This window comes from Sorex fumeus, unplaced genomic scaffold (genome assembly GCF_029834395.1).
Source record: "Sorex fumeus unplaced genomic scaffold, SorFum_2.1 ptg000128l, whole genome shotgun sequence".
Classification (NCBI taxonomy): Eukaryota; Metazoa; Chordata; class Mammalia; order Eulipotyphla; family Soricidae; genus Sorex; species Sorex fumeus.
In genome coordinates this window covers 56,357,981-56,646,338 of record NW_026606185.1, presented here as the reverse complement: position 1 = coordinate 56,646,338, position 288,358 = coordinate 56,357,981, and the positions used below count along the sequence as shown (strand labels likewise).

Genomic DNA, 288,358 nt, shown 5'->3' with positions numbered 1-288,358 from the left:
ATTTTTGCCTTCAGTTGCATCTCTAGAGCCCTTATATAAAGTTGGGAATGGTGACGTTTTTATCGATTATAAGTTCTTTGCAGACCTGGAAATTTTAGGCAGAGAATATTTATTTATTCAGGTGTTAGCACTGGCAATTCCATGTTCCAAATTCCATATTCCAAATTACATGGCCAGTCGTACGTGAAAGGAAATCCTGGGAGACTTTGTAACTTTGGCAGCTGCATCTCACTTAGGGAAAGTGATGTTTTTAACCCGGTATTTGATATGACGTTTATGGAGGAGGGGGCTTTACCAGGCAGTAAACAGGGTACCTGGGGGGTCACTCCCAGGGAAAGACGGCTAGCAAAACCAGACAGTTCAATGTTAGACTCAGGCAATATGGTGCTACTTGGGTCCCTAAGTACTAAGTACTTAGTACAGTACTAAGTACAGTACTAAGTACACTATTAAGTACAGTACTAAGTACACTATTAAGGCCACAAACGTTACTCTGGCAGTGTTTGGGGGCTGCCGAGGTGACACCCTGCAGTGTAATGGTGATGTGTGTGCCCATAAACATTTTTAAGAGAAGTATACAACACCACTGGTTAATTTCTGTGCTTTATTAATTGACTTGCACAGTGGACAGATGCAATATGAAGATGACCGTTCTGTGTTTGTTTTTTTTTTTAGCTCAAAAAAAAATCCTTATATTTATTTGCTTCTGCTTATTCTTTTTTCTTTAAGGGCATTCTTTTTCTTGACCTGGAATAAGTCAATTGCTCACCCCTTATTCTGTTTATGTACATTTCCTTCTACAGAGGTAAGTACTGTTGTTTTGCCTGTCAATTAGAAAATTAAAATTTCTATACAGTCTTTTCCTCTATAGTTCTCTAGGCATTGCTTTACCATTAGCTCCCAATTATTCTTCCCCAATTTCATGCATTCTTTTTATGTTCTGGGTGAAGATATGGAGAGTAAATAGCTAAGAAATTGCTGGATGTGCAATTTGAAAACAAAAGGAGTTGCAGACAAAATTTAAATGAATGGGTGCTACTATGACTCTGTAACATTTTATTGCACGAAGAGGCAGGAAACTGGATTTAGTCTTTGACCACAATTTTCTGGCCCCTGTTGTGGACCATCATCTGCTGGGTCAGGTTTCCTGTTGCTTTATACAATTTTGAGAGCTCCAAGACTTGATGGAGTTTTATATGCACCTTTATGTTAATTATGAAACATATGAAAAATGAATACATTTCTTGAATGCTTAATACGTACTAGGCACTATGTTAAACACGGTACATGAATTATATCATTTTAATCTGTTTAATGTCCTATGAGATCAATTGGTCTTATTAAAAAAATTTTAAGCACCGTTTGGTTGACAAAGCTGTAAATGATTGGGTTCCTCACATAAAACATTCCAGAACCTTCCACTAGAGCATCTACTTCTCTCCACCCTTGATCCAAGTGTAGCCCTTAACCATCTTCCCAAGGAGGAACCTTCTACTGAAGACCAGTTCTCCATCTCTGTTTTGTGGACCATTAGACATTTATTAGTACCCTACCGTGTTTCTTTATATTCCACATATGAGATAGATGTCCTATGTCTGTCCCTCTCCTTCTGACTAGCTCTACCTACTCAGCTTGGTAATCTCAAGAGCCACCCACAGAGCAGCAAATTGTATGATTTCTTTTCTCAAAGCTTACTAGTATTCATTGTGCATGTATACCATGATTTCTCTGTCCAGTCATCTTTGCTTGGACACAGGTTGTTTCTAGATTTTGGCTATTAATAGTAGCACTGCAATGAACACACAGTGCTTTCTAAATAGAAAGAGTTCTTTGGCCCTTGGGGTAGATGGCAAGAAACAAAATTGCTTCGTCATATGGTGGCTCAATTCTTGGATTTTTGAGAATTTTTCATATTGTTTTCCCCAAAGGCTGGACCAATTGGCATTCCCACCAGCAATGAATAAAGGTCCCTTCTTACCTACATCCACTCTAACACTGTTTGTTTTTGTTCTTCGTGATGTGTGCCAGTCTCACTGGTGTAGATGATATCTCATTGTTGTTTTTATTTGCATTTTCCTAGTGATAAAAAGAAATGAATTATAGTCCTGATAAAAATACCCATGGCATTTTAAAAGACATAGATAAAACACTGCTGAAATTTATATGGAGTACAAGAGCTGTCAGAATAGCCAAAGCAATGCTAAGGAAAATAATAGAGACCTTCACAAAGGGAGGCTTCCCTTTCCCCAATTTCAAATTCTAAAGCTATTGTAATCAAAACAGTGTGACACTGAAGCAAGGACAGACCCTCTAATCAATGGAATAGAATTGAGGATCCAGAGACAGAGCCTCAGGCATATCAACAGTAAATCTTCAAAAAGGAGTAAAGAATATGAAGTGGAGGAAGAAAAGACTCTTCAACAAATGGTATTGGAAAAACTAGTCAGTCACATGCAGAAAATGAACTCCGACCCTGTTCTAACACCATGTACAAAGGTAAAATCAAAACAGAACAGATTAAAGACATCAACAGTTGATTTGAATTCATAAATTATATTAACCACACAAAGGTAAAACTTCATGACATTGAAGCTAGAGGCATATCTTCAAAAATCCAATACCATTAGCCAAGCTAAGGGAAGCAGATTAACAAATAGAACTCTATCAAACTAAGAGACTTCACGATGACTAGAACAAAATGACACTGCACAGACTGGGAAAGAATGTTTACCTACTTATCATCTGAAGGGTTAATATCCAGGATATGAAAAGTATTGATAGACCTTCACAAGAACAAAACAAACGACCCCATCAAAAAATGGGGAAGAAATGAACAAAACTTCCACAAGGAAGACATACAGATGGCCAAAAGGTATATAAAAAAAAATACTCTGCATCACTGATCACTAGGGAAATGCAAATCAGAATAGAGTTTGTTTTAATTGCCTGTTACCAAAGAAACAACAGCACTGCGTGGCTGATCATCCATTTCTCCATCTTATTAAGGATTATGTCTAACTATTCTAGAAAGTGCTTTGAAGCACTTGGCCGAGGTCACTTTCTTTTGTTTTTCATGCTGCCTTGGTTATCTGGAGAACTGAAAATAAGCCACTACTAGAGAACATAGTATTATCTCATGGAACATTGACATAATTGCTTAGTTTTTCATTCATATGATTAATATGCAAAGAATACTGCTCCTAGCTTTGGACAGAAATTTGGAACTAGAGAAAAAAATCCATGAGGTTGTATTCACACTGAGAACTGGAAAGAGCTATCCTTATTCTACTTGATGAAAAGTTTTAATCTGAGAGGTCAAAGGTACAGTTTTGCATTGATGTTAAGTATGTGACTTTTTTATTTTGCTATTCTCCTGTAAAATGAGGCTTAAAAGAAGGAACTGATAGCTCAATAACACAGTATAAAACTCAGAATTTTTGAGGAAATGTTTTTATGCAAAAATGAATAAGTGAATGAGTGTTCCCTGCGCATCTATTACATAAAATATGCATTACTTAATATGTAACAGGTACCATTCAGTGGGAAATAAGTAGGATATCTATTTTACAATTATAAAAATCCAACAACCTTTCAAAACTTGAACCTGATTGTAAAAACTGTTTATGAAAATCCTTATTTGAAAATATAAAAATGAAGAATAAAAGATGAGGTAAATGAGTTAAATCATCTTTAATTATCTATCCCAAATATTACCACTTCTAGGTATTTTATCGTTGCGAAAGTAATTTTTAATGTAAGTAAATTTCAAAAGCAGATTAAAAGATTTACTTTTCTCAATACCTATTTATCCATAGATCTTTGTTAGGATAATACTGAGTATAACTTTACATATTTTATCATTCATTATTACAGAGCAAACATTTTCTGTATTATTAAATGTAATGAAAAGTGGCTTTACTGTGACATATAAATTACACATTCTATTTTAATTCTTTAAACAAATATCCTAATTCTTTCTAATAAGTCTCAGAATTTTTTCACACAATTGGAAGGCTCTCACTCAGAATCCTCACCAGAATGGCGTTCTTAAGAATTGAGGGGAGCCTTGCATACAGAAGGCCTAAGTTTCATCCCTCTCACCACATGCTCCCCCAAGCACCGCCAGAAACAATCCCTGAACACTGAAAACGTGGGAGAAGCCCCTGAACCCCATCCAGGGATACCCAACTGGATTTTGAGAGCTTTTTATTAAAAATCCTTTTAACAATGATAAAAATTTCTAAATCTGGTTTTACTTTTTTTTATACAGAAAATTTACTTACGCAAAACTGGTAATTGTAAATAAATAGTCTATTCATTTATTGTTTTGGAGCCACACCTGGCTGTTGTCAGGACTTACTCCTGGTTCTGCCCTCAGAGATCACTCCTGGTGGGGTTGGGAGACCAAATAGGTACCAAAAGTCAAACCAAAGTTGGCCATATGCAAGGCAAGTCCCTACCCACTGTACTACCTCTGTGGCTTTAAATGAATCTTTTCTGAATGCAGAACAGAACTGGTCCAAAAGAGGTTTATCTACATGGCAGAATAGAATCTCTAGTCCTTTGGTTTATGAAACAGAAGCTGTGGTGTCAATAAAACTGCATATACTCCCAGAGCACAAACATACCAACACACATTAAATACATACGAGCTCACAAACATACCCTGGATTAGTCCATTAGATTTGAAATCGAAATAACTTTGCTATAAAACTATTTTTTTCAACTGAGTTCAAAAAAACACTGTCCTCCCGTTGTTCATCGAATTGCTTGAGCTGGCCCAGTAACGTCTCCATTCTGAGACTTGTTGTTACTGTGTTTGGCATATTGAATACGTCATGGGTAGCTTGCCAGGCTTTGCTGTGCAGGTGAGATACTCTCGGTAGCTTGCCAGGCTCTCCGAGAGGGGCAGAGGAATCGAACCCGGCTCTGCAGACTGGCTGTGCACAAGGCAAACACCCTACCGCTGTGCTATTGCTCCAGCCCTTCAACTGAGGTAACAGTTTAAAATAAGGTATATATTTTAGGAGTAGAGGTTCACAGCTCTTCAAAGGTAAGTCACCACCTCACACCTACCACCAAGATTGCAATAATAACCCTGGCCCTCCCCCCCCCACACACAGTCCATTGCACCCCTCTTCCACTCTTTGATTCCAATCCCTCTACCTCACGGGAAACTTCAGTTCTGTAGTCAGAACCCGAGAGTTATTACTTTGTTTGTTTAACTGTCAATTCTCTTGCTCTGTTTCTTCACGTCCCACATATGAGTGAGATCACCCAGTATTTACCTTTTCCATTCCACTCAGTTCTCTTAACCATCCCTCTAGTTCCATCCCTATTATTTGCAAATGACAAGGCTTCCTCTTGTCTTATAATTTGCTCTAGAGTTTACTCATAATATCTAGAGACATATAGTTTTCATATCTAATCTGTAGAACTAACATACAAAAGGCAAATTTCTGTGCCAAATAAAGACCCATTTTTTTCTAAAAGAAAGATCAAATGTAATCAATAAAATGTTTCAGTGAACCTTTTCTCTTTTTATAAATTTGCATGGTGATTTTCTAGAGGCTGGCTGCTTGAACTGTGAAAAAACCCCTTGAACTTCTCTTTGTCTTTCCATCATTTCTCCTTGAAATTTCTTCAATTTGAAATTCAGCTTGAACTCTGAGTCTAACTCAAATTCAATTTAGTTGTTAATCCCTTAAGGAGGTACAATAGGTACCTCACGTTCTGGCCGACTCAAAAAATCTACAATTTTTTACTTTTAATAATGTTTCCTTGTCTCTAATTTCCTGAGTAAGAAAACATTCTCTTGGACAATTACTTCTGTAATGGCCTTGCCAGAATCAATTTCAACTTTAGCTGTCTCAGAGAGTTCAGTAGCGTCTGAGATTTCTTTTCCTACAGTTTTTGTCTTTCTGCACGAGAAAACGGAATTTCTTTTTCATTGCTGCCTAAAATACTTCTGCATTTTGTAAGTGCACAAAGGGCTTACATGTATTAACATTATGCATCAGTACAATATTCAGATTGCCTTCAATTTGCAAACCAGTTAAGTTCTGAATATGTTAATGATATCCATCTGAAGAATGTTCTGTTTCTTCCTAGAGAATTCTAGTGGCGCATTAAATTATTGATTAAAAACATTACACCATAATGCATCAGTGTAAAGCATTATAAGCAATACTCTTATGGCACCAAGCCACCAGTAATTTTAAGAAATTTATTGTGACCATTCCAATACCGTAAGAAGAATATCTCCTTCATGTTTCTGTGGCTTCTCTGCAGGCAACGTAAGGAACGGCACGTGGGCTTATGGTAGGCTGGGCAACTCAGGCATAAATAAACCCTGTTGCCAATATCTTGCTAATAGTCTACAGCTTCAAAAGCAAACATACTTATCACGTCAATTATAGTACAGAGGATCCAAATAGAAATAAAAGAATATATTTATTTAGAATAAAAGTGAGTTCCAGCCTTTAATATATATTTGGCTTTACGTTTGTGTGTTAGATTCTGTTTCCTTCTCTGAGCAGAGTGGGAAAAAAAAAAACTTGTAAAATATATTGTAAATTTCTAACTGCCCTATCCCAATCTTTCCACTTATGACAAGTTTCCACAGGATAGAGAAGGGACCAGTAAGACAATGATAGTTGGAAATGATCACTCTGGACAAGAATTGAGTGCTAAAAGTGGATAAAGGGATATACACGACAATCTGTCATTACCTATATTGCAAACTATAATGCTCAGAAAGAAAGAGTGTTAGAGAAAGAATAAAACTGCCTGCCATAGAGGCAGGCCAGGGTCAGGGCAGGGGTAGGGGTGTGGACAGGTGGGGAGAGTGGTGGAAGGGAAACTGAGGACATTGGTGATGAGGAAATGTACACAGTGAAGGGATAGGTATTGGAACATTGTATAGCCGAAACCCAATCATGAACAACCTTGTAACTTTGTATCTCACAGTGATTCCATTAAAAGTAAATAAATAAATAAATAAATATCCATAGCACAGCGATAGGGCGTTTGCTTTGCATGCAGCCAACATGGCCGACCCGAGTTCGATTCCTCTGCCCCTCTCGGAGAGCCCGGCAAGCTACCAAGAGTATCTGCCCACATGGCAGAGCCTGGCAAGCTCCCCGTGACGTATTCGATATGCCAGACACAGTAACAACAAAGTCTCCAATGGAGATGTTACTGGGCCCGCTCGAGCAAATCGATGATCAACGGGAGGGCCTTTACTTACTTACTTACTTAAAAGGTTAAAATAAAAAATAAATAAACAAGGCAGAATCTCCAGCCCTCACACCAGGCTGTCTTCACTGGGGCCCCTTGCGGTGGGGATTGAGTCTCTCCCTGGCTCTAATCAGAACCTCAGCAGCTGAAAACCTCCAGAACCCATGTCACGGCCAGCTCAAGGCTGCTCTCCACACGCTCAGATGAGCCTCATGCTTGAAGAAACCGGCAGAGAAACCCAGGTGTGCGTCCGGGACCTGGGGATGAGATCTCCAAGTGTGCTTAGATCAGGACTGGGCCACCTCTACCCAGATGCCCCATTTTCCAGTAGCTTGGCAGCCACACCCACGAACTGCCCAAGGCACCATGTAATCTCATCAAGATCTGGAGACTATAAAACAAAGTCCCCAGAAGAGAGTGACACAGCTTTTCAGCCCCAAAAGAAGAGCCACCTTGAAGAGCCCCTCAAGCTACGGAGGGTATCCCATCCATATTGCAGAGCCTGGAAAGCTACCCGTGGCATATTCAATATGCCAAATACGTAAAAATAACAGACTAGCACGTGACACAGATGAATGGAGACGTTCCTGGCGACTGTTCGAGAAAATCAATGAACAACGGGATGACAAGTGATACAAGTGAATAAACAAAAAAGGTAAAGGTAAAGGCCCTCCCGTTGATCATCGATTTGCTCGAGTGGGCCCAGTAACGTCTCCATTGGAGACTTTGTTGTTACTGTCTCTGGCATATCGAATACGTCACGGGGAGCTTGCCAGGCTCTGCCATGTGGGCGAGATACTCTCGGTAGCTGGTCGGGCTCTCCGAGAGGGGCGGAGGAATCGAACTCGGGTCGGCCATGTTGGCCGCTTGCAAGGCAAACGCCCTGCCCTACCCGCTGTGCTATCGCTCGCTTATCGGCCTTTTGGCTAAGATCACGTGTAGTATCATGTGTAGTGAATAAACAAACTGATATTTAATCGGGAAAAAACAGTACTAAAAGTCATTTGACAAAAAAACAGTAGGGGGTCCAAAGCTGCTGTCAGGTTCCGAATGCTTTTTTGAGAATGTCACAGAGACGTGGTCAATGGCCTGCTGTAGGGAGGCAGCCGCCACTTTCTTAATCAATCCCCACCACTGAGGGCAGAGAGACCAAGTTGAGACAGATGAGCAGAGCGTCCACTTCCCACACTCAGCTCAGGTAGCTCCTGAGCCCAACACCTTTTCCTGCATTGGGTTTCATTCTTCTCATAAAAAATAATGCATCAAAAATCAACCAGGATAGCTAAAACCATGCCGCCAGACCCCAAGCCAAGTTTTTTCATCCGGGGTGCCCTGGAGGGGGGGGGGGTGAGACCCCTTCCCACCCCAAGGGACCCAGCCCCGGCAGTTGAAAACCTCTAGAACTCAACAGCTGCCCTGCTCATGGCCGCTCTCCACACACTCAGACCGAGTCTCACCCATGAGTGAACCTATTCCTGGACCAACATCTCATAACTCACCCCACCCATATTCCAAGAGTAACACACCACATTTGATGGGTAAAGTAAGAGTCAACCAATCTTAGAGGGAAATTTTTTTTACAGATATACATATATATATATGTATATATATATATACACATCTGTGGGCTGAAGTAATAACACAATGGGTAGGGCTTTTGCCTTGCATGTGGCCTACTCGGGTTTGATTTCTCTGTCCCTCTCAGAGAGCTCAGCAAGCTACCAAGAGTATACTGCCCACACGGCAGAGCCTGGCAAGCTACCCATGATGTATTCAATATGCCAAAATCAGTAACAACAAGTCTCACAACGGAGCCATTACTGGTGCCTGATCAAGCAAACTGATGAACAACAGGAGGACAGTGAATATATATATATATATATATATATATATATATATATATGCATGGCAGAACCTGGCAAGCTACCCATGATGTATTTGATATGCCAAAAACAGCAGTCTCATTCCCTCTGACCCTGAAAGAGTCTCCAATACAGCAGTGTTGGGAAAGACAAGTAAGGAGAGGCTGCTAAAATCTCAGGGCTGGAACGATGGAGATGTTACTGGCGCACACTTGAGTAAATCGATGAACAATGGGATGACAGTAATACAGTGATACAGTGACGTATATACATATATATATATACATATATATGTGCACATAAGCACACAAGACTCAACCTTTAACAACATGTTGGTGATCTCTTATAGAAGGGTTTAATGGCTCCTGGATGAAATACAACAATCTTCACACTCTTTGCTCTAAGGAAACATTTTTTGTAGCATTTTCAGTTGTTTTTCATAACAAACAATACAAAATAAATTATTTCGGTTTTGCTTTGTGGCAGGGGTTGGGGTTCAGGATGGAAACATCTGAAATATGGTGGTGGGAAGGTGTAATGGTAGTGGGATTCGTATTCCAATATTAAATGTAATCAAATATTGTGAACTACTTTATCAAATAAAATTTTATAAAGTGGTCTCAGACTACACAGGAAAAAGCATGGCGATCATATCAAGAGATGAAAGCAAATCATGATACAAAATTCACCCCTGAGAAAAACTCAGTAATCTGGAAGAGAAGAGAATATCCTGCCCCTGACAGAGGCTGTTAGTCTTCATCGGCGTTTCAGTTCCCAGAGCACACACCGACCAGGGACAATGCCTGCTTCTGTCAGTCAGATGGAGCAGTTGATCTTCTGAGTCACAGATTTTGTTCAAAATCCAGTCATCTACAGAAGGAAGTTTCCTAGAGCAACATCCCAAGGCAGATGAATTGTACATCCAGAAGAAATGTTAGTGGCAATGTGAATTTTTAGTGATCAGAGACTAGGTGCTTACTCCCTAAGACCCAATGAGACAAGGTTGTCAGCTCACCTGACAAAATCAATTTGTCATTGATTTTGAGATCTAGCCAATACAGTAGAGAAAGCAAAGGAAATGAAAGGCACTCAAGTTTAAATGAAAGAAACAGAATTCTCCCAATTGATAGATTACACTATAATCTATGCAGAGATCCTAAATAAATGTAGACATCTATGTAGAATATATAAAACAAAGAGTCTAGACATTCTAGGGGTAGAATCCATGCCTTGTAGGGCCTGAGTTTCATTCCAAGTGCCCATCTGTTCATATACACTGCTCTGTTCAACCCAGCACAGCGAAAACAAAATAATAGGTAAAAATCTCTAGCAAGCATTTTTTTGTAAGAAGAAAGAATAAAACTTAATAGAGGGCTAATTGTATTTTTGACCTACTAAGGGAAAATGCTCAAAATTAAAATGATAGCATAAAATTGCTAAGAGGCAACCCAAAAGACCAAACCTGAGAGGTATTTTATGTTCATTTTTTGGGAGATTCAATGATATTAAGATGGCAATTCCATATGCAAACAGTAACATCACTTTGCTTCATATATACTTGCTTTATTGATATACAAATAGACTTGCTCTAAATGGATCACTGTCACCTTCACCGTCCTCCCATTGTTCATTGATTTGTTCGAGCGGGCCCAGTAACATTGTGAAACTTGTTACTGTATTTGGCATATCGAATACGCCATTGGGAGCTTGCCAGGCTTTGCTGTGCGGGGGAGATACTCTTGGTAGCTTGCCAGGCTCTCCAAGAGGGGCAGAGGAATCGAACCTGGGTCGGCCATGTTGGCCTCATGCAAGGCAAACGCTCTACCCGCTGTGCTATCGCTCCAGCCCTAAAGGGATCATGTACCAAAATTTAGGAGAAAAACTTTAGGACTTCAGTATAGGAAAATTGTTTTTACATACTAAGACAAAAATCACAATCTATCAAAGACCAAACCGATAAATAGGACTTCATCAAACTTTAATTTATCCTCATAGAAAGAAACTGTTAAGAGAATCAAAATAAACTTAAAAAAAATTTAGCCATAACATATGAACAAAAACTCTTATAAAATAAATATAAGCAGTCCTTAAACAATATGTAATTGTATGAGCTTGGACAAGTCACAGCTTGACGGTCCCTGATTTCTCCAGCTCTGGGGGTGAAAGATGATGCAATACAATCTCCAAGGCCTTATTCATTTTCCTGCAGCCACATATGTTCCCAAGCCTTGGCGGGTTTGCAATCTGGTAGGAGTAGAAGACTAACCATCCTGAAAAAACAGCAAGCATTACCAGAAAAAATACAATTAGTTGTTCAATTGTGTGGTACAGATTCTGAGGACTCTAAGAATTGGGTGCACAGTGATTTCTGAGGTTGGAGAAACAAGTGATGGCGTGGTGGAGAGTTTTTGTAGGGTCTTGGGCATGATTTGTTTGTGTTGTAATTCCAAAATCCGTGGGGGCAGTGGCTAATTTTCAGGGCAAGAACTGTGTCTTCCTAATTGTTGTACTTTCTCTCCCTAGAGTTCTGAGTCTACACTATTGCTTTTGTTCCAAATCCAGTCTATCTTGTTCCGTTTACTGGGGACTCATGCATGCCCAGTCCAAACCCAAGGTAAGTGCTTGGTGAACCAAGCTCTTCATTTCTATGTCCAGATTCATCCGTTGTTTGGTTCAGTGTTGGAGAATATCATACTCCATACAACCCCGCCTTTCCAAATTCTTTTCTTAGCACTGAAATAAATTTAAAGAGTGTCTAAGTACAGACTTAAAGTCCAAAGGAGTTCTTAAAGAGAAATCCTAGGAGAATGAAGAAGATGGTGCTTAGGTGGTATATAAAAATAAATGAATATATATATATATATATTGCACTTACAGCACTATCCTCCCATTGTTCATCAATTTGCTTGAGTAGGCACCAGTAACATCTCTATTGTGAGACTTGTTGTTACTGTTTTTAGCATATCGAATATGCCACGAGGAGCTTGCCAGACTCTGCTGTGTGGATGGGATACTCTCGGTAGTTTGCTGGGCTCTCCAAGAGGGATGGAGGAATCGAACTTGGGTCAGCCACATGTAAGGCAAACACCCTACCCGCCTGTGCTATCACTCCATATATATACATACAGATGTATATATATATGCATGTATATACATATATATATATATAATTTACACCAAGAAAGACAGATACACACCTTCCTATATTTCGCTCTTCTTCCCATGAACACAGTGAAAGAATGTGAGCCTTGGGATAGGAAACTAGCTCCAAAGGGTGAAGCCTAGCATATGCCGGTTCTGATCTGAGTCTGACCTGCTAGTTGGCACTGCATGCACATTCCTGTGTGACTCTGGTGGCCCCCAGCACTTTGGGGCCCTCGAGCTGCCAGAGCAAACACGGTTCAGGCTCACATCACTGGGCTGAGTGGAAATGAGGGTTAAGGAGTGGTTCCCCACCCTCTCACACAAAGAATATGAGTCCAGGATTTTTGTTGACCTTACTTTATCTTGTAGTTTTATTGCTTTTGATCCTTTTGCTGTCTGTAAAAAAAATCTCTACTACTCTCCTTTTTTAATTAAAAATATTTTTATTGAATCATTGCTGAACTCATTAGTGAAATGTAGCCTCATTATAACGCTATGTCTCTCTTTAAACCCCCAGTGTGAAAAGGAAAAAAAATACCTGTTTTTATTTTTCATTTTGCTTTTCCACCCTTTAAAATTGTTTTCATCCTTTTATTGTAATTCGTTTATTTTGCCTTAGGTATCTGAAATGCTATTTGGTTTGATCACACCAAACTAGGATCAAGTTTCAGAGCATAACTGATTCTGATGCAGTTCTTTTTTTTTTTTTTTTTTTTTTTTTGTGAACTGATGCAGTTCTTGTGAGAGATCATCTCAGGTCACTCTCCACCTAGCCCTGCCTGAAAGGTGTAGATAGTTGGGAGTAACTTGAGTTTGACTCTTGTGTATGGTTTCTGGGAAGAGTCATTATATAGTAAGTAGCTCTGTAGCAGTGTAGCACTGTCCTCCCATTGTTCATCTATTTTGCTTGATTGGACACCAGTAATGTCTCCATTGTGACACTTGTTTATATTAATTACTCCAAATAGTTATCTTTTCTGGAATTAATGTCACTTGGTCACCTGGCCCTTCATCTTAAATTTATCAGGTCACATTTAGAGGGTTTACTGATTAGCGTATGAGAGAGAAATCAGCGATTACTACAAGGCTTTGGGTCAAGATTAGTACAGGGCTTTGGATTAAGATTACTACAAGGCTTTGGGTCAAGAACATGGATGAGGCTTAACCTCTAACTCATGTAGGCAAACCTTTCTCACCCCATCTCCAACCTGAGGACCTTGGGGTCTGCCTGCTGGCTTTCTTGGACACCAAGAGCTACTCCATACTTATGCAATTTTTCTCCAAATAATAAAAATAGACTGCCCATTTTTTTATTGATGACCCACATTCTCAATTCTCAGATAAGGAGAACGTGATTTCTCAGGATTTCTGTTACAAATTTAGACAGCGAGGACAGTAAACCTGAGGACATTTTGCCAAATTCAATAAAGAACAAGAAACTACTTCCCAAATGCCACATTTTACAAAATGAGGTGTGCACACCATAAACCGAGGGAAGTTATCTTTGCTTAGATGAAAACCTGAGATCTTCACTCAAAACTCAGCTATAGCTTGAGGCCAAGCTTTGGATGAGTTGCTTAATTGTCCTATGCCTTTGTTTCTTAATTTGTTTTTTAAAAAAAAACACACACACATTTTGGGGGCCGCTGGTTTTACTCTACTGCTTGTGGTTATTGTGAAGATAGTACAAGGAAGTCTTGGTATAATGCAGGCATTCAAAAAACTTTAGACACTTCTGTCCTTTAAATTTGATGCTTGAATTTAAAATTCAAATTTTGATGAGTCTGTGATCTAGGGTAATCATGTGGGGAAAATGGCCGAATAAAGATCTGCCTAAACGCTGTGTTTCACGGTTCTGCACCGGCATGTAGAAGCGCGCCAGGAAACAGGATAACTAGACATTTTATGGAATGTCCACTAGGTGGCGACATGTTGTCATATTTACTGTCCTCAAGGTCGAAATTAGAAAGGAATTCTGAGCAACCTTATTCACACCTGATAAGAATTTTGTTATCGCAGATAAATGATCTTTATTTGGAGAAAATCTGACTTCAAATAGTGGCTTCCTGTTTAAAGAGTAACTTTGAATGCATGTTTGAATGAGTCATCCTTGTATCATCAAAACAAACAATGCTGTTAACACTAGAATTGTCTATTTACAATTCTTTAGGGTTTTAAACGTTTGATTTGTAATTGTTTTTGTTTTAACCAGTTGATGTCCCTCAAGAGATAAAGAATCTGAAAGAGGAAGCCTCAGTTTCTCCCATGCCCACTGTTGCTTTGCAGCTCAGCTTTTTAGCTGATTTAAGCCTACATTTTAGACATTCCTGCAAATTCCAGGGCTCTCTCTGAGCCTGGGTAGTTTACTCTTTTCAAGAGCATAAATTATCCCCCAGGTCTTGGGCTCACAGGAGACCAAGAGATAATGGACAATACCCAGGGTGATGGTCCAATAAATAACCTAAAACACCCTAAATACATATGGGGTGTTAATCTTATCTTAACAACACAGATGGGCCCTAAATTAACCAGACATCTCGTAAAACAAAGGGGATTCCTCTCATACTTTGTGTGATAAGTAACACAAAGACCCAGTCTTCCTATAAAACCTCCATTAGAGAGAGAGAGAGAGAGAGAGAGAGAGAGAGAGAGAGAGAGAGAGAGAGAGCAATGCTTAACTTTGTCCTACACTAAGTTGTACTTTCTGAGTCTGAACATCTTTATCACTCAATATTTATATTCTTGAAAATATTGAAGAACCTATGAACCGTGGACCAACACAGAGACCTGCTGTTCCCTCTCCTGCATCAAATCCATCTTGACGATTTTAAAAAATATTCATGAACAGGGCCTAAGAGATAGTGTGATGGAAGATGGAAAGCATGAAATTTAGAATCAAAACTTCTTCTGCAGACGTGTTTGACTAATCGCTATAGGGCCAAGGGAAAGAACAACTCACCAAGTCACCCTAAACAGCAGATAGCACAGCACTGTAGCACTGTCCTCCCATTGTTCAATGACTTGCTTAAGCGGGCACCAGTAACGGCTCCATTGCGAGACTCCATTGTTACTATTTTTGGCATATTGAATATGCCACAGGGAGCTTGCCAGGCTCTGCTGGGTGGTGGGATACTCTCCGAGAGGGAGGAAGGAACCGAACCCAGGTAGCCCTCGTGCAAGGCAAACGCCCTACTGGCTATGCCATCACTGTGTCCAAACAGCAGATAACTGGGTCTCTATTTGCAGACAGCAGGAGGTCATTGTCAATGTCAGGCTGTCACAAATTGCCATGGTTATGGTTTTACATAAAAAATGCTGTATGAAAATGTTTGTCTGACCTTAAGGGCAATAGTATAGTGGGTAGGGTGTTTGCCTTTCATGCAGTGACACAAATTCAATCCCCAGCATCCCATATGATAGCCACCAGGTGTGCTCAAGCCGCACCAGATGTGCTTCCTGAGCACAGAGTCAGGAGTAATCCCTGAGCACTGCCAGGGGTCCTCTTACCACCACCGACCCCACCCCTACCCCCGACACACAAACTAGAGCTTGTTTGACCTAACTCAGAGCTCAGCCATTTGGGGCTGCAAACTGAACTGATTCTGCACCCGTGGTGCATAAAATTAAAAACTGTCTACGCCTTCCCTGCCGGTGCTATCCAATGAGAAAGCATTTGCCTTGCACGTGTCCTGAGCATCACTAGGACCAATCCCTGGGCACAGTGTGTATGGCCCAAGCTCTCCCCTACAAAACTTTCATGAATTGCCCTCTTATTCTTTTGCCTTGATATTAATATCTTAGGGAGAGAAATAATAATAATACTTTTTTTTAAAATTCTCAACAGAGCGAAAATGCCAATAATTACACATAGGATTTATTGTGTGAGAAAGCATAGATGAGCTCGTTCACAGCCATCTAAGTAATCTGTCAAAAACCACACCATGTGACTTTCTTTCATTTGTAGTGTGTTTATTTGGGGTAGGTAGAGAAAAAGCATAAGGAAAGAAGCTAATGAATTTGAGATAAAGAGCGGTTTGGGGAAGTAGCAATCAATAAGGGAGTAACAAAACCAATAGGAGAGAAAAACACCTCGTGGATAGAGAAAATATTTCTTGTCATACATATTGGCATTAATGATTTTCATCCGGAGGGAAGGTTTTGGTTGATATGTGAGAGAAAACTAAAAAAATTGAATATAAAATAAATAAAATCAAATAAAAAATAAATAGAAAATAAACCCACTTCATAAATATATATATAATCTATATAAGATGTGGTGATATATATGTTCATATATATATAATGAGGTGATATATAATAAAGGTGACTCAGGAATTATTTGTATAATAAAATATCATGTCATATATTTTTAAGTATGTTATTCAGAGTGCCTTGATGGTGTCATAACACATTTGATTGCTCCCTTACATTTGCTGAAAAGTAGAAAATGGAGAAGGAAATAGATGATTTGAATATACAAAATTCCAAAGCAAGTACTATATGTGGTAATTGCTTCTGAAATCTCACTGCCTGTAATAGAATGATAAAACATTCCTGACAAATATGATGCTAAGTCTTCACTTTTTCACTAAAGTGAGCCTTCATGGGCATTCAACTACTGCCGGAAGTAAACTTTTGGCCTATCACAAAACTAGCATTCTGAAATATGTATATTTAAGCAATGGGCTGGAGCGATAGCACAGCGGGTACGCCGACCCGAGTTCGATTCCTCCGCCCCTCTCAGAGAGCCTGGCAAGCTAGCGAGAGTATTCGATATGCCAGACACAGTAACAACAAAGTCTCCAATGGAGACGTTACTGGGCCCGCTCGAGCAAATCGACGATCAATGGGAGGGCCTTTACCTTTACTCTTTTTTTTATTTTTTATTTTTGGCATTTTGAGTCACACCCAGCAATGCTCAGGGGTTACTCCTGGCTCTGCACCGAGGAATTATCCCTGGCAGTGCTCAGGTGACCAGATGGGACAGCGGGAATCAAACCTTGATAGCTGTAGGCAAGACAAACACTCTACCCATTGCAATATTGCTTCGGCCCCTAAGAAATACTTTTAAACTATTTTGGTTTCAATGATAGTGGTAAAGTTCATTGTGGGAAAGGATTTACATGAATTCTAGAATATTTCTGAAGAAGAATCATTAGCCTAAGTCTCTGATTATATTAAAAGTCATACTGTGGTCATAAATACTTAAAACTATTTGAAGGGACTGGAGCAATAGCACAGCGGGTAAAGCGTTTTCCTTGCATACAGCCAACCTGGGTTCGATTCCCAGCATCCAATATGGTTCCCTCTAGCACTGCCAGGAGTAATTTCTGAATGCAGAGCCAGGAGTAACCCCTGAACATCGCCGGATGTGACCCAAAAAGAAAAAAATACTTAAAAATATTTAAAAGTGTGCCATGGGGTATATTGACTTGTGTTGCAAAGAACACACGTTTAGTACATGGCATATTTTAAATGATTTAAAGTTTTAATTGTTAATCTCTGGACTTTCTGTTAGCAAGAATAAAGCTTACAGTTTGACCAGTAATCAAATACTTATTGATGTTGTGATCTAGGCCCGAGTAATAGGTAAGTATTGCATTATAGAGTTTTATCTATGGTTTTCATTTTATTTTTAATTTATTTGGGTTTTTTTGTTTGTTTGTTTGTTTGTTTAGGGGTTATGCTTGGCAGTGCTCAAGACAAACCCTTGGATTCCTGTTAGGAATCATTCCTGGTGGAGCTCAGAGGACCAAATGTGGTGCCAGATACCAAACCAGGGCCAGCTGCATGCAAGGCAAATGACTCAAACTCACTCTCTCCAAATCTATGTGTGGATTTTAAAAAGAATGAACTGCAACTACTAAAATGACTTAGAACTGTTTTAAATGGAATTGTTCAGAGCTGAGAGCAGCCTAAGCAAGGACAAAGTCTCCTGTTCTCCCTTCTGTAATTTATTTATTTATTTATTTATTTTTAATTTATTTATTGGATCACTGTGAGAACAGTTACAAAGCTTTCTGGTTTAAGTCTCAGTCATACAATGGTCAAAAACCCATCCCTTCACCATACTTTTCACCACAAAGAACCCCAATATACCCCCCCTCCCACCCCTCCCCATGCCTGTGAGGCAAATGATTTCCACATAACTCTCTCTCTACTTTGAGTCCATTCATTATTTCCACAAAAGATGCACTATTATTATTTGGAATTTCACCCTAACAATCAGACCTGCTGAAAAGGTATCGTAAAATAATTTGTTTTTTATTGCTGGTTATGAAGACCATATGATTTTGAATTTCTGATATTTTACTAATTAAGTCTGGAGGGATTTCTCCCAAAAGTCTCATAGATCCGAGATTGGTCTGTGAGCCTCTGGGTCCATGGCCGTGCTGGAGAGCTGCTCGTGGGGGGCAGCTCGTCGGGGGCAACTCGTGGTCTTGGGGGGTGAGAAAGACGTGCCGGTTCCCCCCCCGCCCCCACCCCCGCATTCCATGAGGCCCCAGTTGCCCCGTTACAGCCGGTTTATACCTGGCTGTCCAATAAGCTCTGAGGCGGCGACCACTGTCTCCTTCTGTAATTTAAAGTACAGTTCTGTGCAGGGGGCCAAATCTGACTTGCTAGATTTGTGAGCCTGCCAGGGGTAGGTTTGATGAAAAGGGAGAGAAAAGAAAGAAGAGGATGGTAATGGAGATGAATGGAGAGGTTCCAGAACCACAATTAATGGACCATGTAGACCAAATTAGGGGAGTGAGCAGAAATTTTCAAACTGTGGGTGCAGCAGTGGAGAAAATAGTCTAAGTGAGGACTGAAGTGGTGAGTGTGTGTGTGTGTGTGTGTGTGTGTGTGTGTGTGTGTGTGTGTGTGTGAAAGCCATAAAGGGAGACTGGATTGGAGGACAGGAAGATGGGTTGAACCATGCACAGCCTGTGGTCTGGGCAACAAGACAGTCTGAATTAGACACAGCAACTAGAGAGCTGAATAACTGTCTTTGAACCACTATGAAACTGAGCTACTTACTGATGGTGTATGGGTTGGGATTTGGGTTGAATTTAAGAATTATTATACCTTTTTTGGCTTCATATTTATCTTCAAAGATTCCTCTGAAAACTCTCTACTCCCTCTGCAAATATTCTTCTTTTGTTTTTGCTTTTAGAAATTTTCTTTATTTTAATCTAGACAAAAGACACAAGTGTTGATACAATTCTAGGGTTCAAATTGATTAGATAACAAAGCTATAATATTAAATTCAATAAGTATAAAAATCAGTTTTTGTATGTGAAAATTGCTATATCTCATGGGGTTGTTAAATCCTTGTCGGAGAATTTATTAGGGTGTTTGTTGTTATTTGAGCTTTCTGTGTTATTTTGTTGTTGTTGAGTTTAGTTGGCTTCCATGTTACTTTCCCATCTAATTTTGTGTGCTCCTACTGGGTTTTCAGTATTGAAGAATTAGGAGGTGTCCAGACTTCAGGATCTATGGTCTGGACCACTACTGAAACTGAACTTTAGCTCTTAGCATAGCTGCAACAGTGGGCTGTGGATGCAGCTGCTGGGATTTCGGTAGGACACTGCATTCATTCTTGGTGCTGTTGACCAAGATGTTCTTTCCAACACTGGCCAAATGATGAGCCACTGATGAACACAGAAAGATACTATTTTTAGTCTTGGTTATCTAAATCTTGGTTTAGAGGACTTATTCTATCTGCAGTACCCCACCGAAGAGCTCCATTTGGCTCTGCTTCTTAATCCCTGGTTTAGTTGAACCACGTGGATTTCATTATTCCTGAAACCTGTTTGTCCATTCTTCTTTGAAGCTGTAAACTTCATTCTAATTGATGAATCCCATTTTTTCAAGGGTACAGTTTCTCTTGCATACAACCTGAAAACAATGACTAAAGACCTTTGTACTTATTACCATAGCTTTTTGTACAAACATTCAATGGTTCCCTATGAATTAGCCTGTCTGAGGAATCTACTTTCCCCCTATTTCCCACCATTCCTTGACTTACATCCTGATCTTTGATCCATAAAATACATTCGGGTAATTTCTGAAATTAAAGGCTGATCATAAATTTTGATGCTATGTTTGGGTTCTTCCTGAGTGACTCTGGGATTGGTCCCATGGTGGGTTCTAGTCAATGGGACATGAGTAACTGTGATGGTGACATTCAAGTACTAAAGCACTGGGAGTTTCTTCGCTAGAGCATGGCTGTCATCAAGTGAGGAAATCTGGTTGAAGCTTCTATGAAGGTCCTAGAGCTTCCCTCCCATGAGGGAGGTGCCCACCTCCAGTAAGAAACCAGCTGAGTCTCGTGAGTAGAAAGCCCCCCGCAATTCAATCTGGGGAAGTGATTGGTTCTTTTTTGTTCTTTGTGGGGAAAGCTCAAATGGAGTTCAGAAGGCTAGACCCTTGAGGCAATCTATGACAGCTGGGTCAGTGAGAACAGGTACTTCTCAGGTCTAGTGGTACTGAGAATACCCACCCCACCCCTAAAGGTGTGTGGGGACCTCCAGGATTGAATCTGGTGGCTCTTGAGGGACTACGTGATGCTGGGGATCAACACAAGTTTCAACTGCATAAAAGTCTCATGCTTTAAGCCCTTCAACCCTAACTCTTTGGCCCTATAAATGACTAATTTCAAGCCACTAAATGTTCAGGCAGTTTGCTGCATAGCAATGAATAACTGAGCAGAAATTGTTCTTGTATCCTTAATGAGAGTCGTAAGTTCACTAGACACATCTCTAATCTTCTACATTATCATCCAGGCCTGGGTTTGCTGACCTGTGTCACTGTCACGAAACCTATGTCTAGGTCAACATCTTTCCTGCTTCTTAATACCCTCCTCAATACTTCTCTGGATGCTCATACCTCCCACCCTGCCCCCTGCCCCTATTCATCTTTCTTTAGCCCTGCCAACTGTCAGATCAGTTCTGTATGATTTGTGGTGCCAGCACCTCCACAAGGATTTCTGTTCCTGCAAAAATTTAGTCACATTCTAATACAACCTATATCTAAAGGATCTCTCTAACTACTGCCTCATTTTCAAGGTCTTCTCCTACAGGCCAGATGTGTTTGCTCCCTGTTGGAGGCTTCAGGAAATCTCTCAGGCATTTAGAATATGCACCCTATTCCAGAATCCTGGACCCTAATTCTCAGTTACTGACAAATGGAACCAAGATTATATCCAAAAATCCACATTTTAAACAAGTTTTGGGGACACATCTATTAGCCTGGGGACCACATTTGTGAACCATTGGTCTAATGTTCAATTTATCTGAACTGATATGTTGAATGCATGTGAGTTGTGATTAGAAGAGAAGTTGTAAGCAATTTCTAAAATTATCTTTGCAGCAGTTCTGAACATAGATAAACCTTATCATGAAGATGGGGTTTCCTTCTTGGTCACGTGCATGAGTAAGAAAATAAATTCTTCACCTCTGGAGAAGAAGCGAGTGTTGAAAGTAGGTAGAGGAACAAACACGATAACTTTTCAGGACCTGTATTGCGAGTCACAGTGCCCAAAAGGAAAGAGAGAAAGAGAGTGAGAGTGAGAATGTGCATGTGTGTGTGTGTGTGTGTGTGTGTGTGTGTGTGTGAGAGAGAGAGAGAGAGAGAGACAGAGACAGAGACAGAGACAGAGAGACAGAGAGAGACAGAGACAGAGACAGAGAAGAAAAGTGTCTGCTTGAAGTCAGGCTGGAGGTGGTGACAGAGAGGACACTGGGGACATTGGTGGCAGGAAATGTACATTGGTTGATGGATGGTTGTGGGACATTGTATGACTGAACCTCATTCATGAACAATTCTTGATTGAAAAAAAGTAAGTTTTTACATGTCTCCAGAACCCCACTGGGTACTCATCTCTCTACTCAGGGGCAGTTGGAAGCTTAGCTTATCTCTAAGAAATAACTTGAAGCTAGAGCTGTCCCATGCAAACACAAGGTAAGCCACTGATATACTTGATTTGAGTATTTATAGTAAAATCATCAGAGAAACAGAGTTCTATTCCACAAGAATTTTCACCAAAGTCTGTGCCCAAGAAACCCTTCTGAAGTCCTAAATGCTCAAGGAAGTCCATTTTGCTATGACAACTTGAATCCCATAGCTTTTCAGTTTTGAGGAAATTAGCTTGGTTTTAATCACCTGGGTATCACAGAAGAAAAATGACCAAAACAAAATAGGCCCAAAGTCTAAAATCCTTCAAAGTGTTGTGTACAAGTTTCCACAGGTGGGTGGCATATTTACCCGGACATTGGTAACTTTTCTGGTTATTAAGATGTCAGTGAGTTTTATTTTACATTCCAAAACTGGAAAGAAGTGCTCCTACTCTATGAACAGAATATTAACCATGTCTCCTAGTCAGGGGAGGCACAGATCACTTTCACTTCTATGCCACAAAACTGTGTGACCTAGGGTTTGGTAACTGTTTTCAGCGAAGCATAGAAACAAGGGCAGTTCCCAAGCCACCACCACTGTTTTGCTCTGGAATGAAGTTTGAGGTCTTGAGACACGGGTTAAATTTAACTTGGATCATTAACTAGATGAATTTTCGGTTAGGATTTCAGCAGTAAACAATCTGACAGAGTGATTGGCAGCCTCTCATTATAGAGGCATAGTGATTAATTAACACAGAGCTTAATTAATTTTGTAAGGCAAGGAACAGCATTTCTTTGCAATGAAAATCAATATTTGAATACTTAGAGCCCCTTCCCAGAGTTAATTTCACTCTGATATTTAGCTCACTTTAAATTCTTCATTCTTAGTAAATGTTATATGCTTCCAACCATTATGGTAATTGGGAATATTTATCATATCCTATCTTGTTATTTTTGGAAAATTATGAAGGATAAATAATTTTTTATTCTTGTTTTTGTTTCTAAAGCATAGTTCTATAGTTTTAACTATTAGGATGTTGAGCTACATTGTAAAAAAGCAAGGATATATTATAGAAATTGTGGTAAGGTGCCTTCTCTGTCCTTTGCTTTGGTATAAAACATCTCTGCACACTGGATTCAACATACACTTAGCTTATTTTGCCACTTTCATAGGCTGGAGCATCATTTCCTGTAAGACTAGAGTAAGCCTGGGTGATTCTACAGAAAAAGAATTTCCTTGAAATGTGATGTTACAGTAATATCAGTTCTTAAAAAAACAAATCCAACAACAACAACAATAAACAACAAAAAAGAAATCAAGTATTTTCTACCATGGGTGGAAAGACCATTTCTGTGAGAATCCAAAGAGATTAGAGGCTTCTCCCTCTGGCTGGGAATATCGTAAGATGCCTGCCAGGCAGCAAAAAAACAGAGAGAGAGAGAGAGAGAGAGAGAGAGAGAGAGAGAGAGATCCTGTTAGCAAGCAGTTCACAGAGTGCATGGTTAATGATTTTGAGGTGACCTAGGGAAAATAATCCATTCTTAGAAGAAACGCTTATTAGAACATCACTCTTTAACACTTAGGATCAGGAAAGACTTGAAAGCACCTAGCAGTGAGTATCAAAGCTGCAGCAGATGTTTAGACTCGTTTGTGGGAAATGAAGTTCAAAAAGTCCAAATAGCTCGCCAAAGGTCAATCAGCAGGCCTGAGAGTTGCATCCCGCTACACCCTGGCCCCAAATGGTTTAAGGCCAAAAATGGTTTAAGGACACTGTAGAAGGATCCTGTGGGAGAAAGGGGACGTGAGCTGGGGAAAACAGCTAGGTGCCATCGGAGCTCAGTGGAGTTCCACAGAGAAGATGGCTAAAGTCCCAGCAGGACTCATGCACACGCTCCATGGAAGTAGGGGCTCTGCAAGTTTCCAAGGAGCTGACCAGGTCCCCTGCTGCCCTGGACCCTAGAGCTCACAACCATTGTGATTAAGCTGGGACAACTATTTTCTCACCCCAAAATATTAATGTTGGGGTTGGAGCGATAGCACAGCAGGTAGGGTGTTTGCCTTGCACTCAGCTGACCCGCGTTCGATTCCTAGAATCCCATATGGTCCCCTGAGCACCGCCAGGAGTAACGCCTGAGTGCATGAGCCAGGAGTAATCCCTGTGCATCGCTGGGTGTGACCCCAAAAGAAAAAAAAACTCAAAATACTAATGTTATCATTCAGCATCTCACCAACTTTTCAAAACATCAACAAAAAGTAGACTAAGGGATCCAGGTATCAAGTTACAATGATGCTTCAGGGCCTAATTCCCCCTCTAAACACAAAGGAGATCACATTCCCACGTTCCAAAAGAAAATATCAAAAATAAATGCATCGTGTTTATTTCAGGATCAGAAATACAGTGGTGTAAACAGCTCTAGAAAAAGCAGATAGCCCAAGAATGTTCAGTTTGCCATGTAGGACTGTGTGATGCTTTCTCCTTCTTTCAGAAAGGCAAGACAAAATCAAACACAGGGTGACAGAGTCACAGAAGTGAAGGTCAAGCAAGGGCAAAAGGAGAGAGGGTGTCATGTCACAAAGTTATCAAGAACAAGCTATAGCATGGCCTTCTCACACCTTTCTAAGGACTTCATGACTTTCCTCTAAAATTAGAAACACCAGGATTTCTGACTGTCAACTTCTCTCTCCTATCTTCTCTCATTTTGCTCCAAGCTGAATTGGTGGGGTCAGGAGGGCCTGCAATGAAGAGGGTAGAAAAAGGGGTTCCTCCAGCTACTGTTGTGCCCAAGTTTCAGATCCCCAATTTCGGAGAGACCAAGTCCACACACAACAATGCAAAAGCAAAGGAAATTTATTACTATCCAGAGCTAGGGTCCAAGTCTCATCCAATGCAGTGGAGTCTTGACAAAGACCCCGACTTCAAATCACAAGCAGTTTATATAGGGTTCAGAATTAAGAAACAATTTATATACTGGTCTATTTTTAGCATTGGCCCTATTACAATAGTGGTCAGCAATTAGACAATGGTTAGGAACAGTTTCTAAGGAGCGTACAGTGACCTTTCATGACTGGCCAGACCCAACTGCCCAGTTCCTTATCTGGCACAAGACTCAATTGGGAGTTTACCGGAAACTGCAAGTCCTGCTTTGGGGAAACAGAAACTGAGGTCTAGTTGAGACTTCATGTTAGCTGCGGATTGTCATGCATGAGTTTCGCACTCACACTACTGCTAAGGCAGCATGAGCCAAGCTGCTCACAGAAGTGCCACACACCTCGGAGAATACTTGTCCAAGGAATGCAATTCATCCAACTGTGTTCCTTGAAAGAACATTCTTGATAGAAAAAGAAAGGACATAGGCCTATGCTAAGAGAGTCAATACTTTGGAATAATATCCAAGGTCAACCTACAGCTGGTTCACTGCATTCTCCCAGAGGAGGTCACTAGTGCTAGTGTTTATCTCATTGGTCATAGGCATATATTTTGAATATCCAAGGATGCTTGGTTATGTTATTATTTCTATGTCTATTATGAGAAAGGAGTCTGAAAAAAAATCTACTTATTTAGACACACTTGTATATACATGGATATGCTCACATACTGTTCACAAATATTTACTATCTGTTGTATTAAGCAAACTCATGACCACAGAGTTGGTGCCCAACAAAATTCTTCCCTTCCTCTCATCATCACTTATCACTTATCACTTAACTTCCCGCTAGTCGTCGATTTGCTCGAGCAGGTGCCAGTAACGTCTCCATTTGTCCCTGTCGCGTGCTAGTGTAGCCCAATGGCATCTGTTCGCTCCGGGAACAGGAAGAGCCTCAAACCGATCATTCATGATCTTGACGAAAAAGTCTGACCATCTGGTAGGTGGGTGGCCACGCGGTCTTTTGACATCCCGTGGAATCCAGTCGGTAACAGCTCTAGTCCAGAGGTCGTCTTTAAATCTCATTACGTGACCAGCCCATCTGATTTTCGACACCTTGGCAAATGAGACAGCGTCCCTGATTCTTGATCATTGATGGATGTCAGAACTCCGGATTCGTTCTCTCATTTGAGTGAAACGTGATATTCCAAGCATAGCTCTTTCTATTCTTCTTTGGGAGACCTGAATAGCGTTCTCATCTTGTTTGCGTAGGGCCCAGGTCTCTGAGGCATATGTTAATGCAGGAAGAACAGTGGAATCAAAGAGATGTGCCTGGAACCGGAGGTTCTTTGTCCTCTTAGCTATTGCTTCGACGTTTTTGAAGGTGTTCCAAGCCGCTCTCTTCCTCCTGCGCAGCTCGGGTGCCAGGTCATTTGTCATGTTGACCTCTCGACCTAGGTACACATAGCTGTTGCATTCGGAGATGGTTGTTCCATTGAGAGCGAATGGGGCATCAGGAACGAGGCTGTTTCTCATAAACATTGTCTTCGTAAGATTCAGCTGTAGTCCTACCTTTCCACACTCACGGTCAAAGTCGGCCAGCATTTGTGCCACTTGGCTGATGTTTGGTGTTATTAAAACAATGTCATCAGCAAAGCGAGGGGTCAAGAGAAGGGTGCGGCAGGGTGATACCATTTCACCGAAACTCTTCAGTGCCACCCTCGAGAACATCATGCGACAACTGGAATGGGAAGGAATGGGAGTGAAGATAGATGGTCGGCAACTACACCACCTCCTCTCATCATAGAGACAAGAAAAACATATAACCTGAACCTTTTGTCTATTACATTCAATTTGCTTCCATCTTGCTCCTTTATCTCTTGGTCTTCCATGAACCAGCTACTTGTTGCTCCCAACTCTTCCTGAATATTTGTGTTTAAGTGATTTTGCCTTTGTCAGATATCAAAAGGCTCCTAGAAGAATATAGTATCATCTTCAATTCTCCATACTCAGCTTCCATTTGACCTCTTCTGAGGTTTTCTCCAAGATATCAACTAAAGTCAATGCTCTCTGTCTGTTAATATTCATTAGCTTTTCAACTGTTCAGTAATGACTCGGAATTCGGAGTATTTTTATTTATTATATAACTGTATTTACAGGTAATTTCCACATGTATTCGTGTGGCTTACTTATTGAAAGCACAAAAGCACAGACTCATTAAAATTCAAATTTATAAATACTGAGGCCAACTTTTAGTGCAATAGTTTAATGTAGTGTGGAGAGAGGATGTTGTCCTAACTTGGGGGATGACATCTGAACACATTCTATATTCTCTGACTTCAAGTTTAGTCTACAAGTCTCATGGATGCTATAGAGTAGGGCTTTGTTTATTTTTTTTGAGGGGGGGTGCAAAATCTAATGTCTTAATTTCTCTATTCACAGCGATCACGATCACGATCATCCTGTTGTTCGTTCGTCGATTGCCTTGAGCAGGCACTAGTAACGTCTCCTTCTTCCTAGCTCTGAGATTTTAAAAGAGCCATTTCAATGCTCTTTCAGTATTAGGAGAATGAGACCCATCATTGTTACTGGTATTTGGCAAATTGAGTACAACAGGGGAAGTTTGCCAGACTCTGCTGTGCGGGCAGGATACTTTTGGCAGCCTGCCATGTTCTTCAAAGGAAAAATAAGATAATAAGATGTCGCGCAGCCGCGAATGCGGCCCCGCGCTTCCGGGAGCTGGGTTTTATAGTCTCTGCGTCTTGGCCGTTGATGGGACCAACCTGGCGTTGGCTGCAGCTGGTGGGTGTGATGCCTACCTACTGGAAGATGGGGGGTCTGGGTGGAGAAGGCCCAGGCCCAATCTGAGTAGGTTTAGAGACCTCAGCCCCGGGATCCGCATGCCTGGGTTCCTCTGCCAGTTCTTTCATGCATGAGGCCCGTCCGGACGTGTGGAGAGTGGTCCCAGCATGGCGGTGTCTGGCTCTGGAGGTCCTCAGCTGCTGGGGCTCTGCTCAGGGCAGGGGGGGAAGGGGAGAGAAACTCAACCCTCTCCCTTCCAAGGGGCCCCCGTGAAGACAGCCAGGCGCAGGGGCAGGAGACTCTATTCACAGCAAGTTCCAGAAATAGTGTGTATGGAGAGAGGGAAAAGTGCTTGGGAAATTTCCCACCATCACGCACAGCTTTGGTGGTGCTGGTGAGGGGAGGATGTCCAGGGCAGAAAAAAAGAAGAAGAAAAACAGCAAGTGCTTTCTCCAAAATAGAGAGGGGAAAATGACTCCTTTCTAATTTTGTCAAGCCTTCTTAATGTGTGCCTTAAATAATAAATCTAGGGGCTGGAGCGATAATACAGCAGATAGGGCGTTTGCCTTGAATGAAGCCAACCTGTGTTCGATTCCAGGCATCCCATATGGTCCCCTGAGCACCGCCAGGAGTAATTTCTGAGTACAAAACCAGGAGTAACCCCTGTGGATCACCGGGTGTGATCCCCCCAAAAACTGAAAAATAGAACTACTGTTTAATGACAAAATGATTTTGGAGCACAGTAATGGCAGTCCGAATAATGCACAACATACGTGGTTCAGGGGTACAGACGTGGCTAGCTATCATATACGGTGGTGGGAACCTGGAATAATATGATAAACTTGAATGAAAATGTTTTCTAGACACACTTAATATGTGTACTAGTAGCAAATAGCCCCGAACAACAAATAAACAATGGCAGTTTCAAACATGAGCCCCAACTGCCAAGGCAGCTGCTGGCCAGGTGATTATTTGCAATCCATCAGCTCGTTTCTGAACCTAAACCCCAGTGTGGAAGGAGTCCCATGTGGTCAGTGTTTATTTCTGGGGTTTTCCCTGAAATCCTTCTAGAGTTCTGTGATTGTGCTGATGGTTTGTGGATGCTTCCATCCTTCTCAATCGCTCTCACACCCAACTCAAGACCTTCTCCAAAACATTTATTATATTAACCATGTATGAAAAATACGCATACTCTTAGGAAAGTGGGAAGAAAAGCAACTTGAGAAAAATGAACAATTGTTTATAGGTAGTGTCCTGAAAAGAGCAACATCATGTTCCAGCTGCAAGAAAAATCTACCTCTTCGTTCCCAGTCTATAGATATACCACAGGCTGCAAAAGGCAAGGGAGAATTTGTGAACACCCTTAGGCAGCTTCCAGTATCATCATTCCACTTTGTCCTGAACTGAGTGAGTCCCTGTGTCCCTCCATTGCCCCCACCCCGACATACAAATGTTAGTAATTAGTTTTACCTAGCTTGACATTTGCAGAACAATGGAATAGATTTGGTATTTTATACCAAGTAGAGTTGTTACTTTCTGTTTGAAGGACTCCTCTTTCTCCAGAAAAGTTCCCAAACATCTGTCTCACCTTCATCCCCAGTCACTTCCTATCAGGCATCTGGTGGGACCCAGATATGAAGTGCTTTCCTTCAATTGTTTTTGGGGGAACTGTTAAAACGTTTGCAGGGACAGACACAGCTCCATGACGCTTGATGGATCTCTGTGTCACTCAGTCTGGGTGAACCAGACAAAAATCTAAACCAATGGAGGCGCCCTTTTTCTAGAAGGTCGCAGACAGGACTCACCCAACCCCGAAGCTGATTCCCGCTCACCAGGAGGAAACATAGTGTTTACTGAGCAATTTACAAATGCAAACAGAGCAAACCTGAGGAACAGCTCCACAAAGAATCCTCCACAGACAGACTTCTTGGGTGTATAAACTAATGATAAACATCTTGGCTATCTTTGGAACACACAGCGTGGGTAAATATACATGTACCCATTTACCCATTTAGGACTGGTTAACTCAAAATGACCCAAGAATCGTCAACTTTCATTCCTCCCACAAGCATCACTGAAGAGGAAATCAGATAAAAGTACTTAAAAATACACTGAAGGTTTTTATCACCCAGAAAAAGGACAAAGGGCTAGACTTTGTGCACCAAATGCACTAGATACAAACCAAACACACACACACACACACACACACACACACACACACACACACACACACACGCTATACAACATATACATTATGTGGGAAGCTCATACTTTTGCTGTAAAATGTCAACAAAAAATTGTATTTTTTCCCTTAATTTGGCCTGGGGGAAACTTGGTCAAGGGAAAGTTAGGCAAAGTCCCGAGATCTGGGCGGTTTTGCAAGTCTCTTCACTGTCAGAAGAGGAGGGAAAATGAGACAACACCGCCCCCGTTCCCCTTCCCCCCAAAGTTTATGGATTTTCAAGGTACCTAATCAACCTGATAGATTTGGCAGCACATAGGTAATAAAAAATGTGACTTTCAGGGCACATCGCAAAGGTGGTATGGAAAGCCTCTAAACTCTACGAAATCTGATGCCAATCTAAAACTACCCCCAATAAATATTTTATTATAATCGTCCCTTCCACCTCCAAACTGACGAACGCCGCGTGCAAAGAGCAAAGACTCCCTTCCTAGAGCTCCAGGGTTCGGTCCCAGCGTTGGGGTGCAGGAAGGACACCCCGGGGCCGAGACTGCAGCTGGCCGCGCTCGCTTGGGCGCCGCCTGGAGCCGAGTCCCCTCCCTGGAGCCGCCGGGACGCCGGACTCTGCCCCCGGGCGCGCCCTGCGGGGCGGGGCCCCGAGGTGCCCGCGGCGGAGCCTTGGGGCCGGGCGCAGCAGAGCCGGAGGGGAGGAGTAACCCGGGGACCCCCGCGCTGGTCTGCGCGCCCCATAAGGTAGGCGAGCCCCTGCGATCCGGCCGGGCCCGGGTCCTCGGAGTGCCGTCTGGCGGGGTCGCACCCCCAGAGCGGCTTTGAGCCAAGGGCCTGGCCCGGTTGCATGCTCGGTGCTGGACGGAGAGACCGTTTCTCCCTGCGGGCTGCAGCGTGGGGCTCGGCTTTCCGGGTCTGCAAAGTTCCCGCTGTCCTGGGACAGAAAGATCTAGTTTACTTGGTGCTTTCCCTTCCGCGTCGCAGGCCCCTCTCATTGGATACTAAGGTTACTTGCTTGTTTTTTTCCTTCGGAGTCGCAGGCCCCTCTGATTGGTATTTTGGTTTGCTTTTCTTCATCAACTTTATCAAGGAACCTCCCCCCACCCCCACCCCCCCCTCCCCACTCCCCCCGGATTTCTGCCCGCCAATTCCCAGACCCTGCTAATTCCAGGGCCACAGGGAGAACCTGGGGTCAGCTGTGAGCCCCCCACGCCGGCAGCTCCAATGGGGCCCTGAGCCCAGCAGAAAGAGCAGAAAGGAACGAATGAATGAAGGTGGCTGCCAATTCTTGATTTATTCTTGGCGGCTTCTGGAGCTGCAGCTGTGACAAAAGACCTGCTTTTTGGATGGTCGTTTTCTGCTGTTAGGGGATGCGGGTGCTGGACGTTAACAGAACACTAGGTAGGCCTGCAGAAGGGTAAGGTGCTAAGGCACTGTCCATGTGAACCGTGGACAGGGGAGACAGTGACTAAGGGGGGGGGGGGAGGGGGCTGTGAAATGTTAAGTCTTCTTCGACAGCCTCATTGTACAGGGCCTATGAGGCTCAGGAGACGCGATTAGCCCACAACAGGCCACTGGAGCTGGGTGTATCCCTTATCAGCCTGTTGTTTCATTTTAGGAATCAAAACCTTTCGACTTGGTTGGATGGAGACAAGATGAAGCATCAGAACACAAAAGGGAATTATTTGGCTTTTGCAAGAAGGAGAAGATAGTCTCTCCTCTGATTTTTGCCGAATGCTATTTAATATTTAGTTCCGTCCAAGTCTGCTTTTTCAGAAATTTGATCTGAGCAGGAGTATCAGGTGTTTTGGCAGACACAAATGGTGCTTTTGTTTTCTGTTTCTGGGCTTCTCAGCTCAGTTGAGAGTTAAGGAATGGCCTTGACACAGGATTTGTATGGAACGCAAGAAATACTTGAGAATATGCAGACGGAACTGTATCAGGCTACACTTCCTACAATCCAGGCAGATTTCCTAAGAAGAACCCCAATTTTGCGATGCGGCACAAAACTATTGCTGAGAGCATGAAAATATGTTTAGCAGCTAGCCTTCTGTTAAAAGGGATTTTTGATATAGCATTTGGGCTATATTTTTCACATTTATGGTTTCATGGATTAGGGATTGGCATTTAAATCGGTATATTTATGTACAATATGCTGGAGAAGGTGGGCTTGAGCTCTTGTTTCAATTATGGACAAAGCTGAGAAATATAAGTTAGATTTGAATAAAGCTGAAACAAATGAGATGCTAGCTGTTTGGTAGAATGACTAAAAAGGGAAAGAATGGAAGAGTTTGAAGGGAGTTTAGAAATATTTAAGGAAATTATTTTAGGGCCTGAGAGATAGTACAGTGGGTAAGGTCTTGTGAGTGGATGACCCAGCTTCTATTCCCAACAACCCATATGTTCTCCAAGCACCACCAGGAGTGAGCCTCTAGCACAGAAACAGGAGTAAGCCCTGAGCACAGCTGGGTGTGGCTTAAAAAAACAAACAAAAATTAAAAAATGAAGTAGTAAAAAAATCTTGAAAACATACGTGGATAAAAGTTATATGAACACTTATGATTTAGAAAATGATAGTAGGGAAACAGTCTACTGGTGCATTAATACATTTTAGTGAGTTTGCATTTTACTAAGAATGAAAACTATCACCTACATGGGTTTGGAAAACAAATCAAAGCTTGAATGTGTGGAGTTTAGTTTTAGAAAATATTGGGTACAACTGTGGATTTTTGTGGTTTTTTTGCATCTACTAGAGCAGGACTTACTGAGCGTGTCTATCCTGCAAGATCTCTGAGAGGATGCTGTATTTTAAGTGAACACAGGGATGCAGTTCTGTATAAATCAGACAGTTCCTAACCTCACAGAGTGTATGCAGCATTGAATTTCCGCATATTAGGGACCTCACCAACCACCATCCATCAAATTAATAGACTTCATTTAGTTTAACATCGCAAACTTTCTTACACTGTTTAATATAGTCATATCTCATGATTGTAAAGGGGCGTGTAGACCAATGGGATTTTTTTGTTTTGTTTTTTGCTTAGATTCAAGAAATTAAACCTTAAATGGCTCTCAATTTTATGCACTTAATCACTTAAATCACTTAACTTCCCGTTAGCCGTCGATTTGCTCGAGCAGGTGCCAGTAACGTCTCCATTTGTCCCTGTCGCGTGCTAGTGTAGCCCAATGGCATCTGTTCGCTCCGGGAACATGAAGAACCTCAAACCGATCGTTCATGATCTTGACGAAGAAGTCTGACCATCTGGTAGGTGGGCGGCCACGCGGTCTTTTGACATCCCTTGGAATCCAGTCGGTAACAGCTCTAGTCCAGCGGTCGTCTTTAAATCTCATTACATGACCAGCCCATCTGATTTTCGACACCTTGGCAAATGAGACAGCATCTCTGATTCTTGATCGTCGACGGATGTCAGAACTCCGGATTCTTTCTCTCATTTGAGTGAAACGTGATATTCCAAGCATAGCTCTTTCTATTCTTGTTTGGGAGACCTGAATAGCGTTCTCATCTTGTTTGCGTAGGGCCCAGGTCTCTGAGGCATATGTTAATGCAGGAAGAACAGTGGAATCAAAGAGATGTGCCTGGAGCCGGAGGTTCTTCGTCCTCTTAGCTATTTCTTTGACGTTCTTGAAGGTGTTCCAAGCCGCTCTCTTCCTCCTGTGCAGCTCGGGTGCCAGGTCATTTGTCATGTTGACCTCTCGACCTAGGTACACATAGCTGTTGCATTCGGAGATGGTCGTTCCGTTGAGAGAGAATGGGGCGTCAGGAACGAGGCTGTTTCTCATAAACATTGTCTTCGTAAGATTCAGCTGTAGTCCTACCTTTCCACACTCACGGTCAAGGTCGGCCAGCATTTGTGCCGCTTGGCTGATGTTTGGTGTTATTAAAACAATGTCATCAGCAAAGCGGAGGTGGTGTAGTTGCCGACCATCTATCTTCACTCCCATTCCTTCCCATTCCAGTCGTCGCATGATGTTCTCGAGGGTGGCACTGAAGAGTTTCGGTGAAATGGTATCACCCTGCCGCACCCCTCTCTTGACATCAACGATCACTTCTTTGTAGAATGGTGAGATCCTGGTAGTGAATCCACAATGAGTGAATCCTGGTAGTGAATTAGCAGTGAGCCCGAGCTGCGCCGAGCGGTGGAGTCACATCTCAGGCGCGGGAGATCCAGCTGCAACATCTGCACCTGCGGCGGCGGTGGCCGCGGCACCTGCACCAGCTCCCTGGCTCCGTGCTGTGCTCTCCGCCCCTCCGCGCCGGGGGCCGCCGCCCCGCATTCTCTATGGATGTCAAGGTGGCCCCCAATGGGGTGGCCACCATCGAGGACCGGATTCTGCGTATCACCGGCTACTACAGCTATTACCCGGGTTACTCTAGCCAGAAAACCATCGCCACACTCCAGGACGCTTTCCGGACCCGCGCGGCAGCTCCGGCCGAGACCCACGCACAACTGAAGACCCACAGAACAAGATAAGCAGAACTCTCTGAGACCTTGGACTCCAGGCTCAGTGGACCCAGGGACAGAGCTTCTCTGCTTGCTCCCACCAACCACAGGTGACAAAGGGATTCTAATCAGGAGCCCCACCCTACCCTGCCCTGTCTGCTTCCATCAGCCACCCAGGGATCGAATTTCGCACAGGAGACCCACCCTACCCAGATAAATACCCCACTGGCAGACTTCCACTATCCACACTACTTCCACTATCCAATTTTATGCAAATTAATTAAAAGCCAATCTGAAAAAGCCAGTAAATTAGTGGGGAACAGTCAATGAACAAGAAACTTTAAGGAAAGTTCTATTTGTCAAGTTGCTATTTTCCTTAACATTATGAAAAATGAACTGCAATGATATGTTACCTCAGATGGAAAGAGTGATTCTGTTAAAGTTATATTGCTGTTTTATTTCAAAGTGTAGCTTAATTGGAGCTATAGTCACATACCATAAAAATCTATCCAAATGTACAATTTAACCATTTTTTAGAACATTTTCACAATTGTGCAACCATCACCACAATCTAATTTTAGGACATTTCTATTATTCAGAAAGGTATAGCATTGTGTTTGCTCTCCCCATTCTTATCCACAGATCCAGACAACCCTAATTATGCCTCTTCAGATTTGACTTTTTTGGTCACTTCAGTCAAATAGAATGACACAATATTTGGTCTTTAGAATGTAACTCTTTTCACCTAGAACTGGTTTTTCAATGGTAGAAAAACTACCATTGTAGCATACATTGGTAGTTCCTTCCTTCCTTCCTTCCTTCCTTCCTTCCTTCCTTCCTTCCTTCCTTCTCTCCTTCCTTCCTTTCCTTCTTTTCTTTTCTTTTCTTTTCTTTTCTTTTCTTTTCTTTTCTTTTCTTTTCTTTTCTTTCTTTCCAACAAACATCCATTCCATCTTATGACAGTGCCACACACATTTTGTTCATTACTTGGAGGACATTTGATAAGACAGATACTTTGTTCCGCCTTCCATGGTAACATAATCCGAAAATAACTGATAGTAGCCAAATTCCCCTGATGTTTATGAAAAATACATTTCTGGCATGTTTACTGGTATTTCCTCATACACATCTGTGATTAGTCTATGGCACTCTTATGAAATTGTCAACCCCATCCAAGTAGCAGGAAACTCAGTCATTTAGTATTTTGGGTTGGATTCGGAACATCTTTAATTCTTGATAGTAAAGAACATGGCTAAATTTCATTTCACAAACAAGTATTTAGTGCAAGGTGTCTTGGGGGGAGGGGCGCATTTGTTGATTGTCTGAGCTCACAGAGATAAGTTAAATAGTTTTACAAATATATAGCCTACTCAATGACCTGTTTTAGTCAGCACTCATCATAAAGCATGACTCATATAGAGCTTCATGACAAGAAGGGCAGCTTTGAGAAGGGTGTGCCCCTGAGTGTGTGTGCTTTTATCAGTCTTGCCCTGTAGTTCCCATACATGTGCTAAAGAAGGGAATTCATACAACCATTTGCTTTTGTACTCAGCCTGGCACTAGTGTGAGCTCTTAGAGAAATTCCAGAAACAGAGAGCATGCCACTCCTTCCCCCTCCTCCCCCCACTGCTTGGGACTTTGAAGGTGCTAGACCAACATTATAAATGACTGAAGTTGGGCTTCAACTTACCAAATTCTACTCCCATGGAGCAGTACTAGTGCACAGACCTGAGAAGCACAGTCTAAAGTGGCAAAAGCACTGATTTTACTCTTCTTCTTTTTTTTTTTTATGGTACTCACAGTTTTTTTTTATTTATTTATTTATTTATTTATTTTTATTTATTGAATCACTGTGGGAAAAGTTACAAAACTTTCAGGTTTAAGTCTCAGTCATGCAATGATCAAACACATTTCCCTTCACCAGTACTTATTTTTCACCACCAAGAACCCCAGTATAGCCCCCCTCCCGCCCCTCCCAATGCCTGTGAGGCAGATGAATTTTAATTAACACTTTATCTACTTTCACTAGATTCATTGTTTTGACAAAAAGATGCACCATTATTGTTTAGAGTTTACACCCCAAAATCAGACCTGCTGAAAAAGCTTTGTGAAATAATTTGTTTTCTAAAGCTGGTTACAAGAACCAAATGATGTCAAGTGGCCGCTATCGCGGCTGCACGATTTGGAATTTCTGATATTTTACTTATTAAGCCTGGAAGTATTTCTGTCGAGAGCTAGATAATTATGAGATTGGTTTCTGTGGCTCTGGAGCCATGGCCTTGCCGAGAGCTGCTCATGGGGGGAAACCCATGACCTCGGTAAGGCGTGAAGGATGAGCCAGGAATGGCCCCCTACCTATGAGGTATCAGTTGCCCCGTCACCACCAGCTCATACTTTGCTCTCCAAAAAGCTCCAAGGCGGCCGCTGTCTTGCTGTTCCGGGGGGAAACTGATTTTACTCTTCCTCTTAGGAATCAGGAACCTTGAAGCAACCCAGTCACAGATGTGTTCTTTTTAATGAAAGTAACTTCAGCATGTGAACGTTATGCAAATTTGGGTATACATCACTAATGTTCTAGATGTCTATATATGTTACATGAACTTCACTGTGAAAATCCAGTGCTATCCTTTACATGCATTTGACCCTATCATCCAATTCACACCTCTCGTGCCTTCTTTAATAGTAACCACGAACTGGTCTAATAACTAAGAAATACATTTTTGCTTAGAATTATTATTTTTTTAGTATATCCTTATTCTCAATGACCATGCCTTGTGTCAACTATTATAATAAGTGCATTTTTAGGGAACTGTGTTTAACTATGTAGTCAAAATGTCCCCTAAAGAAAGTCTTCAGATTGAGTAGTATTTTCTAAAAACTTTTCTATAAAAGATTGGGAGGTTCTATGAAATGAAAGCTCAAGCAAGGTGTCTTTCTCAATGATTCTAAATTCTGCTCAAACTTAACTAGCTAGTATGGATAAAAAGAGCATTAAAATAATTTGAAACTTACTGTCAACTTAGAATACAAAGAATTTTATTTTTAAGTTGTGGAATATGGAAACAAGGAAATCTAAATCACTAGTCTACTTTTCCAGGGTTAAGGCCACTCCTTTAGAGCTCAGTTTTTCTCTGAGATATAAAAAACCCCCAGGTATGATCACTGTTGTCTAGATAATCTGTGATTCTCTAAGTGCTGTCTTAGTTGGTTAGCTCTATTTTTGAACCTGGTAAGGATTAGAAAAATTAGAATGGATGTATTATTCCAGCCAGTCTTGATGAATGTTTCCATCTTAGTATCTCCGGAGAGGCAGAACCAGGCCTAGAAATCAATCTTTATCCCTTTCACTTTCCTAGGACACTCTCCTGAGCTGTGAAGGGTCACCATAAGGAAGAAAGCTCCTTCAGGATTGAGCTAGAAAAGGCTTTCTTACTTTGATGTCACTTATGCTCTCATCACTCCATGACCTTATCTTGTGTGGGAAGCTGTTTCCTATCTGTTGAAGTTTCTGTGATCACTTAGATTTTGGTTAGATGTGCCGCTCCTTAATCCATCATCTTTAGAGCAGAAGAGCAAGTGATGGTATGTGGATCCTTCCTGCTTCCAGCCCCAGTTGTCTTAAGAGACCCTGTAGTTGCTGACATGAGATTCTCTGTATCAGTGAACAAGTCTGGCAATGAAGACAGGTCAAAGATCCAGAAAAGAAGAAGAAAGAAATTAATAGATAAGGCAGTCTAAATTCAGAGATTTAAATATTTGGTTACAAATATTCTTGTGTGTTTATATCTTTTATTTTACTTTGCCACCATTATAAGGAACAATGATAACTTCCTTAGGCTGTTTAGCTTTACCTGTTTCTGTTGTATTGAAAGCCCAAGTTTCTTTTTGTAGCAGCAACAGAATTCATTACCTTATCTCTCTGTCTATAAACAATTTAGTTATTTTATTCTAACAGTACTGATTCCATTGGTAGTTAATGCTATTTACACTTTTTTTGGGGTTAATAATTTGACGAAAGAAAAATCCAGAGGCTGGAGCAATACTACAGTGGGGAGAAGAGAGCATTTGCCTTGCACAAGGCCAAGCAAGTTTTGATCCTGGGCATATCACATGGTCCCCCAAGCACCACCAGGAGTAATTCCTTTATGCAGAACCAGGAGTAGCCCCTGAGCATTACTGGGTGTGACCCCAAAAGGAAAAAAGTTAAAAAAAATGAAAAATCCAGCTAATGGTGACTTTCAGTTAGTTCTGATAAAATCAGCGAGAACCTTGGGTTTCAAAATCTTAACTGGATACTACTTTGTCTAAGGTATATATGGATTGTTGTTTTTAAAACAAAGCATAAAATAGACATTCACTTTTTTAAAAATGAAGTTCTATAAATTTTGGGCAGTGGTTATGGGCATGGAATCCTAGGCTACGCTTACCCCGGTGTTCATTTTTATGACCATCCTTCTCCCACTTTTAGTCTTGAGTTATCACTGCTTTTTTCCTGTCCTAATTGCTTTCAATTTTCTAGGGTGTCATATAAATGGAATAGTAGAATAGTTTGGTTTTGGGATTTAACTATTTTTGGTATGATGCATTTGGAATTTGGACAGTGTTGTGTCTATCATTCTTTTTTTTTTAAATTGGCGCATAGGATTCATTTGTTGATAAATATTTGATTTCTTTCAGTGTTGGACAATTACAAACATTTAGTTTTTATAGAACAGACATTTTTGTTTCACTTGAATCATTTCATTGACATGCCACAGAATTGACATGCAAACACCCTACCCACTGTACTATCGCTCTAGCTCCCCACTACTAGAATTTTGAAGATGAAATAAAATATATTGGAGCTGCATTATTCCAGAAAAACTTTAGAAAACTGTGGATGTTTTCTAAGTTCCTGAGTTCTTTATTCTTAACATAGTTTATAAAGGCATGAAAGAAATTTTCCAGAAGGGTATCTTACAAATGTTACATATGACTTGGGTACAGGCCACTGATATCCACTTTTTATATTTTCTTCAATGTGAGTCCCAACCAGCTTTGGAGTTTGCTGTTAACATAGAAGTCAAATTGTTTATTCAGGAGAATGACTGACAGACAGGGTGGAGGGGGATAGGAATATAGGAATAGTTAGGAGATGACTTTCCAAGAAGCACTTTTAAATACATTATCCCTCCTCATCCTAAAATATACAAAAACATGTATATTTCCGTATGAAGTTTTCACATAGAAAACTTTTGGGTTTCAAAATCTTAACTGGATACTACTTTGTCTAAGGTATATATGGATTGTTTTTTTTTAAAACAAAGCATAGCATAGACATTCACTTTTTTAAAAATGAAGTTCTATAAATTTTGGGCAGTGGTTATAGGCATGGAATCCTAGGCTACGCTTACCCCGGTGTTCATTTTTATGACCATCCTTCTCCCACTTCTAGTCTTGAGTTACCACTGATTTTTTCCTGTCCTAATTGCTTTCAATTAGGACACATAGAAAGGCTGAAACCAAGAGAGTTTAAATATCCCCAAGACTGCCCAGCTAGTAGGGAATAGAACAGTTATATGGTATGAACTGGCTAAGTTTAAATAGTTTGGGCTCCTAGAAAGTTCTGCAGGAAATGCTCAAGAGTTATCCAGTGACTGGCTTTGGAACCCCCCACCCAGTGAACTATTTAAGGCTCCCCAAATTAAGGTCTAGAGACTTGTTTTGAGTGCAGCAGGAAGAAAAGACATAAATTGGGAAAAATCTGCAGATTCCTGGCCAGCATCCTTGCTGTACTCAAGACAAAAGTTTCATTGAGTCTAATGTCCCCTTCTGTAAAATGGAAATAATAGTTCTGACTGCACAGGTGTGTGAAGATTGTCAAAGGCAGACAAGGTAGAGACTTTATCCAATTCTTCTTCTACTTGAAAAGATTAATCTTATTTTCAAACGTTGCAATTTGGTTGCTGCATCAAACTTGAGTGAAACTTTCACCTATATTACAAAGTTTCAAATAATATGATTGATCTATGAAGGTAATCATAAAAGCATCTGGATTTGGAGTTAGTGTGAGTTCAAGCACTAAGGTCAATTTATGATCCCTCCCAGACTTGCCTCGCTTAATTTTTCATATCTTTCTATTATCTATCAATGTATATAACAGTTTATCATATTGTGTTACAATGATTAATTTTGAGAAATAACATAAAACATTTTTAGTACATGGAACATCATTTTTTGACATTTGTGAATTGTATTGTGTCAGTATTTCAATCCTTCTTCCTCCTAAAATAAATAAGTAGCTTTTATGTCACAATTAAGAGCTCTTAATAACACTGGCTATGATGTAAATATACATGTGTATCCACATGGGTAGCACTGTAACTCACTGTCCTCCCGTTGTCATTGATTTGCTCGAGCAGGCACCAGTAACCTCTCTACTGTGAAGTGTGGGTTAAATTAAGATTACTTCTCTTTAAAAAAAATCTTCAATTGCTGCTCAAGAAATAGTCCGGTTTCAGTGTTAATCTGCATAACTCTGGGTGTGCTGCACATCATTTTCAGGTAAACAACAAAGTCACCTGAGATTAAGCTAGCTGACACTGGATGTCACCGTTGTGCTATGTAATGTAACTGCAGAACAGGTGTGCTATTCAATATTCTAACTCGGTCAGTCTCTGGAGATAATGTTAGCTTTCCCTTCATACAACCGAAGGTCCTCATGGCCTTGCATACCTTTTGTAATTTCTAATATCTAAGCTCTGTGGAACAGTGACCAGGAATGATGAAACAGCATTTAATAATGTTGGCTCAGAGCTGGGAAACCGAAAACTTAGAAACTGTTAAAACCAATCAGAGCTCTTAGCTGCAACCTAGAGAAATTGACTCTGGTCAACTTAAGTTAAAAAAAAGAAATTTACTGGAAAACTATAGAACAATGTCCAGAGTTAGTGGAAAAATTTGATTTGGAAATGGAAGAATCCTCTCTATTCATAACCAAAAAGGATCAACCTACTGTCAACTAGAGTTATGGTCTAGTTATGGTCTTTTGATACCGCTTCTGGTCACTGGTTACCAGCCTGGCATTCCCTGTCTCTGTGCCAGCCTCCTTCCCTTTCCAGAACTACAACAGGATTTTCCCCATCTCCAAGACCAGGAGCCACCCTGCTCCAGGGAGGCCTAATTCTACGCAGTCACATCTGTAAATACCCTATTTTAAATAAAGTCTCACTTGTAGGTATGTGGAAGTAAAACTTCAACCTATGGGTGGGAATGGGGAAGAAAATTCTACTAAATCATGCCTAATTTGTTTCTAAGTCTCAGGGTGAAAGCGTCCAAAGACATAAGACAAGATGTCTTTGGAGTTGTAGATTTGTTTATATTATGCTGGCTGCACATTGTCATGTGACTTATCCCACAAATTATGATTCATAGTACCACGGACAACTTGCTTTGTAAATTGTAAACTATTCGGTAGATGTTAGCATTATCAATTCAGTAGCACTGTAGCACTGTACTCCCATCATTCATCAATTTGCTCGAGCGGGCACCAGTAACATCTCCATTGTGAGATTTGTAGTTACTGTTTTTGGCATATCGAATACGTTACGGGTAGCTTGCCAGGCTTTGCTGTGTGGGTGGGATACTCTCGGTAGCTTGCCAGGCTCTCCGAGAGGGGGGGAGGAACCAAACCCTGGTCAGCTGTGTGCAAAGCAAACGCCCTACCCGCTGTGCTATTGCTCCAGCCCATCAAATCAGTACATTGGCATATTATTGAGAAGTTATCAAGATAGCACCAATACTATGGCTTTGCTCTTGTTAAAATCTCCTGGAGTTCCCCTTTGTAAGGCAGCATGATCTGATGTTTGCACTATTTTCCTGGTCCTCTCAGACTTGCCAGCAGTTGATGTAGTTAGTGGTTGTATATTTTATCCATTCATTCTACGATCACTATCATGATCATCCTGTTGTTCATTGATTGCCTCGAGCAGGCACCAGTAACGTCTCCTTTGCCCTAGTCCTCGATATTTAAAAAGTGCCATGTTCAAGGCTCTTTCAGGGTTAGAAGAATGAGACCCATCACTGTTACTGGTATTTGGCATATTGGGTACACCACGGGGAGTTTGCCAGACTCTGCCATGTGGGCAGGTTACATTCGGGAGCCTGCCAGGTTGTCCAAAATAAGAATAAGATAAGATGTCGCGCAGCCACAAATGCCGCCACGCGCTTCCAGGAGTTGGGTTTTATAGTCTCTGGGTCTTGGCCATTGATGGGATTACATGGCACAGGGAGTCAGTTGGTGGGTGTGACCCCTGCCTACTGGAGGATGGAGGATCTGGGTGGAGGATGCTCAGCCTCGATCCTAACAGGATTGGAGATCTCAGCCCCGAGACCTGCATGCCTTTGTTCCTCTGCCGGTACCTTCATGCTTGTGGAGAGTGGTCTCAGCATGGTTGTGGCTGGTTCTGAAGGTCTTCAGCAGTTGGAGCTCTGCTCGTTCTACAAATAACAAAAAAATAATTATATACCAGGCACTGTTGTATTAAGTGCTTACTACATGTTAACTCACAAACAAACATGTGTTAATGTTTAATGTTGCCATAAATACTAATATTAATACAAGGTGGATTTTGCTGATAAGGAAACTGAGGCCCAGAGCATCAGAACTTGGCCAAGGTCATCTTAACTACTGAGTGGCAGAGTTGGCCTTGGAACATGACAAACTGCCTCTAAAGTTCACAGTTGTAGAAACTGTCGCTTTCTGCAGTAAGTCTCCAGGAAAAAAAATCAGCACTTACTAGAGAACAAAGCAGAGTTATTTTGGTTCATGGGACACCCCCAAAACCTATCTTCTCAGTCCCACCCCTTCATCAGGACCCCCAATTTAGGAATAAATACCTCCTGGCGTGAAGCCACTTGTAAGCTTTCTTCAGTTCACTCTAGCATTAAACAAATAAAATTCTCCTCTCACTTTAATTAACTGATTGTGTTTTCTTTTGAAAATTTTATCTGCCTAATCTACTGCTGGCTGAAATAAAATGCTAAGACGGATTTTCCTCAGGATGGTAATGCCATATGGCAGTTTGGACGTTGCAGCTTTAGTTCCCCATGGGCTTTTCAGACAAATCAAGGATTGTGGGTGCAAAAGTTTTCTGAACAGAAGAAGGAAGAGGAATTTGATTTCATCTGGCTAGAGTTGAATATAAACTCTGAAACCTGGGCAGCTTGTCGCCTAAGGTTATTCATAATATAAAATAATAGAAGCATGAATGTTGACCATTGGTCCTGCTTATTGAGTGTTTTCAACAAATGCATGGATGAGAAAAAAAAGCCCTCATTTTTTACAACTCTATGTGTTATTATCCTTTTATTTTACCTTTTTTTTTTAAAACAAATACAGAAGTCAATGCCAAAAATAATGCATGTAATTTGTTTAAGATAGCCCAACCAGTGAATGAAGCAGAGAGGATGTTTCAAGCAATAAATATCAGTGATTACAAGAATTTCTTGACATTGGGCAGGAAGCACATAAAGGCACATAAAGAGTCGTAGGATGTAAAGTTCGAGGCCCAGAGCAATTTTCAATTTATGAAAAACTTAGAATGTAGTGGAATCCATTCCAAAGTGCAGGTTTTTTTCAGTGATGAAGCACCTCCTTTTATTTGCTTATTTTACATAAATTACGGTCTAGAAAGCTGAAGAAAGTGGGGGTGGGTAGCAGGGGGTTGGTTAACCAATCAGCAAGGGGATTGACTGGAGAACAAAATAGCACTCAGACCCATAGTTTGTTTTGCCACTGCTTCTTCTCCAACCACACCTGCTCCCACTCTCTGCTGTTTCCTGACCTGGGACCAAAAAATTCCCCATGGAGGGTAGTGAATATTTCAATTGCCTCCTACCATCTATTGTCTCTGATATACTTTCAACATGTAAGTGAGCGGTGTTAGTTGTGACAGTAAAATTTCATTCACGGGCACTCAACGTGAACTTTATCTATGTATCACATTGTGATCCTTCTTTTGATTTCTTTTAATGATACAAAACATCAGTAAAAACTTTTGGGGGCTGTTCAAGCCAGCGGGCAGGCAGAGTGGTCTCCCAGGCAGGGGTTTGGTGAGGACAACTCCAGGATGACTTCATTGCTCTAATTATGGACAAGTATTTAGTACCTCTATAGGTGTTCTTTCAGCAGCATCTGAGACCAGGGACTTAACCCTGGATAAACATCAGAGGACCACAGGATGAAAGTCCTTCTACTCTCCTTCTGCAAAAGCAGATTCGCACCGTTGTGGCTGCCAAGTCAACTTCAGCCGAAACCAATAGAAGCCTGAGCGGCTGTCAAAGGGATTTATAATAAAATAGAAAATTCTTGGCATATTCCATCAATTTCATTGAAGATTAAAGGATAAATGCAGGATTTGGGGTGATCCGGAAGCTAGCTAATTTTAAAGGGATGTTTGCAAAGATGAAAATTCTTCTCTGTTTGGACGGTATAGACCACTGTTAAATGTTAACTAGTTTGGAGGGGGGTGTGTGTGCGTGCATGCATATCGTGTGTGTGTGTGTGTGCGCGCGCGCGCACGCGCGCGTGCATGTGTGTGCGTGCATGTGTGTGTGTTTCTCTTAAAATGATGGAAACAGCCTTGAACTTGGTATGGTAAAGACAAAAGGTTTTATATTTCTCAGCTCTATTATTGTATTGTGATCTTGGGCCAGTTAGCATCACTTATGGGTGTCATGATCTTCTTCTCAACAAAATCAAATTAACAGTTTCATCTCTCTGTGATTTCTGTTTCATTTTAAATGCTTTGCTGCAGACATCTCAAGCAGAAACAAAAGTGGAGGAGTGCAAAGAACCTGTTGACCCTTATCCAGCTTCAACAATCCCCCACATTTGGCTAAGTGTTTACACTTACCACAACCCCCTTTTCCCTATAGGAAACTCCAGAGTAAATTTTTGTTTGTTTGTTTGAGCCACACCTGGCAGTAACTCCTGTTTCCGCAGTCCCAGGTCACTTCCAATTTTAGTATATGTGCTGCCAAAGCAAACACTATCCAAGCATATTTAAGTGTGTATTATATTATCTCAAAAGAGATAAGCTCTTTTTAAAGAGTATGATAAATGTGAGATCACACTATCAAAATTATAATGATTATTTGATATATTTATAAAGAATTCAAATTTCCTGGTTTTCTCCAGTGTGTCCTTATGTTGCTGCTTTTCTGAATCAGTCAGGTCATATGCATGGCAAATCTTCTCTTCTTCCATCTTCATTGAATTCTTTGGTAAAATAAACTGTGATAAAAATTTTACACTGTGTGGACTGGGCTGATTATAGTTGTCACTGGATGTTTCCCTTATTCCCACATATTTGCTATTGTTGGATTCAGAGGCCTGATTTGATACAGGTTCACTTTCTCAACAGCATATGTTATAGGTGATGCATTTGACTTCTAGTTGTGCAGCATTTAGAGGACATATTTTCTGTTTCCCTCTAGTTATGCTGAACTTGATGAGCAGGGTAGCTCAGGTTAAGGCATTCTTCATCAGTCTCTCACCTGGCACAGTTATCACTGGCTGATGACAGATGCTCAGACCCATTACTCTAAAAAAGGTTACAAATGTAAATTTTTCAAGTTAACAGTCCATTTGGATTTAATAACAGGAATTCTATAGGAAATTTTCCTTCATCAAGTTTTTGGTTACCATGAGATATATATCATTATGATTAATACAGTATAGGCCAGGCAGATACTACCTGGTTTCCCTCTCATGTCCTTTTTTGACGATCATTTTTAGGAAAATGGTGACATCTCCATTGAGTTAGATAAAGAGAGTTGGTGATGGTGATAATGATCTTCCTTGTGTCAACGTAATTTCAGGAATTTGAACCATTTATATATGTTTCAGTCTTTATCATCATTCTTCTTCAGGTTGACTTCTTGTCAAGTAGTATTAATCACTTTTTTTCACTTCCTAGACACAGTACCTTAGTTTCACCTCAGAAGTTTCTTGTTCCAGACCCAATCTAGCCAAGAAACATTGTTTTTTTTTCTTTTTTATTGCTAATAAACAGCACATAGACATCACATTGCAAGCTACCCATCAAATATTTATTGCTCCTATTTCTAAAAATGTCCATGCATGTAAACCTAGGTAATACATTCTTAAAATCAAATCATTATACTCAGAATTTCAGTTTGTATTGTAAGAGTTTTGCATAACATTTTTTGTTCTGGTTTAGGTGCTTTTTCCCCTTTGCTAATAGTATTTTTCATGACATCAAGACAATAGCTTTTTTTTTTTTTTAAATCACTTTTATTGCTTAAATTTTCTGGCACACTAAGCCTGAAAGGAAAAAAAAAAAAGAAGCTTCCTTTGATGCCTCCATTGAAGACAATAATTTCTTTACTATTTTATGTGATGCACTCATTTGTGTGTGGCATGATAGCTAAACGAATGCAGTATTTTCAAAATAGCAATGCAAAGAACCCCACAAACTGTTTTAAGCTCAAACTATTTTAAGAACCAAATATGTGGTTCTTTTTGTTCTTTTGATAAAGTCCATCTAAAATAATTAGTCACTGATATTTATTTTATAGTACCGAATAATTTATGTGGCTACTCCAGTAATGTGATATACTATAGCACTGTAGCACTGTCCTCCCACTGTTCATCGATTTTCTCGAGCAGGCCCAGTAACGTCTCCATTGTGAGACTTGTTGTTACTGTATTTGGCGTATCGAATACGTCACAGGTAGCTTGCAGGGCTTTGCCGTGAGGGTGAGATACACTTGGTAGCTTGCAGGGCTCTCCAAGAGGGCTGGAGGAATCAAACCTGGGCCAACCTGTTGGCAAGAAAAACACCCTACCCGCTGTGGGTATATATATTGATATAAATTAATATAATCAAAGATATATTAATTTTTATTTCACTACTTTTTATTTTTGGTGATTTTACTTGGATCAATTAACTTTATTTTATGTTAGATCAAATAATTGCATGTCCCGTGTAAACAATTTTAAGTTGGACATTTCTTTTTCTATTTACATTTCTCCCCTTATAATAGAAATCATGATACTGTAGAAGAAAATTTCAGTTCTCCTCCTTACTTCCTTTAATTCTTTTGGATGGCACAAAAAAATAAATTTTCAGATTCACAAGATAAAATTTAATTTTATTAATTTTATGTGCACAGGACTCTCTATATATATGGACTTGGCTAGGGTCAAGTAGTCATTTAATATGGTTTTTAGGAAGGGAAGGCAAAAGACAGGACAAACGTTCTTTTAGGCTTAGATACAATTTAGAAAGAAATTTTTTCAGGTTTTATTTACACATGAAAACAGAACTTGAATGTCATAGGCAGGGATGTGAAGGTTTGTCTCGCACCTCTAGGAAAAATGTAGAAGCAATTTAGTTCATGCTTTTAGGGAGACAAAAATTGGGCAAAGCATCATTCTCCCCTCTCCATTTATTTCACTTGTCTTCAATTCAAAATCATCAGCAAGCCAGGCAGGCAGAGCCTGTCCCTATTTCCAGCTCTATGACAAGTTTCTGTGCTGTGCTCTTTCATTGACTAACACTCCTTAGAGAAATAGTAGATGATTTTATTCAACTCATCTTCATTTTGTGGCTAATTTGAGTTTACTGCTATTTATAGCAGTAAACCCTTTCATGGCCTTGAAGACCATTTTTGAGTTAAATTTATTTTAAAGTTTCTACTCAACGGTGGCCTTAGTTGTGTTGTTTTATATTAAATTATTGTTTCATATTAAATTCATGAAATGAATTTAATGAATGTATACAAATATAGGGCTGGAGCGATAGCACAGCGGTAGGGCGTTTGCCTTGCACACAGCCAACATGGCCAACCCGAGTTCGATTCCTCCGCCCCTCTTGGAGAGCCCGGCAAGCTACTGAGAGTATCTTGCCCGCACGGCAGAGCCTGGCAAGCTCCCCGTGAAGTATTCGATATGCCAAATACAGTAACAATTGTCACAAGGGAGACGTTACTGGGCCTCCTCGAGCAAATCGATGAATAACGGGAGGACTGTGACCGTGATACAAATATAAAAATTCTAATATAATGCTATTACTGACCATTCAGTTTGCAATATTGCTAATGCCGAACATTTAGTTTACAAACCATATAATTCAGGGTGTTCTTCCTAACTGATCTGTGGTTCCTTTATGCTAGAGTTCACAATGACAACAGTGACGGTGACTACAGAGCTTCCCCAGCGTGGTAGGACAGAAGACAGTTCTTCCTTATATGAGTCCACATCAGCTCACATTATTGAAGAAACAGAATATGTAAAAAAGGTATGTGAATGCCAGAAATCCTGTTCACAGAATAGGCTTTTGTACAAGAAAATTGAGTTTGTACAAGAAAGGCTTGTTGGCCTCTGCACTCCTTCCATAGCACGTGTGAGGAAAAATAATACTAGTTTAGCCAAATGAAACCTTGGGAGTGGAGAATCAAACACATGTTTAGTTACTTCTCTTGTGGCTATGGAACTCCGTTCTTTTCCTTGGAGTAGAGTTGAATAATGGTCCAGGAGGGCCCAGAGCACCTATCAGCACTTAATTTGTCTCATGCTATGCCCCACTGAATTTCCCACTGTTTTATTTCATTTCCCAGTTGTTTCATGAGTGTTGATGCTGTGTTTCCTAGAAGATCTTCTGTTTCCTGCTGAGTGCCTCACTCCTTCTCACAGCGCAGGGCACTCCCACAAGTCACACATGTTGGCATGTCACTTCATTAAAAAATGTCAAGTCTAGGGTCAGAAATGTGGCTCAAGTGGTAAAACACATGCCTTGCTTGAGTGAGACGCCGTATTCCGTCTCTGCAATTGCATGCTTAGCCCTGAACACCATGGCATAGCGTTCATAGATCAGGTCAACTCTTGAATGTGGCCTCCACGACAACTGTAAAACAAAATGTGTGATCTGATGAGAATCCACGATGCTAATGGCTGCTGAAAGTTTATATTCTGATAAACTGTTTTCTTAGAATATATGGGAAAATGTGAACACTATAGTTTGCTCAGATCCATTAGTTGATCTTGAGTGTCTTGCAGTTTTATAGACCACCAGGACATGGCTCTTATATTTCATGCATAAATTTGTATTCTGTGTTCTAGTAATTATTCTGAGGTAATGACTAGATAGTAATTATTTTATAGTGATTACTAAATGGTAATTGTTTTCTACTAATTACTGAGTAGTAAATTAGTCCTAAATTACTATATATAGGAAAAATAACTAAATAGTATCAGATACTAATTGCTAAATAGTAATTACCTTGTATTATATTGATTAAGGTTATATGTTAAATTTGACTTAGAGATAAACCCAATGCTTTTTGTCTGAAATCTAAATGATATGAGCCTAAATGCAATTTAGATTGATGATAGCTATTTAAATCTGAGATCAGTATATTACTTTCTAAATAAACCAAGTGCCCTGTAGCTGATATGAAGAAAAAAAGTATCTGACATCGTCTCTGAAGAAAACTTTTTTTTTTTCCTTCTAGATTCGAACTACTCTGGAAAAGATTCGAAATCAAATGTTTAAAGATGAAGTTGGACCTAATAGAACAAATCACAAACTAGATGGAAAGGTAACGAATTTATGAAAATGTTCTAATTTTTATACTTTATAACATATATAAGGCCTCATGGACTTAGATAACTTTTATGGATAATTTTTTAATTATTAACTCAGTTTTTAACAATAGTGTTAACTATTTTGTGTGTGCCTAAAGATGTTATTGGGAATGATCACACTGGACAAGAACTGAGTGTTAAAAGTAGGTAAAGGGATATTCTTGATAACTTTCAGTATAAATATTGCAAACCACAATGCTCAAAAGGGAAAAGAGAGAGAGAGAGAGAGAGAGAGACAGACAGACAGACAGACAGAGACAGAGAGAGAAGGAGAGAAAGAAAAAGAGAGAGACAGAGAGAGAGAGAAGCACCTGACATTGAGGCAGGCAGGGGTGGGGTGATGGGAGGGAACATGGGGACACTAGTACTGGGATATGTACACTGGTGGAGGGATGGCTCTTGGAGTACTGTATGACTGAAATCCCTTTAATTGCTTTTAATTGCCTTCACCCTTCTCATAACCTTGGACCCTGTCAACTGTCAATCAGTTCTCTATTTCTGATTAAGGAGATGAGGAATTCAAGGTGGAGAGGACAAAGAAGGAGGAAGAGAGGGAACTGAAAGAGGAAGAAGAGAAGAAAAACTGCAATAGGCTGAGAAAACCATGGAAAATTAGTGAAGATGAGTTTTAAAAAGAGAAGAGAGATCATTTTATCAAAAAGTGTTTATGAGTCAACTTATTTAATGACTGAACATTGACCATCAAATATAATTGGGGAAGTGTTTGGTGACATTCATAGGAGTATTTTCTTAGGAATGCAGATGAACTGTGTTTCTTGTGTGGTGGTCTCCACCATCTGAAGCACAGAAAGTCATCAATACCCAGTCATTCAACCCTAACAATGCAGCAGTTAACAACAGACGGAATATGTGATGGTGGTCCCAATGGGCTATATTTTATAGCCGTGGTGTATGCTAGACTGTACCATCTAAGTTTCTGAGCTTACATTGTATGGTTTCCACATTGGACACGTGAAACAGCCTGATGATGCATTTACCAGGTTTTCCGATCTTTGAGTAGTGCATCACTGTATTAGCCCCTTCTCCTTGTCTCATGGCATCACCCTTCTATGGACTTACCTGTACTAAGCCCTGAAGCTCTGTTGTTCTCAAAATATCTGCAATCCCCGCAGCAGCATTTATCTGATCTGTATCATCACAGATATACAGATAAGCGGTAACCAGTGCTGCACCCTAGACCTCTGTAAAAAACTATGCATGCAGAAGGTTGTGTGTTCACAGGCTCTCTGGAGGGCTCTATCTCACCACCCGTGTTTGGTGCCCTAGAGCCACTGTGTGTGGCATAAATCGGGACGGCTGTTGGCCAAGGGCAGACGGAGGAAGAGATGAGGGCCAGGCCGGATGATCTTTGTTGCAGTTTATTACAAGGAAGTTTATCCCATAGAAGAAATTTATGTTATGGAGGGCCTAGGTTCTCTCAAGCACAAGTTCTCCTTGCGAGTCTCTCGGAGGTCCATCTTTCAACCCTGCTCTCTCCTCCTCCAGCTCCCTTCACCCAGTGGCTGACACTTCACCCAGTCAGGTAGCCAAATCAACATAAGAAAGCCCTTCCTGACTGCCCAAGGGCAAAATACCTCTTAAGGTGTTTTTCTCTTTTCCTCAGTCCAATAAACTATCAACTATTCCTGAGGTTATGCAGGAAGGACAGAACAGCATTATCCTACAGACCTCCTTAACTTTGAATCTACTTAGAGATATACCACCAAAGTTCTATGCACATTAAAGTTTAAGAACTATGAGCTTCGTGGTTGTATATAACTGTCTTTAGTTTGCCTTTTGTTAGAGTCTTTTGGGCCCAAGATAGATCAGTGGTGAGCACTTGTCTTTCATGCATGAAAGCAATTCTTGAATGTGATCCTGACTGATCCACCCAGAGCCACAACCACGTTTGTACAAGGCCCAGCCTTTGTGAACATCACAGCTCAAGTGTGCAAGCCCTGGCAAATCTTACAGTTAAAGTGTTTAGGATATTCTCTAATTGTGTCCTACCAAGGATATACTCGATAGTTTTGTATGAATTCTGGAAATTATAATAATATTTACACACTGTAAAAGTATGACCTGCCTTGGATATTGGCTACTAATTGTTGGAACAGAGTTAATTAAAACAATATTAACATATTTTCTTGTAAAAAGATGATTTTCCAAAAGTATATTCACTTTATCTCTTTTAGTTTGTAGCTTGCCACGGTTAGATTCTATGAATTTATAAAAGAGAAACACGTTGTTGCATTTCAGTAGTTAAAAATGATTAGGAGGTGGTTTCATAAGAAACATTAAAAAGGCAGTAAGATTTTTTCTTCCTAATCAAATGAGGGGGAAATGTGCCAACAAAGTAAGATTTGGTTATATATGTTGTAACTGCCTGAATCTAATCATTATAACAGCAGAGGGAAGAGAAGGGAAAAATTAATTTTTTTCCACGAGTCTTTCTGTTTAATATTCTTTAGCAAATAAAAAGAGAATGACATCATGTCTGTATATATATAGAGAGAAGAGGAAGATCTAGGATCTAGACTTAAAAAAAAAACATCAGGGCAGGATCTGTTACAATGAAAATATAATCCAGATAAACTATGTTCTTTTGTTTTATTTCTATAAATCACAGTGGGAAAACACAGCTTTTTGTTAAACACACTTGATTTCTAATTTGGGCTCTGGGAGTTATTTTAAGGATAACCTTGAACTTGCTAGTAAACTCTATTCTCTTTCATTTCCTCAGCTCTTTAACAGACATCCTGCTTTCTAGTATTTGAGTATTCAGACAAAGGTGAACATATAAAGCATCCAAAAGATTATAATAGGTGCTTATAATTACACATGATTGTTATCTTTGTGGTTGATGTTAAACAGGGCATTCAGGGAGCCATTAAAAAGAAAAGGTAAAACTTGTTTATTTAGGACCAAATAACTGTAATTTAGGGTATGCTGTTTCAAGTAGAAATCCAAACCTGGAGAAGACAATCAGGAATTCCCCTCCCCCCTCACCCCCCCCCCCCCGCCCCCAACAATCAGGAATTTTTATGGGTAGGAAAGAGAAGGGTGAAGGAAGGGGTTAAAGAAAAAATGGGAAGGTGTAATGGTGGTGGAATTGGTGTTCGAATGTTAAATGTAATCAAATATTGTGAACTACTTTATAAAAATTAAATTAAAGAACCAAAGAACTGGTTAGTCTTTATAAGTTTCAACTCTATTTGTCTATTAATAATTGATTACTGATTCTGTCCTCCAGTAAAAGTTCATAATCACAAGTCCTCATAATCTGAATAATTTCTCCTACTGCTGTTTGGTTAACGTTTTTCTTAAAAAAGAATTGCTGTTTGACCTAGTTCTAAAGTCTTGAGGCTGTTTCTAATGAGTCACTCAGTGCACACAATAACAATCTTTAAGGATGGCCCTGCTCCCTTCTAAAAAATGATTCCTGCAGATGTCAACTTTTCAGAGTGTGTGTAACTCTATAAGAAATCCTCAGCCAGCCTTCACTTGGAATGCCCAGGAGAGACAGACAATAGTCTACTTGTCTCTCTCATCATGAGCTTTCTATTTGTAAAATTGGTGCAACTGAGTTGATGCTTTCAAAATTTCTTTTCTACCTCTGTTTGTTCATGGTTACAGATAAGATTTATTTTAATGTGCAGAGTTTATATCAAGTTATACTGGCTTCAGTTTTAACATCTCTGATTAGGAACTAACTATGGAGCAAATATAAGAAAGTGTCATTTAGCATTGAATAAATATGTACTGTAGTTGTAGTAGGTTTAATGATAGTTATTTGTAATGCAGCTGGGCTGGAGCCATAGCACAGTGGGTAGGGCGTTTGCCTTGCAAGCGGCTAACATGGCCAATCCAAGTTCGATTCCTCCGCCCCTCTTGGAGAGCTCGACAAGCTACTGAGAGTATCTTGCCTGCACAGTAAAGCCTGGCAAGCTACCCGTGATGTATTCGATATGCCAAACACAGTAACAATTGTCACAATAGAGATGTTACTAGGCCCACTCGAGCAAATCGATGAACAACAGGAGGACAGTGACAGTGACAGTAATGCAGCTTGCATCCAAATTCATTTATATGTAAAACTTATATTTGAAAACCATATAGACATTATTTCTCTCTCCCCAAGGTCTTACTGATTCAACTACAGGGAGTAGAAATGGAATAATGGGCATATTCATATCTCTTTAAAGTATGAAAGTCAGTTCATGTTTGAACAGGCAAAGACTAGCTGCTTCAGTTAGAATCCTCATTGATATTTGAGATTCAAAGATTTCTTTTACTTGTCCTGACCTGAACCTTCCTTGATCTGTGTAATACTGAGAAGCAATTATTGTTGTCAGTGTTTGCAGATAGCCAGGCCTGTGGTTTTCATGTGTATTCATTGCAGCAACATCAAAGCCTGGAGAATGGCTCTGACCCGGAAGTGGATCCCGCTTGTTACAGTTTGGATGTACTCATGGAGAAGATGAAAGGAAAAGACCTACAGCTATTAGAAATGAACAAAGAGAATGAAGTACTGAAAATCAAGGTAACACTATTAGGAAAAAAAATGCTAATTTTATATATTGAGCCTTTGAACCAATAAGATATGCTCATTGCTCAGTTAAAGCAGACAGATATCCATAACTCATCTATAGAGTCAGACACATGCACATGTATACATGCAAAGAACAAAATTACCTGTCACAAATTAAATCTCACTATTTTACTTTGGAAAAAGTCTTTAATATATCTCTCAATTTTTAAAGTTCTATGGTATGAAGTTTTACTTATGGCAGATGAATAAATTCAAGAGCTCTGTAGAAAAATGGGCCTCTGGTAATAGATTTGTTAGAAGGCCTGATCTCATGTTTAAAATAAATATTTAAAATATATATATATAGTTAATAAATATATTTATTAGAGATCTAATAGTTATATATATATTTTTCTATTTATTTATTGTTAGATATCTTCTGATTTTCCTTTTGGGATTTGTTTTATACGAAGTACTGAAATGAGTCTGGTAGACAGACATTCTCATTTTCTTAGGTTAAACCCTTGGAAATCTCATGATATATTAGCTTTATTGTCTGTAGTACACCAATCTTATTCCACTTCTATTTCAGGAAAATATCTATTATTACTGCTGTGGAATTATTGATAAAGTGCTTGTAAAGCTAAGGAGACTGCACAGAGCCCAGAAGGGGAGGGTGTAGACAAGCAGGGCACTGCTAGACTGGAACTCGGGTCGGCCTGGCCAGTGCAACTCCCACAAACATCATCCCCTCAAAATGGGAAGGAGGGTTCTCATGTTATATTTCCTCGATGGATCATTGTTCTTTCCCTCTGTCCTTTGCCAGCAAAAATGCAAATTACAGTACTATCAGCTCAGCGTTTTCAGTTGTCCATCATTGCTCTGTCCTTAACAGTTTTCACTGTAAATATCAAAGCACACACAGTGACCTTTTTCCTAGCTGGAAGCCTCCAGAGAAGCAGGTGCAGCAGCTCTGAGAAATGTGGCCCAGAGATTATTTGAAAACTATCAAACTCAATCCGAAGAAGTTCGGAAGAAGCATGAAGACAGTCAGCGGGAGCTCCAGGTATGATGCTCACCGTCAGGTGATTGCTGAGTTAGTCCTCCACCTTTCACGGGCCTCTTTTGGGAGGCATTAGGTGTGAAGCCAGCTGGGGCCACGGGCTCTCTTGTACCCTCAATGCCAGTCACAATGGTGTTGTCAGGTGTCAGTGTTGCTGCTCTGGCCCAGAGCCCTGCAGACACCAGTGGGAGGGGAACTAGGCCACCTGCTCTCTGTGCTGGCCCAGGTGGCACCAGTAGGGATGCCCAGTTCTGCCCCTTGTCAAACCTAAGGATCCAGACTGACCTTGGAGATTTCTTGTCTCTAAAATGAAAGAATTAAGCTAGATAAATCTTTAAATATTTTGATTCTAGACTTTTCTATTCTATTAAACCCGAGTGGGAAACCTTTATTTCTTTCAAGGGCACTTTGAATATTTATAACATCATTTGTGGACAATGCAGGCAGATGACTACGCACAGCCGCTGACACGTGTCTGTGTCTGTCCCAACATGGAACAGGGCCAGATATTCCCCCTCACCCCCCATTTAAACAAAGGAACAAAAATATATGTGTATGTATGTACTTACAATATTTTTTAATTATATGGGCTTTGGGCTGGAGCGATAGCACAGCGGGTAGGGTGTTTGCCTTGCATGTGGCCGACCCAGGTTGGTTTCCTCCGCTCCTCTTGGAGAGCCTGGCAAGCTACTGAGAGCATCCAGTCTGCACTTCAGAGCCTGGAAAGCTCCCTGTGGCGTATTCAATATGCCAAAAACAGTAACAACAAGACTCACAATGGAGGTGTTACTGGTGTCCACTTGAGCCAATTGACGAACAATGGGAGGACAGAGCTACAGTGCTACAGAGCTACATGGGCTTTATTTGTATTTTGATTTTTTTTTTTATCATGCACCATGATTTATAAACTTACCCAGAGTTGAATTTCAGGCATAAAATCTTTGAGCACTAATTCCATTACCAGTGTCAACTTCCCTCCATCACTATCCCCAGTTTCCATCCCACTCCGCAGCTGGCCTCCTCCACAGGTTCTTCTTAAATGGGGTTGTTACAGTTCGGACCTCATGCTTTCAGTTTTGTTGGTTCTGTGGTTCAGCTACCACCTCACCTCTAAACCACCAATGGGTTGGAGGCCTCTGCCTCTCTACCCGTTAGCTCCCATCCACCTCTTCTTTACATCTCCCTCAATTTTTTCCTTCTCTGTTATTCTTATTTCTGTAAGCTAGGAACCAGGATAATTTAGGTGTCTTTCATTAGTACCAGTACCTTGCATACCCTTGTACTGTTGTTCTATATACCACAGATTAGTGGTATTTGTTTTTCTTCTGACTTATTTCACTCAACATTATTTCCTCCAATTGCATCCAAGCTGCAGCAAATTGCATGATTTCATTCTATCTTGCAGCTGAATGGCATTCCATTGTGTCTAGACACCACACTTTCGTTACCCACTCATTTGTTGTTGAACACTAGGTTGATTCCATATCCTAGCTATTGTGCTAAGTGCTGCAATGAATAATGGTGTGCATATGTCCTTTTGAATTAATGTTTTTGTGTCCTGGGGGTAGATACCAGAAGTGTATTTGCTGAGGCATATAGAGGTCTTATTCTTACATTTTCTAGAAATCTCCATACTGTTTTCGGTAGGTGTTGAAACAGATAAAATTTCTACCAGCAGAGAATATGAGTTCCTTTTTTCATCACATCGCTGTCAACATAGATTTTTTCCAAGTTTTTCTGATACGTGCCATTATTACTGGTGTATGATGGTGTCTTCTTGTCATCTTGATTTGGATTTCCCTGAAAAAGTGATGCCGAGAATTTTTTTTTGTGTCTATTAGCCACTCATCTGTTTTTAAAGAAGTGTCTAATCCTTTATTTTCCTCATATATATTGCATAGTAAACATTTATCTTATGTTGGGTGTGAATATTTTTTCCCAAATTAAAAACTCTTTAATTTGACATAGTGAGATATGAATCTAGCTTTATATTTTTTAATGTGGTTATCCTCTAATAACATTTAAGAGGCTCTCTGTACTCCACTTCCCATACCCAGTTCTTTTGCTGAAAATTAGTTGACCATAGGTGTGGGGATTTTTCTTTGAGAACCCTATTATAACCCATTGGTCAGAGAGTCTATCCTTATTCTAGTAGAATGCTGTTTTGATAACTATAGATTTACAGTATGTATTATCTTTCAATATAAAAATAGGAAACCATAAATGTGTATGTTTATGTTGATATAAATGTTATGACACACATATATTTTGCTTCAATATATGGAGTATATTTACTCTAACCAATAAAACTTTATCTGAAGAGTGTTTTGTACAACTTGAAGAAGTTAACCAAATGCCATGTACCTGCATTTGTGGAAATACAAATTAGGGAAGCTCATGCATACTTGGTTGGGTGATTGGATCTCTACTAGCTCAATTTGGGTGATTAGGGGCGTGACTTCACTCCAAACTGGGGTGTGGAAGAACACCCAGGTATGTATATGCAGACCCAGAGTCAGAGGGCAAGAAGCATCTCCTGCAAACAGACCCTCCCTATGTGAGAGGTGTTGGATCTTGGTTCAGGTTGGCCAGTGCAACATACTCTGTGTGTCAATCCCACTGAACAGAGGATTCTCATTTCACATTTCTCAGAAATAGTCTCTCCTGCATGGACTGGAGCATGCTGGAGTGTCCTACATTGGACTTGTTGGCAGAAATTCCCACCTGGTGTTTTCAAGGGAGGACAAATATATTTTTAAGATGTATGTCAGTTAGAAGTCAGCTGACACACTCCCAAATGTGACTAAAAGGCCACAGGGTGAAAACAAGCTCTCTTTCATGGTATCTTCTTTGGTTTGTTTTGAGCCATGGGAGAGGAGCTCAGAGAATGAACAAGGATGTGTTTTAAGAACCAGACAGTTCATAGGAAAAATACATTTTTTTTGTTCTTCTAGATTAGGAACTCTCTCTAATTAACCAAATCAAGTGGTAGGCTTTATGATAATAAATATGAAGTCTAGAAATAATATTTATATGTTGTTCTCCATTGACTTACTGTACTTGAAGGCTATCAATTTTATTTAGAGGAAAACACTGAATTCAAACAAAGAAATTCAAAACAAGTGTGGGATTAATGTTGGGATTACTCAAAGCTTTAAAGGCCAGTAATATATGTATGGGTTAATAACAGCAATAGTCAAATAACTTTTTTTTCTGACCAAAGATTATCAAACTTGAAAAAGAACAGAAATTGGAACAACATGTTGAAAATCTGAATCAAGTTGCTCAAAAGCTTGAAGAAAAACATAATCAAATCACAGAATTGGAGAACCTGGTACAGAGAATGGAAAAGGTAAGCCTCTGAGGAAGTGAACGGATTCCTTTCTGACAGAGTCAGGGTGAAATGTAAAGATTGTAAGCTTAAAATAAATAACATGACTGTAGGCAAGTATATTCTTTGTAACTGCAAACCTTAGGAAAGATTCAGTATTGCTACTTTTACCCTTTATACCTTCATAGTGATATGCACTGTTGTTCCTAATTTTCACCTATAAATACTAATCATTGTATCTAACCATTGTCTGACACTTTATCACCCTAGCCAATGCATGGCTTAGAAAGGAGAGTCTTAGAAATTAAAACAAAGGAAAAATCACAAAGCCAACCTATTATTAGTAATGATATTGAATCCAGGAATTATAGCATTGATATATTCCTACATTTCCATGAAGTATCCATTTATGACCACCCAGGTCAACTTTAGATTTATAAGACCCTACACTTATATTTTAAATTTTAAATTTGGACAGTTTGACATCTAAAAATTTAAAATATAAATTTATAAATTTAAATTTATATGGATGCACTAAAATAGGCATAGTTCCTGTTAGAAGATGTTAAAGCAATGAAAACCATAAAAACAGGGCCAAGAGAGAATAAAAGGCTTAAGGAACTTGCCTTGCACATCCCTTGTCCGGTTTCATCCCGGTTTCAAACATTTGGTTTCTTAGAGGGACCTGCTAGAAGTGATCTGTGAACATAAAGCCAGGAGTAAGTGCTTAGAACTGCCTAATGTGACTCCAACTCCGCCCAAAGGCCCCCAAATTTAGGAGAATAGCAATAAAATTATTTACTTTTATGCCTGTCTCTTTAAATAACAGATCCTCTAAATACATACAAAAGGTTAGTACATAAATAAAATGGTACTTGCTTTGGAATTTAGAATTCAGACAAGCCAACTAATAATAGTGGTTTTAATAGCAAAACAAATGGAAATTGGCAACTCTGAATTGTGTAGATTCTATAGGAATTTATGTCTAGTAAATATTGTCCAAGAAATTTAATAAATAAATATAATACATTTTTTATCATATTATATATTTTCCAGTATTTTCTCCATGTGTTTAACCTTATTTTGTCTTATGAGGATGGCTGGGTTGATGCTCTCTTAGAATGTCACTTCAGCAGTATAGCATTTTAATATTCAGGTGTCTTGTTAATAGAAATTAGATTAATTTAAACATTTTTCCCAAGGATTTAATTTATTACACAGTGAAATTGGATGAATTGCTAATCTTAATAAAAATTCTATTAGCAAACTATGAAAATTAAATAAGCCCAAACATAACTGAATTTAGCAATAATAATAATACATGGCTGTAGCTGTGTTGTGCTGTGGGTCACTGAGTTCTTTTACATCAGTCAGAATCACTGGGGCTCAAAGTCCTGAAGGCTGGGAGTGGTGGTTTATAACAATGATTGTTGTTTTAAAGAAGTCATAGCAGTTTGATGAATAATTTGTAGTATTACAAGATTGATCCTTTTTTGTGGGTGAAGGGAGGGGAATACTCCAAACAGTCCACAGGAGACCCAGGGCCCCTTCCAACAACTCTCAGGGAGCAGCAGTTCAATGCAAGGGCATGAGGATGCTAGGATGCTCAAATACATGGGCCTTTGCTTCCAAGGATTACCTGGGTCACCCCAGTGATGCTTGGGAGCCTCTAGTGGTATCAGAGGGCCTATAGGGATGCACACTAAAGATGTTCGGGGGACCATTTGCAGTGCTGGGGATCAAATTGGAGTCAATTACAAATAACATTAAACAAATGTATTCTTTGCTACTCTGAACTCTTTAGGAAGGACTCGGTGATGTTAGTTTTTCCCTTTACACTATGATAGTGATCTATACTCTGATTCCTAGTTTGTCTCAATAAATACTACAATCTAACCATTGTCCGACACTTTCCCCTGTTAGCCAATGTAAGGCTCAGTAAAAGGAGCTTGCATGAATGAGCCTTAACTTCTGTGCTATCTCTCTGGCCAAAAGATTTTTATCATCCAACGAATAACAAACCAATATAACATGAAGACTGAAATGTATAAAGTATGACAGTTCGGGAAAGTGAATGGCGTTGATTAACCCAACATGATTTCAATTTGGCTTCTGATCACTTCAAATCCAGTTAACACTGGCTAAGACTGAGTCTCTCAGTCTTAGTCCCTGAAAGCTGACAGATGAGCAGTGAATTTGACTGTGATTCCATTTCATTGTCTGTGCAGTCCCCGGTAATATGTGCCAGATGCAAGTTCAGCTCAGAATTCTAGAATAAAGTCATAAGACTATTCAGCAATTCTCTGGCTACCTCTCATGTGTCAGGCAGTTCTAGAAAGTTATTTGTGATCCAACTTCCCCTTTTCTTAGAAATTTCAGTGTGGCATATCTATGTTATGCAGGACTGACTCAAGGAACTTTTCCAATAGTTTTCTGGCCTTTTCTACAGTAGCTTAGGGAGGCAGATCCCCATAGTCATTGTACAGGAATATACTTCTAGAAAGAGATTATAAGTTGGGGTTTCGGATATAGTTGATAAATAGTGGCCATTCATTTGTCATAATCCTGAACCATAACTATGGACTACATAAAGGACCTCTTTGATGGAGTAATTAGACAGGGTGTCCAGAATGCTATGAGTCATGTATTTGCTTTCTAGAATATTCTATCTGGCTCAGTGACTGCCTAGAATGAGCCTTTCAGCAGAGGCAGGTGGGAACAGAATGGAGAGGCAATGCGTAAGTTTGTAGGTATTTTCCACTTATGGAACATAGACATAAACAAATAAAACTACAAAAGGTCAAACTCAGCAGCACCATGGCTTAAGAAGATATCACGAATACAGGATGTGATGAGGGTTATTTTTTGTTTGTCTGTTTTTTAAAATTTCTGGTGGAGACGGGTAGTATGTCGCAGATTGATAGAAAAAGAGTCCAAGATTTTGGTATTCGTTAGAGAAAGACCTGCATTTGAAAAGTAAAAGTAAATGAAAATTAAAAATGAACATCCATAACAAATGTTGATAAATACTGCCCTGGTAGCGGGTGCCCCCTGGAGAAGGATTCATTTTCTACTCACTTGAACAAGCCACTGCTCCAGTAAATAGCCATTAGTGGTATGAGGTCTGGTAATGAACACATTACTTAAAACCTTCACCATCTGGTCCACTTTAATCAGGAATGCAGTGAGAATGAATTCCATAGACAGTGATAAGCCAGCAAAAACCCCCAATAAGAGCACGTTCAGATGGCATATGTTCCTTTTACCAGCACTGCAATTCTGTCTCATCTTATTTGTTTTTGAGTGCCATTGATTTTGCTCAGTTTTAGAGCTCAAAGGTGCCTTGGAGACCACCTAGTTCCTCCTTCTCATTTTATAAATGAGGACAATGTGAACAAGGAACTCTCCCATAGGCCTCTAGTTAGCAGTCCACAAGCCTTTGTATTATGCTCTTATTTCCTCTAATGGCAGATAAAAATGATTTTCTTATTCTTCATCATTTTGATGTTAACATTTGACACTGCCTTGAGCTGGTGTAGGTTCCAACCTCATCAATAGTGTAGGAACACTCTAGCCCCTCAGGGGTAAGTTTGGGAACAGTGACTTGCCCACTGAGTGACTCTATGATATTCTTTCCCTTTCCAGAAAATACTGTCCTATAAAAGGGGTTACTTGGTATAGTGTTGTTTTCTATTGTCAAAGAGTGTTCTCATGCAAAGTTAGTTACCAGACACATAGCCATGGTAGAACTTATTTGTCTGGTCTTCATGGGCCTCTATGTGAAGATTTGCTCATATATTAGGAAGAAAGTTTCATGTGCAGCTCTTTGTTCCTACAGATGTCCTAATATGTCATTAAAAACATACGTTATTATTTTGATTTCCAAGGTTTTATTTTATTTTTATGACGCTGGGACTCAAATCTAGGAATTCGCATATATAAGGCCATTGGACCACATCCCTTGCCTTAGTTTTTTTTTTCCCCCACAGTGATAAGGTGCATTAAAGTTAAAGTTTTGGCAAAAGTTATGCAGCCACCAAGTTTCAAATTAGGATGCTCCATATGCAAAGACATTCTAATGTTTCTGCTGCATACCACTACCATATTTAGTGTATGATATAAATATTGTAGCAGGAATGCTTTTAAACAGCATTTCAAACACATTAACATGTCTTATCGAATATGAAGGGTATGATTTTCTCATTTGATTTTTTTTCTGGGTTTATCTATTTACCCTTTGGATAAAAATAGTTTGGTTTAATAGTAACAATACAAAAGCATTTACTTATCTCTTTTGGGGGGAGTTGGGTCTATTTCCAGCCATGCTTGGGGGGTCACACTCCTGGCTCTGTGCCCAAGGATCCCTCTGGAAGGGCTCCAGGATCATATGGGTGTACTGGAGATTGAACTGTGCTGGCCAATTACAAGGCAAGCTCCCTACCTATCTCTTCAGCTCCTGTTGAACTCTTCTTTTTCTTATGTCCTAATCTGATCCTTCTGTAAATGCATTTACTTTTTTTTTCTATGTGACAGATGCCTTGTAAGTGTCTAGATACCATGATCAGTTTCAATAGTGTTGTTGGATATCAACAGCTCAGTCTCATGAAGGAAAATCAGGTGTACTAGGTGTGGGAGCAGCAAATGCCTAGAAAGAGATGAGCAGGAACTTTGTATTTGGGGAAGGATGAAGAAAGGCTGGAGAATTTTAACTGATAAGATTATGTTTCAGCAGTGGACTGGAGGAGAATAAAGAATTCTCCAAGGAAGGCAAGAGGCCTGACAAGTTGTCTTGACATGTCTTTGAGCTACTTGAAACTGCAGGAGAATGCTTGGGCAGGATTCAACCTGCAGTAGGCCGTAACAGCTCCCTGTAAATTTAGTTCTTTAGCTCAAGGCATACTTTTTATGTTGCAAGATGCATCTTTTATGAACAATTTGCAAGAATGCCTTACACATTTAAGCATGTGGCGTGGGTGGGAAAATGTGAGAAATAAGCAAAATTCATGTCTTCTTTTCTTTTAGGAAAAAAGATCACTGCTCGAAAAAAAACTGTCTTTGGAGAAGCAGTTATTGCAACTCAAACCCAACATCACATATGCTAAAAGGTTTGAAAAATTTCCTCTGAAGCAGAAGCAGTTCCCCACACTTTTTCTGTTAACCTGTTCACTGGCCAGTGAACAGAAACTTTCCACACCCCACATCCCAAAACTGGCCAACTATAAATTCATAGGAAGGAGAGTTTGTAGGATTCATAATCATGGTGTCCCCTTTTACCCTTCCCTCTTTCTTTTGACCCCTCCATCTGCTGCTGGGGCATGGATGGGGAGGCGGAGCTCATTGGGGTACAGGGAAACTGATAGGAGTGTCAAAGTGTAAATCTTTTTAGAGTTAAGGAATGGAATGCGTGAACTTCTCCATCATCTGATATTTAAAAAGATACTGGACTATCTTTATTATCTCAATGCTTTTGTTGTTGTTGTAAAGAGGAAATTTGAACCATCCTAACAGAGTGTTTACATATCAGGTTGTGCTCAAGATCCTTGGAGGGCAAAGAAACAGAGATCTTTCAGAGGATTGAGAAATAGGGTTCCTCAGAAAAATAATCTTTCTAGAGTAGGGAAGGATGAGTTGAGGACATTAGGATTGAATGTAGACATGAATCTAGCCTTCAGCCAGAGTTAAAAATCAAAATTTCTCTACTAAGAAGAGATAAAAGAGAGAAACATAAGGAAGAAAAGATAATCTGATTTGGAAATTTCCTGGAAACAATGAGGAAGAACTTGAAATGTTTTGCAGAGGCAGGCTGGCTGTGACTATTCATGAAATATAAAAATACTTTCAGCCAGTAAAGTAGGGTTAAAAAAATGATCTTGTGTTCAAGGATGACCCAGGAACTCTGGGATCAAAGGGTGACTGTTGTTATTGTTATGAGATTTATACTCATGGAAATTTTCAAGAATACAATACCATTTGAATTATCATCACCGGGCTGGACAATCGGTACCAAAGGACCTTTATTTTCATATTTTCACCATGGGAATAATGCCACAGTAAACATGAGAATAAAACTAACTTTTCATAATCCTGAATTATGAATTTATAATTCATTTTTACCTTGAAGTAGGTTTGATGGATCATATATAAGTTTTTTACTTGGTGGCGGGGGGGTGTTGGCCACACCCAGTGATGCTCTGTGCTTATTCCTGGCTTTGCACTTAGGAATCACTCCTGGTGGGGCTCAGGGAACCAGATAAAGTGGTGGGAACCAAACCTGGGTTGGCATGTGCAAGGCAAGCTCCCTACAGGATTTAAAATCCTCTCCAGCCTGATTTAAAACCAAAAAAAAAAAAGTGAGAGATATTCATAGTTTGCCAAAATGATGATAAAATTTACATTACCACCAATGGACAGGTTCATTTTTTCTTCACACTCTCACTGACTTTAATCTTTTGTCTTTTTTATAGTAACCACTATAACTGGTGTAAGTTAAACCATCTCATTCTGGGCTTGAATTATATTTCTCTTAGTCACTGTCACTGTCCTCCCATGGTTCATCAATTTGCTTGAGCGGGTCCAGTAACGTCTCCATTGGAGACTTTGTTGTTACTGTGTTTGGCATATCGAATACATCACGGGTAGCTTGCCAGGCTCTGCCATGTGGGCGAGATACTCTCGGTAGCTTGCCAGGCTCTCCGAGAGGGGCGGAGGAATCGAACTCGGGTCGGCCATGTTGGCTGCGTGCAAGGCAAACGCCCTACCGCTGTGCTATCACTCCAGCCCGACCATATTTCTCTTATGATGAGAAATATTCTGCACTTTTTCTTTTTTCTTTTAATGGTGAAATAATATTTGTTCATTTATTTTTCTGTCTTCATAAACCTGTTGAGATGAGTTTAAAATGAAAGATTATGTGTAATTTATGCTGAAAAACCAGGATCAAGGAGTTGATCAGTCTTTCAAGGACCAAAGCCATTTGGGGATCTCATGATGCTTATTTGCTTATTGCTGGAGCCCTTTAAATAAGATACAAGATTTCAGTTACAAGGCTTCAATAAGATACAGGTTTTTAAATAAGATATAAGGTTTCACTTACAGATGGAGAGTATTCTGCACCTTTTCACATATCTCTTGGCTATTTGAATTTCTTCTCTCTAGAAATGTTTATGTTCTTTCAATTAGGTAACTTAGTATTTTAGTACTCAGTTGTATGATTTTTTCACATCTATAGGAAATAAACTACTATTGGAGATATAACTTTTTCTATTTGATAAGTTGCATTTCACTTTGTTGTCTCTTTCTTTGATTTTACAGAAAAATTCTAGTGTGATATTGTTTTACTTGTTTTTTTTTTTTTCTTTTGTTGCCTGGTTCTTTCTGTGTCATATCCAAAACTCATTGCTGAGACCAATGCTAAGGAAGTTTCTCCTTATTTTCTTCTAGGAATTTTAGAATTTCAAGTTTTGTCTTTAAATCCCTAATCTATTTTTAGCTGATATTTTGTATTTGGTTAGAGATGTACAAGTTCATCCTTTTACATGTGGATATTGATTTCTCATTACCATATGTTTAAGAGACTGTTTCCATTGTGGTCTTGGCATCTTTATTGAAGATCACTTGACTGGAAATCTTTTGTCTATCTCTTAAGTTCTCTCTTCTGCTCCATTGATAAATACATTTGTTTTAGTGCTGGCACTGAGCTCTTGATTCATATTACTTTATAATATATTGAGAAGTCAAAAGATGCTGTGTCTCCAACTTCGTTCTTGATGTTCAGGATGGTCTTAGCCTTTGGCTGTCTGTTGTAATTTCACATGTAATTTAAGGTGGTTCTTCTATTTCTCCCCTACTTCTGTGAAAATGTTATTGGGATTGCCTTGTTTCTGAAAGTCGCTTTGGGTCTTGCAGATGCTTTAACAATTTATGTCATCCAACTCACAGACAGATGTCTTTTCATTTGTTTCTATCTCAAAATAGCCTTTATTAATAAAACTAGAGTTGACATTAGGACAGTGCTGAAGGATCATGGGCAGTTTGCTGGTTCAGGGGAGGGGTACAACAACTTTATATATCAGTACACCATAATGTAAACACCATTACAGCCACATCACCTTGACTAGGAGACAATTTTTAAATAAAAGAAGGGTTTTTTTTTTATCATTTTTAAAAGAAATGTTCATTTTAAATTCCTTCATTAATGCTTTACAATTTTCATTGTTCAAATCTTGGTTAAGCAAATTTGTTGTCCAAGTCTTTGGTTAAGAAAATTCCTAAGAGTATTTTATTGTGTTGTGAATATAAATGTTTTTTTCTTAATTTCCCCTTTGGATTGTTTGTAACTTATCTATAGAATTATCACTTCATGTGTTATCTTTGTAACCAGAAGCTCTACTAACTACGTAAGATCTACTACTTTTTTGTGTCAGTTTTAGAATTTCCTATGTATATGCTAATATCATATGCAAACAGAGATAATTTACTTTTCCCCTTCCAATTTCGATGTCCTTTCTTTTTCTTGCTTATGTTCCCTATCTAGGACTTCCAATATGTGTTGAATAGCACAAGAGCATCCTTGCCTTGTTCCAGGTCTTAGAATAAAAGATTTAGTTTTCCCCACTGATTAAGAAGTTTGCTGCAGATTGCCCTATATAGCCTTTAATGTGTTGAAATAAATTACTTCTATACTTATTTTGTTGAGATTATTTATCATGAAAAGCCATTGAATCTTGTCAGATTCTTTCTCTGCATCTGTTAGATGATCATGTGCTCTTGGCTTTCAGTCTGTTAATGTAGTATATCACATTGATTGATTTTCATAAATATAATGTTCCTGTTGCTCTAAATCATTGCCAAGACTTGGCATTTTCAGTCTTGTTAAATTTCATCTATTTTGGTGGTTGTTTGATGGTATATGCATGTGATTTTAACTTACACTACTTTGAATTTTAATGCTGTTAAGCATCTTCATATGTTTATTGTCTGTTTGAATAGTTTTTTTTTTCTGGTGAAGTGCCGTTTCAAGTCACTTTCAAACTCTTTTACTCCTTGTATGTCCCATTGGGTCATAGATATTCCTTATATATTTTAGACGTAATGTCTTTATTTGCTATTTGAATATGAAAACAATATTCTAGAATTTGCTGTTCACATTCATTTGATGGCTAGAAGTTAAAAATTTAATTTCTAGTCAAATGTATTAATCTTTGCCTTTGTGGGATTAATATTGTTTTGCATTAAATTAAAAAAAATTCCTCTAGTCCAGATTCATGAAGATTCTTCTGTGTTATTTTTGAATGCTTTTCATGTCCAAGTTTTAGACACAATGTGGAATTTATATTTATTTTGAGGTTAGAATAAAATTTTTCTTTGCTTCATGTGAATATCTAATAGTCTCAGTACCATTTGCTGAGACCAGGCTTTCTATAGCAATCTGGAAAACTACTTTCTATAATCCAAGTCTTTGTCTACACCTCTTTGATATATGTACATATAATAAGTTTAGTTAGCATAATTGTCATGATATACCATAATTTGTTTTACAGATTCTTCTTTTGATAGATTGTTTCCCATTTTCTTATGGAAAATAAGGAGCTATATTTAATACACAGTTTGCTATATATGTGCTGTATAATTATATAGTATTTTAAGCATGTTACAAGATTGCTTAGAATAAATAAACAATGACTATCATTGTTTATCACCTGTATTTAAAAATGATTGCATTTTATATAAATTTTTAACAGAAAAATTAACTTTTTCTAAATCTCTCATGAAAAATCAATAAGAAAAAAATTTAAAAACTTTTAAATATTCCAAGTTGCCTTCAAATTATTCATCTTTGAGACACTACATAATATTCTACAATTATTGAAACAATCTTAGTAGTTTGGCAGTGTTCTGCTTTAAGCCTGACAAAGGATCAACACAATCACTAATAACCCTGAGAATTTTGGGGGAGTGGAGGGGTGCAGAACCTGTGTACTCAAGGCATACTTCCAGCTCTGTCTTCAAGAGTCACTTTTAGCAATGCTTGGGGAACCTTATGTGGTGTCAGCATTAAACCCTGTCTGCTGTGTGCAAGGCTATCATTTTACCCCTGTGGTCCCTGAACATAGTGATTTAAACAAAATCCTCCAAAGCATATTACATTTGATAATCAATGTTTTAGTGCAAGATATGAACAAAATCAACTTTTGTTGAAAAAAGCAAGTTTTTTCCTAATTATAGCATGTTCTATAGTTTCGTATGAATTCTCCTGGCCTGTATATTTACACACTATAAAAGACCTGCCTTGGATATTGGCATTGGCTACTAATTGTTGAAACAGGGCAAATTAAAATCTTATTAACATGTTGTCTTGTAAATAGCTTATTTTTCAAAAATATATTCATTTTATGTCTTTAAGTTTGCAGCGTGCCACAATTAGAAGCTAAGGATTTATAGAAGAGAAACTTATTGCATTTCAGTAGTTAAAATGCAGTAGGAGGTGGTTTCATAAGAAACATTAAAAAGGCAATAAGAACCTATGTGGCATACATTCCAATCAAATGGTGGTGGGGGGTGCCAACAGAATAAGAGTTGGTTGTACATGTTGTGACTGCCTAAATCTAATCAGTGGGATTTCTTTTCACTTGGAATAGAAGCTTATGAAATCCACTTATGGAATAATTTAAATACTGTCATCTGTTTCAGCAAATTTTTGGCTAATAAATCAAATTGCTTTAATTTTTGAAATACAGCTTTGGCAGTACTGTTTTCTATGGAAAAATAGAATATAATCTTTTAAAGTAATACAGGTTAATAATTATCTGCTCAATGGAAGCTTAGGAAGGTGGTATGATTTCTCCAATGTTATATGTTTCCAAGTTTGGTTGGTTTTAACACAATGCACATTGCCACCTAGCATTCATAATTTTCACAGGAGACAAAACAGTCCAGCTACTTATATGGACTGTAGGAAATTATGAATAAGTGATTTCAGGCTTACCTAAATTTTTAGATAATACTAAAAGCATTAAATAAAGGCTGGAGCTATAGCACAGCGGTAGGGCGTTTGCCTTGCACGCAGCCAACATGGCCGACCCGAGTTCGATTCCTCCGCCCCTCTCGGAGAACCCGGCAAGCCACCGAGAGTATTCGATATGCCAGACACAGTAACAACAAAGTCTCCAATGGAGCCGTTACTGGGCCCGCTCGAGCAAATCGATGATCAACAGGAGGGCCTTTACCTTTACCTTTACTCAAAGCATTAGTGGGAAATTAGTTTTCTCCTTTTTTTTTTTCTTGCCCTCTGTAAAGGTGGGGCAATTGTCCAAAGTTGGAAGAAATAAAAAGTACAGGAGATCTGTAGTAAATCCTAACCTATATCACTGAAAATTGGTTTCTGGTGTGGTGTGGTGTGGTGTGTGTGTGTGTGTGTGTGTGTGTGTGTGTGTGTCTGTGTCTGTGTGTGTCAGTATGTGTGTGTCTGTGTCTGTGTGTGAAATCTCCACCCTTGACTTTTTGATCTAGCTTTGCTGAATACACATCATTATTTGTGCATTGCAATGGGTGGTAGGTTTTGGGGTTTTCAGAGGCAAGACAGATTTGGTGTGTAATGACTTAATTCAGCTTAATAATAAATTTAACCTCTGTGGGAAAGGAAGAGGAAGTAACAGATGTCCAGAGGGTACTTTTGAATTGGGATATTACTTGCCTTTCAAGTTCTTACATGAGATTGTCTTGCGGGGCTTATGGAGTCCTTGGAGTTCTGTGTATTTCAACCCTGTGGTGCCCTCCACTCCACGTAAGATTCAGGATGGGGGGCTGGAGCGATAACACAGCTGTTAGGGCGGTTGCCTTGCATGTGGCCGACCCGGGTTCGATTCCCACATCCCATACAGTCTCCTGAGCACCGCCAGGAGTAATTTCTGAGTGGAAAGCCGGGAGCAACCCCCGTGCATCGCCGGGTGTGACCGAAAAAGCCAAAAAAAAAAAAAAGAGTCAGGATGGTGTGTGAGGAGGGTATGGTGGCACAAAGTAACTCATTAGCAAGCCCTCCTCTCTCTTTCCCTGGGTCTTGCCAGTTGCCGAAATCTTCAAGCGGAGATTTCCCTTCTCCAGGAGCAGATCTCGCACCTACAGTTCGTGATTCACTCCCAGCACCAGAACCTGCGCGGCATCATCCAGGAGGTGAGATATATCAAGGGTGTAGCTCAGGTAGACGGGAGTTTGGGGAAGATCTAGACGAAGAGTTTATATGGTTTTTCCAGCGCTGCGAATCCTCTCCCCACTGGCATTTCCTTCTGTGGGGGTTTTGCGGAACAACGCAATGTTTCTAGTGTCCCTCCTGTCCCTCTGCCACAACTGATCCTGTTTTCAACGGGACATTGTGTTTGACACCGTTTTAGATGTTTCTGTGATTTTTTTAAGTGTTCTGAGACAGGTTTAGGACTCACCGACTTCATTGCTATTTTAAGATGTACATAAGGAGTTTCAGCCCTTTAAAAAAAAAAAATGAACTGTTTTCCTTATCAAAAATAAACATATTCTTTGAGAACACAATGGCAAGTGGAAAAGATGATTGTATCAGAAACCAAATGGATTTGGATCGTATATTCATATAATCTGCTTCAAGATTTTGATCTCAGTTGAGAGTTCTGCTGTACACTTAAAATTAGACCTCATTAACCATTTTGATCATGGTTATATGACAATAACATAAATGACAGTAGTTAAATAAATAACATAGTTAAATGACAATAACAACAGGTAACACAATTTTTCCATAAAATAACTTATATGCTTTACAGATTCATGCCTCTTCATGGTATGTTACCACACCACAACCCCCAGTGTACTGATGTGGCGTGACTCCACCACAATTCACTAGGTCCCTTTCAATTTGCCACCTCATCCTGTTTTGCTGACCACAGCTCTGCATACTACCCAAGACTTGTATTCAAAGGGAATTTTTGGTGCTTTTCTGATGTAACTGTCACGTGTGTGCTTGGTTTGGGTATTATCTCACCAAAAGGTACAGGAATAGGGTCATGGCCCTTGAGAGTTTGGAAGTACCTTGGTAGCACACTGTGGTTTTGACGAGTGAGGAAACTGACACACACAGTGGTCCAATGACAGACCTCATAGAGGTCCAGTTGGTCATAGAATCAATGTCTCTTTTTTCTGCCTTGTTCTACTCCTCATCAACCTTTCTTTTCCATTTTACTTGCCTCTTGGCTGATGTTTCTCTTCCAAAACAAAGTGACCTTATATCATTATGCAGCTGGTTGACCAGATATCTGTCTCAGGGAGCATCTTACTGAAGGCAGGGGCCTTTTATGCGGTTCACTGACCTCTGCTTCTGCTGGATGAAAGCATTACATGAATAAGCCTCGGAAGTAGACCAGGGAACTTTTCACAGGATGCCCCCTGCTGAATGTACTTTCAACAAATTTTTCAAAGATTAAATGTTTAACAGCACCACCTGCATGCTCTCATCCCCAGATGCCAATGTGCCCCACTGTTTTCTGTGCTCCCCCGAGTCGGCTAATGCTTTGGGATTTACTATTTTTTGTTTGATAAACATCATTAGTTGGCCATAGAAACATACAATTTCTGATTTATCTAACTGCCTCCTGCTGTCTGACACAATTTTGCAATTGTGCTTCCTAATTCTTAGATGGAAGGATTAAAAAGTAATTTAAAAGAACAAGATAAAAAAATCGAGAATCTGAAAGAAAAAGTTAACATACTTGAAGCTCAGGTAAGGAGGAAATCTTTTGAACAGTTTATGTGATAGTGAGCTCTTTTGTCTATGTGTGTGTGTTTGCGTGTGGTCAGTGTGAGTCTGTATCTGTGTAACAAAATTCCTGAGTGTTTCTAAATAGACATGTGAGTGTATGTGACTGAATGTATATGTGCATGTGCCTATATGTGTGTGTGTGTGTGTGTGTGCATGACATATTGTGAGTGTGTGTGTAAGCATGTAACCTATTTTGAATAAGAATTATAACTTATAACTTGGGGGCAGGAGTTTATTAAATTTATGTTATTAAGTTGTCTGACTTTACATCTTAGTAAATGATCATTAAAAGTTGTAGTTGATCTAGTTTTTCAAGAATACTTGCTCTTTTGAGGAGACAGATGATGATGGCTCTCAAACCACTTTGACTGGAATTTGAAGCTTGCTCATAACCGCTTTTGCTAGAATTCAGTTCTAACCACACAGAACTGCAGACCAGAGCAATGTAATCATTTCCAGTGGATGGTCCCCAGGTCACTGTGGTTTAGCAAATCATTGCTCTTAGCCACATTTACATAGGGCACACCACACAAACTCATGTTTTTCAGAAAACAGTGCTGAGTGTTTATGATATTCCAGTAAGTCTTTTAAGTTCTGGATCTATGTAAGGAACAGACTGTCCCTTAATTCATGTCTCTTCTACTTTAATTGAAGACAAGATGAAGAAATAACACTTGAGCTGGAGCAATAATACAAGGGGAAGGGTGTCTGCCTTGCACGCAGCTGACCTGGGTTCAATCCCTGGCATCCCATATAGTTCCCTGAGCACTGCCAGGCGTAATTCTTGAGTGTAGAGCCAGGAAGAAGAAGAAAGTAAAAGAAAGAAGAAGAAGAGGAGGAGAAGGAGGAGGATGAGGAGGAGGAGGATGAGGAGGTGGAGGTGGAGGAGGAGGAGGAGGAGAAGGAGGAGGAGGAGAAGGAGGAGGAGGAGGAGGAGGAGGAGGAAGAAGAAGAAGAAGAAGAAGAAGAAGAAGAAGAAGAAGAAGAAGAAGAAGAAGAAGAAGAAGAAGAGACGACACTTTAACAACTTAGTAAACAATAAGGGAAAGATAAGTACTCTGAGAAGGCAAGAACATAATGACATATAAGGAAATGGAGCTATGAGTTTCTCTTTGACCAGGTAGGTAGCTGCCCCAGGTGAATGTTTGCGTCATAAGGAGAAAACTAGCCTCTCCCTAGTCATACTTCATTGTAAAGCTCTAACCCTGAAATAATATCTGCAGGAGATACTAATGACTTGCCATGCATAAGGAAGATTACTGCCTATTTTGAAATTCATCACATAGCTGGGAGAAGTGATTTGGCTTATGAAAAAATATTAACAACTTGAAAATTCTTTTTTAAAAATAAATCCTTTTTAAAAACCAGGCAAATAGAGTTTCCTCAAATTAAAAATATTAGTCTCTTTTTGGGGCATGCTAAATATCTCATTTTGTTTGCTACTCTGATATTTTCTGGGAGAATTATTTACTACATTGCGCAAGTGATAAAGAAGTTTCAGAGAAGTTAAGAAAATTATTCAAGAACATCCAGATGCATTTGTATTTTCATGATTTTAAAACATATGCTCTCCACCCCATTCCCTATTAACTGCTTTTGTGGACAGTCAGATAAGTATATGTATGGGTTTGTGTGCATTGATATGTGTGAATATATATGTACTTAGAAAATAGTGTTTATAGCATTAAATCTTCAGCATTATATATATATATATATAATCGTTTTAGTCTATGCCACAGTTGCTATATTAAAATGTTTATTTTATAGGTTTTCAAGTCATATAAACAAATACTTTTTCTTGTGATTTTCTTTCTGCTTTAGTAGGTTTTGCCCTTCCGTTAAAAAGTAAGATAAAATCGGGCTGGAGCAATAGCACAGCGGGTAGGGCGTTTGCCTTGCACGCGGCCGACTCGGGTTTGATTCCCAGCATCCCAGATGGTTCCCTGAGCACCGCCAGGGGTAATTTCTGAGTGCAGAACCAGAATCAGGAGTAACCCCTGTGCTTCACCGGGTGTGAACAAAATATATATATATATGATAAAATTTACTCATTAACTATATAAAGGTAAAGGCCCTCCCGTTGTTCATCGATTTGTTTGAGTGGGCCCAGTAGCGTCTCCATTGGAGACTTTGTTGTTACTGTGTCTGGCATATCGAATACATCACGGGGAGCTTGCCAGGCTCTGCCGTGCGGGCGAGATACTGTCTGTAGCTTGCCGGGCTCTCCGAGAGGGGTGGAGGAATCGAACTCGGGTCGGCCATGTTGGTTGCATGCAAGGCAAACGCCCTACCGCTGTGCTATCACAATTCTTATTAAAATGAAACTTTTTATTTGAGGGAATTTGTGCACATACATCAATGCTCAGGAATCATTTCATGACCACGTGTAGTGCTGGGGATAAAATTGGGGTCAGTTACATGCAAGGCAAGCACCTTATACCCTGAGCTATCTTTCTGGTCCATTTTGAACTAGTTTTTAAAGCTCTTTAAAATATTTCCAGAAAATTTATACTTAACTCTACCAAAATTATTTGTTTCCCAACTTTGCATCACTTTTATCATTTTAATATGTGATGCTAAAATTCATCTAAATTTTCATGCATTACTAGTTTCTTCACTAATGACCTGCTCAGATAGAAGTGCATCTTCAGAAATTACTCTTTTTTTTTAAACTTCAAAGTTTATGCTTCTTTAGATAATCATGATCATCCCTAAAATTTAATTTAATTCTAAGTGGTGAGTTGATAGCAGATTGTGTGCAAAAGTTAGCTTCTTTTGGGAAACTGTGGATAAATTATCCTTGTCATAATTATGGCAGACATATTCTTATACGTAGTTTGTGATTTTGTGAACTAACAATGCTATAAAACTCATGCATATGGCTAGAATGGAGAAAAACTACACGATCCCATGAATCAAGAATAAATACCTAAATCTCATATCTAAAATAAATCAAAGTAAAAAATTGAAATAAATTAAAGTGAAGACAGTCTACATGATTACTATACTTTTGTACTGTTTGGTATTCAAAATCTTGAGAAACTAGGAACTTGTTTTGGAAGAAACATGGAGACAATTTTCAATTTGTCCAGCTCCATTCAATTTTTCATTTCAGCATATTCATTGTGAGCATACTATTATGTTTAAAATTGCGTCTTAAATTCAAGCATACTATACAGAGCAGTTTTTCTAAGCAAAATCCTTGGCCTATGATATGAGGCTACACTTGCTTGGATTGTGTCTTGGATTTATAGATATCATTTACACAAAGAATATTATTATATATATGATTCACACAAAGCATATTATTCTTGGAGTCTATAACTTCAAGTTTGAAGTAAAATTCTTAGCCAAGAGATAAGTATTCAATTCTTGTAATGTCACAGTGAAATAATATGTGTGAATACTTTTGCTCCATGATTTAGGTATTATTCAGAGTAGGTGGTGAGGTATAATGGGAGAAATCTCTATCTTGCCTCTGCTTTCTCAATTCCAGCTGCTTTCCATCTTAACTGCCACTTGAGTTACCCATGGAGTTTTGGAGACTCCTGAATCCAGAACGAAACTAAATTAAAATGAATCTCTAGTGATAGTACTCATGCATAAGCAGAATTTAAATGGCCTCAGGTTATTTCAATATTTAACCTGAACTGAAAACTACTGCTTCAGTCCAGTGCTTCTACAACTTAAATAGGTAACAAATCATTGTGTGAGTGTCTTAAAAACAGCAAATGACAACTGAGGTTTCTGATTCAGTAGGTTAGGTTGAGGATTGAGGATTGGTAGATCCCATAAATTCCCAGATTTTATTAATATTACTTATCCTAGAACCTTAGCACAGCGGGTAGGGCATTCGCCTTACAAGCGGCCAACATGGCCAATCCGAGTTCGATTCCTCCACCCCTCTCGGAGAGCCCGGCAAGCTACCGAGAGTATTCAATATGCCAGACACAGTAACAACAAAGTCTCCAATGGAGACGTTACTGGGCCCGCTCAAGCAAATCGACGATCAACGGGAGGGCCTTTACCTTTACCTTTACCTATCCTAGAACCATACTTTACTGTTGCTTGCTCTTTCTTTCTCACCCTTTCCTATCTGGCCTGATTCACCTTTTCTTCAAAGTCCAGATTAAATCTCCCTGACTATGTGACTATCACACATTAGTTCAGTCTCACTGATTATATTCCTATGCAGTAATTAGTTTCCTACTGAATTATGCTCCCTGACATTTTCTTCATTATCTACTTTCTTCCATCTTTCTCCTCTTACTATTTTTTTTTTGCTTTTTGTGTCACAGCTGGCAATGCACAGGGGTTACTCCTGGCTCTGCATTCAGGAATTACTCCTGGCAGTGCTTAGAGCACCATATGGGATGCTGGGAATCGAACCCGGGTCATCCGTGTGCAAGGCAAACACCCTACCCGCTGTACTATTGCCCCAGCACCTCCCCTTACTATTTTTAAAATTTTATATTTACATATGTCTCTCATCCCCTGCACATCGTTTTGCCTCCTGTACACTGCACAATGAAGATTCAGTCCTCTGCTGTCCTTCATCCCCTGTCCTTTATCCCATTCTTTCTACCCTTGGCTTTGTTCTATTGTCATGGCAGAAACTGCATCACTATGTAAGTGTGTATGTAAGTGTGTCAGTGGTTGGGTAGATTGTTGACAAATTTCATAATAATTTTCTTTCCCCTGTCACTTTTTTGGAACCTCTGGAAATCATTGAACCTCTGGGGCTTACCATTTACTTATTTATAAAATATAAGTAGCCTGGGCTAATTCCTGTGACTGAAGAACATCTTGCAGTGAAAAGACCCTGAACTCTGGAGTCCTGTAAAAACTGCACATCTATATCAATGTTGCCTGTGAGGTATCTGAGACAATTAAGTGATTTGAGGTTTTGGCAGCTTTGTTTCTTTAATATACATCAGTTACTGCACAGAGTTGAATTCTTAGCAAAGAAAAGGATGTATAGAAAGTTTCTGGCAAAAGTCTTGCCATATGCTAGATCTTTATAATTAACTCTTGTTTCTAGAAAAAGTTTATCATTAGGACATTAATTAAATTAATAAACTCAAAAAACTAAAGCAAATTAATTCCTTGGCTGATTATGCATGTCTTAAGTGTGTATTTAATTTTAGAAATAATAGTAATCCTCACCTGACTATATTCTATGTCCTAGCAGAATAACTGGAACAACAAACATGCCTAGAATTGGTGCAGGAAGTGGGCCGATCAGAAGCATTAAGAATGTGATTAATCAATTACTAGCTAAGTGATATCTGCATTTTTTTTCAAATTTAGAATAAAGAACTGAAATCCAAGGTGGCACTTTGGTGTGAAACTCCTAAAACAAAAGTGTCGAAGGCTGTCTCTACTAGGTAAGGTGCTTTTACCTCACCCTCTGCCTTCATGTTCTTGTTGAGCTTCCAGAAATGTGAACATGTATTCCACTTGAAGCAGTGAGATGAATATTTAGGTCATCATTTGTTTATTGTCTCTCAGTTTGATAAGAATAGGAATTGCATGATCCTGTCCACCATCAAATCTTCAGAATCAAACACACCTTACTAACCAAGTTAAGGCATGAATTTTTACCTCTGTTCTTCAGTAATGCAATAAAGCAAACCTGATCTTGGCTTCAATGCTTTCTCCAAACAGTAGAGATAATCTCTAGAGTTCTTGTTCTTTTATTGCTCACATTTTCTGTGCCATTAGGGGCATTTAACTCATAAATTATATTTATTTGAACTTTCATATCTGTATCTCAAATCAAATATATTATAAATGTCAAGAGAACAGGAATAGTTCCTTGAGTTTCACTTTATTTCCTGCACTACTAAGGACAAGTGTCCTCAATAAATACCTAATAATGAATGAACCAAGCATTGATAATGGCTCACTAAAGCAGTAGAAATGATAGTTGAAACCATGAAAGTCACATTTTAATGTTGGCAGAATTTGAAGTGACATTTCATTAGAAATGAAGGTCCCGAACACAAATCTGATTTCCATAATACTCTATAAAATGAACACTTTAAAAAACATAGTCTGTAATTACACGAATCATTTGAAAAGTGATTAAAAACTTACTGTTCCAGAAGCTTTTTAATTTTCCTGTATAGTCCCGCTAGAGCAGAAACCATTTTCTGGAACTGTTTTCGGCACAGTGCCTGAGGTAGAGAATCAGGCCCACTATGATTAAGCAATATCCATAAATTCATCTTCTTCAACATTCCTTGCAAGAGTGCTTTATTTTGTAATGCTACAAAGAGACAGAGACTAAGATGCAACTATTAGGAATAAGTCTCCTAGTACCTTTGGACCTTCAGATATCAATTGTTAATTTGGGAGCCACTGGACCTCTAAATTTTAATCAAGGAGAGAAATTAAACCCCAGAAGTATTAAAAAATAAAAAGAAGTGAAATGGTGATAGTTTAGAAAAAATACAAGGTAAATAAAGTAAATGTTTAATTTTACTTACTTATCATGGTAAGTCATCATGACTTTGTAAGTGTTGGCAGGGAGGTCTTACTGTTTTTGTCATTGTGTTGTGGCCACATTTGGTTGTGGCCAGGGCTTACTCTTGGCAGGCTTGAGGGACTATGTAAGGTTCTAGGGATAGAGATCTGTTTGGCTGCATACAAGGCAATCACTTTACTCGCTGTACTGTATCTCTGGACCCTGTCATACTTTTTTGGTCCCTAACCAGGTATCATTGCTCTAGACCTCCTCCAACCTCATTCTTTTTGAATCAGGAGGAAATGAAGTATAAACAGAGCGTAGAAGAGTTGTGCCATCATAGAACTACTGCAGCATCAAATGCTGAGATTGACCGGTTTGTGTTGGAAAGAATGGCTTCTGAGGCCAATTTTTTAAATTTGTTTAATTTGGGGGCCATACCTGGTTGTGCTCAAGGAATACTCCTGGATCTGTGCTCAGAGATCACTCCTGTCGGTGATAGGAGTTGAAATTCATATTTATTATGTGCAGGGCAAGTACCTTATGCATGGTACTATTTCTTAATTTTTTAGCAGCCATTAATTAACAGTACAAACTCTACTAGTTTTAAAGCCTGTTATTCCTCCCAGTAACTTGGGGAAATAAAATGAAGAAATTTCTTAATTTAAATACTGAAACACTTGAAAATATGGCTTTCAGAACATGATCTTTATGGATGTATTGATATAATGGTATCAAATTTCATGTTTGAAAATGAAATTTGACCTATTGACTGTTTTGAGAATGTGAGTTATGGTATGATTTAATACATTTGGACTCACTGCTATACAATGGCATATAATTCTAGGAGACATTAGAATGTAAAAGTCCCCATTACTGTGAAAAATGTACATTAAAAATTAACCTTGACAAATCTTTAAGTTACCCATAACATATAGCTCTGTATTCATAGTAGGAAATTTTTTTTCTTGTGAACTAGAACATTAGCTATATTTTCAGTTGATCAGAAGTGGCATGCCAAAGATTAGAACATTATTAGACAACAATGAAAACAACATACACATATACTCACACTGAGACATATGTATATGTATGTATATATACACATATACATACATATGTATATGTGTATATACATATATACACGGGCTGGAGCGATAGCACAGCGGGTAGGGCGTCTGCCTTGCACGCAGCCAACATGGCTGACCCGAGTTCGATTCCTCCGCCCCTCTCGGAGAGCCCGGCAAGCTACCGAGAGTATTCGATATGCCAGACACAGTAACAACAAAGTCTCCGATGGAGACGTTACTGGGCCCGCTCGAGCAAATCGACGATCAACGGGAGGGCCTTTACTTACTTGGGTGGAGCGATAGCACAGCGGGTAGGGCGTTCGCCTTACACGCGGCCAACATGGCTGACCCGAGTTCGATTCCTCCACCCCTCTCGGAGAGCCCGGCAAGCTACCGAGAGTATTCAATATGCCAGACACAGTAACAACAAAGTCTCCAATGGAGACGTTACTGGGCCCGCTCGAGCAAATCGACGATCAACGGGAGGGCCTTTACCTTTTTACATATATACACACATATATACACACCCACCAACTGCCCCCGGCGCCAGGTAATCCCATCAATGGCCAAGACCCAGAGATTATAAAACCCAGCTCCCAGAAGAGAACAGCGCAGAGTCTCCTGCCCCCGTGCCTGGCTGTCCTCACCGGGGCCTCTTGGTGGGGGGTGGGTTGAGTTTTCCTCCCTGCCCCAAGCAGAGCTCCAGCAGCCAAAGACCTCCAGAACCAGCCACAGCCATGCTTAGACCACTCTCCACACACATGAAGGAGCTAGCAGAGGAACACAGGCATGCAGGTTCCGGGGCTGAGATCTCCAAGCCTGCTTGGATCGGGACTGGGCTTCCTCCACCCAGATCCCCCATATTCCAGTAGGTAGGCGTCACACTCACCAACTGCCCCCGGCACCAGGTAATCCTATCAACGGCCAGGACCCAGAAACTATAAAACCCAGCTCCCGGAAGCATGCAACCACATCTGCGGCCGCGTGACATCTTATTATCTAGTTCTTACTCTGGAGAACTCTGCAGGCTACCGAAAACATCCTGCCCGCACCGCAGAGTCTGGCAAACTCCCCATGGCATACTCAAATGCCAAAAACCAGTAACAATGATGGGTCTCATTCTCCTGACCCTGAAAGAGCCGTGAATATGGCGCTTTCTAAAATCTCAAGAGCTAGGATGAAGGAGATGTTACTGGTGCCTGCTCGAGGAAATCAATGATCTACAGCACGATTTTGATCGTGCTCGTGATATATACACACATATACATATATGTGTATATGTATACACACATATATACACACGTATGTATACATACATATACACATTTCTCAATGAGTATATGTGTATGTTGTCATTGTTGTTTAATATGTGTGTATATATATGTACATATAGATAGATATTCCTGTGTATGCACACATCTAGAATTTTAATTTCATAATTTTAAACACGAGAAGCATACACAGTGAGAGGGAGAGTTCGGGCTCTGAGAAACCCAGGGAATGAAGACATCCTGAGGGAATAGGTGGTTTGTATCCCATGTCTCTGTTGTATGTGCGCACCTCTTCACTGAGTGGAATGGCAAAACACAGGCACATACTCTACGGCTTCTCTGCATTCTTGTCTCAGGATCGCTAGCTGAATTTGCAAGTTTAGTGTTTCCACATGTGATTCTACTGTGTCTGTTGGGTGGATGAAGAGATAGCAGTGATGCTGGGTTTTGATAATTGCATGGTTTTTTCCACAGTGAATTGAAGACTGAAGGTACTTCTCCCTATTCGATGATGATTAGGCTACGGAAATGAACTGACTGGCTGAAGATATGAATGAGAAAGATTCTGTGCATCTTATTTATTCCTCGAAACAGGCTAAACTTGTATGTCAAAATGGGTCAATGCCAGTATTTAATCAGAATTATTATATATAAATAGTTTTTCAGGGAGATATCATTCAAAATAACAAGATGAGAGGATAGAGTGATAAGACCGTTGGATAGGTCATTTGCATTGCACACAACCAACCCAGATTCCATCTCCAGCATCTCATATGGTCCCCTGAGCACTGCCAGGAATGATTCCTGAGCACAGAGTCAGGAGTGGCCCTGAGCACTGTTGAATGTGGCTCCAAACCCCAATACCAAACATCAGATGAATACATATTCAAAGAAAAATTCCTTCCAAAATGTTTAAATGGATGAAGAAATCAGGCATTTTCTCACGATGGAAGATGGATTTTGCTTCAACTTAAAAAACACTGATGTTTCTTTGTATATTTTGCTTAAAAGACTGGTTTAGCATTACCAACTTTGACTTTTTGATAGTGGTTTTTTTTATTATGTATATACATATAAAAGAACATATATACATATAAAAGAACTGTATATATGTATGAATAAATGGTATATTTTAAAATTGACCTCTGGATAATAAGAAATGCTTTATCATAATAAATACATTGCCTGGCACATTATTGGTGAGAGTCACTCTTTATGAGTCATGTAAAAGTAGTTCCTTTGCTATTTTCCCAACCCACAAAACAGTTTAAGTTTATAGATTCCTGTCTACCTCACTCCACCTTAGGAATCCCTGGGTCTTCACTTGTTCTGGAGATGAAAACTTGAAGCTAGAAGCAACTCTGCATAAATTCACACCATCAACTTTGCAACTCTGCCTTAGTGACTGATTTTCTTTTCAATATTCAGTTCTCTAAAGTCAAATATTGAATAGTGCAATATTGTTAACTAATATTTCCATGAATTACACACACAAACACACACACAAACACACACACGGGTTCAAAGAAACAGCAGCTGCTAGCTGTAGCCAGAAAGATTTGAGTACATAAAATTTTGATTATATGATGAGGGCTTTGGTACTAAATTCTGATACAGGCCTTCACTGAAGGTAGATTTTGTGGTTGCTATGACTAGCACCACACTCTGACTTGTAGAGATATATACATATACTCAGGAATTGAAACACATTTCAAGTAAATCAATATGGGATACTTTAGTCATTCCAAAGAGTAAATTACCTTTAGGTCTTGATCATCTTCTCTGCTTTGTAACTCTGAAAATTTTCTCAGGAAAGATGCTTCAAGCCTTACAGTGTAGAATATTAAATATCGGTATTATTTATGAACTATTAAAATGTAATTATAGATAAAATGAAATCATGCATTTATAAATGTATTAAACTACTGTAATCCCTGAAATGTTGCATCATTATGAATTTCCTGCTTCCTGTTTTATTGCTTATTAGGTTTTAAGGTGTAGAATCTAATAACATTTAAGGCAGCTAGCCTTAATAAGCAACAATTTTAAGTATCCTATATTAATTGCTTTAACAGTCTTTCAAAGAATATCCTTTTTTATAGTTTCTAGTGTATAGAAACAGATAGAGCAATTTGTTGTTATTTGCTAGCCTAATAGTGATGGAAAAAGCACTTGAATCTTTGACATGGCTATTTATATTCCTACTCTCTGTTTACTTGACACTTATATTTCCCATCTACAAAAATATTCTTTGGATACTCTAATAAACATTTTCCCTGGTGGTTGCCTGCATTATCCTTCGAGTAACAGTCAAAAGCAACACTAATGAAGTAAATATTTTGCTAAGATGAGTTGATCTTTCACCTGTTGAACCATCCATGTTAAAAATTCTAAAGAAAAGTTTACCTGCTAAGAATCTACTTATATTGGGGCTGGAGCAATAGCACAGTGGGTAGGGCATTTGCCTTGTACGCGGCTGACCCGAGTTTGATTCCCAGCATCCCATATGGTCCCCTGAGCACCTCCAGGAGTAATTCCTGAGTGCAGAGCCAGGAGGAACCCCTGAGCATCGACGGGTGTGACCCAAAAAGCCAAAAAAATAAAATGATTCTACTTACATTGCATTTATTTTTCATGACTTTATGCCACCTTGAGGACTTGGGGGTACTATATTGCTAGGCACATTTGTAGGGAAATTAGGCTCATGAATGCCTTAAGCATTTGCAATGTATAGGAAAATTCACCATTCATTAAAGACCTCTTAGATTCCTCCTCAATCACCATGCTGGATTATAATATATATGAGGCTTTTGACTATGTAACACACCTAAGAGCTTAAGTGATTCCCATCAGAACAATGTGTTATAAAAATTATCTTTGTGAATTGAAACCATTTTATTTTAAGAAATTTACTTAGAGAAGTGGGAGGGAAGACAAAGAGATATATATATACACATTCTAGAGAGAACACGGGCTTCTCCAACATGGGAAAAATAGAATAATGTTTAAGTTGTAATAAACTTAAAAGTGAATGATACTATTGTATTGTACTTTTGTTTCACTATATTAAGTTTTGAACAAGAAGGTAGGACCTGATCTCCTGATCTTGTGGTCTGCAGGTTCACTTTGGAATGGGCACTTTGGAATGTCTACAAAGACTAAGATTAGCAATTGTGGAAGCCTAAAAATGACCTAAACTTTTTCAAATACAAAATTATCTCTTAAGTAAATCAACAGCATCACTTATTTTTCATATATGCCCTGTCTCTCTAATTTTATTTCAATCTTTATCATTTGAAATGCCAGTTTCTTTGAGCATACCTGGGGCTCAGGGAGCCGTATGAGTTGCCAGGGATCAAATCCAGGTCAGTCATGTGCTAAGAAGATGCCTCACCCACTGTACTATCCTCTGACCCCAAAATTCTTTTTAAACAAACATTTCTAAGTGATAAAAAATTATTACATGGGATAATAAAATTTATTAGCTAAATACAAAATATTTCATCAATATTAACTAATAAAAGATGATAAGGTAAAAATTACAAGGCTAAAAAACACACACCTGGGCTAGAGAGATAGTACAGGGGGTACAGCGTTTGTCGAGCATGCAGTCAGTCAGGTTTGCTTGCTGGCACCCCATATGTTCCCCTGAGCCTTGCCGGGAACGATCCCTGAGTAAGCCCTGAACACTGTTGGGTGTGGTCTCAAAACACAAACCAAGTAGAAACAAGCAGACAAACAGAAAAGCAAACCAGAGACTGGAGAGATAGTTTAATGGTCCAAGTGTACACTTTGCATGCAGGAGGCCCAGGTTAGATCTCAAGCACCACACAGTCCCTTAAGCACTGCAGGGAGCTGCCTCCGAGTATAGCAGGATGTGGCCCAAAAGTCATATCCAAAGAGAAAAGAAGAGAAAATGATTCTATTCTATTAAAAAAATACAAAACCCAACATATTAAACATGATTTTACAGAAAAGATAACCACACCTATAATGGATAGAAAGAAGTCATAAATATACTAGTAGGGGATTGACTCAAGGCTATTTAATGAAGGGAGAAAAGTGCTCCAAATGGTATCAGAAATACTTAAAAATATCAACAAGGGAAATAATGAACAGAATTCTCTCTTCCCACAAAAAGCAGCAATTCACCAAATGGACAATAAGCCAATATGGTGGATAATATCCCTGTATCAATAATTATATTCTTTGTTATATACAAAATGCTAACATTTCTAGGAGAAAGCAGTCCATTATCTTTGCAAGTAGACAAGACTCTTGGTTCTAAAAGGATCACCCCTTGTTGGGAGGTTCCTCTCAGGATGGGAAATGCGTGATGAGAGTAGACTATAGACTGAACAAGATTGCCACTCAATGTCTCTTTTGCAAACCACAGCACTCAAAAGGAGAAAGATAACAAAAGGGAATGCCCTGCCACAGAGGTAGGGGGGGATGGGGGGATGGGGGGAGGGAGGGATACTGGGACTGGTGGGGGTGGAGAATGGGCACTGGTGGAGGGATGGGTATTCGATCATTGTATAACTGAAACCCAAGCACAAAAATTTGTAAGTCTACAACTGTACCTCATGGTGTTTCACTAATAAAAATTTAAGAAAAAAAATAAAAGAAATAGAATGGATTGGAGGCAAAGTAGAAACAGATGAGAAGCGACAGGGGACAGGAGACAAGGGGATTCAGGCACATCGGTGGAGTTAAGGAATAATAGAGCTAAATATCCAGACCACAGAGTCAGCAACACCAAAATCATGAGACCCAAACTTTAACAACCGGACTAAAGAAACGTGTCTGTAAAAAGGGCAGGGTTGGGGGCTGAGGTGGGGTATGGGAACATGGGTGGATGCAAGTTGACTCTGATGTGGGAATCCTGAACATCGTATATCTAAAACCCGACTAGTAATAACTGTAAATCACAGTGCTTTAATTAAAAAGGAATCGAACTTTTTACATAAAACACATTAGTATAGGTTCTAAATGTCATCTCCAACTTTATTCTTTCAAAAAAATTTTTATATTATTTATTTATTTTAATTTTTTAATCGTTATTGGGCTGGAGCGATAGCACAGCGGTAGGGCAGTTGCCTTGTGCCTAGCCGGGTTTGATTCCTACCCCCCTCTTGGAGAGCCGAGCAAGCTACCAAGAGTATCTCGCCTGCGTGGCAAAACCTGGCAAGCTACCTGTCAATATGCCAAACAAAGTAACAACAAGTCTCAAAAAATGGAGACGTTATTGGGCCCGCTCAAACAAGTCAATGAAAAACAGGAGGACAGTGTTTGTTTATTTTCAATCGTTATTTAAATGCTGGAGTTTACAGTACCATCAATGATAATTTCATACATATTTCATTTCAACACTACCAGAATACCCACTTCCCTCTACCAAGTCCCAAGCACCCCTTACATTCAAACCCCTCCCCAACTTGATTCTATGACTAACCCCAGTTCTTTGGCCTTTGTTATTACTTCACTGTGTGTCTCTAAATCCCACACACAATAAAGATCATTCTATAATTCTCCCTTTCAAAATAATCAAAATAAAAGTGTGGTTGGAAGACCTGCTTGGGATGGGAGATGTGTGATGAAAGTAGGGCCTAGATCAAACACGATGGCCACTCAATACCTCTATTGCAAACCACAACACCCAAAATTAGAGATAGAAAAAAAGGAATGCCCTGCCACAGAGGTGGGGTGGGGTGGGGTGGGGAGAATGAGGTGTGGGGGTTGAAAGGGATACTGGGATCACTGGTGGTGGAGAATGGGCACAGGTGGAGGGATGGGTACTCAGCATTGTATGACTGAAATACAAGCATGAAAGTTTGTAAGTCTGTAACTGTACCTCATGGTGATTCACTAATAAAAAATTTTAAAAAATGAAATAAAAGGATGCAAGCCATAAAAGAAAAAAGACTAGATAAAATTCAAATATTTTGCTCTGTGAAAGACACCATTAAACACACACAAAGAAGGGGAGAAATATTCCATTAAACACACACAAAGAAGGGGAGAAAATATTCACATCACATATAGTAGTTATACCCAGAATATATACATTAAAAGAAAACTTCATATGATTGTGATTTAGAATACGTCACGGGTAGCTTCCCAGGCTTTGCCGTGCAGGCAAGATACTCTCGGTAGCTTGCCGGGTTCTTTGAGAGGGGTGGAGGAATCGATAGCACAGCGGTAGGGTGTTTGCTTTGCGCGCAGCCAGCCCGGCCCAGCCTGGTTCGATTCCTCTACTCCTCTTGGAGAGCCCGGCAAGCTACCGAGAGTATCTTGCCACACACGCCAAAGCCAGGCAAGCTACCTGTGATGTATTCGATATGCCAAACACAGTAACAATTATCACAATGGAGACGTTACTGGGCCCGCTCGAGCAAATTGATGAACAACGGGAGGACAGTGACAGTGATTATGATTATCTTCCTCCTTCTCAGCATCATCATCCAACAAAATGTAGGATTGGAGAGTCATTTCACAAAAGAAGATATACAAGTTACTACATATATATTGGGCTGGAGCAATAGCACAGTGGGTAGGGCGTTTGCCTTGCAAGCGCCCAACCTGGGTTCGATTCCTCTGTCCCTCTTGGAGAACCGAGCAATCTACCGAGAGTATCCTGCCCACACAGCAGAGCCTGGCAAGCTCCCTCTGATGTATTCGATATGCTAAAAACAGTATCAACAAGTCTCACAATGGAGATGTTACTGGAGCCCACTCAGCAAATGGATGAACAACGGGAGAACAGTGCTACAGTGCTACATATATATTAAATATGATACATTGTTACTAGGTAAATGCCAATTAAAATCAGTGCTACCAGAGGCCCATTAGAATAGCTATAATTTAAAGGTCTGGCTACACTGAGTATGGAGCAATTGACTTCTCATATACCACAGGTTGAAGTGCAAAAATGGTATTACTACTAGGAGGAAGTTGGGGGGGCATAATGGGAGGGAAACTGGGAACACTGGTTCTGGGAAATGTACACTGGTAGAGACATGGGTGTTGGAACACTGTATGACTGGAACTCAATAATGAATAGCATTGTGATGGTCTAACTCATGGTGATTCAACAAATTATTTTTAGTGGCACCACTATTTTGTTTTGTTTTGGACCATGTCCAGCTGTGCTTAGGGCTTACTTCAAGCTCTGCACTCAGGGGTCACTTCAGGCTGTGCTTGGAGAACCATTTGGGATTTTACAAATCAAACTTTGGTCAGCCACGTGCATGGCAAACATCTTACCTACTATACGATCTTTCCAGCCTTACCCGCATTATTTTAAAAACATAAACAAAAGGCCTATTTCTTAAAGTTAAAAATATCTCCCTATGACCCAAACTTTTTATTCACTAATTTTACCCAAGTGGAAAAAAGTTTTACATAAAGATCACTTGATCACTTGATCACTTGACTTCCCTGTTAATCGTTGATTTGCTCGAGCGGATACCAGTAACATCTCCATTTGTCCCTGTCGCGTGCTAGTGTAGCCCAATGGCATCTGTTCGTTCTAGGAACATGAAGAGCCTCAAACCAATCGTTCATGATCTTGATGAAGAAGTCTGACCATCTGGTAGGTGGGCGGCCACGCGGTCTTTTGACGTTCCGTGGAATCCAGTCAGTAACGGGTCTAGTCCAGCGGTCCTCTCTAAATCTCATTATGTGACCAGCCCATCTGATTTTTGACAACTTGGCAAATGAGACAGAGTCCCTGATTCTTGATCGTCGACAGAGGTCGGAACTCTGGATTCTTTCTCTCATTTCAGTGAAACGTGATCCTCCAAGCGTAGCTCTTTCAATTCCATACATGAATTTTTAAGTCACTTTATTTAAATACAAATACACAAATTTAGTACAAATACAAATACCAAATTTAAGTACAAATACCCATTAGTATAAGAATAGGTGAATATGGCCTGAGAAATAAATAAGGGTTAAGGCACTTCCTTTCTACCCAGCTGACCATGGTCCAAATCCCTGGTACCTCCTAGGATCCCCAGGGCAATGCCAGGATCATTCCAGAACATAGAGACCAAGAATGGCCAATTAGTATCACCAAGCGGGCCCAAACTTCTATCTCCAAAGTAATGAGTGAACACACCACAGCACATTCAAACTTTGGAATACCTCAGACAAATACTGTAAAATACCTGTGGATATTTGCCAAACCATTTTATTTAGTGAAGAAAGATTTCAGTGGGGAAATAGGGTTTGGAGAAGCATTTGGGGGTAGCAGAAATGTTCAGTATGTTCACAGGGGCACGCTTTTGTGATTATGTACCATAATGCTGATAAATTGTATCTGACTTATTGGGCTGGAGCACATGCCTTGCATGTGGCCAATCTCTGTTTAATACTTGGCACCACCATGCCCCTAAGCATCACTATGTAGTGTCCTATAGGCACTGTCAGGGGTGATGTCGGAGGTCTCTATATTCTGCTAAGTGAACTGGGTGGTCCTTAATATCACAGATCCAAGTATCACTATATTCTTGGACCTTCACATTGAACTGGCAGCCTGCTAAGCCCAGAACCCAGGGAGAGGCCCCGGGCCCCTGAGCACCTTTTGGAAAGGCTTCCCAGAAAGTAACAAAATGTGTAATTTAAATATTTGCTTCAATAAATTAGTAAAAGCATTTTAAAGTTACCACTGTTCTAGACCAGCTAGTCAGTTTTATACCGAGGAGTAATTCATGTCTTCTTTGAACAAATATTTATGGAATGTGCCTATTAGTAGGCACTGTTCTAGAGGCTGGGACTCTAGTGGGAGAGAGGAGAGAGATGCCTGTAATAGAAAAAAAAAACTCTGCCACTTTCATGGAAATATGTTTTTATTAATATGCACAGATAAAATCGTTAGAAAATAACGTAGAAGACAGTTCTCAGACTCTATTCAGGGAAGACTGTGCTGAAAGTTCAAATTGGGTGAACATTTCGGCCAGGATAACTGTAGAATGGACATTTAAATTGAATAGCAATTTTAAATCAGACCTCTCTTTTTGAAGGTAATATTTAGCCAAAGGTAGATGGAATGCCAGCAATCACAGCGTGCAAGCTCTGGGAGCCAGGTAGGCGTGTCCAGAGACCTAAATGATGGTCTAAATCTACCATAATTTAAAAAAATCTGATTATCATCACAGGCCTATCACATAGCCTCATCCAAGGAGAATGAGTGGGCTGGCTTCCTAAATCCTGGCTTCCTTCATGTGTCTTTTCCATTACATGTCACTAAATGTCACTGTCACTGTCACTGTCCTCCCATTGTTCATTGATTTGCTCGAGCGGGCCCAGTAACATCTCCATTTTTTTTGAGACTTGTTACTGTGTTTGGCATATTGAATACGTCACAGGTAGCTTGCCAGGCTTTGCCACGCGGGTGAGATACTCTCGGTAACTTGCCGGGCTCTCCGAGACGGGCGGAAAAATCAAACCTGGCTTGGCCGGGCTGGCTGCATGCAAGGCAAATGCCCTAAGCCCATCACTAAATGATAGTCCTAAATCATATCGCAAGTCACTAAATTTCTCAGAGAACAGCAGTGTCATACTCTGGTTACAGCTATTCTTTCTCTACAAGTTTTAACCCATACTAAAAAAATGAAATCTTTCTTGGTTCTTGGCATAGAGAAATTGTGAACAAAATAAATAACATACATAGTTTTAAGAAAGAAGAATTCTATCAGTGCACCCAGAGCTAACTAAATGGTCTTATTATTTTATTCTCAGCGTGACTATTTAAAAGTCCCATGAAACCACCAGGAAAGGCAAATCCCTACTGACTTACCTTGAATCACTTAAGATGAACCCAAGGGATAGAACATTCTGGCTGTGTAAAACCCCATGACTGCTACCAGGAGGAAGGTTGAGAGAACAGTGCCAAAGATTTACTTACTTGCAGAGAGCTGTCTTTAAATTAAAAACTCATCATTATTTTGGCAAAGGCTATTTAAGTAGCATATGGTGGGAGAACTCTGGGAACAAAGCAGCCTTGGCAAATGAACATTTAAAAGAATACCATGAGGTCATGAATTGGCTTTGAACATTCATCCTTTCACCAGCCCCGGTCTCAACATTTTATTATGGGGAAAAAGTGGCTTATAATATATGAAGGTACTTATGTATCACACATCATCTCCGAGTGCTACTTGCTAATTGAATCAATTTAGCATTCAAAATTATTAGAAAATGTGCTTAGCAAATTCCAGTTATTAAATAAAAACAAATGAGAAAGTCCGGAGAGATGAATGAAAATCGCTTGAATGAATCAAAATAACTTATTTCCCAGTTATGAATGGAGACTATTTGTAATGTGATCCTAGATCCATATTGATATAAATTTTATTTAAGTGTTCCCCATCCTCTCCATGTTCACCTGCATCCCAAGAAGAAGGCTGCTCTAGGACATGATCTCATTGATAAAAATGCATTTTTATTTGAAAAGTGTGCAGAAGCAGTAACTGAAATACAGTTCTCAATCATAGTGTTGAAACCCCAAACACCACAAAATCATCGGATGCAGTAATTTCTGAAAACACTAGAACTTTGGTACAAGAAAAGAATGACCTGACGGGACAGTGTTTGTCAGGCAGCACAGTCTTTAGGGGCACAGAGAATGAAAGCTCCATGTCTAAAGTTTCAGGTTACATTCACAGCACTAGACAAAACATCCATGTAGATGACAGACAAAACAATCAAACGTGCTTAGCCTAAAAACTAGGATAATGTCACTTAAAAATCAGGATACAGTGAAGCACTGGAGTGTTCAGTTGAAACACTGTATATCTTTGACATATAAAGCAGGATAGTTCCCCTTTTAAAAAATAATTTCAGACACAGTTTTCTTTACAGGACTTTAGACACAAAAGCCCTATTTTTACAAAAAGAATTTTGACCAAGTTTTACTATGCTGTTTAGAATATAACCGGACTCCTTGAAAGAAATTTAAATGACATACAAAATAAAACAACTTATTTTTGAAAATCATTTAAAATATATTAAACATTTCTCAATCAAATACTATGACCTTAAGTTGATTATACTCTTATGGCTTCTAATATTTGTACTAAGATTAGTGTTCTGTCTCCACTGTGATAATTTTCACAAGGGATTTAAATATGACTATGATTTTGTATTCAATCCTTAGCTTGCAATAATAGTGAGTTTATGAAATGGTATATAATTCACAAACCAATGTTTTACATATGTTCTCTTTGATCTTGGCACGACTCTATTGGACACACAGGGTTTAAAAGCTCCAGAAGACAAAAGGCCACTAAGATATTTAATAAAATACATGTGGTTCTCCAATTGTTCTTTCTAGTTACTGTCCGTTATATAATACTAAGCTTCCTCACAAGGAGCATTTGAAAAATTAACCTGGAGAATAGAAAAGTATGATTATGCATGTATTAATATTTTGCTAAGGACAGAAGCTATTTTGGTGAGCCAACAAACTAAAAGACAACACTCACTGGTTAAATAAGAGATCCATTATGTTAAAGACGGACATTTTGGTTCCTAAAGAATTTGCTAATGATGCTTAAAGGGTAAAGGATATTAGCCATGACTCCCATGACCTGCTGGAAAGAAAAAGAACCAAGAACCAAATTAAAATGACCCAATCCAGTGACAATTCCTTTTCATATGTCTCACCAATATGGCACCTTTTAAATAACCCCACTGTTATAGTCTATTTTTTTGTTTTTATATTCTCTCTATAAATGTTTTAAATGTGTAGTTATTTTTCTATATATAGAAAATTTTTTCTATATTTTCTCTATATTTTCTAATCTATAGATTAGACTTGGTAAACAGAACACTACAGAAAGATGTGAGGCTGCCCATAAAAACTTAATCAGAAACCAATTTATCAAAATTTGATCTCGTGGCAAAAATAAAATGTTTGTTTCCCCAATTTTGATGTCAGGATGAACTATTTGGTGTTTCAATAATTTGTTATCTTCATTATGAGGGCATAAATCTCTACTTAGTAGTTAAAAATGATGGATGAATGTTTGACACAGATCTAGTTATAAAATTTTTTTCTTGTTAATTCATTTTTAATTTTCTTACTATAAGTTGGCCTTGTTCTACCATTGCTAAGAATTCTGTTTATACAACTCTTAACTTATGACTCTGTTTATGTTCCTTGCTTAATCATTGATTTTCACCCAAAATTCTAAGACAGTTTATAAAATCCCCTGTATATCCAACAATAAGTTTTTCAGTTATACTTTATAAGACAAGAATCTTCATGGTTTCAAAAATATTAAGATAATTCTCATTTCAGATAATATTGTACATTTATTTTCCATGTTTAGGAATGCAGCACTCTCTCCAGATACTCTGATCAAATATCAGGAAGAAAATATAACTTATTGTTATTAGATACAGTTTTTAATATAAACAACATTTGACATTTTTAAAGTGATAGTTTTTTCTAAAATATTTCAAATATATTTGACTTCTTTTAAAGTTTTAAAGCCTGGTAGTAGATAGTGAAAGACAACTTTGTTATCAGTTTGGTTAATATCAGTAATCAAATATTTATTTTAAAGAGATAGTATTTCTAGAAAGTCAAAATATTCAATATTATTTTTTACAGTTTGAGTTTTAGATTTCTCCTTAAAGTGTTTGAAAGTATAAGAAAAACATATATATTCCCTATGAAAATGACTAGAGATAGAACAGTGAACAATCTTGGAATCAGCTTCTGGACTTTATACTATAACTAGCTACATACCTTAGCTATATATACATTGTTTCTCTTTAATTGCTATACTTGCTCCATTATTGAAAATATATTTGAACGTCATCAAACTTATTAACTCCTTGTGGACTTCATTTAAAGTTTAAGTAATATTTATCTTTTATTAGTTGTTTTAAAACTAGTTTTTATTAGTTATTTTCTTTGTTATTAGTTATTTTCTCTGTCATCAAGTTCTCTCTGTTGTAAAAGAGATAAAGACCTGTAAAGCTCTTGTGTATTTAAGGGAAAAACACTTACTAACACCATAACAAAGATGCCCACTAATACATACAATGACACATCTGGTTACAAACAACAGATAAACTATTTGCTTTACAAAATGCTGGTTAAATATTTTTTGCAGTGTAACTAATAAAATAGTGGCAAAAAAATTGTTTAGAGAGATGATTTGCAAGATTTTTACAGAGAGACCCACAAACTCATTTCTTAGTGTTCAGTATTTTCTTGACTACTCATGATATTTTTCCTTCCTGATATAAAGACAAACATTGTATTACTTCTAGTTTTGTTATAAAGTATTCTTTCTTTTTATTAAAAGGTAACCTTGTATCTAATCATATTTAAGCATCTCAAGTAATGACTACTTCATGAATACTAAAGTAGAAATCAGAAAATGTTAGTAATAACCTCCAGATTCCGATAATCTAAAATTCTTTACTGAAGACTTCAGAAGATCTTGAGTTGTGTGTCTCTGTGAGGTTTTGATACATTATAGGAAATGTTCCACGTGATTAGAGACAAATTTGGTCACAGAATTGTCTGAGGCACTGTGTTAGAACAATGTAAACATCAAACCAGTGTAAACACTCCAGAAATGGTTTGTATATTAGAAGTAAATGTCATGTACATTTAAAAAATACTTCTACAATATATGTTTGATTTACTAAAGCATTTGAGAAATTATCAAGTTTGTTACATACATGCTATTATGGGTGAAAGCAATATATTTACTTCATGGCACCAGTTCAAGCTGAAATTGTAAAATGAATTAATTCATATTCAAATTCATATTCAAGGATTTTTGCTTTGGGACACACCTGAGAGTTCTCAGGGATTATTCCTGGTTCTGCGCTCAGGGATCATTCCAGGTAGTACTGAGGGACCGTATGTGGCATCTGGTATTAAATCCAGGTTGGCCACAAGCAGGAAAAATGCCTAAACCCCTGTACTATCTCTCTGACTAAACAAAATCTACCAAAAATGAGAATAATAGAGAACAGAATACTATTTTTTTTCTTTTGGATTCCCTCCCGCAGCGATGCACAGGGGTCACTCCTGGCTCTTCACTCAAGAATTACCTCTGGTGGTGCTCAGGGGATCATATGGGATGCTGAAATTGCACCCGGTTGGCTGTGTACATAGCAAAAGCCCTACCTGCTGTGCTATCGCTCCAGCCACCAGAATACTATTTTAAATTAGTTTTATTGTCTGTCTTAAATTTCATTATTTAAAAAATTATTAACCAACAAAATTATTTTGTAGGCAAGTCTTCTATTATTAAGAGCATCAACACCCTATGTTTCATGCTATAGTTATTTTAAAAATCGTAAAATAGATTCAAATAAATATACTTGTTAGATAACTTACTACGACAGAATCTTAGCAAAAGTAAATCAATCAATTAACTGGAAAATGAATAGAAACAAAAAAACTGTACAAAATAGAATACCTCTAAGGTTTCATAAAGGCTAAATAAACATTCCCTATTATGGAAATACAGAAAAACATAAAAACTGAATCCTAAGAAATTGATGAAATTACCACAAAAGTTCACCCAATGCTCCCACGGAAGTAATCATTTTGTTTCTGTTTCTTGTTCTTTTAGTGTTTTTGCTTTTATAATTGTGGTGCCAGGGATGGAATTCAGGTGCTCACGCTTCCAGGGCAAGCTCTCCCACTGAGCTACATCCCCAGCTTCTTTCTCGTTGTTTTAGAGAAAAAAATGTTTAGTATCACTTAAAAGCTTTCTAACTTCATGGCATAGGCACATGGTCACAAAGAACATCAGAGATAAAAAATACCATTGTTTGGTACACCTACCCTACTTCCTTCTTAGATGTTGAGATGGTACTGCAGAAACCCAGAACTGAGCAACACAAGGTATTAACGCCATCAAAATGGTAAGAACAACACATGGTATTAACTCCATCAAAACTTCCAAACTGCTCTGATTCATGGCACACTCTGGGTCATAGTATTCATTAGAATATTATGAATAGACAATCTACTGGATCTATGTTCATAAAACTAAGTCAGTACCAGCAGGGTGAAGGGAGTAGTAGGAAAAAGTAAAAGGAAGGATTGGAATTTAGACTTTCAAACACTTATAAAATCTACAGTGTATAAAAAATGCAGTTAAATTGGCAAAAATTTATGAAGAACTATTGCATTGAAAATGATATACTTATAAAAAGATGAAACTTGAAGTACCGTGTTTTTTATTGAACATATACTGAGACAGTGATTTATGTTTATCAGAAATTAATATGAAAACTAATAGAATATTAGATTAGACACAATAAAAACAGGTTCATGGAAATGCTCTTGCGATCAGTTTTAGAAAGTAAAGAAATCTTTATGTGAAAAATAGTGACTAATTTTTTGTAAATAGGAAACAGTTCTATCTCTGCCAACCCTCATTCATAACTCAACTAGGGGTATTTTACTTTATGAAACATAAAGACAAATGTGAATATGTTGTGTGATATGCTATGATGTATCATCAACTTTTATGCGACTAATAATAACATGGAAATTCAGAGTGATCATAAAATTGATCCATAATTATTATGTTCCATCATTTTTCATTTATCTGTTAATGGACACATCTGTACTTTTGCAATTGACTCCAAACCAGGGGTGGGTATGGGCTAGAGAGGAGAAATATGATTTTTAGAATTTCCAATATATTTTTGTAAATCAAGAAGAAATGCATAATAGCCGCTTCATCATATGTCACTAGCACATTTTTCTTTAAAATATTAAGGCTTAATAGCCTTCTTCAGCTAAATAACCTAACTAACTGCATTGTTTGAGAGTTATTTAATAAACAACAATTAAATTTTTACTTGTGACAATCACCATATATCAAGAGACACAAAAGTGAAACTGAGCATGGAAGTATTTTTAAAGTTTTGTTTGAAATGGAAAGCTCCAAGATTCTCTTAATCCCAACTGATAAGGTCAACTTCTAATTGGATTGAGTGAAATTTGGCTGAGAAACTCCCCTAGACATCTGCAGCAGATACATTTAATTCCAGTAGTCCAAAGGCCATGGTCCTAATCTTCCATTTCTCTTCCAGGGTTTTTATCTTGAATTATGTCATTCACATCCTACATAGTCTTGTTCTTGTCTACCTGTCTGTTTATAAACTTTAAAAACTAGCATGATCATTCAATCTTTTATATTTTAGCAGGAGTCTAACATTCATTCTCTTATGCCCATAATGGAATTTAGTCATTCAAGAACAGTTTTTTGAAATATATGTTAATATCATTCTTAATGACCCATTAACAATTCTTTACCATAGATCTATTTATACTTAACAGTTTCCCCCAATGCAAATTCAAAAGTATCATCAAATTTTATATAACGATTAAATGAAATCTTAAAAATAACTATACACATAAACGTCTACATTCTCTATTTAGAACCTTATTCCATTCCTCAGTGTAGCTGGTAATTTTTTTCTTATTTAAAACTGTGATATCTTCATGTATACACTTTTATTTACTCATCTTCATTATAAGAAGAATTTATTTGACATCCATAATGGTGAAATTCCAATAGGAAAGCTTGGCTCTTGTTGGGAGGGGCCTCAGAGAAAACTGGTCAATTCTTTTGAACACTGATGACTATTCTGGCTTCTTAAAATAAATTTTCTGGCAGAAAAAAGAAAAACATGCTATTTGCATGGTCTACTCAACAATAATTTCGTGGTTTCTCACTGGGGAAGCAGGATTGGGTGAGTGTCTGGATGACTGTGCCTAGCAGGCACATTTTTTCTCCGTTGGTTTTTCTCCTTCTAGTATTCCAGAGTTCCCACCATTGATGGCTTCAAGGACTTGACTTTTCTCTACACATTGTTCCATTCGTAGCATGATTAAGTCCAGAAGGGTTTCCACTGCTTTCTCCACATTCTGGCCAGTTGCTGCGCTTGTTTCAAAATATGGTATGCTATCATAAAAGATATGACAAATATTTTTGAGAGGAAGAAGTCAGAAAAGATATGGGATATACAAATGAGTCACACACGAAAAGACATGGTTGCTGAGAGATTGTGAAGTAACCATGATTTGGCTGGATAAGCTACAAAACATCTTTTTTGTTTTTTCTCAGCAAGTAAAACTAGTGAGCAGATTTTTAGAATGGTGATAATCAGTTTTATTGGCCAGGAAACCAATATAAGAGGCACTTAGAAACTTGAAGTCAAGGGGTTATCACTTTGTTTCAATTCAGGTTAACTATGTCTAAACCAAAATTATCATTAAAATTGCCTTCCTTTCCAAACAAACTCTAGGAAACTGATTTTCAAATTGAGCACACACTAAAATATTCATGGGAATACAGCCTACTGATTTGGAATAAAAAGTTGCAAGAGACACACATTCTTAAAGCTCTCAAGGAAACTTCTACAGTAAATAATTGTCAGACAAAACAAAACTGTTTTAATCAAAAATGACAAATTATCAAGGAAGTTCAGTTATAACTACAAAAAAAAATCTAAGCTTTATCAGCTAAGTTTCAATGGCAGTTTTAAACAAAACGATGGTGTCATTATGTTCATACCAAATATGATTCCTTAGAGGCCTGATTATTAACTGAAATGGAGGAAGATGGATGTATGAGCTCAGATTGCCAGAGGTAAATCCAAGCTCCGCTACTTATTAGCTATGGGACTTTCCATCAGTCACTCAATCACTTTGTGCTTCAGTTCTTTGCATATAAAATGAGATAACTAGGTCTCTTACCTGTGTTCATGAGGGGTTAAATGGATTGGTTTATGAATATTTGCTAATAATACATATTTGGTAGGTGTTAGTTATTATTTTTAACACGTTTTATTGAAAATATCAATCTATTCTTCTGGAAGATGATTTTTCATTCACAGACCATTCTGATTCAAGGAATTTCTCTTCCTAACATTAATCCTCTCATCCCAGTCCCATCCCAAAACATCAATCTGAAGGTCTCCATTGAACTGACTTACCTGTACTTGTCTGCTAGCTCCTGGGCTTGCCGTTCATTGACTTCCCTCTGGTCTGCTAGATCTGCCTTGTTGCCAATTAATACAATATCTGGATTTTCACAATAAGCATTTGCTTGCAGTTGGCCTTGGAGAGAAAGCAGATGGGAACAGCAAGTTAGTTATAAACAAGTGATATCAAATGACTGCTCATCCTTCAGGTTCCTAAAGTAATTGTCCATCTCTAGTTTGGCAGCTCCTTGGGTACTATCAGCAATTCACTAAACTCTTCTTAGCCTTAGTTTCCTTGCCTGTGAAATGGAGATAATGGTTGATGAATTGCAAATGGTGAAGATGATCCACAGTGAACCTTACACACTGGTCTAAACACCTAAAAACGCTCTTCTATATCTGGGGAAATGCCCTTTGACAAAGACAAGTGACCTCATAATAATGAAATGTGATCTGAAAATGTTACTGTACTCTGCCCTTTGAGAGGTGGTTACATTTCCATCTGAATCTCAAGAACAGAACATTTTTGAACCACCACAAATTCAAGTAAAAACAATTTTAGAACAGGTCACTTTCCTTTCCTCCCCCACCCTGAAATGCTGTTCAAAAGTGCAAGAGTGTGTATGTGTGTGTGTGGGGGGGAGGATGTTGTTCATAAAAGAGATACAGAGAGAGGAGAAAGAGAGAAGGAGGAAGAAAGGAAGGGAGGAGAGAGATGAGAAGAGGAAGGGAGAGCATAAGAACCCCACCAAACTACAGTTTCAAGGTTTTCTGGGAATGTTTTGATGTCAATGTCAAGGCATGCTATGGGCAAACTCATTGACACTCCAGGAATAAAGATAAAATGACACTGATCATTTGAATATTAGAAATTATTAGGCATAAAAATTCATTCTTTTAAATATCAACAGCACTTTTCTCTGTATTTAATTTTTTAATTTGGGGAGGAGGTCCCCTCTGGTGGTACTGAGGGCTTATTCCTGGCTCTATGCTCAGGCATCACTCCTGGCAGTGTTCTGGGACCAGATGGGGTACAGGGGATGGAACCTGGTCTCACCAAGTGCAAAGCAAGCACCCTACCGACTGGACTATCTCTCCAGCCCATGGGTATTTTGTGTTGTTTGGTTTTTGCGATCATACCCAGATGGATTTAGGGCTTACTCTGGGCTCTGTACTCAAGGATCATTCCTGGTGAATCTAGGGGATCATAAAGGATGCTGGGAATCAAACAGGTCAACCAAGTGCAAGACAAACGCCCTACACACAGGACTGATGATCTAGCCTCATCCCTGGGTATTTTTTTTAAAAGCAAAGGAGGATTTCCAACCATGAACAGTTTCGTAATGCTTTATCTCATTGTGATTCAATAAAATAAAAAATCAATATTAAAAAAGAAAAGAAAAAAAGAAATACTGTATGAATCAGTGTCACTGTCCTCCTATTGTTCATCAATTTTCTCAAGTGGGCCCACTAACATTTGTGAGACTTGTTACTGTATTTGGAATATTGAATATGTCACGGGTAGCTTGCCAGGCTTTTCTGTGCGGACAAGATACTCTCGGTAGCTTGCCAGACTCTCTGAGTGGGGCAGAGGAATAGAACTTGGGTCGGCAATGTTGGCTGCATGTGAGGCTAACGCCTTACCTACTGTGCTATCGCTCTAGCCCACTGCATTAATAGAAAAACAAATTAAAAAACCAAAGGAGAATTTCAGCTACCTTTAAAAAAAGATGAACTATCATTTTCTAAAAGAATTTAATCCTTCCTATTTCCTTAGAACCTGATAATAGATTGAGATAATTGGGATAAAGAAATATATTAAGAAATAAAGACAGATCCTAGGACAAACACCTATTTGAGAGCAGTTAAGGAAGTTAGAATTTGTAGATATTCTTCCTCATTGGGAGTGCAGGTATTTCTGACCTCACATTCGCAGTATAGAGTCTAGAGGAAAGGGAGGGATCTCTCAGGGCTGCAGCACATGCCTTGGACTGTGACCCTGATGTTTCCTGAGCTCCTCTGGGCCACACAGAAATCAAGCACCATATATAAGTATATATACTTATCCATTAGAAATATAAATAATATATTAATAAATAATATTAATATGTTAATTATTGTCTCTGTATTAATAGCATATTAGTAGAGTCATATATTAATATACTATATAATATCACATATATAGATATGCATGTATAGTCTGTATGTGAGTGTCCATGTGTGTGTGTGTGCAATAGCTTGGAACTCATCAGATTCTAAGCTATTGCAATGAAACAAAGCAAAATCATTTTCCATAATTTGCATTTTAGTGTGGAAACAGTCAAAAGTCATAAGAAAGTAGACACATGTAAAATGTCAAGAGGAAACTATGATCAAATGTACTAGAAAGTGTGTTGAGAGGATACAGAATAATGAAGAATTCCATTATTTGAGGTGGACTGGTTAGGGAAACTTCTCTCAAGATCAATTTTGAATAAGGTTTGAACAAAAACTTGAAGGAAATGAAAGAACTAGCACATTTTGTCAAGGAGAAAAGAGAAATCAGATATAGGGAATCATTTGTGATGTGAAAGACCCCAGATAGGGGTGTACTGCATGCCAGAAACCCATGTGAGACTTGAGGTAGAAACTGAGAGATGGGCCGGGTGAGTTAGCGACGATGAGCCCTTGATTGTGAATGAAGAACTCTGGGTCTTGCTCCAAGTCAGATGGAGGACTTGAAACAGAATATTCTGATGCAGGTTCATTTGATTTTTTAATCACTCTGACCACAGAAAGCCCTCCCACCTTGCCATCCCCTATATCTTGAAATTTCAAGAGTAGCAGCAACTCCTTAGGATTACTAACTATGCCATTAACATAACAATGTGTTTTGATAATTTAAAATGCAAATGAAATGTTCTCTGTTTTATTTTAGAACCAGAGAAGTAGTTTAACTTTTTGAGTACATGTTTTGCATGAGGGAGGCCCAGGTTTGATCTCCTGTCCCATATGGTCCCCCAGCAATGCTTTGAGCAATTCCTGAGCACAGAGCCAGGAGTAGCCCCTAAGCACTGCTATGGGTGACCCCAAAACCAAAAATAAAAAGCTAAATAAAATATTCTCTTAAATTCTATCTTAAATTCTATCCATCTCTTAAATTCTTTTAACCTTTTAAAAAAGAAAGTTAAACTTGAAGGAGATGAAAGAACTAGCACGTTCTGTCAAGGAGAGAAGAGAAATCAGACAGAGGGAATCATTTGTGACGTGAAAGACCCCAGATAGGAGTCTTTTTAGTCCCTACACTATCTTTTCAGTCCAACATCCCAAAGAAATTTTTGACTGAGGAAATGATTCGCAGAGGTGAGAAAAAATGTGGGCTTGGTAAAAGGGAATTTGCATCTGGGGGCTTCCAGAGTGCCCTCAGGAGCTGCTCTGGCCCAAGGTTCATATATATCAATATGACTTTGACAGCTGATTAGGTTATTTTTGATCTTCATACTAAGCCTAAATAATATGAAAACTGATAATGTTTTCTATGAGTTTTTATATCTAAATGTCATTAAATATTTTATTAAATATATTATTAAAATACTATTTGAACATTTAAAATTTTAACCAACAATAATCAACAGTACTATAGTATTTTATTATTTTACTGTCTGAGAGTATCCTGCTCACACGGCAGAGTCTAGCAAACTCCCCATGGTGTATTCAATATGCCAAAACCTGGTAACAATGATGGGTCTCATTCCCCTGACCCTGAAAGAGGCTCGAATGTGGAACTTTCTAAAATCTCAGGGCTAGGATGAAAGAGATGTTACTGGTGCCTGCTCGAGGAAATCAATGAACAACAGGATGACAGTGATACAGTGATACTTTCTGTTTTTAAGACTCCATGAATATTTTCAATATACGCTGATTCACTGACACAAAACAATTTTGCTTCAGATGGTTGGCAGACTCTGGTACATTTTCTCATATAATTTCCTAGTTAACTCATGTGAAAATGTTCAGAAAATGCTGCTGTTATTCTATCTTTGTCCATTTAATATGATAGCTCACTTGTTTGTAAGAAATCCTCAAAACTTATAGACAAGGGAAGTTAATGACCTTTGACTCATGACTTTAAGCACAGATGTTGATGAAACATAGACTTCTAAATATCAAAAGAAAATACAATTTCAACTCATCTTCAGTGCTCCACCTGTTTGAAGGTAACATAGGAAACCTCAAGCTCGTGATTTCTCAAAGTTATCTGCAGTACCCAGTCTAGCTTCACTTTGGGAATCAAACAACCACCAGTTGGAGAGTGCAAGTTACTTGGTCTCACTTACTCATCCAGTTTCTGACATTTAAGAAGCTCTGTTGACTGGTGAGGTCAAACATTAATAAGAAACCCATGGCGTCTCTGAAAAATGCAGTGGTAAGGCTCCGAAATCTGCCAAGAAAACACAGAGAATAGTTCTTAAAGTTAGTCTACAAACATATTCTGATTACAATACAAACAATACTACCTTCCTATATGTACAAAATTCTCACAAAAACCTTCATAGGTTATCCTAGAGAATGGGAAAGCCAGCAGAAACATTGGTGATGACTCAAAAAAGAGTATCTGGTTGCAGATATTTTTAAGACTACACATCCTGGCTACATGTTCTGTAGAGCTTATATTCAGTTTGCAATATTCAGTCACATACTTGCTTATTCAGCACCCTGACTCTGTCTTGTTGGCTCATGGGCAAATTGTGATTCATAATTAAAACATGAGTCACTTTAGAATCAGGACTTATACTTTCAATCTTTCTTGTCTGGGCCTAGGAAAAAAGTTTGGCATGTGGCACCCTGAAAATATATACATGTGATTACATGCAAAACCCACAACTTATTAGAAGCTGGAACCTTAATTATTTGTAGGGGAAAAAGCAGACACTGACGAGAAACCCTTGCATAAGCACAATTTTTGGCGTAAAACTTATCTTTAGGCTAGTGTCTAAGAGGGAAGAAGGAAGACACTGAAGGAGGAAGAGGAAGATAATTAAGAAAAACCTGGGCAAATCAAAGAGACTCGGTGGTTTGGAAGAGAAAGCCTTTTTTTAAGTCTTCAAAAACATCTCTAAAGAGTGACTTAGAAGAATTAGAGACTACAGACTTGTGCTGTTGTGTAAATGTAAGCTTTTCTCTCTTTTTCCCCCATTTATTCTTATCCAGTGACTTGTGAAAAGCTGAAGATGTTCTGAGATCCATCTCAATATTAGCAGTGAGCCAAATCAGGCAACACATAGAGGGCCCAGAGATTTTAGATTGACAAACATAAATAAGAGAACTTGAAAGTGAGGTGTTAGCATGGAAAATAGTTTTGAAATAGGGAAGGCTATCTATCAGTCGCTAAGCTATTTGACTTCCTAATTTGGGGGTCTTCTATTTTAACCCATTTGTAGAATTGTCAGTGGACCTCTTTGAGATGACTCTGTAGTATCACCCACTTCCTTATTTATGACCTATGTAATGAGTATCTTCATTGTAAAGTTCTAGACAGTTCCTGTACTTCACACTATACCACAGACTTTCTCTTCTTAACCTGCTGTATAAGTTTATAATTAACTCCTCACCTTCTCTTTTCTTCTCATCAACTCTAAAAATAGTGTAGTTCTTTAAAAAATTATTTTAATTGAATCATAGTGAGATCCACAGTTACAAAGTATTAAATTTCAGCCATATAATGTTCCAACACCCATCCCTTCACCAGTGCATATTTCCCACAACCAATGGCCCCAGTTTCCCTTACTTTACCTCCCACCTGTTTCCCTTCCCACCTCGATGGCAGGCAGTTTGTTCTCTCTCTCTCTCTCTCTCTCTCTCTCTCTCTCTCTTTCTCTCTCTCTCTCTTACATATCATAATTTTAAGCCCATTCCTTTTTACTGGTATCACTTCAATAGACTGGTCAATAGGCTACTCTTCCAGTTTTGTATGTGATCCTCTCCTTCCTATACCTCTCACCATTGCCTATATGGGTCCTTTGCTGTAGCCATTTTAATGATGATGCATTGTTCTCAAGAAAATGATAAACTCTAATAAGCTGGCAAGGCTCTGCCTGAGCAGACCTGTATACTCATTTACCCAGTTTCATCTTGACTACTTACTACATGCTTAGCGCTGAGAAAATTCACTCTCTCCCCTGGACTTTCACACATGCTATTCTCCCTGTAGTAGCACCATCTTTATCTTTATCCTGAGTAAAGTTCACATTGTATATGGGAATGCGTACGCTCACATTAAAGGAGGTATTAGTTCTTCAAGTACACTATCCCATACCCACTTCTGAGTTATAAACTCCTTCTAGGGACTCCACCAGTAACTCCTTTCTCCCGTTACTGTTCTAAGCTATATTGAAATATAGTTTAGAACAGTAATAGTTCTAAGTGAATTGAGATGGAAATTGATTGCAATAGTTCATTATTTTTCAAATGTCCAATCAAAACTCTAAACTTCAGGAAAGGAACCATGCTTCTAACTTGCTATATATTATATTTTTGTGGCCCTGGACATAGTATTTTCTAATTAAATTTCAAATTGAAGAAATCCAGAGAATACAAAAGGATGTAAAATTATTAAATATATGAACTAGCTTCAATTAAAACAATTATTTTAATACAAATCAGGGAGAAGAGATTTTTTTACTGACAATTGATTTCTAAATTAGTTTTTTGGGTAGAATATAATCATAGGGGCTGGAGTGATAGCACAGCAGGTAGGGCATTTGCCTTGCATGTGGCCAAACTGGGTTCGATTCCCACCATCCCATATGGTTCCCTGAGCACCTCCAGGAGTGATTCCTGAGTGCAAAGCCAGGAGTAACCCCTGTGCATTGCCGGGTGTGACCCAAAAAGCCCCCCCAAAAGAATATAATCATAATTATGAAAAGCAGAAATTAATACTTTTTATTGTAGATTTCTTTCTACCAATCACTGAAAGCCTCTTAGTGATTACTGTGCTTTTAATCACTGGTTCTCTATCTTTGGGGATCAGCTGTACTCATAAAATTGTCTTTTCCTTAATCACACTAGTCTGTTCCCTGTTTTCTCTGCAAGTGTGTTTATGTCATTTATATGTCTCATTTGTTTTCCTATCCCTTTCTCATAGCTCATCACACAGGACAAAGTGTCTTTAAAGTGTGCCTTTTGTATGGACACCATTGGGGCAAACATTTTTGCATCCTTAGCAACATAGATGGCCATTCATGCTCTGGATGGTTTTTCATCCCCTGGATGCTTCTGTCCAGGATCTTTGTTATTCATCATTCTTTCTAAGGTCAATTTCAAGGAGAAAAAGAATCGATTTCCATTTCAATTCACTGGACTTATTCTATCTAGTGAATCGGTAGGGTGAGGAAAGCGAAGACTACATACACCTCTCACACACACCCAACCCCAGCTTCTAGAATTGCATTTATAACTTTTTCTCCTTCACTGGGAACTAAGTCTGTGCCTGGTATTCTTTGGTTTACAGAAAGGGTCTAATTTTTCCTCCTCCTTCCCATGATGTCATTTTATCAATAATGATTATCTTATAGGGGTATGGCGCCAGATGTCTCTGGCACAGTGCTAAGATGTGAGGCACTGTTTATCTTGTTGCCTAGTAACACCTTTCCTACACAGAATGCAAAATTCTCAAGGGATGAATAACCTCCGTGTCATTAAGAATGTCCCTAGTACTTCCCATTTCCTTCATCGAGCAGCTGTCTAAAGGGGGTAGAGAAGAGAAGCCTGCCGTCATGCTAGACTGACATATCATGTGCCAGGACATATGGGAACCACATTTTCTCCTATTACTTCTTCAGAAATGAATCAAATTGGTCTATAAAACATACATCTTTGTGACAACAAAACTGACATATGAAGAAAGATTCTTGTGAGGGATGACTTGAAAGGAACCAGCAGTGTTGAAGGATGTGTGTAAATGGAATTCACAGTCAGAAAAGCTAACAGAGAGGGCCCAGCACCTCTCCTGGCGTTCACACTCGCAGAAAGTGAGAACATTTTGGATGCATTTCAAAATCATAAGTGTTTACAAGCATAAACATTCGGAGACATGTGGTATAGAGTTGGAGGTGCGTGCCATCTAAATATCTTCTCTGCCAATGTATTGCCAATTTTTTATTTCATCTAATATTGGAAAGTTGCATTAGCATAGGATCTTCAGCACTTGAAAAATATTGGATCCCAGAGAAATGTTTCCATCAAATAATGGACTAGCACTTCCAGCTCTAAGCAATCCAGACTAGTGTCAACTAAGTATTTTCTTTCACGGGCACCTTATCAAAATGATGCATAAAATCTAGACACGGTCTCTTCCTTCTGTGAAGCTGCTGTTTTTTTGTTCGTTTGTTTGTTTTTAAGTGAAAAGGTCATGAATAAAGCAATGAGCAAACAGAATAATGTAAAGAATGTAGAATAGATGAAGGGGGTTGAGAAGAAAGACATTTAGTTCCAGTTGACCAGTTATCTGAAATCACCCAGAAGAGGTGGGATAAGAGCAGGCCAGGAGTAAAAGATGAAGTCGGAGGCAGGAAGACATACATCTAGTTGGAATTTAGAGAACTAGCTAGAGAAAAAAAAAACAAATGGCCTACTTGGAGAGAATATGTAGAACAATGGAAAGAGATGAGAATGGTATCATAGCATTCATATCTCCATCAGTTCCCTCTTCTGTACTGCCTATAATAACGCTCATTTCCCATTTCAGTTCACTTAAATTTGGGGTAAGATTTTCTCTCATTGGAAATATTAAAGACAATGTCCAGTTTAAAAAAAACATAGGCTTCAACAGTATGTTTACTGATTTGAATTTGGAGACATGACCAAATACGAAGGCTAGGTTGAGGTTAAATAACTATAAATCATTTAATATTGATTCCTTAATACAAATGTCCACTTAGAAACCTTTAATTTTCAAGTTCACATAGGTGTTCTCTGTAAAACCAGTTTTCTAAGCCCTTTGTAGATTAAAAACAGGATAGTCTTACCGTTCTTGTCCGGCCGTGTCCCATAGCTGAAGGTGTACCTTAAATGGTTTCCCTGAGGTTCCGTTTGGTTCCTGTGTGTTATAAACCTGAAAGAGACAATGCTCATCAGTTGAGACCGTTTTGATTTTGTCAACATTCAGATTCTCTGGGTTCACCCAGCATGTTGTTTCTCAATTACTATAATCAAAGTTCATAGTGCAGAATAAATATTTGCTCTGTTTTTTCCCCCAGAAGTATCACATATACTCTCACTTTAAAATGTCAAGTGCAAGTATGATTTTCAACACAATTTAGGCATACTGCAAACTTAAATTAGACACCTTCTGTCATTTCCTCACGAAGGCAACAAACATTAGATTAGGACCCAAGTTCTGGGTTCAAATATCAACTCTAAGTTTAACCTCGAGTCTTATCTTCTCATCTGCAAATGGAGATCTATCATCTCTTCCCACTTTACAGAGCTACTGCAAAATAAAACAAAATCATAGATAAGAAGGTAGTAAAGAAAGTGAAATGCTCTACAATATCTGAAAATCCTCTGATCTGTGAATTGGGCTTTCAAAAAAAGATAGTCAAGTATGCACAGAATTTCATGATAAGTTTACACAGGGTATTTCAATATTCCACATTACTTCGATGTATCTTCTCTTTAAAAATAATTTTACATGAAAAAAACTTATGGTCTTTAAAATTTTTTTCATTTGGTTTTGAGACTTTGTACAGCTTGATTCAGCTTACTCCTCATTCAGTGCTAAGACTCTGGTGGGTCTTGGGAAAACTTCTAACTCCTGGAGTCAAAACTGAGTCAGCCACGCACAAACCAAGTACCTTGCCTGCTGTACTATCTCTCAGGCCCAAGAACTTTTAATCTTTTATTAAAGCAATGTATAAATTTTTTTAACCAGCTCTACTAGTATGATTTTGTTATTTAAAAATTTTTGTCGTGCCAAGGATCGAAACCAAAGGCTCAGCTATGTGAGTTAAGTGTTCTTTCACTGAGTCACACAACATTTTCCACAACATTGGGAAAATTCAGGTGGGAAGAAGGCAGGAGTGGTTAGAAGTCAATTTACCAAGACTCTACTGCCATGTTTTACCATTCAGAGAAGGTAGAGGATATTATAAGAAACCGGTTTCTACTGTTAAACCAGTGTTTCCTTTATTTCTTTCCCTGTTCTCAAGGAATGACTATATTTGTGACATCAAAAGGAAGCCACAGCCGACTTGGCAATGAAACACACCTTTGGTGGCATCAATCTGGCTAGGCTTATGTGCCTATGCTTCACGTCTTTCATGTCACAATATCCTTACTCCTGTCATTAGCGTCTAGCATGGAAGAAGGAAATGGCTGTGATTCTCACTTAAACTCCCTGATCTTGGAAAATAGGATGGATTTGTCTCACATTCTGTTCATAATAAGCCAGTGATTGATGGCTGAGTCCCCACATAAATAAAAAATGCAGCAAGCACTTACAAAGCTCATATTCCTGCTATTTGCCAATCATTCTTTTAACCTCTTTCTCAAGAGGAGAGAAACACACACTTATTCTTATCGAGGAACTTAGCTCAAATCAAGAGTTAATGTTTTTCAGATCCTGAATAATTCAAGTTTTGAAAGATTCCTTAAGAATTCACAGAAAACACACCATAAACCCATTAATTATTTATTATTAGTTTTTCTATATACATTTAGAGACAAGTGATTGTGACGCTCAATATTTTTCCAAGCCAAATGTTATTTGTAATTGAGAGAGTAAGAAATAAGGGTCTAAAGTGACAAGTTAGAATTTTAAGTGAAAAGGACACATACTTCATCGTACAATTAACACAAGCTTCTTAACTCTCAGTTTATAAAGGAGAGAGGTCAGATCAGCAACAAGGGTGACAGGAGAGTGAAAAACTCACCACACGCTTTTCCCTAAAGTCTATTCCAACTGTTGTGATGAATTTGGGATTGAATTTGTTGTCAGTATATCGATAAAGATATGTCGTCTTTCCCACACCAGAATCTCCCAGTGCCAGGAGTTTGATCAGATAGTCATAGTCTCCTTCAGACATAGTGATAGTCTTGGTGGGCCTAGAAAGAAAGAAAAAAATATGGTCATTTAGACTCATCGGATTGTCTTTGTTTCCTTTCAAATACAATATAAATTTTGCCTTAGAAGTCTCTATCCAACTAAATTCTGAATTAACTTGTACAGAGCAGTTTTAGGAGTGAGGAAACATCTATTGCTTTTCTCAGTACAAATCTTTCTCTCTCTCTCTCTTTTTTAAAAAAGATCTTATTGGCTTATTCAATGATTCATGAACTGGATGGCATCCAATCTAGCAGAGAGCGAGAGATGCTCCAAGCTGTGCAAACCCTTTTACCCCATGTTGGGTAAAATGGAACAAACTATATGCCGCCTATAATAGCCATGGTCACAGCAATAATAGAACATACAGAGTCATAAATGCATTTTATAAAGACACTGTCCTTTGCAATCAGAGGCATAGTACTTGGAGAACAAGAGAGACACAGGGAACAGAAAAACCTGCTCGAGATGATACAAGCACAACTAGAGTAGGGATTCTTAAGCTTCCTGCTCATAATCTCTTTTCACCCAAGAAATGAAGCACGGATGAGTGCAGCCACAAACATCATGGGCTCATCATATGGCGGATTTTTAATGAACTTTTGTTTTTTTCAATTAAGAAATATTTCACATTATTGCCACAATGTTCACGATCCCTGTATTCAGTTACATGATCCCATATGGGGTTATGACCAATGGTTTAAGAAGCTGGATGCTAAAGAGAAACTGAAATGACCTATGGCAGTAGAAGAGATTAGGGTCTAAGGATATATTTTGCATCCACGCATGCAGAATGAATCGTGTATAATATGTGTGTACATCTATTTTTTTCAGGCCTCCCAAAGGGGAAAACATTAATAAGGAGCAAAATTTTGCTAATTCAGATGTTTCTTTAGACCGAAGGAACTTGTTAGTTGCCATTTCTTCCAGTGTTGTGAGCTCTTCTGCCTCAGTCTTATCCCTAATGTTGCCTAAGTTACTATGAAGAGACTAAGCTACTGGCCAATGTTAAGTACAGCTGCACTAGTCATAGAAAACCACCATCATGTGCATTGGAATGATATCATTTCCTACTGAATACTTGACCAAATTTCCACTCTCTAACTTGGCAAAATGATTGATGTTTGGTACAACTCTCTGGTCCATGATTTTGTCAAATCCTTTTACAAAGGAAGGACCTATGAAGGCTTTTCTAGAGTAAAAAAGATTGTTTTCTTAGTGTGTGAGAAAACATATATTTTCCCACTTCAGTAGTCTAGAATATTTCAGATTTTCTGAGGTAATTAAAATTTCAACAATAGATTATTCCAAGGATACATCTAAAAACAGTTAGATTATCTCGCTAAGCATTTTTAACATGTAAGAAAAAGATGCATATGTTGGACAATATAAATAGAAATTTATTCTTTTTATTTAATCTTGTTAGGGCTGGAGCGATAGCACAGCGGTAGGGCGTTTGCCTTACAAGCGGCCAACATGGCCGACCCGAGTTCGATTCCTCCGCCCCTCCCTCTCGGAGAGCCCGGCAAGCTACCGAGAGTATTCGATATGCCGAACACAGTAACAACAAAATCTCCAATGGAGACGTTACTGGGCCCGCTCGAGCAAATCGACGATCAACGGGAGGGCCTTTACCTTTACCTTTTATTTAATCTTGTTAGTTATTGGTCAGAACTAGAAGCTGCTATGTTTTGAATTAATGATAAGGAACATAATAATTAGGTATGCGATAAATCAGTAGGGCACCATTTGAAAAGCTAGTATTTATTTACATAAAATTTTCTAGTATTCTACTATATCCTACTGAATATACTTAGGTGATTGTTTCTTCAGTGAATGGTTTTAGAGAGAAGACATCTTGAGAGTCCTCTGATACACAATATTTCTTCTACTAAATATACTTTCTTCAGTGAGTAAGACTCTCAGGGTAGATGTCTAGACACTGAATACTCTTCTTTTTTTAAAAAAAAAATCTATCAAAGTATAGTATTTTTCCGAAAGATATGCACAACACCATAGTCTTTGAAGCATTTTGCTTGCTAAAATACAGTACTGTCAATGTAGCATGATATTTTCTCATTCAACTCTTGTGCTATCACCTATTATTTTATCATCTTTCTTTTCTTCACCTTCTGACCCCAAAATTGTTCCTGTAAAACTCCTCTGAAGAATAGTACTTTCAATAAGTTGAAGGAGATTGTGACTTTTTTAAAAATAAAAAGAATAAAGCCAAGAATTCCTTTAGCACACTTGAAAATTTTTCCAATTGTTAACTATTGTTATAAATCAATTTTTGGTTATAATGTTAAAGAGAAAGATTTATATGATCTAAAGAGGTTTCTCTCGTGCCAAGCTGCTTTCACTTGAGGTTCCCAGAGTGGGGTGGGTGAAAGCCCTCCCCACCCCAAGGGACCCAGCCCGGGGCAGCCAACCTCCACTACCCAACCACCACCACGTTCCAGGCTGTGTGGCCACGACACAATATAAAACACTTTCTACCCATTTTCCATAATTACCACACCATATTTCATGTGGTTCAGACAGTAGGCAACAAATAATAGAGAGAAATATATAAATATATGCCTCTCAGAGAGCGTGGCGAGCTACTGAGAGTATCCTGCCCATATGGGCAGAGTCTGGCAAGCTACCTGTGGTGTATCTGATATACCAAAACCAGTAATTATAACAGTCTCATTCCCCTGACTCTGAAAGAGCCTTCAATGGTTGGGAAAAGACGAGTAAGAAGAGGCTGCTAAAATCCCAGGGCTGGGAGGAATAGAGATGTTACTGGCACCCGCTCAAGTAAATTGATGAATAATAGGATGACAGTGATACAGTGATACAGTGATACAGTGAATGTTGAAGAAAGGCAACGTTTTGAACAAATCTTTTAAATATCTTCTAAATATAGTATCAGGCCCAAAGGTAAAATGTTTTAAAAGAAATAATATATGATTTAGTCTCTGGACTGGATAGCACAGTGGATAGGTCATTTGCCTTGCATGTGGCTGACCCGGGTTCGACTCCTCTGTCCGTCTCGGAGAGCCTGGCAAGCTACTGAGAGTATCCCACCTGCATGGCAGAGCCTGGCAAACTCCCCTTGGTGTATTAGATATGCCAAAAACAGTAACAACAAGTCTCACAATGGAGACGTTATTGGTGCCCACTTGAGCAAATCGATGAGCAGTGGGAAGACAGTGCTAGAGTGCTACAGATTTAGTCTCTGATCATGCATACAACTGAGAGTCAAGGAAGGATGTAAGATAATACAAGTTTACAAGATGGCACGAAAATAATTGATTCGTGAGCCAAGAAGTTATGACTTTAGTTCATGTGAAACTATAATCTTCATGTTAGCAGTTAGTCTCAGAAGATATTTTTTGATGAAGCCTGAATTCCATCATAGCATTGGGAAGAAGAGGAGATAAAGAAACATTGCAATGAGGTTATTTCCCACTTGTGGAATGAGACTATCAACAGCTGCCAATTACATGACCTACCATGTACTCCTGATGCACAGCCAATTTGTTCTATGTTGTTTGCATATAAACCTGCCTGAGGCGACCTCTTAGGTTGTTTCTTAGGCTCTAATCCAACAGAAAGATTCTAGTTAACATGGATCAATTCCATGGTCCTCACTGGTCCTCAATCTCTCTCTCTCTCTCTCTCTCTCTCTCTCTCTGTCTCTCTCTCTCTCTCCCTCTTCCTCTCTCCCTCTCTCAAGGGCTGTGGACAATTTGTGATTTGTGGCATTTATTACAAATTGCTACTCAAAATGAATGCAAAGTTTAGCACTGGAGAAAACATTTATTCAGTGTCTCCAACAGACTACAGAACTCAGCATATTAAATTAGGCATGAGATAGTTTGCGGATAAATTTATTTTGGAAAGAAGCATTCTTTCTTATTTTTATATCTTTCCATATACATATATACTCATATATTATTCTCATATATGTTTTTGGATAACACACATATTTTGTATTTAGTTTCCTCTTTACTACCACATGGTTGTCTGAATCCTAAATTCATATGACCTCAATTTTCTCTACTTGGCACAGCAAATGCAACACCATAGGAAAAAAAATAAAAGTCTTGGCAAGGTTTTCTTTTCCAGAACTGGGCTAAAAAATGATCTGGAAAGGATCATAAGGCTGACAAGTTTAGCAACATTGTTTATTCCTGCACAATGATTAATGGTCTTGTCATTCCTTGATTCTATGAATCTAAAAGGGAAGAAAACATCAGTAGATTGCTGTTTCAGGAAATAGGCCTGACTCCCACCATTATCACTGTGTCACAAGGCATACCATGAGAATCAGGAAGTCTTTTAGATACAGAAACTAAAGCTTCATCGTCAGAGCCCTTTAAGGAAAGATAAAGGGCTGGGAAAAGTAAGAAAAATCCAAATTCAGTAACAACCAAGAAGTCCTGTTTAATGAAGAGTCCTAAGGGTAGGAGATCTAATTAATCACATGGTTTAAACTCCAATTTACAGGTGAGAAATCACATGCAGATATGAATTGTGGGGATTTTGCAGAAGAAAATCGAGTTCTATTGCTCATTATATTTTGCATTGTAAAGTGGGTTAGATAAGTGTAAATAATTTCACTCTAGGTGACAGAGACCTTTCTCTGGAATTGACAGGAGCATGATTTTCATATTTCAAACAGCTAACACGTGTTGTCCATAATTTATAACCATACACACACATACACACACACACAACCCTTCCATTGTCCAATGCTTCAGTTTCGTCCAGGGTAAGCACCTGTTTAAAGTCAATTGGATTGGCACTTTCAACCTTCGTTTCATTGGGGTTGGGTGGCCGAGACAAGAACAAGACAAACACACAGGAGATAAGCACAAGCTGTAGGATCACTTGGGAAGCTTCGAGTGAGCTCACAGGATGGCCATTTAGTCACTACAACACACCTCCTACACTAGCTCCAAACAAGTGAGCCATTTGATGAAGCATTAAGGACAGTTAGTGAGTGCATCAAAATTCAATGGGTACTTGAAGAGCAGAGGTTGGGGATTTCACAGAGTCAGTCAGCAGGTATCCTGAAAGTTTAATGTCATGAAAATTCTTAATCTATTTTTGCTTATGTTGCTCTCTACATCAAGAAGATGCTACGCTATTCTTTCCTTCACACATTTATTTATTCATTTATTTCCCCCCCTCCATTTTTTTATTGAATCACGATGAGATATAGTTACAGACTTACAAACTTTAATGATTATGTTTCAGTCATACAATGGTCGAGCACCCATCCCTCCACCAGTGCCCATTCTCCACCACCAATGTTCCCTCCTCCACCAGTTCCCATTCTCCACCACCAATGTTCCCAGTATCCCTCCCACCAACCCCACCGCTTCCCATGCCTGCCTCTGTGGCAGGCAAATTCTTTCTTACTCTCTGTCTCCTTTAGAGTGTTATGGTTTGCAGTCCAGGTACTAAGAGGCCATCATGTTTGGTCCATGGTCTACTTTCAGCACACATCTCCCATCTCAAGTGATCCCTCCAATCATCCTTCACTTAGTTTTTCCTATTCCAACTGCGTTTTTCCCCAGCATGTGAGGCTGGCTTGCAAGTCATCTTTCATATATTTTTGTCTGCCCTATAATCTATTCTATTATTTACTAGGCACATTTTTGCTCGCTGGATCATATTCTAAAGATTCTAAACATTGGCCCCTGTTTTGCCTATGGGCCAGTCCCTCCCAACTTTGGAATTAATGTTAGGGCAATGATTTCACACAATTTCCATTGGCTCAGAAACTTACTATTGTATGTCTACTGCTAGATTCTAACCAAGTAGCTATTATAAAAGTAGAAGCTGAATAAATGCTCAATTGATATATATCTAGTATAGCAAAGCTTCTCAGAGTCAAGTAAAATGTCATTCACCATGAGAAGTTGGTGGAAGTGGTGTGTTTCCAAGTTCAGGATGTGTATTTTTCTCTTTCTTTACCTGTGCACCATTCAGTTAGGTTATATTATCACTATTGTATCTTTCCATGATTGGATTCATGAGTTCATGAGAATATTTTAAGTTGCATAGAAGTACAACAGCTTTAAAGTGGAATAGTTATATTTTCAAAGGAAATACTTTGATAACTACTCTGATAAGCAGAGGAAAGAGAAAGCACCAAGGGACTATCATTTTTGAAAGTAGGATTTATGCTAACACAGAGCAGATGAAGCTGTCAGCTGAACTGGCCAGGGCTCAGATAGGCCTCTCACCTATGAAAGGAGTAATCCACCCATCCAACATACTCACCTTGGCAGCTCTTCAGTTGCATGATATTTTGCATGACCCCAAGGATACACTCTGCTTTTCTCTGGTGGGGAACTGAACATATGCTACTGTTATTATATAGGGATGACTACTGTATAGACAGAATTACACATGAACATTTCAGTTCTCTCTGTGCTATTTTTCCAGGTAACGAATATTGTAGTGACAGTGATGACCTTGTGACTTTAACCTATTTCATTACTAAAAACCGACATGTCATTTCTAAGTCAAAATTTTGGAAAGCTTAAGAGACAAAGCATCAGAGGTATTACTTTGCATTCAGCACATGAGGTTTTAATATAATAGAGCTGTCAAGCATAAAATGGACAGATGTTTAATATTTCCTCATTTGTCTTTATTGGATTGGTTTGGGTTGGGCTCCAGTAGGTATATTTTGATGTCTGGGACTCTCAGAGCAAGCACTTCATTGTCTGAATGATAGCCTGAGGGTGGTTCTCTTGAACTGACCTTGAAATATTACTTCCCGCAGCACCTTTATGTCTGGATATTAGAGTTAAGTTATGGATGGCTGAACTGTCAAGGGACTTATACTCTGTACATCAGTAGAACAGAAGGAATCTTACAGAGGGAGGAAAACAGTGGTAAATTTAAAAACATTGCTTTCCTGTAGATTGTTATTTAGCAGTTTACTCTGTTACACAGGCTGCTGCAGTAAATTTTTATTTCATTTCTTTTCAAAACCTACTTAGAATTAACAGATGTGAGTATATATGAGAGATTCAAACTGAAAAATATAAATCAGAATCAAGTTAACTAAAGGACTTAAGCAGTGGTCACTCTGTCTATTGGAACAATGTATTTTTTTAAATTAAAATAATTAAAAGATTTCTATTTTGTTCATTTTTTGTTTAATAGATTTAGCTTACTAAAGGCAAGATTTACTGACTTCCAGAATTCCTGAAAGTAAAGACAAGTAGCTTTAAATTGATTTATGTCCCCTGATGTTATCCTTATTCTTACATATTACAGTAATCTTATAATTTTACTTCTCTTTGAAATAATATTTTTCCTTTGATTTTATTTTGTGGTATCATTTGAAATGGATTTCTTTTTACATTCTACAGAATTAAGGAAAATTACAAACATGAAATTTGAGAAAATAGTATAGCATACTTTCTTATTTTTACAACCCATTTTCCTCCACAAACTAAGCATTCACGTTATACTAGGTTATTCTGAGCAAATAAAAATTATTTTTCTAGAAAAATTAAGAACATATATCTAAAAGATTTCTCAGATTAATGGTATTGACATTGTGTGCCTGTAGCAAAATTATCAAACATTTGTTTTTTTTTTAAATATTTGAGTGGTGAGAAGTCATGCATCAATATTATTTTTCACCTGCATTTCTTTACAAAGATCAAAGGTCAAGCATATTTTCATAGGTTTAAAGGCTGTTTGTAATTCTTTTTCTGTGAATGGAAAACTCTTACCTTGCCCATTAAAAAATAATTTTACCTATTTTATCTTTTCAAGCTGCTGTGTATTAGGGGTGTTGCAATTTGTTATTGATGTTGCAAATACTTTTTTGGAATTTGTCTCTTCACCTTATTTGTGGTGTTTTTGAAACTCAAAAGATTTTTAAGATCTTAGGGGAGAAGAAATTAAATCCAAGTCACAAGTTTTTCTGTCTCTGATTATACAATAATTCATTTATATGTCTCTAGCTCTTCTACGGTTTCAAATTTACCTCTGAAATTTGAATTGCTAACTCCACTGGAAATTGTCATAATGCCTATTATAAAAAATGTGTCTTTTTCTAGATGTTCCAGTACAACTTGAATACCAAATCATCTTTTCATCCCTGGATCGAGATATCATCTCTATCACATAGTTAGATACTGTATACCATAGGGTCTATTTTGAGATGTTATGTCCTCTTTATCACGGCCCTGATTATCTCTTCATAAAACATAATTTAACTTAGATATTACTGCTAATATATAAGAGGCAGGGAGATAGTATTACAGTGACTGTGCACATGCCTAGTATACTTCCAAACAAGGTTCCCTCCCTGGTGTCACATGATCCACACCTGCTACCCTCACCACCATGTGTAGCTCTTGGAGAATTTCAAGCAGCTCTGGGCTAGTTAGGTCAATACCTGCACAGAAGGGCCTAAGCATCCCAGCATTCATGAACCCTTGCATTGAACCACCAGCCCAATTGGCATTTGTGTGTATTCTTGATCCCAGTGTTAGCTGGAAATTTTTCGGAAAGCCAAATGTTGGCTTCATTGAACTTAATGTCAATCGCCTTTTCTTCTTCTATTGAGATATCTTCTGGTTTCTCTTCTTGATTTTATTATAAGAGCTCCTTGCAAAGCAATATCTTTACATTTCTGAAATTAATTTCACTTATTCATGATGTGTAAATTTATAACGTGTGATTGAGTTCTATGTATCCTATTTTTTTAAGTTTTCATCAGTATTGATAAGATGTGTCTCATTTTTTGAACACTATGGATTTTGTGCTGCTTCATGTTGATTTGATTAACAGAAAACAAAAATGTTCCTTCTCTGTAGTAGTGTAAGTATTTGTGAGGTTATTTGAAATTTACATGTTTAAGTAATTTCTTTGCCAAACCACCTTGTCCTGCTGATTTTGGGGAAAAACATTTTTAAAATGACCTTCTCGATTTTTTCTTTGGCAGTTAGTCTGTTTATCCTATTCCCACACAGGAAAATTTTGCAAAGTTGTAATTTTGTAGGATATTATTCATTTGGAATTCAAAGATAATTGTAAGAAGTTATTCACTCTAACCTCATTTAATTTTTTTGGTTTGATATGAGGGGGGCTCCCTCATAAAAAGAGGTACACAGGAAGTCCAGAAACTACTGGTAATTCTTGACCATCTGGGGCTGTGGTTTAGTACAATGGCCTTAAAATGCAGTGCTTCTTGGGCTCTGGTGCACTCGCAATTACCTCGCTGGAGGTCTCCAAGGCTGTACCCAGTAATACTGGTGGTTGGGGAAATGGAGCCACAGGGTTCCAGGGATTGAAAGAAGTCAGGTACATGCAAGATATTCTCCTTAACCCCTAGTCTCTCCAGCCCCTAATCTCATTTTCAAAACTCCTTGCTTTGATCATAAATTTTCCACTTGCATTTCTAGTTCTACATATTTCTACTCATTTGTCAAAGCATTTAAACCAATGAAATTACCAGTGTTATTATCTCAAGAGGTTAATACGTTTTCTTTTGTCTTTCTTAATCAGTCACCATAAGATAAAAATTTGCATAGTTGTTCATGATTGGGTGTCAATCATATAATGTTCTAACACCCATCCCTTCATGGGTGTACATTTCCTCCCACCACTGGGACATTGGTGGTGGGATGAGTTTAATTTTTATGTTTGGGAATGACCATATTTTTTTAGCATATTGGATATTGCCTTACTGTTCCTATTTTTCCATTATCATAAAGTTTTCCTTTAGAATGTCCTTTCTATCTCTACTTTTTATCTTTAAATTCAACCATTTCCACAATTTCCTTGTCCAGAAGTTCCTACAAACACAAACATACTGTCCTCCCGTTGTTCATTGATTTGCTCGAGCGGACCCAGTAACGTCTCCATTTTGAGACTTGTTGTTACTATGTTCGGCATATCAAATATGTCACGGGGGAGCTTGCCAGGCTTTGCCGTGTGGGCAAGATACTCTCAGTAGCTTGCCAGGCTCTCCGAGAGGGGCAGAGGAATCGAACTCAGGTCAGCCATGTTGGCTTCATGCAAGGCAAACACCCTACCACTGGCCCTACCACTGTGTTATCGCTCCAGCCCCTAGCAGTTCCTACACTTGCCCAATATTGCTTTATTTTTTTATATAAAAGGCACAGTTCTAGGAGACATAGGATATTATGAAGTGGCTAAAACACAAATTTGTTCCAGGGGCATCTTAATGAGAGCTCTGCAACTTTCCGATAATTCTACTAATTGGACCCTCAAGGTTGGGATAGTGTTGCTCCCTGAACTATGCTTCTATCCGAATTAAAAGAGATTTTTTTTTCCAAAAAAAATCATTCTGTTTACTAACATTGATCCATTTAAATGAATTCCTTTCATGTGTTTCCCTGCTACTAGATCATTATACTCAGCTATATTGATCCAATAAAGCACTGTATTTATAGGTATTCTAAACAGACTCTTTCTGAGAATGACATGAGAATTGCCTGGCATGATCTCTGCAGCACATGTGTAACTCTGGACAGAATACAATGTCTTAATTGATATGCACTTAAAAACTGTTGAACAGATATGACTCAAATATTTCATGTTAAAGAAATTTCGACTTTAGTCTTCAGATGAATCATACAATGAGTAAAGCAAAGTTTTTTTTAGAAATAACTTTCTAAAGTTGTTGTTTCCGGTTCAGAGAAACCTTTCTGAGGGTTAAGGTAATCTAATTGAAGCTTAAGGTAATATAATTATAACTGAAGGTTATGGAGCGATAGCACAGCGGTAGGGCGTTTGCCTTGCACGCAGCCAACATGGCCGACCCGAGTTCGATTCCTCCGCCCCTCTCGGAGAGCCCGGCAAGCTACTGAGAGTATCTCGCCTGCACGGCAGAGCCTGGCAAGCTCCCCGTGACGTATTCGATGTGCCAAACACAGTAACAACAAAGTCTCCAATGGAGACGTTACTGGGCCCGCTCGAGCAAATTGATGATCAATGGGAGGGCCTTTTATTGTTATATTGTTATATAATTATAATGGAAGGTTATTGTAACTGAAGGTTAAGGTAACTGAGAAAATTTTTAAATGCTGATAAACTAAAATATCTCCTTAAAAGAGATGGAATTCCTCAGCCTTCCTAGAAAATTGCATACAGTTTCAGTGCAGTTCCAAGACCTAATGGATCTCACATACACTCACTCAAAGCTTAACAGTTCACCCTGGTGGCTCAAAGAATCGGGGATGCAGTTCCATGACCCTCCTTCAGATCTCCAGATGTGAATTCTCTGAATCCTAGATTGCATGGGTGTGGGATCCCCAGGAGGCTTCATGGACCCTCTGGCTCAGCATCTAAAACATCTTGGTGAAAGGCTCAGAATGTTCCAGGCTTCCTCCAGGATTTTAGGTTGACTCTGGATTCCTGTTGAGTCTGGTTCCTCCCTTACACCATGTTCATCTTTTTATTCTGATCCTGGCTCTGCTGATTTCAGGTTCAACACAAGACAGGGGAACATTCCATGCACATAGACTGCCTGGCCAGCTTCCATAATTGCATAAAATAGAAGTGATTAATAAATTTTTTGTTCTCATATGAAGTATGAGTCTATTTTTTTTTTATAAAACACTCACTGAAACAAAATTCTATTATTTTGAGAGTCCAACACCAGGTGTGTGCTTTTGTGCTTTTGAAGTTTGAAAAACTAGTGGAAAACCTAGGCAATGTCTTAGAAATTTTATATCTGATCTTTTACAAAGCTTACTGCAAACTTCTCAATTCCAGTTTAAAATAACAACTGCAATTACTATACTAAAGATTGCTGATATAAGCTAATAATAACCAACTAAGAGGCCTTAAATACAAAACCAACAGTTCAGTAGCAAAAATATTGACAAATATGTTTTATCAAAATTAAATTGTTGTGTGTTTTCAAATGAATCACGAATCACGACCATCCTGTTATTCGTCGATTGCCTCGAGCAGGCTCCAGTAACGTCTCCTTCATCCTATCCCTGAGATTATATTCAAGGCTCTTTAGGAGAATGAGACCCATCATTGTCACTGGTATTTGGCATATTGGGTATGCCACGGAAAGTTTGCCAGACTCTGCCGTGTGGGCAGGCTACATTCGTTAGCCTGCCAGTTTGTCAAAGTAGACACGATCGATGGATCGTGTTTTCAAAAATATATGAAAAATGAACAATCTTAGTATTGGGAAAATTTTTGTAAAACATATACCTGGTAAAAGACTTGAATTCAGATTAAACAAAAAATAATTACAGCTCAATCATAAAAAAAGACAACCCACTGGAAAATGAACAGAGGATGTGAATATTTATCCAAAGATATACAAATGTCCAATAGACACATGAAAAAATACTAAAGTGGAATTTAAGGCAAAATTATAAATAAAACCATAGTAGGCTAATACTTTATGAATTATGATATGGCTATGATAAAATACAGACAATAACAGTTGCTAGCAGCAATGTAACTAAATGGAATTTTTCAATATAATTAGTATTGATGCACCATTTGCCCAAATGACTTTTAACCTGAAAGAAAAAATAAATCTATGTATGTATACACACCTATGTTTATGCACATATCTATAGGCATTTCTATGTAGAACTATCTGTATCTAAATGAAAGTAGAGTTCACACCAATGCATCTGACTCTAATCTATTACTACATGAATCATTTTAACCTTGTTCCTACCTTATCTGTAAATTCACATTCTAGTGGTAAGAAGATTAACTCCCACTAATCATTCATTCACTAATGAATCAGAGCTGGTACACATGTAAGTATAAGTACTGATATATATATCCCATAGATCAAACTTCCCTAAGCAGAATAAAATTATTGTCTAAAAAAATTAATAGCTATCTTATAACCTAGAAATTCACTCCTAGGTTTATACCCAGGAGAAATAAAAATGTGTCTACAGAAAAACCCGTTCATACATGTTAACAATAATCTCCATGTAGAAACCCAAATTTCTATCAATGAATTAATGTGTGTGCCATGGAATATATTAAGCCATGAAAATGTAATATGGTACACATATATGCTACAAGATGAATGATAAAAATATGAACTGTGTGAAAGAGGTCAGAAACCAAAGGTCCAATATTTTATGATTATATTTATATGAAATATTCAGAATAGGCAAATTCATAAGGGCTGAATGCAAATTAGTGTTTGCGAGGGCAAAGGGCCATAGAAACAGGAAGTGACTGCCAATATGTTAATATATACAAGGGTTCTTTTTCGGAGGATAATGAATTTTTTTCTGAATTGAAATTGTCAAAGATGGATATATTTATGAATATATTAAAATAACTGAGTTGTATAATTTAAAGTGAATGATTTCAATGAAGCTATTATTTAAAAATTACTAACAAGATAACACCACCATATTTTGTTAAAGTACCTATTTATAATTAAACATTTGCCAGTACAACAGGTGCATTCAAATATTTATATCTTTTTGAAACCAAATGAAAAAGGTTTACAGAATATTCTCCTAGATGCTGTTTCACAAATAGATTCTTACCGAAGAAATATTTTAGAAAAAGTCCTAATAGTCAAACTCTTGAACAAATATTATCACAAATAAGGAGTAAGAAATTAAAAATCACTTAGAAACATCAGGACCCAGTCGAATAAGAGTAATGGAACAGAACTTCAATGCCCATGTAACCCAGGAGGCCTCAATTCTGTCTCACATCAACAGTCTCTAGAAGTTTATAAGTACAAAATTTAGGGTTTTGCCAGAAAGGCTAAATAATTATCTCTACAGGCAGGTAGAACAAACTGGGAGTGTGACAGAACAGTAGATAAGACAGGAACCATTTTACTCCATCATTTTCACCTTCTTTTACCTAGAAGAAAGTTTTCCAGGAGGTTGGGACTAATTGGGTTTTGCTTTTGCAATATCTGTACTCAGGTCATACCCTGATAGGACAAAAGCACGAGTCTTTAATGGTCTTCAGATGATCCCAATAGACAGTCGTGTTTGAAAATGACTGCCCTACCTCTTAGACCAAAGGTTCCTGACTGCCAGGAAATGATTTCTAACTTGGACAGGAAGTCAACTCTGGTATCACACTGTGGTTAACAGACAGATGCAGCATCTCCTTAAAGATATTATCTCTTGCTAAAACACCAGAAGTTAAACAGCAGTTTCCCTTGCCACCACAGGTACTGGTCACAATGGGACAATAAGAATCATCATGGAACTGTTCCTTCCACCATGGTAGGGGCAGAGGGTGGGCTTTGACGACTGAAGATAAATGCCCTCCCCTATGAAAGTTGCCAAGTTATCTCTTTTCTGTATTTAAATGATGCATGAAAATAACAGTTTTATTTGTAATTATGTGATATTAAATGTGAACTGCTTCTAGTCTTAAACAATGTTTCTACATCAAAAAAGATATAGTTTTCAGTTACAGAGATGATCATTTAATCAGATGCTTTATTACATTTTCAAAAATTGACCTAATAATCTTGCAAATTGGGTTCATTTTCCAGCTGGCTACAGCTCTGAGGAAGTCATGCCAAACTCATAGTGCTTTGCCTTATTATCTAAAACAAGGCATACTAATCAGAATATCTGACCACAAACTCTGCCTCTCCTATGTGAGGAAGCAAAATTAAAAATTATCTATGGGCTTATTTCATAGACAAATATCTATGAAATAAGATGAGTAACATAATATACAGTTTTTTCACTGAAACATAATGCTAAGGAACTTATAGTGCCAAGAATAAGATACAATTTCAGTGCCTCTTTAGGAAAAAGAATATTAACTAGTCACTGTTTAAGCTGACACTTCAGAAAAAAAGAGTTCATGAAAATAATAAATGCTGGAAAAGAGATATCACATCTTCAAAGAATAGAGCTAGTCCAAAGAAAGTGCTTATACATCCCCCATGAGTTCTTTATAAATCATGCAGACATACATGAAGATGCAAATATTCTGTTATGAATATCATGCAGTAAACTGAGATTTTTTAGCAATACTACAGTGGCTAGGACAGTTGCATTGCATGTAACCAACCCGAGTTCAATCCCTGGCACCACTTATAGTCCCTTGAGCCTTCCAGAAGTGAGCCCTGAGCACTGCCAGCTGTGGTCCCCAAACCACAGCACTAATAATAAAATTGGAATTTTATTTCTGCAATATACCTGAGAGGAGATGGAATAGAAAAATAAAGATGTCTAGTACTCCTGTAGTTGGGAAGAAAATAATAAGTTAAGCCCCTTCATCAGATGTATTATTTTAAATAAGATCTGTATCAGAAAATCTAGGACTCTAAGTCTGACAGATGTTCAGAAGAGAGGGGAAAAGAACCCCTAATGGGATGGATAGGTGGGATGCAAAAATAATCAGAAGACTTTATGGACAAATTGAAGTGAGAGATGGAGTTTGAATGGGCTAGTGGAGAAGAGCACTAAGTTGTCCTGAGAGTAAGGTGAGCACCCAATATTATTGACCACAGGAAACATGCATTAGAGGAAGAATAATTGCATACTTGGAGTTTGGCCTTATGAGATGAGACCTGCAGTATTGTATTGACAGTGACATAATGGTAAGAAGGGAGCTTTTGGAATACACTGCCCAGGTTTATAAATGAATCTTTAATTTATTTTCCAGTCATCTTTCATGGGCAAATTACTTAACTCTTTATTCTCAGGGGCTTCACCAGCAGTTGAAAGCATATAAAATAATTGGCTCAATGCATTCAGCCAGCAAGAATTCTTTTTATTCCCGTTCTTGTCAAGAATTAGGAAACCACATAAAACCAAACAGCCAAAATTCAGACACGGAGCAGCAAGAACACTAAATAACCAATTAACTAGGTTATTTTATAGCCGAAAATGAAGTCACCAAATGTATCATAGCAAAGATGGTACAGGTATTCCAAGGAAAAGGAATAGCTTAATCTTAAAAAAAAAAAGCCAGTTATACATCTATTTAACAAAGCCCTAGATCATTTCAGCCACTTTATTCACCGCTGACAGTCTGATTAAAAATACATGTCAACAGTGATTAATTATAGCTTTAATGAGTCTATTGTTTACTTCTTGGCTGTAACCTAATCAATTGACCCTGTCTTAAACTCACCTAGCATTTTCCAATATAAAACATTTATAATTTTGTCGGTGTTTACCCCCAACTGTTACTGGTGAGAAAGGAAAAGTCATTATAAACACAAAGACATTTACAGCACTGGCCATCTTTCCTGCTGCTTGGTGCATTTTAAAGTCTAATCAGAAGAGAGCAGTAAATAGTCTATTAGTCCCTCTCCTTAGCTCCCAAGGTTCTGACCAGGGAGAGCATCTTAACGAGACAGCAGGAATCTCAATTAGATGATATTCTCAAGTTTGGAGTTTCTTTGTTTAATAACCATTGCTTTGGCTGAGGAAATGTAATGAAGTTATACTTGCAATAAGGTTGATGCTTAGACTTTTATATTATGCTGAGTGCCATTTTTATTTCAAAAAATGAAAGGGATTCTTCAATGAAAACATGTTCTCTGGGCTGCTTCTCCCTGAAAAGATTCATGAATTTCCTTTGAGAAAGAAATTGAGGTACCAAGAGTTGGAGTTTTTATAACCTAATCTTTGCAGTTCCTTGGGAAATTAGTTTTGCCTGTATTTTCCAGTTTAATCTGAAAGGAGGAAAAAAGTGGCAGCATAAGGATATATAAGATTATATAAGTATAATCTTATATTATATTTCCTTATATTATATTTCATCTTTACAAACTTGGCTTCCTTAGCCATTCCTGGCCAAGACAAATAATTACATTTCTATTAGAGACTTATATTTTACTTTACGATATTTTTCATCAAAGGGCAAATATCATAGCTTGCAACATTAAGTCAAAATGCCTAAAGGTAAATGCCAATATTTTTGTGGGATGACATTGTCCTACAGTATCTGTTTCTAAGAACACTTTTGCTTCATTTCACACTATCCTGTATACTGAAGGTCTGTGTCTCAAAGAAATTTTGGGGAATCATCTGTTTCCCCAACACTGAAGACTTCTTTTCTATGAAATTTCCATCAGTTCAAAATAAAATAAACCACAAGTATCTTTCACTATCTTGTAAATAAGTTTCAGTAACTTTAAGAAAGGGAGTCCTAATAGCTAACCTAAAGGTTTACCTGCTGAAATTGGAACACTTAGGGTAAGCATTATTGTTATACTAACTGGCAAAGTTATGAATGCTAAGTGTTTGCCTATTAAATATCAGTAGTATACTGTCATGGTACAGAGAATTTCATTTTTTCATTTCATCATTTCAACATCCTGTTATTCGTCGATTGCCTCGAGCAGGCCCCAGTAACGTCTCTTTCATCCTAGCCCTGAGATTATATTCAAGGCTATTTAGGAAAGTGAGACCCATCATTGTTACTGGTATTTGGCATATTTGCTACGCCACGGGGAGTTTGCCAGACTCTGCCCTGTGGGCAGGCTACATTCGATAGCCTGCAAGTTTGTCCAAAGTAGAAATAAGACAATAAGATGTCATAAAAAAAGTTCTGTTAAGATGTTGCGCGGCCGCGATATTTCTGTTGAAAGCATAAAATATATGTCATTGTAATTATTGGAGAGTTTATATTTATTGAATAAATGTGATTCTGCTTTTCTCTAATAATGTTACTCATCTGCTAGTCTAGTTCATATTTATATATAGTGGCAAACACAGGTATATGGTAAGTCAATAGGTTTTTCTCCCAATTATGCAAACACTAAGACACTTTATAAACCTTAAGTTCTCCCAAGTTTATATGTAAAAGCTGACTTTTCCTATTATGTAGAACAAAAACTAATGCTAGAAGTTCAACCTCTGCATGGTGCCTGTGTTGAATAATCACGTATGTCAGCAAAGAGAACAATTTATTGTAGATAGTTTTGCATTTTTGTAAGCAATACAAAGACTATAAAATGCAAGGAACGTGTATAAGAATGCAAGCTTGGTCATGTTCTTTCCAGTATAACAGCATTTACTGGATTACACCAGGCACTGATTGTAAAAGATCAGCAGGGTCACTTTGAACACATGACATGGGTACATATACTCGGGCATGTCAACACACGCACACTCTTGTGCCATACTAAACATGGGAGATCATTAGGCCTGTGCATTAACTCCCTAAATACCTGTCTCTGAATTAACCTGATCTTGTCCAAAGATGCATCTACTATAAGTGTTTAAAGAGTAATCCAGAAATAGACACAATTTACAATATAAATGTTACCAAATATATAAATATGAGTTTTCCTACGTTCATAATTCAAAGCAGAAGAATGAAATCATCCTTCATACTGAGACTTCTAAGCAAATTCTCCAACGTGCAAATAGTTGTGCTATCTGTAAAAAGTGTGGTTAGTTTTATGGAAATGATTTTGAAATCTTTAGCAGGGAATCTGTTGGCACTCATCCCCTAGATGGGCAAAAGAAGCTAAAGGTATTTGTTGCTCATACAAGCAGTAAATGGATACTAGGGCACCAGATTCCACCACTCTTATTCAATGACCTCTGCATGACTTCACAGATGGAGGTCTTCAGGGGCTGAGCAATAGATGTAGGACGAGGTGTTTCAAACGAAAGATCACAAGTTGCCTGGACACTGCTGGCTGTGGCCTCTGTTTCCTGCCTTTGATAAAAACTACGATAGCAAGCGCATTTACAGACCTCTGTGGGTAGACACAGAACCTAGGAGAGGAGGGAACGAAGGAAGAAAACAGAAATAACTCTAAGATTATTTAGAGACATTTAAGAAGCAACGCTAATGAGGTTGGAGATAAGAAATGAAAGCACATGGGATATATTACAAAAATTAAGTTTTCTGGATATTTATAGTACAAAGAAAATCAATTTCTCTTCTAATGCATTCATTGACACATCCACTCAACAAATATTTCTTGAAGGCCAATTGTGCACAGGGTGCGTACGTATTATTGCAGAGATGAAATGAAATGGTGCTGGTGCGTAAAATGTTCCACTATTCTCATCTTCCCGAGACGGTGTGGTCTCTAAAGTACCCACTCACCTAGGTATGACTCCACAGACTCATTTTCTACCTCACTCCGTTAAAGTGTCACCCTTCAGCCTCAGAAGCGCTCTAATTTGAACTGTGTGACAACTTCCTCTACCAGCCATCAAAAAGGCAGAATGACAGTGAAAAATGTAAGGCAGGGCCGGCAGCTGTGATAGTACAGAGGTGAAGATACTTACCTTGCATATGGCTGATTAGACTTCAATCTCCAGAACTCTATATGGTCCTCAGAGTCTACCAGGAGTGCTCCTTGAGCTCAGAGTCAGAAGTAAGCCCTGAGAAAAGTTGGGTGTAGTCCAACTTTTACTTAACATTTCCCAATGGCCATCTACCAGACTGAAAATAAAGCCCAAGTCTTTCTTCTGGCTTCTGAAGCACTGTCTGATCTTCTGGGGACTGTTCTCTACTAATTCTCGTATTCTTAAAGGGTCCAACTTTCATCTTGTTTTAGTTTGTACTGACTCTTCCCTCAAGGTAGAGACCTCCCTCTTTCCTCTAATCTCTGTATCTCTGTGTGTATATATAAAACCTTTCCTTCCCCACTCTTTTTACAAGAGGTCTCCATGGAATCACTCAGCTCTCAGCTTCAATGCTTCCTCAGACAGATCATACAGGAGAAACTGTCCTCACAGTCTAAGATTCATATTCACATTCTATTAGAGTGTTACTCTATTTTGTTATTGTTGTTGCTTTGGGGCCCACACCCAGAATTGTTCAAGGCTTACTTCTGCCTCTGCACCAAGGAATCTCTGCTGGCAGTGCTCAGTGAACCATGTGGGATGCTGGGAATCAAACCCAGGCGGGCCACCTGCAAGTACCCATTGCACTGTCTTTCTGGCCCCAACTATTACTATACTTTGATTCTTATTTTTTTCTTTCCAATTTATCTCCACATTTACCTTTTTAACTAGTATTCTCCCTCTTTAGAAACATATTCTCGGTCTAGGAAGCCTGTGGATCTAGAATCATTGTAATCTTTCTTTGTTTTGGGACTGAGCTCAAAATAAGTACTCAGTAAGTATTTCTTCGATATACTAATGCCCTCTAATACCACTATTGCCCTCTAAATTAGTGTGGTTTTATAAGGAAGACAACTGGTCTTAGAGACCATAGGTTATAAATTGAATACAAAAAGAAATTAATCAAAAGTTCTAGAGAATTAAAGTACCCTGATGGATGAGTATACAGTATCTGACTATTGGTAACTGTTATGAATACAGAGAAGAACTTACTGTCTACCTCTGTTTCCTTGCTACTCAGAACCATTTCAGGAAAAATACATGATGGACAGTACTAATGAGGTCTTGTAAAGTGTCACATTATTATGTTCCAGGATACAATTACTGAGGTGGGAAATCACGCAAAAACTCAAAATCACATTCAATCCACCCGTATGCAAGGCTGCGTCTAATGGAGCAACACCATGTCCTAGACATTACTTTTTTAAATTTTTTAAATTTTTATTAGTGAGACATCATTAGGTACAGTTGCAGACTTACAAATTTTTGTGCTTGGGTTTCAATTGTACAATGATCAAATACCCATCCCTCCACCAGTGCCCATTTCCCACCACCACAGATCCCAGTATCCCTCCCATTCCCCCTCCTCCCATCCCACCCCACCTCTGTGGCAGGGCATTCTCTTTTGTTCTCTCTCTCTTATTGGGTGTTGTGGTTTGCAAAAGAGGCAATGGATGACAGTCATGTTTGGTCTATAGTCTACTTTAACCATGCTTCTCCCATCCTGGGAGGATCCTCCCAACACCTTTATTTGGTGTTCCCTTCTCTATCTGAGCTCCCTTTCCCCGTAGCATGTGTGGTTGGCCTCCAAGCCATGGAATAAAATTCCTAGTACTAATCTCGGCCATTCTTGGGTGTTAGTCTCCTATTTTGTTACTTTATGTTCCCCGGATGAATGCAATATTTTTATAGACATTACCTTTTAAAGACAACATAATACCATTTGTACTTCAAATAAAAATTATATGTATAAAAATGCTTGTGTTTCAAGAAAACCTAAGATATCCAGGGCTGAGAAGAGAGCTCAGAGGGCTGGAGTGCAGACTTTGTATGTGCTAGGCCCAGAGATCTATTCCTGATACTGCAGAGATCTAACCCCCAGACCACTGTCCAGTATGTCCCCAGTGGACCATAGCTTCACATAGCTGAGCAATTAACTATCAGACATGCATGGTTGGCCTGAGTATCACTGGAGGTGACCCTCTTAGCACTGTTGAGGAGGCTCTTTGCCCACAAAGAGAGCACACCCACTAGAAGATATACATTACCCACATACATGCTAACTGAAATAGGAACTTTACTGTTTTTACTTTTACTTGATTGTCATACAGATGAGAATTAATTTCTCAGTTAAAGGACTACTATGGAGACAGCTAAGTATAGGAGCAGTGGATTTTGTGATGGACTAGGAATTTTTTTCCTAAATTAATCTGCTTTATTTTCCTTACAGCAGTAGGGCGTTTGCCTTGAGCACAGCCGGCCCAGCTGAGCAGGGTTCAATTCCTCCACCCCTCTCGGAGAGCCCAGCAAGCTACTGAGAGTATCTCGCCTGCACGGCAAAGCCTGGCATGCTAACCGTGATGTATTCAATATGCCAAACACAGTAACAACAAGTCTCAAAATGAAGACGTTACTGGGCCCGCTCGAGCAAATCGATGAACAACGGGAGGACAGTGCTACAGTGCTAACATACTTTAAAAATAAAACTTGAGAGATGTCCCCTCACTCTGCTTCAGACTGAATTCATCAGGAAGCCTCGGAAGGTGGTAGGTGTGTCTCTCTGCCTGCCCCAAAAGAACCCTGACAGCCGCAAACCTCCAGTACCCAAATGCTGCCATGCTCACGGCCAACGTTCACAGGCTCATCCCGAGACCCCATGCATGAGAATGAGTCTGCTGAAAAACCCAGGTATGTGGAACTTGTAACTGAAATCTCCAGGCTCACATGGAGTTGGGAATGGGTCCTCTCCTCCCAACTGCCTGTGCTTTCGGGACCCTGGCAGTCATGCCCATAAGCTGCCTCTGGACACTTTATAAGAGCATTAACAGCCACGATCCAGAGACTCACAAATAAATCTCAGAAGAGAGCAACATGCTGCAGAGATGGCTCTGGACCCCCAAATCACCATTCAGTTAAAAATTTAACTCCAACTCTAGCACCTAATTATTCCACTGATATACCTTGCCTTCTCAAAATATTCATCACAAGCAATACAAAATAAATTATTTAGCATCTGCCTTTGGGGCAGGCTTTGGTGGTTGTAGGAAAATTTGAAATAATGGTGGTAGGAAGGTGTAATGGTGGTGGAAATGATGTTGAATAATGAATGTAATAAATTATTGTGAACAACTTTATGAAAATAAAAAATTTTTTAAATTAAAAATTAAACATGGTTGATCTTTCTCTGTGTAATAACAAAGCAAACCCCTATAAATCTCCCTGTATTTCCCTGATTCTATGTCCACATATGTATAAATATCCCTGGATAACAGTATTTGCCTATAGGCTATCTGAAATCCTCATGAAACTGGTATTCCTACTGAGTCTTATATAAAGAAGCAATGTTAATTCTACAGGGTGAGGAGTCACCAAAAAAGTAACATATTACTATTTCACTCATTCTATAATACTGGTTAGGTGAACTCATTAAACTTATTAGCCTCTGAAATTAAGTATTCCAAGATAAGTTTTGGATAGCAAAATAAATAGTTGAAAGAAACACAATATAATAAATGCGTAAGTTAAAATGGCAAAGGAAAACATCTTCGTAGAACTTAACATATTTCTACAAAAGAAATTCCTGAATGGGAAAGTAGACAAGAAACTTAGTTAAGATAAATGGGCAGGTGAACAGACATTAATTTAAAAAAAAAAAAGAAAAAAACAAAAGGAGAGGGGTGTGATGGAGATGTTGAAAGTCAAGACTTTATTCTCTCTCCCTCACTATTTTGTTCCTCACTGGTCCTATTGAGATGTCAAAACATATTCTAAACAACTATCATAACTGGTCCCAGCTCACATTTATTGAACTCTTCAATTCTGAAAGCTGTTGTAAATAATTAACTTGGGGAAATCACTCTGCCCTTTACAGTGGCATTTAATTGAATCTATGATTATCTGCACTTTTGCTAATACACTAAGCCATGTGTATACACCAAGCTAAAACAAGATGCAATAAAATGGTGAGAAATAAAAGAGAAAACATCTGCTAGAATTTATAGAGATATGTATAGGACTTGATTTCAAATATAAAATAAGTGACGTGCAAAAAGCTACAAAAACACACAAAGGCAAACATTAAAGAAAGAGAGTGAATTCAAAACTAGGAAAGCATCCAAGTGAAAGGACCATGCTAAATAAAGAAGAATTCATAACTCCTGATAAGAGCTTAGAAAGACTGGTCCTTCAACAAGAAAGAAGGTATAGTAACAGTTAGACTAACGTAGAGAAACCATTGTCTGTCAAGGAAAATGTAGCTTTGATACTACTGAAAAGGAATCAGAAACTTCACACAAATTCTTAGAATGATAAAAAAAAAAGAGAGAGAGAGATAATTAAGGATGGAGCAATAATACAGTGCGAGAACACTTGCCTTGCTCAGGACCACCTGGATTCGATTTCCAGCATCTCATATGGTCTCCTGACCACCAAAACGAATGATCCCTGAGTGCTGAGCCAGAAGTAAGCCCAAGCACTGCCAGGAATGCCCCCCCCCCCAAAACAAACAAAAAAATACAGTAATTAATAAAACACTGACCTGATTTCCAGATTTCTTTTTTCAGGGTTTTAGATTAAACTTTACTTGTATTTTTATTTATTCTCTTTGTTGTTATTGCCTACTCTATAATCCAGAGGCTAGACGAAGAAACATTTCTGAATTATTAGAACCATTCACTGTGTTTTCTTGAATTTTTTTTCAAAGAGGCAAACCCATATTTTCCATAAACTTCCACCCAGGCAAACTTGTTCTAAAACTCATTGGACCTTACAGAATTCTTTCTCATCTACTTTTTTGCTGAATGTTAACTTTTCAAATATACTCAATCCTCTAAAGATGCTTCTAAGTGAACTGAGATCATCAAAATAAAATAATTTAACATCCAGTGATAGCTTTATGGTCCCTAATTCCATAACATCTGTGCTCTCAGATTCAGTGCCACTGATAACTCTGCCAAACAACTTAGAACACAGTGCAGTCTCAGTTTTAAAAGAGATTATCAAGAAAATTCAACATTCACTGAACATCAACTCTATGCAAAAGACTTCCTAAGTGTTGTAAATAGCTAAACTTAGAAAAGAATTCAATTACTTCTCTCTGAATCTAAGCTTCAAATTTATTGCAAGGTATAAGGATCAGGAAATGACCTTAAAACAAATATATCATGTTCTTTGTTGCAGAAACTAGAACTATTCATTCTGTGGTCTACATGTACATTATGCTTTTTATAAATCATGTTCCTGAAGAAAGAGAAAGAAAATATTTGGCATGCAGGGACAAGATATCTATTCCCTTGATTCCATCATTTACTCACACATCAACATAAGGACATGATATAAACACAACTGGAGCAGAAAGATATGGTTCATTGGCAAAAGACAGTGCTCTCTTGACTCCTAAATCACAACTTACTTACAAATATATATTTTTTAAACTCTTTTTCTCTTACGACCTTTACACTCACATGATACAAGGCAGGTGAACTAATAGTAAAATAAAAAGAAAATCAGAATTATGTTGTTAAGGTTTTGTTAGAAACAACAGAAATGAGTTTGTATTAATTTTACCTGTTTGGTTTTCTGGATGGTTCTCTCTATAAGGCATTTTAATTGGGAAAGTCATCCGCCAACAAAAATAGCTATGTATGAAATTTTTTTTCTGTATTTAATAGCAGTATTTCTGAATAGTTCTTAGAAAGGTAGGCTCAGACCCAATTACAGAGCAAGTCTGGTAGGACTTTTGGACCTGGCTGGAATACCAGCAGATGTGACTGGAATCCCCATTCCCTTAATTATGAACTTATGAACCACGTACTAAATTCATTTTTCCTGAGTCTCAGATCCCTCTGTGAAAATGGGAATGTGTAAAATTAGATAGTATTTGGCTTCCCTGGTTCACCACTTTATAACAGAGAGACACTGAATAGATGGAGGTAATTTTGGATATCAAACACTATCACCAGCAATTTCTTTGTAATCTTTTCATTTCATTGTAATTAATATTAAAACTGTAAATGCATTGATAACATATCTCAATAAATGTAAATATAAATATGACTGCAGTAAAATATTTTGTTACTAGTGAACCTGCCTTTATCTGAATACAGATACAAAAAATTAGTTTGAAATGTAACAGTAGCTCTAAAGACTACACATAAATTTTTGGTTGGTGGAATTTGGGTGATTCTCACTCAGCAGAGCTCAGAGCTTACTCCTTGCTCTTTGCTCAGCGATCACTTTTTTTTTCAGACTTTTATTAGTGAAACACCATGAGGTACAGTTGTAGACTTACAAATTTTTGTGTTTGGCTTTCAGTTATACAATGATCGAGAACCCATCCCTCCACCAGTGCCCTTTCTCCACCACTAATGATCCCACTATCCCTCCCACCCTCCGTCCCCACCCCTCATCCCACTCTGCCTCTGTGGCAGGGCATTCAAAAGGAGAGAGAGAGAACAAAGGGATCACTTTTTTTTTTTTGCAGTGCTAGGGATGTGGTGCCAGGAATCAAACCTAGGTTAGCTACGTGCAAGACAAGCCCTCTGCCTCTTGGACAGTTTCTCTCGCCCCAAGAGTTTAAAATTTAAAAACTATTTTTTTTAGTGATTGCCAAAATATATTAATTCAAAACAGATATATGCATTTGTTACAACTCCAATGAGACCATACACTTTATTTGTTCATTTGTAACAGTGAAACGAGCCTGTAATTAACTCTGCTCAAAGTTTTTGTTTGTTTGGGAGCCACACCCAGCTGAGCTCAGGCCTTACTCCAGGTTCTGAGCTCCTGGATCACTACTCCGTCCCTGGCAGCTTCAGGGGAACATAGGGATGCCAGCAATTGAACCTGGGTCAGCTGTATGCAAGGCGAGTTCCCTACCCACTGTACTATTGCTCTGGTCTCAGGGTTCAAACTTTAAAAATAGTAAACTCTTCTGGGCGGAGGTAGTTGAGAAGAAAATGATATTTCCTTTATCATGTAAGCAAAAACCTTTCTTTAGATTTACAAATACAGTGGTTCTCAGAGGACCAGCCCATAGGAGAGATAGCTGACAACTCTGATGCCCGGGAGTCTGCAACATGACCTATCTAGAAACACACTTCCTGGTTCTCTTCTTGTGACCTTGTAACTGCTTCTTGGGACTAGGTGGGCAAGATGGTTCTCTAGGACAGTGTTCCTCACCATTTTTTCTGATCATGACCCTCTTTTAACCTTGTTTCCTTGCTGTGCCTTCTACCCAGTCCTAAGAATTGCTCTTTTGTAGAAAACTGTGCCCCTCCACCCCGTTTTGGCAATTTTCACCTGCAGCCTCCCTTGGAATATCCTGGAGCCCATAGGGTGCCATAGGAACTGCCAATGGAAAAAAAGCACTGCTCTGGGTCAAGGGAGTCCCCATCTGGCTCTTTACTCAAAGCAGTTTTTCTGCCTATCACCTTGTCACTTGATTTATCTCCCCACCTCATGCAACACTGGGACCAAATCACTGAGTTCACAGTAGAGATGAAAAATCAAGGCAGAGAAACAAAACTATTAGATACACATAGGAATGATAGGAATTTGCTCAAGTGCTTCTATTTGGACCTTGTAAATGTAATACTTCTAATACATTCTCTCTTTTCTATGCAAGTAGAATAATAACGAACACCTCATTGAGTTGCCAGATTATAGAATTAATCTCGGAAACCTTTTACTTAATTGGTTAAGTACTTTGTCCATGTTAAACAATTTAATCCTAAAAGTAATCCTGGAGATTTTACAAATGGGAGGGTTGAAACTCTGAAAGGTTATTTTGCTTGTTCCAGACTATAGAGTTCCTAATTGGAAAGTCTTGTGTTTGAATCCTCAGCCTGTTGCCTTGTAACATAAGGCAGCACTGCACTGCCTTATAGAATATATATCCCTAAAGTCAGGAAGATTGCCTGTAGGCATAAAAATCAATGCAAAAAAATAACAAAAAATACACAGTTTTATATGCTAAAATCAATCATTGAGTTATGAAATATGACACATTCATAAGCATTTCTTAAATTTTTTTTGCTTTTTGGGGGGTCACACCCAGCGAAGTTCAGGGGTTACTCCTGGCTCATGCACTCAGGAATTGCTCCTGGTGGTGCTCAGGGGACCATATGGGATGCTGGGAATCGAACCTGTGTCTGCCATGTTGGCTGCGTGCAAGGCAAACGCCCTACCCACTGTGCTATCGTTCCAGCCCCAGCATTTCTTAATTTTTTTAAGCAAACATGCAGGCATATGGCACTTTACAAAATGCCTGTTTCATAACAGTTGTTTACAAAAAGGCATTTATGAAAACGTGATATATTTAGAATGAAGTCAGAATTTTTAGACAAATTCAGTTCAATCCTTTTTAAAAGAGTAGATTTTGGGGGTAACACCCCAAATGAATTGGTAACACCAAATTCATTAGTGTTTGGAGAGAGAGGAACATGAGATCACTGAGGGTTGCTAATTATCTATCAGTCAGGAGTCTCAATATAAAACATGACTGATTGTGTGTAGTGGAATGTGCAAATTATAAAGGGTGGATAGAGTTAGGTGAAGTTTCTAAGTTGAGCTCACCTTCAACTAATTCATTGTTTAAATAGTATGAATAAATATTTGCCAGGGAGGAGCAGAATGTCACTTATCAATCAATACTATTTTTTTACAGCTATTAGAGATATAAATATGTCAGAGGAACATTTCGTTTTCTATTGTGAACAGTTTTTAAAAAATTTATACAGAATACATTTCTGTCTGAACATTCTATGTATATCCCCAAGTGATTAGTCTTTACACTGCAGGGTGTGGGGTCAGAGAGCAAAGCATTAACTATTAAACACACCAGCAAAAACCAATAATCCCAGTCTTTTAAGTCAATAATTTTAGTAAGAGTTGACAAAAAGTTATTCTCCTATGAGAAGAGAGCCCCAGGTTTCCTAAGTGGTTGTCAGGATGACTTTCAGATGTTGGCAATGGGATGAGGCAGGTAACATCCTCTCCAGTCTAACTCAACAAGGGCAGGGTACCTCGAGGTTAAGGGAGGCTTGATTCTTCATGTTCACACATTGTACTTTCTCATATTTCATTGTATTTCTTATGTCTAGTTGAATCAGAATTGTTCATTTTTTCTTATTTTAAAAACAGAAAAAAATGCAAGGTTTGTATCTTTTATAAACTATGATGGTTTAAACACTTTTTACTTTCACTTTTAAAGCCCTTGGTTTGAGCCTGAGAGATATTAAGTGGGGAGGGCATTTGCCTTGCCCATGGTCAACCTGGGTTGGACCCCCAGCATCAAAAATGGTCCCCTGAGCTCTGCCAGGAGTGATCCTCTAGAGCAGAAGCAGGAATAAACTTGGAGCACTGCTGAGTATAGCCTAAAGATACAAACAAAAAATACAAATGAAAAATAGCTTTCAATTTTCGCTGGTAAGTCAAAAGTCTGTTTTTCTAATTCAGATGTTTCTTTCTCTAGAGTCTTCCAATGCACACACATATACTAATACACTCTTAATTTTTCATTTAATAGTTTCCATTTAATATTTTAATTATATGAAGGCTCAAAATCAACATCAAAGCCACTATACAAAAAGTGTTAAGACGTAGTGATATGAAACAGTCATAAACCATGATTTTTATAAATGATGACAAGTAGAGTTAATAATCAAATGAGGAAAAATTAACCTTATCAGTGGAAATTGTGCTCAATAATTTGGGCAACAATCAATCATAAATGCATGTAGAGAGATTTAAATAGGCTTATAAATTTTTGATAGATCTTCTTTCCCCATAACATTTCTTTATGCATTTGTTGATCTTATTATGCCTACCTCCAAATTCTATCAATGTTTGGCACCAGAGATATGAAGAATTACTAAATGAAACTGAGTATGGGTATGTAAGAGGTAAGGGACCAGAGGAATAGATCAAAGGGCTGCAGCTCATGCTTGCACATGGGAGGTGCAGATTGGATTCCAAGTAACATATCATCCGCTGAGCACAGAGTCAAGAGTAAACCTCCTAGTACCCCAGGCTGTGGGCTCCAAAACAAAAACATATAAATGAGTTCAGGATTGGAGGAATATTCCAGTTGTTTCTAACTTTACATTCGCATAATACTTCTGAATACCACTGTGCTCTTTCTCTTTCTTTCCTCTCTTTCTTTCCCTCCCTCCCTCCCACCCTCCCTTCCATAAAAGTTTTGTCTATTTCTTTAAAAAAGTTCATCGATATCATTATAGGAACTGTATGGAATTTGAACAATGAGTTTCCTTCCTTCCTTCCTTCCTTCCTTCCTTCCTTCCTTCCTTCCTTCCTTCCTTCCTTCCTTCCTTCCTCTCTCTTTTTTTTTTTTTGAAATTTTGGAACCTAACATACAGTAGCATGGCAGAGCCTGGCAAGCTACCCGTGGCGTATTCTATATGCCAAAAACAGTAACAGTAACAGGCCTCATTCCCCTGACCCTGAAGGAGCCCCTAATATGCCACTGGTCTGTGCTAGTACGTGACAGGGATGAATGGAGTCATTACTGGCACCCGCTCAAGCAAATTGATGATCAACAGGATGACAAGTGAAAATTTTGGCCACAATAGGCTATGCTCAGGGACTGTACTGTCTCTCTGGCCCTCATCATGGTTTTTATAAAGGGAATAACCCACAAACAGACTTGTGCAAAATGACAAACTTGAAATAAACGTGTGTGTGTGTGTGTGTGTGTGTGTGTGTGTGTGTGTGTGTTTTCAGGCCAGATAGATAGCACAGTGGGTAAGGTGTTTCCTTTGTATCCGGCTAATCAGGGTTCAAAACCACATGGCATTTGGTCCTCTGTACACCACCAGGAGTGATCCCTGAGCACAGAGCCTGGGCCCCACCTGTTGTGCCCCATATCACCACACACACACACACACACACACACACAAAACACACACACACACACACACCAATAAACAAGACACATGTGTGCTCTGAATGCTTCACTGACTGGCCATTTCTCTGTCTCTCTCTCCTTTTTTTTTTTTTTCGCTTCAAGTCTCCTTTCTCCCCGAAACACATTATTAAAATTAGCCCAGTTAATACCACCAAAGAACCAAAGGGGAGAAAGAGTTGCACCTCTGTCACTTGAAATTGAAAGCTGAGGATGACACAGTTCAGTGAGAAAGGCACACCAAAAGTCTAGAGAGACTGAAAGGTAGGTCTCCTGGCCCAGTCAGCCATGCTTTAAATTTAAAGAAAAGTTCCTTGAAAATATTAAAAGTACTATGCCAATGAACAAGGATATGAACACCCAATAAACTCATTGCTTAAGTGGAAAAAGGTTTTAATAGTCTTGGATAGGTCAAACCAGCTACAGTATTTCCTTACAAGTTAAAGCAACATACAGAGTAAAATCCTAATTCTCTCTAATTCTCTGAAAGGCTGAAAAAGGTGAAGAAGCTAAAGAAGAAAAGTTTGAAGGCAGTGAACGTGGATGAATGAGGTTTAAGAAGCCACATCCAGAACAGGACAGTGTAAAGTGAATGGGGTGCTGGAACTAGCGGGGAAGAGGGGTGTAGTGGTAGCTTTGGGAGCAATTAAGTAGTGCTTTCAGCATGTCTGCTTAAATAAAGATGTCCAGGGGATGCTGAGTATTTGTTTATTCTGAAAGGAGGGCGAGTGGACAGTAGGCAAAATAAGTTTGGGAACCTCTGATTTGGAAATTTGCACATATTAGGTCTCTGGAGGGTGAATCATTAGGTATCTCTGAATCAAAACAAATTTGCCCATGAAATGAATAACCAGGGTGGTTCTGTGTGCATGTGACTTATCTCTAACACCTATTCATCTTCTTGGATCTTTTAGTTAGTGGAAATTACGGGGATTATTAACACCAGAGAACTATAGAAGTTTTAACTCATAGCTATTAGCCATGGTTGACAGCTAATTCATCATCTTTTCCGTTGTTATTCATGTAAAGGATATTGGTGTATAGATAAACCACACTTGGAGACCAGAAGGTGTTTTATTTATGAAGTTGGCTCGATTCTCAAAGTCACACCTTTGTTATTTCAGACCTCGCCCTGATTATGATGATACTCCTCCCCCTAAACTAAAGCAACCTTGGGTTATGAAATGGTTTTTCTTCTAGCCCCATAGAGTTATACTTCCTGCCATTTACCTGGACTGGAGTTCTAGCCCTATCTGGGTAAGCAATTATCATACAGACTAGAGTATGTAGTATATTCTAGAGCATATCAGGCATAATTTTTCTAATAATCATGTTTAAGAAATAGGATATTTTAATGATGATTATCTGAAAAGGAAGAAATCCAGATAGCTCCACTTTGGCAGATGTCTACGTGAAGAAATATTTCAAAGACTTTATTCTGACATTTTAAAGTGTTAGAATCAAGTATATTGAACTGTATCACTGTATCACTGTCCTCCCGTTGTTTATCAATTTGCTCGAGTGGGCCCAGTAACATCTCCATTGTAGACTTTGTTGTTACTGTGTTTGGCATATCGAATACATCACGGGGAGCTTGTCAGGCTCTGCCGTGCAGGCGAGATACTCTCGGTAGCTTGCCGGGCTCTCCGAGAGGGGCGGAGGAATCGAACGCGGGTTGGCCATGTTGGCTGTGTGCAAGGCAAATGCCCTACTGCTGTGCTATCACTCCAGCTCACATTGAACTGAGGGTTAGAAAATGTATGACAATATGTCAGATAAACCTGCTTGTTCAATGATGGTTCAATGATGCTCAGAGGCCACCAGCACTACATTGGGTGATGCTCAGGAAAACAGGTGGTGTTGGTGACGAAACCCAGGGCCTCACACATACTAGACATGCTCTCTACCACTTGAGTTCTCTCCATAGTCCAATATAGCAAATACTGTAATCCATTTGTTTATTGTAATCAATAAAGTATTTTTTGCCCATATGGAAAAACTCTCTTTTGTGTTATCTCTGTAATTGCTAAAAGTCTAAGAAGGAAACTGTTGTGAATTTAAGCCTGCTTTAAAAAATTATTGGTTATGAGTCCACTTCTTCTAGACCTGAAGTTCACTCAAAAAATTGCAATCATATTTAATAGGAAATACTAGGTTGATTAGTTATTATTATTTTAGTTTGAGGACTAAAGACAGTGACCACCTTGCTTATTTACTGAGTCTACATAAAGTTGTTAAGTAGATAAAAATATTTATTTTTGCTTATATATACCATTTTTTCAAAGGTCTGTGGTTTAGAGAAGACTTCACATAACCTCAATTATTCCATTCAATTGTACCATAAATTGTTCCTTGGGCTGACTTTGGCAACTGTGTTAAAACAAAGTGAACTAATAGATGAAAAAGATATTTGTCAATGATATCTTTCTTCCAGATTTATCATATTTTGGTACATCTGCGTATGCATATGTAGTAAACACATATGTATAATATATACTACACAAATGCCCTGAAATATCAACATGTTATATATAAAAGATTATTCTAAAAAATGGACCAGAGAGATAGTAGAGTCAGTAGGAAGTTTGTCTATCACAATGCTGACCTAGGTTTGATTCTCAGTACTCCATATGGTCCTTCATGCCCGTCAGGACTGATCTTTGAGTGAAAGTCAAGCCCTGAGCACAGCCAAGAAAAAAAAATCATCCAAAGTAAAAATCTATAGGAAAAAAAAGTACAGTTTGCAAAACTGAGTCATAAAACTGATAAATTGATCAGACTTTGGATTTTCTTACCAATGGTGTAGACCTAAACATTGGTGCATTTAAGGATGGAGAGAGCATGACAGGTCAGGCACTAGACTTGCAAGCTGACCAAGACTAGATCTTTGGCTACACATGTGGTCCCTGAGTACCCCCAGGAATGATCCCTGAGCAAAGAGTTAGGAATAAGCCCTGAGCATAGTCAGGTGTGGCACAAAAAACAAACAGCAACAACAGAAATTGGCTAATTCTGCCCAATCCTCTCTGGAAAGAAAGATGGCGGCCGCACGGGAGCCTTTTGGACAGCAGGTTTGAGCCGGGGGTGGGGGCGGCAGGGACCTCATGGGAAGGGGGGCGTTCTGGGCCGTCCTTCACTCCCGACCAAGGTCACCAGCTGCCCCCCACAAGCGGCTCTCTTGCATAGCCACAACTCCAGAGCACAGAAACCAATCTCTTAACTATCTAATTTTTAATAGAAATACTTCCAGGGTTAATAAGTAAAATAGCAGAAATCCAAAACTGCGCGGCCGCCCGCGCAACATCATTTTATTCTTAAACCCAGCTGTAGAAAGCAAATCATTTCACAACGCTGTTTCAGCATGTCTGATTGGGGGGGGGGGGATCGTAAACTCTAAACAATAATGGTGCATCTTCTATCGAAACAATGTATCTAGTCAAAGTAGATAGAGTATTAACTAGAACTCATCTGCCTCACAGGAATTGGGAGGGGTGGGAGGTGGGGTTCTATTGGGTTTTGCATTTAAAAATAAGTATTGGTAAAGGGAAATGTGTTTGATATTTACATGACTGAGACCTAAACCCGAAAGCTCTGTAACTTTTCCCACAGTGATTCAATAAAGAATTAAATTATTAAAAAAAAAGAAAGAAATTGGCTAATTCAAGGAATGTATCCTTTTGGAGTAATATTTCAAAGTTAATTATGGTGCTTTACAACCACATCAGATTGTCATTATTTACAGTGATCCACCCACAAAAAAGCTCATCATAAGGTATAGAGTATATTTTAATAGTAAACATATTTAAAAATATTTATTATACTTGAACATAAATATTTTTGCCTATACTGTGAATTTATCTGTACTTAAATCTCAGGTAACATGGTATATTCTACTAGATAATGACAGTTAATAATGTAAGTAACTAGATTATTAGAGAATGGAAGAAAAGAACAAAGTGGAAAAAACCAAACATTTCTAATTAGAAATGTTGACTGGGATATTTGTACACATAGATTATGTGTTTAACTCATAGATGAGTCATTTATACTTTGCTTGGGACTTTTGTTTTCCATGTATAAAAATCTGAACACAAATAACTGAAATATTAGTATAAGACAAGAAGCTCTTATGAAAAATACATTTGTTCAGAACTAGATGTCTAAATTGGTGCATCCATCACAGAGAAAGCTCTATGAACCTGAAACTGAAAAGAACAAAGAATATCAATTGGACAAGCAGGCAAGCAGAATGTTCTCATAAAATTAATAATCACAAATACTGTGATGAAAAGTTGAGAAGCAGTCACCTGACTTCATAAAGCATCTTTGTAAATTAAATAGCCCCCCCCCAATTTTTCAAATAATCAACTGGAAAGTTTGTTATCAGGATGGAGATGAAATAGTCAAGTCAAAATGAGAGGGTTGGGTGGGAGGCAGGGGTAACAGAATAACAGCCAAATTATTTGACAATATTTTGCAAATATTTAAAGAAGGCCTTTGATTCTGTTGAGACGGAAGCGGTCATTGAAGCCCTAGCCAATCAGGGCATTCAAGCCCAATACATCAGGATCCTCCGTGAGCTGTATTGCGGATTCACTACCAGGATCTCACCATTCTACAAAGAAGTGATCGTTGATGTCAAGAGAGGGGTGCGGCAGGGTGATACCATTTCACCAAAACTCTTCAGTGCTACCCTCGAGAACATCATGCGACGACTGGAATGGGAAGGAATGGGAGTGAAGATAGATGGTCGGCAATTACACCACCTCCGCTTTGCTGATGATATTGTTTTAATAACACCAAACATCAGCCAAGCGGCACAAATGCTGGCCGACTTTGACCGTGAGTGTGGAAAGGTAGGACTACAGCTGAATCTTACGAAGACAATGTTTATGAGAAACAGCCTTGTTCCTGACGCCCCATTTACTCTCAATGGAACGACCATCTCCGAATGCAACAGCTATGTCTACCTAGGTCGAGAGGTCAACATGACAAATGACCTGGCACCCGAGCTGCGCAGGAGGAAGAGAGCGGCTTGGAACGCCTTCAAGAACGTCGAAGAAATAGCTAAGAGGATGAAGAACCTCTGGCTCCAGGCACATCTCTTTGATTCCACTGTTCTTCCTGCATTAACATATGCCTCAGAGACCTGGGCCCTACGCAAACAAGATGAGAACGCCATTCAGGTCTCCCAAAGAAGAATAGAAAGAGCTATGCTTGGAATATCCCGTTTCACTCAATTGAGAGAAAGAATCCGGAGTTCTGACATCCGTCGACGATCAAGGATCAGGGACGCTGTCTCATTTGCCAAGGTGTCGAAAATCAGATGGGCTGGTCACGTAATGAGATTTAAAGATGACCGTTGGACTAGAGCTGTTACTGATTGGATTCCACGGGATGTCAAGAGACCGCGTGGCCACCCACCTACCAGATGGTCAGACTTCTTCCTGAAGATCATGAACGATCGGTTTGAGGCCCTTCATGTTCCCGGAGCGAACAGATGCCATTGGGCTACACTAGCACGCGACAGGGACAAATGGAGACGTTACTGGCGCCTGCTCGAGCAAATCGACGACTAACAGGAAGTTAAGTGATTAAGTGATTTTGCAAATTACTAGAAACTGTAAAATCATTGCTAGGGAATTGTCCTTGAGTATTTTGGGGGGATGGGGGAGTTGGACTACACCTGGTGTTGCTCAGGGATGACTCCTGGTTCTGTGCTCAGGGATCACTTAGGACAGTGCTCAGGGAATCATATGTGGTGCCAGGAATCAAACCCAGGTTGGCTGTATGCAAGGCAAGTGTTACTGTGTAATTTTACTAAAAAAAAAAAAAAACCTAATAAAATAAAATGAAGAGAATGGGAGTGAATATTAAATACCCAGTAGTTAATATTCACTGAGTACCAGTTATTATAATGCATTATTAATGATTCCAGATCAATAGATAAAATCACATTAGGAATCTGTTAGGGTTCCTACTCTATGCCTAAAATGTGACTTAAATAAACAAACAAACAAACAAACAATCACTGTCCTCCCATTGTTCATCGATTTGCTCAAGTGGGCCCAATAATGTCTCCATCCTGAGACTTGTTACTGTTTTTGGCATATTGAATACATCACGGGTACTTTGCCAGGCTTTGCCATGCAGGCAAGATACTCTCGGTAGCTTGTCAGGCTCTCCGAGAAGGGTGGAGGAATCGAACCTGGCTCGGCCGGGCTGGCTGTGTGCAAGGCAAATGCCCTACCGCTGTGCTATTGCTCCAGCCTATGACTTAAATAGAACTTGCCATTTTTTTACAAGGTTTGGACCAAGCATATGAGCAAACAGAATTATAGGGAAAGCAAATAGTCAAGTGGTTGCCTCAGAAAAATAAACTGAGAGCTCGTACAGAAATATTTACTATAGCCTGCCAGTTAAAAAAATAAAAAGAAAATAACAAATTTATTTAATTGGACATAAACTTAAGTTTCTCTTAAGTTCTTCTAGAACCTAAAAGTTATAATAATCTAAAGCAGAAAACCATTGACTCCTACCTATGGTCCCTGCTCTCTCTTTCCAGATTCCAGAAGATGACCTTCAGCCTTGTGAATTTCAGGCAGCACCTGTTGCACTGTTTCTCAGCTGCTCTCACCAGCCTGACCTGCGTTCAGAGATTTGGATTCCGAAAGCCATTTTCACTAATATAACTAATTGAATGACTAAATGTATGCCTTTCTCCCCAAATTAGTTCCCCTTTCCTATACCTAATTCCAGGACATTATTCATCTTTTTCCTGTGTATTTACATCCAGAAGGTAAAACTTTAATTAAAAAATCCCTTTTTCCCAATGCCACTTCTTGCTAATGTTTTAATCTGATTTCTCATCTCCAATCTTGAAACCACTGAGCTACCTGCATTTTCAAACAACTCCCCACTCTCCCATGATCTCTCTACAGTTTTAAGTCCCTTAAGTTTATTTTTCTCTTTATTATCAAAATATTGCACTCAAACCACTAACTGAAGACTCATCAGGTTGCATTAATTCTGTCTGTTTATGTTGCTCTCTAATTTGCCACATTCTGAGTTCTTCAAGCATTGAACTATGTCTTTTTCATCTTTATAACTGAAATAATGAATGATGCCAACACATAATGGTATCTAATGACTTTTTTAAGATAAACCATTAGATATAAACATTATACCAGTGATGAAATTGTCACCATCAGTTTTAACATCGTGAGAAGACTGTTTATTATAATAAGTGGAGTCAGTTACTTTCACAAAATTAACTCTTCATTTTCTTTAAAGTTTATGCAATCCAAGCTGAATTTCGACTCTCCAAAATGTGAATAATACTGAGATTTTCTTCTCTGAATCAAGTGATCATATACAAAACCATATTTGACGATAGTAGAAAAACAAATAAAAAGATAGCTTAAAGCTGTTTATAGAAAGGGTGCTTAAAGCAACTTCTTTAACCTCCAAATTCTACACACTTAAATTAAGAATATGGTTCTTGAAAAATAAGGCATTAAAATCTTTCTTCTGGTGATAAATTATTTTGGTGTAATCTTTCTTTAAATGTATAATTAACATTATTCCTTTTCGGTATTAGTTCTCTCTCTTCTCAAGATGTCAAATCTGTCCCCTTTGAATACTACTATGTTGATCTTAAGATCAACACACCACCCATACTCCAAGAGTACCGCACCATATTTAATGGGGTTTAAAGTAGGAGGATGGGGCTGGAGTAATAGCACAGCAGGTAAGGCGTTTGCCTTGCACATGGTCAACCCGGGTTCAAATCCCAGCATCCCATATGGAGTACTTCCTAAGTGCGGAGCTCAGGAGTAAACCCTGAGGATTGACGGGTGTGACCCAAAAGGCAAAATAAATAAATAAATAAATAAATAAATAAATAAAGTGGGAGGTAACCAATCTTAAAGGCCCAACCTTTAACAACATGTTAGTGATTCTTATAGAAGGGTTTAATGGCCCGTGCGAGAAAGAGAACAATCTTCACACATTTTCCTCTAAGGAAACTTTTTTGGAGCATTTCCAGCAGTTTTTTATAACAAAAATACAAAATAAATCATTTCAGTTCTGCTTTGGGGCAAGGGTTTAAATTCGGGATGGAAACATCCGAAATATGGTGGTGGGAAGGTGTAATGGTGGTGGGATTGGTGTTCAAAATTAAATGCAATCAAATATTGTGAACTACTTTATTAAATAAATAAATAAATAAAAAGATCAACAGTACTACCTTACACTATACTACACAGTACTACTGTAATTAACACAGTCACCTTCAGGAACTAAAGGATTAGAAAACTAATTTCTGGTTCTCTGTGCCTCATTTATTATAAAAGTCAAAGTGGTGGACCAGAGGGATAGTACAGTGGGTAAGGTGAGTCAGGTGCTTGCTTGCCTTAAATGTGGCCAACTCTGGTTCAATCCCTGGCGCTCCGTATCATCTCCTGTACAACACTTGGAGTGATACTTGAGCATAGAGCCAGTTGACTCAGCTTACTTCATAAAGAATCTGTAAGTTAAACATTCCCAAATTATAAATACTGCTGGGTGTGGCCAAAAAAGCCAAATAGGAAACAGGGGAGATAGCTCAAAGGGTAGGACCTGGGCTCCACCTGGCCCCCGGAATACCACTGGCTGAAGAACCTCCAGGTCAGTACACCAAAGGGTCAAGTTAGCGTCTCTGGGCTAAGTACCACTGGGAGTAGCCAACTGAACTTCTAAGGACTGCTAGGGAAGGCCCTGTACAAATTGATAAATAAAAACTTAAAGTCAATAAAGTCCTTTTAAAAGATGAAAACCCTAAGGATCAGAATGTGATTAGAAAGCTGTTGGGAACCAATAATAAGAGCATTGTATTTCAAGAAAAATTCAATTTCACAGAATTCAGCTTTTACCATACAGTTGGAGAAAACCATCTCATAAACTCAAAGCCTTCCTCTCTTGCACCAGAAACACACACCAGGATTTCTCTGACAGCAGCATAACAACAGGTGAACCCACCTGCTCAAGGACCTTCCCCTCTTGAAACAAAATACACCGAACTCTGGCTGACACTCCAATTTTCATCTTGCTTCATTTTATCTAAGGTTCACCTTGATTTTTATCTTGCTGACCTTTATCTAAGGACAGTGTCTGCTGTCAAATGCAATGAATTTTCATTGGCTATGTAAATTCCTGGGGCAGACAACAGTTCACCTCAGCTAAGGAGAGACACTAAAATGGTACTAACAAGTTCAATTTATGCCTGCTACGTACTTAATTTTTTTGTATTTGTTAGTAGGTAAGATTAAAAAAATCTAATGTGACAAGGAGATTTGAGATATTATATGTTGGTCAACTTTGGAATACTTATCACCTGAGGACGCTTAGAGAAGGAGATATATCAAATCCAAAGTTGCTCCTGTCACTTTATTAAAGTGTTTTAATAATGTATATTGGTGAAGGGATTGGTGTTGGAACATTGAATAACTAAAATTTTATTTTGCTTCTAACTGAGGGGTAAAAAATAGATCTTTCTCTCCTGATGTCTTAATTAGTTAAGTCCCTTTCAACACTCTTAGAAAAATCTTTCCATTTCTCATTTGATAGTCTCCTTATTTCATTCATTATTGTTTCATCTTTATTAAAAGCACAACAATAATACTATCACTAAAAGTGATTTTTTCCATATATGATTTGAAGCTCTGTGTGTGTATGTGTGTATGTGTGTGTGTGTGTGTGTGTGTGTGTGTGTGAGTGATAGAACCCAGAGTCTTATACATGTAAGGTATGAACTTTAACCCAGAGGTCCATGTTCAGCCTGCAATATTTAAATATATTTTTAAAATTTTTGTATTTAAAACAACTGCAACATTTTTAAATTGTTTATAGCAGACACTTTTACTTCCAAATCCTGAGAGACAGAATTTGCTAATATTTATTGACATAGATCCAACGGGGAGGATAGAGGCAGAGAGTGAGACTATGTTTGCACATAACTGTAGCATCTCTATTTTACTTGGGGAATTAAGAAATTAATTAAAAAATAAATTATAACAAATTAATTAAGAAATTAATAGCAAGAAGCTGAAGAGTTTAGAAATCCGTGCATAGGGGTAACTGCTCTACTATGTTCTAGAACTTGAGAGAAAACCTGACTTTAGAGGGCTGAGTCTTTCCAAAGAGGTGCCAGAAACACCTGGTTCTTGGGGAAAGGTTTTATTTTTTTCTCCTAGGTTTTGTTTTGCTTGTGGAAAAATTAATTTTTTATTTTCTATTTTTTGAATAAATTGAATCACCACGAGATACACAGTTACAAAGTTGTTCGTGATTGGGCTTTAGTCATTCAATGTTCCAATACCCATCCCTTCATCAGTGTATATTTCCTACAACCAATGTCCTCAGTTACCCTCTGGTCACCACCCTCCCCCCCCCCACATTGCCCTAGAAGCTGCCTTTATGTCAGGCACTTTCCCTCTCTTGTGCTCTCTCTCTCTCTCTCTCTTGCTTATCTCTCACATGTCCATAAATATTGTCAACAGAACATTTTGCTTATGTCAATAGAACAAATTGGATCACAAGCCATGAGAATTGAAGAATTCCTTTAATGCATTTTTTCTCATGCTGAGGCCCTTGCCTTGGTTTGAGTGGACAAACATCATACAAAGCAATTTTCCTTTTTCTAATTATTTTTGTTCTTCTGTATTCCTCAGTCAGAACTTAACAGTTTCATTTTCTAAGCAAGTTACAGAGAGAAGCAACAAGAAAACAGATTGGGTTGAACTAGAGTTCACTAAAATTGAAAATAAATTTAGGTACTACAGAAAAAAAGAAGACAAATTTTTAATTTTTTATCTGAGGTTTTCAAATTAATTTTTTTCTCTATAGAGCTCCAGTAAAATACTTATTTTCTTCTTTGCATATGCATATATGTATATATGTATACACACACACACATATATATATTATACTGGCTTATACATATATACTCATCTATATCTATGTGTATGTATCTATCTAACGGTATAAACAGCCACATAAGTGAAAAGAAGATAAGAGAGAAAAAATGGAGGAGTGAAACAGAGGAATTAATATGAGACATGAATTGTAGGTTGCCCATGTCTAAAGTTAGACATCAAGGATATTAAGACAATCAACTTACTCCTTTTATTTTCACACAGGAGAAAGCTTGGAGACTATACTACCTTTTTAGCTACACACCACTCAGCATTAACAATATTTGCTTGATAGTCTTCTTAACAGTTTGATTTAAACCCTATGGCGAGATGATACCCTGTTAGCTCAAAATGTTGTCCTAGCATTTTTGGATGTTAGACATATGATTTATATTTATAGACAAGTACTTATAAGCTACCACTTACTTTACTTGATCTGCTTTGTGATTATTTTTTAAACATACTCACTAAACTTTCGGTATAACTTAATTTTTGATCTAGAGGATCCATCAAACATGAAATGAAATGTATTCTTGGATTTGTAAGATCACAGGCCAACCTCTCAGAACTGGCCTTCTCCAGTCTGCCTGATCCACACCAAGTGGGCCCTGATCTTTTCCAGTCTTTATCATGAATTCCAACGTCATCCCTCCAATCTAGCTTAGGTCTCCACCACCCCCTGCTTACCATTTTCCAAATTTTGCGGTGAGCTCATTTAATACTGTCAACCCTTTCCCAGGTCAGGAGTTTGGCATATCCTTTTGCTCTATCTAGATTGTTCTCTCTCAGCTGTCTACCAGACTGGAACCCAGATATTGTTTAGGCCTCAACTGAAACCTTGACTGCCCAGACAGGCTTTCTTGTCACTCCCATTCTTCACTCCTATTTAAAGAAATCATCTGCACTCACAGCAATTTCTTAGTTCTCTCTGTCCTTAAATTTTCTTTTGGTGTGGTCTGTTCCTGTCATTTTTGACCACGGCTTTCTTTTATGAAGAAAGGAATTGAGAGAGTAATCCTGCTTTCAGCTACATTCACAGCCTTCTGTCTTTACTGCTTTGCTCTAACAATGCCAGAGGAATCTCTAACCCTCCTTGGCATAGTTTTCAAAGCTTCAGTGGACTCTGGGTTTTGCTATTCCTCAGAACGATGCTCGAAGCTCATGAGCACCTTTGACTCTCTGTGCTTATTTAAAGCCATTTTTAAATGAATTTTATTGGACATGGAGAATTAGTACCTGGGTAAAGACTCATCCACGACATGTGACCATTCCAGCTTTGATCTCTGGCACCACATGATCCTGTAGCATCACCAGTTACAACCCTGGAGGCCCCTGGGCACCACCATGATGGTCCTGGTGCTCCTGAGCCCCTCTGCTTCAGGTCCTTGCATTGCACTTCCCACTTCATTGACAGAATCATAAGGAGGGGAGACCTGAGCACCACTTAGTGGGCCCCAAAATAAGATTTGTAAAGGGGTTTTATTCACACTTTTGAACAGCATCATGAATAGTTGTCTCTTTGGGGATCCTGTGAGATGCAGTTCCAGAATTTTTCAGCTCATCATCTGAATTATTTCTTTTTAAGTTTCCCAAGATCCCAAATCATTCCATGGATGCACATGTTGAAAGAAATATCAATTGACAGTACTTAAATCAAAGATCTTCTCATTTTTCCCAGCAGATATATCAAAGGCTGATATATCTGATACATTGAACTCTACAGCCCAAAGGGGTTTATTGATTTTGTTCACATCTATTCACCTAGAGGTTAAGCACCATACTTAATATCATTAATTACTGATTGTTGACTAAATGAACAGGAAACTTCTCAATAGATTAAGTAGTTGCTTGAGGTTTTTTTTTTAACTATGCTGAAGAGTTTTATTTCTATTATTGCTAGTCTTCACAAGAGTCTTCCATTTTATAAAGTCTGTGAGAGATGGTCAATATTTGGAGAAGATGAAGAATGATTACAAAAGTCAAGAAACAAATTAATACTCAACTCTATGTATGGGGTTCTCAACAGGGTAAATATTATGCTAAGTGATGCTGTCACTTCCCATGATTATCTATTCCTACTACTGAGTTTATAAGTTACCCCCCTGGGGTTGGAAAGAATATGCAGCTGAAACACAGGCTTTGTAGGCAAAGGGTCCACGTCTGATCCCCAGCACCACATGGCTCCCCAAGAACAGTCAGGAGTGGCCCCAAGCACCAAGACTAGAATAACCACTGGACACTGCTGGGTATGGCCCAGAAACAAAAAGATGACCCCCTTTGCTGCTATATTTACAAAGTGACATATTTTCATGTCTTGTTTTTACAGTAATTGCTTTCCTCCATCCTTCCCAATCACAGTTACTTGCATAAGAGCTGAATGAATTATTGGTTAACCTGCCTTGATGAATCAGGCCAAAAATGTAGATGAATGGTGTGAATAGTTAGACTCTCTTTGATGCTCACCACTCTAAAAGAAAAAAAGGAAAAAACTACCCAGAAACTTCCCAGCATGAGGGCAGCAAAAGAGCAGATATCTCTTCAGTATCACCTGGTGCTTTGGATGAATTCCACTTTTCCAGAGGACAGTTAAATAAATGAAAAGCAAGTCAGAAACCAGCAGGTATGTTCAGTAGCAGCTGGCAAGGAGCTGAGACAATCAATTCTATTAGGACCACCTTCCCTAGCAAGTTCTGCTCTAGCGAAGGCCTATGAGGGAGTCATGGTTTGCCTTCATTTGACAGGTTCCTTTTATTCCTTCTTGGCAAGGACAAGAACAGGCTCAGCCAGTTTATCTGAACAGCTTTGCTTTCCTTTCGAAAGCAGGTATGGTAATACTTTACGGGAGGCCCTAATCAGTTCTTAAGCAGAAAAGGCCTCATTAATATTAGACAGACTGGAGCGATAGCACAGTGGGTAGGGTGTTTGCCCTGCATGCGGTTCGACCCGGGTTCGATTTTTCCATCCCTCTCGGAGAACTCAGCAAGATACCGAGAGTACCCCGCCTGCATGGCAGAGCCTGGCAAGCTCCCCTTAGTGTATTCGATATGCCAAAAACAGTAACAAGTCTCACAATGGAGACATTACTGGTGCCTGCTTGAACAAATCGATGAACAACAGGAGGACAGTGACAGTGGCAATATTAGACAATCAATCAAGAGTTCCCTCCTGATCAGACAGTATAGAGTTAAGGCACTTGCCTTTAGTGCAGCAAATCCAGTCTAATCTTGGGCATCATAAAGCCCTCTGAACACAGCCAGGGAGCAACCGCTGAGCTCCAAGAGTGAGATGTAGCCCAAAACAAATAAAATTCCTCTCTGGCTTTAAAGGAGGGTTAGTGGTCAGTCCCACCTGGGGATACTAGGATAGCATCCTATTCCCCCTAGTCACAATCATGCAAGTCTCACATCACACACACTACATCCCATACTTTATAGTAAACAGCAAAATCAATGAACTTAAATATCTTAAGGAAAAAATGCTGAAGGCTGTCTTCTTTAAACTTTTCAAATTTAGACTTAAATTACCACTTCTATAGAAATGCTATATAAATGACAGATTATACATATTTGCAATATGGAACAGAAGAGTATCAAAATAGAGCCTATTAGATAATAAGTCGGTGGCTGATGATCCAGAAACTATGATAGACTTAATAAGGTACCATTAAAACGGCTAAAATCTTCAATTTCCGCTCTTGCAATAAAAACCCACCAATCCTGTCACCAGGAGGGAGACTTACACCAGACACAATCCTTCTCTGAACAGCAGCTGGCTTGTAAGAGTCAGCAAGCCCCCTGCGCCAGCAGTTTCCAGCCAGACGCAAAAGAGGGTGGGAAACACGGAAGGATGGGGACCCGGCAGCGACGCGCCCACCACACCACTCCCTCACTCCTTCTAAGCAGCTGCAACAACTTGGAGCAAAATCCTGCGGGCGCAGGATCACTAAAAGCTGTGAGAGAGAATTTACTTTTGCTTTCTCCGCAACGATGTCCCCTAAGAAAGTGCCAAGACGTGTGCTGTCTCTTGCCCGACACTGCGAGAGAGATCCCCATCCTAAGGAACGACCTTCTGCCCTGGAGTGAATAAATTTGGCTGTGCCCCCCCGTTTTTGAATTTTTATCCCCGCACCAATAATTCTAACCAGCTGTTTGCCATGCAAATAAATACCCAAAGACAGACGGACAGCTGGGTTTGGGGGGACGGCGGGGTGCGCCTCCACCCCTCCCCACCCTCCCAAGGAGCGCGCCCCTTATTCCCACGAGGGTTTGTGCGCGGGCCCGGGGATGGGGTTGCTGGGGGGCGCTCGGTCTGGCCGCCCCTCCCTCGGCCCGGCGGTGCCCGGTCATCCACGTCTCACTTCCTTGCAGCGGGCGTGGGAGGGACGCATTCCTGCACCGCAGCAGCCAGCAGCCCGGCCAGACTCACCAGCGGTTGCAGCGTCGGGTGTCACCGGCCCCTCTCCAAGCCCCAGGCAGCGGGGGGGACACGCGGACACTCGGGCTCGGCTCCCAGGGGCGACGACGGGCAGGGGCGCCGCGGCGGGTGCCAACCTGTGGCGCAGGATCGCTCCCACGCTCGGTTGATGCCCAGCCCCGGAGGAGGGCGAGTATAGCACCACCCCGGACTCACCGAGGTTTGTGTGAGAAGAAGGCGTGTCTCCCCGGGCCCGACGCGGATGTGCCGGGCCGAGCTGGTGACTCAAACGCCCCGCACTCCCGGGTGAAAGTCCCCGCGCCTCCGGGCTGGCAGTGCCGCCGGGCAGCGGCGCCTTGGCATTCCTGGCGTGTCCCCCCCACCTCCCCCGCTGACTTGGATGCCCCTAATTGGAGAGCGCGACGTCCAGGGAGGGAGCTGGCCACGCTCACTCTTGCTCTCTCTTGCTCTGTCTTGCTCTCTCTCTCTCTAGCACCCCTGGGACGCTTTCTCAGCGCAGAAAGATGCCCGGAGCCAGGCCTCGGGCAACGCCAACCGCGTTGCCCAGAACGCAAGAGGACCCAAGTCGCAGAGTGGCTGCTCGGATCCTAGGCACTGACACCCTAGTTTTGCCTCGAAAGCCACTTGTGCGATTGGCATAGCAGTAAATAGAGGCTGTGGCTATGAGATTGAAAAAGAAAGAAAGAAAAGAAAAGGAGGAGCTCTCCCATTTACAGAATAAATATTAGCCATGGGCCAGGTGGCAGACAGCGCTCTGCACACTTTGGGATTAATCCCCAGCAAAAATTCCAGACAGCTCCCTAGAGGTGCCACCACAGACAGAAGACCCCAGTTTAGAGAGGGACGAGAGACTGGCAGAGGCAAGAAAGGGACCCTATCATCACGGATGTATCTTTCATGAAAAAAAAAATAATGAAAATATTCCAAACCTGTTGCTTGCATTCGGGTTGTCAAATAGTGAGAAGTCTACTCAGTGGTCTACTGTTTGGCCCACAGTTTCTTAGAGACCCCTCTGAGGGTGCTGCCATTATCATATCAAACAGGGGGCAGCTTCCAGAGAAGAATGTCTGGGAGTGATGGGGCTAAGGAAGCCCCCCACCCCCACCCCACGTCCCCCAACACCAACTGCAAATATAGCAAAGTGATGGGGAAGGGGGTACTGGAGCAAGCTTCGGACCCCAGGGAAATCCGTGTATTTTGTTCAAAACATCTGGGTGAAGTTCTATTTTCTGTGCCTCAGTACTCTTTCCTTGAAGGTGGGGTAGTGAACAGCCTTCGCGGTGATGGTGAGTAAAGAGGTTCATAGCAGCAAAATGCACGGAACAGTGCCCCACTAGTGCAGTTCCGCGTTGGTGCTTACTGTGACTTATTTTGGTAGCATTAATCCTCCTCATAAAAGGTTCAACCCATAGAAGTTATATCGAGCTACTGGGAAAAATATAGGAGGATCAGTTCCCGAATTAAAAAAAAAAATGTATGCTAGGAATTTATATTCTTGGCAAACCTACTTTGCATTCATCAATAATAATGATGAGTTTACAAACCTTGCTAGAGATAAAAAAAAAAGCCGTAACAAACTTGAATCTATTCCACTATATATTCATATAGCACATTAACTTAAAAGCCTTCCCCAGATAACAAAATAGTTTAATATAAAATACATATTAAGTTAAAATTATTCCATAATAGGTAAAGGTAAAGGTAAAGGCCCTCCCGTTGATCGTCGATTTGCTCGAGCGGGCCCAGTAACGTCTCCATTGGAGACTTTGTTGTTACTGTGTTTGGCATATCGAATACATCATGGGTGGCTTGCCAGGCTCTGCCGGGCGGGCGAGATACTCTCGGTAGCTTGCCGGGCTCTCCGAGAGGGGCGGAGGAATCGAACTCGGGTCGGCCATGTTGGCCGCTTGTAAGGCAAACGCCCTACCCGCTGTGCTATCGCTCCATAATAAGGAAATTAAAATAAAAGTGTGCTAAAGTGATCATCTGTACTCCTGACCTGGTGTTTGTGTGTTGTGTTCACTTCCATTAATCCAAAGAGCCATGACTTCCTGTACACCATCGCGTTTAGAAAGACGTTGCTCATAGATTGTCTCATTTGACTTGCACAACATCCCTTTGAAAGAGGCAAGGTATCAATTATTTTTAATATTCCCATTTTAAGAATGAAGTAACGCAGCTTGGGCAACTGTCCACAATGCCCAGAATCCGAGAGGTTGAACTGGGGACTGGGGGGTGGGGTGGGGATTGGAGGATGGCTGGGGCCATCAAGGCTGAACTCAGGTGGTCACATCATGATGCTGCCTCTTGTGCCTTCTGAATAAGTTCCAACCCTGAGAAAATCGAACACACACTGAGCACCTGCTCTCCTGTCACTGTTCCCCACCCAGACAGGTGTGGCCTCTACCGAAAGGCCCTTTCTGAGGACAGCTCTCTTGGAGTCACTTGCCACTTAAGTCCTGACTTTCAGGTTCCAAGGCTCAGAGACACAAGTGCTACATGGTGATACCGCCTGTGAGCTGCTAAAGAAAAAAAAATAGAGGAGGTTCAGTTTCTGAATTTTCAAATAACAAAATTAAAATAAAAGTGCTCTGAATTGATCGTCTGTACTGTTCACCTGGTGTTTGTGTTGATTCGAATTTTCTTTCTCTGGGGGAGAGGGGTTCTGAAGGAGAAGGTGGTGTGAGAACACCAGGAAAATGTTGCATGGCTACTTTCACCACAGGTAGAACAGAATGGAAGAGCCTAGAAACCCAGTGAAAACAAGATGATGGCATTAGGAGTCATAATAAAAATAAATACCTTCCTCTACCTGGTTTGTGCCACACAGATTACATAAAAACCTTTTTGATCTTCATGGCAATATCATTCCGCAACCATGCCCGTCAAGGTAAACAGATACAAAAATGTGCATGGGGGACTTCTAATTAAAAATTCCATACTGATCCCCTCATTCATCTCATCTTCCCCAAACTCCTCTTTTACGAGAAGCAAGACTTTTTAATGTCATTAACAAACAGAGACAGATGCAAAGAAAAATAAATATTTATTGGAAAAATACGTTGGAATTGTTTTTAGAAAAACCTATGTCCAATGCAAGCTTGGTAGATTATTTGGAAGAGGGGAAGAATTTGTACACAGCATATTATTAAAAAGGGTTAAAGAAAGCCAATTGATGAGTAAGGACAATTTTCTCTGAAGACGTGAGGGAAGCTCAGGCCTAGAGAAAGAATGTCACCAGAAAAGGAAGTCTGGTGGTTGATTGAACTCTGGTTTGGTTAGACTACTCTATGAAGGATGCAGGAACCTGAAGTTCCCTTCCCCACCATCAAGTGACCCACCCACCAGCCTTTTTGTTCCTCTATCTGCTCAACCCAGCCTGAAAAGAGACAGGAGGCTTATTCTCTGGAGAAAGTAAATTTGTGTACCTCTGTAACACTGTCCTCCCGTTGTTCATCAATTTGCTCGAGCGGGCACCAGTAATGTCTCCATTGTGAGACTTGTTACTGTTTTTGGCATATTGAATATGCTACGGGGAGCTTGTCAAGCTCTGCTGTGTGTGCAGGATACTCCTGGTAGCTTGCTTGGCTCTCTGAGAGGGATGGAGGATTGAACCGGGTCAGCCATATGCAAGGCAAATGCCCTACCCTCTGTGCTATCACTTCAACCCCAAATTTGTGTAATATGTATAATTTTATAAATTTGAATAATTTGTGGCTTGATAAGAAGAATGGAACACATGCATTTTTTTCTCTCCTCCTACAGAAAAATGAATTTGAAAAACACATATACAAGAAGAAAATCTTGTGAAATTGAATATATACTAAAATAATTTAGAGATGATAAGAACACTGTTACAAAAATCCTTAGGAAAGCAAAATAACCTATAAATATGCTATTTTGTAAAGGTAAAGGTAAAGGCCCTCCCGTTGATCGTCGATTTGCTCGAGTGGGCCCAGTAACGTCTCCATTGGAGACTTTGTTGTTACTGTGTCTGGCATATCCAATACTCTCAGTAGTTTGCCAGGCTCTCCGAGAGGGGCGGAGGAATCGAACTCGGGTCGGCCATGTTGGCCGCTTGTAAGGCGAACGCCCTACCCGCTGTGCTATCGCTCCAGCCCATGCTATTTTGTATTAAACAAAATTTTTCCTGATGAAAAGGAATACTAGAAGCTTCTGAAAGAAAAAGAGTGTAAAATTAAAGGTATAATAAAATTTTATTTCATAAATGGAAGCCAAGAGTTTGAGGGGATCAGACGCTTCACTAAATGTCCATGAAGTAAAGTTTCAATTAATCAAAAAAACTATATATCTTAGGATACTTTATTCTAAAATATTAGAAGCTCAGGAAAAGAAGAGATGACCATAAAACATTCTCTAGAAATAGAAAACAGAACTTATAAAGAAGAAAATAAAAAAAATTACATTGCTTTACTATGAGCCATAATGGACCCAGAAAATTAGTTAAATGTTTTCATATTTTCAAAATGAAATTATTTTTAATTTAATTTAAAATTATTTTTAATTAGAATCTGTACTGAGACATCATGTGAGCAAAAATGTAATTAACCATATCTTCAGATAGGCAAGGATTCAAAAATAGATCTTCTGTATCATTTTTAAAGAAGAGTTCCCAAATGAAGCCTACTAATCAAGAAAGAGGTTGAGATGGAACCCAGAAGAGGCAGGTTAAACTTCCAGGAGAGGGAAAAGTTTAATTCTCCAAGCTTAGAGAGAAGCATAAGGATCCACTGTGGTAGGAAGGTCTCCAAGTGACAAAAGGAAAAGAAAATAATTACTTAATGTGCATGTACATTTACAAATGATTGATAAATGTCTACAGTGGCGACTGGAAGTACTTATCAGACTTCATTATCTCTTTTTCCTCACCCTACTAAATTACATTTCTCTGCTGTCCTGTGTAGGGAGTTACGTAACTAAGTTCTAGCCTTTGGAAGGTGGGCAGCCATACTATATTCCACTTTTCAAATAATAACCTATGAGATTCTTTTTTCTTTTCCCTCTTCCCTTACTCATCTTCGGGTATCAATGAAGATCTCTGAGATCCTACTAAAGTCTCTGGATGAAAGAAATTGGTGGCCCTGAGTGATCGTGTGACATAGATGCACTAGTTGCCACACATTGGACTGTGACATAAAAATAAATTTACATAATATAATGTTCCTGATGTGTGTGTGTGTGTGTGTGTGTGTATGAAGGGAGTTGCTTGTAGCAGTATATTTCCTTGGTTATAATTGAGAACAATTTCTTAGAGACATTTGTGCAGAATTTATAGTAAAGATATTAAAGATAGGTGGATAAAGATATTACTAGCTCTAGAAAAAGAAAAATGTTATGAAAAAAGGAACAATGCAGCATTACACTTTATTTAGTTGAAGATATAAATAGAAAAATGTGAACAGAGACAAGAAAATGACCCTAAACTATGATGTAAGCAACTATAGATAGAGGGAAAGGAAAGGTATCTGTGCGTAAAACAACAGATTTAACTTCTCAACTATTATATCGAAAATCAATAAATATTATACATTATTGCTAAATAAATAAATATCAAGTTAATAGGCAAATAATTTAAATATATATAAATTTGCACCAAACAAAGTCTCACCCCAGAGGAATTGAGTGGCAATCATGTTCGGTCTATAGTCTACTTTCAGCATGCATCTCCCATCCTCATGGTGTTTCACTAATAAAAATTTAAAAAATAAATAAATAAAAATAAATAAGTAAAGTTTATATTTTCACTAAAAAAACCCTCACCCCAACAATGAATGAATCAAATGTTTGTTTGTAAGAGGTTAAAGGAAATTTTGGGAGAAAATCTTTGCTACTTTATAAAAACTTAGCACCATTTTTTAATTTTCAAGTTGTCATTGTTATTGCTTTAGTGAGCAGTCAAGGAAATGCTTGGAGATCAGGCCCACACCCAACTGAATCTCATGTGTGTATGTGCGTGTATATGGTGGGAGAATTCTTATTGTGATGTCCTGTGATTCCAATAGTTGAACTGGAGGCCTTGTATATGCAAGGCCTGTGCTTAATGGCTAATACTCCTTTCTGATTACATTCAGATCACATTTATTTTTAATAAAAATGAAATTACTATTAAAGTAGACTAAAATCAGATCTATACACAGGGAAGCAAAATGACACACTTGTTCAACAGAGAAAATACAACTTATAAGAGTATTTGCAGATGTCTTTTTATAATTACCTGTTAGCAGTAGAGACAGTGAATTTAGGCTACGGTCTAAAGATAGTTTTAAGAGATTCTATGATTTTTAATTCATTCAACAAGCATTTTTTACAGAATATCTTCCTACTATTGCTGGCACAGGGGATATAACAGAGAACATGAAAGAAATACGTACAGCACTCTAAAAGAAAACAAGTATTTTAAAGTTTTCAACAACAAATATATTTGTTCTCTTTCTTATGGGTGACTTCCTGAGCCAGTGGCAACCATTTTCATTTTGTGATTGTATTTCTGCTAATATTCCTTTCAGCGCTCAGAACAACTTTGAAAATCGCCATTGTGCCACTCAGCTTGAACCCCACACTGAGCCCCGAGATTTCCTAACTGGCTCTTCTTCTGGATTTCTGGAAAGACTTCTCCAGGTACTTACTCATGATTCATCTTCACCACTGCTACTTTTCAGTTCATATGAAGTCTATCTAATCACAATAAAAATCAACTCCTCCCCACTTTGAGGAAACTGCGCAGTATGACTAAAGTCACAAGACTGGACTCCCAGGTCAAGCTAGTTCTCTATTTTGAAATATATAGCTTTAATAAATAAGCATGTGCTTAAGTGAATTTCTGCTACCAATTACTTTAAATGTGTAATACATCAAGACTTATTTCAGACCTCAGACGAGACTGTGCACACAACTATAGAGAGGAGAACTAATATATGGCCAGCCTTCCCTCTTCTCATCTCCTTTGCCTCAGTTTTGAAATATGTGAAATGGATGTATACTGTTACTGTGTCTGGCATATCGAATACGTCACGGGGAGCTTGCCAGGCCCTGCCGTGCGGGCGAGATACTCTCGGTAGCTTGCTGGGCTCTCCGAGAGGGGCGGAGGAATCGAACTCAGGTCGGCCATGTTGGCCTCTTGTAAGGCGAATGCCCTACCACTGTGCTATCGCTCCAGCAGTAGATTACATGGAAATTATTAGTTTTTCTAATTATTTCCTCCTATGCTATAAGAATATTCTATGGAAAAGGGCAAGAGGTTTCATGAGTTATGTTTGCATATTGTCTTGATGTATGCAAACTTTTACCTACAAAAGAACATACTATTCTGTTGGTAAAGCCATGATCCCATGAATAATATTAGATTTCTTCAGAAAGCTAAGTTCTGTAAGTATAGTGATGGACAAATTTGCAATGATAAAATTGTTTAATTTCTTAAATTGATTATAGAGAAAATCCATGCTAACAAAAGTTAAATATATAATAAAGTAATTCATTTTCTACCAGCCATTATAACAATACATATGTACTCATAAATATAGTCATATATGTGTGGATCTGAGTATGGTACTTACTTAAAAATACATACACAAGTATTTAGAAATACATGCATTTGGTGTGCTAGCTTTAAACTGGCCTAAAAACATAAGCAAACAAATGTTTAAGTTTTATAAACAAATAAATAACATTAAGGTTCTCTTATTTTCCCAAATTGATGTTGCCAAAGAGTGTGTTCTTATTCACAAATATTTGCTATTTTTTTTTTTTTTGCGTTTTGGGTCACACCCAGCAATGCACAGGAGTTACTCCTGGTTCATGCACTCAGGAATTACTCCTGGCAGTGCTCGGGGGACCATATGGAATGCTGGGAATCGAACCGAGGTTGGCTGCGTGCAAGGCAAACGCCCTACCCACTGTGCTATTGCTCCAGCCCCATATTTGCTATTTTTAACTGCAAGTACTTCAAATTGTGGTGTTATACACAGAAATAATTATTAAATATTACTTTCATGGCTTTTCTCTTTATAATCATGAAAGGTATAAAAGTTGAAAAGGCATATAACTATAAGTCATACAAACCAACATATAAACCAATTGATTGATATAATTTCAGGAAGTATCTTTGGCCTCCTGTTTTGACTAATTAAAATACCTTAATGAATGCTGTAAGATATTTAAAATGATTCCAATACAAAATAACCATTTGCTTTTAAGATTTGGAAAATGATCTTGTCTTATGTTTTATAATATATGACATCTGAAGAAAGCATGAGTACTGGAGTGATAGTAGACAGGGTAGAACACTTGCCTGGCATACACTTGTCCTTTGATCTGTTCCTCTGGACATGTAGACGTGTGTGTGTGTGTATGTGTGTGTGTGTGTGCGTATGTGTGTGTGCGTGAAGTTCACCATGTAGTTTATGATATATGGTTCTGCCGTAAATGTTTTTCAATTGATAACATTAAAACATAACTTAGCCACAAATTAAAATTGAAATAAAATTAAATTGATAAAGATATGGGCTGGAGAGAAAGTACACGGGGTAAGGTGCTTACTTTGCATGCAGTTGACCCTGAGTTGATCCCCAAACCATGTATGGTCTGAGTACAGCCAGCCATGATCCCTGAACACAGAATCAGGAGGAAGTTCTGAGAACAGTTGGATGTTACTCAACACCTCACCTCAAATCAATAAATAAATGGAAAAATGAAAACAAAACAAGATGCAGTCTATCCATTCATAGAATTTAATTTAAAGAAAAATTTCTCCTATAATCTCATAAATATGAATTGTCCTATGTGTTGAGTATTGTAAGAAATCTAGGAAATAGGTTGGTGTGATTTCTTTTTCTTTTGAGGTCAGATACTTGGATACCCCTGACCAAAGAACAATCATCCTCTGTTGGGGAAGGTACTATGTGGGGCATCTCTATGACCAGAGTAGTAGAGAAGGGAACCAGCTAGATCAGCTGAATCAATTCTGATGATAAATGCAGTGACAGATACTACAGTAAGATTATCTTTCATCTTCTGATGGTGATTTAATTATGAAAAAGCATATAAAAGTTCTATTGTAATGCTTAGTACATAATGAAATAGCCTACATAAAAACTAGTCCTCCTTCCTGTTTCAAATAGGCAGGAGGAGATATAAGAAGCTCAATAAGTAGATGGAATATAGAAAGAAAACAGAAAACTCTCTTCATAAAAATAGAAAACTAAGTTTCATGTCTTTCCCCATGCAAAAGGACCATAAAGCTCCAGAGAAAATAGCAACAACTCACAGAAATATGAGTACAAAGTATTTAGCACCCTTCTTAACCATGACATCTGATTTGGTCTTTGAATTAAGTCGATTACAGAGTGTGGTTGCAGAGATTGAAAGAGTAACTATGCTTTTTGATTTGTTTCATTCCTCATGCCAAAACTTAAGCTTTACTTTTATAATAACTTGAAAAGACATATGCACACATACGCTCTTTGCTGTACTTCTTACAACAGTCAAGATCTGGAGAGAATCCAAGTGTCCAATAGCATACGAGTTAGCAAAAAGATGTGGTATATGTACATTATAGAACTTTACTCAGCAATGAGGAAAGATGAAACGAGGAACCCTTGCCTTTCACTATACCCAGGATGGAGCTGAAGGCATAACGAAAAGCAAAATAAATCAGAGGGAGAAAGACAAATATCAGTTGACTTCACTAATAGGTGTTTTAAAAAGAAAGCAAGGAGATAAGAAATTCCTGAAAACAAACCAGGGATGTTGGAGAGGAAGTGCAGGAGTTCAGCATTTGCCTGCCATGCAGCCATCCCTGGTTCAACTCTTAACCATGTTTAGTCCCTCTGGGATCATAAGGAGTCACTCCAGAGCATGTAGCAGGGCATAGTTGCTCCTGAACACCACAAAATGTGACTCAATTCCCCCAAAATAACCCCACATGCATGAACCTGTGCACTCACATGTGCACGCGCACACACCAACACACACGTACGCATACACAACAAACAAACAAACAAAAAACCCTTATACTCTGACCACAAAACTGAGGTGACCAAAGGTAGAGATTCATTGTGCTGAAAGGATCATCAGCAGTGGGTAATTATTGGTACTCTGGTAGTAGACACTGTATAAAAGTATATACTCTTTTAATAAGCCAATGTTACCTAAATTTTAAAAAATGTAAAAAAAAAAGTATCATTTGTCTCCACAAAATAAAAAAAAAACAAGATTTCTTAAATTATTAGGTTTCTTTTTGTTTGTTTGGGGCCACACCCAGCTGTGCTGAGGACTTTCTCCTGGGTTTGTGTTGAGGAATTCCTCCTGGCAGTCCTCAGAGGACCATATATCATGCTGGGAATCAAACCAGGATGAGCAGCCTTCCAGGCCAGCACTTTACTCACTGTGCTATTTTTTAGACTCAAATTATTAGCTTTACTTGCTACTATTTTGTATTTATACTGTGTGTATAGGTAGCACTGTAGTACTGTCCTTCTGTTGTTCATCGATTTGCTCGAGCGGGCACCAGTAAGTCTCTTCATTGTGAGACTTGTTGTTACTGTTTTTGGCATATTGAATACGCCACAAGGAGCTTGTGTGTATTGGTATACATACACAAATGTGTCTACTCTTTTTTTACTTCAAAGAATGTTCTTTTCTTTATTAAAATTTTTATTAGTGAATCACCATAAGGTTCAGTTACAGATTTACATATTTTTGTGCTTGTTTTTCAGTCAGACAGTGCTCGAGTACCCATCCCTCCACCAGTGCCCACCCTCCACCACCAAGGATGCTAATACTTTGTACTCATATTTCTGTGAGTTGTTGCTATTTTCTCTGGGGCTTTATGGTCCTTTTGCATGGGGACAATCCCAGCATCCCTCCCACCCCCTCACCCCATCCCCCCACCCATGTCGCCTCTGAGGCAGGGAATTCCCTTTTGTTCTCTCTCTCCCTTTGGGCGTTGTGGTTTACAATAGAGGTATTGAGTGGCCATTGTATTTGATTTATAGTCTACTTTCAAGATTGTTCTTAATTTTATCTTTAAATCACAGGAAATATTTTTAAAGCAAAAGTAATTCCTCAATACTGAAATTCTAGTAGGAGGACACCAAATTTGATGGGAAAGTAACATAGATGCCAACTAAACTCGACAAACAATAACACAACTAGCAACAAACAGCTTAATAAATTCGTAGACAAGGATTTAACAATCTCTTTGATGAGATACAACATTAAAATTGATTTTTGATACTTAATCTATTTTAATATTGGAGCTTTGTTATTTAAGCAATTTCAATTCTAGAATTGCATCAACAGTTGTAGCCTCTGTCTATATTAAAATAAAAATTTAAAAAGAATAAAAGAAAGCAGTTGTCCACATCAAAATTTCCCAAGCTCTCTTCCAAAGAACATAGGATTTGACTGGTGTTAATGATGCAGAAAGAGGAGTTGAGAGTCAGACTACTTTGGGAAATACCCCTTCCACTACAGCCTATTAAAATTCACAATGGATGCTAGCATGTTAAAGTCTCTGCAGTAATAAAACTTTTTCAGTCTCATTTATTCTGTCTCATTCAAATTCATTTGGCAATAAAAATGTCTTTACTCATAAAACTCCTATTCAGGATTTCTTAGAAGTTTAATTCCCAGAACATCTGTAAATTTTCATGTAGTTTAATTTACTCATCTAGAGATGAGGAATAAAAGCCATGTATAACACAACAAAAAAGTGAACGTGACCACTTATATCCTCAATTCTGTGGCCAAATCATTGCTTTAAAGCATACTTCTGGCCCAAAGTCCTACTGACTACACGCTTCTCTACGATTCTACGCCTCAAAGATGGCACTAAAGGAATTAGAACACCATAAAGACAACAACCAGAGAAAGTTGCAAAAAAATGCTTTGACAGTAACAAGCAGCTGGAATATGTAAATTACCTTAGCCAAGTAAGGAAAATATTGAGCAATGGATCTGAAGCTATAGTACAGTGGGCAGGGCATTTGCCTTGCACATGGCCAACCAGGATTCAATTTTCAGCAACCCATATGGTCCCCCGAGCACCACCAGGAATAATTCTTGAGTGTAGAGCCAGCAGTAACACCTGAACACCGCTGGTGTGACCCAAAAAGCACACACACACACACACACACACACACACACACACACATATATATATATATATATATAGAGAGAGAGAGAGAGAGAGAGAGAGGAAAGAGGGAGAGAGAAAGAGAAAGAGAGAGAAAGAGAGAGCAAGGAGGACCCAGAAAAGTGAGCCATCCACTGGAGACATGAACACTGAAAAAGAAATGGTGAGTATGAAGTAAGGATTGACTGCACCTTTCTGTGGAGAGCAATTTATAACTCATCAAATTTAGGGAAGACCTATTTTTGAAGTATGACACAAAAAGGTGATAAAGCATGGGAAGGCTTTAGCATCTGAAAGTCAAAAAACATAAAAAATCTGAATTGTAATAATTATTCATTTTGTTCAGAGGAATTGCATGAGGTGGAGTTAAAATATACTGAGAATGAAATTTATAATTTTTTTAAAAAATTTAGACTAGATGCTAGGAACATAAATATTATTCACTGTCACTGTCATTGTTCATTTATTTACTCGAGTGGGTGCCAGTAATATCTCTATTCCTTCCAGCCCTGAGATTTTAGCAGCCTCTCCTTACTCGTCTTTCCCAATGATTGGAGGTTCTTTCAGGGTCAGGAGAGTGAGACCTGTTATAGTTACTGGTTTTGACATATCGAATATGCCATCGGGAGATTGCCAGGGTCTGGGGGTGTGGGCAGGATACTCTTGGTAGCTTGCTGGGCTCTCCAAGAGGCATATATATATATATATATAAAATATATATATATATATATGTTGTTGCCTACTACTGAACTCCATCAAACATGGTGTGGTAATTATGAAAAATGGAAATGCCTTATGATGTGTGGCGGCCATGCGGTCCAGAAAGCGGCCTGGAGCGTGGCAGCGGTTGGATAGTAGAGGTCGACTGCTGGGGCTGGGACCCTTGGGGTGGGGAGGGCTCTCGCTCGCTCCCTTTTGGGGCACCCTGAGTGAAAACAGCCTGGTGCAGAGTCGGGTGGCATAATTCTGGAAGTCTCATTTAATGCCGTACCTGCTGCACTCTCTCTGGGGCCCAGTTTGACTTTTGAAATTTGCTTTGGAAATGTGATTGGTTTTGTTGCTGAAATATGATGAACAGAAACGATATGAGTCATTTTCCAAAAGGTAACACTCGCATCCCTGAGTGATCACTGAAATATGAGTCGAACTGGCAATATGTTGAAACCACTACTGCTTGGAACATCAAACCACCACAAGGAGGAAAACTGCACTGAAGGTCACCTAGACTCTGTTAAAAAATAATTATAAATTTCTCAGCTATGGGAACTTTTTGTTACTACAGCATTACTGAGTTTATTCAAGTGAGTCACAGTATCTTAAGTGGTAAACAATGAAGGATATTTAAGTATTTATAATGGTATATAATATGTCACCCGTTTTGTTTGTTCTTACAGGACACATTCCCTTTGTGATGATATAATCTCTCTGGCTTTGGCTGTTTATTATTACTGCTTAACATAGGATTAGTGCAAATGTAAGTCCTACTTTGAGAGATCAGATAATGTATACCAGAAAGAAATCCAAAAGACGAAGACAGATACATGTATTTCTATGTGCAGAGACAGACAAAATCCCAAGGATGATGTAGTGAATACATCAAAACTTTAAGATCTCATTTATTTCTGCAATATATCCCTATTATGTCAGACATAGGTGCTTTCTCTACTGTGTCAGACATAGATGCTTTGCACAGAATGCCTCCTCCCACGCCTGCCCCCCGGCACACACACACACACACACACACACACACACACACACACACAGAGCACAGAGATGTCCCATTATCCAACCTAATCTGTGAATGTAGGGTTTGGGAACTTTGTCCATTTCCCCAGTGAGAATTCAAAACCAAAGCTATTAAAGAATCATGAACAAGATAGTAGAGGTGGTACTTAACTCAACAAAAGGTATTATTACTGATACACATTCACCACAAATTATATGAACTTGTTCCTTACTGGCTGATAAATCATACATATCCAGAGAGTCAAGAAATTAGTGGGTTTTTTTAAATGCTGGGAACTTCATAGTGTGAGTCAAGTTATTATGGGTAATTCTTATCAAGTTCCAAGTTCTTGAGGAGGTTACTTTCTGAGAGTAGTAACTAGGTGAGAACGTAGACAAAGCCTGGTATCTTTTAAAATTTTTACACTTAAAATTCTTATCCTTAAGGTCAGATCCAGTAAAAGAATTCAGAGACTGTTTTTCCTTTAGGCTGATACCGGAATACAGAATATAGCAATTTACAGGATATATTATACTTTCGAATACACAGCGGATAGCTTGCCAGGCTCTTCCGTGCGGGCGGAATACTCTCGGTAGCTTGCCAGTCTTTCCGAGAGGTATAGAGGCTTTTGGGGTGACCTCTAATCCCCCTTGTAGGTGTTACCATATTTGAACCCTATCAAATATGGTACGACAATTCCAGAAGATGGGTATTTAGTGTCTTATGATGTGTCCGGAAAGCGTCCTGGAGTGTGGCGACGGCTGGGTAGTGGAAGTAGTGTCGAGAGTGGAAGTCTGCCAGTGGGATATTTATCTGGGTAGGGTGGGTCTCCTGTGCACAATTCGATCCCTGGGTGGTTGATGGAAGCAGACAGGGCAGGGTAGGGTAGGGTGGGGCTCCTAATTAGAATCCCTTTGTCACCTGTGGTGGTGGGAGCAAGCAGAGAAGCTCTGTCCCTGGGTCCGCCGAGCCTGGAGTCCAAGGTCTCAGAGAGTTCCGCTTACCTTGTTCTGTGGGTCTTCAGTTGTGCGTGGGTCTCGGCTGGAGCTGCTGTTGTATTCGATATGCCAAAACCAGTAACTACAACTGGTCTCATTCACCTGACCCTGAAGGCTTCACCGACATGGCAGCACTGAGAAGGATGAGAAAGGAGAGGCCGACAAAATCTCAAGGCCGACCTAGGCTGCCACAACGAAGGAAGACAAAAATGATCGTCTGTACTTTCAATGCACGTACGCTAGCATCAGATGCATCCATCGAGGACCTGATGGTACAAGCGCGAATGATCAAGTACGACATCATTGGTCTGACCGAGACAAGAAGACACGAATCTCACCATGCCGTTTTCGACACTGGAGAAGAATTGTTCCTCGGAACATGCGATAAAAGAGGTGTTGGAGGCGTCGGTGTCCTTGTCAACACAAACTTGGCCAAGAGCATTGATTCATTCGAATGCCTAACAACCCGAATCGGACGTTTACATTTGAATAGATATGTCTCACTGCCTGCAGTTTCTATCTTCATTGTCTACGCACCAACATCTCATTATGATGAAAGAGAAATCGAGAAGTTCTACATGGAGCTAGAGAAATTCTATAAGGAAGACCACACCTTCTACAAGATCATTGTGGGTGATTTTAATGCCAAGATAGGACCGAGAAGATCAGCTGAAGAACTTCACATCGGGACCCATGGCCTAGAATGGAACGAACAGGGTGAGAGACTGTCTGAGTTCATCATGTCGACCAAGACCATTCATGGTAACTCACGGTTCCAGAAGGCAGAATCTAAACGATGGACATGGGAGTCTCCCGGTGGACGATTCCACAACGAAATAGACCACATCATATTCAATCGACGGTTTTGCCTGACTGATGTCGCTGTTGTCCCAAAATTTCGAACGGGATCGGACCACCGTCTCCTTCGTGCAAAATTCTACTTCACAGAGCGGGGAGAAAGGGCTGCAAAGTTCAAAAAGAGAACTCCCAGAACGACCACCAACTGGGAACTCTTTGGTACTATTGCGGCAACATGGGAAGATGCCATTGTTGACAACATTGACGAGGAATACGATCGACTGGTTCAGCACCTCCATGAATGTGCGAGGAACGCCAAGAGAGAGATAGCCACAAAAAGTCGCCTATCTTCGAAAACTCTTGAGCTAATTCGCCAGCGTGGTTTGGCGCATGCCTCAGGCAACCGCAAGCTAACGTCCGAGCTTGCAAAGCAGTGCAGAGATGCGATCAAGGAAGACCTCAAAGAGAGAAGAGCAGAAGTACTGGTAGATGCGGCAGAAGCCGGGAAAAGTATTCGTAACGCCCGCCTGTCCTTCGCCAACTATAAGACCAAGATGACTGCCCTCCGACGTCCTGATGGATCCATCACATCCTCCAGAACGGCAATGTAGAAGATTATCCATGACTTCTACTCAAATCTCTTCGATAGCCATGTCCACTTGCCGACATACCAAATTCCACAGGATGGGTATGTCGTTCCCAATGTTCTCCCTTCCGAAATCCGACACGCCATTTCGTCAGTAAAGAAACAAACAGCACCCGGCCCAGACAAGGTCAGACCTGAACACCTGAAGAACCTGCCGTCAGTACTCATCAATACACTGGCTCGGCTCTTCACTCGCTACCTGTCTGAATGCAAGGTTCCATCTCAATGGAAAACCAGCAGGACCGTACTACTGTTCAAGAAGGGAGACATCCATGACATTGGCAACTATCGCCCGATCTGCCTATTGTCTGTCATCTACAAGTTGTTCACTCGAGTCATCCTGAATAGGATTGGCAGAACACTAGATGAAGGACAACCATGTGAGCAAGCAGGGTTCCGCAAAGGATTCAGCACCATCGACCATATCCACACGATAACCAAACTCATTGAGGTTTCTCGGGAGTTCAAGATGCCGCTCTGCTTAACGTTCATTGATTTAAAGAAGGCCTTTGATTCTGTTGAGACGGAAGCGGTCATTGAAGCCCTAGCCAATCAGGGCATTCAAGCCCAATACATCAGGATCCTCCGTGAGCTGTATTGCGGATTCACTACCAGGATCTCACCATTCTACAAAGAAGTGATCGTTGATGTCAAGAGAGGGGTGCGGCAGGGTGATACCATTTCACCAAAACTCTTCAGTGCCACCCTCGAGAACATCATGCGACGACTAGAATGGGAAGGAATGGGAGTGAAGATAGATGGTCGGCAACTACACCACCTCCGCTTTGCTGATGACATTGTTTTAATAACACCAAACATCAGCCAAGCAGCACAAATGCTGGCCGACTTTGACCGTGAGTGTGGAAAGGTAGGACTACAGCTGAATCTTACGAAGACAATGTTTATGAGAAACAGCCTTGTTCCTGACGCCCCATTCGCTCTCAATGGAACGACCATCTCCGAATGCAACAGCTATGTGTACTAGGTCGAGAGGTCAACATGACAAATGACCTGGCACCCGAGCTGCGCAGGAGGAAGAGAGCGGCTTGGAACGCCTTCAAGAACGTCGAAGAAATAGCTAAGAGGACGAAGAACCTCCGGCTCCGGGCACATCTCTTTGATTCCACTGTTCTTCCTGCATTAACATATGCCTCAGAGACCTGGGCCCTACGCAAACAAGATGAGAACGCCATTCAGGTCTCCCAAAGAAGAATAGAAAGAGCTATGCTTGGAATATCACGTTTCACTCAAATGAGAGAACGAATCTGGAGTTCTGACATCCGTCGACAATCAAGGATCAGGGACGCTGTCTCATTTGCCAAGGTGTCGAAAATCAGATGGGCTGGTCACGTAATGAGATTTAAAGACGACCGTTGGACTAGAGCTGTTACTGATTGGATTCCACGGGATGTCAAGAGACCGCGTGGCCGCCCACCGACCAGATGGTCAGACTTCTTTGTCAAGGTCATGAACGATCGGTTTGAGGCCCTCCATGTTCCCGGAGCGAAGAGATGCCATTGGGCTACACTAGCACGCGACAGGGACAAATGGAGACGTTACTGGCGCCCGCTCGAGCAAATCGACGACTAACGGGAAGTTAAGTTAAGTGATTAAGTGATTATACTTTCAGAGTATACACTAACTCTGAAAGATCTACAGAGTGTAATGTATAATCTGAATATGGAGAATAATGTAATCATCATGAAGAAGTCTGACCATCTGGTAGGTGGGCGGCCACGCGGTCTTTTGACATCCCGTGGAATCCAGTCGGTAACAGCTCTAGTCCAGCGGTCGTCTTTAAATCCCATTACGTGACCAGCCCATCTGATTTTCGACACCTTGGCAATTGAGACAGCGTCCCTGATTCCTGATCATCGACGGATGTCAGAACTCCGGATTCTTTCTCTCATTTGAGTGAAACGTGATATTCCAAGCATAGCTCTTTCTATTCTTCTTTGGGAGACCTGAATAGCGTTCTCATCTTGTTTGCGTAGGGCCCAGGTCTCTGAGGCATATGTTAATGCAGGAAGAACAGTGGAATCAAAGAGATGTGCCCAGAGCCAGAGGTTCTTCGTCCTCTTAGCTATTTCTTCGACGTTCTTGAAGGCATTCCAAGCCGCTCTCTTCCTCCTGCGCAGCTCGGGTGCCAGGTCATTTGTCATGTTGACCTCTCGACCTAGGTACACATAGCTGTTGCATTCGGAGATGGTCGTTCCGTTGAGAGCAAATGGGGCATCAGGAACGAGGCTGTTTCTCATAAACTAAACATTGTCTTCATAAGATTCAGCTGTAGTCCTACCTTGGCACACTCACGGTCAAAGTCGGCCAGCATTTGTGCCGCTTGGCTGATGTTTGGTGTTATTAAAACAATGTCATCAGCAAAGCAGAGGTGGTGTAGTTGCCGACCATCTATCTTCACTCCCATTCCTTCCCATTTCAGTCGTCGCATGATGTTCTCGAGGGTGGCACTGAAGAGTTTTGGTGAAATGGTATCACCCTGCCGCACCCCTCTCTTGACATCAGCGATCACTTCTTTGTAGAATGGTAAGATCCTGGTAGTGAATCCGCAATACAGCTCATGGAGGATCCTGATGTATCCATTGAGGACCTGATGGTACAAGCACGAATGATCAAGTACAACATCATTGGTCTGACCGAGACAAGAAGGCACGAATCTCACCATGCCGTTTTTGACACTGGCGAAGAATTGTTCCTCGGAACATGTGATAAAAGAGGTGTTGGAGGTGTTGGTGTCCTTGTCACCACAAACTTGGCCAAGAGCATTGATTCATTCAAATGCCTAACAACCCAAATCGGACGTTTACATTTGAATAGATGTGGCTCACTGCCTGCAGTTTCTATCTTCGTTGTCTATGCACCAACATCTCATTATGATGAAAGAGAAATTGAGAAGTTCTACATGGAGCTAGAGAAGTTCTATAAAGAAGACCATACCTTCTACAAGATCATTGTGGGTGGTTTTAATGCCAAGATAGGACCGAGAAGATCAGCTGAAGAACTTCACATCGGGACCCATGGCCTAGAATGGAACGAACAAGGTGAGAGACTGTCTGAGTTCATCATGTCGACTAAGACCATTCATGGTAACTCACGGTTCCAGAAGGCAGAATCTAAACGATGGACATGGGAGTCTCCCGGTGGACGATTCCACAACGAAATAGACCACATCATATTCAATCGACGGTTTTGCCTGACTGATGTCGCTGTTGTCCCAAAATTTCGAACGGGATCGGACCACCGTCTCCTTCATGCAATATTCTACTTCACAGAGCGGGGAGAAAGGGCTATACAGTTCAAAAAGAGAACTCCCAGAATGACCACCAACTGGGAACTCTTTGGTACTATTGTGGCAACATGGGAAGATGCCATTGTTGACAACATTGACGAGGAATACGATCGACTGGTTCAGCACCTCCACGAATGTGCGAGGAACGCCAAGAGAGAGATAGCCACAAAAAATTGCCTATCTATGAAAACTCTTGAGCTAATTCGCCAGCGTGGTTTGGTGCATGCCTCAGGCAACTGCAAGCTAATGTCCGAGCTCGCAAAGCAGTGCAGAGATGCGATCAAGGAAGACCTCAAAGAGAGAAGAGCAGAAGTACTGATAGATGTGGCAGAAGCCGGGAAAAGTATTCGTAACGCCCGCCTGTCCTTCGCCAACTACAAGACCAAGATGACTGCCCTCCGACATCCTGATGGATCCATCACATCCTCCAGAATGGCAATGGAGAAGATTATCCATGACTTCTACTCAAATTTCTTCGATAGCCATGTCCACTTGCCGACATACCAAATTCCACAGGATGGATATGTCGTTCCCAACATTCTCTCTTTCGAAATCCGACACACCATTTCGTTGGTAAAGAAACAAATAGCACCCGGCCCAGACAAGGTCAGACCTGAACACCTGAAGAACCTGCCGTCAGTACTCATCAATACACTGGCTCAGTTCTTCACTCGCTACATGTCTGAATGCAAGGTTCCGTCCCAATGGAAAACCAGCAGGACCGTACTTGTTCAAGAAGGGAGACATCCATGACATTGGCAACTATTGCCCGATCTGTCTATTGTCTGTCATCTACAAGTTGTTCACTCGAGTCATCCTAAATAGGATTGGCAGAACACTAGATGAAGTACAACCATGCGAGCATGCAGGGTTCCACAAAGGATTCAGCACCATCGACCATATCCACACGATAACCAAGCTCATTGAGGTTTCTCAGGAGTTCAAAATAAATTTATCATACCAGTTAAATCCTGTTTGAGAAATTCCTCAAAACCTGTTAACGAAATTTTTTTTCCAACTTGATATCTTCAAACTGTTTTCCCTAGCCTACTAGAAACCAAATTCAGCAACTTACCCAATGAAATCATTTTTGTTGTCTAATAATTATAGATCAAGTCCAACCTTCTCAAAGAGTGATTTCTGAAAAATAGAACCAATACAATTTCTTTTTTCCCTATAAGATTATGAAGTTCCTGAGAACACTACAAGGAACTCTTCCATAAGAAGATGAAAGTAGTAACTTGATAATTCTCATTCAGAGAATGTGGAAGAGGAGTAAGGTATTTGTATACCTTGATAAACTTGATTAACTTGTATTGAGATAAGAAGAAATATTATACCAATCCCCCAGGTAATTGAAAATGAGAATACTATTTTTCATTTTTAAAGTTCTATATATATAGTATTTTTAATATTGATTTGAGATCTGAAAAATATTGACTTTGCCATTGCTCACTGATTCATTAAATGCATGAAAACTCCTGGTATAAAATCTCCTGGTATAAAAACTGAGAAACAAAATTTTAAATTTCTTTGTCACCCATTTGACTCAATTGCTAGAATTAGCATAATAATGGTAGTTCTTACCATAGTAATTAGGCAAGAGAGAGATAGTAAAGGCATCTATATCAGAAAAGAAGTCAAACTCTCACTATTTGCAGATAATATGATACTGTACCTTAAAGACTCCACATAATAAAAGCTCCTAGAAACTTATGTCCTAGAGTGGCAGGCAACAAAATGATAATGCAAAAATCCATAATGAAAGAGAAGAGAGATAGTATTTTTTAAAATCCCATTCGCAGTTGTGCTCAGAAAATTAAGTACCAGGGATCAACTTAGCAAAGAGGTGAAAGGCTTACATAAATAAAACCATAAGTCATTACTAAAAGAAATTACTAAAAGAAGAGGACATAAGGAAATGGAAACACTTCTCCTGTTCATGAATTGGAAAAATTGATTTTGCCAAAATAAAAATGTTGCCCAAAACACTAAACAAATTCAATTCAGTCTCAATAAAAATACCTAACATTTAAAAAAACATAGATCAAATGCTGGTGAAATTTATATGGAGTAATAAAATCCCCTAGATAGGCAAAACAATCCTAGGAATAAAAGATAGGAGGTTTCCCATTCTGTAACTTCAAACTGTACTTTAAAGCTGTAGTAACCAAAACAGTGTGATACTGGAATAAAGACAAACAAACTCTCATACTACGGAAAAGAATTGAGAGCCTAGTGACAGATCCTCAGGTAATTGAAAGGTAATCTTTGGTAAAGTAAATAAGATGCATGAAGTGGAGGAAGAAAGTCTCTTCAACAAATGGTGCTGGGAAAATAGTTTGGTCACCAGCACAAAAGAAAGAGAAAAGGAAATAATTCAGACCCCTTTCTAACACTATGTAGAAAAGTAAATCAAAATAGATTAAAAACCTCAACATCCGACCTGAATCCATATTGAGAAAAATGTATTTGAACACCTTATGATATTGAATGTAGATAATGATTCCATGCCACTGGTCACACAAATGGAAACAAACATAAACAAACAGGACTTCATCAAACTAAGAAGCATCTACACCACAAAAAAAAAATGATGATAAGAAGTAAAAGACACCCACAAAATGGGAAAGAAGATTTGCCAAAGGATTAATATTCAACATACACAAAGCACTGGAGAAACTTTTCAAGCAAAAAAAATCAATGCCATCTTGGAATGGGGGGAAGAGATGAACAGAAACATCCTCAAAGAAGACATACAGTTAACCAAAAAAGTGTAAGAAGACATGTTTGGCATTTCTGATCATCAGGGAAACACAAATAAAATAAACAACAGGATATCATCCCACACCAATGTGACTGGCACAAATCACAAAGAATAAAAACAACTAGTATTAGCCGGGATATGAGAAGATTGGGGAGAGACCTTTATTCATCACTGGTGGGAATGTTGATTGGTCCAGTCTTTTTGGAAAATAATATGAATATTCTCAAATAACTAGGAACTGAGCTTCCTATAACCCAGCAACTCCATTCTTGTCATCTACACTCAAGGCCTGAAACTTTAGAAAAGAGATTTTTCACTTCTGTGTTAATCTCAGCCCTATTCACAATAGCTAACAAATCTGGAAACAAAGTGTGTCTAAGAAAAAGATGACTGGATAAGGAAACCATGGTACATATGCACAATGAAATCCTATTCAGCTATTGTATCATCAAGAAAGATGAAGTTTTCTGTTATGTGGATGGATATGTAGACTATCATGCAGAGTAAAATTAGAGAGAGAGGGACAGAAAGAATGGCATCTCTCACATGCAAGATATAAAGAAACAGAGAAAGGGATTACTAAATGCCCAAAGGCAACAAAACGGGGGTCTGAAAAATAGTACGACGGGTAAAGTGTAGCCAACCCGGCTTCATTTCCCTGGCATTCTATTCCATCCTGAGAGCTTGCCAGAAGTAATTCCTGAGTACAGGGTCAGGAGTAACCCCTGAGCATTGCCAGGTGTGACTCAATAAACAAAAAATGCAACAAAACAAAATCAAAGGCAACAAAATTTTGGAAACTTGCCACAAGGAGAGGATGGGGCTGGGGGTGGGTAGGATGGGCAGGGTTACACCGAGACAATGAGGGAGGGAAGTGAACACTCGAGGAGGATGTGGGACTGGAATGTTTCATGCATGAAATGCTACCATTAATAGTTTTGTGAACCACAGTGACTAAAAGAAAAGAATAAAGTGATTTCAGAAAAGTTAGAATGAAAATATTTTTCATACATTAATCATTACAAAGTAGCTTATTATCTATCTTATCACTGTCTGGGAGGTGGTAAAAATATATTTCATCAACTTCTGCTTCAGTCACTTGTGGTGTTTCCTCACTTTGAAAGAAATCTTAGTGATTATTTTTCTTCAGGTCCATACTGGAGAATGCAACCTTATTCCTAACACATTATTTATTTATGTCTAGGTCACACCGTCAGTGAGAAACATTTCAAATGAATAGTGAATGAAAACCCAAGCCTTTTAAATACCTAAGCTAGGTAGACCTAACAGGAAATAAGAGGTCTGAAATAAAGAATCATTATTTTGATCATTTTAGTTATTATAATTTCTAAAACAAATTAGACAAAAATACTCTCTTAAGTCAGAAAGAGATAACTGGGTAAGAGTGTTAAGAAGGCTGCATTTTTTCACTTTTCATATGGACATTCAATTCTTATATACACTTGAAATCTAAGTCGATAAAGAAGCAAAGAGATTAAATGAGTGAGTGCTCCACCGGTCAGTCTATCCTCCTCTCAACAGAATGTTCATTGAAAGGAAGCTTTATCTTTCCAAGAAGGCCGGGTTCTGAGTTAAACAGATGGTTCAGATACTGCTCAGTTTCCATCACTGACTTCAGTCTGAGTACATATCTTAACTGTTATCAACATATTTCAAAAACTGACTTTCCACAGTGCATAGGAAGTGGATATCAGAAGCAAAGAAGGAAGCAAATATTTTCATACCTTTGAAGGCAATCCCACAGCATGGTAGCAAGTCAAGTGGGATGAATATATCCTTCACTTGTATAATTAAAGCTCAATCAAATGCTTTACTATAGAGCAACCTAAAAATAATTGAGAGCCCAATTTTATTTATTTATTTATTTATTTTTAATTTTTATATAATTTATTTATTTATTGAATCACTGTGGGAAAAGTTACAGAGCTTTCGGGTTTAGGTCTCAGTCATGTAGATGCCGAACACATTTCCCTTTACCAATACTCATTTTTAACCCCGAACCCCAATAGACCCCCACCTCCCACCCCTCCCAATTCTTGTGAGGCAGATGAGTTCTAGTTAATACTCTATCTACTTTGACTAGATAGATTATTTCGATAGAAGATGTACAATTATTGTTTAGAGTTTACGACCCACCCCCCCCCCCCCAATCAGACCTGCTGAAACAGCGTTGTGAAATGATTTGCTTTCTACAACTTGGTTTAAGAATAAAATGATGGTTTTGAATTTCTGCTATTTTACTTATTGACCCTGGAAGAATTTCTATTAAAAGTTAGCTAGTTAAGAGATTGGTTTCTGTGCCCTGGAGTCATGGCCGTGCCGGAGAGCCGCTCGTGGGGGGCAGCTGGCGACCTCGGTGGGGTGTGGGGGACGGCCCACAAAGCCCCCCTTCCCATGAGGTCCCCGCCGCTCCCCCGAGCCCGGCTCAAACCTGCTTTCCACAAGGCTCCCGTGCGGCCACCATCTTTCTTTTCAGAGAGGAGCAGGCGGGCAGGTCAATGCCCTTCCCCCTCCAGGCAGGCTTGGTGGCGCGGATCAACACAAGTCCATTTGCTTTTCTGCTCCAAGCGGCTGGTTCTCTGTGCTAAGTCCTTGTGCCTCCGGGGCCGTGGCCATGCCGGAGAGCCGCTCGTGGGGGGCAGCTGGCGACCTCGGTGGGGCGTGGGGGACGGCCCACAAAGCCCCCCTTCCCATGAGGTCCCCGCCGCTCCCCCGAGCCCGGCTCAAACCTGCTTTCCACAAGGCTCCCGTGCGGCCGCCATCTTTCTTTCCAGAGAGGAGCGGGCGGGCTGGTCCGAGAGCCCAATTTTATATGTCACATTTTTTTTTCAATATGAGTGATAAGTACATGATTTTGAAAAGATTGTATTAGTTTATTTAGTTCATGTCTTCGGGATTCTTAAAATTTCTGTTCTCTAATTCAGTTTAAAATAAATGTTTTTCTATAGTATTTTTTATTACTTGACATGAAATTCAACCTCATAAAAGCTGATCTTCAATTTAGGGATTTAATTTTCAAATAACTAAAGGCAGCTACTTGGCAAATGGTAAGCTAATCTCAATGTTTTATCAAAATCTATTACTTGTCCTAACAAAATTATTGTTATTACTAACTTTCATTTTTAAAGCATAATAGCAAATTGTATCCAAACTCATAAATAAACTATAGTGGGATTTTCAAGTAAATGCTTCCGGAGGATTGTCTTGTAAGAATGAAATATTCAACAACATTGAGAATGCTGAGATACTGCCGGATTCTCCAAGTATACGGTACAAATTGCCCTCCTTTGTCGTTGTGAAAGTGTTATTGTACCTTTTAGATAGATTTAAGGCAATACCCTGACAGTTTAAAATAGAAAGATGCAATTATAGGTGGATCAACATAGAAAGTACCATGTTAAATGAAATGAGTCAGAAAGAGAGGGACAGACATAGAAAGACTGCACTCATTTGTGAAATATAAAGTAACAGAATGGGAGACTAACACCCAAGAATAATAGAGATAAGTACCAGGAGGATTACTCTACAGCGTTGAAGCCAGTATTACATGCTGGGGGAAAAGGCAGCTCAGATAGAGAAGGGACCACCAAGTAAAGGGTACTAGGAGGGCCCACTCAGTATGGGAAATGCGTGCTGAGGGTAGACTATAGTCCGAACATAATGGTCACTTAATACTGCTATTGGAAACCGCAACACCCAAAAGGAGAAACCAAAAAGGAATGCCCTGCCACAGAGGCGGTGTGGGGTGGGGTGAGGGGGCAGATTGGGGGTGGTAGGAGGGTTGCTGGGTTCATCAGTGGTGGCGAATGGGCACTGGTGGAGGGATGGGTACTTGATCATTGTATGACTGAAACGCAAGCACGGAAGCTTGTAATTCTGTAACTGTATCTCACGATAATTCACTAATAAAAAATTTTAAAAATAGAAAGATGCAAGTTCTACAAGTACATAAAAATCAAGTATAAAAATTATACTATACAACCACTGGAAAAGATAGTCAAATGAGGCAAAATGAATCAGAAAAGGCAGCCAGAGATCTGAATGTTTATTCAGGGTTTTTTTTTTAATTCAGGGCTTTTTAATATACCTTTTCTAGGAGAGAATGTCACTGTGACCCATGAGGTTGTCTGAGATCTCCTATTGCTACCACTCTAACATTTGCCAAGAACCCCCTTCCCTTCATGCAGCATCCTTCAGAGTGGAATGGGAGAATGGCCCACAGTGTAACTTCCGGATGAGATGAGGCTTTGTTGCCCACAAGCTGAGACTTCAAAAATTTAAGTGGACTTTAATTGAAGTGAAACTTCCAGAAAATGCCTTCTTTGACTTTATCACTGTAATGTTGTATGCAAATGATCTATATCTGCGAAAGTTCAAAGTAAAATGATACAAAAAGTGCTTTAAACATCCATGAAAATGTCACCCATTATAAACTTCCTTATACCTTTCCCTCAGAGAGCACTTCAACTTTTGTTCACTGTTCCAAATATATCTTTAAGAGAAAAACAATGCAACTCCACTCCAGGATAATATATGACACTCATCACACGTCTGTTTAATTTTTTATTTTTCTTTTATGTAGCTCCACGGTTCTTCTTTGATCTTTTTGATCTTAACCTTTGCAAAGATTACCAGTATGTTGTTCTTTGCTCGACTCCAATCCTGGTCGGGGTGGGGAGGAAAGCTCAACCCACTCCCCTCCAAGGGACCCCGGCGAGGAACAGCCACCACCATGCTGAGACCACTCTCCGCACACATGAAGGTACTGGCAGAGGGACAAAGCCATGCGGGTTCCGGGGCCGAGATCTCCAAGCCTACTCAGATTGGAGTCGAGCATCCTCCACCCAGATCCTCCAAATTCCAGTAGGTGGGAGTCACACCCACCACCTGGCCCCCTGGCGCCGTGTAATCCCATCAACGGCCAAGACTCAGAGACTATAAAATCCAGCTCCCGGAATCGCGCGACATCTTATCAGGACATCCTTTTATGACATCTTATTATCTCATTCCTACTTTGGACAAACTTGCAGACTACCGAGTGTAGCCTGCCCACGTGGCAGAGTCTGGCAAACTCCCCATGGTGTACCAAATATGTCAAATACCAGTAACAATGATGGGTCTCATTCTCCTAAAGAGCCTTGAATATAATCTCAGGGCTAGGATGAAAGAGACGTTACTGGGGCCTGCTCGAGGCAATCGACGAATAACAGGATGATGAATGAATGAAAAAAAATGTTGTTCTTTAAAATAGCTCTGCTGTAGATTTTCACTATATTTCCTTGTGATTAGATTCAGCTCTTCCTTCCTAACACTCAAACTTAAGTAAGCAAACCCGTGTCTCCAAGAGATCTTCTTAAAATCAGATTTCAATAAGAGAGCTGTGTCAAGGTCTATACTTTAGCTCGTCTAACAAGAGTACAGGCCACTGATGGCGCTGACCACACTTTGATTAGAGAGACTGCATGAGATACTCATCAGGAGGATATAATTAAGCCAATTACTCACTTTCTCATCCTTCTCATCATTAGGACTAATCTCAGTATCTATCATAAGGTCACAACCAGAATCCTAAATCTTGCAAAATTATTAAATTTACCACCCAACCTTTCAGAGTGATCAACTTTCCCTATTCCTCATGAATCACCAAACCTATCCCGATCATCATCTAAGTGAATATTTCTACCAGACACGCAATTGTTTAAGCAGTAAATTTCGAAATCATCCTTGATTCTTGTCTTCCTCATTTCCTACAACCAGTCTAGCATCGTTATCCCCAAAGATTCCAAATCTATTCTCCTTACGTATCTCTACCATTCCCAGTTCATTGCATATCATCATCACCTCTCATGTGTGCTACTGAGGTTGTTTACTGATTTTACTGCTTCCCTTCTCATTTCCTTACACACAGCCACAGGCAAATATTTTTAAAATAACATAAGTCAAATTCCACTGCTGCAAACCTCATGTTTAGTTGTCACATTTGTGGGTGGTGAGAAATCTAAACTCCTTTCTCTGTTTGCAAGGACTTGTGTGACTTCTCTCACCTTACTTTTGTTTACACACTGACCTATGTGTTTTGCTTTTGCCCAACCAAGCTATACTCTCCTTCCACCTTAGAAACATTTTATCCTGAATTTTGTCTGCCTACTTCAAGTCAGTCAGATCTCTTCTTAAGCATTATTTCTTCTGAGGGCCTCTTGATGTCTCATCTGATTAACATCCTCTTCTTGGTTTCTGTACTTTTTATCCCCCCTATTTATTTATTTATTTATTTATATGCTTTTAGGGTCACACCCAGAAATGCACAGGGGTTACTCCTGGCTCTGCACTTGGGAATTACTCCTGGCAGTGCTCAGGACACCATTATGGGATGCTGGGAATCAAACCCGGGTCGGTCGCATGCAAGGCAAACACCCTACCCGCTGTGCTATCGCTCCAGCCCCTATCCCCTTTCTTTAGTCTCATTATAACAATTTACACTATGTAAAGCTATGCTACTAATTTATTTGCTCACTTGTTTTCTATTTCTTTTTAACCCTCTAAATATAAGTTCATAAAAAAAGATTATCATATTTCTGCTTTTTTTCCTTTGATTTGTTTCTGCTTCAATGCCATGCATACAATAAACAATAAATATTATCTGAGTAGTTGAATGAAAAATAGTAAATGAGTGCTACCTTAAGTCAAAATGTTTATGCAAACAAAAAACTACCAAGTTGGAATATCAAAACTACTACTTCTTACATCATCGCTCCCCACCAACATATCCTTTCCAAATTGACACATGCTTCATCAACACACATATTTAAAGCTCAAATGGTGCTGACTGAAAAATAGGCCTTGAACCATTCCTCTGGCTATGTCCAGGAGCTTACTTGAACATTGAACGAGTGACATTTGGCCATCTCGTATCTATAATCCTCAAAGAAAACATCTCAATGTCTCCCACTCCAGCCAAGGTATTTATTCTAATTTCTCCTTATTTTAAGATGTCTAATTGGGCATACATGCTTAAAAACCTTAGGCCCTATATTTCATTGAAATAACAGAAGAATTTTTAGAAGTATTTGTGGAAGGTTAGAAAATAGTAAAATCACTCTGCACAAAACTTCAAAATGTCAAGAACCATGTAAAGGTAATGAATTTGGCCTGAGAGAAAAGCTATCTAGGGCTAACAAGCAAAGAGAAGAAGGGATGCATCTGTAAATACCTTGAGAGCTCTCTGCAAGGTCCAGGAAAAAGATGGAAATTTTAGTCATTGTATACTTTATGCAAGATTAGACACTGATCCAGCCTAAGAAACCCTACAGTATTTTACTTCCCCCCTAGGAACAGCTAATTCATTCTCTCAAAGCAAAACAAAACAAACAGCGTCCTCCCGTTGTTCATCAATTTGCTCGACCGGGCCCAGTAATGTCTCCATTTTGAGACTTGTTGTTACTGTGTTTGGCATATTGAATATATGCGGGTGAGATACTCTCGGTAGCTTGCTGGGCTCTCCGAGAGGGGCGCAAGAATTGAATCCAGCTCGGCCGGCTGGACGCAAGGCAAACGCCCTACCGCTGTGCTATCAGTCCAGCCAAAGCAAAACTCTGAAATCAAAAAAAAATTTGAAAGAAAAAAAGAAAAATAAAGGAGAGGAAAAAAACATGGCTCAGCTCAGAAATAAGTTCTTTTTCTTCTTCCTTGATAATTTCCTCTATCATTCACACTAGAGAAGCCAAGATCATTATTGCCAAGAGTATTGGAATAATACTCTTCAGTGATAGTAATGCAGTTAGAAGGGGCAGGGACCAAAAAAGAAGCTGTGGATTATTATAGGGCAGGGTTTCATTGGACATCTAAGAACTACGAGTCCTGAGTTTACTCCGGGTAATTAATCTGTTGGCAGAAATGGAGACCTTGTTCCATAATCCTGTAAACTATCTTTCTCAATGGGAAAAGAAAGAAGGAAAACTATTTGTTCATTGCTCTTGGCCTATGTTTTCTGAAGGAAATTGATTGGTTGCTCTGTCTCCTGCTATAGGTAGGTCCCAAAATAGATTTTATTTGTAGTGAAATGGGAACTAGAGAAATAGAGGACCAGTTCTCTGAACCCCTCTTCCCCTCTGAAAATAGGAGCGATAGTTTCAATAGGATATAATGCAAGGTGACCTCAGGAATTTCTGACACAATGTCTACAGATGGTAATCCTTTTAAGTCAAAATTCTTACACTCTAGGGCAGTAGTTCTTACACAGGGCAGGTCCTCCCCTTACCCCTAGGGCAAGGAGAAATGACTAGAAACATTTTTGATGGCAAGTAATGTGCTATCAAAATGTCACTACTGGCATTAGTCAATGAAAGTCAGGAATGCTACTGATCATCTTAAATTCACTTTACCCAACTCCCAACATTTTCCAACTCCCAACACAAAATTATCTGACCCAAACCATCGACAGTTTTAAGATTTCAAAATCCTGCTTAAAGATCTCCGAATCCATATGAGTGATATTAAATGTGAAGGAATAAGCATCTTGGGTAGGGTTGTGGGTTGTCCAATGATGATATACATATTTTCCAGTTTTTGAAGAAAGGGAAGGAGTCAGGGTTTTTAATGGCATTTACATAGAGGCAAGTCAGTTTTAGAGTGCTTTTTAAATAAATGTTGGAAATCAATCTTCTAATGTTGTTGAAAACCAGTCCAAATTAAACTATAGAAACAAAACAAATAAAAAATATATTGCCACTCCATGAGCAAATAAATATGTCAGTGGTCTGGTTCTGGTCCATGGATTGCTGGCTTGCCAACTGAAGATTTAGCACTATATTTATTATACATGAGCTGAATATAATGACACAATTAAGTCTGAGCACCTAAGAGCACAGAAAGCAATTTAAAAGTGGGCATTAATCTGCGAAATAACCAGAGAAAATGCTTATACTGAAACTGTGAATAAAAATAAGAAGTAAATTTAAACACCCATATAGTTGATAGGAGAATGCAAGTGATGATGACAATGATGAGATAAACTAAGAAAAAGAATTTTCTGTCTGTAATCTACTATACTGTTTCAAACAGATAATGCAAAGTGTAAGCAGTGGAAGACTGGAAAAAATACAAAGCTGCAAAACACACAAAAAGAAAGGCAAACAAACAAAGCAAAGCCCACTGAAACAGAAAAAAAATTAATAGTTAACAGGGGAGAGTTGCTGGGGCTGGACAAAATGGATAAAGAGAAACAAGAGGTACAACTTTTCCATTGCAAAATCAAAAAAGTCAATGAGTTATAATGTACAGCAAGGGAAATAGCAACATTAAGACATACCAAATTCAAAATTTACTAATATGATAGATGGACTTATTGTGATGGTGATTTTACAATGCATGTATGTGTTAAATGTTTATCTTGTGGACCTACAAATAAATTAATGTTCTGTGACAATTATAACCCACAAAATAAAAAGAATATCAATTTCTAGCGATTCTGAAATGCAATGATAAACAACTACATGCAAATTAAGATAAGATAGTCTTCATCAGGGGCCAGAGCGATAGCACAGCGGGTAGGGCATTTGCCTTGCACGCGGCTGACCCAGGTTCGATCCCCAGCAGCCCAAACGGTCCCCTGAGCACTGCCAGGAGTAATTCCTGAGTGCAGAGCCAGGAGTAACCCCTGAGAATTGCTGAGTGTGACCCACAAAGGAAAAACAATAGTCTTCATCAACTAGACCAAAAAGAAAATAACGTCTACTATTGAGTAATGGGGTGGAGAAAGAATCAGCACACTTATTATTGCACTCTTGGCAAATATGAACTCCTGTAATCTATAATTTATATCCGATTTAAAATATACCTATTCTTTCATGTGTGGGATTAATAACTCAAAAATTATCTTGGAAACAATTGAACAGGAGGCTATAGTTATACATACAATTCTGTCATTGTAACATGGTTTAAAATAGCAAAGAATTGGAAACAACCCAAATGTCCATACATAAAGATTTGAATTAAATCAATTATATTACCAACCACACGTGCCATGTGATACAGCTGCCAAAGAGAATGAACTATTCACATGCATGGAGAAAATATAACATAATCTTTAAGTAAAAGAAGTAAAAATATATTCTACATGCATAAAATAGAGGAGAAAAGACATTAAGAACAAATGCTTTTAGTGGCTCATTGTTTGATTCTCACTTTGTTTCTAGATGTTAAAATATTTATTCTACCTTAAAAATATGCTGTCTATATATTATCTTAAAATTTCCAGTACATAGTGCAAGTACTATCTTACTTTTGTAAAAAGAAACAGGAATAAAAGTTGTGATTAAAATAGGAGATAATATGTTATTCTCATGAACAAACCAATTCAAAACATAATATATATGTAAAGTAGAATCTCCACACTGTATACCCTAGAGGAAGACAACATGAATTTTCTTATGCAGAGCTATATTTGGAGATGAACAAAAAAAATTCCCAATAACATTAAACTTAAATTTTATATTTTAGAAATTAAAGAAATTCCAGTTAATTCACCATGTATGTATAAGTTTGAACAAAGCTTAGCAAAGATGTCATTGAATTAGTAAAGAATACATTTTCTGTTATTTTTGATAAACTGGGCTGGAGCAATAGCACAGCAGGTTGGGCGTTTGCCTTGCATGCTGCCAACTTGGGTTCAACTCTTCCATCCCTCTTGGAGAACCTGGCAAGCTACTGGGAGTGTCCAGCCCTGCATGGCAGAGCCTGACAAGCTCCCCAAGGATATTCAAAATGCCAAAAGCCAAAAACAGTAACAAGTTTCACAACGGAGATGTTACTGGTGCACGCTCAAGCAAATCAATGAACAACAGGAGGACAGTGCTACAGTGCTATTGATAAACTAAGTCCTATTTTTAAAGTAAAACATACAGATTTATAATCCCCAAATTGTGCATTATCAGCACAAATTGGAAGCAAATCACAGTTTTAATTTTAAGAGAAGTAGAAGGAAACTATGTATATAGATGGGAAGGGGCAGTGGATAACCTGAATCATTTTCTAAAAGAAACAATGTGGTTTCTAAAGGTACTACAGAATAGAACTACCATTTGATCCAGCTATTCCCTTCCCAAGTATATACACAAATAAGTAATAAAGGCAAAAATAACAATCTGAAAAGATTGCACTATATATATATATATATTTGCACATTTATGTTCATTGAAGTTCTGTTTACAAAAGCTATGATATGGATGCCTAACCATCCAGTGATGAAGAAGTACATATAGTAGATGTGCTAAATATATGTACACAATGGAATACTGCTCAGATGTAGCACTGTCCTCCCATTGTTAATCGATTTGCTCGAGCGGGCACCAGTAGCATCTCCATTGTTGTTACTGTTTTCGGCATATCAAATACACCACAGGGAACTTGCCAGGCTCTGCCAAGCGGGCAGGATACTCTCGGTAGCTTGCTGGGCTCTCTAAGAGAGAAGGAAGCATCGAACCCATTTGGCTGCATGCAAGGCAAATGCCATACATGCTGTGCTATCGCTCCAGCCTAGATGTAAGGAAACAAAATCTTGCCATTTGCAACAAAGTGGATGATACTAGATTGAATCAAACTTTAAAAAATTGGTCAGATGAAAGTCAAATAATATAATCTTTCTAGTACTTACCAGTACTGATGATATAAAGGGTAGAAGGAAGGGAAGAGACAATGATCAACAGAAACAAACCAACATTCTGAATACGAAACTGAGGTTGTCAGACCAAAGAGGGTAATGCCATTAACTGAAGGAATTTAGAAGGTTCTGTGTACTGTGATGATATATTGGTGTTTCGCTGGTGTGCGTGATGTAGCAATATATGTTTTAAGAGGTGTGAAACTATACTCCTATATCATGGACAATATTCTAAACCAATATTACCTCACTTTTAAAATATATATATGTATTAATTTAGTGTTTGCAAAGTTTAATTTTCACAACTAGGTTGGAGTAATAGCACAGTAGGTAGGGCGTTTGCCTTGCATGCGGCCGACCTGGCCAACCCAGGTTTGATTCCTCTGCCCCTCTCAGAGAGCCCAGCAAGCTACCAAGAGTATCTCACCCACACAGCAAAGCCTGGCAAGCTACCTGTGACGTATTCAATATACCAAACACAGTAACAAGTGTCACAGTGGAGACGTTACTGGGCCTGCTCAAGCAAATCGATGAACAACAGGAGGACAGTGACTGTGAGAGCACAGAACATAAAGCAAAATAAGAAATTACTTACAGAGTAAAACAAGCTTACAGTAGTATTTTTATTTACTCTTGAATGAGGTTGCCAGAAAAACTGAGTAAAAGATGTTTCTGCCTACAAATGTTCATAAGTATAACTTTTAAACTTATTTGTTGCCTTGTAGCTCAATTGTTGCCTTTATCTTAACTCCTCTTCAGATTTCTCTCATATTTTAGTGTCTCAAATGTTAGCAATACACTCAGAAAGTGTATATTAAAATGTTTTTGAAATATATAAGATTTGGAGGTATATTATATAAATAGCAATATCATAAATAAAAACAATACAGCAATAAATCAATAATGCTATTGGTTTAGTGTTCAGATAGCCAGTAACTCTTTGATGTTAAGTTTGGATTATAAAACTGTGTGTTAGATACTTAAACATTATGATAGTTATAGGACCTATCTTTTTCATAGTAAGTTACACTCCAAAAGGTTTCCACTACTCACAATATATTTTTTAATTTTCTTTAAAGGCTTACGTAGAAACTTTTCAAATGTTGGTTAACGTGGAATGAACACTTTCTCTCTCTGAACACTTACTGAAGGACTCACAAACTCTCCCAGAATAGGAATGGTACAATTGGAACATGGACAGAGTAAGAAGGCTACATGGATGAACTTGGTTTTCACTTCAGTGCTGCCATTGCAAGTACTTTGATTCCTACACCTTCGTGCTTCTGCTTCATCACTGAAGCATGGAAGAGTTCTGCATCCAGATAGCTAAGGCCCCTGTAATCCCTAACCTCCTATTGTCTTTATGATCGGATCTAGGAATACATTTTAATCATGGGCTCCTTGAGGACTTCTCTTAGCATCTCCTTTGAGGAGAGTTGCCCATTTGCTCACTTGTTCGGAAGTAGGAGGTTGTCTCCTAGGCTTCTAAGTGTCTCTGGAGGCAGGACATAAATTTACTAAACCACAAGGAGGGGAAACGCCCTCTCACTATGAAACATCTAGGAAAAAATTATGCAGAAAGGACAAGAGAAATATGTAAGGATGCCAGTTTGATACTATCGAACCAACCAGTGACTTTCACATTATTATCACCTAGAGAGTTTTGAACAACACCTCAATGCTTGCCTTCACCCAATCAATTAAATCAGACATTTTCAGGATGTCACTGACATTTAAACAAATAAAAAATAAGACTCCAAGATACTCTTAGCATACAATATTGAGAATTACAAGACAGGATGATGGTGAGAGTATCGTGTATGAAAGAGAGAAATCACTTCAGATACCCTAATATAAATGGAGATTATCTTTTTGACATACAACCTAAAAGTGTTAGTTATCCTTGGTTTACATTGGTTAACAGAGAAACTATTGTTAGTACATTGGGAAGCAAGGTTTAAGATAAATCACTAGACCATAAAATATTATGCAATATTTTGATATTTCCTCCTGAGTAGATTCCAAATATAGGTCATTTGGGTAGAGACAAGGAGTTATTTATTCAGTCTGTCCCCAAACATTAAAGAAGGAAATAATTTAAACTTACATTAGTACATACTTGGGCAATCAAATGCCCTCTTGACTTTTTTGTACATAGAGCTCATCTGCACAGACCTTTATATTTGACTGGAAAGCCTGTGTTTGAAGTGGATCAAAGACCGCAATGATTCCTTTTAAACTCTGATGTTTTAAAAAGTTATCTCTCTGCTCTGCTCAAAACTTTATGTCATATGCCTGGTGCCACATGACACAACTGCTATTTCAACAGTCACATTTCAACAGTCTCATGTCAGATTTACTAAAATGATTGAACAGTTCCTAACTATAGATAGCTTTTCAAAACTGAAGATATAAATTGGAGGCATATTTTCTTTTTTATGTGTCTTGCTTTGTATGTTGTCATTATTATTATCTGACTATTATATTATTATTAATAGTAGCCAGGGGCTACTCTTGTCTTGCTGCTTATGGGTTGCTACAAGTTTTGCCTAGAAACCATGTGAAATTGTGAACTAAATCTAGGGCTCCCATGTGCTAAGTATATGCTCAATTCTTTGAGCTATCTTGCTGACTTGAAAAGGATATATTTTCAGAGACCTCTACTCATCTCTGACATGATAAGATCACAAATTCCATAACACTGCCTGAGGTCAATTTTTTTAAAGTAAAACATCCTTCTGAAGTCAGCTTCAAATCTGATAGAAAAATGGAAAGCTTAAAAAGCTGGGCAGTGGGACCAGATCAGGCTGACATGCTATTGTTAGGAAGAAAGGCTCTCCTTTTGAAAAAAAAATGCTCTGAGTCTCGGTAGTAAATACAAAACGTCTAATAAGCATATAAGGTAAGCTGGGCATGTAACACAGAGGAGATCCTCATTTGTGTAACTTATTACAGGGTTGCTAGGTATTGGTTTCCAGTTAGATTTTCTAATTTCCTACCAGAAGATATAACTTGGTGGTGACCGTGGGGTAGGATGGCAGGCTGGAGAGCCCAGACACTAGACATAAGACAAGAGGGATTGGTGGAGACTGCAGCATTATGGGGACTAGATTCCTTTCTTCAAAAGGAGTTACCTCTGCTATACTCCATCTGATCAGTCTCAGGGACCATATTGCCGGGTTTTTCTTCCTTCAGAATAAGAGGGAAAGCAAGATTTTCATTTGGCCTACCACATAAAAGTAATAGCGATTCTAATATTTTTCAATGTTGTCTGAAATCAAACAGAATGTCATGATCTGAGTCATAAAACACTTATAATATTTCCAGGTCATTATTTATCCTACATGTAAGTCTGAAAGCTCATTTCTTAGAAAAGTGTAAATATTTTTATGCTCTCTGAGCTCCTGCTGAAGCTGGATGGCATTTTCATCATTCCTGTTTAACTAATTGCAAAAGGCATGCCATTTGATCAGCTCCTGGAGCTCATTTTGATCCTTCTCAAATTTTACTTTAATGAAAATTCACTCACACCGAAATGTCACTGATAAGGGCACTCAGAAAAATATACAAATGGGTTTTTCTAAGACTCAAAATTTATATAGAGTTTCAGGAAAACTACATTATGCAATAAAGATGAGTGTTTATGCCATGTTTTCTCGGGCTTTAAGGTTTTCTACTAAGTACTTTCCATATATTAATTCTCATAGCAACCATCTGATGAGTGTAGAGATTTTATAATATTCATATAGCGATTCTGTGCACTGAAGCACAGATATTTCATTATCTCGTCTAACATGGTCACAGCCAGTAAGTGACCAAGGCAGCATTTAAATCAAGACACCTTGACTTCACAATCTAACCTCAGTTCCTTGCCAATCCTTCAGATGAAAATCGGTACATAGATTAAATCTTTGTTTTAACTTCAACAAGTTATTCTAGAATATTCTCTTCTGAATACAACTTGTCATTGGTGTTTTTAGAGTGTTTTTACAGTCTAGGCAGCAAACAAGACTTTATTTCTTCATAGCATTTCTTCAGACTTAGTTTATTCTTGACTCCTTTGCTGTTGTCATTTCAATTATTTCACAGAATTCTATGGAAGGCACATTAGAAGTGACAGAAAAGAAAGTTCATCTGGTCCAAATTTCCCTCAGTTGAGAGAGCTTGAGAAAAACAAGTGAAAATTAGGACATCTATCTCACTACAGACCACCACAACCTTTATCATTTATCTACATTCCTTTCTCTTTATGTCATAAACCACATGAAAGAGGTTGTCTCTTCCTGATAGAATTCTCAGGGCTTTGAGCAAAATGAGAGTCAGACACATGGTTTTATCCAACAAAATGGCATTAAAATATTTTTCCTCATAAGAACGTTTGATCTAAGTCCCAAGGGTATTTCAAATTTACAAAGCATATATCATATTTACCTCAAGAACAAAGATGCACTCAACATGTACCTAACAACATCCTGCATTGGCTGTTGGATTATTATTATTTCCGGGACGTCCCCAGCAGTGCTCAGAGACCTATGTACCATTCCTGGCCTTATAGAACGAAGGGAGCCACATCGAGTAGTGCTCAGGGGACCTTGAAGTGCCAGGCATCATACTTAAGACCTCTGCATAAAATACATGTGACCCAGCCCTTTGAGCTATCTCCTCAGAACCCAGTGTTAGAAGACATTGCTGTTGATATTGATGACAGTTACACAAATACAATATAGTCAAGTTGTCATTTACAAAACCTTTTTAATGACAACCTGTCATTAGAAAAACCTTTTTAATGACAACTTTAGAATAGCTACTTTGTGTTTGAAGTATGTACTGCAATTTTCTTCTGGTAACAAAGTACCAGAGAGCTTCATGGGTTAAGTATTTTCTACTGGAGCACTTGAAGACATTAATCATATGGCAATTTAATAATTGGTGTACTAATATCAATGATCCTGGAGGTCTTCGGCTACCGAAGACCTCCAGGACCAGCCACCACCATGCTGAGACCACTCTCCGCACACATGAAGGTACTGGCAGAGGGACAAAGCCACGCGGGTTCCGGGGCCGAGATCTCCAAGCCTACTCGGATTGGAGTCGAGTATCCTCCACCCAGATCCTCCAAATTCCAGTAGGCGGGGGTCACACCCACCACCTGGCCCCCTGGCGCCATGTAATCCCATCAACGGCCAAGACTCAGAGACTATAAAATCCAGCTCCCGGAACATCTTATCAGGACATCTTTTTATGACATCTTATTATCTCATTCCTACTTTGGACAAACTTGCAGGCTATCAAATATAGCCTGCCTGCAGGGCAGAGTCTGGCAAACTCCCCGTGGCGTACCCAATATGCCAAATACCAGTAACAATGATGGGTCTCATTCTCCTAAAGAGCCTTGAATATAATCTCAGGGCTAGGATGAAAGAGTCGTTACTGGGGCCTGCTCGAGGCAATCGACGAATAACAGGATGATGAAATGAAAATGAAAAAATGAAATATCAATAATAGGAATTACTAAAGAAAATAAAAGGATTGCTCAGAACACCAGGTTCAGTCCAATGTGTCCCTTACTTTGCATACATAATAAATTTTCACTCATCAACAAGTACTTATATAAGTCCCTGTCTCTTAGATGTAATGGTTTGTAGAATTTAATAAAGAAATATGAAGTACTTACTTGAATTCAGTTCATCATCTGTGATAAATAGCCATGTACATCTGCCCTTTTGGGGGTGATGGTGAGCAAAGATAGTGAGTCTGATGTTCTGCTATCAAGTTGAGATTGTTTCTATGGTTTGTATTTTCCTGGATTCTCAGATGAGATTAAGCAGTTATGAGAAGGACTTTGAAGAGATTATATAGAAAGAAGTCTAATCACTGAAAACTACTTAGTCTCCTTAGGTGAGATTCCTTTTACAATGTTGCTCTTTGAGATTTTTTTTCTTTTTCATTTTTGGTGTGAGAGCCACACTCAAATTTTTTTCTTTTTGATTTTGGGTGATTCTCAGGACTTACCCATTGCTCTGTGCTCAGGAATCAATTGGTATTGTATAGAGGACCATATGTAGTGCTAGGATCTGAATTGCCTTAACCCCTGAGGTGTTCTAGTTTTAGACCTCTTTGAATATTATCATAAATACCTTTGAAATACTTCTAAATATTAAAATTACCTTATTTTAATCATTTCTATCTATTGTCATCCCATTAATCTTCGATCTGCTAGAGAGGGTGCCAGTAACATTTTCATTCATCCTTGTCACGTGCTAGTGTAGCCCAATGGCATCTGTTGGCTTCAGGAACACAGAGCCTCAAACCGTCCCTCCACGAGTGCCCATTCTCCACTACCACATTTGTTCATTGTATAACTGAAACCCAAGCACAAAGATTTGTAAATCTACAACTGTACCTCATGGTGTTTCACTAATAAAAATCTAAAAATAAATAAATAAATAATAATTAGTGCAGACACTGTCCTCCCGTTGTTCATCCATTTGCTCGAGCAGGCCCCGTAACATCTCCATCGTGAGACTTGTTGTTACTGTGTTTGGCATATTGAATATGTCACGGGTAGCTTGCCAGGCTTTGCCATGTGGGCGAGATACTCTCGGTAGTTTGCCAGGCTCTGCGAGAGGGGCAGAGGAGGAATTCAACCCGACTCAGCGTGGCCAGCTGCACGCAAGGCAAATGCCCTACCACTGTGCTATAGCTCCAGCCCAGTGCAGACACCATGGAACAAAAAGATCCTCAAACCGTTTGTTTAGGGTTTTGATGAAGAAGTCTGACCATCTCATAGGTGGGCGGCCACAGGTACTTTTGTTGTCCCAGGGAATCCAGTCGGTAACAGCTCTAGTCCCTCAGTCTCCAAATCTCAATACATGACTGGCCCATCTGATTTTTTTAAAATTTTTTATTAGTGAGACACCATGAGGTACAGTTGTAGACTTACAAATTTTGTGCTTGGGTTTCAGTTATACAATGATCAATTATCCATCTCTCTATCAGTACCCATTTCGCACCACTACAGATCCCAGTATCCCTCCCTCCCTCCTCCCCCTCATCCCACCCTGCCTCTTTGGCAGGGCATCCTATCTGATTTTTGACGCCTTAGCAAAGGAGACAGTGTCCCTGATTCTTGACGGTCTACTGAGGTCTGAGGTTGGAGGTTGGAACCCTGGATTCTTTCTCTCACTTGGGTGAAATGTGATATTCCAAGGAAAGCTCTTTTGATTCCTCTTTGGGATACCTGAATAGCATTCTTATCCTGTTTTCATAGGGCCCAGGTCTCTGAGTCATATGTTCTTTGACCTCTTAACAACTTTTTTGATGCTCACCTTTGTTTTTAGATTTTAAAATTATTTTTTTAATTTTTATTAGTGAAACACCATGAGGTACAGTTGTAAACTTACACATTTTTGTGCTTGGTTTTCAGTTATACAATGATCGAATACCCATCCCTCCACCAGTGCCCATTCTCCAATAAATAAGTAAATAAATTAAATTACTTTTATCTTAATTTAAACTAAGATTTTAATTGAGCTAAAGTAATTAAAAAGAGAGAAGGTCTTGGTACTTTGATGCTGAATCAGATATTTAGAGAGTGAAAAACAATTCTGAAGAGTTTTCGGAAGAACTGAAAATTATTCTCTAGTAAATAAAGGAGTTGAAGTCTAATCAAGCTTCTTCTGTGGTTTAAGTACAAGCCTTGAATATAATTTCAAGTGTTAAAATGTTATATAGAAATTTTGACATTACAACATTAAAGGGATATCTCCCGGTTGATTTTTATATTTATTGTGATGAGGAAATGTCTTCCATCTTCCAACCTAGAAACATATTGTCAATAAAACCTTCTTGACCAGGGCCAATGAGATAGTACAGCAGAGAGGGGGCATGCCTAGCACGCAGCTTACTCAGGCACAGTTCCAGCATCCCATTCGGTCCCCAAAGCTGGCCAAGAGTGATCCCTGAGTGCAGAATCAGACGTAAGCCTTGAGTCCTGGTGAGTGTGGACTCCCAAAACCAAAAAGACACCTTTTTTTGTTTTGCTTTTTGGGTCACACCCGGCGATGCACAGGCGATGCACACTTCTGGCTCATGCACTCAGGAATTACTCCTGGTGATGCTCAGGGGACCATATGGGATGCTGGCAATTGAACCCAGGTTGACCATGTGCAAGGCAAATGCCCTACCCACTGTGCTATCACTCCAGCCCCACAAAGACACCTTTCTTGACCAATTAAAAAAATTCTTAGGTGCATTCTAAATAAAATGCTACAAATAGGAAAAAAATGAATGGGCAGTAGTATGAAGTGGACAGGAAGTAATGGGCAGGAGGCAGAAGCCTTGGACACATTGGCAGTGTACAGTTTAGATATATCTACATATCTGAGCCACAGAACCAACAAAACTGAAAGTAAGAAGACCCAAACTACAACAAAGATGTGCTTGGCAAGGAGACAGGTTTGCAGGGTGGGAGAAAAACTGTGGATGGTGAAAGAAAATTGAAATTGCTGACAGTATTAATTATATCAATACATTATACACGGAATGTTATATGGCTGAAATTTAACTAAGAATAACTTTGTAAGTAATTTTTAAAAAATTAAAATGATGGTAGAAATAATTGTTTTATAATTAAAAGTACACAATTATCTCTAGATCCTGCTTTTGAGATTGTGAACATTTACAAAAACAATTCCAAGAAAAAAGGAAATATTGAACTTTGTTGAAATAGTTGAAAATAGAATATATGCAAATGTTTTGATATTTGGAAAATATACAGCTGTTACTGAGTTTTCACCTCTTTTCTCCAACCCTTCCTAAGGTAAGGTAAGGTAAAGGCCCTCCCGTTGATAGTTGATTTGCTCGAGCGGGCCCAGTAACGTCTCCATTGGAGACTTTGTTGTTACTGTGTCTGGCATATCGAATACTCTCGGTAGCTTGCCGGGCTCTCCGAGAGGGGCGGAGGAATCGAACTCGGGTCGGCCATGTTGGCCGCTTCTAAAGCGAACGCCCTACCCGCTGTGCTATCGCTCCAGCCCTATAAGTAAGCCACACAAATACATGTGGAAATTACCTATAGATACAGTAAAGGTAAAGGTAAAGGCCCTCCCCGTTGTTCATCAATTTGCTCGAGCTGGACTAGTAAGGTCTCCACTGGAGACTTTGTTGTTACTGTGTCTGGCATATCGAATACTCTCGGTAGCTTGCCGGACTCTCCAAGAGGGGCAGAGGAATCGAACTCGGGTCGACCATGTTGGCTGAGTGCAAGGCAAACGCCCTACCGCTGTGCTATCGCTCAAGCCCAACCCTTCCTATCATATATATATATGCATCATATATATGCATATATATTTATATGTATATATACTTTGGGGGGCATACTTGCAGAGCTCAGAATTTACTCTTGGCTCTGTGCTCAGAGATGATTCCTTGTGGGACGTTGGGGACCACATGGGGTGGCAGGGATCAAACCTAGGTCTGCCATGTGCAAGGCAAATGCCCAACCCACTCTCTGCATACCCCACATATTTTAAATTGAAAACCACTTAGGTGCTTATCTTCTAAAAGCATGCAAGATTATGATTCTAGTGATCTTTCCACGGTCAGTTTCTTTACAAAATACATTTAAATTTGACCATGATCATGGCCAGAGGGAATTGTTTATAACTGGAAATGATTTTTCACAGATACACCCACTCTTCTAGATTTTCATGTATAGGGATCTTACATAATGTTGTCTCATTTTATGTTTAGAGTCATCTGTTTATATACCTGCTTATAACTGTTTTCTTCCAAATATGCCATATTCCATACTTGATATATTTAATCTACATATATTAGTATTTTACAAATACTTCATAAATCAACAAATATCAACAAATGGGTATTTCCTGTTTAAAAACAAAAAATAAAAACAAAATAGAATATCTAATATAGAACATTTGAAATGGTTTGGGTTATAATATAAGCAAATTAATATGCATAATTATAGATTAATGTATATATAAGTTTATATAATATTACACACATACATTTATTTATATAATATTACACATGAATTTATTTAAATAATACTACATAGAAATAGGGCTGGAGCGATAACACAGCAGGTAGGGCATTTGCCTTGCATGCAGCCAACATGGCCGACCCGAGTTCTATTCCTCCGCCCCTCTCGGAGAGCCCAGCAAGCTACCGAGAGTATCTCGCCCGCACAGCAAAGACTGGCAAGCTCCCCGTGACATATTCGATATGCCAAACACAGTAACAACAAGTCTCACGATGTAGACGTTACTGGGCCCGCTCGAGCACATTGATGAACAACGGGAGGACCGGACCGGACATAGAAATAAATTTATGTACTACAATGGGATTTTTATGATTTCACATATCTGTCAGTTATAAATTATTAGGATAACAATGTCTAGAAACCTTTCTAATACTTTTAACTTATGGTTCAAAAATGTTATTAATTAAACAGTATTCTATATATCTTTTAGAAAAGTACTCATCAATTTAGCTAAAAGCCCACCATTCTATGATGAAATCTATGAGTCAATACGTTTTTTAAATGATGATATAGCTGAACATTATATAGATTTGAATATAAAAAAGTTTCAATGTTGTCAAACTGTTCATTCCTAATAGTGAATCTGTGACATTAAATGAATAAATCTGAGATTTATTAAGAATTAAAAATAATATAAGAATGTCTATAAATAAGGATTGCAAAGGTTTTTTATAACTCTGGACCAGATGATATACATTTAATTTTTTCTTCTTATTTTTCTTTCTTTTCTTTTATTGTTTGTGGGACACAACCAAAGGTAGTAAGGTAGATGTCTATTGCTTTGATTTACTACCAATTCTTCCCCTTTTGAAAAGAATAGTTTTGTTACAGATGGGAACTCACTTTTGCCTACTCCAAACCTCCTGGATCTTGTGGATTATAGATTCTCCCTTAAAATTTAAATGGGCATGTATCCTTCATACTAAAAGATTGAAGGCAGTGAGATGCAATTTTGGAATTTTTTTTTTTTTGCATTTTTGGGTAGTAAGCCAGGAGCAGAATTCACCTATCTTGTTCCTTCTACTGCTTTCAACTGAGTCAACCTAGAGATCTCATCCAAGATACCTAGAGAGAGGCTGAGTAAGCCAAATGATGGTATCAGATGGGGATTCAGTCCCTATTTACTCCTTTTTCTGCTTCTAAAATTTCCAGAACTCCATTTTCTATGAGAAACATTAAACTTCAAAGAAATATTTTGAGGTTATCTAAATAAGATAACAATTTTGTTTGTTTTTACTCGCACTAGCAAATTTTTTTAAGCATTTTTTTCTGAACTAGTCTAACACAGGGAATTTAAGTGGGGAGGGTATGCTCTTTTCTGTTCATTCTATTAAATGCTTATTTCACATAACTGTTGCTCCCTCTTCAATATTGGGACCATGTTCTTGGCTTCACAATTTAGAACATTCACAATATCTTGAAATGTCAAATTGTCTTGGATAGCCTATTTAAGCAAAACAAGTAAACCTGAATCAATTCACAATTAGTCCATAAATGTGAGCACAACAGAACTTTATTAATCTCTATTGATGCAGAGAAATGTGAAATGTGCCTAAGTATTAGTATTTAGCAAACAAATGCTTTGCAATAAATTAAAAAAACCACTTAGTTATAGCTGGATAGCTTTATTTAATTTCATTTGCTTCTTCCAATTGTAGCTGTCAGACCTCAAATACATGATTTCGAGATAAATATATTTCAGGAATGTTAACAACAATTAATTAAAAAGTTAGGTTTCACAGAAGTTTTGAATCACTCAAATTTTTATATTAACATTTTAAATATCATCAGTCTATAGAACGGTTTGGAGATTATCCTTCTACAGTTCCACTGTAAATACTAATGATGCAAAATGTTTGTATTGATGGGTGTCTAAATTATTTTGTCAAGTATTGAAAGCTACTGTCTATTATTTAACCTGATTTGTCAGTGCTATTCCAGGTTCTCTTTCTTCAGCCAATTGTGATGTTTTTGTACATGATGCAGTACTGTAACACTGTCCTCCTGTTGTTCATCGATTTGCTCAAGCGGGCACCAGTAACATCTCCATTATGAGACTTGTTGTTACTGTTTTTGACATATTGAATACATCACGGGTAGCTTGCCAGGCTCTGCCATAGGTGTAGGATACTCTCGGTAGCTTGCCAGGCTCTCAGAGACGGACGGAGGAATCGAACCCAGGCCGGCCACGTGCAAGGCAAATGCCCTACCCACTGTGCTATTGCTTTAGCCCTGTACACAATGTAAAGTTATATATTAGAGGGTTACCTCAGAAGTAGGTAGGGAAGAAGGCTGGGTTTTTGTTGCTCTTTCAATGAAGTGTTATTCCAATTTAATGGATATTTAGAGAGAGAGAGAGAGAGAGAGAGAGAGAGAGAGAGAGAAGCAAAATAGAAGCCAGAAATGACAAGATCATGTGGCTAATGCTGTTACTTTTCCCAACACATTTGAGTTTCTTTGAAAAATCTGGAAAAATTTGAAAAGGTATTTTGTCCCTTTTGTAGAATTGATAGAAAGCATGTTCTCTGAGGAACCATTTTGATAAAAATGTTCCTAACTGGAGAGCAAGGAGGAGTAGAAAAAATAAAGCAAGAAGATAACAGATGTAAGAAGAAGAAAGAAGAACATTAAGTGCCCCTCAAAGTATGCTGAAGTAAATGATTTTGTCAAACCGGTATAGGTTGATACTATTCCCAACATTTTGCTTGAATAATCTACCACATCTGGGGAGTCCCTATAGTCACTCTATAAGATAAGAAAATTCTGATTGATTGATTTGATATGGGATTTTTGACAAGTAGGAGATTTGAAACATCTACTATTACTACTTTCCAAAATCTCTTCAGGAATATGTGTTCCATTTTCCTTTGTTTTATATAGAGTCTATACATGCCTAAATGCATTTGGCAATAAATATTGTCCATGTTCTTGACTCTCAGCACACACCAAGGTATTGAACAAAGTCCTAAACCATCATGGAGTTTGAGAGAAAATAGTCATAAACAAAAATTTTTAAATAGATTACAAAAAATGCAATTGAAGATGGTGTTTTCAAAGGAAATAAACAGAGGAAAATAGCTGATATCAGAGCATCCAAATTTTAAAAGGGTGGTCAGGTCAGGAGTTCTGAAAAAGCAATGGAAATTGAGGGTGATGAACATTGCAGTCAGTTAAATAAGCAAAGGCCTTGAGACAAGAATTTCTGAGACTGGTAAACTGGGAAGGCCCTTGTGGGAATCCAAAATTCAGAAATGACTGAGGGTGAGCCAATGCAGGAAGATCAGGGAGCAGTGGGCAAGACTCGGGCGAGTTTTCAGGCCCTGTGAGGTGAGAAGCTAGCCTCATGAGGGGTTAAGTAAAGGGATCACGATCACAACCATCCTGTTATTCATCGATTGCCTTGAGCAGGCCCCAGTAACGTCTCCTTCGTCCTAGCCCTGAGATTTTTTTTTTAAAAAGTCCCATATTCAAGGCTCTTTCAGAGTTAGGAGAATGAGACCCATCATTGTTACTGGTATTTGGCATATTGGGTATGCCATGGGGAGTTTGCCAGACTCTGCCATGTGGGCAGGTTACTTTCGGTAGCCTGCCAGTTTATCCAAAGTAGGAATAAGATAATAAGATGTCGCACGGCCGCGAATGTGGCCGTGCGCTTCCGGGAGCTGGGTTTTATAGTCTCTGAGTCTTGGCCCTTGATGGGATTACATGGCGCCAGGGGGCCAGTTGGTGGGTATGACCCCCGCCTACTGGAATTTGGAGGATCTGGGTGGAGGATGCTCAGCCCCGATCTGAGTAGGCTTGGGGATCTCAGTCCCGGGACCCGCATGCCTCTGTTCCTCTGCCAGTACCTTCATGTGTGCGGAGAGTGGTCTCAGTATTGTGGTGGCTGGTTCTGGAGGTCTTTGGCTGCCGGAGCCCTGGTCAGGGTAGGGAGGGAAACTCAACCTGCTCCCCTCCAAGGGGCCCTGGTGAGGACAGCCAGGTGTGGGGGCAGGAGACTCTGCGCTGTTCTCTTCCATGAGCTGTGTTTTATAGTCTCTGAGTCTTGGCCGTTGATGGGATTACACGGCTCCAGGGGGCCAGTTGGTGGGTGTGAGCCCTGCCTACTTGAATTTGGAGAATCTGGGTGGAGGATGCTCAGCCCCAATCCGAGTAGGGAAATGAGATTATTTGATATGTGCTTTAAAAGAATAAGGCTGTTTAGTGTATTGAAAATGGGATGCAAAAAAGTAAAGGGAAAATGAAATTATTTGCAAAAAAGTAAAGGGAAAATGAGATTATTTGATATGTGCTTTAAAAGAATAAAGCTGTTTAGTGTATTGAAAATGGGATGCAAAAATAGGCAAAGGCCTATAATGACAAAAGTTTGAAATTTATGATTTCATGGCTAAATCTTGGCTATAGAACTGAACCAGATGAGGAACCATCTCTCCCTCAGTCCCCATCATCCCAATTTTTATCTTGTCCTAATTAATCATGAAACTCTCCAGTCATAGGTTAGCAATAATCTTTTGAGAAGTTGCTGAACTAGCATACCCATGGTATACTATTTAAAGGTAATTCTCCCTATATCTTTGGTTCTGGAAACTGTCTCCCATTTCTACTTCCTATCTTTATATGGAAAAATATACTCAGATAACTTTACCCTGCCCTTTGCCACAACTGCATACTTCAGAACCACACACAATACCCTAGCATTATCTCATTGACTTTTCCCCAAGGGTTATTTGTAATTCTGACTATTTTCTTGGAGAGTGGAGGTATAAGCTGGTAATTTGCTTTGGGCATCCATTTTCCACAGAGAAACCACAAAGATTTAAGAGAAAAATCTGATTTTGAGAGAAAGGAAAAAGTAAAAGTAAAACCTATGTCCAGAGGAAAATGAGGAAGTAAGAGGGAGACAAAACATGAATGCAGGCCTTGAGGGCCATTTCTGCTGTCCAGTTTAGGAAGTGTTAAGAAACTGTCTAAGTTTTCTTTAGAAATCCCTGTATATTGGCAATGAATTGTCCCTTTGCTTGCAGTAAGCTAAATTTATTTATAATTATATATATAATTATATGGCAGAGCCTGGCAAGCTACCTGAGGCATATTTGATATGCCAAATACAGTAACAATAACAGGTCTCATTCCCCTGACCGTGATAGTGCCTCCAATATGGCAGCATTGGGAAGAATGAGTAAGAAAAGGCTGCTAAAATCTCAGGGCTGGGACAAATTGAGATGTTACTGGCGCCCACTCGAGGAAATCAATGAACAACGGGACGACAATGATACAGTGTTACAGTGATATATAATTCTATATACTCAAAATACTTTCTATATATGAACCTGGTGTGACAACTAGAGATTAAAAGTACAATAACCATTTGTTTATACACATATATATGTATATAACCACAGGGTCCTTTTTTAAAATAAAAGCAAAATATTTACTAATGCAGTCACTGTGTTCAAAATACATTTTAGAAATGGATATTCTGGTTGCAACCTCACAGTAGGGGAGGTGATAAAACACATTCTTTAACCCCGAAAAAATTGTGGTAAAGGTAATCATCAGCCTGGTGTGTTCCCAAAAGCGATTTTAAAATGTTATCCAAAGAATCTTGTCAATGTTATCCTAAGAAAGTCATAATGACCCTCTCTCATTGCATCAGTCACTTATTAAGTCCTGGTTTTCATATGGGACTCTGGTTCTTTATCTCATTAATGGAATTGAGTTAAGTTCTGCATTGCATAACTGCAGTTTTAAAAACTTATGTTCCTCTACTTATTTATTGATTTTTTTAGTAAGATTTTCTGAAGGTACACAAGAGTCCACATCACTCCTACTTACAAAATGGACATGTACAGTCTGTGCTTTCAAATAAGCTTGAAAAAATCAATCAAATTTTAATGACAATTTCAAGCATCACTGCATAGTTTTATTGGACTTTATATTAAATCATAAACAACATCTAAAATAATCCAAAAGCTGCTCGTTTATGTTATTTTATGCAATGAAGGAACAACAGTGGGAAGAGACGATTTTTAGAATGTATAAAACACATTCCATTTTTGGTACAAGATGCGTTTTGTGTCTCCTAGCAAATGAATGAATGAACGTACACTGCTCCTTGAGTATCTGTACATTTAAGCCAGATTTGCATTCACATTGTATTCACATTGCACGAGTAGATTTGAATCCAGAAGTGTGTGATTCAAAGGCCGGGACTTTCATCTGTGCTATGTTATGAAGCTGTGAGAAATGGAGAAGAAGGGAGGGTTTTTAGCTCAGGCAATTGGGTATCAAGCAAAGTAACCATTTTGGAGGACGATGATGACAGAGATGAAATGATGAAGGAGGCTCCCCCAGGTGATAACCGGATGTATGCCCTGGAAGTAACTTACAAAGAGAATAGAATAATGGGTCTTGTGAGGCAGAGACTAGGGAAACACATGGCCTCTTGACCAGAGGAAACTGCCAGGCCACTCACCTTTTTGTGAGAAAAATACATGGGCAGGTGAATTTTCAAAGTTGTTCATTCGCACAGACGCTTGGCCAGGGGAGAGGCTCCTACCATTTTACATTAACTTCTTATAAGAAAATGGACTCATTGAGATTTTGCCTTGTTTCACTCAGCCTTATTGTTTTATATTTTTATGGGCTAATAAGTGAAAGTGAGAACGAGGCTTAGAGGAGGAAAAGAGAGACACGGAGAGAATGTGACACAATGAAAGCCAAAGAAATATTTTTAAAATGGGTACAGCAGGTAAGGCATTTGTATTGCTTGCAGCCAATGCTGGTTGGAGTTCCAGCACCTCCTATGATCTCTTGGGCCCCACCAGGAGTTATTTCTGAACACATAAAGAAGTGGGCCTGGAGCAATAGCACAGCGGGTAGGGCGTTTTTCTTGCATGTGGCCAATACAGCCAACCCGACTTTGATTTCTCCACCCGTCTTGAAGAGCCTGGCAAGCTACCGAGAGTATCTCGCCCACACAGCAAAGCCTGGCAAGCTACCCGTGACATATTCAATATGCCAAACACAGTAACAAGTCTCACAATGAAGACATTACTGGGCCCGCTCGAGTAAATCAATGAACAACCGCAGGACAGTGCTACAGTGCTAACCAGAAGTAAGCTCTGAACACAGCTGAGTGTGGCACAAAATCTTACCCCCCTTCCCCTGTTTCTCTCTCTCCTTTTTCCTCCTCCCACCTCTTTATATAAATATGCCCACAAAATACTAAATAGTTCATTCTTAGTTGTTTTGGGGACACACTGGACAATGCTCAAGAGATTCTCCTGGAACTCTGGAATGTTCAAGTTTCCATAGAAGGTGTCAGGGATCTAAATGGGCCTGGCTGCAAGGAAGGCAAGCATCTTAACCTCTGTACTATTGCTCTGCTTCAATAGTTCATTCTTAATTAAATTTGTGGGCAACCTTGTTTTTGTTTGTATTGTAAGGGAAATAAGGAAATGTGGTTCACAATTTAAATCTATTTTAAGGCTCTCAAAGAGAAAGTTAAGATACATAGCAACCAAATAGAAGAAAATACCTCCTATTAAAAGTAGTTACCTTAAAAATCTACAGCCAAGAACACAGATAATAGACTTCTTGATAATGCACCACAAATGCTTTCATATTTCTTTTCTCTAATTGCTTAAACCAACTGTAGTTTATGCCACTGTTTCTTGCTAAATCACTCCCAATACTTTCAGATTTTATTTCATAAACTTCCATTGAATTTAAATGTCACTATGTCTCAATCGGTCTATGCAGGCATACCAGGCTTTTGAAGCATTGCCCTTATTTCTAATTGTAAAAGTTTATTTTCATGTCAATGTGTTTACAATCCTATTTTCACTTTCCCCAACTCTCCCAGACTGTGTCAAATGTTTTCTATTTTCCTTCTTTGCTATTCACTCTTACCATTCTTGAACCATTGACTTAATAGGTCAAAGTTCAAATTCAATGCTTTAACAATTTCTTCACCATATTAAAATTGCTGCATATTCACTTCTTCTAAAATATATATATGAAAACAAGCACTCTAATTTTATATAGCTACTATGATCCTGTGATCAGAGCCATACATTTGCTATAGATAGATAAATATAAATATAATATTGTATTATCAATAAGGAGGTGGAGTTATTGAGACATCTGTTCCTTCATTAGAAGACAAATATAGCTAAGACCCCAGATATCTTCACAATCCAGTAGGGAGGGATGCAGATAGTCAGGCACTTCTGTCTGTCTGTCTGTCTGTCTGTCTGTCTCTGTCTCTCTGTCTCTGTCTGTCTGTCTGTCTGTCTCTCTCTCTCTCTCTCTCTCTCTTCTTCATTCCACTCTCTCCGTTTGGGCATTGTGGTTTGCAATACAGATACTGAAAGGTTTTCATGTATACACCTTTACCTACTTTCAGCATTCAATTCTTGTCCCGGTGCTAAGATTTTTAAACACATTTCTTTTTCTCACAGGAAACATCAAGGGGTTGGCTTCTTTCTATCTGCCTAAAAGCACTAAACTTCCTAAAAAAACTAAACACACGGACACTCAATTTTCAAACAAGCTTCCTACCAAGGGGTTGTCAAGTATACTCCATTCCACTCTGTCACACGTGGCCTATTTTCTGGTTAAGTAGCACATCAAACTTGTAACACCTTGCTTCAAAGCTCTGATTCTAGTATCCAATTCTTCCATGTTCTCTGAGAGATCATTGGTGGAAATGCCAGTACATTTTCCTGTGGGTATCGTCTAGCTTTACTTGCTCCTCAGTGTCCTGTGTGCTACAAGGCATCTGGCAGACACATTGGTGGTGAGTGATGGCTCTGAGGTTGAGTATTGAGTCGGTGGTATGGAGAAGCTTGAGGATATCAGTTAGTTTCTAAAGGGAATGGGTGAATTTGAGAGCAGACAGCATGAGAAAAATCTACAGGCAAGATCAAAGCAGAGGATGCTATCAATAGTGCCCTTCGGAGGCAAGGAGAGATGAAGATAAAGCAAGACACAAGGACTTGATCTCAGGAGATACTGCATGTCAGATGCAATTTACCACCAAGATTATTCTGGGTTCAGATTCCATGTGGCCCACATAGATGACTGGCATCCCTAAGGCCAGGACGCAATACTTGAAAGGAAAGGAAAGAGTTTCTAGATGCTGAAAGGACCACATTATGCCTGGCACAGCGGGTTTTTATTTTCTGAGAAAAACCCCTTGATGCTTTATTTCGTGGCACTATGATACCACAAGGACAAAATTTAGGCCAAGAAATTCAGATGCTTCTCTGGAAGAGTAATAGATGAAATATTGTGAATTTGGCATCAGTTCCAGAATCAACAAAAAGGTCTAATGTGCAACCACTCCTTTTATCATTGTGATAATGGGAGCTTGAGGATTTGCCAAACATCCTTTGTGCATGCTATATGATTTCAGGGATGCTTGTTGTTGACGAGGGTAGTCACTCCTTCTCCAGGCAGAGGACAGGCAAAAGGAAATGAAAGAGACTTTGAGCAGGTACAAAAAATTCTCATGCTAGGAAAACTACCATGCTCATGAGTATTTGTCACACGTAGGAGAGAGGTTGGAAGAGACAAGTGCTTGCTTGGAGGATAAGGATATACTGCCTTGAGTAGACAAGATGGGAAATAGTACATTAACAGGGCCTTGGTGACACTTCTATACAAGGTCACACTTGTATAGAAGATATTCTTGTCACCACCTTGAACATAATCCCTTTCCTTTACAGAACCTCTTTCAGGGACAATAAATACCTTCCTTGGTGTTGTCATGTGCTCTATATCCTAAAACACTTCCCTAAGTGTGCCATTGGGGCTAAGCTTGGATTGTGGAAGTGGATTCAAGAGACTTGGCCATCATGGACATTGCTCTACTGAATGGGACTCAGAAACAGAAAAATATTGATCCCTCTCACTGTTTACATGGCTTGTAAAAACATTCATTTTCCTTTGTGTTTCAGAAAATGAAATTTCAAAACCAGTGTCTGCCCAATTCAATTAAATTCAGACAAAATTATGAGATCATCTTTGCCAAATGAACCAAAAGTGCTTAGTGAAGATAAAGAAGAAAATGCAACGATGAAAATTAACTAGATTTTTTTTCAGTATTTCATTTGGAAATACACTGGATTTTAAATTGTATGCAAATAAAGTAATAAATTACAAATGTATGCAAAGAACATGGAATTAAATTATCGAAGGAAATTGACATTTTTCTTCCAGACAGCAAAGGGAAAGTTACATGAAGAAATTAGAAAAAATTTGAAAACAGTGAGGGCAAAGGTAATAAATCATAGAGAGGGATGCTTGTTTCATAACTGTACCTAGTATATTTTAATAAGAAGCCTTTTAGATATTCAAATGAATAATAAGCAAGAGTTATGAAATTAAATGTGGGGCAATTTGAATATCAATTATTGTTTTTTGCAAAATCTTGTATCGGAGATTGTGTTTACAGTGAGATTTTAATTATCTGAATCCAATGCAACTAGCTCGATGCAAAATATCTTGATTCGTACACTGGTATTTGAAGTTTGGGTGCATATAACTAGAAAACAAAAGATCTTATATTTTGATTCAAATTGTTGTATGGAAATGTGCGAACAATCAATATGGATAAGCCTAGAGGCCAATGCAGAATTAAGGATGAGCCACCAAAACATTCTCTTTTCTCCAACAGAAGAAGGCGAGCTTTAATTCCCAGGCTTCATTTGCACATGCTGTTATTCACAGATGAATAAAGTGTGCCACTTTGTAGTCACCCCCTGGGTCCATAGCACGTAAGCACAAAGAGGAAGTGGTCCAAGAACTATTGGCATCCAACCCATGATACATTATGTTATTAAATATCTGGCATGGTAATTGGCTAAATCGCAACAGCCAGTTGCCAAATGTCATTTAGCAAAGTAGTCCCCATCCAGGACCTCTATGTGACTATACTGATAATATTATCACTGGAGGTGAAGAGACACATTCCCTAAAGAAACTCATCATTAGAAATAAACATGGCAGCTCATCAAAAAGCAAAAGCAACATGAAGAAATGAAAGATGAGGTTTTTTGTAATAAACTAGTGTATTTGTGTGGGTTTGCAAGTGTTTTAAGTAAATATGTACAAATATGGAAATCCTTATTCCTTCAAGTAATCTAGAAAATATATTTTTCTCTTACTTTGCTTAGATTCATGACTAGACTTCCTTAACACCATAAATTTAAATATATCACAATGAATATATAAATATATATTCAAATACATATACATACACATTCTTCCCCTTGGTCTGCAGGTTAAATTTCTAGTGGGTTTTAGTTTTTCATTTTATTTGGGGGGAAACTGAACAAAAGATTTCTTCTCACCCTGGTTACTTTTCAAGTAAAAATAAACTTGTCACTTTGCCAAGCATGAAAATGTAGTATCTAAGAGGAAGTGGAAGCATTCCTTAATTAGTGTTTCTTATTTTGCATGGTCATTTGGAAGTCACACTGTCCTCTACCCCCCAAAACAGACACTCATCAACTTTGAGCTCTAGCACTAAAATATTTCCATTATACTTCAAACCCAGATCTCTCACTTACAAATTCATTATCTATCATTAGGTATTTCAGAATAAAGTTTGTCTATTATTGAGCTCATTGTCTCTACTCTTGGAATTTATTACTCTGAATTTGTCCTATGAATGAAATACCCATAAATCTAGCCAAAATCTGGCCAAGATTCAAACTCAATAGATACAAGTATCGTCTTCAACTTTTGAATCCGTTTCATTAAAATCTACTATTTATTTTATCTGAAAATAACTCTTTATCCTATTTTATTTAATCTGCTGGTCAATTCCATAGCCTAAACCCTGTTTTTCCAGATGGTAAACATAATCACAAATAGCATTCCTTACCTGCTCTTATGTAAGTCTCATCTGTCTTCCATTCTGATGCAGCACCAAATCTTCAAAATATACATATGAGCAGGTTTAGTCACTACTGAATATACTTCCATCTAACAAAAGAAATACTATCATATCTTTGTTCCCAAAGTTTATCATTTTAACGAATTTCTAATGAGAACTCTAAGAAGGTTTATTTTAATTGGAGCAAATGCTGCTAACATTTTATAGAATAATTAAAAACATGTATAAATTCTTAAAAACAATGCTTAGGAAAATATAAGCCGCTCAAGAAAATAGAAAGCACTGTAAGACCACTAGTAAAACATACCATGTAGGTAGAGGAATAGAGAAATAGCTCAGTGAGGTAGAATTAATAATCCAGAAACAAATCCCAGAACATAGAATAGGTTAGCATATGATAAAGGTTGCGTTTCAGTATTTCAGTGAAGTAGGAGGAAGGGCAGTTTTCTTAATATGTTAACCTAGTAGGCAACATAACTAGGAGAAAATGAAACTGTACCTCTGACAGACATTAAAAAACAAATGTTATGTCTAATAAGACTTAATTATAATAGATAAAATCATAAAATCTGGCAACTTTATTGGCTATAAGACTAAATGCATTACATACAAAGGGGAACTGGTGAAGAAAGCTCAGTAACAGAACAGTAACAACCTAACATTCAGGATGGTGCCTGTGGTTACTGTGGGTGCTTCCAGGGAAAGTGTGCGGATCAGGCAAAAGAACTGTGCTCTACTGGTGGAGGGATGGGTGTTCGATCAATGTAAAACTGAAATTCAAGCACAAAAAATTGTAAATCTACAACTGTACCTCATGGTGTTTCACTAATAAAAATATAAATAAATAAATAAATAAATAAGGACAAAAAAGAACTGTGTTCTAATTTCTGCAGACTGAATAACAACCAAGTGAAATAAAATGAGCACATATTCAATAGGGTAGTATTAAAAGAAAGCAGCATTCATTTACTTTGTATTATTCTGGGTCATTCTCCGAAATATCAAAGTAATAGACTGCTTTGATGTGTATGTGAGCATGATGGTATAAAAAGTTTATAGCTCTACCATTTTCTTCAACTTTAAAAAAAATTTAAATGTATAAATTTTCCCCAACCTTTTATTTTATTAAAGCACCATGAATTACAGAGTTATTCATAGTTGAGCTTTTGATATACAAAATTCCATCACAAACTCCACCATCAATGTTAACAACCTTCCACCACTATTCCGGAGCTCCGTCTCCTATTCTTCCCAAGCCCAACCCCGCTCCCACCAGCCCCAGCCCCCTCTGCCATCTTGACTGGCACCTTTTAAGTTTGGTTATTAAAGTCTGGATCTCGCGATTTCAGTGTTGTTAAGTCTGTAGTTTGGATATTCATCTCTATCATTCCTTAACACCACTGAACTACCGTAACTCTTGTCCCAGCTGCTTCTCATCTATCTCTTCTCCCCTTCCCCTTTATTCTATGTTATTCCTTCTCCTTCCTATACTCTGCGGCCAAGGGTGGTCTAGGCATCTCCCCCACCTTTAAACCTTTGCATTTCCTCATCCAGTAACTGCAAACACCACACAGAAATGATACCATCCTGTGAGGCTCTTGCTCCATCTATTTTTAGTAACAAGTCATTTTTTAAAAAAGACCATTAATCAGTCATCTTTATTAATTTTACAGGTGACTTTAAAAGAATAATGAAAGCAATGGAAACAGACTCAGGATAATCATCTCACCAGAGAACTGTGACCTCTAACCATTTAGTTAGAACAGCTGGGCAACTCCTGAAAAATCAATCCCGCCTACAGTCCCTCAAAGCAAGCCACTGGGTAAACCTTAGCTGTGTGTAAAATGATTTGCTCTTTCAGGCTATTTGCCCATGTGCAAACATACCTGGGGAGGATTAGAGTAAATATATCGTAAAGGAAGTGGAGAAAGTAGTTTAGTGTTTCATTTCCTGCAGGTAATATGTTAAAGGGCAGATGAGAGAAAGGCGGAGAGTGGGGAGAAAGGGAGAGGAAGAGGAGAGAGGAAGAGAGAGAATCTTTGAGTTCTAGGGAAGGACAGAAACCTTTGTAGTAAACTGAAGTTTTCCCACCTTCCTTTGTTTTGAGTCTAGAGGACAAATTTGTCTTCATTCACAAATTAAGTGAATTGGACAGTCTTCAAACATTCCTTGTCAGCTGTGGCCAAATGCCTACATTCTTGTCATTTGGCACAATTAAAGAAAGAGCCAAAAATGAACCAGTAACAACCCTCTAAAGAAGCCATTAGGAACGTCACATTAGGATGCATTTGTGATGATTTAGCTCCGTGATTCACAGTAAAAATTCCCTAGGCAGTTGTTGCTTCTTCACTTCAGGATGAGTAACTGAAATGACATTTCAAAACTAACAAGCTGAGTTTATTATCTCGGGGGAATCCAGACACAAACAACAAGAGAGGAGGGAAACATAAGCCAGTCACCTACACATATCTTGTCACATATTTGTAATATTTTACCCACTGTGCCTCTTTAGGCATATTTCCTGTATTGTATGCAGAGGAAAGACAATTTAAAATGTAAAGAAACTGTCAAAGAAACACAGCTACTTAGACCCGAGAGCTACTTTAGCACTTACTTCACCTAACTCCTTCATTTTGTAAATGAAACACGAAAATGGTGTGGGAGGCCTGGAAATACTAATTTACCACCTCAAACTGGAGCAATTGAGAAAAAAAGAAAGAAACAGAAGGAACTCAAATCTCCTCAGTCCTCATCTGGTAATTTTACTCATGCATGCATTCCTGCTTTGAGTCAACAAACTAAGCAATCTCCATGGCTTAAATGAATAGAGTCAACACTGCATTCTACTCGTCTACGATTGCTTCATTTAAAAACTCCATGTTTGCTTTGCTTTGTATTTGTTTATTATTTTTAGATTTTGATAATCGTGAGTAAGGGCTAGAGCGATAGCACAGCGGTAGGGCGTTTGCCTTACAAACAGCCAACATGGCTGACCCGAGTTCAATTCCTCCGCCCCTCTCTGAGAGCCCAGCAAGCTACCGAGAGTATCTCGCCCACACGGCAGAGCCTGGCAAGCTACTCGTGATGTATTCGATATGCCAAACACAGTAACAACAAAGTCTCAAATGGAGGCGTTACTGGGCCTGCTCGAACAAATCGATGAACAATGGGAGGACCTTGACCGTGACTGTGATAATCATGAATAACATAAAGATGATAAAATATTGAGATGGAATAAAGTCTTAAGTTACTTCACATAGTTAATCCATATCTGAAACAGAATTCCAGAATGCTCAGGTTTATAAATCTCTAATACTGTCAGTTCTAGAATTAGAATTGTCGAGCATTAATTCTGCAATTCTAGTTTTTTTCTAGAAAAATTAGTGCTTGCAAGCATATTGAAGTGTATGGGAAATCCAGCTGTACATCAACTTGCTTACTTTTATTTCTCATTTATTCCTCAAATATGTTTGAATATGAGAACATTTTAATATGTAACTAAAATCAGTTTCTGACATAACTAATCTCCCACAGAACAAATATTAATAAATTGACTAATCCCTGAGAAAAAGGTGTGGGCCCATGGGCCCAGTACCTCAAATTTCATGACTTCATTTTATTTTAAAATATCTACAGTGTTTCCTGTAGTCAATTCGTGGGAGGGAGTAAAAGATATAAATTAACAGTTGACACCTCTAGACTCACAATCTCACTGTGTAAAGTTCATATAAATAAACAGTCCCATCAAACAATGACCAATTCAGTAGAATTTGAGTCTCAAGTCCAGCTGGGACAAAGTAAATTTTAAGTTAGATTATGAAGGAGGTGCAGAAAGGATGTTACTTTGAACAAGGCTGAACAATGCATGTTTGTTTAACAAATGAAGCAAACTCTCTGCTAGGGAGCAGAAAATGAGCAATATTGTGAAGCAAAGCTGAGTGTAAAGTGTTAGTCACAAAGAAGAGAAGACTGGAAGGCTCCTACAGTGAGGCTGGTGGTAAACACTGGGCTGACAGGAAAAGGAAATAAAGATTAAGGAGGCAGTATATGTGTTGAATTAAAAATTTTTTCTAATGAAGAAACAATAATCTTTCTGAAATTGTCAGTTTGGCTTGTTTGTTTTTCATTTATTCTCAGCTTCTTTTACACTGTCTCCACTTAAAGCAGGCAATTTTTTAAAATGTTAGCTCATTAAAAGAACAAATGAGAGATCAATGAATGAAAGAACTACAATGAAGAGAAATGAGAAGATTTCTGTTTGGAAAATAAGATGACAAAGTTGGCTTTTTGAATATAAACCTGATTGATGTTGGAGATAGTGCTCAGTTGTGAAATGCCACAAAGAAGAGAGAGAGGATTCAGGATAACCTACCCACTATTGGACAAGTTTGACATAAATTTAGGAAGAATCAGTAAACTCTAACAATGAAATCAAGAAAATGACAGTAAAATTAACAATCAAGCTTAACCTAAGAGAGTAAGTAGTATTACCAAATTTAAACCCAAGTTTATATCATTAACACACAAATGAAAATTCCAAGGACAGGTATTGAATATTGAGGCCTAATAGCAAGTGTCCTATAGGATATTATCACCTATTCCATCACTCTAACAGTGAGAGAGAAAATCCAACTGTTCCGAAAACAGTTAACCACCTTAGTTCATATTCCAAATTAGATATGGTCACGATTATTTTCTCATTTTGCTTATGAGATAAGTTAGTAGCATAAGTACCAAGTTTTGCATTAAGCAGATGTATTTAGAAGGAGGCAATACTAAGATTTTCTTTCCTACGTACTAGCTTTATAGGGAATGTTCTTTTATGGTATCACATTTCAGGAGATACAGAAAATGTCTGGTCAGAGAAAGAGACTTGAATTTAGTCACATAGGTATGAGAGTTGCAGTAAGGAAATAGCATTGATTCCAAAAGAACTGAGTTCAACTTAAGATCTTTCATTGTATGCCTAGAAAGTGCTCAGTTCCATGGTCCCTGTGATGAGCTGGGAACATGAGGATAATGAAGATGATGATAGACTGAGAAGTTCAGGATTAAAAGGTTCTAACATCTAGGTGAAGCTGTGAGGAAGACCAGAATCAGTAAGCAAGTTATATAAAATTCAAGTTAACTATTACTTCATACCACTATGTTTAGTATAGGGAACCACTGACTGAAGAATAATATACAAATGAAAAAGTGGATATCAGAGATGACAAAGAGGGATGACTTGAAGAGGCCAAATGTCATAATCAGGGAAAGAGAACTCAGAAGTTTTCTTCTTCCAAATACTCCTCTCCTTCCACAAACTAAAAAATAAAAATTAAAGAACCAGGCTCAGTTCATATGTCCCAGTCAGCCAACCTGTCATTTCCTAACAGGGATGGACACTTACTGGAATCTTAGTGTGAGGTTTTAGAGATTAAACTGGATGTGGCCAAAAGAAAGGAAACAAATGATACACAGGGATTTAAGGGGGAGAAGCCTGACTAATAATTTTTGAATTGTATATGAACGATAGAGACCCCTATTACTTTTATCACGGGCTGGAGCGATAGCACAGTGGTAGGGCGTTTGCCTTGCACGCAGCCAACATGGCCGACCCAAGTTCGATTCCTCCGCCCCTCTCAGAGAGCCCGGCAAGCTACCAAGAGTATCTCGCCCGCACGGCAGAGCCTGGCAAGCTCCCGTGACTATTCAATATGCCAGACACAGTAACAACAAAGTCTCCAATGGAGACATTACTGGGCCCGCTCGAGCAAATCGATGATCAACGGGAGGGCCTTTACCTTTTTACCTTACCTTATAATAAAATGAGGGGAATTAAATGAAAAAGACAGCTATCCACGATATTTCAGAGTGTCACAACAACATTACCAGGTTTCTCTATCATTATATCTGGACACAGACTATAAAACCCAGCTCCTGGAAGAGAACAGCGCAGAGTCTCCTGCCCCCGCGCCTGGCTGTCCTCGCAGGGGCCCCTTGGAGGGGAGCAGGTTGAGTTTCCCTCCCCGCCCCGAACAGGGCTCTGGCAGCCAAAGACCTCCAGAACCAGCCACCACCATGCTGAGACCACTCTCCGCACTCATGAAGGTACTGGCAGAGGAACAAAGGCACGCCGGTCCCGGGGCTGAGATCTCCAAGCCTACTCAAATCGGGGCTGAGCATTCTCCACCCAGATCCTCCAAATTCCAGTAGGCAGGGGTCACACCCACCAACTGGCCCCCTGGCGCCATGTAATCCCATCAATGGCCAAGACTCAGAGACTATAAAACCCAGCTCCCAGAAGCACACGGCCACATTTGGGGCCGTGCGACATCTTATTATCTTATTCCTACTTTGGACAAACTGGTAGGGTACCAAATGTAACCTGCCCACACAGCAGAGTCTGGCAAACTCCCCGTGGCGTACCCAATATGCCAAATACCAGTAACATTAATGGATCTCATTCTCCTAACTCTGAAAGAGCCTTGAATATGGCACTTTTTAAAAAATCTCAGGGCTAGGATGAAGGAGACGTTATTGGGGCCTGCTCGAGGCAATCAACGAATAACAGGATGGTCGTGATCGTCGTGATCGTGATATCTGGACAAACTATATATTTTACTAGATCAGAAGAATTCTCTGCTACTCTTGAATTCCTCCTCTCCTAGTTTCTGCTTACTCAAGTCATACAGCACTTCAAAGATTTGCTCAAAGCTTTTCTATATTCCCCAGGAAGATTTCCCCAAACAACTTACCAGAAATTATCCATCCCATTCTGTACTCTAAAAACACTCGCAATTTTCAAAGGAGCTATTCAACCACTAAGTTTACATGCTGACTTTAAAAAAAATTCTAGGAACTGGATTGACAGAATGGTGAGTAATGCACTTGTCTTGCACATGAATAACCTGGGTTTGATCTCTGGCATCCCAGAGGATCCTTGAGCATTGCCAGGAGTGATTCCTGAGCATAGAGTGATGAATAACTCCTGAGAATTCCTAAGAGTGGTCCCAAAACCAATCAAAATCTATAAAAAAAACATGCATTTGTTAAAATATTTAGCATAAAAATAATGGTCGGTGAAAAAATCTTATTATTATTTTATATTAAATGTTATGTCTATATTATTTTATATTAAATATTGTCTATATTATTTACTCTTTAATGTTTTCAGTTCCTTGATGGCAATGACCAAGTTCTAAACACTCTAATAGTCACAAAGCATGAATGTAGAGTCTCAATACATATTTAATAGATGGGTTAGTGAATGAATTTTTAAAAGAGAAATAAAAATAGCCTTCTTTAATTTAGGCATTTATTCATCTAAGCCTGGGTATGCTGTGACACCTGCTGTTATAGGTGTCATCGGGGACAGGGGTGTGAGCAAAACAGTACGAATTCCCACCCACACAACCAGCTAGAGGAAGGAATGGTGCAATATGCAAATGAGGGAGTAAAATGCTTGTCAGAGAGTGATGAGCACTGAGAAGAATAAAGCAGGGGAGAAGGATAAGGGGGAGGGAGGTGAAAATTTAAAATAAGATGACCAGGAAAGATCTTGAGGGAAACAGAAGCCTTGAGAAAATCATCGAGGTGAGTAGATAAAACTTGTACAGATCCAAGGGGAGACTATTTCCTTGAAAGAAAATAACAAGTGGGAAGGATCCAAATAAAAATATGTTGGGTTGCTTAAGGAACATTGAAGAGGCCAATGAGGCGAAGTAGATGAGCAAGGGGGAAGCAAATGGAAGCCAAGAGAGATGCTAGCTTCCAAGGGAAGCTCTACCATCCAGGTGACTTAAAACAACAGAAGCTTTTCAAAAATCCAGAATCTCAGAGTCATCAGGATTGGTTCCTTCTGGAGAACTAAAGGGAGAAGACTTCTCATACATTTTTTTCTAGCATCTGATGGTTGCTGGCACCCCCAGACACTTCTTGACTTTTACACATTTTAATACCCACTGGCCTCTATCTGTGTATTTCCTTCTCTGTGTTTCTGTGACTCCCACATTTCTGTTTCTTATGTGGACAGTCTCATTAAATTGTGAACTCCCATAAACCATAGAGTCTCCTCTCCATTCTCAATGTTCATATCTGCAAAGACCTCAACCCTATTTGGTCTTTGCAGGCCACGTTTTAAGATTCTGGGTGAGCCAACACCAAGTATGACTGTAATCAATCAACATCAAGAAGCAGAAGTGAAACATGAAGAGTGTGTAAGAGTCCATTCTCAACTCATTAATTCATACGGAATCACGTGACTTGAGCTGGTAACAATAGGGGTGAGATAGGTCCTATTTGATACATCTGTTAATAGAGGAGATGAGATTTACGGATGTTCTGGGTTTTCTTTATTGCTTTATTAAAAAATAAAAAATAAAGCAATAAAGGAGCATCAGTGTTCAGAATAGAAGGGGTTGCATGACTGCCTACACTTCTTATTGCCTGCTTAAATCGATCATGACTAGAGAATAAATCTAAACAATGGTTTTCAAACAATTTAAAGAAATGTAGTGACCCTTTTCTAGTTTGTATATTAGACAGTTCTTAATAAGTAGCTACTCGTTAGTGTACTTTGTTTCCATTCAAAATAGAGCAAAGATTTAAAAATACATAAAAATGTTTTGAGGGCAAGAATACTTTCACATAGTAAGGATAGATAAATATATTAATTTTTTTATGTGAATCCTATGACCAAGGCAACTCTATGTCTGATTCACTTTATCTATTTGAAAGAAAACATTTCTGTTTAAGGAAGGAAACTCATCTCCTCACTCATCTAAGAGGAGAGCAAAGATTAGCTAGGAAAAATATTAATGAGACTCAATATGAATTTCTGATTACGATGGTAACAGTTTCATCTTAAATCTTGATTTATTTACTAAGTAATAACTTCTGGGAGCCTGGATAAACAGGGATACTCAAGAAAATTAAATACTATAAATTATCCCAATTTTTACGTCAGATTCACCTATTTATTGGTATTCATTACAAAATTAAGACCAGGAATGCCATTTCTTTCACAATTGCCTCTGCATTAAATAAATAACAACCTGTTAAATTCAATAATCATCTCTTATTTTTTATTTCTGCAATATTCTCTCTCATTTAGTAAAACTGATGTTTAAAAGTCTCTCATCTAACATTCAGGTCTTTACACTCTTTTACTTTACTTTATTATTTTATAATTTTGGTTTAGGGGCTATAATTGGTAGTGTTTGGGGACCATTAACCAACTCTGTGCTTGGACATTGCCCTCCATGGTATTCTGGAACCATGTCCTCAGCCCATTGAGTTCTCATTCTGGCTCCAATTAAAGCCTCTCATTGTCCCTATAAACGTGGCATTTTCATGATTCCCCTCTCTGCCACTCCAGAGTTCATCTCTCCCACATCAAAGTTCTAGTTTGTATGACCTGATCGTAAGTGTCTCCTCTGTTAAGATACCTCAACAACCCTCAACCCAGGCTGGAGCATTCGAAGCTGCACAATACTTCAAACCACATACCCTACCTATACTCCAATATCACTGCACCACATTTGATAGGGTTCAAAGTAGGAGGCAACCAATCTCAGAAGAAAATATACATTTTTACTGTCACTGTATCCCGTTATTCATTGATTTACTCAAGTGAATGCCAGTAACATCTCCATCCGTCCCAGCCCTGAGATTTTAGCAGCCTCTTCTTACTCGTCTTTCTATATATCACTGTCACTGTCCTCCCATTGTTCATTGATTTGCTCGAGTGGGCGCAGTAATGTCTCCATCTTGAGACTTGTTGTTACTGTGTTTGGCATATCCAATATATCATGGGTAGCTTGCCAGGCTTTGCCGTGCAGGCGAGATACTCTCAGTAGCTTGCCAGGCTCTCCAAGAGGGGCCGAGGAATCGAACTCAGGTCGGCCATGTTGGCTGCGTGCAAGGCAATCACCCTACTGCTGTGCTATTGCTCCAGCCTATATATATATAAAGCACACAAGGCTCAACCTTTAGCAACATATCAGTTATCTCCTATAGAAGGGCTTAATGGTCCCAGGGTGAAATAAAACCTCCACAATCTTTCCTCTAAGGATACTTTTTTGTACCATTTTCAGCGCTTTTTCATAACAAACAATACAAAACTGCATTATTTCATTCATGCTTTGGGGCAGGTATTGGGGTCCAGAATGGAAACACCCAAAATATGGTGGTGGGAAGGTGTAATGATGGTGATATTGGTGTTTGAATATTAAATATAATGAAACATTGTTGACTTTATAAAATAAAAAAATTATAAAAGCTGGTAGAGCACTTACTTTGGGGGGGGGGTCAATTCAAGTTCAATCCCTAGCACCCAATAAAATCCCACAAGCACCACCCAAATCAATTCCTTGAGGACATTGCCAGGAGTGCATATCCCTGAGCAATGCTGGCTGTCTCCCCACACCCATCCCTGCCCCCAATAAAAGATACTTTACCCCGGGGCTGGAGAGATAGCACAGCAGGGATAGCACAGCAGGTCCAGAGTATGCCTTGCACGCAGGCGGCCCAGGTTCAATTCCCAGCATCCCATATGGTTACACCAGGAGTAACTCCTGAGTGCAGAGCCAGGAGTAACCCCTGTGCATCACCAGGTGTGACCCCCCACACCAAAAAAAGATTCTTTACTCCATGACCTCAGTTTATAACAGCAAAACACTCCACTTTCACCAAAATCTTACAACTATTCCAATGTCTAAATTCAAGTTGCCATTTCTAGCCTGGACTAAGGCTTCCCTCCTCCATCTTTGAGACTGTTAATCTATTCTCCACATAGAAATGAAACTTTGCTTTTCAAGGCCAAATTAGCTTACATTATTGCTCATAGAAATCCTCAGTGGTTTTTCGTTCTACCTATAGTTCCCCTTCCCAGCTCCATGTTCTTCATGGTTAGCGGAAGCTGAGGATCTCAGATCAGCTCAAGCATCATCCCCTCAAAATCTTCTCTATTGGATCACAAAACCCATTTTTTGTACCTTATTTAATTTTTACATTGTACTTATCACAGCCTATGCCACAGATTTGTGCTTGAGTGATTTTGCAATTCAGTTGTGTGCAGACAAGGAAATGTATTTGAATTAGAGGAGATAATCTCCAAGTGATGGGGCAGCCATTCTGCACAAAGAAATGCTAATTAAATGTTTGTTCAATGAATGAGTACTCCTTCCTTTCTATCAGGACTTTGATATGTATTATATGTAACTTAGTATTCCTCATTATCTCCATTTTCACATCCCTTTAAATACACAGAATCCTGCAAATCATCTAATCACCAATTATGACTCAACACATTTTTTACTGTAATGACAATTAAATATGTATTTACTGATCAACTTTGTTGTGTGTAAAGATCATGGATACTCATTCACACAATGCATGATTTTTTGAATGAAAAGAAAATATGTCTTCACCTCTTGATCCTATGCAATAGAAATTGGTATTGGGTTTTCATTAAATAATAAATCTCCCAGATCATAAAAGGACTTTTAAATCCTTTTTAAAAGTTTGAAAATGAGTAATAAAGGCCTGGGAAGGTAAAAAAAAAAGCTCATTATTAAACATTCAAAAAAAGGATTCCCAACATTGCTTTAGCTTTTCTAAGATTTGTTCCTTCTTCAGTATGCTATAGAGGACATTAAAGCCATTAACACAACTTTGTTTCAGGGAGAAGATAAATGAGAGATATCTTTGTCTAGCATAACATAAAGTTAATTCAAGGGAAAAGTTTTTATTGGATTCCAGGAACTACATTCTTAGTTTTGTGGTTTTGTTTGTGGTTTTATTTGTTTGTTTGTTTTGTTGCTGTTGTTTGTGATCAATTGTAATATAAGAACAGTCACCTCTACTTACAGATGATTTCAGATGATCATACATGAAGACTTTTCTGATCTCTCCAAAGCCTGAAACTCTTTAACTTGTAACACTTTGATTCTAACACAATTTGATTGTTTCTCTTACTGAATTTTATATTGCATTTATTTGGCTGCTTGTTAACCTTCATGGAGTTGTTGGCTCTTCTAGGAAATTTTCAATGCTCTATTTTTATATCACCCACAGTCATTAGCACAATGTTATGCACATATTGGCTGCATTGTAAATACTATTGTGTACAGTATCTGGTAAGTTATGCAGAATTAATGATTAATGACCACATACTGTGCCTATTCTATAAATTGTGATGAAGTCAATTTCTGTTAAATAGCCAAGAAATTCATGGAAACCTTCATTATCATGTCTTGAACTCGAGGTTGAATTTAAAAATATTTGGTTAATAGCTCATGGAGAGTAGGGATTATCTAGAAGACACAGGGGAGGGAATATCTATAAACAGCATGGGTCTTAAAATAACATTTGTCTGATTCTTCAGAAATAATTCCTTTGTTCCAACCAAAACACCTTCTGACTTCTTTAAGAACTAAAAAACTTACTGAGTCACAACTAGCTTCATATTCTTTACTCGAATGTGGTTTCTGCCAGCATGCTGTTCTTTATAAAGAGGATTGCATTGTTATTCCCTTGGGGTAGGGAGATGGTAGTGAACAGTACAAATGAGCACTCCAGGAGAGCATTCAATAAAGTTGTTTGATGAGTTAAGGAAAGATACCAATAAAAATAGAAAGGAAATTTTTAGGAGATTATACGTGCTTGATAAATTTAAATAACAATGAGAACTTTTAGAATATAGATTTTATTTTGCATCAAATCACTCAAACAAAGAAGCCATATGAAGACATTCAGAGCATTTGATGTCCTTGGGGAACATTTTGCACTAAGACAAAATCATACCTCCTTATCTGGAAGGTAGAATAATTCAATTCAAATGTCCAACAGCATTTAATATGCTTGAAGTTTTCTTGGTTTAGATGTACTTTTCATTATATGATATCAATAATCATCCCTATTGATTTCAAGTAACCTGAAATCATGCTGCTCAACTGGAATACACAGAGGAAGAGCAAGTCCTTGAAAGTGTTCTTCCCAGTTAATTTAATTTCAAGTTAATTTCAACCAAGTGATCTTTTAAAAATTCACTATTAATCTCTCAAGAGTTTAATAGTCAGCACCAAGCTTAAGTGCATCACGCTTTGGTAAAGTTGAAATTTGAAGAGTCAGATTCTTAAAGAGTGACATATTGACTGCATACAAATAATAACAGCACTTGAATAAAGTATTTATTTAACTGGATCTGTACATACTTAAAGGATTACTTCGGTGTTTAAGGTGTAGTCTGGACAGTACAAAACAAGAATGGAAGAATCCTTATTTATTCTGCATTATTGTTCAAACTTGAGTGGGTCTTCTTACAACTGATATAGTGAGCATGTCTGACAAGGCTTAAGGAAATGTTACAATTTGTGGTTTAAAGATGTCAAATAATGGTTGACTCAAATGACTCTCATCAGTTCCCAAAGCTGTTTATATCATTAGTATTTGAAACAAATCCTGTGTCACTTCATGTGTGTGTGTGTGTGTGTGTGTGTGTGTGTATAACTTTCATTTCTCTTATTTTGTTTTCTGTTGTGGGCGTGGTGGTGGTAGTGATTGTGGTATCCCCCAGGTGGGTGCAGGAGGCCCAAGGGATTCCCCAGCAATACTGTCAGCCAGGATTGTGTTCAGTCCTAGGGCCTGAGTGCATACATGGTGCTTCTTAGGCCATGTGGCATCTGAGATGATCTGGGTCATCCTGGCTGTGGTTGAGGCCGTCAGGGCTGCACCTGAGATGCCTGGGGGTCATGTGGTGTTGAGGAGTTAACCAGTGGTGAGTCACATGCCGGCAAGCACCTTAACTCCTATACTGTCTCTCTAGCCCTGATTTTCATCTACCTTACTATTTCTACCCTTCTTCTTCTTTAGGGGATGGGGGGATAGTCACAACCACAATACTTAGGACTTACTTCTGGTTCTGTACTTACAGGTCACTCCTAGCAGTGCTGGGTGACCATATGTGGTCATAAGTATAGGCTAATAGAAATAAAATTAAAACATATGTAAAATAACTATTTTTATAATTCACTGAAAAATATATATCATTTTATATATATTAGGGGTCACATCTAAGAATGTTTGTCGCAAATTCCAATGAACTATAAATTTCAAGCTCCTCTACAATTGTTAAATTTAACAGAAATAAGATATTTTAATAGCCTTTGCTTAAGAGAACTGTTCACCTACATTCTTACCTTTCCTTTGCTATATTTCCTCTCACAAGACCTATACAAATAGTCATAGCTATTTAGGGCATTTACTACGGGAATGCTGAGATGAAAACTGGCCATTTTCACCATAGTGTAGACAGCCTGACGATTCACAAACCCAGGATTTAATAAACATCATAAGGCATCATCTTTTTTTTTTTGCAATAGCATTTACTAAAGACATGAGAGAAAATCCAGATAAAAATTAACTGGAAATCAAAATGATATTGATCAGTGAGGAAACTGATCTAGCCTGAGAAAGAGCATCATGCAAAGAGGAGAAACAAACGCTCTGAAGGTACAGAGAAAAGGGATTCCTTGTGCACAGCTGGTGGGAGTGTAAACAGAGGCACTGACTGTAGAAAACAGTATGGCGGTTCCTAAAAAAAATTAAAAATGGAACTACCATATGATTCAGCAATTCCACTTCTGGCTATTTATCCCTCAAAGTAAAAACACTAACTTGAAAAACTATACACAGCCCCATGGTAACTGCAACACTATTTATAACAGCCCAGAAACAGAAGCAACCCAAGTGTCCCTCAATAGATAAATGCAAGAATTCCCAAAGTCCCCTGGGCTGCCACACAGGCACCAGGCGCAACAACCAAGTCCTGTTCCCTGTCTCTCACCCAGGCAATAGTCTCACCACCTCAAGGAGGAGTCAGCCAGAACTCCAGAACCCTGCAGGTTGCCCCATTTGATGTAGGCAGGTAGACAGGGAAAGGCCCCGGACAATGAAACAGGTCAGCAAAATTTCTGGGAGGAAAATTCTAAGGCTGATTCACTTTGTGGATACGGATAAGACTTTAAGCAGCAGATGCTGAAGAGATTGGACCTCCCACCCCATGAAGAAAATTCCTTGAATATTCCAACTTTAGTGATTCGGCCCAGAAAAGAATCCAGAATGTTCCAGACCAAGATATCTCGAGAAGAGCCCATAAAAGCCAACCCAAAAGCCCATTCAAAGCTCTCTCTACCCTTGGAGAAGCCCACATTCTCTCTTGAGCGCATTACTCTCTCTCTCTCTCTCTCTCTCTCTCTCTCTCTCTCTCTCTCTCTCTCTCTCTCTCTCTTTCTCCCTCTCTCCCTCCACACATTAAAACCCTCCAAATAAAATCTGTTTTACTTCACTGCTTGTCTACTCCTGAAATTCTTTTCTGCAAGCAAGACAAGAATCCCGAAAACCCTGGGTAAGGCCTGGGACTGGTTTCTCCTTTCCTGCAAAGAGCAAAACCTCGCCCCAGGGGCTGGAGCGATAGCACAGCGGGTAAGGCGTTTGCCTTGCACGCGGCCAACCCCTAATTCAATTCCCAGCATCCCACATGGTTCCCCTGAGCACCTCAAAGAATAATTCCTGAGTGGATGAGCCAGGAGTAACCCCTGTGCATCACCTGGTGTGACCCAATACAAACAAACGAACAACAACAACAAAAAAAAACAACCTTGCCCAGCCTGAGTCCTAGGCTCCCAGAGAAATCAGGTGCCAGGGATCAACTCCCGTGCCTGTCAGACCAAGTGGACTTCAGGTGTGACCTGACAGCCACCTGGTTTGGCTGGCAGGGTTCAGGCCCTTGCTGAGCAGGGGCTTGTGTCTTTGCCAGTCCTGGTCTACCCAGCGGGACCCGGGTGGCAGAGGTGGAGTGGGAGAAGGTGACTGTCTTTCTCTCCTCCCGACTCACATGAGTCACCCATGGGGTCCACCAACATCACACTGACAGTCAGGGAGCACCAAGGCATGCCCCTACACCTCTTGCCCGAGTACCACTCATGACCCTCAATTTATATTGGGGTCACCTGGGGTTATAAGAAAAGATGTTTGGGGGAAAGATGCTCCCCTAGATACATGATCACCTGGAGTCTCAACATGAGATGATGCTGGTCTCAGATCCAGGGAGGGAGCTAAACCCCACTGGTCAGAGAGATGCACCCAGTTATGAGTAGCTGGAATCCCATCCTACAGAGAAGGCAATGCCAGGAACAATGACTAGATGAAGGAAATCAGCTGCAGGGATGGATGGTGACAAAAGCTCAGGAAGCTCCTCATCAAATCTTTTAAAATGGCCTGAAGAAGACTTTCTGACAACAATGCTCTTGGTGTTAAATGATCAGGGAGGTGGCAGTGTGTGTGTGTGTGTGTGTGTGTGTGTGTGTGTGTCTGTTGTGGGGGGGGTGCAAAGGCGGGGGAAGGTGCTGAGGAGTTGAAGGGAGAATCAGAAAACTTGAAGAGGCTAATGAACAATAATGAAAGAATTAGCCCAGCAAGCTACCGAGAGTATCCCGAGAGTATATCGAGAGTATCCCACCCGCACTGCAGAGCCTGACAAGCTCCCCATGGCACATTTGATATGCCAAAAACAGTAACAACAACAGTAACAAAAACAGACCCCAAAAAACAAAAACAAAAGCAAAAGATTCTATAAACGGTAAAATTCAATAATAAGCAGCTTCCTCAAGAGTGAATTTCATAGTGTTTGTTATTATTATTATTATGCTACCTATCATTGTCTCTCAAATTAAGATGAAAAAGCCTACTGCCAAAAGGGACAACTAATTGCAAATTTTATAAGCAAATAACTTTTTAATTGGTATCGATAGCACAGCAGGTAGGGTGTTTGCCTTGCATGCAGCCGACCCAGGTTCAATTCCTTCGTCCCTCTCTGATAGCCCGGCAAGCTACTGAGAGTATCCCGCCTGCATGGCAGAGCCTGGAAAGCTCCCCATGGCATATTCAATATGCCAAAAACAGTAACAACAAGTCTCATAATGGAAACATTACTGGTGCCCACTCGAGCAAATTGATGAACAATGAGAGGACAGTGCTACAGTGCTACAGCAACCCAGGAACTCAAAATACACAGTTGCCTGCCTCAGCAGCAGAATGGATGAGGCTGAAAATCAAATCAGTGGCCTTTAAAGACAGGGCACACAGCATCACAAATAAAATACGAGAAAAAAGAAATAGAGAAAAAAATGAACGGGATTTAAGAGCTATTGTAGACAATACCAGGAAGAATAGCTTCAGATTTGTAAGAATTTTAGGAGAGGAATGAAGTAAATTGGGGACTGAAATGAAAGGATCCATGAGGCTATGTGGGGAGAAGCAGGTACTCTGGTGACAGGACGGGCCGTCGTGTTGGAGTGACATAAACGTGAAGGTATAATTAAATACATTGTAAATCAAAGTGTCTTAATAAATTTATAAATAGTAAGTTAGTAAAATAGTGTTTAAAAACATCAATTATCTAAGAATCAGCAAAGGAGGTAGAAGAAGTATACCTTGAAAACTATAACTCAATTTTGAAAGAAATAGAAGAGGACACCAGAAAATGGGTAAATAATCTATGTTCAGGGATTGGAAGAATTAGTATTGTGAAAATGACCATTCTACCCAAGACTCTGTACAATTAAGAGTCTATGAAAATCCCTATCAAAATACAAATGGCATTCTTCAAGGACTTAGAATGAATACTTCTAAATGTATACAAAAAACTCTTCAATAATGAGAGCAAATCTGCAATAAAATAAGGAAGCTTTATACTTACTTATAATGGAATATTATTCAGCCATAAAAGGAAAGAAAACTTGATCTCTGAGACAATTTGGATGGACTTTGAAGGCATTAAGCTAAGTGCAATAAGCCAGATGGAGAAATACAAATGTCATATGGCGTCATTTATATGTGAAATCTAAAACCAATAAACAAAACAAACAAACAAAGCTGAACTGATGGATACAAAACAGACATTTCCGTTACAGAATATGTACAGAACATGAATACAAAAGTAGAAAAAAGATTTGAAAGTTACTAAATGACTATCTCTTAAAAGTTTTCTCAAGAAAGAAAACTAATTTTCGACACTGTGTGGTGATGTATGCTACTAAGCTTCCTGTGGTGATCATTTCAGTATATAAACAAATATCAAATTATGTTGTTGTACCCTAAATCTAATACATTTTATGTCAATTACATCTCACAAAATTAAAAGTCATTAAAAAGGAATGACTATCATAAGAAATTAAAGATAAAATATTTTAAAAGATAAAAATAACAGTCAAAAAATTATCTGCCAAAAGTAAGAATTTATTGAGAAAATTAAATATGTTTGGGGGGGATGGAGAGATTGTGCTGGGGTTGCATGTGGCTGACCCTATTTTGATCCCTGGAATTATGTACAGTTCCCTGAATATCACCAGGAGTGAATCCGGAGCTCAGAGCCAGGAGTAAGCCCTGAGCACTGAGAGTGTGTACCCTCAAAAAAAGAAAAAAGAAGAAGAAAGAAAAAATATTTTGAAATATACTTAAGCATTTGAAATAAATTTTATTGATGTAACTGGTGAAAAAGAAAGAAATTTAAGAACATAGGAAAGATATATTTCTTGCTGATTTCATACAAAAAAGAGGGCAGTGATAGTGGAAGTTTCAAAATATGGCATTTTGAAAATCAATGATAAACTGAAAAGCTAGTATCATTAATTTAAACCGTACCTGAGATTAAAACAACACAAGAAAATCTAAAATGTCTTAATAGAGCTCATATATGAAAGAAACCTGTGGAGGTTTATAAACTTATGCACAATTACATAAATGGCAACACAAAAAAGGTGTAAAAAAGAAAAAGCATTTTCTATGTGATAAATTATATATTGTATACTGTCATATACATTTATAATATATGCATAAAATCTTACCAGTTATATTAACAAAGACTAAGTTTATGACTCTTCTTTGCATAAAACTCTTGTCATTAAAAAATAAGTAACTCCAAACCCCATAAAAAGATATGGAATTATGCAAGACAAACCATTAATATAACTAATACTGTATATGGGCTAGAGCGATAGTACAGCAGGTAGGGCATTTGCCTCGCACACGGCCAGCCCGCCCGAGCCAGGTTTGATTCCTCCGCCTCTCTCGGAGAGCCCAGCAACCTACCGAGAGTATCTCGCCCGCACAGCAAAGCCTGGCAAGCTACCCATGACGTATTCGATATGAAAACACAGTAACAACAAGTCTACTGGGCCCGCTCGAGCAAACCAATGAACAATGGAACAATGGGAGGACAGTGCTACAGTGCTACTATATGTATGCTTAATTTTCAGTTTAAAAGAATATGCAAATGTTGTGTGGTTTTTGTTATTTCAAACAATTATATGCTTATATACCTAAATTTATATTTAAAATTAATTGTAATGTAATCAAAGAGACTTCCCCAGTTGTATGAGCTTTAGATCCCATAAGTCTTGGTATTTTCCTTTTTCACTGGGATGATTCCAACTATAACTATCTTGTTCTTAAATATCTATGATTTATATAATTTGCTGATATTTCATTTTTAGTGAACATAAGAAGGGTTCAATGTATTTCCAATAAAAGATTCTCTAAACGGGGCCATCTGACTTGCACGCAGCCAACCCGGGTTCGATCCCCGGCATCCCATTTGGTTCCCCCAGAACTGCTAGGAGAAATTTCTGAGTGCAGAGCCAGGAGTAACCCCTGAGCATTGCTGGGTATGACTCCCACCCCCCCCCCCAAAATAACTAAAGGTTCTATAAACAGTAAAATTCAATAATAACCAGCTTCCTCAAGAGTGAATTTCATAGTGTTTGTTATTATTATGCTACCTATCATTGTCTCACAAATTAAGATGAAAAAGTCTACCGCCAAAAGAGACAACTAATTGCAAATGTTATAAGCAAATAACCTTTTAATTGGTATAGATAGCACAGCGGGTAGGGCATTTGCCTTGCATGCAGCTGACCTGGATTCGACTCCTTCATCCCTCTCGGAGAGCCTGGCAAGCTACCTGAGAGTATCCTGCCCACATGGCAGAGCCTGGCAAGCTCCCTGTGGCATATTTGATTTGCAAAAACAGTAACAAGTCTCACAATGGAGACATTAGTTACTGATGCCCGCTGGAGCAAATCATGAACAACAGGAGGACAGCACAGTGCAGTGCTACAGTTGAAAAGTCAAAGTGGTTAGAGCCCAGAAGATGATGTGAAAGCTTTCATTTCCTTTCTGCTTTTCTTCAAGTGATTTATCTCTACCTTTCAGCCAACTTCCTATGATACTGTGATTAGTCAAGGGTTCCCAGGCCCCTTGCTCTGTTCTAACTTAGTACTTGTTCCCTTTCTGCTTTAATAATCTGTCCATGCTTCATGTGTGCTCTTTGGGCGTAGCTCCCAAAAGACTAGCTCTGGGCCTACGCTGGACTTCTATGGAGTGGGGCTTCACGGCTAAATGGTTCTGTCCTTCTGGTTCCTGGCTCTATTCTGACCTCTAGTGACCACTGCAAGGAACCACTTAATCTGAAGTCCTTAAAACGGTGTGTCCTACAGCACAGACGTGGTTTAAATGTCTCTGTCTGTAGGTTAACCTAGGAATCGTTTACTTACATGAAACACAAAACATGAGTTATAAATAAATAAATCACTTGCTGAACATTAAGCTAATAGGTGTAGAAAATTAATCCTGTTTTGCACAAAGTAACACTCTACTGAGTTTAATAATTTACTTTTGAACCATCTTCATTCATCCGTCTCTCTTTCTAGAGTATCTGACAAAGAGAGTCTAGCAAATTTGCATTAAGGCTGGAGTGGGCTAAGCTTGTCCAGAATCATAACTTAATTCAGCCCAAAACGGAGTAGAGTGAGCTTCTGTTGGGTTTGACATCACCCATTATTGTAATGAATAGCCCTTAGAATTACCTTACTCACCACATTGAAGGTAGTTCTGAAGAACAATGTGGTTGGTTCCCTGGGGCTAGAGGAGGCTGGCACAAAACAAAGGCTTTATCATGCAAAATGAGGTTAATCTGAAGGAGAAGGTGGACAGACATTGAAAGATCTTTCTCTTAATTGGGCTGCAGAGAAACAAAGTAGGAGTATAACAAAAGCCTAAAGGTGAGAGAGAGAGAGAGAGAGAGAGAGAGAGAGAGAGAGAGAGAGAGAGAGAGAGAGAGAGAGAGAGAGAGAAGGGGAGGGGAGGCGAGGGGAGGGGAGGGGAGAGGAGAGGAGAGGAGAGGAGGAGAACTGGTCTTTGACCGGAAGTTTACAGATGAGGAAAACAAGAGAAGGGGATTAGAAACGGAGCCAGCTGAGTTTGGACCCTGGAACTTTGGCAGAGGAAGTGGACACTGAGGGAAATGTGTTATTCATGTAACCCTGTCTTAACAGTGTCATAAACGATGCTGCCTAAAATAATGGTTTTTAAAAAGTAAAGAGCTAAAACAGAAAAATCGTTAACTAGAAAGAAGACATGAGGAACAGATAATGTAACAAATAACATATATGAGACTATACTTCAAGTGGAAATTTAAAAAATGACTAAAGTACTCCCACCCCCACAAAGGTCAGAAAAGTAGTATTTGGGGTTCTGGAAAATTTGAACCAGCATAAAGAATCTTACACAAATGTGTGATACAAAACCATTGAAAGCCATCTTTGAGATCTAACTACTCAGAGCCAAAAAGGACAGAAGGATACAGATGGAAAGGCTGAGTGAAGAGCCAGCAGTGAGGCCTGAACACTGCCCAGTGTGGCCACAAAATAAAAAACACACAAAAAGCAAAGGTATAAGTGGCGCTAAAATTTCCAAGGAAATAGAAGATGTTGGTTTCACACTCTAGTTGCGTTACTTAAGAAAACTATACATAGGTTTAGGGTAATTCCCATATTTCCTGTTAATTTTTCGTGGTTGAAATAATGTCTAATTTAATCTTTTAACTGATACATTTCCAAATGAGTGTTTCAATAGAATGATAACACTACTCAGTTATATTTTTATTATTGGTTTTACTCTTGGATGGTGACACAAAGAAATTGCAAAGAGCCAATCCTACCCAGATGTCTCCTTTTTTAAAAGTGAAACAGATTTTATTTGGAGGCTTTTAGGAAGGGGAAGGGGGAAGAGAAAGTGTGAGAGAGAGAGAGACAGAGACAGAGATAGAGAAAATAATGCTCTCAAGAGAGAACGCGTGTTTTTCCAAAGGCAGAGAGAGCCCCTACACACATCCCAGCATTAGATACGGAAGCATGAAAGTACACATCTGAAAAAGGGAGATATGGGCAATAGGTGCTTGGATTCCACATGTGTTCGGCCACGTGGGCACAAGCAGCATGTAGGCTCGGGCAGGATATGCACCATTACCCAGATGTCACTTAAAACGGCCAATCAGAGCAGTCATTATTAATGGATTGAAGTCTCTACAGGTTGTTTCTCTCTAATAAAGGCAGGTCCCTGGACAAAGAGTAAATTGTGATATTTTCATTTGTTTACATATGATATTCAGTATTTTCTCGCGCTGTATTTTACATGATCACTGCCCACACACATGCTACATTACTACAGATTCTTTAGATCGATGGTACTCAGATGACTTGCTGTAATGGGCCATTTGCTATGATCAACTTTTCTTTCAAGGAATTCAAACTTGATTTTTGGTTTTGTGTTGTTTTCTAGATTGTACCTACAGATGTTTAGGGGGTTTACTCTTGACTCTGCACACAGGAGTTATTCTGGCAGTGCTTGGGGGATCATTTGAGACACGGGATTGAATGGGGTTCTCCACATGCAAGGCAAGTGCATTATCTGCTGTACTATCTCTCTGGCCCCCAAACTGGATGTTAAAGGAGAGTCCCGGGGATTAAACCAAGAAAATTTACAATAGAATTATAGCACATTGATAGTCTGATATGTTGCTTAGTTCTGACCCATTTTGGTTGCTGTTCTCTTATTTGGTTGTAAAGATTTAAATTTTCAATTTTTTAATGTGCCTAGAAAGGCAATCCATTAACTTGTCATTTAATCTGATCTGCCATTCTGGGGGTCACATTGTTACTAAGGAACATGTTAGAGGTTCTCTCATACTAACGATATGATGCTACAAAGATCCTCTTTAAGGTGAGAGTTCTATTGTGGGGCCATACGGAAGTTCAATTTCTATTTTTTGAAGGACTTTCCATATTGTTTCCCAGAAAGGCTGGACTAGTGGGCATTCCCACCAAGAGTGAAAGAGTGTCCCTTTTCCCCCCACATCTACGCCAGCACTTGTTGCTTTTGTTCTTTTTTTTTTCTTTTTGGGTCACACCCAGCGATGCACAGAGGTTACTCCTGGCTCTGCACTCAGGAATCACCCCTGGCAGTGCTCAGGGGACTATATGCGATGCCGGGAATCAAACTCAGGTTGGCTGCATGCAAGGCAAACGCCCTACCTGCTGTGCCATTGCTCCAGCCCTGCTTTTGTTCTTTTGAATGTATGCCAGTCTCTGTGGTGTGAGATGATATCTCATTGTTGTTTTGATTTGCATCTCCCTGATGGCTAGCCATGTGGAGCATTTTTTCATGTGCCTTTTGGCCATTTGCATTTTTTTTTTTAGGAAACTTCTGTTCATTTCTTCTCCCCATTTTTTGATGGGGTTGGAGGGTTTTTTTTCTTGTACGATCTCTCCCACTACATGGTATCCCAAGCATCCCAAACCCCAACCACCACGCCTGAACAGCTTCTCAACACTGCTGGGTATGGCCCTAAACAAAACCAAACAGGAATCTGAAGTGATACTGCCTCAAAGTAGACAAACAGATGGATAACAGGCACATAAAAAAAATTTCATTTTTACTTACTAATAAGGAAATGAAATCAAAGCATAATGAGGTATTATTTCACATGTATGAGAAAGGTTATTCTCAAAACAATAAAAAGTATGTGTGGTGAGATTTTGGAGGGGAAAAAACCTCCCAGGCACTAGGACACTGTTGTGGGAATGTAAATTGGCTCAGCCTCTGTGGGGAACAGTATACAAATATTGCTTAAAAATGTAAGAATGGAAGTATTATATGATTCCTTTTTACCACATTCCACTTATGGGTGTTTAACCAAAGAATACAAACACATTAATTCAAAGAGATATACACACCCCTGTGTTATTTTCAATTGCTGCAATATAGAGGCAACCTACATGCTTTCCAATGGATACAGGGACACAGAAGATATGGTTTATATGTATACATATATGGATATATATATATATATTTATACACATGCATCTAAAGATACAATGTAATACTACTCAAATAAAAAAATGTATAAAATTTTGCAGCTTGTGATAACATGGACCTAGAGGGCTTTATGCTAATTGACAAAAGCCAGAGAAAGACAAATAAAATAGACAAAACAAAAAAGACAAAAAAGACAAAAAAAAAATACAAGTAGGATTTTACATGTGCAGAATAAAATCAACAAACAAAGCAAAACAAAAACAAACTCTTAGATCACAAAAGATTATTTCGTAGGGACAGGGGGAGAGAGAAGAAAGGTAAATTGAGCAAAGGGAGTTTATCAATTGAATGGTAAGTGGATGAAACAAGGGTTTTTTTTTCCACCCGGGAGATGCTAATGTTGTTTACACAGACATTTAAACAAAATTCTACACCAGAAACCTATATTACATTTTAAACCAATATTATTTCAATGTAAATATAGAAAAAGATGGATTGATGGAATTCATCATTAAAGAATAAAAGTGAGGGGTTAGAGTGATAGTATAGTATGGGGCACATCTGCTTTGCTTGCGGCTGACCTGGGTTTGATCTTGGGCAACCGAGATGATCCCTGAGTGTGAGAGACATCCAGTTATCTGGTCTGACCCCCACCCTTCTCCTGACTTGCAACTCGAGTACCTGTATCTGAATTCCAGTGAGATCTTGATCCGCGCCCTAACACTGAGCACCACCAGGAATAATTCCCGAGTGCAGGAGTAAGCCCCGAGCATCACGGAGTATAAACCAAAAAGAAAAAAGAAAGAGTAAGTGTGGTATAAGAGAACTACAAATCAAAAAATACAAAACAAACATAGGAAAAAATAAAAACAAAAAAGTAATGGGTTGCCTAAAGATAAATACAGAGCATGGAAAAAGAAATAACTTAGAAAACTGGAAAAATGCTTAGAAATCTCACAGTAAGAGATTATAAACATGGAGCTGATACAACTATTCCATCAGGGATTAAGGAGTTCATACAAATTCCTGCTACACCAAACTTTGCTGTGACCTCACCAACAGGCTTCTCAGGTCTGGCTGCCAATAGGAGGAGTTTTTTTCAATGTCTGATTGAAACTTGCCTGAATCAAGTTCTTACCTTAAGTTAAAAACAATAAGCCAAATAAGCAAACAAACAAACAAAAAATCTCATGCTGTATTCATAGTTTTAAAATTTCTCCCCATAATATTCTCTTGGGCTGGAGCCATAGCCAGCGGGTAGAGCATTTGCCTTGCCCATGGCTAACCTGGGTTTGATTCCTCCGCCCCTCAGAGAGCCCAGACAAGCTACTGAGAGTATCCCACCCACACGGCAGAGTCTGGCAAGCTACCCATGGCGTATTCAATATGCCAAAATCAGTAACAATAAGCCTCACAATGGAGACATTACTGGTGCCCACTCGAGCAAATCGATGAACAATGGGAAGACAGTGCTACAGTGCTAATGTGCTCTTATATAGGGAGTATGCTTTCACACGTGCGAATTTTCTTGGATTTCTCCCCACTTCTATTCTGATTTGGCAACACAAATTTCCTTATTTGACAGCAGTGATTCTCAACCCTGTCTGCACCTTGGATCATCTAGGGAACTTGTGAAATATAAAACTCCATAGGCCCTACCCCACAGTAATTAAATCTTGATCTCTGGGGGTGAAAGTATCTGATTTTATCAGGCATTCCCCAGATGCTTCCAGTGGGCAGCCGGGGGGTGGAATTCATCACGAAATCCAAATGAGCAGAGAGTAAGGGCTAAAACTTATGGAGTAGCCAAAGTAGATCATACACTTACTACATTTCCTTACCTCAATTTACAGTGAATTTAACACCAAGAAAAATATACTGGATGGTTGCAGATAATACCTTTCTTTTAGCTGGAAGAACATTGATCCATCCTAATCTCACAATCTGGGTCTGAGAATGTGAGCCAGATGGGGCCACAGATAAGAGCCCCCAAGTAGTATATGCTGATGGTTTCCAACTGGGTTCCTCTCTCAACCTCAACTCCTGGTTTTTGGACCTGTATTGCAACAATCCAAAGATGTTCTAATGCATTGCCTTCAATATTGAAGTTAGATTTTATCTAACTGTCTTTAACCTCAATCTAAATCATGTGTCCACATTTCCTTTCATTCTCAAATTTACCCGCAGTGAATCCTTTGGGAATACACAAGTACTTCAAATTTAGTAAGTCTGAAACTAAATTTTCTTCTCCTTCATGCGTTTCTTCCCCAAACTCTCAATTGGCGGCAACACCATTCATCACATTATCCAAGCTAGAATCCTGTCATTCTTGATATTTCCCTTCATTACCTCCTACATTAATCATGATCACTGATTTGACTTCCTCTTTTTCTCTGTCACCATTCTCTTTATCACACCTGCCCATGTTCCTTCCCTCATTAAAAACCATCTCTCACAAGTATTACCACTTCAGTGCTTCAAACTTCTAGTACTTTCTTTCTCTACTCTATCAGCAATGTAGCTGTTGGGGTAAAAAACAAAATGCAAACTTGACTCAGTGGCCTCATATCATACACTCATATGATAGAGTATCCTCAGAACAGTATGAAGTATTTTCTCTTCACATGGCCTTAGGTCTCTCTGTGGATGAGTATCTGTTGCTCTATAACTCCTGTCATCTTTTGCCAGGACTCAATAGTCCAGAAAAAAAATTGCGAATAGTAATATTCCCTCATCACCTATGACTCATTTATGTTGTATCTTTTACATAGACACTGTACTTGCCTCACAATCTTCCCATTCCTTGCATGCTTTGCTAATATTTTGTCAATTCTATACAGCCAACAGCCACATGAGAAGATGTTCTTTGCTGTTTATCACCATGAAAATATAAATAACAAGCATATTGACATTTCACATCAGTTAGAATAGAAATTATCAGGAAGACAAAGAATAAAAGTTGGGTAGATTATTGGTAGGAATGTAGATTTGTCTAGCCCTTATGGGAAACAATTTGAAGACCCTAAAAGTTGTTAGGCTATAGCTACCACATAACCCAACAATTCTGGATGTTTTTCCAAAGAATATATGAGCACTAATTTAAAAAGAAAGATGCATTTTATATTTACATCACTATAAACAATAGCCAATAGTCTAAGTACCCAATGGCAGATGAGTGGATAAAGAGGATGGGGTGTATATAGTCAATATAATTCTACTCAACTATTTAAAAAAATTTCTCCTAACTCTGAAAGAGCCTTGAATATGGCACTTTTTTAAAAATCTCAGGGCTAGGATGAAGGAGACATTACTGGGGCCTGCTTGAGGCAATCGACGAATAACAGGATGCTCGTGATCGTGATTGTCGTGATTTAAAAAAATGAACTCCGGCCATCTACCACATGCACTTGTTATGCTGATTTCAAATTATAATATACACTTAAAACCTGTATGTAGGTATAAAACAACATGTGGTAGAAGGAATTATGCTAAGTCAGATGTCAAAAAGAGATAATCAAACATTATATGATTTCACTCATTTGTAAAAGAAAAGGAACAAAGAAAATGAGCAAATAAAACAAACACTAATATAAACAGACTCTGACAACATACAGTGGTTCTCAGAGGGCAGAGGCAGATTGAAGAGTTAAGAGGAGGAGTGGTAGATGGTGGATGGTGACTTGACACTTGCTAGCAGGTCACAGAAAATGTTAGAATTCAGTGACTACTCTGTGTTCACCACAGACAGATTCTTGACCTCAAACAATTATGAATACTTCCCATTATATGAAACTCAGTATATTTCTATTGCAAGGCACTTAACTAAATCTTCTATTCACTATATACTTTCTCTTTCTTTCTATCTAGGCTGTTAGTTCCAGGAGAGAAGTCAAATTTCCATCCCTCCTTGTTTTTTTTTTTCAGTAAGCCTTATTTCTGACTATGATCTAATGATCCATTAGTAATAACTAAAAGAAATGAGGGTGAGCTGGAGAGAAAGTCCAGCATAAGGTGCTTGTCTTGCATGCAGCCAATTTCAGTTCATTCCACAGCACTGCAAATGGCTTGCCAAGCACCACCACGAGTGACTGCTGAGCAGAGTCAGTATAAAGTCTTGAGCACAGCTCTGGGTGTGTGTGTGTGTGTGTGTGTGTGTGTGTGTGTGTGTGTGTGTGTGTGTTGGGGGGGGCGATCATAAACAAAAAAAAAAGAGGAAGGGAAAAGAGAAGAAGGAAAGCAAGACCCAAATTTCATAAAGCAGTTCAGCACAATTTGAAAATTTAAAACCATGAAGATCAAGTGAATCAGGTTAAGATAATTAATAATGGTGGTGAATAGAATCTACTCTTTCGGTAGGGCTAATAATAAAGTTGTTATGCAGATTTCAAATTATAATACACACTTAAAACCTATATGTAGGTATAAAGCAACATTACTTCTATTTTTTAAAAGATCCTTAGCCAGTAGAATTACTTAATCTGTAGCCCAGATTCCTAGAAGATAGGACCCAGTAATCTGCACTTTACCATAACACGTATTTCTGAGCTACACAACAATCTGCAAAGTAAGCAGCTCAAAAAAGAGAGTTTATTTTACCTAAAACTAAACATTAGACCTCTGTGTGTTTTGTGTTTATTTTTCTTCATTATTAGAAAGTGATTTTCATGAATTACAAATTGATTCTTAGATAAAGCCTGCTTTAGGTGATAAAATGTAAACTTGAACTGAGTGTCATAATAACATGCATTTAGCGTTTAACATAAGACTTCCATTTCTCTAAGTGTTTTACATGTATCAATTTTATTTTTACCATAACCATAAAAAAGAGGCATTATTATCCTCCTAATTTTTCAGATGTCATCTGAAAATGAAAGTAACAAGAAAGGTAAATGGTGATAGATCCATGGTTTACACTAAAGTCTGATATATTCTAGATCCCTCTACCTTTGTTGCAAGTTTATAAAGATTTTTTTAAATTGTCTTGATATTTATTTTTAAAATAATGTACTTATTATTAATTTGAGGAAATATTGCATCTCAAATAGTATCCACATTGATGATTATTTGTGATTGGAAATTACAGTAGCACTGTAACACTGTCCTGTTGTTCATCGATTTGTGAGACTTATTGTTACTGTTTTTGGCATAACAAATATGCCACGGGGAGCTTCCCAGGCTCTGCCGTGCAGGTGGGATACTCTTGGTAGCTTGCCAGGCTCTCTGAAAGGGACGGAGGATTCGAACCCGGGTTGGCCACATGCAAGGCAAACGCCCTACCATAATACATATATATATATATATATATATTATATATGTGCACATGCATATGTTTTAGGGTTACTCATGAAAGTTCCTTTTTCTCAGGGTAAAACATGTCCAAGTGTGAAACACTCTCTAATCTACATCTATGTCTATATATGTGTCTGTGTTTTAAACTTACTGCAGATATTATCATCATGCTCGCTCAAATTTACCACATACCAAAACACACTCCTCATTTCTCCACAAGGCCCTTTTCACATACTTCCTCTCCTCCCACACTATTAAACAAGTCTCCATCCAAAAACCATAGCTCCCTTAGCAGTATTGAAGAAAAACTAGTCTACTATCTCTGTTCCCCTTTACCAATATTTTTAGAGCCTCATTTTATTTTTCATTACAAATTTGTGTCTCCAAAAATGAAGTATTAACCATCAAAAGAACCTTAAGAATACAAGATTCTTATACACACAAGCTTCTCTGATTATTCCATAAAACATCATAAGATTTACATTTTAGCAGAATTAATGAAATGTTTTTACAAATCATAATATGACCTCTATGGAAATGATTTAAAATAGGTTGAGGGTTCAGGCACTGTAGAAGTTGAGGTGATAATATTATTAATATCTTAGCTTTTATCCATACAATTGACAATTAAAAGTCTTACCCTATGCCTGGGACCCTGTCAAAGGTTATTATTACCCCACGTCACTAACATAACCATTATTTAAGTTTAACCCCAGCTGAGGATGATTTCTATGTTTTAGGATAAATGCCTGCTGACTTTTCTCTTCTATGACATAAATAAAAACTATTCAATGGTTTTGCTTCACCCATCATCAATCTCTTAGCTTCATCTTCTACATTAACATCTTCTGACACTCCCACACACATCCCTCTCCATGTTCCCATTGCATCCTGCACATTTCTCTATTACCTGTGCGTCACATGTCTACAGGGCTATAGGTTATGTTCCATTTAATGAACCTAATTGTAATATCCATCATCACCAGCATTGTCATCTATTAATAAGTATTTGTAAGTTGACTGATAAAATAAGCGCTTCCAATGATTGCTATTACAGCATTATTCTCCCTCATGTGGCAGGATGCATGAAGGATTCCTCGCATCCTTTTATAAAAAGAAATAAGCTAATTTGTCTATCCTGTAGGTATGAGATTCTCAAAGGTTACCTATGATCAGAGCTCACAACTATAATATTATCAGTACAGCCCTGATAGTGGGCTGGAGCGATAGCATAGAGGGTAGGGCATTTGCCTTGCATGTGGCTGACCCAGGTGACCCGGGTTTGATTCCTCCGCCCCCCTCTGGAAGAGCCCGGCAAGCTACTGAGAGTATCTCGCCCTCACGGCAAAAGCCTGGCAAGCTACCTGTGATGTATTTGATATGCCAAGCACAGTAACAAGTCTCACAATGGAGACATTACTGGGTCTGCTCAAGAAAATCGATGAATAACAGGAGAACAATGACTGTGATAAGTAAAAACTTTATCCAGAAACATCTATAGAGAAAACAATAGGAATATTATGAATATCAGTATCTCTCTGGGTTCAATAAGGGCTGCCACTGAGGCAAGTATGTAGTGACAACTCAAAACCTTTCATAAAATTGAAATTAACACAGTTTATAATTTTACATTCATAGCACAGCGGTAGGGCGTTTGCCTTACACGCGGCCAACATGGCCGACCCGAGTTCGATTCCTCCGCCCCTCTCGGAGAGCCCAGCAAGCTACCGAGAGTATTCGATATGCCAGACACAGTAACAACAAAGTCTCCAATGGAGACGTTACTGGGCCCGCTCGAGATACAGACACATGATGGCTTGTTACAAATTCTATGAACTGATGTTTACGTGATATCAAAGATGCCAGAATTATTGCTCTGGCACTATTATCTGGACTATGATATCAGCCTTATAACTAGTCTTCCTCTCTCCTTATTGCCCTAGCCTTGAATAAAACATTAACATGTGACAGTTCACAGCTTTTCATTGCTCCCAGTACCCTGGTCTCTCCCTTCTCACTGGCCATAAAAGCCTCAACTCCATAAGGCTCTTCTCTCAACCACTTGGACTTTCTCGTGTATGTGTTCTCAACTCTTATCATTTTTCTCTATTTATCACTTTTATCTAGTCATCCAACTCCTTGCTTATCCTTGAACATGGCAAACACACTCCCAAAGGTTTTTCCAAGACTTGAGCAATTGCCACTCACCATTCCCTTCCTCATGGGTGCTCTTTTCCACATTCCATTTCTGTGTGACTCCTTTACTCACTGAATTTGGGGATCTGGTTCAGCTGATCAGTTTCCTTCCCTCACAATACAACTAATTGAGTCCACACTCTCTCAGACTTTGATCTCTTTAGTGAAACCCACCTAACGGATTCTCGATGAATCTTGAATATCCGTTAGCTCTGAATACCCAGAACAGCCTCCAGGTATCAGAGGCCTATTTCCAGCCTACAGGAGAGGGTCTGGTTCACAGACTGCGTTCAGTAAAATATTCTTATTGGATAAATTATAAAGACCTCTGCTTCAAAAGAAATTACCATTTATTTATTAAGTAGACATAGGATGAAGGAGATAGCTCAGGGGCCATGAGGACACACCTTCAATATGCAGAGTCCTGAGTTCAATCTCTGACACAATACCACACACTCTCCATATATATAGCCCCGTTAACCACACGCATCATTTGAGTGGCTCTAGTGGTGCCCAGCATCAGTACATTGGTATGTCCTAGCATTGAATCACCTGACCTGGTGGAATGAGTAGCACCAAGAGTTTTCCCCAGGACACCTCAGAACTGCCTGTAAACCCTCTAATACCAGCCCCATCCCCACCTAAAAGAGAAAACAATATATTGAAAACTATAGTACACCAAAGCAAGATCATTGAATACTATGCACGTGGTATTGCAGAATTAAGGACTCGATGTTTCATAATTGGTATAAAGTTAGATACCCTGATGTTTGAATCAGAACTAGTAAGGAAATGTATTGTTTTTCTCTGAATTGCTGGAAATCCTTTTCCAAATTGAAAATTTGAGAAAACCCAGCCTCAGAGGGCTTCCAAAACTGGAACAGTCACATAACCCTGCCAAAAGATGTCCCTGTAGTTTTCATGGATGAAAAGCTCACAGGATAGCCATACACACATTTGAGGAAAGAACTGTTAAGATGTTCTGGGATGTGGCCACTCTCTGAAGGGAAAATTAGTATGTTACACAACAGAGGGCTTTCAGTCTGGATGTTCTAGTTACTAGTCTCTTGCTTGTGGCTTGACTCCAAGAACGACTGTGTTCCCTCTCACACTCTAGAAACACAGAAACTGTGGAAACCAGACGGGCTTACACCTACCATGCAGCAATCTCCATGGCACCTGTTTTTATAATTACTTGCTCTGTACTTAGAAAATGCAAATAAACTTGGCTATTAGCAGATGCAACACACAATGGAAATCCAATCCATTACAGAAATAGTGATTGAATTCTAAGTAAATAAATTCTGAATGATGTGACTTCTTACTGTTTAATGTTTGTATATATGACCCAAGCTTCTTCCTGCCTTCCATTATTATAAATTCACATAATTGCATTTTGGAAGCTTTAGATTCTTAAAAACAATCTATAAGACTTAGAAACTCAGGAATGAAACTATATCCAGAAAGGTTAGCATTTATGGCAATGGCTTCATAACTGTGTTCCACACACCCACCATTAAGCTTCAGAGAAGGGTCTCTCAGATACTTTCTTAGGAGAGACACTTCCACGGAGTTTAGAGCTCCCCCCAGGCTTACAATTGCCTCTGTAAGCAATGGCCTTGGAAGGATTTCCTGCCAGTCATTTGCTCTAATAAGAACCTGAGACTATTTCAGAATTCTTTTCTCTTTCAAGCATTGCATGTGAAAATATTCACTTTTCAGTGAAACACTGAGACTTCGCGGATGAAACATACTTTTATTTGGAGCAGAAGCCTTAGGCTAAAAGAAACCTCTCAAGTTTGATTTTGCCTGAAGGAAAAGATGTCAAGAGCAGTTAGACTCTGGAATATGCCTTCTGAGATTACCAGGAGCTCCTCTCTCTGCCTATAGGGCAAACAGAAATACACTGCCCAGTTTGTGGCATGGTTCATTTTTCAGTTAGCAAAAGGTCCAGGGTTTTGCTACAGCCGCACTTTAGAAAGTTTGCAAAGTTAAAATGAAACAGCATAGCCAACCCCAGTGGCAGGAAAACTTAAAAGGCTTTCCACACACAGGGGTTTTTAAAGTTAGTTGTATCTGCAGTGCACTAACTTCTGTGGAACCAAAAGAGAGGGAAAACTGCCTGAATTCACAAAATTTACCTGAAATAAAATTTCTCTCTATTTTATTTTTGGTACCATCAATAAATAAAGGAACTAATTATCATTTAGTTAGAGCCTACTATGTTCTATGGACATAGATTATCATATATATATATATTTTACTTTTGGGGTCACACCCAGTAATGCACAGGAGTTACTCCTGGCTGTGCACTGAGGAATTACTCCTGGGAATGCTCAGGGGACTATATGGGATGCTGGGGATCGAACTTGGGTTGGCCACATGCAAGGGCAAACACCCTACCTGCTGTACTATCGTTCCAGCCCATCATCACTTATATTTTAGAATGAAACGGTGCATCCAGGCATTTGTATTCTAACTAGTGTACATGTCAAACTGATCAGAAAGCTCTCTCCTGATTCGCTCTCATGGCCAAGACTGGGTTAAGATGAGATGGCCCACTACCAATGTGTGGGAACTTGGGGCAGGCAATCTATGAACAAAGAACTGAGCAGAAGTTCTTCATTTTCTTCCTTGTTTTAACATCCAGATGAGCTGCATTGTTTTTTATCATTAAAATAGATCCTGCCATGTTCTCTCTTTAGCGTGTTACTCTCTCTGTCTCTCCCCCCCACTTTCTCAGATTTTTTGAATAAAAGCCATTTTTACTTCCAAAAAATTCAAATAAAATAGGCTACTATAATGTTTATTTTGCAGAAAAAAAGAATGTCATTATTTCTTTTTTGTTCTGAGCCTCTATAGTTCTAAAGTAGAGACATCCAAGAAAGATAGTTTTGATGAATCAATTCATTTTTCTGAGGACTAGTTAATAAAAAGTACATGATAAAAATCACTTTTATATGAAGTTCCTCAATATTAATATCTTATGTAGAGTCAATCAAGTAGCTGAAACTTTAATAATGTTAGTCATGGGAGAAATTCTTCTGATAGCTATACAAATAAGGCTCAATCAACCAGATCATACAAAGATGATAAAAAGTTTAAAGGGTAAATAAGACAATAATAAACTTTAAATCATTGCTCTCAGAAACTTATTTATTAAAATTAAAAGCAAACAACAGGATGTGGAGAAACTAACATACATTTCTTCTGAGAAAAATAAAGCAACAAACATTTTTGAAAATAACCGGCATCTTCTTACAAGCTAAATGCATGTTTATTATATGGGTCAGCAATTTCACTCTTAGGTACTCACCAGAAATAAAAACACTATCACACAAAGGTTTGAAATCAAAGTTTATAGTCAAAAAAGCTACAAAAGTACTACCTAAATTCATTTCCATTAAGGTGAAAATGAATAATTAATTTGTAACATATTCATAAAATGGAGTGGGTGTTATAGTGGAAAGCTGTATACTTGACACCTTGTCATTAACAGTATTATAAATCACGGTACCTCAATAATAAATATGATTTTTAGAATCTGGAACCAGTCATACAAGCAAGAACCTCAAGGAACTTCAAAAAATGAGTGTAAGATGTCATTCACAACTAAGTAAGTACCTACTGTGAGCCCACTGACATGTGATTTCAGAAAAGGCGAATGAATGGACATTAATAAAGAGCATAACCAAGGTAGAAGAACAGGGCTTATTGCTAAGAGATATTAGGAGACTTTCAAGGTGATGATAAGATCCTCTGTCATGACAGGTGCTCATAATAATACAGGAGCACGCATATTTTAGAATCCAATCAGTTATATGCATAAACTAGGTGCAGTTTATCTAATATAAAATATACCACTACAAAACTGTTTTATACAGAAATGTTCTTTTCCAGACAAGTCCTTTCTCACAAAGACCAAAAGACGCAGATTTAAATTTTAAGAGTTTGGGGCCAGAGAGAATACAGCAGGCAGGGTGCTTGTCTCATACCTGGCTGACATGGGTTCAATCCTTGGCACCCCATATGTCAACCAAGTCCTTAGAGGAGTTATCCCTGATTGGATAACTTTACTAGTATAACTTTACCAGGAGTAAGCCCTGAGCACAGCTGGGTTTGCTCCCTTAACCCTGCTATATATATATATATATATATATATATATATATGTATATATATGTATATGTATATATATACATATATATGCTACATATATAATATCTTTTGAATATCTTGTGATCTTTAAAAAGAAAATTTAAGATAGAAATGATTGTGTAAATTTCTTCTAACATTGTGTAGAATGTGGCAAGTGATTAATAAATATTTATTTCATTATTTTCTTTCCAAATTATTCTCATGTGGAAACTATGAATATCTCCTTCAAAGGTGACTAAGTTCCCCCTTTTTTCATTTATTGTTTAATGTGAATTTTAGAATGTACTCAATACTTTTAGCCGGGTTCGATTCCTCCGCCCCTCTCGGAGAGCCTGGCAATTTACCGAGAGTATTTCATCCGCACGGCAAAGCCTGGCAAGCTACCCATGACGTATACAATATGCCAAACACAGTAACAACAAGTCTCACTATGGAGACGTTACTGGGCCCCCTCGAGCAAATCAATGAACAACGGGAGGACCGTGACCGTGACTTTTTGTCCAAATCCTACTAACGTAAAAATTAGTATCATGTAAATATCTATGACTTCAATTTATTATAATTAAGCATGGAAAAAAATTAATTCTATGAGAAACAATAAACATTTCCTTAGATATTATAGTAGCACTGATCCATATCTTCTCTTTCAATATTATTTTGATTTACCAGAATCATTCATGATATTCCACCTTCCATCCTCTCTTAAGAGGGCTGATTGAATCACCTCGACTAAGCCAAGTAATATGTAATCTACTCCAGCACAGTAGCACTGTCCTCTTGTTGTTCATTGATTTGCTCGAGCGGGCACCAGTAATGTCTCCACTGTGAGAATAGTTGTTACTGTTTTTGGCACTTCAAATACACCATGGGAAGCTTGCCAGGCTCTGCTGTGCAGGTGGGATACTCTTGGTAGCTTGCCAGGCTCTCAGAGAGGGACAGAGGAATCGAACCCCAGTTGGCCGTGTGCAAGACAAACGCCCTACCTGATGTGCTATGAGCATTCTAATTTTTAAAATGTGCATTGACCTAAAACTACTTTACGTGACTGCCTATATATATATATATATATATATATATATATATATATATATTCTATATCACTTGGTTTGCTCATTTAAGTATCCTATTTGGGCATTAACAGGATATACCCAAATCATAATATATCTGTTAAGATAGCAAATATTTACTGATTTTGCTTTTAATTGGTTTTAAATTCTATCACAATTAAAACTGTCAAAATACTCTGAAATTTAATATATGGCAAACATGGGCAAAATATGATTTTAATATCATACAAGATAAACAACCATCTAGCCAAGGCACAGTGCTATCTGAAAATAATCTCTGCAAAGATGGAAGTGCTCCCCCAAACAGTAGCTTCTGACCAAGTACAGTGAATATATGAGAATAGTGTGATTCAGGGGCTAAATTTGGTATTATGCTTAATTTTGGTGAATTTAAGTTAAAACTTAAACAATCACATTCAAATAGTAAGTGACTACATTATTAGACATCACAGGTCTAGAGAAATTTACTACTTTATTTGTCTCATTATTTTGTCATTAATTCAATGTCCTAGACTTAGCTTAGCACAATTGCTTGTTAATCAGTAGAGTTTTCACTGTATGTATAAATATTTTTTGCCCAGTGGAATAAATAACCCCAAAGATCTGGAATCTCTATATTTTAGGCAGTTTTAAAATTGCAGTTGGTATTTTAACCTAAAATATCTTGTTAAATTGCCTTTAGGTACATAATTTCTTATATTTCCTCCGAAGCAATCATAACATCTGGTTGCTTATTAATTAATAAAAAGTCTTTAAAAGTCTCTATTCGCAAGAAAGCAATTATTTGAAAATCATTTTAGCAGCCTTGGAGGTGCCCCCCCAGAGTTCCCTAACATTCACTCATAAAAATTGTTTTTGAGATTTTTCAGAGGGCCCTGAGAAATCACAAGTTTTATTATCTTACTTTGGAAAAGTAAAAATAAATGCTAGGAATAAATAGATTTATTTTACTGCTTCAAAGTTAGTAGTTAGCTGAAACAGCAAAAGAGTCCTATGGGAAGAATTGTAAATAAGGTGACTCAAACTTCCTTAGGCTTATTTGCATAGGTAAAATACTTATATTATTATTTTAGAAATATTTATATTAATATTTTTGAAATGAAGTCCTTTGAGAGGATAACTGTGGAGATGTCAGCTGTGAAGATCTCCCACTGTGTTCTTACCCTTGGGGAAAACAGTAAGCAAACCATCATAAGAAAGTACTTGAGAGTTTTTCTCTCTTAAACTCTATTATTAAATTCACCACAGCAATTTTATGTCTTTTTTTTGTTTGTTTGTTTTTTGGGTTTAACCCGGCAATGCACAGGGGTTACTCCTGGCTCAAGCACTGAGGAATTACTCCTGGCAGTGCGCGGGAGACCATATGAGATGCTGGGAATCTAACCCGAGTCGGCCACGGCAAGGCAAATGCCCTACCCACTCTGTTATCGCTCCAGCCCCCCATGTATGTTTCTTGATGCTTCATGTGAAAGCTCTCCAATAAGACAGCATTGGTGACTTCACCAAAGAACAGTCCCAGCCAGAGTTTCATGACAAAGGCCATCACAACACTTTCTAAAGAACAGATTCTTGGGCATAAGCTTTAAAACTCAGAGAGCTTATAAAAGTTTCAGGCTCTATTCTTTGTAGTCCAGAAGGAGAGCTACTACATGAAAGCAGACAGCTGGTCCTAGATCCAGGACAAAAAAGAATACAGGACCAGATAAGCTTACAAGAGAATTTATTTAAGTGTATTGGTTAGAATATAATTGGCAATCTTTTAGCTCTTTATCTTCTAAATATAAGAAAGCTTTTCTCTCTGTTCGTTAAATTTTTCTAATCTTTACAAAAGAAGATTGTGCTTTTGTAAACTAAAATTAAATGTTTTAGTGGTCTGAATTTCATGGACACACTTGGGATTGACATAAGAGTAATAAAAATAGGTCTCTATTTTTACCAAGGTCTAACTGCATAAACCACTACTGCAACACTTTCTCTGCTTAAATGCCATATTTGAGAAGAGGCTTTATTTAACCCTCTTCATTATTCGAAAATGTATATGGATGCAAATGTCCCCCAAGCCTTTCTTCAAAGCTATCTTTCCTGACACCAGCCTGGCTAGGGATTTTAAGAAATTATGAAAGTTCTAGAAGAGAGTTCACCCAAAGTTTATAGCATTACAGATAAAATTCAGTGGAGAGAGTATTGTAGGATTGGTTTTTAGCCTTAGGACACAAGTGTTGGTTACAAGTTCAAGATTTAGGAATAGGAGAGATAGTTCAGTGGGTAAGGTGCTTGCCTGGCAAGTGGCTGACCTTGGTTCTATTTCCACCTTCTTTTAAGACCACTGAATCCCACCAGGAATGATCACTGAATGCAGAGCAAGGAGTAAGCTCTGAGCATCACTGGGTGTTGTCCCAAAACAAACAAACAAACAAACAAAAACAAAACAATCAAAAATAGTGAGATTACCTGTTAACTTAGTTTTTATCTTATAAAAATGTAAATTCTTTTTTGTTTGCTAGAAGAGATAATGCCAATGATGTATTTTTAAAATTTTATTCTATTTATTTATTCTTTGGGTTTTGGGGCTACACTCAACAGTGCTCAAGGATTACTTGTGGTTCAGTGCTCAGGGATCACTCTTAGCAGTGCTCAGAAGACTATATATAGGGTGCCAGGCATTTTAACGGAGTCAACCACATACAAGGCAAGTAACTTACCCACTCTAAGTCTCCAGCCCAACGACCTTTATTTTTATATGCCAGAATCTTATTCTAAAATTTATTTCTCAAGTTATAAATCTTTTACACATGTTCATTTTATATTTGCATGAGTTATGATTTTCATTTTGAAATTGTTTCATAACAAAATTATATCATGATACAACAGCAGATTGTGACTCATGAGACTTGACTCCCACTGTCAAATCTGGCACATCATAACCTGACCAGTCGGAGCTTCAGAATCATTATCCATAAAGAGGAGGTGTTGAACCAAGATTAACACAGCTCCTTCCGAACTTCACCTTAATTATTCTAAATTGGAAGTTTGAACACCTGAACAGAAAAAGTGTAAGACACTGAAAGAAGGAAGCTTGATATTTAGGGAAAAAAAATAAAGCCAACTTCGAGCAGACTTGGAATATACTTTTTTAATTGCAGTAACAACTAAAAGGATACATTCAAAATGAAAAATCACCTTTTAAATTATTGCTGTGCCAAAAGCAATTGCACTTTAATTGAACCATTTGTTCTTCAGATAGAAAACTTTTGGCACACACATAAAATGAATGATACAAGATTTATGTTTTTCCTGGAGCAGCAAGGCATAAAATAGGGTCATTCTTTATCAGAAAGCAGATGCAATGCTCAGATAGTAAGTCTTCCCACACATTTATTTTATTATTGTTGTCAGACCTCACCCATCTGTGCCTAGGGAGCAGGGTAAAAGGAAGGAAAATGCTGCCAGGGATGAAACCCAGGGCCTCCCACATGCAAATCATATGCTTCTATTCTTCCATTAGCTTTGGAACTGAGAACAAAGTTGTTAAAAATCTAAAACGGAATTTAGATCCTGTTTCACTTTACACTCAATCTTCCAATCCCTTTTCGACAGAGAGCAAAGTTGCTATAGATCTAAAATGGAATTTAGATCTAGCTTAAATTTAAACTAAAAATAGAAGTGTAAAAACTGATACTTTTCCAAAGAAGAGCATTAGACTAAGCTGTTATGATTAATAAACAATTTATATTTTAATGTTTAAAAATAATTGGTCATTAAAGAATGAAATAAAAGTAAGAATAAAAACATTAATTAAAGTATGATGCTTACAGTACCCACGATGTTCATGAATTACTATGAGGAAATAATGAATTAATGAAACAGTGAATTCAGTTGTTCAGTTGTGTTTATTTTATATAGCATTTGAAATATTTTACCTACTAATAAGGACACATTACAAAATAGAGCATCTCATATTTGTTATGACCTAATTATAATCTTGAGAATAAGGATCTATTCACTGAACATGGTATTAATAAAGTAGTTCTTGCACAAATTTTGCATCATAATTATAGATTATTGTAAGTCAATAATTTCTTCAGTCATCATGCATATGTCATTAAGTGGTAAATTTCAAGGGTATCTATCTCAGAAATCTGTTGACTTTTCTAAAGTCTTCCTTATATACTACCTGCGCAAGAGGTGAAAATGTACCTTAACAGAAATAATCACAAAGATGAGACTGGAGAGATAGTATATCGGGAAGGGTGGTTTCCTTTCACCCAGTCAACTGTGTTGGATCCCCAGCACCCCATAAGGTCCCCTGAGCACTGCCTGGAAAGATTCCTGAGTGCAGAGCCAGATGTAAGTCAGCACAGTTAGGTATGGCCCAAAAAAACAAAAGAAAAGAGAAATAATCCCAATGAAATTCATAGATAAAAGTGATACTACATAGTGGAATCAAAAGAGATTTATAACTATTTTCAAATTTAGATACTAAGTTCTAGTTTTTCATGTCTAGATGCTATTATCATCCTGTATTATATTTGCTAATTTAAACTTTGATACATTTTAATACAAAAATAATTTTAAACATTGTGATTAAATTATATTATTTGCATGATATTCATTTTTAACAGTTGTCTAAACTGGCTTTATCTTTTGTGTCAATAAGTTCTTACACAAGAATTAATGCTTATAAAGTCTTAAAAGTAATAACATTAGGACCAGAGATAATACATGCGGTAAGGCACAAGTCTTACACTCAGCCAAACCAGATTTGATCTCCAGCACCACATGGTACTCTGAGCACCAGTAGAAACTTGAGTAGAGTCAGGAGTAGTCCCTAAACCTCAATCCTCACCACCCCAAAAGAATGACCTAAACCTCACTACCCTAAAAGAAAAACTTCATTCATTGCAAGTGTATCTGTGCAACATCATTACAATAGCGTTAATTTTTGTGGTTTTCATGCACAAAGTTACTGCAATCCACCATCATCAAGTACCTCAGGCCCTCCACCTCTGTCTATTTGTCTCTATCTTTACGTCTCTATCCCTTTCTGTCTTCATCCTTGGCCCTCTTGACCACCCCCCCATCACACTTGGTAACTTCCATTCTCTATTCAAAGTCAAAGGGTTGCAATTATCAATTATTTTGTACAAGTTTTCTATATTTACAGATTTTGCTTAGTTTATGAATCTTGGTAAAATTTTTCACTATTGCTATTGATTTTTAAAGTTTCTCCTTGTATATTCTTTTTATATGTTGTATGCATTATATGTATATTTTGTTTACATACTTACATTATATGTATAAACATGATTATGGTATTATGTTGCATTATTAGGTACTTGGAGGTGCAGGACAAAAATGTCTAACTGAAAATAATACCTTTAATTATCTTTTAACACTCCTTTTAAATAATAGTGATGTTTTCTATTTTTAAATGTATTTGATCACTATTATTATTTCTATTTCAACTTTCATGTAATTAGAATCTACCTATTAGATACTTATTTATTATTCCAAACCCTTGTTTAATGATACTTCCTACTAAAATCTTTATGGGGGGGTGGCGGGGGGGGGAGGGGATTTGGTCCATACCTGATGGTGCAGTGTGGGGGTCATATGCAGTTCTAGGTACTAACCAGGGTTGACTATAAGCAAACAAGTGCCTTAATCCTTGCACTATCTCTATAGCCCCTGTAATGTCATTTTTATCTGACTACTTTTGAAAAATTTTATCTTTACATTTATGAATTTTTTTTAATCTTTGATTTTAAATGGGCTGGAGAGATAGCACAACGGGTAGGGCGTTTGCCTTGCACCCGGCTGACATGGCCAAGCCAAGTTCAATTCCTCCACCCCTCTCGAGAGCCCAAGAAGCTACCAAGAGTATCTCACCTGCATGGCAAAGCCTGGCAAGCTACCAGTGACATATTCAATATGCCAAACACAGTAATAAGTCTCACAATGTTACTGGGCCTGCTTGAGCAAATAAATGAATGACAGGAGGACAGTGACAGTGATTTTAAATAACTTGCTTATAAAATTACCAGATATAAGTATTTTAGAATGTTTATCCTTTGGGAAGTATTGATGAAAGTTCTGGATCATTGAAATTTTTAACTAATTGGGAAATTTTGGGTATCTACTTCTTCCAAGGAGTTTTTTCTGCATCAATCTCTTTATCCTCTTCTTCCAGACAATAATAAGGGCAGCAGAGCTTTCAAAATTATCTCAACATGGGGCTGGAGTGATAGTACAGCAGGTGGGGCGTTTGCCTTGCACGCAGCCAACATGGCCGACCCAGGTTTGATTCCCAGCATCCCATATGGTCCCCTGAGCACCGCCAGGAGTAATTCCTGAGTGCATGAGCCAGGAGTGACCCCTGAGCATCGCTGGGTGTGACCCAAAAAGCAAGAAAAAAAAATTATCTCAACAGTTTTCAGACCTATACACTTGATTCTCACTTGCTTTTATCTTTGCTATTCAAACTACATGATTTCTATTGACTTACCTTAAAGTTAAATGATTTCTAGCACTGTCATTCCCAATTTCACTGCCAAATACCATCAGATGTATTTTTTTATTTCTGTTAAATTTTATAGTCCCCACATTTGTTTAAAAGCATTTTGGGGTTTCTATTTCATTTTTTTGCTCTGGTCTCATTGCTGAGAACTCTTTCTGCATTCATTTTTAAAAAGTATCTTTCCATTCTTGTTGGAGCATGATTAAAATGGAAGCTTCACATCTTTGAAAATTCTAACGTATGTTTTCTTGAGTTTAATTATCTCATCTTTTGAGATTTGTTCAGTTTCTCCTGATTCTTGTTTAATAATTTTTAATATCATCTGTGCATTTCAATTGTTAGCATTATAAATCTCAGAAATCTATCAATATATTTGGTAAAAATTAGCTTTTGTTTTTCCCCCCTTATCATTTGTTGTTGTAGAAGAGTACTATCATCTCCTAAGTCCTATATATTTTTTTCCTCTAATGTGGCCTAAGAATACACTGGCTTTTCTTGCAACAATGTAATATTGTCCACACACATTGAATTCAGTGAGGATTTAAAACTACTACGTGTTCAACTCCTCTATTTTGTTAAAATAATGTTTTTCTCAATCTGGTGGAATTCTTATCAATTTAATTATTAATATATTTATTGAGATATTAATACATTAATAATTAATAAAATAATTAGTCTTATCAATAAATGTGTATCAATTCTTTTGATAATTATCATTTTGAAGACCCAGAAAATTATGCCTTTATTGTTTTGCTCCGAAAACTCTTAAAAAAAAAACTTCCCCATTTTCACATGATACATACTAACCACTAAAACATTTTAAAAGTCAAAGTTCAGATTTTAAAAATATGTCCACTAAAGTAAACCTCTGTTGGGGCAGAACATGGTGGGTTGGGATCCCACCAGCAGTACCCAGGTTAACTCCTGGTTCTGTGCTCAAGGATCACTTCTAGTTTCTAGTGGAGCTTGGGAGACCACATGTGATGCCAGGGATTGAACTAAGGTTGGCTGCATACAAGGCAAGTGCCTTACCCACTTACTATCTTTCTAGATCCAAGAGTAAACATTTTGGCCATCACACATTCTTCTGACATTCAACAGTCAGATAATAGTATCATCTTTGTATATAAATTATATATGAAAACTTTGTAAATATTTCCTTCAGTTTCCCTTTTGTTTCAATGACGTTTAATGGTAAAAATGATAATGCTAGTGATACTAAAAGGAGCTATAGTTTCAGTGACATAGCAAAATTATTTTGATATTCCAAATAGACACTCAATTGATGAGTAAATAGGTATTTTATTTTTTTATTTTCAAGCAGACCCAGTAATGTCTCCATTTTGAGACTTGTTACTGTGTTGGCATATTGAATACGTCATGGGTAGCTTGCCAGGCTTTGCCGCGCAGGTGAGATACTCTTGGTAGCTTGCTGGGCTCTCCGAGAGGGGTGGAAGAATCTAACACAGCTGAGCCAGGCTGGCTGCGCACAAGGCAAATGCCCTACTGCTGTGCTATCGCTCCAGCAGAAATAAAAATCTGAATGTATTTAGTGACATTTTGGAGCACTCACAGATGAGTGGAGAAAGCTACATGTGTATTTAAAACACACGTTCTCATGCTCTCGCTCTCTGACTTGACCCTCTCCTTTGCCTCATCCTAAGCAACAACCTTTGTCTCTGGTGGTCCTGCATCTAAAGAATTTCTTTTCAACTAATTTGTCATTTCGCCTGTGACTGCTACTTTGGAGAATTCCATCTTATCTGCCATATCAGAAACCTGGCCAAGTCAAATGACCTAACAGCAACTTCAACCCCTATTGCAAACCTGGTGTTGGAGTCTGTCTGACAAAATCAGTTACAAGCATTTTATAATATTCAGGGTTAATAATTTTTTTCAAATGATTGAGGGAAAACAATAGCAATTCTCCAACCCCTACTGCCAATTCAATGCTGGAGTCTGTCTGAGAACATCAGTTACGTCTAGTTCATAACATTCAGGATTAAGGGAATTAACTTGAATAATTTGCCATCTAGACCAATCTTTATTATGAAGGACAACATGAGGAAACATATACATATTTGTTTGTGTGTATATATGTGTGTGTGTGTACATATGCATACATATAATATAAAGGGAATATGTTCCGTATTTGTGTTGTGCAAGTAGAAACTCAATTGTGCATGCTCATACGATGACAAGAGTGTGTTGTGTTTAGGTGGAGTCAGTCCAGGCGACAAGAGCCTGCAGTGTTTAGGTGGAGTCAGTCCAGGCATCTGTGATCTATCTTCCTCATCAGTGAACTTGCTTCTTTTGACTGGAGCCTGAGGCATCTGCTGCATAGAAAGAAGTACCATGTTCACGTGATGGAACAGTCCGACCTAACAGTCTAAATCCCTCTGGAGTGGTGATCTGAGACCAGCCTTCCTTGGGAAGACCAACATCTCAATTCCAAATAATCACTATGTTGGAAGTGTCTGGGGAGACAATCAAACACTGACCATCACTGATCTAACGAATCTCCTAAATGTTCAGTAGAAGATTTGGGAACAACCATCTCTGCTATCTGTAGGAGCACCAGCTTTTTTCTACAGCTATGTGATATAGAATCACCAAAAAATCTTCAAAAACATAGTCCTTCAATAATATAAAGAAATTCACTTCTTATTTGACAAGGTTTTGAAAGGACAAAATTTATTCAAATAGTCACCACACTTTAAAATCTATCATAGAAATTCAAGTTGAGCCAGGTACTTACAAGGACACTCCACGTGTTACCTAACTTCTCAAAACTTAAGAACATTCAATCTTTTTACTACTCTGTGCATTTTTATCAAGGGCACTCAAAGGGTAAAAAGCTTGTTGCAGGTTTAAAAATAGCATAGGATAGATTTAAATTGCAGTAGGTTTGCACGAAGTCTGTATTATAACACACCAACGCAGATTATCTGGCTGCTTTTTATACTCAGATCTCCAATGAGATGTCACTTTTTCAGAGTGTCTTCCAGACACCCACATCTTAAAAAGTTACCATGTTATCTTTTATTATTACAGATTATTTTAATTTTTAAGTTAGAGCCTATTAGATAAGTTCTGGCTTTGATAGAGTATAATAAATTATAAGAAGAATGAAACATGGTTTTAGTAATCATGTTTTGGTGGACAACATTTGTTCCTTGCCTATTTTCCTCCACAGCATGACAGAGAGCATGGAGCATGGGGAAGATCTTGTTTAGTATGCTAACCTGTCCATCGTTAGCACACAGTGAAGAATCTATAAGTATCTTTAAAAGAGAATACCTCAAAATAGTAAGTGCTGTCTCCATAGAACTTCACACTATTTTCAAAGCATAAATTGCAGTCATTGCAGTATATCTTTCCTGAATAACTAAGCTTTCTTCCAACTTAAAAGGAGAATACAAATGTTATTTATGTTTTAAAATGTTCTTAAGGTTTTTAGTTTCTTCCCAAATAAACTTAAGATGGAAAAGGAAAGAACTGAGATAAGTTGGCAATACTCTGTGGTCATATCAGCTATAATTGTCTGAATGGAGAAGGGCAATTAAACCAGGTTTTGTAGATAATTGCATATCAACAATGCACATTGCATATTTCTAATTGGTCTTTTACACTCAAAGGTTAGAGCTTATATATTTAAAAGCTCTCTCTTGTGCTTATAAACATATTTCCTAAAACCTTGAAGGTATTTTCTTTCAGGGATAAGTATAATCCACAAGGACAACATTTTAACCCTTTTGTGAAATTCCAACAAAATACAAAATTTATCCCTGCTGGGTAACACAGCCATAAGTGATGTGGATGTGACATCTCACTGAAAATTCTCATTCCATCACTTTATGCTCTCTTCCTTAACCAAAATCATGATTTGATAGCAAAGAAAATGTGGTTACCTATAATTCCTATTTATTGTGTGGCTTGCATATTGGCCACATGGCTCTTTCAAATCCAAGTTAGCACTGAAGTTAATTGTCAGGATAAATCAAGAACAATTTGTCATTTGTTCACCTCTGGCCTTGTCCCTTCTATTAACACAAAGTGTTTCCACAAGTTTCCCGATAGAAGTAAGCTCCAGAGAACTTGTTGCATTTTCTGCCTCTTCCAAGGGGAGAGAGTGGGGAGGGATAAAGTTTCTTACTCAAAGTTTAGGTGCTCATCAAATCCAAATAAATAGAAGCTAAAATGCCACCACAAATTTTGCTGATGTTCTCCCTTAATTTAATCGTGAAAAAAAAAGCTCTGTTTTTCCTTTTTTTTTAAACATGCATACTAACAACCAGAATGATATAAAATATGTTAAGGCCTTTAGAAAATAAGTCAACACTGAAGATAAAATCCATGTCATCAGATTCTATACCAGCAGAACTCCTTTGTGTGTATGTGTATGTGCGTATGTGTGTGTATGTGTGTGTGTGTGTGTGTGTGTGTGTGTGTGTTCATGTGTGGATGTAGTTGGGCATGGGACAGAAAATAAACCCAGGGACTCATCCATGTAAGACATCAAATACCATTGAGCTGTATCCCTAGTCCCACAAAAGTCATTTTAAATACACTGTCACTGTCAGTGTCCTCCCGTTGTTCATCGATTTGCTTGAGCAGGCCCAGTAACGGCTTCACTGTGACAATTGTTACTGTGTTTGGCATATTGAATATGTCATGGGGAGCTTGTCAGGCTTTGCCGTGCAGGCAAGATACTCTCGGTAGCTTGCCGGGCTCTCCGAGAGGAGTGGAGGAATCGAACTCGGGTTGGCTGCTTGTAAGGCAAAAGCCCTACTGCTGTGCTATCGCTCCAGCCTTTAAATACACATATATGTGAAAATCAGTTTGTTAGAAATATCTACCATAATGTTACATAGGAAATTTATATAATAGGGATATTCTCTTGCATCCCTCACACAGCCAGATTTATTAAAGTTAAGGGGATTATTCTTAAAGAGAAATTACGAGATATGCCACTTGAACAAATTTGTTTTAGATTTTTATTCATGCAAATTTTATAGAAAAAAGTTGTGAAAGAAAAAAGGAAAATGTACTGTTAATAACTTAAAAATAAAGTTTTATAATGTCTTTTGTTTCAGAAATATTAAAAGCCTATTATATGCCTACTCTGATTTTCCTAAGTTTCTGTAGAAGCAAGTTATTATTTTCAAACAAGATTTTCCCAGTCTAAGAAATATTTCTCACAATTACATAACCTTATGCTATCTTAATAATTTTTTCATGTAAAAACAGAAATACTGACTTTTATATAATGTTTGTTTGAACTTTAATGATACTACAAATTGTTACAAACAACTGTAATTTTATTTATTTTTTTAAAGTATAGGAAGCAGGTTTGTATAGTACAGACAGCATATTTATATAGAAAATATTCCATCAGAAAGCTTAAAATAAAAAACATGTGAAACTCACCTCCCTCTTTCATACCCACTATTCGACTTTCTCTTAAGAGTTTTAGGATAACTACGGGCATATTTTCAAAAAGTTTGATAACAAAATAATTTGAAATCACATTTAGAGTTATTCAATATATTAAATCGAATGTACCTAACTATATTTTTGGACAATTTAATGCATTTAAGAATCTTTTAAAAATGCTTGTCACTGAAGTGGCATTTTTAATATTGAAACTTTGCTTTGAGGTCTTAGTTTGTTCTTCCCTGAACTAAATTTGTTATCTCTGTTCATCTTACAATTACCTATGAATTGACTATTAATATGACTCAACAGCTTTTCATTCATAAATACATTTAGCTATTACATTTTAGCAGAACACTTAACAGTTTGACAAGATTTTGAACAATAATAATTATCTAACCTACCAATTTGATGACTTTGAAGTTTTGAAAAAGGTTTGCTGGCAACAGGCCTTAAAAAAATTGTCAATTGATTCATAGAGTACTTAAGGAGAATTATCCATTTTCTTCATAAAGTCATTTTACTTCATAAAGGTATAAAGTAATAGCAACTTACTATACATACCCAGATTTATTGCTAAACAGAGAAGAGATTCTTGGGTTATTAGTTTGGTAAGTGCTTCAGCATGACTGCTATTAACTTGTAGTACTCATTCGGTGTAGTAGGTCAAGAGAAAGCCCTGGGTTTCTCTTCAATGGCTTTACACTGAGAGGAACTGAATGGCTTAACAGCTTTCTGGCAGCCCACACTTAGAATGAGTATCAGGAATGCAGAATAAGGAAAGTATTAAAAGACTCCTACATTGCACCACAGCAGTGATTAGACAGGACAATCTTAGGGCTTTGCAAACAGAAAGCAGAAAGCAAGCAAGTCTGCAGCTCTGAGGGAAATCTCTCAACAAAACTCTACTGCAAATCCAAGCTCTCCTCTTAAAGACCTCGGGCAAGGAAAGGGAGTCTCAGCCCCTCCAGAGTAGAAGTTTAGGGCCCATCATGAGCGGCTTATATTACTGTCTTGGTGCTATTCCTTCAGGAATGAAGTATGCAGAGGACAGCTTCTATGGGCTTTTGCAATAAGGAAGAAGGTCAAGAGACACCAACTCACACAGCCAACACATTAGACATCTGTACCGATGTACTTACACCTTCAAATGCCTTCAGATTTCAGCCTCTGGAAACATCTAGCCCATTTCTTTATGGCACTCTTGCTTCCATCAGCTGTGGAAATTAGCATAAAATAATATAGTAACCCAACAAGTGCTGGACAGCATTTCAGAGCATCAGATCAAGTGAACACAAAAGGCTCATTGCTGGTGTGCAAAATCTGAGTGACAAACAGTGAGTAAATACCTTCCGATGCACCAGAAGGGGGAAGGATGCTGAACTGCTCCCGGCTGCCTGCTCGCTTCTTGTGTAACAGCAAAGGCGGCTCAATTCCTCTGACTGGCTGTGAAGCCTGGCTGCCTATTGGCGTCGGGGCGGTCCTAGTGCCTGCTGCAGGTTCCCTTGAAAGGTAATTCCTAGAGCCTTCTATTGCCTGTGTTTCTAATGGAGTTCATCAAGGGTGTTCAGAGATAAAGGCTTGTTACGGATCAGGGTAGTGTCTGTGGGTTGGGGAAAAGCAGTTTGTAAAGCAGGATCTGTTTCCCAGCAGAAACCAAAAGGGGTTTTAGTTTTCGCTGCTGTAGAAATTAAAAAGGGCTACAGATAATCTAGTTGGGAGCGATAGAACAGCAGGTAGGGCATTTGCCTTGCACGCGGCCGACCTGGGTTCGATTCCTCTGTCCCTCTTGAGAGCCCAGCAAGCTACCAGGAGAGTCCTGCCCACATGGCAGAACCTGACAAAACTTGATATGCCAAAAACAGTAACGACAAGTCTCACAATGGAGACGTTACGGGAGGACAGTGCTACAGATAATCTAAAAGATGACCCTGCAAGTATTACAGCCAGAGCACTTTTAGGAAGAAAAGGAATTGGTGCAAATTTTAGAAAGAAAGAGAATTGGTACAAATACTATACACACTATAAATTATTTGTTTTTTTCTCCATCTTAAAGCATAAAGAGAATAAGAAGGGAAGACACCTGGGATATTTTTTGGTTTGTTTGTTTGTACACCCCCCCTTTTTAAGTCTGATATACTTTTTTCTTGCCACTAGCAAAAGATGTTGGCCAAGGTGGGAGATAATAACTCAATAGGCTGAGTGTATCCTGCGCATGCAATGGGTTGGGGGTTTGACCTCTGCACCTCCTGGTACCCAGAGTACAGTTGGGAGAAACCCAAAAGCAAAATGCTCTGAGAGCCCCATGACTCTAATCAGTGAAAAGCTGTAAAACTTCACGTTGTGTTCAAATGTTCCAATAAAACAAATACAAAAAAAAACCCCAAAAAAACCCAGAAACCTCCAGAAGCATATTTTATCTGAGAGGCAAAATGTTTAAGAGCCAGTCCATCAAAACATCACCTTTTTTTCTTATTAATTGATGCAATTTTTCTTTTCCCACACACCATCCATATTTTTAGTTTAGTTAGTAACATATTCATCAGAATAAATTCTCCACTTACTTTGATAGAATAACCTGGAAGACTCCGCGGCTCATAGAAGACCCTCTGTAAACATTGTGGATAGAACAAACTGGCCAGTTTGCTGATTAAATACACTAACAAGTGCCCAAGGTACTCTTGTAACTGATTAAATTCAATTAGCATATCTCTGAGCAGCTGTTTCTCACTTGAGACATTGTGGTGAGTATTTGCTTGCTAATAAGAGCTAATAAGTTAAATCCAGAGAAAAGATATTAAGATGTGAACAATCAAATAGTTATGTGTTTGTATAATATATGCCATAAAATAATGAACAGTGTAAGTCTACCTGCTGCTTCTCCTAGCAACTTCTGGGCTTTGTTGTTGTCGGGATGGCGTTGAGACATTGATGGTTTTTTCCTTCCTCTGAATATGTAGAGTTTGCCTGCTGTGGGCAATAGAGAATCGAGAACTCTACTAAGCTTTGTTAGCAGAGTAAATATGTACAGGTATTAACACGGGTGAAGAGAGAGAAGAGCAAGTAGGTAGTACTTAGTACAGGTCTTGGATCGGAGCCTAGCATCAGCTGGTGGTTAGCAGGAAAGCCCAGCAACCACCGGGAGATGGTGTTCCCTACAAAGGTGGTTCCCCATCACCCCCACAAAAAAAAGGGCAGTTTTAGCTTATTTATGATTTTGTCATTATCTTCACCCTGGCTCCCAACATAATAGCTATTCTTATGAGTTAACATACATGTTAGTTCCCAAAGTTGGATATTTACATAGCTGTGGCCATAGGGTGATGAGCAATTGGCAAGCACCCTTAAAATGTAGCAGGGATGTCCTGCTAATCTCTGGTTGTATTTTAGTGGAATGTTTGCTGCTTGTTTCTTGCTTCACTGCATCTTTGCAGTCTTCATTGTCTGAGCTAAGCTAAGCTTGTTTTACCCGTTTAACCTTGGGTTTCTTATTAGGGGCATGATTTCCCACACAGAAGAGACTTGAATGGAACAGTATCTGGGTTTGGGATTAGAACTTTGGATTCAAATTTGACCCCTTTGTATCTCCATGTAGTTGCTTTAGAAGCTAGGTTAATGGAGAGAGTGCAATGGGCAGGACACTTGGCTTGCACGCAGCTAATTTGGTCCAATTGTTGGCATTCTGTGTGGTCATCTGAGCTCACCAGGAGTGACCCTTGAACACGGAGCAGGAGTGATCTGTGAGTGTAGCTGTGTGTGCCCCGCAAACAAACACACACACACACCAAAACAAACACCTATGTTAAAGTCTTCTTATGACTATTAAATTAAAACTGAATAAAGGGACTAGCACAGAAATGTCTCTTAAAAATGTCATTAGAAACAAATTAAATTTCTTTTTAAAGGTAAAGGTAAAGGTAAAGGCCCTCCCGTTGATCGTCGATTTGCTCGAGCGGGCCCAGTAACGTCTCCATTGGAGACTTTGTTGTTACTGTGTTTGGCATATCGAATACTCTCGGTAGCTTGCCAGGCTCTCCGAGAGGGGCGGAGGAATCGAACTCGGGTCGGCCATGTTGGCCGCTTGTAAGGCGAACGCCCTACCGCTGTGCTATCGCTCCAGCGATATTTTAAAAAATATACTATATTTCTTATAGTATATTTATATATAGTATAATATATGTAAATATATTATACTATATTTCTTAACATTAATATCAAAGAGTCTCCTGCCCCCGTGCCTGGCTGTCCTCACCGGGGCCCCTTGGAGGGGGCCAGGTTGAGTTTCCCTCCTCCCCCCCCCAGCAGAGCCCCAGCAGCCAAAGACCTCCAGAACCAGCCACAACCATGCTGAGACCACTCTCCACACATCTGGACAAGCTTCATGCATGAAGGAACTGGCAGAGGAACAAAGGCATGAGATCTCCAAGCCTGCTTGGATTGGGACTGGGCCTTCTCCAACCAGGTCCCCCATCTTCCAGTAGGTAGGCGTCACACCTACCAGCTGCCACCGGCGCCAGGTTGGTCCCATCAACGGCCAAGACGCAGAGACTATAAAACACAGCTTCTGAAAGACATAAGACATCTTATTATCTCGTTTTTCCTTTGGAGAACCAGGCAGGCTACCGAAAGTATCCTGCCCGCATGGCAGAGTCTGGCAAACTTCCTGTGTCATACTCAATATGCCAAATACCAGTAACAATGATGGGTCTCATTTTCCTAACCCTGAAAGAGCATTGAATATGGCTCTTTTAAAATCTCAAGACTGGGAAGAAGGAGACATTACTGGTGCCTGCTCGAGGCAATCGATGAACAACAGGATGATAGTGAATATCAAAGATTCCTATTCTGGAAATGTGCAGTAGAGACAGTATAGACTATAACAAAAATAATAATGACATTAAGCTTCTTTTAGTTAAAAAATCTTGAAAATTTAATGTTTCTAAGTATAATGAGAGTAGTTATACCACTGCATAGAATTAAGGATTAAATGGGATATTGCACACTGAAGACCAAGCACAAACATCCATAAGTGAATCAATGAATAGTTTGATCAAATACAGTTGTTGGGCTGGAGCGATAGCACAGCGGGTAGGGCGTTCACCTTACACGCAGCCAACATGGCCGACCTGAGTTCGATTCCTCCGCCCCTCTCGGAGAGCCCAGCAAGCTACCGAGAGTATTCGATATGCCAGACAGAGTAACAACAAAGTCTCCAATGGAGACGTTACTGGGCCCGCTCGAGCAAATCGACGATCAACAGGAGGGCCTTTACCTTTACCTTTTACAGTTGTTGATCTGTGAAGGCATATAAAATGTGAATAATAATGTCAGAGAGATAGTACAGGGGTTAAGGTGCTTGTCTTGCACATGGTTGAACCCAGTTCAATTTCCAGCATTGCACACGGTCCCCAGAGCAATACCATGGTGATCCCTGAGCACAGATTCAGGAGTAAGACCTGAGCACTGTCAATATGCCTTCTGTTCAAAATGCATACTTATTAGTACCAAAGAGACAATACAGCTGGCAAGGCACTGGCCATGCATACAATTAACATAGGTTTGATCTCCAGCACCACATATGATTTCCTAAGAACTACCAGGAGTAGTCCCTAAACTCAGAGCCAGCTGAGTGAGATCCCCAATAATATACTTTCTGGATTCATAGAGCAAGAGAAATTTCTATCTCAAACACATAATTAAATTCCCCATGCCCTTTACAGAAGAGATCAAATACATTGTACGATAAAATCAACTACGGTGACTCATGTAAGAGTAAGATGAGAGGTGAATTTATATTTTATTGAATATGCACTTACTACCAGTTCCTCCAAATCTTTTAGAGATATGAATTACACATTGTAGTCAACACTCATTAAGGGTAGAGCTGCTAATGTTACCAGCTAGAGCATCAACTTTTTTTTTTACAGTGCAGCTATTTAACCCAGTGATTCATATCTACAAGGTAAGTGCTCTATCACTAGCTACATTCGCATCCTGAGGTCCTCACCTTGAATCACTGACCTAGTCAACAGTGAATCACAGGAAGAACCCCAAGACCTTCTGAGCACCATTTGGAGCACCTTCCCCAAGAAAGGTAAGTTGATAAAAAAAAATTGCTGCCAAATCAGATACAGGCAAAAAGTTCAAAATGATTAAAAGTAAATTTCATTAAGGAAAATAGGGTACTACTTTAACCAGTAATCCGTTCTTGGGCACTCAGGTTTCTTCCAGTTTCTGGCTATTGTAAAGAGTGCTGCAATGAACGAACAAGTGCAGATGTCACTTCGACTGTACTTTTTTGCCTCTCTGGGATATATTCCCAAGAGTGGTATTGATCGGTCAAATGGGAGCTCAATTTCTAATTTTTTGAGAATCGTCCATACTGTTTTCCAAAAAGGCTGAACCAGTCGGCATTCCCACATTTGGTACATCTACAGAATGGAGTAATATGTAGCTGTTAGAAAAGATGAAGTTATGAAATTTACATACAAGTGGTACTACATGGAAAGTATCATGCTAAAGCGAAATGAGTCAGAAAGAGAGGAACAGATATAGAAAGATTGCATTCATCTGGGGAATATAAAGTAACAAAATAGGAGACTAACACCCAAGATAAGTACCAGGAGGTTTACTCCATGGCTTGGAGGCCAGCCATACATGCTAGGGGAAAAGGCAGCTCAGATAGAGAAGGAAGCACCAAATAAAGGGTGTTGGGAGGATCCTCCCAGGATGGGAGAAGCATGCTGAAAGTAGACTATAGACCTAACATGATTGCCACTCAATGCCTCTTTTGAAAACCACAGCACCCAAAAAGAGAGAGAGAACCAAAGGAAATGCCCTGCCACAGAGGCAGGGTGGGACAGGGAGGATAGGGGGTGGGAGGGATGCTGGGATCAGTGGTGGTGGAAAATGAGCACTGGTGGAGGGATGGGTACTTGATCATTGTATAATTGAAACCCAAGCACAAAAATCTGTAAGTCTACAACTGTATCTCATGGTGTATTACTAATAAAAATTTTTAAAAAAAGAAAAAAATAGGGTACCACTTTCAGATAACTTGGGCAGGGTTTCTGTGCTCTTGTTCCACTTAGAACGACTAAAAATATAAATTATGTACATTCAGTGACACGCAGAAATGCATAAAGGAAAGGGCTTTGTACCATATCAAAAGATTGATAAACAAATTCACTTTTAAATATTTTAAGTTGGGTAAATGTTTAAGATATTTATCTTATGATTTCTAATTTAACTAGCATATTTATTAAAAGGGCAGAGTCTCCTGCCCCCGTGCCTGGCTGTCCTCGCCGGGGCCCCTTGGAGGGGAGTGGGTTGAGCTTTCCTCCCCACCCCGACCAGGGCTCCGGCAGCCGAAGACCTCCAGAACCAGCCACCACCATGCTGAGACCACTCTCTGCACAACTGAAGGTACTGGAAGAGGGACAAAGCCACACGGGTCCCGGGGCTGAGATCTCCAAACCTACTCGGATCGGGGCTGAGCATCCTCCACCCAGATCCTCCAAATTCCAGTAGGCGGGGGTCACACCCACCAACTGGCCCCCTGGCGCCGTGTAATCCCATCAATGGCCAAGACTCAGAGACTATAAAACCCAGCTTCTGGAACCGCGTGGCTGCATTCGCGGCTGCACGACATCTTATTATAACATCTTATCATTTCATTCCTACTTTGGACAAACTGGCAGACTACCGAATGTAACCTGCCCACATGGCAGAGTCTGGCAAACTCCACGTGGCGTACCCAATATGCCAAATACCAGTAACAATGAAGGGTCTCATTCTCTTAACTCTGAAAGAGCCTTGAATATGGCACTTTTTAAAAAAATCTCAGGGCTGGGACGAAGGAGACGTTACTGGGGCCTGCTCAAGGCAATCGATGAATAACAGGATGGTTGTGATTGTGATTGTGATTGTGATTTATTAAAAGAGCAGGCATGCAGTTTGGTCACAGAGGATTTCACTGTTAAAGTGTTTTTGCTTTGTTTGAATATAACTTTGGTACACTACCTGAAGCAAATTAATTACTTATAATTTACATAAGAAAAGACCTCACTGGGGACCCTGTTTCACTATATATAAGAGAAATGGAAGCAGTGGCATCTATTATAAACTCTTTCCAACATGTACGACAAAGAATCCTTACCAACAGGCCAAGAAGAATCCAGGAAATGAGCCACCCATAAATTTTTAACCAGACTGAAGGGGATGAAACCAGCATCTGTTGTAATACTTAGAGGTGTGGAGGTAATGATCACTCAGAATGAGCCTTCTTAACTAATAGAATAATGGAATTAGATGAATACATAATGACAAAAGTCATAGATTTCAAATTAAAACACATACATACAAATCATATTAAAATGGACAGATCCGATGTGGGGCCAACTCAGCAGCAAGGCACACACCTTGAAAGATGAGGCCCTGGGTTGGATTCTCAGAACCAAAGCCTGAAACCAAAATAAACAAAAGCATAACAAAAGAATAAACCACTCTGCTTTTTGAACATATCAGTAAAATAGATAATAATGGGACTAGAGTATTTGAATATAAAAATAAAGTACAGAAATGATTTAAAAATATGTTTAAATATAGTTTTTGTTTTACTAAAAAGTTAAACACACTTGTGGCATATAAACATATACTCATGGTATTTGCCCAAGAAAAATGATGAAGGTACAGTGACTAATGTGAATTTTCATAGCAAGTGAATATCTAAAGACTAAAATAATTACATTTTAAAAGATGTCCTTTAAGGGATGTGTAGAGTGTGGGAACCTGGGGTTGGTGGAGGGATGCAAACACTGGTGATTAAATTGTAGTCAAAATATTGTATTCCTGAAAATCTATTGCCAGCAACTTTGTAAATCATGATTCCTAAACCAAAACAGGAGAATGTGAAAGAGCCTGAATACGCATTAAAATGAAAGGAAAATTGGTGCTATATCTGTACATTAGCATACTGCATGACAATAAATGAATCAAACTGCTGAAAGTAAAAAGTCAGACATGAAAGGGTACACAATGCATTATTGTAGTTATGTAATCTCCTAGAGGAAGCAAAGTAACCTACAGTTACAAAAATCAGATTTGTAGTTCTGAGACAGAAGGTGGGGGGAGGTGTATGTGGATTATTATAGATGAGCAAGAGCAACAGTTAATGAATTCATTCATTATCTTGATGGTGGTGAAATTTTCAGAGTTTTTATACAGGTGAGAACACACCGTGTTAGGTCGTGTTCTCACAAAGTTGATGCCATGACAAACTGAAGGTAAATTAAGAAGAGTCGTCTGAGAGAGCCATCAGACCAGTTACAGAACTGACACAGTACAGGAGAAGAAAGAAAAGTGAGAACCGCAGGGTGGGTAGCAGGAAGGTCTTTGACTAGTGTAGTCTGAAATTCAGGGAAGGCTCCATGGCGTTCCCAGGACTATGGGCGGAATCCTGCCCTGTGCAATCCTCATTTCTCTCCTGGACTTGGTTGTTAGGTCACAGCAGCCTGTAATGAAGTCTGGTCATTGTGCAAGTGTATAGATGTGTATCAGAGCATTGTAGATGACAGACAATAGGCAGATTGGGCAATTGTTGAGCCCTGCTAGTCAAGACCTCTACTAGATGTGGGTGACTGTACCCTAACAAAAACTCCAAGGTCAGTATAATCCTCTGGGGAAAATGGCTCAAATTTTAGAGTGTAAATGGGCAACAAAGATGCACAAGGGAGAAAATAGAATAAGTCAATTTAGTCTTTTTGATAGAAAGGGCAACATCAGCAAAAACAGAACAGGAAACTGTCACAACTTTAAGCTGCAGTTTAAGGCTGTGTTCTGATTGGCTATGTAAAATATCCCTGTCAACATAAACAATGGCTTGCCTGATGGAAACCAGGGTTGAGAAGTAATAGTGTATTGAATAAATGGTCAGTCTGTGGAGCTCACTGAAAGCTGCTCAGGTGATTCTAAAGTTTGGACAGTCCTTTTGTATTTGTTTCTCTTCTTATATGTTTGTCACATTATCTCAGTAACTTGCCACATACTAAGCAGTGAATACCTCAATGAGCTTGGTTATCGTGTGGGGATGGTCGATGGTGCTGAATCCTTTGCGGAACCCAGCTTGCTCGCATGGTTGTCCTTCATCTAGTGTTCTGTCAATCCTATTCAGGATGACTCGAGTGAACAGCTTGTAGACAACAGACAATAGGCAGATTGGGCAATTGTTGCCAATGTCGTGGATGTCTCCCTTCTTGTACAGTGGTACAGTCCTGCTGGTTTTCCATTGGGATGGAACCTTGCATTCAGGCAGGTAACGTGTGAAGAGCTGAGCCAGCGTATTGATGAGTATTGACGGCAGGTTCTTCAGGTGTTCAGGTCTGACCTCGTCTGGGCCAGGTGCTGTTCATTTCTTTACCGATGAAATGGCGTGTCAGATTTCGGAAGGGAGAACTTTGGGAACGGCATATCTATCCTACGGTATTTGGTATGTGGGCAGGTGGACGTGGCTATCAAAGAGAACTGAGTAGAAGTCGTGGATAATCTTCTCCATTGCCCTTCTGGAAGATGTGATAGATCCATCAGGACGTCGGAGGGCAGTCATCTTGGTCTTGTAGTTGACAAAGGACAGGCGGGCGTTATGAATGCTTTTCTTGGCTTCTGCCATAGCTACCAGCACTTCTGCTCTTCTCTTTTTGAGGTCTTCCTTGATCGCATCTCTGCACTGCTTTTTGAACTTGGACGTTCTCTTGCAGTTGCCTGAGGCACGTGCCAAACCACGTTGGTGAATAAGCTCAAGAGTTTTCGAAGACAGGTTTTTTTTTTGTGTCTATCTCTCTCTTGGCATTCCTCACACAATCATGGAGGTGCTAAACCAGTCAATCATATTCCTCGTCAATGTTGTCAACAACGGTATCTTCCCATGTTGCCGCAATAGTGCCAAAGAGTTCCCAGTTGGTGGTCATTCTGGGAGTTCTCTTCTTAAACTTTGCAGCTCTTTCTCCACGCTCTGTGAAGTAGAATTTTGCATGAAGGAAATGGTGATCCAATCCCATTTGGAATTCTGGGACATTCGTCGACATTGGTCAGGCAAAACCATCAATTGAATATGATGTGGTCTATTTCATTATGGAACTGTCCACCAGGAAACTCCCATGTCCAACGTTTAGATAAAGCAAAGTTTACATATTAAAAGAGAAATCATGAAGTACTTTATGTCAATAAATTGGGAAACTTGGTAATAAACAATTATTACCAACATTGATTGAAATAAAAACAGAAAGTCCTGTTAATCGGGGTATTAAGAAAGAATGAAGGCAAATATCCTATAATACAATAATTCTGTTTAGAAAGTAACACCTGAGAGACGTAAACTGTACAGGAAAGCTTATTTCCTGCAATGCTTGACTTAGAAGAGCCTATATCACTTTAAAAAAACATAAGTGAGCTAAATAAACCAGTCACGGTCTATTTCTGTAAAACTAGCATAGAGTAGTAAAAGTAGACCATCTAACCTGTACAACCAAAGTTCAGAAACTTAATAGTAACTAAAAATTCCAGAAGACTAAACATGATATAAATTTTATAGGTATGTGAATTGCAAGAATTCATAATTAGGCTAGTGATCAGTACCAAATCAGGTGATGAAAAATGACACAAAACATTATTAATGATCTTTATTCTTGGGATTAAGCACATCCATTATATTACTAGGATATTTGTCTTTTGTCTCTTGCAATTGTATGCATCTTTTAGAGTATAAGTAAAATGGAGAAATGCTATTCCATACAAAGTAAACAGGAAGTGTGAAGTATTGTTGAGTACTTTGGGCAAATGAAAGAAGGAAAGCTACTAAAGTGAGTGAAGAAGCCAAATCCATGAATGTCTACAAAAATACCAATAAAGTCATGATACTATCATAGATAATATCCGTCTTATTTTGAAAATAGTGTTTTCACATTTCACCATTCTTCTTATAGCAAACACTCATAGAATTTTATAATTCAAACCAAATAGAGCCCACAAAGAGACCTTTTCAGATTATGTACTGCTGATTCAGAATTCATGAGTCAATGGAACTTTAAAGTTCCTCATGAAAGCTTGCTGGTTTTTCCATTGGTAATTGATGTTATATATGTAGTTTTTCCATTTATAATCTCATCTCATTTCTCTCACAACAAAAATTATTAAAATATAAATATAGGAGGGGTTACAAAAGAAGAAATATATAAGCATTATAGAAAATATAAAATAGGGGTTAAAGAGATAGTCCAGGAGGTAGGCACTTGGCCTTGCTTGTGACCAACCTGGGTGCATTCCCCACCATCCCATATGAGTGCAATGAGTACTGCCAGGAGTAATTCCTGAGGGCAACTAGCCCCTGAGCATAGCTGGGTGTGGCCCAAAAAGCCAAAAGAAAAAGAAAATGTAAAGCAATAGATAAGCATTAAATAATTGTAAAATTTGCTCTGAACGAGCAGTTTGATGCTCTACGTGTTCCTGGGGCTACACTACCACGTGACAGGGATGAATGGAGCCCTTACTGGCACCCACTTGAGCAAATCGATGAGCAACGGGATGACAAGTGACACAAGTGAAGTGAAAATTTATTGTGGTGTCAGTACTCAAAGATGCATTCTCTTTCAAAATTGGCATTCATATGCATACACACATATTACATTATGTCTCACAAAAATTTAAGTACTATTGAGGTTGGAGCAATAGCACAGCGGGTAGGGTGTTTGCCTTGCACACAGCCGACCCGGGTTCGATTCCCAGCACACTCATATGGTCCCCTGAGCATATCTGTATGCTGAGTGCAGAGCCAGGAATAACCCCTGTGCATTTCTGGGTGTGACCCAAAAAGAAAAAAATTTTAGTACTATAAATGATACTTTAAAGCCTGCCATATTTTGTGAATAATTGTTATTGTTGGTATTGTCATACTATCTTTAACATACCACCTAAACTTCAAACATAGATGTTTGAAAACCATGAATGTGAGCCAAATCCATTCTGACACCTCTTATTGTAGATAATGTTTGAGTGGAATAGAGCTGTGCTCATCCTTTTAAATATTGTCTACGACCATACCAAACACAAAACAAAACACTGTCCTCCCATTGTTCATCGATTTGCTTGAGCAGGCCCAGTAATGCCTCCATTTTGAGACTTGTTACTGTGTTTGGCATATTGAATAAGTCACGGATAGCTTGCCAGGCTTTGCCATGCAGACGAGATACTCTCAGTAGCTTGCCGGGCTCTCCGAGAGGGGCGGAGGAATCGAACCCAGCTCAGCCAGGCTGGCTGCGCACAAGGCAAACACCCTACCACTGTGCTATCTCTCCAGCTCATATCAAAAGAGTTGATTAAAAGAGAGAGACTATACCACCAAGTATTTGGTCTTGCCAACTCTTGCCAAAAGGCATAATTTGAATGGCCATATAACAAACATGTATACCATTCCTTTTTTGTTTGGTTTGGTTGTAGAGGATTGGTTGATAACACTCCATTTAATAACAATATCATAAATTAACTGATTCCTGGATATGAGGGCTGTTTTTAAATTGCTCTGATCATTTTGGGCTCTCAAATCTTTGTAGCTATCCCAAAAATGGAGTCCTTGGGTCAAAGTACATATCAGACTTTCAGAACACAGGTCATCCTCCAAAACACAGCACCAATTTCACCACATGTGCTATTCATAGCCAAACTTCTGGGAAGAATAGCTAAAGATGTATGTAGTTATTACAGGTATGTCCTCACCACCTATTTTTTATTATTTACATTTGATCTTTTTTCTCACATCCAAACTCATATTGTGCTGCCCTCATTCTCTTTCTTTGTTCTGAGATGTCTTTCCTCTAACTTAGAAAGCTGTAGCAGTTCCTTAACTTGACTCACTTCCTATATGTTACATTTGTCTTGAGTTTTTATATTCTCCTGCCAGATTGTATCTCATTTAAAGTTCTAATCACACTAATTTCTTGCTTATAAGTCTTTAATGAATTTATACTGTTTACAGCATAAATAACAAATCTTGTCAATGGTATTTAATACTTTTCAAATTGTCCCCAACTTCCTTTTCAAAACTTAATTTCCTTAATAAGATTTTTTAAACTGCAATCTTTAAAAATTTATACTATTCCCTATTCTCCAATCATGTATTTTTAAGCTCTTATGTATTTTGATGAGTTTCATATGCATAATATGTCTTTTTAACATTAGCCCTAATGCCTTTTGCTCAATCTATCAAATTACATGCATCCCTTAAGGCTTACATTTTATGTTTCTTTTACAAATTTGGGGAATTTATCTCTGCACCAAGAATATGTATTTTCTCATTTTCTTCCTATAAATTCTCCATTGTAGTTATATTTTTGAATGCATTTATTTTTGTTTGGGGCCACACCCAGTGATGCTCAGGGTTACTCTTTGTTCTGCACTCAGGAATTATTCCTAAAGATGCTTCAAGGACGTATCAGGTGATGGGGATTGAACCTGGGTCGGCCACATGCAAAGCAAGCGCCTTACCCATTGTACTATCTCTCTGGCCCATATCTGTATCTTTTAATATCTTTGATATACAATGACTTTTTAAAGTATTTTATTCTGCTATTTGTTTCACATTAACTTGCTGCATGCTTTGAACTTTCTTTTTCTTTGAATCTTCATCATTTTGTATTACCACAAAATAAAATATGAACCCAGTAGATAGAAAAATTTGAGGTTGTCCAATACTTTGTGATTCATCCAGCTTTGGAATAAAGATCAGAGAATTGTGAACTCAGTCTTTTTATGGTAGTATAAGCGTATAGCATTCTATTACTATTTAAATCACAAAAAAGATATACTTATCAACATACCTCATACTATATCAATGCATAACTAATACATCAAAACAACCAGAAAAGAATCTTTTTCTTTCCACTTAGATTTCAAAAGATTGGTTATTGTTACTGATTTCATTGAATAGGTTGCATATGATGTAATACTTAGCAGAAAGAAAACAGTATTGAGCTCGAGGAAATTTCTAAGGAAAAATTCTAAGGACCTCTCATGTTATTTTAATTCTTTGCATTTGTTTTGTCATCCTTCTATGTTGCTAAATAGTTGATGATCACAAATTTCAGATTACTGAGGGAAAGAAAAATATAATATCGATGGTATTATCTGTGGGATATGAGTATACCAGGCTTCAAAGAAATATTTTCTATTATAAATTTTTTTAAATCCCTAGTATGTATGGTAGATTATCATGTTCATAAATATTTTTACTGATCATTGACTTTGTCTAGATTGTTTTGTAAGATACGGAGATGAAAAATTCTGGGTTTCAAGCTAGCTTTTGTCTAGATTTCATTGCTATTCCATTGAATAATCTTAGGTAAGTTTGTTCCCATCTCTGAATCTCTTCTCCCTACCAGCAACCCTTTTTACCTCTGAGACTCTGGATTCTGTGTCAGCATTTAGAGGAAGTGAGGGCAACATCTCAAAGAAACATACTGACACTGCCGCGGAGACAACTGCAGTTGTGTTGCATAACTGCTGCTAGAACTTAGCCTGTGGAAGATGTACCTGGACTTGAATTTCCTTACTCAAATTTGAACTCGTCTTGTTCAGGGGTTAAGCAAACCAGGTGAGTTTGGAAGGACCTGTCAAAGCATTTCGAGGATTTGAATGTTTCAAGAAGTCACTGAGCTATAAAATAATGTTCTTCAAAATGAAAACGAAAAGCTATTTTTTGTTTAGGAGTGATTGAGCATGCTGGAGTGACATGACAGTGGGTAAATGTTTGCCCTGCACATGTCTGACCAGGTTCAATCCCCAGCACCTCAGGTGGTCCCCGGAACCTGCCAGGAGTGACTCCTAAATGCAGCCAGCAGTTAGCCCTGAGTACTGCTGAGTGTGGCCAAATTTTTAAAAAAAGAAAAGAGAAAGAGGAAGAAAGAAAGAAAGAAAGAAAGAAAGAAAGAAAGAAAGAAAGAAAGAAAGAAAGATGATTGGGAATTTTTATCTTCTTGAATAAAATATATATAATAATCTAGTAAAGGCATAAATTAATAGAACTATGCATCTTTTGTTTCAATGACTGACAGAAATAGTCATATGTATGCATGAGTTCTTTTAATTATTTTTTTAAAATTATGTTTGCAACAGTACAATTTCAATGATTCTACTGGGGGATTTGATTAAAACATTTCCTCATTATTAGCTATCAAAGCAGATAGTGAACACGTGTGTGTGTGTATGTGTGTGTGTGTGTGTGTGTGTGTGTGTGTTTAATCATCTTTTCCCACCAAGTTGCTTTAGCTTATTTTCTTTATATTTCTAAAATCCTGACTGTGCTACCAGGTCAACTTTCTATTATACTTCTTTGCTCAAAATTTAAGTGATTAAATTATAATAATGTCATTAGCTCTTAAAAGGATTATAAAATAATTCAATTCCTTTCCCTCTTTTTACAGTTATTAAAATTGTTGACCATGAAGATTTAATAGTTTACGGTCACTGTATCAGTCTACGTTTCACAGAAAACAGAGCCTAAGGCAAAGCTTACATAGTAATGCTTTTTGAGTGGAGAAAAATGCAGCTAGTAAGGAAAGGAGAAGGAAAGGGAAGACTAGAAAGAAAAAGCCCAGAGATGTTTATTAAACCAGCTACTGGATCCCAGGAGTTGAGGTGGCTGGGCAGATAGGAGTACTTAGCTCCTGGTGTTTATACTGTGCCTCAAAATTGTCAGAGAGTGGAAGGAAAAGAATATTTCCTTGCAATCCTTTTCTTTTGTCCTGTATTTGTAACTCTTTAAACTTTACTCCCTGGGGAATAACTTCTTCACTCTTCCAGACTGTATTACCTGCCCACACTGGGGCATCTTTGGGGAGAGTTAAATCCCATGCCCTATTGAATGCTACATAGAAATATAGGCTTAGTTCAGAGACTTTGAATGAGTTGTAGTAAGTCTCAGGGAACAATTACATAAAAGCCTGGAGCTGGAGCAATAATAGGGTGAGCAGGGCGTTTCCCTTGCACATGGTCAACCTGGGTTTGATCCCATATGGTCCTCGGAGCACTGCCAAATGTAATTTCTGAGTGCAGAACCAGGAGTAACCCCTGAGCAACATTAGGTGTGACCCAAAAGCCAAAAAAAAAAATAATAACATAAAACCCAACTGAAATTGTTTGCTATTCCAATTTGCAAAGTAGAACAAGAGACTGAGATATTTATATATATTTTAGAGTCAGACAAACTGAAGATGTTTCTAACTGTGCCACATAGCCTCATAGTCACAGTTTCAAAACTCTGGAATTCTTACATTAAATGCAATATTCTCTAGGGCTGGAGCAATAGCACAGCGGGTAGGGCATTTGCCTTGCACTCGGCCGACCCGGGTTTGATTCCCAGCATCCCATATGGTCCCCCTGAGCACTGCCAGGAGATTCCTGAGTGCAAATCCAGGAGTAACCCCTGTGCATTGCCTGGTGTGACCCAAAACGCAAATAAATAAATTAATTAGTTAATTAAATATTCTGATCAATGGTGAAATTTCTCAACCTGTCCTTTCAGAATCTTTCTAACCTGAAATTTAACTTAAGTGTCATCTTATTGCAAACTAAACTATTTTATGAATATTAATATTGTCTGCATCAAAACGAGTCAACTTCGGAGACTGAAAACACTCTGGCGTAAAAATGACTTATCTGTTCCAGGAAATTGTTGCCCAGTAGATAAGAACATAAAGCAATTTTTAAGGCAGTGTTTGCTTTAGAAAATTCTTACAAATCCATTTGTCCAGGAGAACAGCTTGCTCATCTGAGCAAACAGCTTGCTTATCAAACAACAGATTGCTTATCCACAGGGTCCACCAACCCCAAAGGATGACTTCACATAATTTGCCCAATTCCAGTCATACACCTTCGAGGACCTGTTTTTTATTCTTAATCCCAGATGTTTACTTTTTTAGATAAGCTTTTGATCAACTCAGTTAACTTAAATAAATAAATAAATAAACACTAAACACCAGGATATAAGCAAATCATTACTTTCATATGGCAGTTCAATTTATGTACAAAATTCAGGTGATCATTGCCTGAGTCCCCCAAATAAAATAAAATATCATATAGGGTCTCAGCTTAAAAGAGTAGGATTAATTATTTATTAACTTCTAAAAACTTTAATTTTGAAAAAAAGCAAAGAAAAGCTCATTAAAATTATGAATAGTATTCACTTCCATTGTACACATTTCGCATTTTGGTACTAATAAATGCATTTTATTCAGCATTTTTTTATGTGTTTAAAAAAACAAGTCAAATTTTCCTCAAAAGTTGATTGACCAATGACTGAGGTGGTAGTACCAGGTTTAATGTCAGACATGTAGTACTACATGTCTGATCTCTATCATAGGTAGGCATATAACTGGAGAGCCCCCAGTTCTGCTGGCCATGGCTCTGACAGTATCCAAACAGCTCGAGGTGTGTCTCTGAAAACCATCAGCACTGCGGGATGGCCCTGGGGGTACCAGCACCGCAGGGCCTTAACAGCACACATCCTCAGGCTCCAACTTCAACCATCTGGTCAGGCCAGTTGGCTGAGAATCTCTGAGAGTAGACCACAAGCTGGTGAGTATCACTTGGGTGTAGCCAACCCAAAAGGGGACAATGAATTAAATGCCAGCAAGTTAATGAAAACTTAAACTCTGAATTCCTACATTATCTTCAGATTAACTGAGCCCAGTTATCCTGCTATCAAGTGTTGGATATTAACCCTAAGTGTTTTAGGCTTCATCAAGACTTCATCAGTTGAATTGCCCCTTTTCCTCTTCCCCCTTCCCCAGAGAAATTCACAGTGCTCTTGTGAGTGCCCCTAATCCCCTGGGTTTATCTTTAATTGTTCCTTTGTGTTTTACCTCTCATTGTCACAATTTTCCAAGTCAGTCTTGATTACTTATAAGCCAAAACTTTCTTTTTATTTTTTAAATTTTTTTTATTGAATCACCGTAAGATACAGTTACAAGCTTTCATGTTTGAGTTTCACTCATACAATGATTAAACACCCATTCCTCCACAAGTGCACGTTCCCTACCACCAGCATCCCCAGTATACCCCCCTGCTTTCCAACCCTCCCACCCCCCCACCTCCATAGCAGACAATTTCCACCATACTCTCTACTTTTGGAAAGCCAAATTTTTTTCTGGTAATTCTGAACTTTGTATTTGTAGTGAAGTATTTGCTTTTCTGCTTCCCCTATGGTCTTTTCATATTTTACTAGAGCAACATTCTTTGCTTAAACACAGAAAGACCGTTAATGCTTTGCTTCTAATTTGGGAGTTGATTAATTCTGAAATATACCTACTCCTGGGAACCTGTCATAATTATTTGACTCGGGCTTCAGTTGCCATACTTCCTAACACCCCACAAAGGGAGGTTCTGCCATGGGACTGGGATGAAACTGGGTGAGCCATAAAGCTACTTCAGCATCGGAATGGGACAGTCTAGAAAAAATAAATGCATGGCCTTGATGCAAGCTGTTATGACTTGAGAGATAGGACCCTCATGGGGAAGGACAGCTGAACTGGCCTGAGGACCTAGTCTGGGTAAAAGTCTTGCTTGCCCTCGGAGCCCAGAGAACTAAGTTTTGGAATCTATATATCTTACTGTGTTTATTCAAATAACTGCAAGTATTAATAAGAAGTAAACTTAATTGTTTAATATGTACAACTAAAGAGAAAGAGAAAACCAATATAGATGTCCCTGGGAGCCAGAGCATCTCCTTGAGTTCTGCTGAAATGCTTTACCTTTGTAAATAATCAATCACACCTACCTGCAGTCCTATACCTTGAACCCCTTCAGGTGTTCTATAAGTATGCTAGCAGCTCTGCATTAAGTGGGACATTTTTTACCATGTCTCTGTGGTCCCCCGTCTCTTTGTCTTTCTGCCTGGGAGGCTGGGGAGGCAGTTACCTAACAGGTTGTGCACCCCCACACTTTGTGAACTGACAGGCAAGAATTTGTTGATTTCAGCAGTAGAGGTTTCTTTTCTCACATGTCTTCAGCCAGGCTTTCTAAAAATAACTTTCAGATTATCTAGTAAAGAAGTTTCTTTATCTAACAGCATTTCTCTGGCCCAGATGAATGTGACAGCAAACTAGTCTTAATAACATGATTTTAGAAGAGCTGGTTCTGGTGAGGATAGTGGTTGTTGAAATGGGAAAGGAGTTGCCCAATGCACCCCAGATGGGGGCGGATGAGAGCCCTCCCCGCCCCAAAGCACCCACCTCCGGCTACTGAGAACCTCCAGAACCAAACCGCCATCACACTCAAAGCCAAGCCTCATGCATGAGTGAACATAATTTTGTACCACGCGGCCGCATTTGTGGCCATGCGACATATCATAAGACACTCCTTACCCATACTCCATAAGTACCACAAGACAATTGATGAGGTTCAGATAGTAGGCAACAAATCATAGAGGGAAATATGTATATATATGCATATATGTGAAATATACATTTTATATATACATATATATATATATCCTCTGCCCCTCTCAGAGAGCCCACCAGGCTACCAAGAGTATCTCGCCCGTACGACAAAGCCTGGCAAGCTCCCTGTGATGTATTTGATATGCCAAACACAGTAACAAGTGTCACAATGGAGACGTTACTGGGCCTGCTCTAGCAAATCGATGAACAACGGGAGGACAGTGACAGGACAGTGACATATATATGAAAGATGACATCACTCAACCTTTAACAACATGTTAGTGATATCCTAAAGAATGTCTTAATGATCCCTGCCAAAATGGAACAATCTTCTCACTGTTTTGTATATGAATACTTTTTGTAAGCATATTTAGCAGTTTTTTTATAACAGACAATACAAAAATATATTATTTCAGTTGTGCTTTGGGACAGGGATGGGGGTTTGAGGTGGAAACAACCCAAATTTGGTGGTTAGGTGTACTGGTGGTGAGATTGGTGTTTGAATGTTGAATATAATCAACTATTGTGAACTACCTTATAAAATAAAATTTAAAGATAAAGAGTTGTGCAATGATCGGTCTAGCATGCTAAGTCCATTGTATCTGGTCCCACTGCTCAATGTTATGATGTTGAATCATCTTTATTGTTTTATATTTTTCACTTTTTTCTAGCACAGCGGGTAGGGCATTTGCCTTGCATGCAACTGACCCGGGTTCGATTCCTTCATCTCTCTTGGAGAGCCTGGCAAGCTACCGAGAGTATCTCTCCTGCACTGCAAAGCCTGGCAAGCTCCCTGTGGTATATTTGATATGCCAAAAATAGTAACAAAAAGTCTCAGAATGGAGATGTTACTGGTGCCCGCTCGAGAAAATAGATGAACAATGAGAGGACAGTGCTACAGTGCATTCTTCACTGTGCTACAGGAGGTGCTCCTAGTAGTTCTCAGGAGACTATGTAGCTCAGGGACTCAATTCCTGCTTCTACCATACAAAATATGAGGTCCAGACATTAGTGGTATCTCCTCAGCCCCATCAGACTTTCATTTTAATACTGTTATAAATGAATCTTCCAGAAAAAAATTAAACAATCTAAAGTTGATAATCCTTTGGGTGATGACTCAGGTTAATATCAGCATTGTTCCACTGAGCATTCTTCTACATATTTTTGGAGAACGTATATCTCTCTGCTAGGTAATCCCTGAAATGGAACTGCTGACTATAGGTAGTGTAGGCTCTATTTTATTTTATTTTATTTTTGTTTTTCAAGTGAAGTTTTATTAAACCTTCAAAGAACTGCCTCTTCCAAAATATTGACGAAACAGGAAACCCTCATAGTACATTCTATGAAGCTAATGTTACATTAATTCCCACTGCTAACAAAAATACTACAAAAAAAATTTCATAGACAGCTGTTACTATCTTGAGGAAGGTTCCTTCTGCCACTACTTTATTGAGGGTTTTTATCATGAATTATGCTGGGTCTTGTCACCAAATTTTCTTTGCATAAATTAATATGATTATATGCTTTTAACCTTTCTTTTTGTTGGTGTGGTGTATTATGTTAATTTATTTGCATATAGTGAATGGTCCTTACATCCCTGGGAAAAATCCCAATTGACCATGATCATCATGTTTTTGATGTGCTATTGGATTTTGTTTACTAATATTTTGTTGAGTATTTTTCAATCAAAATTCATCAGGCTCTATTTTAAAGATAGTGTTCTAGAGTGTTTTTTTTTATCATTTAAAAAAATTTATTTAGAGTCAAACAGCTTTCTAGGGTGTTTTTGATAAATTTTTATTTAGTTATCAATTTTTGTTTTAGCACAACACCTGGTGCTGCTCAGGACTTACTCCTGGTTCTGTGCTCAGGGAACACTCCAGACAGTGCTCATGGCACCATTTGAGGTGCCATGGATTTACTATTGCAATGAAGATATAGTACAAATCACTTTCCAAAACAGTGATTTTGGGTTCTTAGGGCAAAAGCCAAGGAGTAAAATTACTGTATCTTGAAAGCTCAATTCAGGTCAGTTGTATGTGAATCACCCCCCCCCACACCCCACCCCAACTCTTTAAAAAATATTTTGGCTTTATGGGTCACATCTGGCAATGCTCAGAGTTTACTCCTGATTCGGCACTCAGAAATTACTCCTGGTCGTTCTCGGGGGACCATATGGGTTATCAGGGATCAAACCTACGTCAGCTGCATGTAAGGCAAACTCCTACTGTACTATCACTTCAGCCCCGTGAATCCCCTTTTTCAAGGTTAGCCTGCTACCTGGACAGGTCACACTGTCCGTCTGTCTCATTCTTTGCAATTGGCTTTACTGGACAGAGGTCAGAGGTGATTGGTCTAATTGATTTAGTCTAGTTGGTTTAATTGTGATAAATCACTACAAATTTCAATAAATTTTTCACAATGAAAATCAGTACATTCATTGGCATGGTTTTACTAGTTGGAAATTTATCAGTCCCTTTTATCATTATAAACTTAATTCCACTTCAATATTTGTAAATGTAATATATCGCCACTTGACTTTAAGATTGAAGTCTATAAGACAAGATAAGCAGTTCAGCAATACAAGTGAGAGATTCTAGGTTTAATCTACAGAATCACGTATATAAAAAATTGATAGCAAAATTGATTGCCATGGTACATAGGCATCAAATAAATATAGAGAAATGTAAAGAAAATAACACCTTAGAGCATGTTCATCTTAATATTTGCTATTCTGGTAACTAGGGAGATAGAAACCTCACCAAAAAGGATTTAAATGATACAACATGATTTCATTCTTAAAATTGAATATTGCTGTTGGATTTATCCCGCATAAACTGGAATTCTAATTCTTATTTTAAACACATTTTCTCATAAACTTCCTCCTTATATTTTCTTGAATAGCAAAAGAAATCTGAGTAAGATTATCTTTTCTTGTTCCTTTTTCTTTTTTCTTCCTAATTCTCAGGGATATTTTCATTAGGAGTTTTCATTTTCTAAAGCTCAAGAAAATTTAAAGTTATCCTAGCCATCTTTCAAAAAATCCAGGCAATCTGAAAACCAGTCCTGATTGTGTGACAATTTGCCAAGCCTTCAGCTATATGGACAAAATCATCTGGTTCTGTTTTATATTTTGACTAAATAAAACATGAAGACTATAAACAATACTAATAAATCACTGAAGTAAGCTAGAAAAATTGTTTTGTTCAATGTCAGTTCTTTTTATTATCCCTTCTACTACTTTGAGTTATTAAATGATCATTGTAAAGTGTTGCAAGATTAAATATGTTCAATGCCTTAATAAAGAAGTGTTCCTTATTCTCCTCAGAGTTTGGAAGGAAATAATATTGACTTGCTTCATTTCCTGTGCATGTTATTTCCTTTCTGTATCATCCACTTAAAAAAAATTCACTTCTCACTATTTGAATCTGAAATGTAAAAGTTGAATGCTGTACTTACTGAAATAATACCCAATTGCATTTCATCTCTTTAAGTCTCCTGTATTTCCAATCTACTCTCTTTTCAATTTCATCTTCTTAACTTACTCATTTTTATGTTGCATTTTTCTAATCATTAGCTTTTTGTGGCTCCCTGTTACTTAAGGGAAAAAGCTCATAATGTCAAGCATCAATGAGTTTTAAAAAACTGACCTGAACAGGTATTGCCAACCAATTCTCCTAATTTTCCTTTACACAAACTGAGAACTGCTTGCCTTCAAGCATGATATATGAATGAATTCCTCATTTTTCTTATATGATCAAGCAATTTTCTCTTTCCAGAATGTTCCTTTGTCCCTTTATTTTGGAGTGAGTAGATTGGGTGACATTCAGCTGTGCTCAGGGCTCTCTCCTAACTCTGTACAAAGGGGTCACTCCTGGCAGTTAGTTCTCAGGGAACACTATGTTGTGCCAGAGACAAATCAGGGGTCAGCAGCCCCACTCTACTATCTCTCTGACCCCTTGTTCCCATCTCTCATCTGATCATCACTAATATCAGGTCTTCCATGACATTTGATGAATCTCTCTTCATGGATGAGTAAGCACATTCATAAAATATGTAGAATTTTTCATGTACTTGAGAACCACCAAATACTCTCCATCCATCCACCCATCCTTAGATATATCCATGTATTTAATGAATATGTCCTGTCCTCCCGTTGTTCATCGATTTGCTCGAGCGGGCCCAGTAACGTCTCCATCATGAGACTTGTTGTTACTGGGTTTGGCATATCATCACAGGTAGCTTGCCAGGCTCTGCCGTGCGGGCAAGACACTCTCGGTAGCTTTCCGGGCTCTCCGAGAAGGGCGGAGGAATCGAACTCGGGTTGGCCATGTTTGTTGCTTGCAAGGCAAACACCCTACCGCTATGCTATCTCTCCAGCCCTAATGAATATGTACTATTCATATTCACATAGTAGTGGTAAGATATTACTGTACCTTTTGGGAGTTTTGACTTTGGGTCACATCCAGTGGTACTCAGGACTTACTCTTGGCTCTGCACTCAAGGATCACCCCTTCTGGGGCCCAGGGAACCATATGGATGCCAGGGATTGAATCTGGGTTGACCACATACAAGGTAAGCACCCTCTCCACTGTACAATAACTCTGGTACCTGTACTGTATTTTAGTAGAGTTTTACTTGAATGACTGCTAGCTTTTAGGAATGGAGTAAAGAGAAGATTGTATTTTTTTTTTGAAAAGCATTTGTCTTTTATTGTAGGAAAGGTCTTCTACTTATGATGAAAAGGAACTCATTCTGGAAGATATTAAAATCCCAATAAATGAACATATATGTATGTATGTATATATATATATATATATATATATATATATATACAACTGCTGCCTAAACTATTGAGATAATCTACCATATTGCAGTAAATAAATATTGGAATGGAGCTATTTTCTGCAAAAATGTCGAATAAAATTAAAAATTAAGAAAACAAGCAAGGAAAACAACGTATGGATCTAATTGGTGCCAGGGGTATAACCTAGTTTCTTAGTTTGTTTGTTCTAAATTCATTATTTTCTAATTTAACCACAGCACAAATGTGCTACAATGGGAATTATGTGAAAAATCTCTTACTTTTCCTGTATAAAATATCTTCTTATTATCCAGTATATATTCAAATAAATCTAAAGTAACCGAATTTAACCTTCAAGAGTAAATCTCTGTAGATTCTTTATGAAACTTGAGACTACTTTCTATTGGACAAAATTGTTTCAAAGCTAACGGTTTCTAAAATTACATCATTAGAAGTTATTGAAATAAGATTCTGAGGCAATTTGGGAGAATTTTTAAAAATCAGAGGCATTTTTGCATCTCCTATATTTCTTTTTGTTTCATTCATTTTAGTGTTGAGTCACCAGGCTTGCTCACATCCTGAATTAATTTCTTTTCATCTCCCTTCTATATTGAAGCTATCTGTATAATTGTTAGTACGTCATTACTCCATCTTCATTTTTCAGATGACTAAACTGGGGTGAATGACTCCGTTTGGGACCACGTTGTTAGTCTGGGTATACTTTGAGCTCTCAGCTGGAAAAGCACTAACCGATGTAAGATGTTGTAATTAAAATTTACAGTCCCTGATTCTGCAACACGTTGCTTAGTTACTAACTCACTCTCTACGTACTTTGATCTATACTTCTCCTTTTGAGCTGTTTTCTCTTTAAAGAGCTAGATATTCCTCATTGTGACACTTGTCTTCTCAGTATATAAATATAAATAATTTTGATCACAACTTCATTTCTTAAAAAGTTGGAAATAATTCTTGATAAAAAGTCTCAAATAGTTTTTATGACACTTTATTTTAAAAACTCCATGACTGAGTCTGGAATAATAGTATGGCAAGTGGGGTGCTTTCCTTGTAAGCAGTTAACCTGATTCAATACTTGATAGCCCATAGGGTCCCCCTGAGCACCACCAGGAGTGATCTCTAAGAGCAGAGGCAGGAGTAAGCTGTATGCACCATTAAGTGTGGGCCACCAATTGCTTTTAATTAATTAATTAAAACGCCAACCTTGTCACATCTTTTGAGTAATGCCACAAAATATTCTCAAAAATGATGTGTATACAGTGCTAGATTCATTTCTTATGAGTAAAGCTTTAGATTAAATTATTATAGCTTTAGGAAATATTTTTGGAGAAATCCATAATGCTGACCATCTGTCTTCTAGATTGCACTTTTCAGTAACTGACTCATGAAGAGAAATTACTCTCAAATTCATCAATATGTGTACATAATGCTTGATAATATTTCAAAGATTTTAAAATACTAAAGCTTGCTATGGTCTTTTCTGTCTTTTTGATTAGTACAAAATACAAGATTTTTATATACTGCATTTTGCGTTGAATAGGAAATCAAAAAGCACTATTTTGATACTCAAATCTGAAGCTGGCAGCAACTTTTAAAAATTATATAAAAAAACAGACACTATTATTTAATGAATAGTAAAATGATTCATATCCTCAGTAGTGTGAAATCATCAAAATCCGGAATAGGTTCTATTAAGTCAGACCAAATAGTAAGGATCAAGAAAGAGGGAAAATATAAATTTGCCTTGAAAGAAATGTAAGATATAGAATAATGGAAGGTGATAATATTGTGAGAAAGCAAAGTGTTATACATAGTAGAAAACATAGAAATAAATGAACGGTGGCAAAGAAATAAGCTATG

At 38.7% G+C, this 288,358-nt stretch overlaps 2 protein-coding genes across 3 annotated transcripts; one reads left to right on the top strand and one right to left on the bottom strand.

Moving 5' to 3' along the window:
* Positions 1–30,655: 30,655 nt before the first annotated feature.
* Positions 30,656–82,501, top strand: CCDC68 (coiled-coil domain containing 68). Its single transcript, XM_056138341.1, has 11 exons — positions 30,656–30,725; positions 48,626–48,750; positions 49,964–50,050; positions 54,499–54,639; positions 55,568–55,693; positions 58,914–59,042; positions 64,044–64,126; positions 71,084–71,189; positions 72,679–72,762; positions 78,112–78,188; positions 82,086–82,501. The coding sequence occupies exons 2-11, from the start codon at positions 48,634–48,636 to the stop codon at positions 82,141–82,143; spliced, it is 1,008 nt and encodes a 335-aa protein (XP_055994316.1). The 5' UTR covers positions 30,656–30,725; positions 48,626–48,633; the 3' UTR covers positions 82,144–82,501.
* Positions 82,502–98,035: 15,534 nt separating this feature from the next.
* Positions 98,036–262,623, bottom strand: RAB27B (RAB27B, member RAS oncogene family). Of its 2 annotated transcripts, XM_056138190.1 has the most exons (7): positions 262,549–262,623; positions 262,342–262,416; positions 110,507–110,678; positions 108,602–108,687; positions 103,913–104,016; positions 99,609–99,732; positions 98,036–98,575 (listed from the first exon to the last, which is right to left on the bottom strand). In XM_056138190.1, the coding sequence occupies exons 3-7, from the start codon at positions 110,657–110,659 to the stop codon at positions 98,386–98,388; spliced, it is 657 nt and encodes a 218-aa protein (XP_055994165.1). In that variant the 5' UTR covers positions 110,660–110,678; positions 262,342–262,416; positions 262,549–262,623; the 3' UTR covers positions 98,036–98,385. The 2 variants fall into 2 exon arrangements, with proteins under 2 accessions (XP_055994165.1, XP_055994166.1); XM_056138191.1 differs by lacking the exons at positions 262,342–262,416; positions 262,549–262,623 and adding an exon at positions 156,285–156,308.
* Between the last annotated feature and the right edge of the window lie 25,735 nt (positions 262,624–288,358).

Excerpts from the sequence above, each read along its gene's own strand:
- CCDC68 (XM_056138341.1), top strand. The coding sequence starts at position 48,634 with ATGACAACAGTGACGGTGACTACAGAGCTTCCCCAGCGTGGTAGGACA. Across the intron at positions 71,190-72,678 it reads TGCGCGGCATCATCCAGGAG|ATGGAAGGATTAAAAAGTAA; the intron begins GTGAGATATATC and ends CCTAATTCTTAG. Across the intron at positions 72,763-78,111 it reads TTAACATACTTGAAGCTCAG|AATAAAGAACTGAAATCCAA; the intron begins GTAAGGAGGAAA and ends TTTCAAATTTAG.
- RAB27B (XM_056138190.1), bottom strand. The coding sequence starts at position 110,659 with ATGTCTGAAGGAGACTATGACTATCTGATCAAACTCCTGGCACTGGGA. Across the intron at positions 104,017-108,601 it reads GACACGGCCGGACAAGAACG|ATTTCGGAGCCTTACCACTG; the intron begins GTAAGACTATCC and ends TTTTCTTGGCAG. Across the intron at positions 99,733-103,912 it reads AAATGTCAGAAACTGGATGA|GCCAACTGCAAGCAAATGCT; the intron begins GTAAGTGAGACC and ends TTTCTCTCCAAG.